Here is a 211,471-nt window from a genome sequence, read left to right on the forward strand (position 1 = left end):
TATTACTTCATTTATTATTTATTTAATAAGAATAACTACCACAGACCAAAATAAAAAAAGACAAATATTTTAACATTTTGCAGCGGAAGCGGAAATGAGTGTGTTGGAATAACGTCACGCGGGGTCTAATGGCTGAACAACAACTGGAGGATTGGAGGAATATTGAATATGAGTAATACAAAATAATAACAATAATGGTAATAAATAATAATCCTTGTTTGTTGGGAATATGCTGGAGCAAACATAAGATCTATAGATATGATAAAAGCCTTAAAGAGAAGCTGAGCATCCACTGGTAGTTTTGCTTTTGCTTTTGCTTTGCTGACCTCCTGTGGTGTCACTGGTCACATGTGTGCTGCAGGACATGTTTGACCTGAACAGCAAATTTAATATTTAAACTCTCTTTCCAAAAAATAATATTGTTATTTTCTGGAAAGAGAGTAAATTGTGATTAGTGAAAAGACTTAAAGAAGTTAAGGGCAGAAACGTTGTCTCCATAGCTGTATATGGCATCTGGTATAAAATAAAACAAACACATAATAATAATAATAATAATAATAATAATAATAATAATAATAATAATAATAATAATAATAATAATAATAATAATTAGCTAGAACAATATTAGGTATTATAATTATTATTAATAAGAAGAATAATTGTAATAATACTGATGATTTTGATGATAATAATAATAACAATAATAATATTATGAATGAAACTGATGATAATACTAGTACTATGGATAATACCAACAGTAGTAACACTAATGCGAATTATTATTATAATAAAGATGATAATAATAATAACAATATTAATTCATTAATTATTTATTTAATAAGAATAACTACCACAGACCAGAATAAAAAATACATATGACTAATATTGAATATGATTAATACAAAATAATAACAGTAATGGTAATAAATAATAATCCCTGTTTCTTGGGAATATGCTGAAGCAAAAATAATATCTATAGATATGATAAAGGCCTTAAAGAGAAGCGGAGCATCCACTGGTAGTTTTGCTTTTGCTTTGCTGACCTCCTGTGGTGTCACTGGTCACATGTGTGCTGCAGGACATGGTTGACCTGAACAGTAAATTTAATATTTAAACTCTCTTTCCAAAAAATAATATTGTTATTTTCTGGAAAGAGAGTAAATTGTGATTAGTGAAAATACTTTTAGAAGTTGAGGGCAGAAAAGTTGTCTCCACAGCTGTGGCATCTGGTATATAATAAAAAAAACACATAATAATAATATTAATTAGTTATAACAATATTAGGTATTATACTTATTTTTAATAATAATTGTAATAATAATAATTATTATTATGATGTTAATAATAATAACAATAATAATAATATGAATGACACTGATGATACTACTACTACTATTAATAATAATAACAGTAGTAACACTAATACCAATTATTATTATAATAAATATGATAATAATTATAACAATAATAATAATATGAATTATACTGATAATACTACTACTACTACTATTAATGATACCAACAGTAGTAACACGAATACGAATTATTATAATAATAAAGATGATACAAATAATAAACATATTAAATCATTAATTATTCATTTAATAAGAATAACTACCACAGACCAAAAAAAGACAAATATTTTAACATTTTGCGGCGGAAGCGGAAATGGTTGTGTTGGAATGACGTCACGCGGTGTCTAATGGCTGAACAACAACTCTCAGCGAGACACAAACTTTCCCAAACTTCCACGGAGACGAGAGAAAGTTCGGATTAGCTCGTTGTTCCGGTTCCGTCACAGTTCGGACAGGTTCGTGTGTGTTTGTCTCCTGGTTGTCCCGGATGTGGACTCGCTGATGATGGACCCACGGCTCGACGTCCCGCGGAGGGCCGCCGGTGGTGGCGGGGGCTCCGCGACCTCCTCCCCGGGGCTCGGGGCTCAGTCGCGCCGCAGGAAGATGCCTCCTCGTCCCGCCGACTTCAAACTGCAGATCATCATCATCGGCTCCAGAGGGGTCGGTAAAACCAGCCTGATGGAGAGGTACACGGACGACACGTTCTGCGAGGCGTGCAAGTCCACAGTAGGTGAGGACACGAGGCGGGGACAGGACGTGTGTCTGTCCACTTGTGTGTTGACGTCCAGCAGCTGGGCTCCGTCTATTTACTGGAAGGGAGGCTAGCTAAACCACCTCATGTGTTTCTACTGTGTAATGCAACTGGCCAGAGGTGAAACCAGCAGATGAAGCTGGCTAACTCGAGCTAACTGGTCAGGCTAACAGATCTGACACGGGAATGAGACTGTCCCCTGGGTCATCCACCTCCACTCACACGTTTGACACTTGACATGTTGTTTGGAACAAGTTGTGTATATGTTTATTGCATCTTTAGTTGTGAGTTATGCACAGAACAGCTGCACAAGTACAGAGGAAAACAGCAGATTCAGGAGAAATCTCAAAGCTCAAATAATGATAAAATGACAGTGCATGTCAACATATAGACTTTTCAAGAATAACACTAGTAATATAGTAAGATAGTTATAAGTAAAGGGAAAGTATAGGCACATAATCCATGAGGAAAGAGTAACACATTAGTTTCTCCTGTCAAACGTCTCTACGCAACAAAGTGTTTATTGTATCTTTAGTTGTGAGTTATGCACAGAACAGCTGCACAAGTACAGAGGAAAATCAGCAGATTCAGGAGAAATCTCAAAGATCAAATTATGATAAAATGACGGTGCATGTCAACATATAGACTTTTCAAGAATAACACTAATAATATAGTACGATAAGTAAAGGGAAAGTATAGGCACATAATCCATGAGGAAAAGTAACACGTCAGTTTACGTCAAAAATACCTGGGGAATATTTGGCACGCTGTCTGAAATAATCCCATAATTTCCAGGTTTATTGCAACAACTACACTGGTCAGGCTAACAGATCTGACCCAGGAATGAGACTGTCCCCTGGGTCAACCACCTCCATCCACCTCCACTCACACGTTTGACACTTGACATGTTTGTTGAAACAGTTTTTTTTTTTTTAGGCTTTTAGATGCAACACTTCTGCACCCAACAAAGTGTTTATTGTATCTTTAGTTGTGAGTTATGCACAGAACAGCTGCACAAGTACAGAGGAAAAACAGCTGATTCAGGAAAAATCAAAAAGCTCAAATAATGCATCTCAACATATCTAACTTTTCAAGAATAACACTAATACTATAGTAAGATAGTTATAAGTAAAGGGAAAGTATAGGCACATAATCCATGGGGAAAAAGTAACACATTGGTTTCTCCGGTCAAACAAACGTGGGGAATATTTGGCACACTGTTTAAAGTTATCGCATAATTTCCAGGTATTCCTTGCAAATAAATATACTATTATAGAGATTTTATATGTTTTACACAGAGGCTACAAGAGCTGTCACTTTCTATATCTTGTCGAGTGAGGATTGGATCTTAAAGTGAGTTTTCCTACATTGACAGCCAATTAAGTTAATAGGTAATATTATACTTGAATAGCACAGATGTCCAGTTAAGTAATTCAGTAGCTGTAGTTATAGTTAGGTTCCTTATATTGCCTTTTCCATTGATTTAACTTATTGATCCCTGTTATCTTGACTTCATGAATACAAGAGAACATGGTGTGCCGTGGTTTGGACTTTTCCAGTTTATAATACACGAGGTGTGTTGGGTAAACACGCCTGTGACCGATACCAGCAGCCAGCCATAGTGTCCAATCCCAAAATAGGTGCATGCAGGCAGCTGCTCTGGCAGAACTCCATTTTGTGCCCTGTCACTGCTGTGGTGCAAGTCTGACAGCCTCTCAACTTTCCCTGAACATGTTGGCTTCTTGTGCATAGCTTGTAAGATAGAAACAAGGAAACCTCCTATTTACAAATAAAAAATATGATTCAACTAGTCACAAGGTTTGGTAATATAGAGGTGTGTTCAATTTTCTTCATGCCAGATCTACCAACTGATATTACGCCAACATGGAGGCACAACAACAACAACACAAGCGATGCTGCTACATGTTCAGATAAGATGTGTGTGTTTGATCCCTCTTGTAGGAGTTGACTTCAAAATCAAGACAGTGGAGCTGAGAGGAAGGAAGATCCGACTTCAGATATGGTGAGTGATTAGAAATAAGACTCCGCCTCCTTCATTCCTCGACATGCTGCATTTCCTCTGTGTTGTCATTAAGCGTTTCCTCTTCTAGCATACTGCAAGCTGCTCTAACTCACTGGTGGCATCTCGACTAAATCCTATATGAAGGTTATTTATAAAGTGTCATTTTTGTATCCACCTCATTGATATCAGAGATGCTTGGCTAAGTCAGGTGTTCCCAAACTGATCAGATCCTGATCCCCCAAATTAACATTTAGCTGGTTGAAGTATGGTCACCTACTGTTCCTATGGAGCTGTAAATTGACCTGTAACTGATGCTGATGGTAATCTGTCATGATCAGAGGTTGTTTAGGGAGAAAGAAAGACAGATTATCTTTTAATTTCCACGGTTTTATTTGAAATTTGAATAACAGTTTTCACATTTTTGAAACAATTACAGCTATTTCTGGTTGTTTTTAAAAGTTATTTGATTGATTGGTTAAAATCGTCTGTGTCACTTAGTAATTGATGGATGTAATACTGAGCTTTTCAGCAGTTGGGGTGAGAGAGGTGCCGTGTTATTGCTGCTTGATAATCAGACTGAATTGGCTTTTTGCCTTACTTCATTATTCTAATATATTGTTCAAAAACTCAGATATTCAGAAGCCTGTAATCAGGTTAATGTAATTGCTCAAACAGACCACTAGAGATGTCATTATGTTATTTGATGATGATGTTTAGCCTCTGCTTGTGTCTTATGACTTCAACTTGGCCTTAATTGCATTTTAAAAACATCCAGCTTGTATAATAAAAAAAGTGATGCCACATTTAGGGAAAGCTTTTTTACTGGTAATTGCCTTTGTGTGACAGAGTGGGGGGATTGGGGCTGAGTGGGGGGGGGGACTCCATTGCTTGTGCCTCTAACACATCTGACTTCTTCACTAACACCCGTCCCGCCCTCCTCATCTCAACCACGTCCCGTTTTTTGTCTCCGCTCCTCTGTCCGTCCTCGACCTTTCCGATCAGGCACGCCGCCCTCCGTGTGTCTTGTCTCTCATGTCGAAGCTGCCACGCCCCCCCCCCCCCGGCCTTACCTAACGCTGGCATTGTGCTGCTGTGTGTCTGTCTGCTCTCCTGCTCATAAGCCTGACTCTGACTCACAGGGGGAACAGGGACAGGCTGGCTGGCTGAAGGTACAGTAACACTGCTCTGTGAGTGCAGCTCTACCCGCTCGTCACGCTGCTCACCCAGGATCAGATGATCAGCTGATTCATACTGTGACCTAATTAATATCTGTACACACATTCATTAAATTTCCAAGTAAATCTAATGATGATCTAAAAATGTCTGTGTGTCTTGATGAATATGTTGATTGTAGCACAACACTTTTGATAAATAGTTTACAACACTGTAATGTCGCTTTAACTGACATTTTATTTTTTCTAGTTTTCAACAACTCGTTCTGCCTTCTACTCTGAAAATATGTTTCATGTAATCACAACTTTTCTATAATGTCAATAATTGTCTGTTTATATAAAAGCCTTGACTTATGAGTGCGTACAGGAGGTATTATAATCGAGAAAAGCGTTGATATAAACCTATTTCTTCTTACAGCTACAGTACAGTATGTTAAAAGACATTTATCAAATGTTTATATACTGGTAATAATTGCTAAGTAAATCAATCACAATGTAGAGAATCATTTCATAACTCCAAATTTCCTGTGATGATGATAATGATGATGATTGTGTGGTGGCACACAAAGACAATCTCTCTTAAAAAATGACGTATGAAGAAATGAGAAATTCATTATCAATGAGTAAAATTACATTAATAATATGTTGCTGAAGCTGATTCTTCTTTACCTTAAGTATTGTTCATATAACTGGAAAAGCTTTTGTTGTTGATTGTGTTGTGTTGAATTTGTGTTGTGCAGGGACACTGCCGGCCAGGAGCGGTTCAACAGCATCACATCAGCTTACTACAGGGGAGCTAAGGGAATAGTGCTGGTGTATGACATCACCAAGCAGGAGACGTTTGAAGACCTTCCCAAGTGGATGAAGATGATAGACAAGGTAACGTTAACAAATCAAGCTGCATGAAATACTTCACCACCTCTTGTGTAAGAATCAGTCACATTGTCCAGCCAGCTTCCATGGTGCCAGTGTGCTGAACAGATTCCAATGCAGTGATCTAGTGAAACTTTAATTAAAAACCGGAGGGTGATGATCTGCTGACATGGCTCCTCTCTGCTCTGTGTCAGTACGCGTCCGAGGAAGCAGAGCTGCTCCTGGTTGGGAACAAGCTGGACTGTGAGAGCGACCGGATCATCTCCAGACAGCAGGGAGAGCGGGTGGGTTCTACACACAGCTGCTGCCTTTCACCATAACACAGAATGTCTTTATTCTCTATACATTCAGACAGATCAAGGTTTCTGAAACAAGATGCATCAGTAGTAACAAGAACAGCTTGAAAGCCCAGTCCCAGGAATATAGAGCATAAAGATCATACTAAAAAGCATGTTACCTCTAATTTAATTCATTCAGATTGTACCATCATCAAGAACATGGACTTTGAAGACACAATGTCCGACGAGTAACTTTCACATGAAGTCTCTAATTATCTAAATGATGCAGTTGTTCTTTTTCAGGCTCTGTAATAACTTCCCCCTCTCTCATGTTACAGTTTGCTTCTCGAATAAGTGGAATGCGCTTCTGCGAAGCCAGTGCCAAGGATAACTTTAACGTGGATGAGATCTTCCTGAAGCTGGTGGATGACATTCTCAGCAAGGTCAGTATGAATAGATTACAAATAATAACCTGTGATTATTCCGTTTGCACCTGCTGCGATAATATTCTCCTGACCTTCATTGTTCAGTTGTGTTATTAAATTTATTGCAGTCTGTCCAACTTTTGTTTAGTTTTTATCAATTAAGGATGTTATATGTTCCCTTTGTTCATTTTGTAACATTTTGCTGCTTCAATTTGATTCTTGTTCGGCATGGAATTTGTTTTTACTTCTTTCTCATCTTCAAATTGAGACTTACTGGACATTCTGTTACCTGAATCTTCATGGTAGTAACTCTCAGTTTTTCTCTGTCCCTGATCCATCAGATGCCTCTGGAGGTTCCCAACACGGAGATGTCCAACAGTGTCCTGTCTCTGCAGCCTGAACCGGAAGTGCCTCCGGAGCTGCCCCCACCTCGCATGCGCTGTTGCTGAGAGTGGTCCCCCATCCTACACACACACACACATGCACACACACACACACACACATGCAGAGCACCCAGCTGGCCACCAGGGGGCAGGATACGGCAGCAGTTTGGAATTTTTGACTACAGCTCTGAAAATGCATGGACTCTCTCTTTTAACAAACCAGTATTATTCTTATCCCTGTTTCTCCTCCCGTTTTTGTAGCTGAACACTATGACATGTGCCGTACTAACCCGTGGTTCGCCCGCCTCCTTCTACCCTTCTGTCGACATGTGACCCGGACTACCTCATTCCTCTGACCGATAGACGAGCTGTGCCCCTCAGGTGCCTTCAAGGTGGAGAGCCCTCTGGTCGCAGTTGCACATTTTCTATGGAGGGGGGGGATTATAGAGGGGCCCTGCAGCTTGTTCTCTTGCTGTTTCATTTTGTCACCACACACACACTAAGTTGTAACGTAGTCTGAGTTGCCCTGACAGTCGGGTATCTCACAGAGAATCCGCTTCGGTTCAATTCTGGCTCTCGGTACAGTAGTTATATATTCTTATTAATAAGTATTTTTACCAGGTGACAGGTTGACTTGAGGTAAACAAAGCACATGATGTAAATATGGAGTGTTGCTGTAATGACTGGACAAAGTGCAGATTCCCGTGGCCGGCAGCGGGTGGTCGTGCGGTGGTGATCGGTTACTATTCCTTTGCCTTAAAGTATTAAAGTTGGCTGGAGCGGCTCTCTTTTTGCGTTTTCTAAAAACTAATGTTTTGCACTACAATTCATCGTAACTAGACGTAAGCTTACGTGCAGAAAAAGGAAAAAGCACACAACTCTTAGATTAGCACTAACCACTATCATTGTTGCCTCAGCAGTGGCCGCTCACTGCTCTTCCACATCCTGTTAGAGAGGAGAGATGGGTAATGTAGTCTTCGGTGGACTGGAGCCTTCACATGGACAATTTCCCACGTATGTTGCTGTTTCTTCTGAAGGAATAGAGACAGACAGAAACTACACAGGCACATTTTTTTTAAGTTTTAAGCTTTGTTCTTTGGTTTTGTTACTAATATATGTAATTGTTTTGTTTTGGTGTTTTTCCTTTGGATTCAGTCGAGAGAAAGACTCGAAGAAGGGCAGGATTTGTGCGGTGTTTGAACCTGACAGGAAACTTCCATCTGTTATCTGCTCGTTATGTGCAGCTTTTATTTTGCTTCGAGCTTCATATCAAATTAATAAAGAAGCATTTTCCTAAAAATCCTGCTTAAAAGGGAACGTTTGTGTTTTTTAGAGGAAGTTAGCCGCTTTGAATTTATGATTTGGCCGTTTATTATGGACCAGTTTGGGAATATCTCATCAGTTGTTTCAACAAGGTAATGCATGTTAGGTTCTCCTTTTGTTCCTGTAGACATTAATTATCATTTAATTCCCGTTTAATTCTCCGTCTTTGTGGTGAAATTACTGCAGTATGAGCAATGTGCACTGTGGGTTTTTCAGTTTTGTTGCTACATGTTAAAATCCACGAGAAGGACGAGCCCGCCCAGAAGACAGGATTTGGAATTGATGAAACATTTATTATTAAGTTTTATGTTAAGCTCAAGCTTTGTGGACTTAAAATGGCACATGATGGATGGTAACAAATGAATAGTTTCATACCAAAAGAAAAATATATATGAGCCTGACATCACAGCACTTCTTCCAGTGAGATTAGCAGCCAGCAAATGACCTTCGTCTGTCTGCCCCCCCGACGTTTCACCACTAACCCTGTGGACTGTGTTTCAGTAGCTCAGCCTTATAATACTCAGTGTTTTAAATATACGTTTTTAAACAAATGCTTTCATTGAAATGGAAATCTGTATCCTTTTAAGAGATGGAAGACTGTACTTTGTATTAAACCTGTTTCAAGTCTTCGGAAAAAAGTTTCTGGCATGTTTAAAGTGGACTTGTGGTATTTATAACTTGTGGCATTCTTGAACTAATGAATTGCAATTAAAGATATCTATATTTATTACCAAACCCTGGTCTTGGTTTTACTGTGTGACTGTGTCTTTGCAAAAGTTGGCTCTGAGGATCTTGAGGCGACTTTTAATAAACTTCTTTAATAAAGATGCTAGATCTGACTGATTTAGTTAGATATAGATCTGAACTTTTATATTGGGGTGTTTGATCAAAGATTGAATCAAAGATCTGATTGACATGATCTTCGTTAAAGAAGGTGAGTGATGGTTCATCTAGTTTTAATTAAAGATATTTATAAATATATATTTTAGGATATACATATAATATAAAGATATTCTTGATTTGTATGTGTTGCCGCAAAAGTTGAGTTGACTTTTCTTTATCAAATAAACTGCTGTTGAAGCGATGGATTTACTTCCAAGTGCAGATCTGATAGACATTCGATTTTCCATAGAAGAAGGTGAATATGGTTCCCCCTTGTTTTGACTAAAGATATTAATATGGTCTTAATTTTTGTGATTTACTTCTGAATACAGATGTGCATTTTCTGATGGGGTCTGAGGAAAGAAAGGATCTGATACACCAGACTTTCCTTTGGAGGAGCAGTACTGGTTCCTCTTGAGTGCATCACCCCAGTGTGTGTGATCAATAACCAGTAGTGTGTGTCAGACCTGGTCCCACAGAAAACAGGGGGGTGTTGCGCATGCGCCCCGCAGCAAAATCACTGCCGAGCTTCTTCACACCGCAGCGGCTGCAGATCCAGGAGGAAGGAGAGGAGGAAGAGGAGCCGGGTACGAGGGACACAAGGGGGGCCCAGCCGGAACCGAGGGATGGAGACCCGGCGTGAGGAAGAGGAGGAAGAAGAGGGCTGACCCCAGACTCACTCCTTTCCCATGCACGAACCCGGGCTGCAGATGCAACCTGTCCGTCCCAGTAATCCCCTTTCGGCTGCAGCGTTTCCTTTACGATGACAACCTGGTGATCGTGCTCATGATGGAGTAGAACCCGTAGAACCCGCCCGGCTCACCGCAGGATGCGCAGCCCCAGCCCGGGGAGGAAGAAGCAGGAACCTGGCTGTTTGTCCGAGGTGTTCCGTGGAGCTGTGGACTGATCTTCTCCTCCTGCTTCACCTCCTCCTGCAGCTGCTGGTGTTCCGGGGAGGATGGAGAGCTCCAACGGCTCCAATGGCTCCAGCGACACCAAGCCGCAGAACCACCAGCTGGAGAAGAAGCGGCTGAACCGAGCTCCCTCCCCGGCCAGACCCTTCCTGAAGGATGCACACTCCCGGTCCTCCAGGCCAGCTGCCATCGTGCCCAAATCCCCCAAACTCCACAAGCATCCCCCCGCCTCGGTGCCCGCAGCCCACCCGAGCCGCAGCTCCAGGCGAGGCAGCACCGGGGACAAGGGGAAACCAGCCCCCGGGAAAAGTCACACCAAGTCGGCTGCAGCTGCTGCCAAGAAGCCCGTGAAGGTGATCCAGCATGCGGCTGCAACCGAGCCCAGAACCGCCGGGAGCAAACCGGACAGCACCGGCAGCAGCACCGGGAGTCCGACCCTTGTGCCGGGCAAGAGGGGCAAGCTGGGCTCCCCGGGCCCTCACCTGCATGGATCCCCGATCCGGGTACCGACCGGGTCGCCTCTCGGCCGGGTCAGCCAGACCGACAGCAGCTCGGACCTGTCGGACTGCCCGTCGGACGAGCAGAGGCCGGCACCGGACCCGGCACCGGCTCCCAGCAGCGACCCGGAGTCCGGAACCGGCTCCAGCGACCGGGATCAGCAGGGGGGGGCGGATCAACCTCCTCCTCCTGCTGCAGCTCCAGCTGTTCATCCGCCGAGCACAACCGAGGCTCCAGCCGCCAAGGGAAGCATGTTGTCCCAGCCTCAGCCGGCAGAGAGGCACCAGAAGCCCGCAGGACCCCCACACCTCAGACCGCCAGGCTCCGGGGAGGCAGCCGAGGAGGAGCTGCACCGGGAGATGGAGGATCTGAGATCTGAAAACGACTACCTCAAGGTAAGAGGACGCTGATCCAACAGCTGGAGCATCACTGTCATCAAACTCAAATGTTGGATGACAATTTTTAGTTTTGCATCGTGTATGATCTGTGTTCTGCAGCAGCTGGTTTGTAAAGACCCTGTTTACAGTGAAGTCCCAGATCCACTTCTCATCACAACCTTTCAAAGTGTCCTTGAGCATCTTCTCCTGGAGCTTTCAGCCTAATCTCACTGAATCTGAACCCAGTGCTCTCTGCTGCCCGGCTGCCATGTAGACTCACCCCCCCATCCATCATCTTTGTGACCTTCCCTTTGCAGCCCTGTGGATTTACCCTTTATGAATGGAAGCTTTATTGTCATGTTTTTACACTGTTGCTGTCAAGTCACCAAAGTCTGTTTCTACCGTGAAGATTCATCTGTTACACTTTGGCTGCAGATGTGTTTCCGTGTACAGATTCAAACTGCACTTACACTTAGTCACTATTTGATTTATCTCTGTTGAAATCCTTTGTGTCAGTGTGCAGGACTATTTTTAAGCGAGTGTATAATGTGCAAAAAGCCATTGACTGGTTCAAGAGGGAAAAATCAAGGTTCTGCTTTGTTTCTTAATGAGTCTTTTGTTTTCCAGTGTGTTGTATTTTCTCTTTGAAGACTTCACACAGGACCCTCCTCCCCCCTTTCTACTCTATAAGTAGGCTATCCCCATAAATTGGGGAGGAGGAGGGGGGGAGACAACAGAAGATTATGCGGCAAACAATCTCGCAGTTTTCTTTTATTTCCCCCCAGATGGGAGACAGGTTTATTTGAATGTTACTGTGAGTGTTTATTTCAAACTTGATGCTCTCTCTCTCTCTCTCTCTCTCTCTCTCTCTCTCTCTCTCTCTCTCTCTCTCTCTCTCTCTCTCTCTCTCTCTCTCTCTCTCTCTCTCTCTCTCTCTCTCTCTCTCTCTCTGGCTCGGTGAGAACACACGAGAGTTAATCAGCTTTGCTGCCTCTCGCTGTAATGGCTTTATCCCACAGGACTTGATAACAGTCAGATGTCCCATGTGTGTGGGTTCAAACGCCAGCTGGGTCTCTGAGGTGAACTCCAGAGACATCCCCCATCCAGCCACCGTCATCCCAAAATATCTGGGAGTCCCGGCCATCACTGCCTGTTTTTATTCATCTCAGAGTTTACACCTCTCTGATTATTATTCTATAGCATTATTGTGTATTTTATGGTGCTTTGGTTCTTTTGATTGAGAGGAACAGATGAAAACAGGAAGAGGTGATGTGTGATAAAGGTCATGAAGAGGATGTGAACCTTTGTTATTTCATGTACATCATAGCAACAAGATGCTTTTAGGGCTAAAACTAACCCTGATTTTTATAACAGGATAAACTGCAGAATACTTTTTGGTTTAAAAGTTAATTAGGTCAATGAAGTGTCTTAAAATAATACTAAATAAGCAAATGCAATGCTGTAAACCCCCAAAATGTAGGATTCTACTTCTGATAATAATTCGATGTCAATTATTTGCTGCCGGCTCCTTTAATGTGAAGATTTGTTATTTGAACATCTTTAGGAATGAAGACAAAACAAAATATTTACAAATTTTATTCAACACTTTAAGGATTAAGCAATTTATTCGACGACTGTACGTTGGACAGAAGTCGTTTATGGAGACGTTGCTTTGTGTTGTGAGGAATTTAAGTTTTCTATTAATATCCTCCACCACAGTTAAAGACACGACTAATTACCGGTGATGACTCGTGCACACTCACCACAAACCTCAGTGATCATCTGTAAATATATACCTGGTCCCAGGATGCTGCTCTGCCTCAGGTTCTGCTTTTAACCTGTCCCATCGATCGGCCTGACCCTGTGCGAGGTCGTTAGCTGCTTCCTCGGGGCCCAGCTCAGATAACACCGGGCTCTTTGCCTCTCCCAATGAGGACAGATTGAGTTTTCATTAATTGATACACTCTTCCCTCCCTCCCTCACCATTCAATATCCAATTGACTTTTCATCAGGTGCCAGTCAAGCTGGAGGAATATCCCTCCCAGGGGAAATCTCCTGAGTAAACTGAAGCCCCAGGATAGCAGGCGAACAGTTGTGGTTTGAGAAGTTGGGTTTTCTGGTTCTCTGTCCACCAATCAGTTCTATTCTCCTGCACATGCTATTTCAGCAAATTACCAAACGTTTGAGATTTATTGAGGCAAGTGTTGGATATCAACATTTTAACTGAAGTAACAGCTGGACCCTGTTTCCACCGTGTCTCTCAGGATGAAGTGGATGAGTTGCGGGCGGAGATGGAGGAGATCCGAGACAGCTACCTGGAGGAGGAGGTCTACCAGCTGCAGGAGCTGCGGAGGGAACTGGACCGCTCCAACAAGAACTGCCGCATCCTGCAGTACCGCCTGCGGAAGGCCGAGCAGAAGAGCTTGCGGGTCGCACAGACCGGCCACGTGGACGGAGATCTGCTACGTAGTCTGGAGCAGGACCTGAAGGTCTGTGACACCGTTCAGCATGAGTCATTACTACCTGATAAAGAACTCTGAGTCACTTTGAACCATTCTTCACTCTTGTAACCAGCCCTGGTGTGTCTATATGTGTTGGTTGGTATATGTAAGCTCATATAGAAATGATGTCAATCAATCAATCAATCAACCAAATTTTATTTGTATAGCCCATATTCACAAATCATCGTCTCATAGGGCTTTAACATTGTGAGACATCCTCCGTCCTAAACCGTCAGCAAGAGTAAGGAAAAAAAACTACAAAAAAAACCTGTTAACAGGGTAAAAATACGTAGAAACCTCAGAGACACGTGTTAGGATCCCTCTCCCAGGACGGACAGAAGTGCAATAGATGTCAAGTGTAGGAAAACATCATCAAGATTAAAGTTTTTTAGCAGCATTGATGAGGGTAAACATTTTGAAGGATAACTTCAATACGGTATGTCAAGCAGTCCTGCTGCAATCATAGTCTCTGGTCAGCAACCAGCAGGATCATGATCCACCATCCGGTCAGAGGCCACTTTAGTCCACAGTCAGTGTAGCATGTGTTCTAATGAAGCATAATGAAAGGTTTTCATAAACGTGTTTTCTATCTGAATCTCAGGTGGCCAAAGACGTGTCTGTGCGCTTGCACAACGAGCTGGAGAGCGTGGAGGACAAGCGCAGCCGAGCGGAGGACGAGAACGAGCTGCTCCGACAGAACATCATCGAGGTGGAGATCTCCAAACAGGCGGTGCACAACGAGCTGGAGAGGACCCGAGAGGTGAGAGGATGATGATGCTCACATGCTGGTTGCTCCGGTGCTTCCTCAGGTCACCGCCACACAAATTTGAGTTTGAGGAACGCAGAACTTGTTTTGGGCTTGTGGTAAGTTCATGAGGATACTTCAGCGGGACATGGTGGTGTAGTGGTTAACGCTATTCTTCTTTCTGAACTGAGAAAGAAGGATTTGGGTTTGAACCTGCCAGCCGGCCGGGGCTGTGCAGAGTTTACATGTTCTACCTGTGGGTTTTCTGTCTTCTTCTACTTCTCCAGCCTCCTCCCATTGCTGATGTTCCCTTAATTACCCATAGGTGTGTATTTGAGCAGGAACTACAATTCCCATCATGTTTTGGGTGATGTGCATAATGTTGCTGTTGAGTCATTAACTTATTATTGTGAGCTACATCTGAGCTGTTTACATTTAGACTGCACGGTAACTCTAGAGTCGCAAATCAGATTCATAAAGTTTGTAATCATTCCATATTAGCTCAGTTGCCTTTTGAATTATGCAGAAAGAGAATAACGTTTTTGCACCTAAACTTAAGAATTCAGACTTTTATCCCTGAACTCTTGTCTCTCAGTGGAGGGAGTGTTTGTTTGGATAGAGGCAGGGAACCGTCTTCCCACAGGTGATAAGACGAGTGGCGGTTGTTCCTCGGGGCGGCTGCTTAAGTTCAGCTGCTTAAACTAATCATCTCTGACAAGCAGAAGGTAACACGCCGTCTGGCAACAGGGAGAAAGTAGGCTAATACCCGACCAGTCAGGCTGGAGATGCTTTGGGGTTTTCTCCTGGCGACTGGAGGACACCTTGCTGCCGTCATGTGCATCACAGTATCTCAGCTTATTTCTGTCGCATGCCTCCACTGGTTGAGATTCTGTATTCCGAAGCCGTTCGTGACCTCGACTTTCAGTACTGTCGGTTTCAAAGGCAACTTCTCAGCGCCTGACCGAGCTGCATGTGCCGGGGCGGACGGTAAATCCATATCTCGTCTGGATGTGACAATGCATCAAGTACAAACTCTACTTTATGTTGTTTTCACTTGACACTGGTGAACGCTGGAAAGGAAATAATTGGGGAACAGTATGATTGAAGTGAAAGGACATTACTCAAGATGAGGAGCGTCTCAAATATCCTCAACAGTTAGAGCATTCTTCTGTGTGTTTGCTCCAGAGCTGTTTCTCAGAGCAGGATTGCAACACGTACGACCGCAGCATGAGACAGGCTTTATTTGTGCAAACAGAAATAGTGGGCGGAGGAGGAGAGAGGCAGAGATAGCTGCTGCTCCAATTGATTGCAGATTTTTTTTTGTGTTCCCCCCGAGATTTGTCCCAGAAAAACAAAATCCACGTCTGAATCTGCACTTCAGTGTCACGTGGTTCTGTGATTCTCTTCCCTCCCTCCTTTATGATGCTGGAACCCCCGATGTTTAGTATTTTCTAGTTTCTCTGTGCAGGATTTTTTCCAGTTTTAATAACCACATCCTCATTTTGAAAGTCCCGTGAAATTAATAATGCACAATAGGAACTCATTAGTAAAGTTGGGTGTTGTTAGCAGCCAATGATAAGAGTCTTTACAAAGATGCAGAAACCATTGAGTCAGGGAAACATTTAATTGGCCGAATCCCACAATCTGCCCTTTGCTCAGTTCCTGAGTCACAGAGATACACATCAGGGACCGAGGAGCCTAACAACAACAATGTTGTTCAACCCGACGGAGAGGTTGTTCCTTTGCCTTTCAGCTTTAATTAGATCGTATCAATTGTGACTCAGGTGCAATTTCCTTATTCACCTACACACTCCTTTCGTTTGTGTTTTTAGATTTTAGAATTGCAACAGAGGCACTTCGAGAATCTTTCTGTGCACTTGCAGATGTTTGACTCTTGGTTTAAATTTATTTTCATCAGTGTGTTGATAATTCAAGTTTCTGTAAAAAATTCACGTTTGGCATCACCAGTATTATGCTGCAATCTGTGTGGAGTAATTAAGACATTAATAAAATCCTGTCAAACCCTTTTATTTTCACTTTATTGTTAAATATATGAAACTGACCTCAGGACAGTTTGTGCGTCTCTGGCCTCTAAAGCTCGTCTCCTCCTGTCCCCTGTTCTCTGCTGTCAGAGGTTTCACAGTGTGACTCTGGCCCAGAGATTGGCACCCGTGCACGGATTAATCCAAGAAGAAGGCCTGTTATAAAACAGCCTGGCATGTTTTCACACAGGCTGACGGGAGGGGAGAGGAGGAGAGACAAAGACAAAGAGACACAGAGGTAGAGCAGCGGAGGAATCGGCTACAACAAGCTCCACAGACCTGATGCTAAACAGTTCAGGGAAGAAGGTCGTCGGGAGCGTCTCTCGTTACAGTTTTGGCTCGAGAAGCGAATTGTTCCTGCTTGGATGTGTGTGGTCACCGCGAGAGGAGAGCAGTGATTGGTCGAGAGATTTCTTCATTCCTCTGACATTTAAAGAAAGGCTTAGTGATACGTGTAATGAAATGGAACTAATGAAACGTCAGCGTGCATAACACCGGCATCAGGTGATTTATTAGGTGTTCCCGGTCCCCTGCGATAGATTCGTCTTTCATTACAGATAATTCTAATCCTTTGTGCTCAGCTGTTCCTCCTCAGCGAGCACAGGTCTGTCATGTTTCCTCTGTTGTCACTCGGAAGCTTCTCGTGAGGACAAGGTGCTGAAGAAAAGCCCAACAGTAAACATTGCATCACACAGTTTAAAACCATCATGTCTTAGTGGAGGTGTTATTGTGTTAAACCAAGTCAACACCACACTGATAGTTCTGATTATACTTTATACTAGAGGAATATCTGATGTAGGTGTAGCTGCACAAGATCACACATAACAGCACCAGTCAGATCATGTGTACAATTACAAATACAACAGAAGTTTTGTGGAAATTGAAGTGACATTTTTTTGTATAAAAGTTACTTTTATTAAACTAAATATCTAAATATAAAATATATATGTTTATTATAATATATGACAAAAAATAAAGCATTTGAGAAGCTGCAACCACGGAATTAGTCAATTATCCAAATAGTTGCTGGTACACATTTATCACTTGCATTGCAGCTCATATCAATACCACTCATATCTGCATGGTATTTAATTTAAAGCCACACCCAGTAGCTGAGCACTGTCAGCATGAGGTTCCTGGTTTGAATCCTGGTTGGACTGGGTTCTTTCTGTGTCTAGTTTGCATGTCATCCCTGTGTTTGCGTGGGATTTCTCTCAGTAAGCCAGCTGCCTCCCACACTGGCAGATTGGGGTTAGAACAATTGGAGATACTAAAATCACCATAGGTGTGACTGGTTGTTTATCTCTGTATGTTGGCTCTGTGATAAGCTGGTACAGCCTGTCTGTTTTGGTCTGAAGGAAACAACATATCCACCAGAAATAGTTGGATACAGCCACTAGACAGCCACTGGTTTTATTCAGACAGAGTGCTGAGGCAGTGTTGGGCACAGTATTTTCATTTTTGCACGCATGTAAAAATAGGAATCGCCTGTGTCTCCCAGAGTGGCTCCAAACATGAGTCTTTTATTGCAGCATGCCACTACTACAAAGACTGGAGTGGGGAAAGCCTGCATTGTTTATAAGTCGCGTCGCCGGTGCCTGAGCGAGAGTCCCCTCAGACGTCGTGCGTTTCATGTCAGATCAGAAGCAGTCTGGTGCTCCTCTCTCACACTCCTCCTGCAAGATCTCAGCAGAAGAGATGTTGGCTTTGAAGCATCTCCTGATCCTCCTCTTCATCGTATCCGCTCGGCTCCTCTTCTCCGCTGTGGTTCCCTGCTGGAGGAGTGTGAAGGAATCTCATTGACCTAGTTAACATCTCGTGTCAGACTGCACCAATGGGAAGGAGAGCAGGCGTGAGCAGAGGAGTAGCGGAGGGACTCTGCTGTAAGTTGAAAATCTGCTGCAGTGACACACATCCATATAAAGATCCGCCATTTACATAATGAGCAGCAGAGGGTGTTTGTTTGAACATGTTGCTGTTGATGCTGGATTCTGTTTCCAAAGATTAGAAGGTCAGACCCCCCCCGTTGACAACATCATAAAAAGCATGGAAGTCAATTTAAGAACATTCCCTTTGGTCAAAGTCTGCTTCGCACTCGATAACATTAATATTAATGTACGTCTTAAAGTGAAGTAGGCCAAACCTGAGCCGTGTGGCCGTGAAGCTTTTGAGCAGCGATGATGTTGCTTCCCTCTCGGCAAAACCATCGCCGACACAAAGCAAATGGAAAAATCATCGATTTTGCGTGAAACCCAGGAGCGGTGTGTTATGAGTCTGGAGCTGCGGCGTTTGAAGTTTAAAAGCCTTGAAATATGAAATTTCTCCTCTGAGTTTTTTTTAGATGCAGAAGTTTTGAAAGTGTTTTAATTTAAAAAAGAATCACGGCTGCTGCTTTTATCTCAAAACATCCCGAAGCATTCGTCGGAGGAATCAAAGCATTTGAGAAAACACATTAACGGTCAGCGTCTTCAGAAGTGAGGAGACTTTACTTGTGTTTCGAATTTTAATTTAAAGCATCGTTTTTTTTTATTTTTTTTTTATATTCTTTTTATTGGTTTTTAACCATTTTATAGAACAAACATTAGAAAAACAGAACAGACAACACAACAAACAGAACAACAACAAAAATCCCACCCCAAACTAACAATGAGCACTGCAGTATATATCCTTACACACATATATACATATATTTATATACACACATACACATACACATACACATACACATACACATACACATACACATACACATACACATACACATACACATACACATACACATACACATACACATACACATACACATACACATACACATACACATACACATACATACATATATATATATATATATACACACATACATACATACACACATACATCCGTGTATACACAAACATACATACATACACAATCAGCAGGATGACAGGAGATAGACAAGGGAATAGCGTATATAAAATAAAAAGAATGAAACAAATAAAATTAAAGCATCGTTTTAAATACGCAAGAAAAATATGATCATGTGTTAAATGATCGTATAATACACATTCTGAATTTAGCAGATTAACTCATTGTCTATGAAAGTTAAACAACACCTGGGAGCTGTTTGCTTCATGATCAAATTACTTGAGGAGCAACGTCACAGCTGCAGCTGCCACTCAACGCCCCTGAGAGGAGTTTCAAACTAAGAAAAGGCAATTGGCAAATTTAATCCATCGGTTTTGCTCCGAGGTGATAGATTATATTTAATATGCTGCAGAAAGATGAATCATAACTAATGATCACGTAGAAGAAGCTCCTGAAGTGTTGCTGCAGACACCTGACTGAGATTTACTCAAATTTCACAAACTGGCATCAAATCCAGAAAAACCCAATCTCATCATCACAGGAAGCTGCTCAGTTTAACCTAGATCTGACAATGGAGGAGCCACACATCTTCCCCATTCAGTGCCTCTGCTTCTCCACTGTGACAAATGTTATTATCAGTTATATTTAGGCAGGTTGACAGCAGCTCGGCAGGCTGTAACTCAGCCTGAGTGGTTGTGTTCCTCACTGCTCCTCCAAACACAGGGAGCAGAACAATAACAGTTCCCATTGGCAGGTGAGAGTGAGAAATGGTTGGTTTCGATCTTTGTTGTGTATCTGACTTTTATACGAGTGAAGAGTTTGGCAAAAAATAAGCTGGAAATTGGATTCAACATAATATAAAACCTATAAAACATGAAGTCAAACATGGCATTAACAATACAGATGCCATTTGAAGCTGATAAGATGAATAGTTCTTGAGATATGTGAGCCACAGACAGACAGACAGAGATTTTTAAATAGATGAAAGTTCGTTAAATGCGTTTGTGAATCACGTTGCTTCTCGCCTGTAGGACCTTCATATCCCAAACTCTACTGATGTAATCACCAGTTCTATAAAATAATCCAAGCCTGGGTCACATGTTCCCCATCGGCCCCTCAGTCCTTTATGTCCAACCGTGTGTTTCTCAGTTTGTAGATGAGACCACGGGGTGTGTGTGTGGAATCAGTGAGTCGGTCAGTGATGGATTAAAAGAGCTCATTTCATGTGGCAGGGGTCAGAGTCTGTCTGAGTCACAGAAGGCTGTCGCCACGTTCCCGCCGACAGCAGCTGGGTGACACAGCGCTGCCACAGTGTAGAGAGGAGGGACCAGACTTTAGGGTTTTATGGAGAATTTCCATTTTCACTCCAAGTGTCTCCCTGCACGTAGGAGTAGACATGCTCCATTGTTGACATAAAGATATTGACAGTAAGACCCTTGAAAATATTGGCTTTTTTAGCAGATAAACCCTCCACTGTGTTAGCTGGATATTCACTATCTTTGTGCATGTTGTGTTTTTGCAGCTTTTCTGTAGAAAGCAGCTGCTCTCTTCATCTGGAAATCTCACAGCTGAGTGATGCTCAAACTATGGTTCAGTATCGACTGTAGTTTTGAAAACAAATTCAAACAATACACAAGTCTAAACAAAGCATTTTAAGCTTTATTGACAGTAAAGGAAAATCTGAGATTCAGATCTGATTGTGTATTTCTTTTTTACTCAAGATGCTTTTAACTTTTCTCAGGTCAAAAGAACGTTCGCTCCTTGACAAAGTACCGAGCCGTTTCCGGTCGACCTCGCAGCATCTCTTTAGCGTCTGCCTTCATATTCAGAGTGCTCTATTTTGGGCGATGTACAGGTCTTGGAAGCTGCGTGAGCAAACTCCCCTGTGTATATTATCCTGCATACAGTAGATGCATCTGAGCATCGGGGGGGCCTATAGACAGGTTAGTGCTTTGGGTTTGAAGGGAGATCAGCTTGTTGAAGAAGACGTGAGGGTGAAGGACAGATGGGAGGCAGACACAGGCTGACACTTCCAGCTCTCTGGGGCTGTCATGATTAAGTGATGACTTCAGCAATAAAGAGTTGCCGACACAGCTTGTTACAAAACGCAAAGAATTTATCAAAAGGCTGCAGCATCTTAGTGAATCTTATCCCTGTGGCATCCATCTCTTCTTCCTGCTTCTCTACAGCGTTTCAATTACACAGGAACTGACACAAAGGATGAGTGAATTTAAACAGCTCCACAGGCTTCTCAAGCTCCCATAACAATATGGGTCATTAATGTGACAAATATCCCTGATTATTACAGAAAACTGAAATATGAGCTGATATTCTTTAATAGTGGGTTTTGAATTGAAAGCATTTTAATTTAATGGATGATTTCACCCAGGTTAATTTATTGTCCTGTAAGTGTCATATCACTAATCCATCAATAGAAATGGAAATAAGAATATATCTAGATTACTGGACATGTTAAGAGAGGACGGAACAACATTTGTATTTTTTGTCCGTCATGATGCAAATATATGATTCTGAACAAACAGCAGCTTGCATCGTGAAGCTCACAGCGCAGGAAACAGATGAAATGACAGAATGTTCCTAAACAAATGTGGAAATGAAACAGCAGAGAACAATCAAGTCCCTTAAAGACCCGGCTATTAGCATATAAATAGAAAACTAATTAACAAGGGCAAGAGTAAATTGTTGGCAAGTTGAGCAAATATTTATTACAGAAATGCTTCTTCTCTCTGCCTCAATTGGTCAGAGAAAATCTGTTAGACACATATTAGTGTTAAAGGCGTCTGATGATGCAAACAACACAATATCTAGGAGACACAGGGTTGTTCAACAATCAGGAGAGACGCTGAAGATCCAAATTAAGGTGAAATCAGGTTTCTCAGGTCCGTAAAAACCCATTTCATCAGGAAGCTGTGGCTCCTGTTCTTCAAACACGCCCCTTCTGATGTGACCCCCCCCTCTGGCCTAATAACACGTCCAGGCGTCGATTCCCTCTGGATTACTGCGGACCTCTGCTGCCACCTGAGCTCGGATCCCGTCGTCTATTACACGGTCCAGTGGCAGATTGGTCGTCTGCCGGGATTTGATAATGACAATGTCCCTTTGCTCCCTCACTGGCTCCCCTCCCACTGTATTCAGGCCTCCAGGACCACATGTGTGCAGAGGTGACGGCCCCTCCTCCCTTATTACCGACCCATTGTGAACCGTTTGTCACACACAAGGGGACAGAGAGATATTGAGTGGGCCATAAGTGGCACCGGGGGTGAAGACGACCTCATTGTCAGCCAGCTGGATATCAACGAGCACTTCCCCTTTTCAACCCCACTCCCTCCTCTAGCCTTCCTCCCCCCCCCCCCGAAGCTCCAGTCACAGATAACGAGAAGCTGTTCCCATTAGTGAGCAGAGGACGCAAGGCAGGGGATCCTAATAGTGTCCTAGACCCTGGAACAACTCTACGATCATGGGTTTTATTTATCTGTGGCTTATCCCCATGCACCTTTTCTTAAAGGGACTCTTACCTTTGTTGCATTTGAGAATTACAGCACATTCAAATCATCCCGCCTTCCTCCAATGCCCCACCACCTCGTTCCCATCCGCGGTGTTTTTTTGAAGAAACTTTATTTACAAGCAGACTTAGAACCTACTGCCTCCGCGCACGCACGTGAGTTTTTGTTTACCAAAGCAATGGATTCGGTAAGTTATATACATTTACATTCACATATGATGACGGGCCCGAATGCGCCACAAGAAGCAGACGGAAAACCTGCATGTCCATGCAGCAAACAGACAGGTCTGTCGGCCAATAAGGTCCTTCGGTCCGAAGAATTTTATTGGTTGAAGTTTTCACTAAATATTATGAGAGTGAAATAATTGTTTGTTTTTACTCCTGGTGGGTCTGTCTTGCATTTTAGAGTGTCATTACCTTATTAATACCAATTTAACCTTATCCAAAAAAAGTGAAAAAATGCAACAAAGGTAAGAGTCCCTTTAATGGTCACAGAAGGAAATCCTTGAAAAACAGCTCGGCTCATGCCAGTCGTGAATAGTAGATGATCTTGGAAGAGGCTGGAGGCCGTCGCTCGATGGTTATCGTGGGCTGGAGGATAACAAGAGGCTCAGTTAAAGCTCCGGCAGCCATCTTGAGGAGGCTATTTACAGAAACAATCAGATATTGAAGAGGCGAAATATCACTATTGGTGTTTTCACAGTAAATTCAGTCGTCTGCCCTCACAAACACCTTTTTCTTGTATGAGATATCTGAAGATGTCTAGACGCCTGTCGCTCAGAACAGGCAAACGTCCGTCATCCATGTGAAAGTGTTTCCTGCTCAAATCAAGAAAAAGGCAGAAAGTCAATCTGCTTCGATCAGCACTCGAGAGGATCAGCTCACAATCTCCTGGATGCCACCGCTCTCACACACTCCATCAAACTGAACCAATATTTAATTTGTTCTAGTGATAGTTTGGATTTCGAATAAATCGTGACGGTTCAGACACAGACGGATTGAATCCACTGTTTGGATTTGGTCTTTTCCTGCGATATGTTGATGACAGAGCAGAGATACATTTGTGAGAAAATGAATAAACGTAAAGATATAACAACACCGGCTTTATCCTTTAATTCTCCTTTTGAAAGGGGGAATTCTCAATCTAAGCCGAACCCAAGTCTGGTTACATAAAGGAAGAGATGATCCCTGTTCCCTACACGTCTGAGCCGCTGATATTTGTTATGGCAGCAGCAGTAAGGGGACGTGTGGGATCTCTTTCTGTTTTTATGATTTGTCAGCATTATTTCGCCTGCAGCCCTTCAGTCAAGTTGAGGCTCTCCGATCTTTACCCGTGTCCTCTGAACACCATGATGAGTGTGGAGTGACATTTTGCCTTCCCTCGCCCGCCCCACCCTTCCCCTACTCGACTCTCTCTCTCTCTCTTATCTCGGCACATTACACACGCCACTGGCCCGATGCCAGCGCCGCTCGTCCCAGAATACTCGGCGGACCTGCTCAGGAGCTCGCAGGCAGATGACATGGCAGCTCCTCCCTCCTCCCTCCTCCCGGTGTGTCTGAGCCACAGTGTCGTCTATAGCTGCTGGTGTTGCTCCACAAATGGGACGACTCCTGTGACACATTGCATTTACTGTTTCGTTTTTTTTAACAACCTAATGTCAGCGCCTTGTGTGTGAGCTGCTGATGAGAGGACAGACGTTTCAGACGCCTGACCTCCAGACTGAGCACTGCTGAATGAGTTTCACAGATATCGGCCTCCTTTGGTCACCTGTGTCCCTCGGGAAGGAGTTTTCTTTTTCTGCTGAGTCGGCACGGCCTTGTGAAGCACCGGCCTGCAGCCCATTTACACACATTCCCCCCCGAGAGCTCGCTACAATCTCCTGCCTGCACCAAGGACCATGTGATTACTGTCCAGGGGAGGAAAGGAGCTTCTCATTGATCGTTCATCTCAAACAAACACTTCTATTAACCTTGAGATAGTTGTAGCCTCCTGCACTTTGCTTTTATTATGACAATGACACACTTATGTATAAAGGGGATAATCTGCCTTGTTGTTAGGGTTAAAGTTATTCCACAATTAATAGTTTAATCAACTTCATTGTTTCAGTCTTTCAAACTAAATAATCGACACAATTCTGAATCTTCTCTGACTCCAGCCTCTAAAACAAGACGATTTCCTGCTTTTCTTTGTCTTATATTGTTTTAACTTCAACTAATTGTTTTGGATTATTGGACTTTTGATCAAATGAAAGAAGAGATTTTAAGATGTAATTATTTTGCTCTTTGGAAATAACTTGTCAGTCACTTATTCTTTTATTAAACTAGAAGAAACCAGAGTTTTCATAACATTTCAAGTTATTTTTTTCAGCGTAGCATAACAACATTAAGATTGGTAACAGGAGGAGAAACAGCAAGTCTGATGTAAAAATCTGCATCACTCGGCACCTTTAGTGAAACTAGTTCTTGATGAACAGCCGTTAATTTTTCAGTCTATTAAACCGGCTCCAGCCTCATGAACACACATTAAAGAATTAGGTGGTTTTAAAACACTTGTAAAGATGTGGCACCATCCCTTTGTATGACAAGTTTAGGAGAAACACTCATTACTTTAGTAGCACCTTCTGGGTTTTCTGCAGTTAACAACTTCCATTTAGAAATATTTGTATTATTCTTTTACCCATATTCCTAAGCTTATACAGATGTTTTTTCAAAAAGGAATCTAGTGCTTTGAGTAAAATGTAAAACGTCCAGTTTGTGTCTTTTTCTGTGACATACACACAAAAAATTAAAAAATACACAAATATAAAAAAATTACCTATTTTGCACTGTAATGAGTCCTCCCCACCCCTAGGCCCTTGCCCCAACCCTCAACTTAAGTATGGCGGAAATTGTCTGTTTAGTTATTGCATAATCCAACTGAATAATAAAACCAGCAAACAGGAATGAGAACTGTTTTGGGGTAAAGTCTGAGGACTGAGGAGTGTTTTCAAAATGTTCCCTGATGTTGGTGAGACGACCACCAGCTCCCTCACAGAGCCGTGAGGGCAGGTTGCCAGTTCTGCACTTGTCCACCCTCCATGTGAGCGGGGGGGGCCACATCAGACCCCCACAGCAGCTCAGTGGTTATCATGGCTGCGTCCAGTCGGCTCCTAAAGGCCACAGTGTTTTATGAGAGCAGCACTGCAGGCGGGTCAGAGATGATTAATAGCAGCACAAGTAGGAACAGCAGCAGCCGCACGTCACTGAGAGTCGAGAACATTAACGTCAGGAGGAAAACGTTAAGTAAAGTTTAAAGCATTTCTATAATGTTTAATCAATCGCTCAATTCTCCGTGTCAAAGAAGCCGAGCCCAGATTTTTCAGATTGTCCGTCTCAAAGCATGCGTTTCCATGGTAGCCAGAGATGGACGGGCCAGTGACGCAGAGGGTCATTAATTACTGTGTGGAGATTTCCTGCTTCACGACTGCTCACAGGACGACCGGTTGCCTGTTGCCTCTGAGTCTCCTCTGACCATCATTAAAAGACTTTGTGCTTAATTAGTTCAGACTTTCCTTCTTTAGTGTGTTTTCCTGAGAGACCTGAGACGAGTGTACTCGTGAAGAATCAAGCAAATAGTACAGTGAGAACCGGCTCAGTCAGGATCAGCGGTTCCCTCGAAGGGAACAAGATAAACCTGAGAACCCTGCATGTGATTAAACCAGAAAGAAACTAAATTACACATCAGATACACAATATCCTGTTTTTGTTGTTTTCTAATATTGTGGTACATTGTATAAACAGAACAACAGCATATGAGTAACAGCAAATGATCAGTAAACTTTTCACTTGACTTCTTGAAGGGAGTTGAAAGGTTTCTCCTTTTATAATAAATGTATAATTTCACCCAAGAGCGTTTATACCGAAATCTTATCCCCCTCAAATATAATAATGGGTTATTCATTGCTTTTAGCAGTGGAGTCTCCATAGAAACAGCTGTTTGTCTCACGTTTATTCTCCTTATCGCTGTCGGCTCAGTGATGTGGACAGATCCACAGACTGCAGGACGAGTCCACCTGCCCTCCTTCTTATCCACCTGCCTCTGCTCTAATATCCTCTTATCTTAAAGAAGATAACACAGAATCCTCACTGCCTCCCTCCTTCCTTTTATTTCCTGCCTTCTTTTCTTCTCGTTAAAGCATCCAGAATACGCTGGCGTGGCACAGAGCTCTTGGCTGCTGATACACGAGCATGTAGAGTCGTTTCATGGACGGCTTTATGCACTTAAAAATAAAATGCTAAACCCTGCAGAATAGAAATGAATCGGTCCAGGCTGCGTGTCAGGAAGGTACCGTGAGATGCATCATATTGTAATCACACGTTTGGGAGAAGCTAAAGCGGCTAATGGGAGCAGTCACTGAAGTATGGCCTCTCTCTCACTCTCTCTCTCCTGCCGCCTTCTCACCGTGGGATCTGCCGACTCAGCATAACAGACTCGAGGCAGATCGAGAACCAGTTTGCCAACGAGTCAATGTATCATGCATGCAACACACACACACACACACACAACCACACACACGGTGACTCATCACAAGGCCGAGATTGTGTTACACTGTTAAACCTGATTCACTGTGGCAGGAAAACAAATTGTTGTCGCTCAAACGCCCACATATTTATGTCGGGAGGCCATTATCCTCTGTTCAGTTATTAGTCCTATTACCGGTAATTACTGTCTCCTGTTGTTGTTGTGTGTAAATCAGCATGTAACAGAATCAGCTCTGCACAAGGGATTAGTAGAAAAACTCTTGGGGAATTGTCTTGCTACACTTAAAAGTTGTCTCCACCTTGTGTGTGTGGTGTGTGCCAGCTGGCAGCGTGGCAGCGTGGCAGCGTGGCAGCGTGGCAGCGTGGCAGCGTGGCAGCGTGGCAGCGTGGCAGCGTGTTCCTCTGCACACAGCGTGCCAGGCTGCTTCGTTGGTCGGCGGGGGGGGGTGGATTTGTAAAGTGCGAGTGAAAGGCGAGTGACACGCCCCAGAAAAGCTCCATTGTGCTGCTCTTTAATGGCCGCCGGGTCTCAGACTGAGGGTCAGGGACAGCTTAGCGGCGAGTGGAGCAGTGTGGGAGTGACCCGCCGCTGCTCACACACACGACCTCCTGCAGACACGCACACACACAAACATTCATCAACACACAAACACATAGACAGGCATACTGGGCTCACGCTGATATATAACCTGTGCATTTCAGCATACGTCTCTATAGCTACCAGTATCGATTCCTCGGGGAATGACTGTTTTCCCGGTCTATAGGAGCCACAAGTCTCCAGTGGGCGACCGGGAATAGAAGCTCAGTTGACACCTCGTATAAAACAGACTTTACTGCCACGGGGGTTTACAGCAAACACACTAACCTCGTTTATAGTTCAGTTTATTACGATGCAAATGTGCTTCGTTGGTCAATTTTTTTCTGTCTTTATACGATAACAAGATAACTCGAAAATGTATAATTCCATTACTGTGGAATACGTCCGACAAACAGACGATAAGTTAATAAGATTTGTGCGATGATACAGATCATGGATTTCCTGTGTTGTCTGTTAATAACATTTCAGCCACAATGTTGTTCTGCGTTCATGGAGCAGAAGAAAAGATCCGACACCTCGGATGTTTTGTTCTGAATGTTTCCTTGTCGCAGACTTTATTTGGAATATAAGGTTGTGCACATCATGCAGCGCAACAGGTTTTCCCATCACATTCCTGTTTTTGACATTTAAAGTTAGAAGAATGAAGAAAGAAAGAAAGAAAAACAGAACATTGCCCTGAGATGATAACAATACATGCTGATTCATTGGTTTACTTAAAATATTAAAGGTTTATAAATACTCAATCCATAAATTCCCAGCAGCTCTTGTTTTGTTTAAGTCTTTTATTCATTTTTACATGAAACACGTTAATCTCAATGTTTTGGAGCCATGTTTGTGTCGTCCTGACAATCGTAAGTTCCATATTCACTTTGCTTTTAGCTCTGTTTTGTTCTCCACCACCTCCTGAAGAAAATACCTTTTGCTCTGAAGCCACTTTCCTCTCCAGCTGGTTTTTGCAGTTGGTGTCTAAACTGTCTGTTGTGTCTGAACGTAGCTTGTGTATGATGAGGTTTTTGATTTTTTTTATGTGAAAAAACAAGTTACGCTGATGAGAGAGAACCAAAACATTAAAGCTGCATCTGTGGAGCTCTAAGATATTGAAATACTCTGTGATAAGACACTCTGCCACTATACAAGCAACTCCCTTCACAGTACATGCAGACATTTGATCTATTATTAATCTGAAAATATAGATGAGTGCAGCTTTAAGATCTTGTGTGTGGAGGAGTTTTTCCTTTTTTTTAGATCTTCGACTAACGAACTGACTCAAAAGAGGGAAATGAACCCGTCTGGATGTCGAGCTGCAGGAGCCACAGGGAGGATGGAGTCTGTTTACATCTGTTCACAGCTCCTGTTTGCTGGGGATGCTCTGACATTGGAGTGACCTCAGACTGTTGCATCCTGCCTGTGTCTCATGCACCGACAGTAATATGAACCCACGAAGCACGAAGAAGCTCATGCTACACCCACAGCGTCTCAGACACATGCAGGAGACTGCAGATGTACAGACGTGGTCGATAACACATGAGCACCTAGTGTCAGTAGCGCACTCTACTGGATGACTTTAAATGCATTCATCTTGGATTGGCTTATTGCTTTTTGAAATATCGCTGCCGCAGCTATTTCCCGGCAGCCGGCGTTGGGTCTTTGCAACGACGCATGTTCAGGAGCAAATTGAATTGCGATGGATTTGCAGGGTTCCTGTTTGGCCAGATAGAGCATCTCCACAGATGTAGTATATTTAGACCACTGCAGGTGCTGAGAGCCAAAGATTGATCGTCTATAAAAATAACACAGCTCCGTGTATCAGGTTGCAGCCGGAGAGTGAATAGAAAACACTCGCCTGCATCGGGATATGTCCTCGAATGAAGAGAAAACATTTGATTAAACGATTCAAACAGGGTGTTTGACACTCATGTGCATCCAGTCAAGTTTGTGTGTCGTTATAATTAATTTATTGAAAGGGATTACAGTCCAGATTGGAGGCTCATTCATCCAGATCTCACTAATATAATCTGCCTCGGAACATTTCACAGCGACTTATCTCTCTGAGCTCTCCCGTCGGCTGAGCGATATTCATTCTGTTGTGTTGGGGTCTTAGGCTCCTCTGTCAGGGTGGAGAAAGGCTTTATCTGCATCCAGCGGCCGTCGCAGCTCCTTTTGTGCACCGCTCCCCCCGGCCCCCCCCCCCTCCATCCCTCCAGCCCGCCCCCTTTTCGCTGGTCACACCACGCTTCCTGTTAAATCCCATTACCGCAGCCAGACGCCCCGATCCACACTGTGCAAAATCTGAAATAGGCCAAGCTGCTGAGTACAGATGCTGCCGTTGTGTTTTCCCATTCTTACACATCCTCCATCCCCCCCCCCAAAATATTTTTGTTCCTCCCCTCCCCGTCGATGATGTCACTGTGCGATGTCACTTGTTCCAAAAATGTCTCCGTTTTACGCAAGCGGGCGGGTCACAATATTCTTCTTTTCCTCTGTGAACTCACCAGAGTTTCCAGGATCATGTTTTTCATTCAGTGTCAGAGCTTCACTGTGCAAAACTGAACCTTTTGAGTGATGTGCTTTTACATATAGATTATACTGTTCTCCCTTTAGACCTGGATTGACACTAATGGATTATAGAACACACCTTCAAACTGTGGGAGCCCGGCCTTGCAAGAGGAGAACAGTGGGTATGCAAACTGGAAACAGAGCAGTCAGACACAGGGGTGTGTGGTAAATCGAAATTAGGCGTTTATTTACAACTGATAGGGAAAAGGGCGCATAAAGATAAATCAAATAGCTTTGCCGGTCTGGCAGTTGGGGTCTGGGGCTCCAGCGGGCTCTTCCTGATGGCAACGAGAGAGAAAGACAGCAGTTAATCCTCTTCATCTGACAAACAGGCAGGCCGTTGGCCTCTTACCCTGAGACTCCTTTTGAAAGCGTCTGGTTCCTACTCCCTCAGTGGCTCAAGAGACTCTGGTCCCATTTCCTCTGGTTTTTAAAGGGCTCCTGATTGCCTCTTGACTCAGTCCACCTGTGAGAGACAACAAGAGACACCTGGGAGGGGAGGAGCTCTCCAGGAGGATCCCCTGGGGTAGTACCGCCCCTCCAACACCACGCCTCTGGATTGCCTCTGCCTGGCTGTCCTCAGCCATGTGTGGCACGGCTGACAGGCTGGGCCATCACATAACACACACACACCTTAATGCTCTAATTTCAGTGCAAAGTAGAGTAACAAAATACTGTCACACACACACACCATTCTCTGTCTTGACGTCACACACTCACACTCACATACAACTTCTGCCTAACTCGATTTCTTAGGACATTAAGTTTGACCTGAAACCCCGTCCACGCCTAAACTTAATCCCTTCATCACCTTTGACCAAACCACTAATTCTAATCTAATCTCAAAATGAATTTAATTCAACTCGTCTGTAGCTCCATCCTGATTCTAAATTTAACTCAAATCTATTTTAATGAGGCTGCTGCTGGGAAATCTTCAGCAAAAAGAAATACAAGATCATCCAGTTGAACCTGAAATCGAACCAAGATTATTGCATCACAACACAACATGATCCAGCCCAGTGCTCTGTGTGAGTCAGTCTGATGCACTGTGTCTCTGATGCTCAACACTTTTCAGTTTCAGGAAACACTCAATGCAAAGGTTTTCCTAGTTTGCAACGCTTCTCACTTTTCAGCTTTGCAGGAAAACGTCCAGTTAACCCCTAAACTTCTAATCAACCTAAATCTATGGCATGAAATCAGGAATTTGAAACACAATCTTCATTTTATAGCCTAATCCGAGGTTTACATTTCATCTTAACCTTCAACCATAACCCTTAACTTAAAGTTCAAAGCCTTCAGATGTGTCTTTTCTGTCTGAATGACCTAATTTATATGGTCTGAAGTCCAGCTGGTTCTCAGAGGGATGGGACAACACACCAGAGAGCACACGCCCCCCCCCACTGCATCTCACATGTCCTTCACGGGTGACATGTGTGAGGCCACATTATGAAGGGATGGAGAGGTGGAAGAAAGAGAAGAGAGGCAGGGAGGGAGGGAGGGAGGGAGGGAGGGAGGGAGGGAGGGAGAGAAGGATTAAGACCAAGTAGAAAAAGGGATCAGGCGGTATAGGTGGAAAGTACAGAAAGCCAGTGGAATACAGACATTCAGTGAGTGAGAGAGTGAGAGAGTGAAAGAGTGAAAGAGTGAAAGAGTGAGTGAGTGAGTGAGTGAGTGAGTGAGTGAGTGAGTGAGTGGGTGAGTGAGAGAGTGAGAGAGAGAGAGTGAAAGAGTGAAAGAGTGAAAGAGTGAAAGAGTGAAAGAGTGAACGAGTGAGCGAGTGAGCGAGTGAGCGAGTGAGCGAGTGAGTCGGGACCCACAGCTTCACCCAGTCCCATCAGGGTTACGACTGTGTAACTACAATCTGCTAATGCCCTCAGCTGGCAGCAGATGCCCAGGGGAGTTAAACCAGTTGCACCAGTACAGCAGCTCAGCTCCGACACCAGCTGGAGCTGCCCCCCCGCCTGCCTGCCACTCACCCAGGCTAAAAGGCTTGTGAGAGCAGTGCATGCAAGTGATGATGAAGAGCGATGCAAGTGTTTGTGTTTGTGTTTGTGTTTGGGCTTTTTTCAATGTTTTTGCACTTGACTGCACTGGAGTGTTTAAGTGGAAGAAACGCCCTCACGCAAATAACGTGGAGTTGTGTGTGTGTGTGTGTGTGTGTGTGTGTGTTTGTGTTGCTGATTGAGTTTTTAGTTTAGTAAGAAACGTTAAAAACCCAAGCTGCTAAGGAGGCGTCACTATGTCAGGTTGTGTTGTGCCATCAGGTCGGCAACTGTTGATTATTTAAACCTTTTTTAATCCAATTATTTGGTTGTGACAGACTCGGCTCAGTGTGACGTCTTGTTCCTTCAGCTCAAAAGTCTGTTCAAACATCACAGACATTCAACCGTCGCTGTGATGAATACTGGATTAACGTACAGGCGGCTGGAATCTGGATAAATAAAAATGTCTAAATGTGAAATAGTTTTAAAACTGTTCAAAAGAAAGGATCCAGAAAACATTGAATAAGTTGCTTTCTGTGAATTATTATATCAAACCTTTATTATCAGAGGAACAGCAAACAACAACTTTTTGGGGGGATTAGTGTTTTCTGGTATTTAAAGGTCAGTTTGCCCACTTGTATTTACAGGTAAAGGACACAGACAATCTTATCGATTCCTGTTCCTTCGGTTCCTCTCCTCTCTCCTCACGCTGCCGTCGTGGAGCCGAGCCTCAGACTGAGTTCAGCACACAGCGAACAGGAATCCCTGGTTGTCGGGGGTTCAGAGCGGCTTTGCTCAAGATGCCGACTTAATCCCCTGTCTCCCCAGAGAGGTCGGCTCCGTCACCACGGCTGGGAATTAAACCGCGGCTGGTGTTGGAGATACTCGGGGGGGTGGGTGGGGTGGTGGTCGGGGGGGTATTACAGGCAGAGATGAGCAGAGTGTGTAAACAACTGTGACCTGTCATCGCTCTCTCAGTCATTTTGACACGTGGCTAATTTGGAAACTGTGAAAATATGAGCATAAACAAATGTGTTTGCTTCTCTTTTTGAGGGAACATCAGTGTGTTTTTGTGTTATGATGAGATTACACAACACGTCATGTTATCAACACACGGTGAGAGATGCTTGAAAACAACCATGTACTGTGAACCCGTCCATATTTAGCTCCAGGCAGAAGTATCTATTTCAGTGTGGAGGAAAACAGACGAGCTTAAAACACATCGGCAGAGAACTGTGTCAGTAAATCTGATTTATAGAATCCTCATCGTGGGAAACTCCATTTCTTGATACCCTGTTTTGACTTTTTTGACCACTTTTGTGTGTTTTTAATGAAATAACAAACAGTTTGACATGCTCACATGACCCATGGCATCGTATTTGACGCAGTGACACCGTCATTTCATTCATTTTCATGACTTTTTTTTCCGCCATCATCCAGGCACTCTGACACACTTTTTTACCCCGGAATGGGGCTCGATTTTCGGGTAAAAATCGACCAGTGCCCGTCTGGAGCTCACAGCGTGTGAGAACCAGGGATGACGTCCGGGAAAACACAAGTCACTGGCCCCGAATTGTGCATTGCTCACGGGCTTGCACTTGACAATGGTTCACCTGGGTGTTTTCCATTGCACTGAGTGCTATGGAGAGAGAAAGCTGGGTTTCTGTAATCGTGCGGAAGGTGTTCTGCAAAGGGGGGTGAAACCTGGAGAGAAGCAGCCTCACTAATTTCTTGATACCCTGGTTTGACTTTTTTGACCACTTTTGTGTGTTTTTAATGAAGTTAAACACGCAAAAGAGAGACACACTTCTCACACTGTCACTGTGTTCTGTTCGGTTGTGTTTGTGTTGTGGTGTCGTCTCTAAGTGGGTGACTGAGTCAAAGTGCATTCCTGCTTCGGGCAAAACCGGTTTCCCCCCCCCACTCACACTTTCCATCTGTCTGGCCATGGATGATTCACGCTGCCCAGTATGATCCACTGGGAACTGAGCTCCTCCAGTGAGGAGTTTGCTCCAGAGAGGAAGGACACAGTTCGCAGCTTGGAACCGTGATGAATGATATTACTGTTCGCTGACTTTGTCTCCTCCTTTCAAAATATGTTTCTCATTTATTATTTCTCAAGTGAAATATTTGAGGCCAAGCCTTGAATCCTCAAACTGTTTGTTCCAATAAAGTGTCAAAAATAAATCTTAAGTGCAAAATGCGATGAAGTAAAGAAACAGGCTCAAATACTCAAGAGTTAATGACAGCAGCTGATTCATAGTTGACCAACAGAATCTTATATTATTGCAAAATACAAATTTTCTTTTACTGTCTTTACCAAAGCAACATTTTCCCAGTTTTCCCAGGGACTAATTCATGGATCTTGAAGAAACTTAGGTAGATTAGTGGGAATGATTTTTGTGGGGATGTGCTGTCGAATTTGCTCCATTCTACTTTGTTATGAATTCAATATCCTTGGATTGTGAACTGAGTCATAAAAAATCTACAGATCCTCCAGCAGTGTAAATAACACTTCATCACAGCCTTTGTGAAGTTTCCCTGTTTCTGATAAAGTGAAACGACATTGAAATATGACAGCGACGCTGAGATTGAAACATTAATATTGAATCTGTTTCCTAGAGAAGAGCCGGCTGCAGCTTCTCATCAGGACCTTTAAATAACTGCATCTGTTCCTGGAAACACGTTCACACTCTGCATGTATTCTCTCTCTCTCTCTCTCTCTCTCTCTCTCTCTCTCTCTCTCTCTCTCTCTCTCCCCTTTACTCTTCACCAACTCCTCCCTCCATCCCTGTCTTTGTCTGTCTCTCTCTCCCTCTCTCACCATCTCCTCCCTCCATCCCTTCCTCTCTCTCTGTCTGTCTGTCTGTCTGTCTGTCTTTCTGTCTGTCTTTCTGTCTGTCTGTCTGTCTGTCTGTCTGTCTGTCTGTCTGTCTGTCTGTCTGTCTGTCTGTCTGTCTGTCTGTCTGTCTGTCTGTCTGTCTGTCTGTCTGTCTGTCTGTCTGTCTGTCTGTCTTTCTGTCTGTCTTTCTGTCTGTCTGTCTGTCTGTCTGTCTGTCTGTCTGTCTGTCTGTCTGTCTGTCTGTCTGTCTGTCTGTCTGTCTGTCTGTCTGTCTGTCTGTCTGTCTGTCTCTCTCCATCTCCTCCCTCCACCCTTCCCTCTCTCTGTCTGTCTGTCTTTCTGTCTCTCTCACTCTCTATGTCTCTCTTACTCTCTATATGTCTCTCTGTCTGTCTCCCTCTCTCACCATCTCCTCCCTCCATCCCCTATCTCTCTCTCTCTCTCTCTCTCTCTCTCTCTCTCTCTCTCTCTCTCTCTCTCTCTCTCTCTCTCTCTCTCTCTCTCTCTCTCTCTCGCTCTCTCTCTCTCTCTCTCTCTCTCAAACCATCTCCTCCCTCTCTCTCTCACCATCTCTCTCGTCCCTGTCTTGTGCGGCTGCAGCTGATGTTGTAAGCGAGCAGATAAAGATGAATGATTATATTTGTGGTAAGACTAAGCCTCCGTGCAGAGGGCCGTGTGTGATCCAGGCTTTGCGTGCAGTGCCGTCTGCAGTGTGAGCTGCAGGACAGATTCCTCCACTGGACGGACAGATGCTTTCCCCCCCGAGCGCTGTGGAAGCTCCATGTGTCAGTGAATCTGAGCCGGGATAAGACGTCCGTCACACCGAGCTCTCAATGGGATTCTGAAGGGTCCTGCTGAACCACAGTGACAGAACATCCTCATCAGCTGTACATCTGGAGTTTCTCTATACTGACACAAGCAACATATAAATCACATGTAGTGTTTATTATCTCCTGCTCCTCCACTGACTCCTAATCAGATCTTGGCCTTTGATTCAGGCTATGGCCACTTCTAGAGTCTGTGCATGAATCAGAGTAAATATGGCATTTAATCTTTTTAAATGCTTCCTACCTGATGGAGATGTTATGTAATCCTTATTGTCAGATCAAGATTAAGATTAAGATACATTTATTTGTCCCAAACACATGCACAGGCACACTCATGCAATTGTAGGGAAATTTAACCTCTGCTTTTAACCCATCTGGTGCAGAACACACAGAGCAGTGAGCAGCCATGTACGGCGCCCGGGGAGCAGATGTTGGGGGAGTAAGGTGCCTTGCTCAGGGGCACTAGACAGGGTAGGGAGAATCCTCTTGGATTTTTGGACAGATCAATCCAGGTTCGTCTTTTTGTTGTTTCTCCGTGGAGTCGAACCAGAGACGAACCAGAGACCTTTTCTGCCCATAGTCCAAGTTTCTGCCACTAGTCCACCGCCTCTCCACTATGGAGTCACGAGTCAGTTTATGAACTATACTGCAGCCACCCAGGGGGATCCCAGATATTTCATCTTCATTTCACAAAACTGCAGATATTCTCACTGCTGAACTCAAAAAGCCACTTTTAATGTTTGTATCACTGTGTTGTGATGTTGTTGTTTTTAACTTTCCGACTCCCTTCTGCAGAATCAGCTGTGATAGTTGGAGGAGAACCAGTAGTTGTTGTTTTTTCTAAATCAATGTTTGGGTTCATTTACAGTTCATGTTTCACATCCCTCTTCTCTACTCTTTCACAGACCGCTCTGAGGAGACGAGGAAGCAGGGAAACATTCAAGGACAAGAAATCCTCAAGTCAGGTAAAGAATTTATGGAAATATTATTTTCTGGACTTCAATATCATCACATATTTGGAGTTGAAGGATAAATCTGTTGTTATTTGTAATTTCTTTAATAATTAAAGGCTGGAAACCTTTTTAACAGTTTCATCTCCATTAAAAAAATGAATGGGCTTGAGGTTGAGAGCCAGAGACAATACTTAGATACATTAGGATGTATATAGGTAGATAGGACAATAATGAAATGATAATGAAAGTATAAAATTTGGTCAACTGTATTCCTTTAAAGCTGCTTTGATATATATTTCTACAGTAAAACACAGTGAATAATGGACTTTAATTAATCAGGTGACCAGACGCACCAGTTCAAATGAATGTTAATGTTTCTCTGTATCTGCTGGATTTGTAAATATGCAACTATTGTATTTTTCTAGGAGGACAGTGCAGACCTCCGGTGCCAGCTCCAGTTTTCCAAGGAGGAGTCCAGCCTGATGAGGAAGAAGATGGCGAAGCTTGGCCGGGAGAAGGATGAACTGGAGCAGGAGCTGCAGAAGTACAAGACGGTTTACGGGGACGTGGACAGTCCTCTCCCTCTGGCTGAATGCTCGGGCGGAGGCCCTCACACCACTCGGGAGGCTGAGCTGCGACTACGGCTCAAGCTGGTGGAGGAGGAGGCCAACATCCTGGGAAGGAAGATCGTGGAGCTGGAGGTGGAGAACCGCAGCCTGAGGTCCGAGAATGACGACATCCGGTGTCAGTACGAAAGAGACTTCTTCGGGCGGGAGCCGTTCTCCAGCATGCCCTCCTCGCCGTACGGTGGCGACGCGCTGGACTCTGCCAGTGAGCTACGTCGCCACCTTCAGTTTGTGGAGGAGGAGGCCGAGCTCCTGCGCCGCTCCATCTCAGAGATTGAGGACCACAACAGGCAGCTGACAACTGAACTCAACCTCTTCAAATTCGGCCCGAGCAGCAGCTCCGGGTCCGTAGCCGAGGAGGGCGGCGAAGGAATACTCTTTAAACCCGGGAGCGGCGGGAACGGGAACGGTTCCGGTAGCGGGTTGATGATGGAGGAGCTGAAGTCGGCCAGGATGCAGATCAATGAGCTGAGTGGGAAGGTCATGAAGCTGCAGTACGAGAACCGCGTCCTCATGTCCAACGTCCAGCGCTGTGACCTGGCCGCTCACACCGGCCTCCGCACCGGCAGCCCGAGAGACAGCGACGCAGAGAGCGACGCCGGGCGGCGAGACGCCACCGAGGACGAGGAGACCGGGAGGCTTCTTCTCCTCCATCCCAAACGAGAGGGCCCAATCGGAGGCGAGAGTGACTCTGAAGACATGTTCGAGAGGACAACGACCACCTCGGGGTTCGGGAGCATCAAACCCTCGGACGGCAGCGAGCTCAGCGCCGCCGATCTGGCCAACCGCAGGAGGGAGGAGCGGGAGTCGTTCGGCAACGTGAAGCGAGAGGCGGACCGGCTCGGCAAGACGGTGGACCGGCTCATCACCGACACGGACAGCTTGATCTTCGAGGGCAGGCTGCTGGTGACGACAGGAGAGAGCCCGGAGGGCGGGCCGGCGGCGTCCGGGTCCAAACCGGACACGCAGGTCCTGGACAGCATCAACACGCGCATGAAGGCGTTCCGCACCGAGCTGCACATCTTCATGGAGAAGTTGGACCACGTCGGGGAGGGTCTGAGGGACCGGACGGACGATCTGTCTCCGATGCCGAACCTCACCGAGTCCAGCAGCTTCCTGTCCTCGGTCACCTCCATGTCCCGGGACTCGCCCATCGGCACCTTCGGACGAGACCTGGTGACGGACTTCCAGGTGAGTTCAGCGAACAGACTCCCTGTGACATTCTCTCGTGCTTCTTTAAGGTTAAATCTTTCTTTTCCCATTACTTTTTCCTAAATGTCAGTTCGAGAGACGCCATGAGAACCAGTTATCAATGATGGAAAAAAAAGAAATTACTCCAGTTTTCTTGTGGCCATTGAAAACCATATGTTCTTTAGAAATAATCCCAGCAGGGTGTTCTTCCACATGGCTTCATTCCTTCACCGCAGCAGAAGGCAAAATGAAATCACAGAATGATTTTTAAGTCGCTGACAGGATCCAGATATAGACGTAGCCTTGAGTAAACCCATCGTTGTCTTTGTGAAGGTGAGAATTATTTTAGGTTTGATTTAAATACGAGTGCAGTCATTAGTCGACGCTTCAAGGCCAAAATAAACTCAGCGAGATTCTCAGTCAGCACAAAAATCAGCTCTAATTAAAGACAGTGGCTGTTCCGTGTATCTGTAGTGACACACACACTCTCTGCAGCCAGGCTTCCTGTCGGAGGGAATCTCATTAACTTGTAGGAGAACATGGCTTAAAGGATAGGTTTGCATTGTTTCAAATCTGTCTTAAAACAATTGTAAAAGAACTTTGAGAAACAATCACTATGATTCCTCCTCTGCGTACTTTCTGTACTGTGACTCCACTGTAAGAAATGACGGACAAAATCCACAGTAGTCGCATTTGTCGTCGTACAGGGGAAGTGCGTCGATTTTACACATAAGAATCTGTTTACTGGTCTTTGTCAACACTGAACAAGTTGCACAAAGACTTAAGGCCGGCGCATGCTTCTGCGTTTTCACAGGCCTGGAAGCGTAAGAGCCCTTCCGGGCCCCTTACGTGCTTATGTGCGTCGCCCAATTTTTCTAACTAGACAGCAAAGCGTCACGTAGCCGGCAAGGCTGTGATTTGTCTGCTAACTACATCATTTCCGGAGTCGCATTTCCGGTTCATGCCCGATAATACCGGCGGAAACCACGGAAGATTTAGAAGAACAAATATGGACCAAATAGAAGAGCACTTGGCAGAAGAGATCCGAAACTATGACCACTAGTATAACCCGTCACTAACCGGCAGATTTGTCCACCAGAAAAAGGCTCTGAGGAGCCGCCGTGGCAAGTAAAAATCGTGTGTGGCACGAAGAAGAGCCGACTTCGACAAAAAACATTACTCCCCCTAGTGGTCTGGCGGGGAATTGCATGGCAACACGCGCAACGCTTGTAAAACCATGAATGACAACGAGTCCTGCGTCACAACTGCGTGAAAAGCCGCAGTCGCCGTTGCAGAAGCATGCGCCGGCCTTCAGAGACAGAAGTGATTGACATCTGCAGACCTGTTCTCAAGATATATATATATATATATAATATGAGGCTGTAGTAGGTATTTTTTTGGACAAAATTCCCAGGACAGTGTTTCTTTCCTGCACCGTGGTGGAGGGATGCATCTTAAAACACCAACTTGATAAATTAAAGTCTAATATAAACTTTGGCAAAAGTTAACATTACATTTTGCTCAATGTGAGAACTGTAGATTTTGTCCAGCATCTCTTAGAATAAGGTCGCTACAGGAGAAGGGGAGTTTGACTGAGGCGGTAGACCTGCTAAAAGCTATGTCAAAGCCTCGATATGATATTGAGTTGGAAGCCCCCCCCCCTGTGCCAGCACAGGGCAAAATATCAGCCCCCCCCCTCCCGCTCCACCACGAGCCACCCAGCTCCACCACACTGGCACCATCGCCATCCCTCCCTATCGACAGCTCCGCCCAGCCACCACCACCGCCACCACCGCCATCGCCGCTTCCTGCTGCTGCCACATCCACATCAGCATCTCCATGCACATCCTGCCTGCCCCCCCGCTCCCCTGCACTCACTGTTTGCAGCCGCCCGGCTTCCAGTCGCCCCCCCGACCCGGGCCAGGGTGGGAGGAGCTTAGGAGAGTGCTTGGTATGAATGGAGCGAGCAGCGAAGGAGCGATGACAGCTTCTTCCATTTCGGGTTTAGTTTAGTTTTCCTGACACAGTGAATTGTTGCATGATGAATTCTGGTCAATCCTTTTCCCCCTCTACAGCTCGGCTCCACCACGCAATCATTCAGTGGGACTCGTAGTGACACGTATATGGTGTAGCTGTTATGTTTGCACAACATATGATCCCATGCACCCATACTGACACGTGGGATTGGTTACTCCACGGCGTTGCCAAGGAAACGAACCATAAAAATGTGTGCACTGACTGAAATAACCTGTGTTATTAGAAGCGAGTGTAAAGGAGGGATGCATGGCGCTGTGTGAGTTGCCTGTGGAAGAACCCATAGATTTATACATAAAGGCTAGATGTCTCGTTCGACGGAGCCGGACGTCCGCACATGGCGGCCATCTTGCTACGGGGCAGCTCGCTCACCCATAACATTGTGTTGGTAGTGGTAAATAACCATAATTTGCTCAATTTTCAACCGATTTTTAAACGATCTGGTTTGATATAAACGTCAGAGATGTAGATATGACACTGCATAAATAATTCATTAAAAAAAAAATAACATAATTATTCATAAGTATGCAGTGCCATATCTACATCTCTGACATTTATAACAAACCAAACCGTTTAAAAAATCGGTTGAAAATTGAGCAAGTTATGGTTATTTACCACTACCAGCACAATGTTATGGGTGAGCGAGCTGCCCCCTAGCAAGATGGCCGCCATGTGCGGACGTTCGTCTCCGTTGGCTGGCAACGCAGACGAGACATCTAGTCTTTATATATGATATCTATGGAAGAACCCGGCTGGCTGGCTTCCTGCTTTCTGTCCGTGTGTTATCGCAGCTCAGTGTCAGTCCACATGTTGTGTGCTCTCCCACAGCAGCTTCATGATCTCTGAGCTTTGTGATGTTCTGACACCTCGGACGTCTGTTTCTAGTCTTACGGAATTGAACCAACAGCTCCTCAAACATCTCACTTCAAGATCTCAGTGTGCTTTGTCATGAGATGATGGACTGAAGCTGCCTCCGTGTTCATTCTGTCCAATGACTTGTTTGCGCTTTGCTGCTCTGCCTGTGGGACGCACTGGTCAGACTGGGTGAAGCTGGGTGGTTTGATCAAAGTTCACTAACTACTCACCTGTTTAGAGCAGGAAGGCTTTTGTTCCGCTGAGAACTGATGAGCTGAGAGCGTCAGAGATTTAAAATCACAGCAGTAAAAGAGCAGGATGAACAGGAAGTGTAAACACGCTGAATACATTTAGATAAAATGAGATAAGATGAAGAACGTTCACAAGAGAAAGAAGTTGGGGATGTTTTCTTGTAATTATGATTTCTGAATCTCTTCCAGCATCTTGTAATATGCAATTACAAGATTTTATCTGGAAAGGATCTCATTTAAAATAGCAATCTCATTGTTATGATATAATTATCTTGTTGGTACAAGATGGAAGTTATCTTGCAATAAATTACAATACCTCACAGTGAAATAATAAATATATATCTTTACTTAATTCACATTATGAGACACTTATTTAAGATGTAATAACAAGAATTATCTCATAAAGAATTAGAAAGATGAAAGACAAGACCTGACTAAAATCTCATATATTGAACAGTAAAGATTGTGAAAGTGTGAGATACATGAGATTTAAATGTTTCACATGAGATTATATTTTCTCATAATAATCTTGAAATAATCATTTGTCTTACACAATTACAGATCTCTTAATTATCTTGTAAAGAGGTTGACATATTTTCTTCTGTTTAACACTTTTTATTGGTTTTCTTTGGGTACTCAATACAATTATACAATTATAATCACAAATCTGATGGATATACCCCTACCCACAATAATACCCACCCACCCCCGGCCAGCCTACCCCATGCAGCAGAAGTACATACAATAGAGACACTTTAGAATGTACAGGAATATTAGATTATTACAATACAATACAATTGCATACATCACCGCTGCAAGACAAAGCAGCGAAAAGAAAGAAAGAGGATAAGTAGAATTCAATTAAAATAAATAAATAAAGTAAATCAGTAAATAGGTAAATACGATTTTAAAAGAAATAAAAATAAAGGAGGGGGGGATGGTTGGTTGCCGACATATTTTCTTCTAATTATAATTATAATTTTCCTTTCTCTTAATAATGACAAAAAACAACTGAACTTGAAGTGTTTCAAGATATCAAAGCCAAAGTTACATTAAAATATCCCAAATCTATTTTCCCTTGGTGAATTCTAAACATGTTTGCAGACACTTCTCTGACCTGATGGTAGATATATATAATCATTATATTATCATAGTTAATAAGTTGCTGTTTGATTGGAAGAACCCTCACAAGAAGAATTAAAATGTTGGGGGGTACCACCGCTGCAAAGGGGATCAGCTTCATGGCATCAAACCCTGAAGCTCCAGTGTATTTCAAATGTTGTAATATCTGTAACAACAACAATGTGCATCGAGTGGATCCAGACTCCACCCCCCCTCAGCGAGCTGCTTCTTCTCCTCCGCTCGGCTGTGCACGGGCATGTGATGAGAACCTGTGGCTCGCTCGCCCTCTCTCGCTCTGCAGTTTGCTGTGGTTTCTCTCAGCTGTTGGTTTGGACTCATGTATCCCTCATCGCATGCGCTTCATAACGAGTGTTTTGCATTCTTTTCCCCCCCCAACCCCCAACCGACTCCCTCTCTCTCTCTCTCTCTCTCCTCTCTCTCTCTCTCTCTCTCTCTCTCTCTCTCTCTCTCTCTCTCTCTCTCTCTCTCTCTCTCTCTCTCTCTCTCTCTGTTCCTCTCTGTGTTCCCGCCACCAGATGTTTCAGCCCATGATTCTGTTCATCCTCCTTCTCGTTCTCTTCTCCTCTCTCTCCATCGCCGTCATCTTTAAGTTGCTCTTTCTCTTTGCGCTCTTCTTCGTTCTCTAGTCCGTTTCTTCTCCTCCACTCCGTGTAGTCTGTCAGTTAACCACCCCCCCCTGCTTATATTCTTTACCCATTCTCTGTTTTTTTTTTGTTTGTTTTCCCCTCATCCACTTTCTCTCCTGTTTGTTGTCTCCTGTCTGTTTTGTCCACCTCACACATTACGCCCCACCCCTACGATCCCGCACCTGTCACCCAATCCCCCCCTGAACCCCCCTCACACCCATCGTCAACACTCACCCCCCCTCCCTCACCCCCTCTCGTCTCCCCCAACCCCCTTCCCCACCCCCCCACGTCACTCACAGTGCGTTCAGAGGGAGGAGCTGGAGTGGCGTCTAGGACAGGAGCAAGGAGGAGGCGTGGAGCCCCATGGGAGCCCGGGCCAGCGGGGGGGCCAGGCCCAGTGCAGGGGACCCCCGGGACTCACTAGGTACCACAGGCCCCTGGCTTTAAGAGCAGAGGTCAGTGCCTCCTCCCTCCTCCCACCCCCCCACCCCCCCTTCCATCCGCGGGACCGGGTTAACACCGGCTCCACTGTGAGCTCCTCTGACACCGGACCTGTACTGAACATGTTTGTGCAATTTCTCCCTCAAATCCTAACAGTTCCTTCAGTGTAGAGCAAATATAAAATGTTGAATGTTGCTCCACAGGATGAATCTCCAAAATAAAAACAACCCAAAACTAACTGCATGTCAAAATCTGTATTGGCTGATATCAGCAGAGAGATTGAGAGATTCTATAATGATGTTGATAAAAGAAGAATCGTTAGAATCTGTGCATCCGAACTAAACTAGTCAGGAAGCCGCTCTAGTCACACCACCAGCCACAGTCACGTTTTGAGAGATCCTGCCGACAACGCCAGATTGTTGTGGAATTTTCCCAATAATCAAGCACAAGTCATCACAATTGTTCTTTCTGGAAGTTTAATTCTACATCTGCAGATGGGCATCACAGTACAAACCATGGCAAAGATTTCATACAATGAGCAGTGATACACAAGACACACAGCACTCTTATACGTGTTCAAGCTCCTCCTGGAGAGGAACACATGTTATCAATTAACCACTTTGATCTTTAGAAATAGGTGATCAGTATCCTGTCTTCTACTCGGTCTTAAGCCCCTTGAGTGAACCATCTGTTTTCAAGGATCTCTTATCAGTGTTTTACAACCCACTCACATCCCCTTTCCTGTGAGGTCATGGTTAGGTGACCCTGTAAGTAAGGAAGTCATATAACACCAGTTGCTTGAGCAAGACCCTGATACCTAAGGAAATCCTTTTGCTCATCTTTCTATACATCAAAGTGGTTCCTTCCATCAATCAATGCCCAAATGGTAAAATTCCCGCCACAGATGCTGAACACGATTTCACTTCACTCACTCTAACTTCTCACTAAATATCCGCTTCCACAGCCACTGAACTTCTCTCTTTGCTTTTTGTAATTTAAACCATTATTTCTCCGGACGTTTGTAAATCGATTTACTTCTGTGAGGAGGAAAGTAGATTGGATTGAACCTTAAGAACTGAGAACATTTGCTGTATTTACACTATATTACCAAGACTAGTGAGACTTATTCAGACACTTCAGGGCTGCAACTATATTCCTCTTGATTAAACTGCCAATTGTTTTTCAAATTAATAGAAAAATTGTCCAAATAACAATAAATAATAAGCAAGAAACAGCAAGTATTTGACATTTAGCTTCAAAACTTACCATAATGATTATTTGATTGTCATAATATTTGCAGCCCTAACGCACTAAGTGAAGCTGCGTCAGCACAGCGCCCCCTGTGGTGATGCCCTCTGGCACCGGCTCATGACTGTCGGCTGTGCTGTCATGACTCAGCAGATTAAACATATGTAAAAGTGCTGCTTGCACACAAGTGTTGCAGTATAACACACACACACACACACACACACACACACACACACACACACACACACACTCTCACAGAGAGAAAGTCAATGAGCTGAGTGGTCCCAGTGCTGCAGCTCACACCAGCTCAGGTCCGTTGAGCTCTTCAGTGACTCGGCTGTTTTAATAAATCAGCTGTGTAATCGCACTGATTCATAATCGCCCCCTCGTGCTCATCGTGTTTGTGGCGACGCGCCCCCCCCCCCCTCGCCGTTATGTAACGCAGAACGCTGGCAGTGCTCCTGTGACACATAACTACTACAGTCCCAGTTATGGCACCTTGGTGTAGATCTGCTCCTGGTCCCCGAGCTCCAGTGTAATCTGTGAGGTGAAATGAATGAATGGGAGAAGCAGCCGGGACGTGGCAGGATTAGCGCTGCGCTGTCGGTCTGTGTGATTTGCATTTGACATTGGGCTGATGGGGGGGGGGGGGTGTGATCCAGGGTCAGAACACACTGTCCACTCACTGTGGGAGGATCCAGTGAAGGCCCAGCGTGGAGAGATAAGGAAATTTGCCTTTAGTTTCCAAATCAAGAGAGTTTAAAATGTAAGATAGGAGGAAAACAACTGAAAAAAGTCATTACATTCAAAACCATAAACATGAGCATCTCATTTCCCTTTGAGCATTTTTTCACCTGCCGTATAAAAACAAACCTGGATTAAGTTCTAATTTTAAATATGTAACGAATAATATCATTTTAGCACAAATCTTACGAACTTTATTTTCACGATATAATCTTTCTACATACTTTCGGTGAGTTTTAAAGCTGCAGTTCATGCTCCACGTCTTATCAGAATAATGCGGCTCCATAACCATAACCACCATAATAAACCAAAACCTAGTTGAGAGCAAGAAAAGAGAAATCCATGCTGAGTTGCCGAATCTGGTTCTTTGTCCTCAGCTGAGCCAACAAACTGCTGCATCACATATTCACTATTCAGCTCAACTCTCAGCAGGACAGAAATTAAACATAATCCTCAAAATGTCAGAATATTCCTTTTCGAGTTTTTGAGTCCGATCTGAAATATGCAGCGTTAAATTATAAATTATAATCACATCCTGAGACGTTGCAGGAGAAGTTCTTATGGATTTCTACTTAAGTGAAAGTCAGATGTAAGAAACATTTCAGTTCCGCTCTGTGGATTTTAGTTTCACGAAAGAGAACAAACATAATCGTCTCACACTACAAATCCCCTGTTTGTGTTATAGTGTGATATTCATATGTGATTCAACGTCTCCAGAGTGTTGTTAGAGTGACTGTGTGTTGTGCGGTTGTGTGTTGTGCGGTTGTGGTTCAGCTCCGGGATGCACCTGCTGCTGACGTCCAGTTCCGTCTCGATCACGAACGAAGGATGAGAGCGACGACGACGGAGGAGCACGAGGTCGTCGTCTCTCTGCCTCAGGTACGACCACGACATGTTTTTAATATCATGAGATTATTAATATTAGGTCCAGAACTATCACACTTCACTGACTCTGATAACTTTACTTAAGTTTGAGCATAATTTAATTAAATACAATACTTTGGAGGGGGGAAAAAAGTTTCATATCTCCATAGCTGTAATTTAGTCTTAGACAGAAAGTTAAATCACAATCAATCATCAAACTGACATGTAATTTATATAAAACACCAAAACCTGCCATGCATGCAAACATAAAATTCAAAATATGATCAACCAGAGAGTTGGTAATGTGATCTTTTTAAATTAAAGTAAAACAAAATGTTTAGCTCACCAAAATACCCTAAAATATAATTTAGGACTGAAAAAATCCAATTAAATGTTTTCAATAACTGATGTTTAAGCAGAAATGCACAAAAAATCTCAAGGGTCTGCTTCTCAAATAAAATACTTTCCTAGTTTTTAGCCCGTGGATATTAAAATATAACTAATTAAATTTCACCTAGGACTTTTTTTTTTACCATTTTCTAACAATTAACGATTCATTAAACATATTAAAAGTTCTGTAAACAACTTAAAAACTAATAATCATGCATAAAAACTATGAGAGACAGCGTCCAAAACAAATTTAATCTGACCCTCATGACAAAAGAACCTTTAAAACTTATTAGAATATGACAGTTTTTGATTGAAACTCGTGTCCAGAATGTTCCTCAGTTTCCTCTCCACCCCCCGTGTCCCAACAGGAGGACGAGCTCCTGCGTCTGGAGGCGCAGCGCGGCGGCCTGGAGCTGCTCGGGCTGCAGACTCACGAGGGGCCGTGGGCTCAGGAGAGAGCTCTGCTGCAGCAGGAGGTCCGGCTCTTCAGACGCAACACCATCATCTTCTACATGAAGCTCCGCTGGATCCTCACGCACTGGAGGCTGAGCCGCAAGGACGACTCGGGGGAGGAGACGCCGCACCCGGAGGTGAGGCACAGGACTCACGTTTCAGATTCAGAGTCACTCACTTTAATGTACTGCGAGTAATCTGTTGAGTAAGAGAAGGGTGAGCAGCAGTCTCTCTAAAGAAGTCTTCTTCCAGAAGATCTCATGAACATGGAAGTGAGGGAAATCGGAAGTTATGGAGAAATCACTGACAAAACCTTTTCTATGCTATTTGGATTTTTCTTGATTCATAGATATTTATTCAGATGAATCCCCAGATGAAAGTGAGAAGAATCAAAAGTTGTATTCTTTGTCTCAGATGTGTCTCTGTGCTGTTTCTCTGTTGTTTGCGTGCTTGTGCTGCCGGAATGGAAAGTGACTCAGTGACACTGAGCCTGAAACAGAAAGTACGATGATTTGAAACAGATCTTTTTTTCGTGGCTCATCTGTTCCAGTTTGAGAAGTTGGAGGACATCCCAGAGCTGGGAGTGATCCTGGAGCAGGCCGAGTCGGATGGAGATGACAGACTGTGTTTACCACAAACTCCGGGGGACGTCCCGGACCCCGGCTTCCCTCTGCCGTCCCCTGACCAACACCTGCAGCACCAGAGACAGGTGCCCAGTTATTATTCCATCATCCACACTGGAGGGAACGTTCAGCTGAACTCGAAACTACTGTGACGACTCTTGAAATAGATTTTCTAACCTTAAACTGAGCACGTTTATGTTTCTCATTCATCAGCCTTTGTGATCTGCAGAGAAATATATAAGATTTCAGGCAGAACAGCTCAAATTAATGTGCTTATTTTCTTTTTTCCTTGAATAGCAAATTTGATTGTAGCTGAAATCATTAAACTTAAACAATTCATGATTTCCTAATTCAGAGCAGTTATCTCTTCTATACAAAACATACAGAAAATATATGAATAATAACAAATTAAGGCTTAAAAAGAATTTAAAAGCACAGCAGTGATAGCAGCATTAGAGTGTTTTACAAAAGTAAATCATAAACAGTCACGTATATACAGTACATGTATATACAGTATACATGTATAATGAACAAGGTAATTGTTGAGTAGTGCAAAGACATTAGACTGGTTGTACTTTCTATTTCCTGCAGTAGATTGATGTCCTGACTGAGTTTGGACATCGACTGTAACCTTGTCTTCAATTGCTGCTCTCGTTCATTTTCATTGTGCACTAACGAGTGTTTGGCAGCCGCCTCATCGCAGCCGTTTGGCATCGTATGCAGATGAGAAGTTTGACCCAGATAAGTTGTTTCATCGACTAGAGGCAGTAATTATTTTTTGAGTACAGCCAGTTTCAGGCTTATTGTTCAAGCGAAGGCCCGGGGACCCTCGGTGGCAGAGGACAGGGACAAAAGGAGCTGTGTGTCTTCTGAGGACGCACGTAGCGTGTGTCCGTCCACCACTTTGCTTTCTGCTGAAGTAAAGAAAGTATGGAAGCATTTTTTGGGGGGTTTTGTATTATTAAGCAGCTCTAAGTGCTCCACTTGGTCTTGTGTTTTGATTTTTCGACAGGGTCATGAAAATGGTTTGTGCCGTGATCTAACAGTGTTGCCGTACTCGTTCCTGTTTTAACAAGCTCGCCAAGTCGACTATATTGAGCTTGATGCGTGAGGGAGTAGAAAGTGCAGACTTGCTTTAGGAAGCGTTTCCACACATGGTTTCCACAGCCAAGCAGAGCGAGCTCGGAGAACAAGTCCTGCAGCCGAACTGAGGAGATAGTGTGTTAAGTCGTGAAGAGGTCGTGGAAAGTTTTCAGTGAAGACTCAGGGAGAGAAAATCCTGATTCATTCACCTCGGTGCTCAACCATATAAATACAATAAATACAGCAGAGGAGACGTTTCACAACTTATTTCATATTTTGTGTTGGGAAAACTATAATTTTATTCCATTGGTTTCATGAGGATTTCACGGTTAGCGTTTTTAGGCATGAAGTCCAGGAAATGTTCAGAAAATTGGGTTTCCAGAGTTTTCCTTTTCACACATGATGAACGCAGCAGGAGATCAGACACTTTCCATGCAAATTTTGACATTGGCCATTATCACCCAAACCTCTTGAACCTTGTTGTCGGCTTCTTCTGCACCTTGTGTGTACGGCTCCTCTTTTTCATCCTGAGAGATTTCTAGTCTTCCTGTTCTGCGTCCGTTGTTACTTAGCAACGTCGTGTAAATGTTCCAGTAACTTTCTCAGTTGGGGCTCAGTCGAGAGGGGGGGCGTTTTTTCGACCTGTTCACTGAAACTCTGACATTCTAATGGGACATGTATGAGTTTGATGCAGCTTGATAGAATTTATTTGGACTTGGCGGAGGTTTGCTCTCTTTTCCAGTTTATTCTGAGCTGCTCTAAGGGAATCTATAAAAAGAAAAGTCTCTGACATGTCTTCGATGTCCATATTGTGTTTATTCACTTATACAACAGTAGAACTTTAAAATAATAATAAGGCACCGTTCCTGTAGTCACTTGTTGGAGAAAGGAAACAGTCTTTGTAAGTCTCCCTTCTGTCCTGTAAATACGGGACTGTGTTGTGTGTAGCGGTGCCTTCAGGTGATGTTTTTCCTCTTTTGAGCTTCACTGCCTCCTGCCAAGACCCGAAGCCTCTCAACCAGGGGCGTCGTAAGGCCTGTTTTAGGGGGGCTTCAGCGTTATTTATAACTCTCACATGCTACATATGTGAGTGCATTTCTGGTTTGTATGTTTTCTCCCACTTCAAATTACAATCCAATAGCCTCTCATCATACTTAACAATTAAAGACCGGGCACTAGGACCTTGGGGAGTCTGCATCGCTGCTGCGCTGGCTTTCTCACTCTGCCAAGTAACGTCTCTCATCAAGACAGCAGGATTACAGCCAAGGAGTTTAGCTCATAGTAAATGATGCACGGAGTGAAATTGTAGGTACAGGTGGTTACAGAATGTGGCTATCTGTAGTTGTTAACGATTGTTACCTGCTAAAATTTCGGCAAATGAAAGGGAATATTGTAATGAGCTATGTTAACACTAAGCTAGCTAGCGTCGGCTGCACTGGCTGCGGAAAATAATGGGGCAGAAAAGGCTTCACAGTCTTGCAGCCATGTCAATAGAAAGTGACATACTAGGTGGACTGAGTCACAACAGACTGATAGACCGATTTGCCACACTTAAAAACAGAAGGCATTCTTTGACGCTTCCTCCCACTAAATATAGTCATTAACCTGTGCTTCCAAAGTATGACTATGGCCATGGAAACATGATTACATTTTCTAAAATCTCCTGTGCATTGGATTCTATTTTTGAAATAATTTGAATGTATTTTTATGTATTGTGTATCTTATTCCCTTCTGCTCATAATACAACAAATAAACAACTCAGAAGTTGAAACTGGCAGGTCCATTCTACATCCATTGTGTGTGGTCCCTTTAAGAATTAGGATTTGGGAGTGATGCGGATATGAAAACTAGTATATCTGTCTTTCCTTTACAAGCAGGAAAATTATTTCTCTCTATTTGAGAAAAGTTCATATTTGTGTTGTCAAATTTCACAATGACCCTGAAATTCTGTCTCTTCTGTTATCTTATACTGAATGACTGCAAGCAAAGATACAGAGAAAAATCACAGTCTTTCTGATTGAACCAATCTATTAACTGTCTGAAACAATGGATATCCTCAGCCCCAAATGAGCCCAAAAAAAATTGGCGCAAACATTCAGCATCCTTAGGGGCTAAGCCCCCCCTTTCTTTCAATCCTAGAAACGCCCCTGCTCTCAACAGCACAACCTGAGAGGCTAACAACCCTCCACACACCTCTCTGAGCGGACACACAGGGAAAAGACTCTCTTACCCACTGGATGTCACTGCTCATGTTGCCTCCAGCCTCAAGAACCCAAATCCAGTTTATTGGACCAAAATAAGCCGAGAATTGTTGTCATCTAGTAGCTTGTTCCTGAGGAGTTTCAGTTCACATCACTAATTAGGATTTTTGAGCATGTGTGCATCTTCTTCTGTGCCAGGAATCGAGAAGGGATGGATGGGAAAGGTCAAGCAGAGCAGGAGACAGATGGGAAGTTCAGGTCAAATTGGTTTATAAAGCACTTACAAAGCAGGTTCATCCCAAAGTGGTTCAGAGAGAAACAAAGGACACGTACAGATTTTCTTTTAAAAGCTTTCAAGATAAGGAAAGAACTTCCTCTGTGTTTTTGCTCATGTGTTTTTGCTGATGACGCTCCTGTGTGTGCAGTGTGGGGAGAACCGTCGGATGCTGCAGGCCCTGCGGACGCTGCTGGAGGAGTTCCGGGAGGAGCTGCGGGAGGAGGAGACGCGGCGATGGCAACTGCAGCAATCCTACGCCAATGACAAGGCCGCCTGGGAGGTCAAGTGGGCCGAGATGAAGTGCCAGGTGGCCCAGGTACAGATGGCGTCTCAGCGCCCACCTTTAAAGGGACAGGACACAATCTGGCGTTGAGGAAAGCGGCGAAGCGTTGGATAAGCAGCCTGACGACAGTAAACACATTGCCTCGTCCACGGGTGAAATCACACTCAGGCCAAACAAGTCAGAACCGAGGGACTTTAGCTCCTACGCTTGGGCCAATCACCATCATTTTGAAAATGTGATTACAACATTAACAAAAGCTCCAGGTTGCGTCTCTTGGGTCAAACACATTTACAGAATCCAATTGCGAATCTCATCTCGTCCATTTAATTGGAGGAAGGTCAGAATCCAAGGAAAATAATGACAAATCGCTTCCCAGGCGCAATGTTATAGGTTCACAGTTTTCTTTCAGAGTCAAAAATAATTACTTCAGTGTCGGATTCTTCATCGAAGCATTTGCTCCTCCACGGGTGAAATCCCACTCGGGGCAAACAAGTCCGAACCGAGTGACTTTAGCTCCTTCGCTTGGGCCAATCAGTGTCATTTTGTGACCCCAACATTAATGAAAATTCCTCCAGAATACGTACATTTTCACCACTTTCTAACTTTCTGCAAATCTTGGTAAGAATTTGAGCATGTTAAAGCCCTCAAAAAGCCAATTAATTTGCCAGAATAATAATAATCCTTACAATTTCAATAGGGCCTCACCTGTCAGTGCCTGTGAGTGCTCGGGCCCTAATAACGTTGTCATCGCGTGTTAGAAGCCTCATCATCCTCCCTGTTCACTCGCTGAGGATCCAGCAGGGGGGGGGGTCCCTTGTTGTGCGCTCTCATCACATTCTGCAAAATAACGCTGACTTCATGGAAAAATGAGACAGTAAAAAGCCAGTTCTGTCTGTAAGTGTTTCTACTTCACTGTCCCCAAGTCACATGTGTGAAGGTGGTGGGTCTAACGGGTGTTTCTAAGATTGTGTCTATCCCCTAATGATGTAAGTAATATATATAAAATACCAATACGACAAACAGGTCTCATAATATACCTTTATAAAACTGTTACAGAAAGTCTAAAAGGTTATTGGTTTGAATCCCAGTTCAGCCAGCCCTTGGAATTTGGTTTGTTTAAGAAGTTCACAGCAGACAAAATGATCAGTACTAAGTTAAGATAATAATTAATACTTTGAGGATATTGCTCATGTTGTTTCTTGGCCCCAGCTGCCTGTGTTGTAAAATCTGAAGATCATCCTCAGCAGCAGCTTCTCCTCTCGGCTTTATCTGATAAAACGGAAACCGCGGCTTCGGGAACCAATTAAGAGCTCCGAGCTATAGGAGGAAGATTATCGTTTGAGCTCTCGTGCTTTTTAATCTGCCAGGCTTTTACATGGTTCATATCCATCCACAGAGCAGAGGTCACTCGGGGCCTCAATGAAAACTAATTTACTTAGTTCCTTCTGATAACAGCGTGACGAGCTCCACTGTGCTTCACTCTGATTAGTTCTTCAGAATCATGCTGCTGCTGCGTGTGATGCGGTCGAGTGAAGCAGAACCGGGAAATACCCTCACCTGTGTATTTATACATGGATATAAAAAGTGATGATTCTTTTAATCACCAGCTCCGGATATTAATACCGTTGCTCAGGCTGCTTCGTGTTTCATGCTCCGGTTCCGCCTCCTACATAACTGTCTATATTTATAACGTCTCACACCTTCAGCGTCCAGTCAGCAGTTATTACTGTACGTGTCCTCCTCTCCTGTCGGGTTGAAAACTCCCGGTATGAAACAGGACAAGACAAACGTTTGTGAACGGGAGTTATGAAACACGACGTGTAAAAGCTGCTGCCTCAGTTCCTCAGACTCTGGTTATGTTTTGGGATCAAAGCCCGTCTGAAGATAACAAAGCTCCAGTTCTGCCCGGAAAAGAGAAGCTACCAGAATGGCTTCCGTTGTTTGCTGCTCTTCAGCTTTGAAGTTTTTTTTACAGTTCTTCTCAATCCCCGGGTCATGAAAACCCCCCCACCCTATCTCCGGCGTGCATTTTGAAATATAAATCTGAAAGAGCAGCCCTCACTCAACTTATTACTGTGTCTCTGTCGTCTGCTAAACTACCAGCAGCTCTTTGGAATGTCCTCTTGTCTTCTCACTGTGTTTCATTAGCATTTCTGTTTGTTCCTTTTATAAAAGTACTTATTTGTTCTTTTTAACTTGAGTTGAAATGTTCCCCAGTGGTTTTTCCTTGTGTAGATTAAGGTTGTGGAAAGAAAAGTTTAATATTTTGAGTTTTTCTTACTGAGAGGGAATAATGATGCAACTGTTAGGTCATTTTGAAGAAATACTTAAATACTGGAAATGAGAGAAAACATGCAGCCTGGCTCTGTCCAAAAGTTATAAAATCTGAAACCAGCACCTCTGAAGCTCACAGATATCCATAATGTAATTTTTCTATCTAAATCTTCATCGAGCTTTGTACATTTATCAAACCTTTGTAATAGACTGTACACGTTAACAATCACTCATCAGCTCAACATGTCTGTGTCTTTCCTCTGTGACCAGTCTGAGGAGGAGGCAGGAGGCCAAGAGCGAGGTGAAGCCCAGGGAGGAGAAGGAGAACCGGCCGGAGACCCCGAGTGCTCCTTGAAGCAGGAGCGAGAGGAGCACCAGCGCCTCCTGGCCGACAGCCACAGCACCTCCCTGGACCTCCGCTGGAAGCTGCAGCACGGCGAGAAGAGGTGGGGCCGCGAGAGGGGCGAGCTGCTGGAGCGTCTGGACCGGGAGCGGCAGGAGTGGAGCGGCAGCATGAGGGAGCTCCACCGCAAGATGGAGAGGGTGAGGAGAGGAGAGGGGGAGGAGAGGAGAGGGGGAGGAGGAAGAGGAAGATGGAGGGGAAGGGGTTCATGTAGAAGCACACAGACGTCCCAGGTGTCATGGAGATGTTCGGATTAAAGTTCTTCTCATTCATGTTGGTGTAAGAGGTTCAAATGTCAAACTGTACTTGGAAACACAAGCTGACAAAACATCACTTGATCTGTTTCCAAGATCAAGAACAAACTTTCTCCTGTTTGCTGCTTTTCCCCCATTTATTTTATTTTATTTTGATAATATTTTATGCTCTAAAACAGCTGATGGTAGGTAGATGACAGGTTCTCTTTAAAGAAAGTGAAAAAACATTCCTGTTAATCCTGATCCGATGCAGAATGGGGTCATGCTCCACCCCTCCACAACATTTCATGGAAATCAGTTCTGTCGTGTTTTGCATAATCTTGCTCACAAACAAACAAACAAACAAACAGACAAACAAACGCAGATAAAAACATAACCTCCTCCGGAAGGTAACAAAATAATGCATGAGAGAAGTTCTCTTCAGTCGCAGCCCTTGGAGCTATTTTAACTGAACGCACAAACTTTACAGATCAAACTGGAAAAAAACACATCACAACTTTAAGATCAAAAGCCTCTGCTTGTTAAGATGTGTGTGTTTGTGTGTGTTTGTGTGTTTTCAAGTAGATGTGGGAGAGAAACAGTGAAAAAACACTCCAGGCGATTATCTTCTGTGTTGTTCGGTACTTTTTGTTGTCGATGCAAGACACGATACATACGGAGGATTACTGAATTATTGATTTCCTTGGTGAGGTGTAATTAGACGAACTGCAGCAGCGTCTCACCTCCTTTGTGTCGGATGTTCGGGGCCGGATGTGGGAACAGCTACCGGTTAATGTGATCTCAGAGGGAGAGGCAGGAGTAACGAGAACAGGAACTCAGTCTGAACACAGCTCACGTTTAGCAGCTCAGAGACAGAATCTGCTGATGCTCCTCTGAATGGAGACACTGAGCAGGAAGAGGAGATGCATTATTCAGGGATGTTGCAGCAAACTATGAAGCTCAGGTCACAAACTCAGCTGCTCCGACTCGCAGGGTGGAAATGAAGCAATAAAGGGTCTTCACTTCTTTAACCTCCAACCTGGCTTGGACTGCCACACCCCCTCCTCCAACCACTGAACATTTGAACATTCGTACATTTGCACTGACTGTTACTTTGTTTTTACTACTGTATTACCCCGCCTATAGTGTATTCATATGTATATATATTTATATTTTTATCCTGCTCATAGTGTATTCATCGTCCTTATATCTTACAATTCCTGTTAATACTGTAATATTCCATATATATTTCTACTGTACAGATCTTATTTATTTACATTTTCACTTTAATATGCACAATACTCTGCACTTTTACTGCCTTTTTTGCACTTCTGGTTAGACGCTAAACTGCATTTCGTTGTATATGTACTTGTACTGTGCAATGACAATAAAGTTGAATCTAATCTAATCTAATCTAATCTAATCTAACCTCCAACCTGGAGCAAGGTGCTTGACACCGGGTGTGTCTCAATGGAAACACGTGTACAGCAGGTGTTGCATATTCCACATAAACCAGAGACATCATTTAATTCTCTGACTGATCACTTCATGTGTATCCCTCTCTTCTCTCCTCCGTGCAGATGCAGAGGGAGCTGAACGCCCGGCGAGCCGAGGGCGTGGATGTCAGAGACGCCAGCAGCAGCAGATCCATGCTCTCACCTCAGGACAGCCCCTGCCTACCCCCCCGGTCCCCTCGCTCCCCCCGATCCCCCCGGACCTCCACCCCTGTCCTGGTCCTTCCCACCCGCTCCCACTCGGACTCCGAGGCCATGCTGGAGGAGCAGGGGGGGGCGGTGATGAGGCTGAGGGGTCCGACGGAGAACCTGTTCCTGGACGCTCTGTCCCTGGACCCCCTCAGCCTGCTGGAGATCCCCCCACCCTCCAGGCTGGAGAGTGAGAAGAGGTTCCCCTGCATGGAGGAGGTGACACACACAAAGACAAATCACCTTTATTGATGCACAGCTTTTAAACACGAAACCCTGTTAAACTGCTACACATAAATCATTAATCACTTAGACCTTTTCCACATGACTGACCTCTTGTATCTGTGGTGTTTCAGGCCCTCATCGAGCTTTCGGAGGGAGAAGCTGATCCTTCGTACCCGGAGGAGGAGATGGGCGGTGGGAGTCTGCTCAGGTAAAGAATCTTCACGTCCGAAAGGGAGAAACTATTGTCGTATATTCAGCTAATGGATCTTTTAACATGGTTATAAACCGGAATGACATTTTAACATCTATGACGCCTTATGCTCAGACTTTTTAAATACTATCCCAGATGTGTCTTGTCAGTTCTCTCCCTTTTTGGAATGATCTCTGACCTGCTGATGGATGGGTAAAGATTTAGCAGGCACCTTCACCTTAAGGTACCAAAACATGTCCATATATAGTCAGAGACCCTCTGCATTTTATCTCTAGTTTTGTGGTCAACACCTCCCCTATAAGATTCCTTGTCTTGCAGCGGCAAGGCAGATTTCACTATTTGGCTCGTGTGATTTCTCCGGGTTTCTAGAGCTCGTCCTGACTTGTAATACTTCTGTGTAATACGCTTACATCTAAGTACTGGGTCTGTGGTTTCCTTCCTTCAACATCATCTTCCACAACACTCTGCTGCTTGAAAGACACGATTATAATACGACTATAAGAGATGTCAACAGTAAAAACCGTGAACTGGTGTGACTCCTCCTCCTGCTGAACGTCCGTTGCTCATAAATACTCATCGATCCTTTGGGGAATCGGCTGTTGATTCTATTAACTGTTTCTTGAAGTGACTGTGAGTTTCCCCGGGTGATTTCTCCGGGACAGTTTCTCATGTGGTGAGGAAGTGATCCAGCTCATTATGCCGCTAAATAATTTAAACTATTTTAAAACACTGAACGGCAAAGAGCAGCTTCACTAAGAGAATATACAGACACATGTTTTATCCAGTGGGAAGATAAAAAAAGATGAGATCATGAAATGTTTGTTGTGTTTGTTTTTGTAACGACCTCCATGTGTGTGTCTGTGTGTGTGTGTGTGTGTGTGTGTGTGTGTGTCTGTGTGTGTGTGTGTGTGTGTGTCTGTGTGTGTTCCCTCCAGGGCCAAGTCCGTCTGCTCCATGAGTGACTTCCAGAGGCTGATGGACAGCTCGCCGTTCCTCCCCGACAAAACTCGCCACGGGGATCCGGGCCAGGACGAGGACACGCCCCCTCTGTCTCCAGACGACCTCAAGTACATCGAGGAGTTCAACAACAAGGGCTGGGACTTCCCATCATGCACCTCTGGCCCTGGTCCTGCTCGGGAGGGGTGGACAGACCCGATCTCAGAGACCCGGGGAGGGGAACCGGTTCCCGATCCCTTCAAGCCGCCGTCCTGGTTCCTCACCACCAGCGCCACCTTGACCACCAGCGCCACCTTGACCACCAGCACGCTGAGCAGCCCGGAGCACGGCCACAAGCTGAAGGGCAACGGAGCCGGGCCTGCCGGGGGGGGAGGGGACCACTACGGGGTCCACATCCTGCACAGCCCCACCAGACCGGGAGGAGCCGAGCGAGCTGCGGCCCAAGACCCAGACTTCCTGTTCGCCAAGGGGACCAAAGCCAGGGGCGGGGGGGAGGCTGGGGTGGGGGCCGGCGGGCAGGAGGAGGTGTTCAGCAGCGGGAGGTGGGCATGTGGGCTCCTGGAGACCGGGGGGTTAAGGACTTCGCCCAGTCAGTCTCCCATCTGCCCCACCGTGGGCTACGCCTCGTCTCTGGAGCTTCAGCTCGCCAGGAACCTCAGTGACGACATGAAGGAGGTGGCCATCTCTGTGAGGAACGCCATCCGCTCGCCACCCGGGCCGGTGGTCCGGGACACCGCCTGCCAGACCAACGTGTTCACCACCCGGGGCACTCAGACCACCCAGACCATCAGCGTGGGTCTTCAGACCGACCTGCTGAGGAACCTGACCAGCAGCCCCCACCGCTGCCTCACCCCGAAGGGCGGCGGCACGCCAATCTCCTCGCCGTCCCGCAGGAAGAGCCAGTACTCTCCCGTGGTCCAGAGCAAGTTCGAACGTCCCTGCTGCTCGCCAAAGTTCGGCTCACCCAAGCTCCAGCGCAAACTCTCTGCAACCAGTAAAGCCGATCTGCCCAGCACCAGCCGCGCCCCCACGCCCACCACCCCCCAGAAGGGCAACAGCGAGTCGGCGTGGGCGCGCTCCACCACCACCAGGGACAGCCCGGTTCACACCCGCATCAACGACGGCCTCTCCAGCCTCTTCAACATCATCGACCACACCCCGGTGGGCTTCGAGTGCATCCTGAAGCTGACCAAGTCCCCCAGTCGCTCTCGGGCCACGCCACCCCCGACCGCGGAGCCCAGCCCGGCTCACGTGGCGCTCGCCGCCGACCCCAGGATTGTACAGGAGTGCTTGCGGATGGCCAGAGGTCGTTCACCCAGCCCCGTGCAGCTGATCGTAGAGACGCAGGGGGACAGGAACTCCGAGGTGGTGAGCATACGGCAGGACCTGTCGGCCCCCCCGGGCTACACGCTGGCTGAGAACACGGCACGCATCCTCAACAAGAAGCTGCAGGAGCAGAACTTCAGGGAGGAGCGCCGCCTGCAGGCCGGAGGACCGAGCGGCCGGGACGACAGCAGCAGACCGGCCGAGGGAGAGAGAGGACAGGCCGCGTGTATGGAGGTAAATATAGAGACGCATCAGATTCATCACTCCATCGTTCATTTTATCTGGGGCCATGTTTTATGACGCAAAGGACGTTCATGACTCAGTCCGGGATGTAAAGATAGTTTGATTAATCCCCACAAAAAAGCTGAGCTACGTAATATTTTGCACGATCACTAAAATGTTCGTGCTTTTTTCTCAGATGGAAAACACTGTCTGATGCAATGGTAATGTTCAAATATTTAACTCTCCTCAGTGAGACTCAAATTTCTTCTCTATATTCGGGCTCTTAAAAGTTCTTCTTCTTCTTTATTTTCTTCATCTTCTTCGTCTTAGTGACCTCCTCATACTTTGGCTTTTATTTCTATAACTGAAGAATTGGAATTTCCGTAAGTTGAATCATAGTTGTATTCAAAGTTGTTAAACTCAATATATTCAATATAAAGTGCTAATATAAGCGACAGATCCATCCCTCCATCTTCTGTTCACATTTATATAATGAAACAGGAAGAAAAATGCATTCAGCGTTCTGCACGTGCTGACATGCTTTTCATCCGTCTTTCCACGGAAAGATTAAAACTTGACTCCAAAGTGGGTCACTCTGTATTAAAGCTGTACATTAAAACAATGTTCCCCAGACAAACTGTGTATTTAAGAACATTGCATGTGCAGTAAGCAGCATTAATCCCACATATGCTGATTAATATGTCCACTAACATCAAGTTCTGACCAGCTGCTGTTCACTGAACTGCAGAACAGAAGTGATGTTGTGACTTGTACAGAACTAAAGGCCGGCGCATGCTTCTGCAACGGCATCTGCGGCTTTTCACGTAGTTGTGACGCAGGACGCGTTGTCATTCATGGTTTTCCAAGCGTTGCGCGTGTTGCCATGCAATTCCCCGCCAGAACACTAGGCGGAGTAATGTTTTTTGTCGAAGTCGGTTCTTCTTCGTGTGTGGCACGAAGAAGAGCGGTTTATATACATCGCCACGGCGGCTCCTCAGAGCCTTTTTCTGGCGGACAAATCCGCCGGTCAGTGACGGGTTATACTAGTGGTCATAGTTTCGGATCTCTTCTGCCAAGTGCTCTTCTATTTGGTCCATATTCGTTCTTCTAAATCTTCCGTGGTCTCCGCCGGTATTATCGGGCATGAACCGGAAATGCGACTCCGGAAATGATGTAGTTAGCAGACCAATCACAGCCTTGCCGGCTACGTGAGGCTTGCGGAGCTTTGCCGTCAAGTTAGAAAAATTGGGCGACGTACGTAAGCACGTAAGAAGGGACACATAAGCACAAAAGGGGCCAGGAAAGGCGCTTACTCTTCCGGGCCTGTGAAAACGCAGAAGCATGCGCCGGCCTTGAATAATGGATTGTGATGGTACTTAAGAACGCAGTATGTAAATACTGGATCATGTGTTATTGTCCCATTGAATGGATAGATACACAAAGACAAAAGATCCTTAACAAAACCATTAATGTTTACAATTGATGAGACAAATGAACAAATAAATACGTTTCAGGGACGGGCAATATGAATTAAACCTTTAATCAGGGTCTTGCTGGAATTCCTATGGTAGCATAGCACTCAGAAGTAGTGAAGTCTGTAGCCTGTACTGCAGCCAGCCACTAGGGGGTGATCAACACGTTTTGGCTTCACTTTTGCAGAGCCGTCATCATTGTTGCAAATCATGCATGTTGTGATGAAAGTCAATATGGACCCCTACGTCTTTATTCACGCATCTCGTCTATTAAGCCGATCATGCTTGTGTAATGAACGTGACTGTCACTCTTGATTCGTGTCTCACGAGCTTAACACAAGTCTTTGCTGTCTCATGTTTCAAAATAAAAGCCTTGTGCCTTTCCCCTAAGTCGCTTCAACACTTCGATGCTTTCAAGCGTCTGTATACTTCAACATTTTCCATCTGGTAACGCTGGCCGTCATGTCGTCCATCTTTATTTTCAGTCTGGGCTTCTGAGGGAAGTCTGCACCTCTGATTAATGGTTAAGAGATTTAATGAAAGGTAGTCACACACAGCCAGTGGACAGTTAGCTGTACAGCAAACTCCATCTGCCTGCCGCTCTGTGATAAACAGGTTACCTCTTGTTTATTTAATGCAAATTGAAAACCGTAATATGATGTGAGAGACGTTAAGTGAGAACGACGAGTTGATTAATGAATTAAGTCGTAGGATGAATGAAATACCTGTTATATTAATCCTGAATATAATGAAGCACCTTGATTTAATACTGATTGGAAGAATTACGGCTTCACACAAAAAACAAATATTAAAGCAACAGCGTCCTCGGAAGAAAATATATAAACATATAATATCATTCTCCACCAGTAGCCTTGTTTCCCAGTGCATCTCTTCATGTTGCTTCGCTGTGTGTTCCATCCTGAACTCTCTCCGTCGTTTGTGTGCATCTTCACCGAAGGTCGACCTCAGCTCTTCAGTTCTCTTGCAGGTCTAAAGTGAATGAGTGTGTGTTTCCTGTTATCTGTGTGACCTGCAGGCGGGAACCAGCCGCCTCACCTCCTCCGGTCGACCTCTCTGCCCTCTGACATGACAGACTTACCCTGTATCTCCTCTTCCTCTTTGCCAGATCTGTACCGATTAATGTTTCCCACTCTATCTTCCCTCCTCCTCCTCCTCCTCCTCCTCCTCCTCCTCCTCCTCCTCCTCCTCCTCCTCCTCCTCCTCCTCCTCCTCCTCCTCCTCCTCCTCCTCTTCCTCTTCCTCCTCCCTGTCCGCTCTGCTCTGATCCAGAACCACACTGTCATACTAACCACTCCTTGGGGACTCTAACTCTGCTTGTCTCCGCGATGTAAGTTCCTCCTCTTCCTCCCGGTACCTTTTGGCCGGTGGGTTCACCGACCACATGGACCTCTCACCTCACAACCCTGCAGACCCCCGCCCCCCCTCCTCACCTTGTTCATTAATGCATGCTTCACAGGACGGCAGAGTGACAGTGGTCGGAGTGGTGTCAGACGTTGTGCGATGGTCATGTCCCTGTTGCTCTTGTGTTGTTGTGTGCATGTGTATCCAGTACAGACCATTTGTTTTTTGAAGGACCATACTGGTGTTTTTGCATGTTTTTAGTCCATTAACCATAAGTCACATTTTCTAATATCATACCATCCCATACACATTGCTATCACATGATTCAAGTTAAATCAAAATTCCAGTTTGAAAAAATCAACTTCCAAAGACTTGCATGTCTCCTGTGAGGTTCCAGTGAATACAAACTAAAACATATCACAGTTCAAATAGCATCAGACACACCTGAAAACGATATTTACGTCCAACACAGATCTGATATTTCAGTATCTCATTAAATTCCGTCTCTTTATTCTTGTAATATGACGACATTATTCTCAAAATCTCAAAATTGTTTTCTCCATATAGTCACAAACTGGGAAACATACCTGAATTAAAATGAAATATCCCTCTGATGAAGCAGTTTTCAAGTGTCACTAAGTTGCTTGTCATACCTACATAAAAGGAATTAAACCAGTTTGTCATTTGAATAAAAAATAAATAGGATTTGTCACGAATGGATCAGATCCTGTGAAACCGCTGGTGTGGTCCTTTAAAACCAACTGACAGAGAAAGAGTCTTCAGATTGTGTCCTGGTTACTGACGGAGGTTCATGTTGATATGGACCAGTGTGTGGACCAGTGAGCACGACACAAACCAGACCACTCTTTTGGAACCTTCCACTCGTTCCTCGGCGCCGTCTGATCTGCTTTCTTCTAACTCTGTGTTTCCAGCAGGTTCTCCTCTGTCCGTCCACACGTGTGCGACCGGAGGAGCTGCGGCGTTGTCTTGTTACTTTTCCTTTATTCTTTTCTCCTCTTGCAGTTTCCCCCTCTTCCTCATCGTTTCCTCTCACACTAACCAGACCTTTAGAATATACACTGATGGGAGACAGCCGCTAACACCCAGCGCTTCCTGTGCTCCCTCACCTCACCTGGTTATTTGGGATTTCTGGTGGAGATTAGCTGAATATGCTGGTACAAGTTGCATGCTTAGAGGAAAAGTCCACTTTTATGCAGTTAAATCTCCGGAACTGTTTTTTCAGAAGCATAGAAAGAGGCAAAGCAGAGTTTGAGGGTGGATATCTCAGATAAGAGAGAAACCAGAGACTGTAAATAAAGATGGACTACACGTCTCCACTTCCTCCCTCTATCCCCAAATTTAACAAAAACATCCAGGATACGAAAGCTGCCATCTTGCCAATGATGTCGTTAGGAGAAGTCACGCTAATCATGATATTCCTGCTTATATATCATCAAATAGCTAAAAACAAAACTTCCAAGAAAAGGAAGATGCAGCAAATGAACTGAGACACAGCTACAGACATTCCAGAGGCTGGTTTGGTATCAAGTGTTCGACCTTAGCCGATGAGATTCTCTATGTGTTTCAAACATCAGGAAAAAAACAATTTATTCCTTTAAAATTCTCATGATGATTAGAGATGTGGTCTCAGCAGTAAAGAAGCGTTTGAAAGTGGATTTTCCCTTTAAGGCCAGAGCGTCCACTGAGGAGGAGTCAGGGTTGATGTGAGTTTATTCACGTTGCTGTTTCCAGTGGTCGACTGACTTCCTGTCCACATCACTGCTGCAAGGCCTGTGGCGCTGTGTGGTCACTGGTCTAATGTATCAGCATCACACAGGAAACCTGGTATTAACCCACAAGCCCATCAAACCACCACTGGTGTGTTTCACTGTCCATCGGTTGAAGCCTTGGAGAAATGATTTACTGATGGAGACGTTGATTTGACGCAGACGCCTCCCATCCATCTGTCTGACTGGTTTCCCTGTCCGTCACTGATGGATCCATCCCACTCGTTCCCTTTTCCTCCCCTCACGCCACCGTGAGCATCGTGGTATTTTTAGCAGAAGCAGATTGTTGCTTTGTGCGCTCGACGTCCTTCAGCTTTTAGAAATCTAACACCTGGAGGTGAACTATTTATAAATCAGACCAGTGGCGTGATCGTCCGACTCTCTGACATCAATCTGAGAGAGAAAGGAAAACGCTCTCTGCATTTTCACTCTTCTCGTCGCCTCATTTCTTCTTTTTCATCCCGGGGACGAATGAGAAAAGCTCCTTGTGGTGTCATCATCATTAATATATGTATGTGCGACATCATAAATGTGCACACGCAGCGTTGAACCAGATTTCTAAACCGCTACGTTTGCATTGTTCTGTGTTTTACATCTTCATAAAATCCATGTGCATAAATAAATAAATCCACGTGGACACACCCATGGTTAGATGTAAGTTTCATCCTTCACCTCACACCTGCTGTGTCCTCTCTCTCTCTCACACACACACACACACACACACACACACACCTGTATGTGCTGCGAGACAGAAACAGGTCGACTCAGCGCTATGAGGATCAGGGAGGTTTCACTGCTTCCTCCTCATTTCACTAATGCTGTGTGATGGATGGGAGAGCCTGACGTGACCAGACAGCTCAAGAGGCTGCTGTCAGAAGATGCTGAGCTTTGACATTATTTATTGAATATTATCTACATAAGATGTGGTTTGAATTATCTCGGTCAATGGACTTTAACGGGAGATGAGAATATATGAATTTCTCAGAAAATACAAAATCCGGCTTGTTTAGGGAACAGATGTTAGTGAGTGTGTGTTGGTGCAGATTGACTGAATTTGAGGGGTCACTACTGAGTTAGGCCTTCGGTGAATGGAAGTTGTACAAGTTGGTTTGTGTTTCCTTAAGTTTGTGCAAGTTGTGTCCTTGTATTTGTGTCGCAAGCAGTCGAGAACAGCTCTTTGCGTGATTCAGCCGTGTTTTTTCTGTTGTGTCTCAGTCAGAGTTGTCGTAGAGGGAAGGTTAAAAACTGGTCTCTAGCAGGAAATGTGTACTTGTCTTAGCGGGAAAACAAATTTCATTAAGAATGGCTCCATCAAGTGTCTCAGTAAGACGCTGTGACACTGAGCCAGCAGGTCCTGGAACAGTTTTTAATCAGGTTGTGCTCTTCTTGCTGTGAAACGACTAAAGACAGTGGTGTTCAGATGAGCTGGTGTTGACCTGAGCAGGTTCAGTCAGAGGCTGAGAGGATAAAATGTATGAGGAGGTTGTGCAGCAGTTTGTCTGTGATTCTTTGGGATTTATTTTGTTTCTTTTTCCTTCAGTTATAAGTTGATACATTTGTTCTTTTTGTTTCATTTGCATTTATGTCAACAAAACGCCACTTTTCTGCAGAGACGTGTTTCACCGCTCGCGTCCTCCCGTCGCACACGTTAGCATCATGACCGTTTAAAATAGTTAAACTACATCGCGATAGGATCTGTCTTGGTTTATTCTGGGATGTATATTTTTATAATAATTTGTAAATATTCAAATTATGTGCAACCAATTGATATGAGGAGACTAGGGAGACTTTCTAATCCTGCTGACACAGCACAAATCAAACCAATCTTTTTAGGCAATTATTTGAGGATTTCAAGGACGACAAATATCCAGAAAACTCATCTAATGATGTTTCAACACAATTTCATTTATTTCCCCAAATAATTCTACAGTCGGTGACAAACAATGAGTCATTCAGAGTATTGAGATTAAACTGGAATAATCCTTTTCTTTGACATGACTCCTCACTGCACTAACGTTCACTAACACCGGACCTTTCAACCTTTCTTTCAAAGATCATTCTCTGAGTTGAAAGTGGAACATTCCTCCTTTTTGTCTGTGCTCATCATTTTCTAGATTTGACCTCTGCTCCCTTTCATTAACGTTTCTCGATCTGTCGTCTGCTTGGCCCCGCCCTCTCTCTGACTCCTCCTTGTCGTTGGCAGGACCTGCCTCGTTCTCCCGTGGCTCCGCCCCTGGACTCCTGCTTCCTCAGACCGGCCCGCCCGGCCAACCGCAGACCCCCGTCACGCTGGGCCGCCCACTCCCCCTCCTCCTCCCCCAAGGGGAGAGAGGGCTGCAAGAGGAGGTTCACCTTCCCGCCGCCGGGTCACCGGAAGACCATCCTGGAGGGCGAGGAGCTGGCGTGAGTCCGTTCTCTACCTCCTCTCGCCCTCCTCCACCTCAGCCTAGAAAGACCCAGTACCTCAGAAGCCCCACCCCTCCAGACATAGAGACTCCCTCAGAGCCTGACTGGGGGGGCTGGGATCCAACCAGTAGCACCAGCCGACCATCGAGGAACCAGAACTTCTTCGTAGAAGAACCTGGAATGTACTGTAGTCTCATCAAGACACAAAAACTACGTTTCCATAAGAGGTGCCTGCACACACTTGAGTTCATCATCGTCCTACATGTGTGTTTATATGTAACTGATACATATATATGTAACTTTAGAAAGTTTACACCATTTACTTTTCTCATGTTTACACTTTGTCTTCTTGGTCTTATACGTTGTCCGACAGCAATTCATGTTCAAACGCTTTTATTTTGATAGAGACAAACTTTGATTTATTTTCTTTCAAGCGTTTGAAGCTTGAATTTTCAGTTTAGTTTCGATGAGAGAGAAAACAACAAAAACAAACAAACAAACAAACAAACAAACAGCTGCTTCATCGGGTCTGAAGCGGAGACACATGATGTCATTTCTGATTCTCTCGTCCTCGTTTCTTTTTACACTGGCTTGAATGTCTGGCTCCGTGAACTTATGCATATTCTGACCGGAAGGCAGTTGTACAAATATCTGTGAAATATCCGCATGCCTTTTCAACACTAGCATGTACATACGAGCTCTTGTCGTCTGTGATCACTCAGCTAAAAAAAAAAAAAAAAGTTGTGCTGGAGTTTTTGTTTGTCACATGATTTGCAACGACGACAACAAAAACAAGTTTTTAAGTCAATTATTGTATCAACCAGACTGTCTTTGTATAGTTGTTACTATTGGATATGAATTAACTTTTTCTTTTGACAAGAAAAAGGGATTGTGGGGGGGGGGAAATATGAATGTTTTAAATGAAAAGTCTACGTCAAAAAGTCTAAAGATCTATAGTCATGTGTAAATAGTAAATGGAAATAAACATGAATGTGTATTTACAAGACTGCTGTCTCCTGTGTGTGTGTGTGTGTGTGTGTGTGTGTGTGTGTGTGTGTGTGTGTGTGTGTGTGTTTTCATGTTATGTATATATATATATATATATCTCCATGATAAAGGTTAGATACAGCTCATGATAGATTATACCCTCTTTCATTAGACCTGAGTGTGTGTGTGTGCATGTATGTGTATGTCTCTATGTCTGTATGTGTGTGTGTGTGTGAGTGTGTGTGGATTACAGTGCAGACTGCAGGATTACACTGGGTCACGGGCGACAGACACACAAACACACAGTGAATGTGAATAAGAAGATTGTGTCCTCCACAAGTCAAATCCTGTTGCATCATGGTCATACATGTGCCACCTTCCTCATGTCCCGCCGCTTGTCACGCAAGATAAAATCATAGAAGCCCGGACGCGATTATTTAAAGGGTTTGATAAAAAGATCATGGACACAACTAAATATGATTTTATTATTTACATATCTAATAATTTTGCAATTCAGTATATGAACATCAGAAAGTGGTGATCAAATGAAAGCAGGTGTCTTCAAATCGCTTGTTTTTCTTGCGTAAATGTTCAGTTTCAAATTATTTAAAATCAACTCTGTCCTCTACAATATACATTTTTATATACTATGCAACGTAAGTAAGTATTTAGGGAACGTAATCACATCATGTATATTATGATTGTGGTGATGTGTTGTTAATTTATGTGAAAAGCTGTAAACATGTTGACTCTGAACTTGAGTTTATTTTGTTTTCCACCGGTATCTGATCCTGCAGTTTAATATCCGCCTGAGGCGACTCCAGCTTTATGAAACTTTTTCAAGATGTTCAGACGTTCAGAGAAAAACATCACAGTGACACGTTTTCATTTTCACATTTTGGCAATAACAAATGGATCTCGAAGAAAAATTAAATCATATTTAGGGACTGGTTCCTATGAGTGTGTCCAGTTGTTTGAGTTCTGTGAAGCAAAAGGTCAAAACAGTCACGAAATTACAGAGCAGATTCTGGTTTTCATCAACCTGGAGTAAAAAACATGTTCATGGTGCAGGAACCTCTTTACTGTGATGCTACTGTCAGATAATAGACACAAACAAACATCTAACTCCTCGTTGTCTGACTCATTTTCAACTTTTCATTTTTGCAGAGTGAAATCCGAGCGTTTCAAAGTGTCTCCAGGTTTTTCTATTGGCTCTGGGGGAAGAACATGTGATGGAAGGAGGTGAAGTGGGGAGCGATGATGAGGCGGCACCAGAGAGCTGAAGGAATCCGTGCACCTTTCACCGAGCTGCAGCCATGAATAATTCAAACAGGACCGGCTGCTCGCTGGGAGAAGCTGATGGGACAGAGCGGCTCGGCCGAGGGAGAGAAGATGCTGCTGCTTTTTACTTCCATCCGCCCCGAGAGAAACACACCCCTGCTGAATAATTCACACCAGTCCTGAGAAGACACACACTTACACACACACACACACACACACACACACACACACACTTGTGCGCTCTAAACTCTCGACTCTGCTTTATTGATATCAGCTGCAGAGGAAACACTGTGACCTCTGTGAGGAGGAGACGTCACATCCATGTACACTATGTGATGTAGAAGGAGGAAGCTTTGTTCTATGGCTCCATTTTATTTAATTTTAAACAAATAAGATCACCTTTGTGTTTGACGTCTGACTCCAGCTCATCTGTGAAACTTTGCTTATTTTTGTGTCTTTGTTTAATTGTCTCTCTTCCTCGTGCGTCTCTGCCTCGGTTTTCTTCTGATCTCTCATGTGTGGTTTCCTGTTTTATTTTGAAACTCTGGGCTCCTTTCAGGTCATTTCACTTCCCCTTGTTTCCTGCCCCCTCGATCACCTGCTCCCTCACGTGTCTCACCTGCGTCTCGTCTCATCGTCTCCGTGTGGATTTTCCTCCTCTTTCAGTTGTTGTTCTGTTATTAATTCTCTGCGTTATTCACCTGCACCAGAGACTGATATTTTCTTTTATTTACTTTTCTCTCATTTAACTCACTTTCACCAACGGAAGCTTCCATGTCTGCATTCGGGTCACAGATATACGGATGTGGGCAACTCTGGCACCTTTGGTCGACGTGTGGTAATGCTGTGGTTGACTTGTGGCCCAGATGTGGCAAACAGGAGCCGACCTGTCATCATTCCACGTGGTGTGTAGCCGGATGACAGTGTGACAGAATCTGGGCCTAAACAATCTGCTATGTGGGTTCCTCTGTTCTACATGTGACACAAAACAAGAATCACAAAGTCATGTGAAATAAAACAAGACTTTCTGATGTGTCGTCTTCACTCTCTGATCAAACCCAGGGTGAAGAAGAGTTCAGGTGAATGTGGATGTGACTGTTAAACCAGCTTCATTTGAATATTTGCTCCTACGAGGGACTGTGATGGAAACAATCCCTGTTTCTCTGTGTCTGTGCATCTGTCGGATTATTTGGAGAATTCCCCTCGTGTCCCAGGATCTGTGGAAACAGACGAGACAAGACTCTTGTTTTCTCTTTGAACTTGTCACCACAGTGTGATAGAATGAGGTCATAGATGAGAAAACTGTCCCATCAATCCAAAAAGAAACACTTGTGCTCCTGAAACCAAAATATTAGAACCAAGTGACTTCTTTGTTTGGAAAAATATAAAACAAAAACTTTTTTTAAACTGTCACGCATCATTAATATCAAACTTCCTTTTCGCATTTAACACAAAGAATAATTTTGTACATAATTTCTTTATTATTGTTTTGTTTTTAACAGTTTTCATTAATTCCCTTCAGACTTAAGACAGCAGTTACCAGTTGTGAGTAATGACTACCAGGACAGAGAATTCATCTATTAATGCTTTTAAAGTAATAAACAGTTTGGAACAGCGGAAAAACATTGTCACAAGAAAAAATGATCAATTGAACCTTGAGAGAAAAGCTCAATTTATTATCATGAGCTCATTAATCTGAGCGATGAGAGAAAGTTTCTTCTGGTTGAATGAACTGATCTTGCATTAGTTCAGTTACATCTCAAACACTCCAACGTGGATGAAGATGCATTTTAATCCGTTTCTATTAATCTGCTCGTTCTGCGTCGCTCTCACTGAATTAACCTCCGAGCCTCCTCTGTGCAATCTGTCAGATATCGGAGCCTGAATCTCCCACGGGCCGGCAGCTGTGTGCAAAGGCCTCACAGACAATGAGCCACACAATGGGCCTGGCTGTGCCATTAGCCGAGAGGTTGTCATGCCAACAATACAAAAAGCCCCTCACTCGGCTCAGGGGGGGAAAAGTTTTGGCTCGGAGGAGAGTTCATATTGAGCCCTTTGCTGCTCCTCACTTTCTGTTACATCATCATTCATGTGAGGGAGAAAAGCTCCGCAGGGCCGAGCGGTGGCAGATAACCATGTGTCTGAGCCCAGGGGGGCCGCCGTGTGTTTTTGGGACGGGGGGATTTTTTGAGCTCCACAAGAAATACACTATTGTGTAGAAAACAGGCAGATCCATTGTGTGGAGGAGTGTGACGACCGTTTGAACTCTGAACTGCACCAGCAGGGCCGGAGCTCGGAGTGGAGCCGGATCAGAAACAGTACGAGAAGCAAAGGAAACATGAGAACTATGTCAATGTTTACTTATATTGTTGTTTACTCAATTACACTAGTTGATTCAACAATTTAAAAACACTCAAGGCGCTTTATTTGACATCTACTTCAACAAATAAGTTTTACCCATGAATGTACTCAAATTATTTAAAGTTAAAGTCTCTTACGTGTGATTATTTTTATAAAACGATATGAGGAGAGTTGGTTTAATCTTATATTTCCCAAATTGGAGGTTGGGCTACGAGTTAATTCTAGTTTAAATTCAAGCTAATTTTACTGATTTTATGCTAATATCAAAGTCTAATCCTCATTCAGTTGTATATCAGTTGACAATCCTTTGTTTTATTAATCCTAATCTGAAAATTGCCAAATTGAGGAATGTTGTGCTGCTCCACTCATGTGACATCTCAATAGCCGTCCACACACACACACATACACACACACACACACATACACACACACACACACACACACACACACACACAATCACACACAAACAAACACACACACCCTCCCACTTTGGTGGTTCATTTAAGATGGAAATATTTCCCATCTCTCCCTTTGTTGCTGCCCTGCATCATTTGAAACTGTCGCCTGTTGTGTCAGACCCAAGCTTTAGCATTCTGCCCCCCCCCCCTGTTATCTGTATGTTGCCATGTGTGTGTGAAGCGGTGAGAAATACATACAGTGGAGTAAAAAGTACAACAAGTGCCTCTTAACTGGAGTCTCATAGAAGAGCAATGGAAATACTCACTCAAAACAACAAGTGTCCCATGTTTGCTTCAATGTGTTCAGAATGAAACTTGAACATGGGTGAGTTTAGATTAAATTCAGACTTGTCGTTGACCTTCACGTTGTCGTCTCTGAACCTTCACTCACACAGTGACGGATGAAAAACATGTGAGCAGCTTCAGGTTCAGTTAAACCATCTGTCCGTCTTTTCAGGAGCTAAAACAAAAAGATGCCGTTCGCTCGGTGCCTCCCTGCTTCCTCTTTTGTCTGCGTAATTGGCTTTGGACGTGCCCAGTACTGGCACTCACAAACACACACAAACAGACACACACACAGAGAGAGCTCACAGCGGGGCTCTACACAGGCTGGAATGTTTAAACCTCTGAGTAACACACACACACACACACAAACAGACACACACACAAACACACATCTGAGGCTCTGGCTGGGTTGATGTGGTTCTGCATCGATTTGAAGACGTTATCCTCCGGATGCTTGAGGTTGAGGAAAGATGAAGAAGAGAAGATTCAAGCACTAACTCTCTTTCCCTCTAGATCAATATGGAAAAAGTAAAGTTTAAATACTAATTTCAAGTCAGTTAGAAGAACTTAAACTTAAATATTTCACACACTCATACTGTATGTGTACAAAGCTATAATTTATTAACAATTTTTTTAGACCTACATTTCACCTGTTTACATGTGAGTATTTATTGTATTGAACATTTGTTTTTATATATATTTAGTGTAATGCACATATGTTATACACTTTTGAACTTAAATGTGATATTTGTATTATAATTCTCTACTTCTGTGTATATTTCTATTCTTGATTAAATATCCACTGTATATTCTACTGAAAAGTACTTTTCCATTAGAGGGGATTTGTTTCTTTGCACTCTGATATTCAATAATCTACAAAAGAAAAATAATCTTCAAACCCTCAGTTAATTTCCCTCATGATAAGAACTGTTGTAGTCTTCATTGCGTAACATTATCTTATTATAAGATCACATTATCTAGCGAGATTTCAGACGAGAGGGAGAGATTTCTAACATTTTAAAAGAGGAAACAGTAAATCAGTGAATGATGAAGTGAACGCAGAGGTTCAACATCTGAGAATCTGTCTAATGCAGTTTATTAATAATTGATGTTTGGCGCCTGATCTGCTGCAGCCAGTCGATATCCAGTCGACTGTCCCTGTGTCAGTGAGCTCCTCCTCCTCCTCCTCCTCCTCCTCCTCCTCCTCCTCCTCCTCCTCCTCCTCCTCCTCCTCCTCCTCCTCCTCCTCCTCCTCCTCCTCCTCCTCCTCCTCCTCCTCCTCCTCCTCCTCCTCCTCCTCCTCCACTCACAGTCTCAGATTCAGTCTCTTTCATTCAGTTACAAACACCAAACATCATGTGTGTGTATTCCACTGATAACTGAGGATATATATATAACACAAGTTCAGTTATGCGATATTAAACTAAGTGATTTTTACTGTGTCACTGGCTGTGGGTGGGACATCTTTACCACTCTGATTATTTTATTTGAAAAACTTTCCCCTCAGAAATAAGTTACCTACTGATCATAAACATCATAAAACATTTTTCATTGATAAAATAATTAAGGTATTTTTCCTGGTCAGTGTTGTCGGGTTATGAAACATCCGCAGGACGCCGTTATGACCAGAGGAATATTGAGGAGGAGGAGGAGGAGGAGGAGGGTAGGGTGGTGATGGTGGTGAAGAATGAAGAGGTTGTCATGGTAACCACTCCTCTGCCACTGGGGGGTGATGATGTAACGTTGCCCATCGCTGTGTCTCTGGGCTTCTTTCTCCTCCTCGTCCTCCCCACACACCTACACACACACACAGACACTCATACACACACACACACACACACACACACACTCACACACTCACACACTCACACACTCACACACACACACACTCACACACACACACACACACACACACACACACACACACACACACACACACACACACACACACACACACACACACACTGCTGCAGGCACGTGACTCTGAGTCCTCTGAGCTTCTGTTAAAAACAACCTGCTGCAGTTTAAAGTTTAATAAAACACGTAATTGTTCCTTTATTCTGCCTTTCATCATCACTGACGCTGTGAATTAAAAAGAATTTGGTGCACTTGAGCTGATATGGTGTATGTGTGTGTGTGTGTGTGTGTGTGTGTGTGAGAGTGTATGTGTGTGTGTGTGTGTGTGTGTGTGTGTGTGTGTGTGTGTGTGTGTGTGTGTGTGTGTGCATCACTAGACGATCAGAGGCACACATCCTTGCAGTAGTAAAGTGAAAAGGCCTCCACATGAAGCAGATAACAGCTGCAGAGAATGATTCCTGCCACACGAGGGCATCAAACAGCTGCTGAGCTTGAAGTTTAAAAGATAAATAAGAAAAAAGCTACAGAACAGATTAAAAACACTTTATTTTCAGGTCAAAGATTAAAAATGTACAACAGTCGTCAGATAAGCTGATCAAAAACTATAGAGAATAAAGGTTCAATTCTCCCTCCAGTGATAAGAGACGTAAAAAATATATTAACAGTATTATCTCTGTGTCTATTCTGTTTGATATTTTGGCCCAAACACAAACCATCTGTGCAACGACATAAACAAACTGATTCATTCTTTCTCCAAATAGAACAACAATTTTAAACAAGACATTGCTGTCGTCTACATCGTGTGATTGTGTTCATCTGTACAGGTGCATCGTTACAAGAGGGAACGAGGGACAAAGAGGGGAAGAGAGGAGGAGAGGTGGAGAGACAGAGAGGTGGAGAGGTGGAGCAGTGGAGAGGTGGAGCAGTGGAGAGGTGGAAAGGTGGAGAGGTGGAGAGGTGGAGAAGTGGAGAGACAGAGAGACAGAGAGGTGGAGAGGTGGGTAGATGGAGAGACAGAGAGGTGGAGAGATGGAGAGACGGAGAGATGGAGAGACAGAGAGGTGGAGAAGTGGAGAGACAGAGAGACAGAGAGGTGGAGAGGTGGAGAGACAGAGAGACAGAGAGGTGGAGAGGTGGAGAGACAGAGAGGTGGAGAGGCGGAGAGACAGAGAGGTGGAGAGGTGGAGAGACAGAGAGGTGGAGAGTTGGAGAAGTGGATAGGTGGAGAGGTGGAGAGGTGGAGAGGTGGAGAGATGGAGAGATGGAGAGATGGTGAGATGGAGAGACAGAGAGGTGGAGAGGTGGAGCAGTGGAGAGGTGGAGAGATGGAGAGATGGAGAGATGGTGAGATGGAGGGACAGAGAGGTGGAGAGGGGCGGAGAGATGGAGAGACGGAGAGGTGGAGAATTGGGGAGACAGAGAGGTGGGGAGATGGAGGGACAGAGAGGTGGAGAGGGGCGGAGAGATGGAGAGACGGAGAGGTGGAGAAGTGGGGAGACAGAGAGGTGGAGAGATGGAGAGGTGAAAAGGTGGACAGATGGAGAGGTGGAGAGGTGGAGAGGTGGGGACATGGAGAGGTGGAGAGACAGAGGGGTGGAGAGGTGGAGAGGGGCGGAGATGGAGAGGGGTGGAGTTGGAGAGGTGGAGAGGTGGAGAGAGGCGGAGGTGAGGAGGTGGAGAGGTGGAGAGGTGGAGAGGTGGAGAGTTGGTGAGGTGGAGAGGTGGAGAGAGGCGCAGGTGAGGAGGTGGAGAGATGGTGATGTGGAGCGATTGTGAGGTGGAGCGGTGGAGAAGTGGAGAGGGGCGGAGGTGTATAGACAGAGAGGTGGAGAGATGGAGAGTTAGAGAAGTGGAGAGACAGGGAGGTGGAGAGGTGGAGAGATGGAGAGATAGTGAGGTGAAGAGATTGTGAGGTGGAGAGGTGAAGAAGTGGAGAGGGGCGGAGGTGTAGAGGTGGAGAGGTGGAGATGTGGAGAAGTGGAAAGGGGCGGAGTGGGAGAGGTGGAGAGGTGAAGAGATGGAGAGGTGGAGAGGTGGAGGTGCATGTGTTCAGGCTGCAGCTTCACACCTCTGGCTGAACAGCACCTCCACCACCTTCGGGTCGGCGAGGGTCGAGAGGTCACCCAGGTCCTTGTCGTTGCGGGCGATCTGCCGGAGGATTCGCCTCATGATCTTACCTGAAGGAGGAGGAAGAGGAGGCACATGAGGAGGAGGAAGAGGAGGAAGAGGAGGCACATGAGGAGGAGGAACATGAGGAGGAGGCACATGAGGAGGAGGAAGAGTAGGAGAGAGGAGGAAGAGGATATGTTTGTTGGTTTCAGGAGGTGTTAAAGGGATAGTTCAGACATTTAGGGTAAAAAACTGGTGTAATTGATCTTGTTTCCAGTCGGATTTGAATGTCCGGGATCATAGAGGTGAGCAGATAAAGAGTGAATCAGCACTTTTGGGTGAACTATCCCTTTAGTGTTTTACCTGAGCGAGTTTTCGGGAGAGCCGGGGCGTTCTGAACAAAGTCTGGTGTGGCGATTGGTCCAATCTTCTCTCTCACTGATGGAAGGAAACAAAAGGAATGAGTGACTTCATTTTGGAATCTAAAAAATCTGATTCAGTTCAAAACAAAAACAGTAAAACCTCAGAATAAAATTCCTTAAAACCCAAAGTCCACCTCACCCAGTCTCTTGAGCTCCTCCACCAGCGTGTGGTTGAACTCCAGGCTGTCTTTGAGGGTGACGAAGCAGTAGAGACACTCGCCCTTCACCTTGTGAGGCCGACTCACCACTGCCGCCTCCGCCACGGCCGGGTGCTCCGTCAGGGCCGCCTCCACCTCCGCCGTGCTCATCAGGTGTCCTGCAGGGCGGCGCCAACAAGCAGGGAGGAATCATGAAAACATGTGAAGTGTTTCAGGAGAGTAACAAGTTTCCCAGAAGGCTCCAGGTTTGTGTTGTGATTAGGGTTGCAAAGGGGCGGAAAGTTTCCGGTAAATTTCCGGAAACTTTCCGGAAACTTTCCATAGGAAGTTAAGCTCGGGAATTTTGGGAATATTGAAGAAAAAAAAACTATGCAAATTAAACGCTGAGCAATAAAAACATCATTCAAAACTCTATTTTAAAGATGTATGGAATGTAGCACACGCTGCACGTTGAGTTTCAACCCTCCACTGCATTCTTCCATCACATGCACAGATAATTTCCAGCATCCTTCACTCTACAGCAGGGCTATTGAGGCCGGCTGTAGTGTGCAGGACTAGTCAGGTCAGTTTCGATGATATTACTGGGAAAATATATTAGCATGCTGATTGAGGATTGTTCATCTGTTCATCTTGCCTATTTCCATTCATTTATCCATCAATTGTAAAATATTTTTACAGACGATTTCAATTGTTTGGCTAACTATTTATATCTCTGGCATTGCATTAGCGTTTTTACAAACTTTTTCTCATCTTATTCTACAGAACAATGCCACGTGCACTATCTCATGTGTGGAGGCATTTCACCTCATCCAATGTAGAAGGAAAGGCTGTGTACATTTGCAAATACTGTGCAAAGACCTATGTTAAGAAAGACACAACCATGCAGAAGCATATAGTCAAGTGCCCAAAGTTTCCTCAGGGCTCAAATCAGCCTATGACAAAACAAAATGTTTATATTTATGTCTGTATATGACAAGGTAAATACAGTTAGTATCAATTACCGGCAACATTTCCAGTTTATTCCCGTTAATTCCCGTATATTCCCGTTAATTCCCATGGAAAGTTTCCAACTTTGAATATTCCCGGAATTTTGCAACCCTAGTTGTGATGTTCTAAACCTCAGTGATCAGACGTTAACACCTCTCGGTACGATACCTGACACATTCAGCATGTCGTCTATTCTTCCTGTGATCCAGTAATATCCGTCTTTATCCCGCCTGCAGCCTGCGAGAGGAAACAGGAGAGAACAGGTTGCATCAAACACCCCCCCACAGACTTTTCATAGCATCTTTCTCTCTTCCCTCCGGGGACTCGTTGGTGTTTCAGTGAGAGATCAAGGTGAACGTTGTTAATCCAGATTGATGAACAATCTGTGAGACGACGGGTGAACGAGGGAAGAAAGATGAAATCATAACTTCTCTTTCTCACCGTCTCCGGTCACATAGAAGCCCGGGAACTTCTTGAAGTAAGTGTTTTCGAAGCGCTCGTGGTTTTTGTACAGCGTTCGCATTATTCCAGGCCAGGGCCTCCGGAACACCTGCAACACACACACACAACACACAACACACACACAACACAGACACACAACACACACAACACACACATAAGAGAACTATCAATGCTACAGTTAACAACAATTCACTTTATTCAAACCTTTCAAAACATTTGTACATGATTTAAAACCCTTCAGAGCTGTGGTTAATTTGAAGTTTCCCTGAGCTGCACCACAATAAACCACACCACAATAAACAAGGTTAAAAACTAAATTAATCAATAAAGCAGATTAAAATGAACTATTAAAATAAACCATTTCCTGTACTAAAGTGAATATTGCAAAGCTAATATCGAGTTCAGACAAATAAAAGTCTCTAATGCAACAAACTGAATGACTGCAAGAATTAATTAGAAAAGAACAAACATGGTTGAATATCTTTACATAATAAAATGAGGTTAAAATAAGGTTTATAGCCTATGACTGTTTTTAATTGTGTGATCTACAGTATTTATCTTATGTCATTTATCTGTGTGCTCAGCTGCTGCGTCACACGTATGAATACAGTTCCTACTGAGTTGAAGTGGAACTCACCAGATATCCCTCCGCCTCACCCTCCAGTTCTTCTCCGTGTTCGTTCAGGATCGCCGGTTCCACCCCGAAGAAAGGAAAGGTCTGAAACAGGAGGCGTGGATTTAACGCAGAGTTTCCTTCATTTCTGAATCATATGATCCTCAAGAAACGCAACTTTTAAGCGGAAACTAAAAAATACTGAAGGATTCTCAGATCTTTTCTTTACCAGCATGACTGGTATTGTTCAAACACGCAGCAGATAGGGGCTGCGTGTTTGAGAGTTAGACAGAAAGGTCAGAGTGTGAAGTGATCAGTGTTTTCACTCACAGCAGAGCCGGGTTTCAGCGGCGTGGCGGCAGGAAGAGGAGTCAAAACATGACCTCCCTGCATGGACATGAAGGAGAACATTACACTGACGACATGAAGAGACTTTATCTTCAACAGGAAGGATTTAGAATATATATACGTATTTATCTGAGCATGAATATAACCATTTGAAGTGTGTGTTCATTACTGTCTCCGTCTGCCAGAAGGTGTCGACGATGGGACACCGGCCCTGACCCACCGCCTCGTGGTACCAGTGCCAGGCCTCTGGGTTGATGGGTTCGCCCACCGTACCAATGATCCTCAGGCTGGAGAGGTCGTACCTGCCGGAGAGAAGAGAGAAGAAAGGTCTCATGGTCAATCATCATCTGGTTCTCATTCAATCTGTGTATGTGTCTTTTTTAATTAATATGAACATGAAGTGGGCAAAGGACCAGTTGTGGTTTTACAGCTTTCGCCAGTTTCCACTTTCTATGCTGAGGTAATTAGCAGAAGGTTCCTGGTTCATATTCATCACACAGACGTTTTATTATTATTATTATGAAACTCTGTGAGAGAGCAAATTTCCTGGAAAGTGTATTTCCTGTAATAAAACTCTTAAAGGGAAACAATTCCTCATGTTTATTAGATGGAAAAAGTTTCAGTAAATCAAGATAAATGATTTGATGTTTTGCACTGAAGAGTTTCAGTTAAAAGTTAAACAGAAGTTTCGTTGCTTATCTTCTGACAGATAACCTCTGAGTATATTTCTTGCAAACTCACCATTTGAATTCTAATTCCCACTGTTTAATCATTCATCTCACAACTGGGTTTTTTTTTTTTCAATTCCGAGCAAAATGTTGCATAAGCAGTGAACTCTATGAAGGTGAACATTTCCGCATGAAGGCCGGAGCAGCCTGATGCAAGAGCCGAGGTTTTCACAGACTCAGGATCTGTGGGTCTCCCGTCGGAGGAAGGAAACGGACCCTCCTCACCTCCTCCTCACCTCCTCCTCACCCCCTCCTCACCTCCTCCTCATCCCCTCCTCACCTCCTCCTCACCTCCTCCTCACCTCCTCCTCACCCCCTCGTACTCTACTTACCTTATATGATAGGTAGATTTACGTTAGACATACATTGAGACTATAGCAAATACATAAAAGCTCATATAGGTCTGTCATGACATCCTTTAACACACATTTAGGCTCTTCTACCTCATATCCTTCTGATAACTAATATTATAACTAATACATTATTGTTCTCGTCCATTCACTGACTCCTCCTGTAGCTTTGGGGGGGGGGGCTCTCACTTCTGCAGAGGCTCTCGTCCGTACTTCATCAGCAGGCGGATGGCTGTGGGCGCCGTGTAGAACTTGGTCACTTTGTACTTCTCAATAATCTCCCAGAACCGGCCGACGTGGGGGTGCACAGGGACGCCTTCAAACTTGGGAATAAGAAACACACACGTTTGTCCATGAGATCCTCCTGTTCCTCTCCTCTATGTTTTTTTTCTACCAAAACCACACAGTGTGTTTCTGACTCACCAGGACCCCGGTGGCGGCGTTGGCCAGGGGGCCGTAGGTGATGTAGGAGTGGCCCGTGATCCAGCCGATGTCTGCCGTGCACCAGTACACGTCGTCATGGTGATGGTCAAAAACGTACTTGAAGGTCAGCGACGTGTAGAGCAGGTACCCGGCAACAGTGTGGACGACGCCCTGCACCACAGACCGGATTGTCAGGAAGACAGAGGACAGCACAAATAAGGGTGGGGGGGTGTGCAGGTGCGTGTGTGTGTGTATATGTGTGTGTGTATGTGGGTGTCTGTCTGGGACAGTAAATCTGTTGTCTCATGTAAGGGCTCATCTTGCAGGTTTAAGTGTAGGAGTGTTGAAATGACAAGTTTGTGTGTGTGTCTGTTTTTGTGTGTGTGTACATTTTCTAGACTTGTCTTCCATGTGAGGACAAAAAACATAAAATCATTTAATTTGAAGGTGATTGTTGTTTTACGGTTAAGTTTAAGGTTAGAGTAAATCTCCATGAAATCAATGTAAGTCAATGTAATGTCCTCTGAATTCATGGAGAAACAACTGTGTTTGTGTGTGTGTGTGTGTGTGTCTGTGTGTGTGTGTGTGTGTTGAATTGACACTTATATTAGAGAGAACACAAAAGCGGCTGTGGTGCTTTCAGAGAACATAACTTTCCAGGATTATATTTGTGCCTCTCAGTATTAGGAAACCATTAGTTCTCCCTCCAGACAGCAGCTTAAGTAAGAGGCAGCTTGGTTAACATCATTACAGGCTCATCAGAGTGGAAAATAGACGCTGTGATCTGTTGTAAAGATGTGGTTCCACTCAGCATTTACACAGAAAATGAACGTGTTATCTTCTTCCAGAGCCAGACTTTGTGTTTCTGCTTGTGTAACTGCTCTCCCCCCCCCCCCTCCCCCCCTGCAGCTGCGTCTCACCTTGGGTTTGCCGGTGGAGCCGCTGGTGTAGAGGATGAACAGCGGGTCCTCGGCGTCCAGCCACTCGGGTTCACACTCCTCAGGAGAGTCTCTCATCGCCTCCTCCCACCACACATCACACTCCGAGTCCCAGGGGGTCTGAGGGCACCAGAAGCAGCAGAAGCATCAGAGGCATCAGGGAACAGATCCAACACTTGACTCCGCTCATTACACCTGCTCCCGTCGCGTGGCAGCGCTCGGCAACAATACAGCACGTTAGATTCAACCTGGCTGAGCCCCTCAGAGGGAGATTCTAAATCCAGAAAGAGGAGCGTGGTCTGGGATGTTTCAGCTCCTGTTCTAACCTCGGATGAGGGATCATCTGATGCTTTGTGGGCTGAGAACTTAAAGAGGCCTTCAGCTGAAAGACCTTAAAGACTAAAAAGCTCAAGTGCAGACTGATTATCTCTTTAATGAAGAGTGAGAGATGCAAGTGTTTATTAGAGGGTTGGTGACAAGAATCAATTAATGGAAGCAGCCTTCCAAAAGTGTGAAATGTGACAGCTGCTGTTTCCTTTTCTTAAATATACAGATTAAATGTGCTAATCTATCACAAGATCTCTGTAAGAAAGAAGCATAATTTTGCCATTCTGCCATTTAAACTTCTTTTCAATTCTCTTTCTTCAATCAAAGATCATTACATTTAGAGATACGTGGTTTTTATACCTCTAATTTCTATCCAACATAAATATCTTTTAACACATTGAATTGAGTTAAATTATGACAATAGAAATTAATACATAAAATAAATATATTTCTATTACTTTAGACAGTGTAAATGCTCCATATTAAAACTTCTGTCAGAATAAAATTGTTAAATAAATTAATAGCTTTTCTTTTACCTGTAATTTGTTGCATGCAGCTCCACTCTTTGTCCTAAGCGCCGGGTGTTTGACGACGAGGCACTTGGTGATGCTGGAGGACGCTCTGAGGGAAAAGGAAAGAAACGATTAAAAAATATATCCGGTTTCCTCGGTATTGGAGTGAAACCTTTCCCCAAATATTCATGTGCCCTGTTGTTAATATGAACAGTTTATTAAAACCTGGCACAATGTAAGACTTGCTCATGTTTCTTTCCTGTTGGATTTTCATCAGTTTGCTCGGTGAGTTGTGGTGTTTCAGATTTGACCTGTAACTGGAAGAAACTTTTGAATTTAAATCTAGTTTCACAGACGTCATATAATGTAAAATCATTCCCATGAACCTTGATGTTCCCTCCTGCAGATAACCATTCCCAGCATGCTTTGTTTCTCAGCTCACATCCCTCCCAGGCTCACGTTGCCACGGGAGACGAGCAGCTTGGGCTTCCCTGATGGATCTGAGTTCTCCATGTTGCCCGGCAACCTCGAAAAAGTGGAAACCAGGTGGTGTGTTTCCTGAACGTCCCTGGTAGCAGCTGATAGGGCTTTGTGTGTGTGCGTGTGTGTGTGTTTGTGTGTGTGGGTGTGTGTGTCCAGTGACGTTCTTTTCTCAGGGGTTGAGTCCCATTACCGGCAGCAGCTAGTGTAAACAAGGGCGGGTGCTGCGAGTGTTAGTCTTGTGAGCAGGACCTACTTCTCCCTGCACTTCTCCAGAGCCTCGTCCACAATCTGTTTCAGGTTGATCAGCTTCTCTCCTCTGTAAACACCATCTGTATATCACAAATGGAGAGAGAGAGAGAGAGAGAGAGAGAGAGAGAGAGAGAGCAACAGATGATGAGGCACTTTACAACTTGAACATTATCTTTACAGCTCCGGAGCTCCACAGCACATCACATCCTGGTGCTGCTGCAGGTCACAATAAAAGCCCGGACCTACCTGCTGTCACCAGGACGCTGCTCTGGGCGTCGATGATCCTCTCACACAGAGACTCCGAGGAGAAACCTGCAAACTGAACGTGCAAAGACAGAGAGAGAGAGGCAGAGCTGAGAATCTGTGCTTTTTTTTAAGGAGTAATCCTGTTTAAATTGTAGCTTGGTTCTGTCTTTCATTGTTTTATTCATCATTTGTTTTTAGAATTACACAGATGCACAAAAGCAAAGAGACACCAAACCACTGCCAAGAGATTCAAAAACAACTGGAAAACAATGAGTATGATGTCAAATGACCAGAACAGACTAAATTTAACCCCTATAAACTTTCAAAAAGACTGCAAACAAACCTAAGATGACTCAAAACAACTACGAATATGGCTGCGTGGTTTCTACAATATTAGGCCTTTTACTCCGAGCCCTTTGTGTTACTAACCATCTGTGTGTGATACTTATGAGAACATTGTGCTCATCATAGTAACTGTTGAGATGTGAGAACAGGACACAAAGTCCGACAAAATGTAAGGATTTAGCCAGATTATCTAAACCTCTTTATTTGCAGGTTAAACCAACATGTTTTTCACCTGTTGATAAAGGGTAAGGGTGGAAATTATAATGACAGTTATTATAATCATATGAACTATTGTTACTAACTGTAATAATCATTATAATAATGAATCACTTTGCGGATTCACGTAGTTTTGTTTGTATAAAGAATTATAAGTCGCTTATTTTCTTAGCACAACAAAAGAAGCTTATAGAGTTGGTTAATCTAGCTTGACGACACGATTAGAACTCAGTTAGCTTATAGTGTTATTCCTCAGCCGTTGTTCTGCAAATGTTTGTTTTTAAAGTGCAAACAGTCAGAGTGATGATTCATGCTGCAGCCTTTCATTACCACGAATACAGGGTGTACGTGTGTGTGTGTGTGTGCACCAGACATTTGATGCATCTGCCTCCAGACACTTGTATCGTGGCCGAGGTTAACAGTTCACAGTGTATCACGTTTCAGTCTTCATGTTGGCCTCATGAACCAAGTTACCCTGGAAGCAGCTAAATGTCACAGCATGAGAGACCCCGGCTGTCCTGTCCGACCCCGTCTGGGATCCAATTTGATGCCAGAAAATTTATGTTTAATATTCACATGAGAATCCTAAAAGCTGGAACTATCCCAAAGGTGGCCATGTTGCTAAGTGATGTGGAAAATGATTTAAAAAAAATATAGAGCTAGAAAACATACAACCGTGACCGAGCACAGACAAGGTCACTTCCACTCACGTCTGCCAAGAAAAAGGCCTTTGAGAGCAATAAAATGAACCTGGGAGCTGCCAGGAGATATTTTTAACAAGGCCACCAACCCTTTCATAGATGTTGAAGGTTGAATATCTAAAATAGTGCATTGAATCTGATGTCTTCCAGAGCCGGATTCTGCCAGTAATTGTCTGACCCACATACTGAGGTGTTCAAACAGGTGACAGCTGATAAGTGCAGGAGCAGGCGAGTCTGGACTGACACAAGCAGGAGCCCAAGTTCAGCTGGTAGTAAGGTCAGAGCGGCAGATAACGAAACGTGTTGGTGGACACGTTCAGTTAGATACATGATGGCGTTATATATAGTCTTATGCATGACATGGCATAATGGCTAATGCAAATTATCTGATGACAGCCGACTCATGGTTCTTACAGCCAACTCTAAAAAAAACCTGCTGGCACTTCCCTAACTTTTATTTCTCAAAAAATACTGTAATACTCTGAACACGCCTTTATTTGTTAGAGAAAGATGCACGTCATACATCCAGCTCTGTTTCCATCATGTTCAATGTACTTAATGTAATTTGTTCTTGATAAAAACATCTGCCAAACTAATATGGATGTTTGTGAAATGGGAGCTTACCACAATGGAGTGAACAGCACCGATCCTGGCACAGGCCAACATAGCGTAGACCAGCTCTGGAATCATTGGAAGATAGATCGACACCCTGTCTCCCTTTTTCACACCTTGATCAGGGACAGAAACACAGCTTTAGGCTTTATGTTGACCAGTGTGATGATGTGTCAGACTCTGAACTTTACTTTGAATATGCAAAAAAAGTACATTACATTACATTTTCAGGCTCTCACCCATTTTCCTGAGGACGTTGGCACAGCGACAGACGCGTCTCAGCAGCTGAGAGTAAGTGATGGTCATGTGGTGATCGGGTGAGTTTCCCTCCCTGTGAAGACACGACACAAAGAGAAGAAACACCCAGAATCTGTTACTGGGATGTAAAAGCTGTGTCAGGTTGTATGAAGCTCTTTCTGTAGGTGTAACTTTATTTTTCTAGTACGTTCGTCCCTCAACGTACACGTATGAAGTTGTTGGGTTCATAGATAACCTGTTACTCAGCAGATAGTAAATATTTTTTAAACAAAACTATGCTCATTTTCAATCTTGATTTTGGTCCCATTGCATCAACAAGATGCTTCATCAAAGTTATTTATTCAAATACTACAGTATATATATATATATATATATATATATATATATATATATATATATATATATATATATATATATATATATATATATATATTCCCTGTTGAGCAGTGCATTGTTGTAGATTTAAAAAAACCCTGATATGATTTGTGACCTGGTTCAACTGCGGCCTCAGACTTTGTATGCACTGGCGCTTACTGTATAGCTCCGAGCAAACAAACTCACCTGCAGAATTCCCCAGAGGTCAAGTCCTTAGACTTTGTTTATCCAACTTTTACAAGCTCTGATTGGCTGCCGTCATGTGACTCAACAACGTTTTGTACAATTTTGTAAATGAGACTCTAAAGGATGAGTGTGAACCCCCGAATGTGCTCATTACTATTGTCTGGTGCGGAAAACTGAAACCCAAGTGAGACATATAGATTCAGCCATAAAAGCTTAAATATAAACGCCCACATTGAGACATTAACAAATGCTATTATTTATAGATTTACTGATATTAAATCCCTCGATCCATCAGGTTTGTGAGAGTCTCTCACCCAGTGAAACATTGAAGTCGGCTTCATAGGAAGCTTTTATATAGAAAACTGTATATTATTTATTTTATGAGGAAAGCCCCTTTTAAATCTTTATTTGATTTTGTTTATCAGTGATCACTTTATGATCCTGTCCGCACAGAGTTAAAAAAACAATAATTTCCTTTTAGAGTTAAACAATTTCTATTTGTGTGCAGTAACTCTTTTGAAATGCAACCATCTGTTGGTATCATATTATCCAGGAGACCTTTGTAGCTGCAAGTAAACGCCTGTATCAGACGCAGTATAAGTCAAACAAAAGAACAGACATTTGACTATAGGGTCTTATTCTTTTTTGTGTCTTATCATGTGCAGCACAGTTTAACGGATCTGATTCACTGTGTATATTTCCTCCTCACATGATGAGATGCTGAAACCGGCCCAGCAAACAAATGAGCAGCTGTATTACATAAGGGCTCTGATGTAGTGCAAACACTGTGGAGACACTTGTGTGGGTCATGGTTGGTCTCCTCTGTGCCCGTTGAACCCCTGTTACTGCTGAGCTGGCGGAACAATTCTTTTTTTGTTTGCAGAGCTTCCTCAGTTGACAGAGCAAATACACTGTGCGCCAAAGTATAAAGCTAGAGAGCATCAGGCAGAAGCCTTGCTGAAATGTCAAGGGTTTCAATTAAAGAGGTCAGAAGTTGGGAAGAAGGTACAGAAGGAGAATCTATGTGTTTGCATCTAAAATATGCAAATTAAGTCTTATTCATTAAATAATTGGTTATACCGTTATTGTAAGGATTTAAATAGAAAGAGGCTTTGTTCTATATTTGCATTTATGAGTTTTGCAGGCCTCATGCAATCTGCTGAAATTGTAGATATAAAAAAGTTAGTTGCATCCAAAATATTAAATCTGTGAAAATTCCTTAGCATGTAAAAGTCTCTCTTCTGTTCCTGGCAGCAGACTGAGCGACTGCTACACCAGCTCGGTGGTTTGTTTTGGTGCACTGGGGTTGCAGCAGGGGACACAGCAGTTGTTATTGACTGGAATACCTGACATAACTCCAGGCTGCATTTCCCATCAAAGCCATCATTGATGCCAGGCTCGTGTTGTTGCTTACCAGTAATAGGCAACCTTCTCCCCGAGGTTCCTCTCCTTCACATGTATGTCGAGGACATTATAGCACATGTTGGTTTTGGCCCCTTCCATGCATTTGACATATATGTTCCCTTTGGTCACGTCAAAGTTGTACTGCAGCATTGGACCTGTTGCTGGCTTCTTCCAAAAGAACTCATCAGCAACCTCTTTCCAGAAAGCTGGAATGAAACAACACTGAGAGTGAGTGCTGCGGGCTCCAGGCAGCACAGATAAACAGTGACATTGTTTACAGATGCATGATGGAATGCAAGGAAACGCTGCAAGCACTGCACTGAATCTCCCGACGTGTTTGACCTACCTTCTGGATTCTCAAGAGACTTCCTGTACAGCTCCAGATAAGAGTTAAAATCAGGCACATGAGCATCCCTCTGCAGCTCGGCAGAGGGGTAGTACATTTTGTCCTGAGATTCAGGAACAACCATTGCGGAAGGACAGATGTAGACGGACCAATATCATCTGAGGGTGAGTCAGAAATGGGTTAATCGGGAGTCCCTGCTGATCTGTCTGGATCCTCCTGGGGAAGGGACCAACACTGCAAGGCCCTCTGTACTGAGGCTGTGTAAAGTCCCACCTCTAATCCCTGAGCCCAGGATCTCCTCAGTCTGCTTAGACCTGCCAGCCAATCGACTGGCAGGGTGCGGCACTCCCACTTTTTCATTGGACGTGTCCTTCCTGGCCTGTTGATTGTATTATATTATTGAGCCAGGAGGTGGAAGAGGAGGAGGAGGAGGCTGTGTGCACTGGGTTGACAGCCAGGGATTCAGGCATGAGCAGGGGAGACTGGTTTTGACAGAGAGGATGATGGTGCTCAAATAAATAGGAACAGAAATACCTGTTTTGCTGTTACATTTCTGTTTGATCATATTCCATTTCACCAATTTAAAAAATGCATGAAACTAAAAGCAATATCAATAATAGGAACAATAAGACATGATAAGACAAATATATTTTTGATACTACAAATAATTATAATTATGCTGAATAGCTCTAAGTATCTTCAGTAATTCGTCATATTCCGTCTCCTGTAGCCTGAAGCATTTGTTAACATCTATTTTATCGTACTGTAGCTTTTCTAAGTGGGCGCTGAAGTGCAAAGAGTTTGTCCGTCCAGTCGGCGACAAGCCTTGTTGACATGCACCCTTTTCCATTAAAGCTGTTACGTTTTCTTATTTGTCACTCTGTTTTATATTTGCAGTTTTCTTTTCTGTGTTATTTGTAATTGTGTTATCTTATTTGCTGATGTGATTTTTGTTTTTTAATTGTGTTTACTCATTTGCTGTTGTGGTATCTTATTTTCTGTCGTTTTTGAGTTACTTTTCCTTTTTTTCTCATTGTTTGTTGTTGTTTTTTGATTTGTCATTGTGTTATCTCATTTGCTGTTGTGGTATCTTATTTTCTGTCGTTTTTGAGTTACTTTTCCTTTTTTTCTCATTGTCTGTTGTTGTTTTTTGATTTGTCGTTGTACTATTTTGTTTGCTGTTGTCTTATCTTATTGTCTGTTTTGTTTTTTGAGTATGTGTCATTGTGTTATCTCATTTGCTGTTGTGTTTTTTGTGTAACTAGTCTCTTTGTGTTTTGCACTGCTTGATCCTCTTTTCTTTATTACATTTCATCCTCCTCATATGTAATAATAACCCATTAGTTATTTTCACTAACTGAGCTCCTGGAGAACGTGCCACATGAACTCTCAGGTTTCATAACCGAGCTCTGATCCTAAACTCCTCTCTGCGATCGATTGAGTCACGCAGCGCCTGGTGACGTCAGACCCTCTCAATCGAGCCCCGACACGGCCGCTGCGGTCCCGTTGATCCTCTGAAGCTCCAGGGTTCGAACTTCCAGCCCCAACATGTTCCTGTCCGCTGCTGTCCGGTCCGCGGTGTCCCACACGGTACTGTCCAGATGTCCTTTGTGTTCACAGACCCGCGTTTCAACGATTTGTTTGAGGATTAGATGTGAAAACAACGTGACTCCTCACAAGGGCAAGCAGGCCGCTAAGCTAGCTGGTGTTGGCTAACGCTAGCATGCTAGGGTTAGCCTTCTGCTATCAGATGTTTATAAGATGTTTAATGGACGAACGAGTGGTGTTCAAACGTTTCTCTTCACTTCTTATGCTTGTATAGATTTAAATTATCTTTATCAGCCTCGTTGATCTGACATTGAACCACTCAGCCAGCGTATAGGCCAAAATCCTGCTGGTGGTTAAAATGTCCTTTAGATAACTTGATGTTTGAAGTAAATTTGTGCCTTTAGAAAGAAGGTTAACACATTTAAAAACTGCCTCATATACTTTTCTGGTTGTCTTATATTTGTATCAAGTCTAACATGAAGGAATGTCAATGTAAACACATGAAGTATAAAGTATACAACCTTGTACCTAATTTCAAATAGTGATGAAGCTATGTATTTGTGAATGCAGCCCTTATTGTAATACTTTTAAACTTCTGTCAGTTACTTCCATTATTATCATATACACTGTTATACTAATAATAAGTGCAATATTACGTTCATTTTCACGTGCAATACTTCTTTAAAAATCGTATTTTCTTTTTTATTTAATTATTTTATATTTCAAAGTTGTTGTAACTTGTTTTACTTGTATTATTTAATATATTTAGGCACTGAGCATCTCTTACTCGTCATTAGACTTCATATCTTTACTTAAAAATGACTTGTTGTATTATGCTATTCTTTGTTGATAATACTTTTGAGTAAGATCTGGAACCAAAATGTCCGTAGTAATGAATGAAGTTCTATCTTATCTTATCTTATATAGTTATATATCATGATAAAGAAGTAAGTAAGCTACTGGTACGTTTGTTTGTCCTTGTACAATCAGAATATACAAAATATTATATATACTAATAATGTCAAATTAACAACAACATAAACAGTTTTGTTTCCCCCATACAACTCAACCAGATATAGTTTCTTGTCCAAACGGGAGACAAACCTGTTAAAACTTTCTTTGGATGTTTGAGTATCAGTCACAAACCAACAGATGTTTTATGAGTCTTGTTTCTCTCTCTGTGGTTGCAGGCCAGGCAGGTCCGGAGTCTGCATCGGTCGGCTGCACGCGCTGGAGCAGGTGGCATCTTTGTGGTGAGTTCACAGTTTATTTGCATTGGATACAGAGAATCCCATAGTGCTGTGTAGCAAGTGTATAGTGTCCGATGAACACCTCACAGCTGGGTTAATAGTAATTAGACAACTTGTATGTACTGTATTCAGAGTTCATTTTGTCTGGGTGCTTCTGCTGGAATCTGTTGGATAAATGTTTATTTTCAGTAATGTTAGTCAGATGCCATTCTGGATCAAAAATCATAGAGTTATCTTGCATATGAAACAAGTGATTGAGGTAGTTTTGAATACTGAATCACAATCTGTGATAGACAACATTTTCTTTTGAGTGCTCTCAAATATTCAATATATTATACAATGTTGCCCTGATCTAGATCAAGGTCATTCCTGTCCTCTGCAGTCTCCCATCACTGCAGTCAATCAAGTGACTAAATGTGTTTTACATTGGCAAACAGAACTTATGATATTCAAATCAAAGCCTTTTTACAGAGACTGATGTGTTACTTGTCCATCTTACTTCGTTTTCTTCCTGAAATAGGCCAGCTTATGTTTCTCCAAACCAAATTTATGACAGCAGATTTCTTTACATCATTTGTTTATTACTAGATTGTAAATCTCATTTAAACAATAAATCACATAAATTCGATCAGTACATTAATCAAAAATGAATCAGCTTAAATTTTTGCTTAAAAATCCCCATGGTACCTGTTTTCCAGAATCTCCTAATCAGTTGCAGCGCTGCCTTTAGAGCCTGTTACAGTCAGGCTGTCTCACTAGGTCTAATTTCCATCTCAGTAACAAAAACAGCACCTGTGATATTCTCATGTAATGGAAACCTGCCATGGTTTCAGTCTCTTGGTAATAAAGTTGTTTTTCATCTTTGAGAGGATAGGTGGGAAGTGGATGGGTGAATTGTGTCACTAATCTTTGACCATAAATGTTTAAGACATCTATAACATACGTCAAACATCATTAACTTGAAAGTTTTTCTTGTCATTAATCGCTCAGAGTATGTTTGCTGCTCACAAGGGGGCAGTGTGCACAGAAGCAGAAATTACTTCTATGTGTTGAGTCTTCTCAATGAACTGATAGTAGCACAAGTTCCCCTCTGGGCTCACATGATGGGTTATACATATTTTATCAGTTACTATGAGATCTCGCTCACAAGCCTTTAACCCAAACCTGAAAGTAGTAATTGTTGAGTAACAAAATAATCTCTAATAGCATTTTCACATTCTGTGACTATAGATAATTATTCATTTGGTGTAAATAATGTCCTTTAACGCTGTTGTCTTTCTGTTTTAGCACAGAGACACTCCTGACAACAACCCTGATACTCCTTTTGACTTCACTGAGGAGAACAAGAAGGTAAGACTGACACCTGGGCTGAGTAGTATACAGGGGATGCTTTTTGTGAATAATCTCCTCCAATATCCATCATTTTCCGCTTGTATTTGCTGCTTCCAATGTGCATTTTTATATATTTCAGATAAACATATCCTATTTCCTCTCTTATATTAATGAGTCCAAAAGAGGAATGCAATGATGTCATTATTCTAAGCTGTGAGCAAATTCACATCTAATAATAAAATGTATTTTTTCCCATGCAGAGGATTGAGTCGATCATTTCCATGTACCCTGAAGGCCACAAGCAAGCAGCCACCATCCCAGTGTTGGATTTAGCCCAAAGGCAACATGGCTGGCTACCCATCTCCGCCATGAACAAGGCACGGATTCTTTCGGAATTTATTTTACAGCAATTTCCTCAAGCGTAGAATAATTGTATTGACAACATTTTTACTAAGACCAATAAAATACAAGGTCCTTTGTGTTATGTAGGGTAACCTCATTGAATGTTTGTGATTGTTGTCATTCAGGTTGCTGAGGTGCTGGAAGTCCCTCCCATGAGAGTGTATGAAGTAGTGACATTCTACACGATGTTCCTGCGTCAGCCCGTGGGAAAATACTTCATTCAGATCTGCACAACAACTCCCTGCATGCTCTGCAACTCAGACAGCATCCTGGAAGCCCTCAAAACTAAACTGGGTAAGAGAACCACTTGAGATTTTACAGCTGGACACCAATGAAGGGATGGAAACGCAGTTGAAAACTATTTTTATTATCTGTATATTTTAGTTAAACAGAGATTGGGAACAAACGTGTAAATGTACACTTGTCCGTGTTATTCAAACAACAAAAAGCTGTAGAAGGACACTAAGACTGAAGGAGCAAGACTGAAATCAATATACTGTTAAGATACTTGAGTCTGTGTGACATTTAATAAAGAGCTCTATTATATGTTGTATTTTTAGTCAACGGAACATTGACATTATTTTTACATCTGGTGTTACAGCCTGTCAAGTAGTACTTAATGAGTTCAGTAACTTGATCTGCTGCCTGTCAGGAGATCAGACACGGATATAACATGTCTTCATTTGTTTCTCCGCAGGGATCAAGGTTGGAGAGACGACACCTGACAAGATGTTCACACTAATAGAAGTGGAATGTCTAGGTGCCTGTGTGAATGCGCCGATGGTCCAGATCAACGACGACTACTATGTGAGTGCAGAGAGCTTCCTCACTGAAGATCATAACTAAATTAGTTATATTGGGTTAAAGCGTGAAGTGAGTTTTGCAAAGAATGTCTGCCGAGAATCTCTCAGCTTTATTCCTGGAATGCAACCTGTTTTCTCTTGTGGAAGCCAGTGTGGATGCTGTAACGTCTTCAAATGAACAGCTTGTACAGGCAGGAAATGGAAACTCTGACAAAAATAATCTTGAATTCATCATAATATTGCTGGAATAGCATATCATCATTTATCTCAGTTCGAAAATAGATAGAACTGTATGAGTGTTTAATTTACATATTAGTTTAAACTTTTTCTCAGTTCTCATGGTAAATTCAGTTCTTGCAAGGAGAGAACAAGTGACCTGAAGTAAATCTTACCTAATAGGGAGAACATTTCTCTTTACACCTCAAAGTGCTACGGTAGAAAAGGTACGATTTGTACGGCTGGACTGAATTTAGCATTTTATAAGAATAATTATCACTAACATACTTCCATTCTTTGGCTATTAGATCAATTCAGTTGTCAATTGCAAGCACTTAGTTTTATTTAAGATAGTTTGCAAACAAGCACTCGAACGTGTCAGCTTGTTAATGGTTTTTATAGCTGAAGGTAAAAGCTGTGGTGCAGATCAGCGTAGCTGCAAATACCTGCATGTGAAACCGTTTGGAGGATTTAACGTCTGATTCAGTCTTCATGCACATTCACACCGAGCATTATCAGATTCAAAATAATGCAATAACCAAGCTCCTTCTGAACACAAGTGTTGTTGGTCAAGAGTCTACACCCATGAATACAAAATACTACCCGACAAAGAGCTGTTATTTGTCACAGTTTAAACCTTGTTGGTGCTGACTAGGGACATTCTGTATAAGCAGATTTGAACTGAGCTGACAAGTAAAACCAGTTTCATTGTCTTTTGTATGTAGTACAGTATCAACATGTATTAAGTTAATGGGTTATGACAAGCCAACGATAAATGTGGACGTGAAAACAACTGTAGCTGTATCTGAAGTATTTTTGGTAGAAAACAATTCACAGCCCCCCTGAACTCCTTTAATTTTGTTGCATTTTAATGTATTGCTTCCTAAATGTCCCCCTCCTTTTAAAGTGAGATTGAACTTAATAGATAAGACTACGTGTTCATACAGGCTCGAGCATATGAACTGAAAAACTCTGAAGACCTTAATAATCCTGCACAAGACCACCAGCAATGAAAATGGGTGCACTCTGTTCTTTTCCTGACATCTTGCTTATTTCCAGGAGGACCTAACACCTAAAGACATGGACGATATTATCGATGACCTGATAGCAGGAAGAGTCCCACCACCTGGACCCAGGTAAGAAAAACATCATTCATCTCATCTTCACGGTCGTACATACTGTCCTTTACATTAAGACGCATTCTGTCTCTTTGATTCCAGGGGCGGTCGTTTCTCCTGTGAGCCGGCAGGAGGTTTGACTTCCCTGACCGAGCCTCCTAAAGGACCGGGCTTCGGAGTGAGAGCGGACCTGTAGACGTTGTCGGCTACCATCTGCTTTTATTCACAAGCAACTCGTCCCCAAAGCTGATACTATGTTCAACACAAACATGTGGTGTAAATAAATTGTTCATATACCTGTGCTGTAGGTGTCAGTGTGTTACTTATCACACATTCCAACAAGGCAATGCTAATATAACTGTTAACGGTTGTAATGGGACAGATTATGTATTTCCATTTTACTCTATGAGCGCAACCACGATATGTCAGGCACACAACATAACTTGATGATTTTATGGACTCATTAGTAATATATTATTTTAAGTAGTATTATTTTGCTGTGTCTATTTCCTCCAAAAGTTCTCTGGCATGTGAAATTAAAACCTTTTCCTAACTGGAACTCTTCCGCTTCCCCAAATAACCTAAAACACATTGCACTGTGTTCTATAAAAATTAATATATGGTTAAATATCACAAAAGATGCTGTGTAAGTAGAAACGTTTATATTACAGTTTCCTTTCCTTTTCCATGACATTTATTTGTAATCTTTCTCTTGTAAACAATCCTACACAAGCCTTCTGAAGAGTCAGTATCACAATATAATCAGTCGGACTTATCCAACATACCAGCTTAAACAATAGAGCAAATAATTCAATAAATGTTAAAACATTCTCTGTACAAATCTTTATTTCTATATTGTGCAACTGGCACATCACATGTTTCAATACCAGTAATATTCCACGCTATTACATAGAACAAAATAATACATCATGCCATATCACATATTGGGCTGCAACTAATAAAATACTTTGTGAGGATCAATCACTGCTCTCGCGTAGCACACTTTAACTAGAAAATTCCTCAATAGAAATTTTGAATTTGTCTGCACTGGTTTCAGTTTGAGAGAGAGAGAGACAGGTTTAGGAGAGAGATGTTTACTGGCCCTCTGGGAAAATGTGAAGAAGTCACCTTTGCACCTGTCAAATACATCCAAGATCCCTTTGATCTATGACCACTGACACTGTCCTTTGATGAAGGCTCATATAAGAGAGCCATATAAAGAACAATTTACGAGCGACCCGTTTAGTGAAAGTCTCAGAATAGACAGATCACACAATCCCCGAACGAACCGGACGTTTTGTGCATGTGCAACAAAACCTGTACGAGGAGTAGCAGCACGAATATACGTCAGAAGAACTACGAGTTATAACAAGTATGTGGAATAATAATACTACATTTGCATGCATTGCATTGCTGCAGGCGTAATAACGTCACAAAGCAGTGAACGACAGTCAGGAGGTGCAGCACTTTTCTCGGTCCCCTGGAAACATTTCCGTTGTCGTTTTCGCAATTGTGTGTGTTGTGACTTTTCTTTTTAGCAGAGCAGGGTGTCATACAAATTGAGGTTCTCTTAATTGTGTACGTGGTTTTTTAATGTCACGCAGCTCCCCCCCCCGACGTTTCTCTCTGGCGTTATCGTGTCTCGCCGCCCCCCCTCCCTCCCTCTCTTCCTGAAGCCTGCTCCGCAACACGGAACATCCTGCACCACCACCGCGCATGCGCGTACAATCCTCCATGATGCTAATGTCACTGCGCCACCTCTTTCCAAGCTTTTCCGATACGACGAGAAAAAAAAAAGATGGCGGCGGGCAGAAAGGGGGGGGGGCGAGTTTACGCCATCGAATCGTGTCATGAACGAAACTGTCAAACGACTTCCTAGCCGGGCTCGGGGGGAGAGAAAGGGCAATAAAACAATTAAAAAACTACAAACGGCCGCCATTGCCCCCGGTAAAACGGGATGTTCCAGAAAGTTCGAACAACCCAGCAACGGAAAAAGATGACGTCAAGTCTCTCGGAGCCCGTTCTCTCTCCCCCCCCAGCCCAGAGTCACTCACCTCCCGCCGCCACCTCACTAACCACGACCCGCGGATAACGGCGTTCTCACGTTAAACGCGGAAGTAGATGTCGCGGTACCGTGAACTTTGAAAAGCCGTTTGACACGTCGCCATCTTTACGGTCGTTTTTTCCAGCAGCCGGACGAACTCCTTATAAGCTCGGTGGGGCTCGGGCGAGTCACATGACGCGCCCTCGGCCAATCAGCGGCGCGCTCCTGTGTGTTTTGCCAGGCTGCTAGAGGAGAGGACGGAACGAGCGGCTGCGATGTTTTCAAACCCGGAGACGAACGTCACGCTGCCGTAGGCTACGGTTACCGACCGAGAACCAGGGTCGAACCCGAACCCGAACCCGCAGTGGAGTGAGGCGGCGGCGACGCGACACCCCCGGTTGACGGTAAGAACCCGGCCACCGCGGTCGCCTTAACCCGAACCTTACAGCGGGGGTTTCGGATCCGAGCGAGGGGGTTAGCCCGATGCTAGCAGCTAAGCTAACCTGCCGTAAAGTGCCTGCGAAATAAAGGGGGAATGTTGTGTGTTTTTTTTTCCCCTCGGTGTGTGTCGTGCGCCACGTGCGTACACACACACCGAGTGCTCCCCCCATGCGACCACCGGGACTTCGGTTGTGAGCCCCCCGTGTGTGAGGCGAGGGTCCGGGGGAAGGCGAGAGGGAAAATGTCGGGGCGAAGCGGGGTTTAGCCCCCGTGTAGCCGAGGGAGCACCGAGCGGGGCTGGGAACAGCTAGCTAGCTAAGCGCCGGGGAGGGGAGGGGGTGTGAGGGGCTGCAGGGGGCTTTTGTCTCAGCCTGTTCGCAGCTCTCCGGTTCATATCACCGTTAAAACAAGAACCAGAACTCCCATTCCCCCCCACGTTGACCGCAATACGTGTATTCACTACATCCGATCCATTGTAGCGTGTGTGCGGGGTTGTGTGTGTTGGAGGAGGGCGACATCACCGAGGGGTGGGTGGTGCTGTCTGCAAAGATCCAGCCACCACCACCACCACCTCCACCGCTTATTTACACACTTTCAGCCAAGAACCACCTCTTAAATCTCGGGTTAATTCTCAGATTTGCTTGTCTAATGCTCACAGGGAGCTAGCATGGCTCGAGTTACCGGGATCTTATTCCCTCCCAGCCCCGGCGACTGTGACATTTTCTGGGGGGTGTGTTGCCTCTTGACACAAAAGCTGCCTGTTTCCAGATGGCTGTCCGTGCAACACAACGTCAGACTCACGTTTGCAGCTTGCCTCCAAGTTAAAAGTACAGACGTGCACCGCTAAATCTACAAAATCATGGTAGTACTGTGAATATTATTAATGCTCTTGCACATATTTGTGTAGTATAAATATTCTGAAGGAGGAGGAGACAATACATGCAGGTATTACACAGCTGAAATGAATATGACTACGTGAAGAAAGGAGAGATATATTGTGTTTAAATGGCATAAACACTTTATTCAGATTGTGTAGTTGTAATATACCACAAATCTTGTCTTAAGGAAAAGCAGAGGAAGCCTACAAAGACACATCCCTGCTCGTTGGTTAGGAAAAGGCAGCCTGCATATCCATTTGACAGGATTTCTTCCATTTACGTAATTATTATTTTGTGACCTCAACATTACATTTTTTCCTTTTGTGATCACAAGAGGAACAGTCCAGCTTTTTGTGGCTGAATCACACAGTAATTGTGCCAAATAGGTCAGAATAGAGTAAATCATGCCACGATTGGTGAATGGTTATTTTATTTAATCATCGATATCGAGAGAATGAGTTAGTTATCGTCCCAGACTCGATTAGAATGTATGTAAAACTAACATTTGATCAGTCACTGGAGGCATAATGCTACAAGAGGTGTCTGAATACAACACATCATCTGGAAACCTCTGAGGGAAACTGCGTACCGGCTACTGAAAGGCAGCATTCGGCCATTTGCCTGCATCAGGCTTTGTTTTTTAATTTGTAAAAGGTTCACCTTGCTCAGTACAATGTAAATCCAAGAGTTTTGCTTTCTTTCCTTTCACTCATTATCAGAACTTATAACAGAGACACGGTGCTAATCTATGACACACCATGTTTTGACATTAATAATGGAAGACACATGACTAACTATCTCAATTATTTATGTTATTACAAAGTGCTTTAGAATGCATCTTGTTCATTAGACCTTTATTTAGTCTTCCTAAAACACAACAGCTAGTTAAATGTTGGAAGAGAGTAAAGGTTCAATTTAAGGGTTCATCACTGTATTAACAGTATTTGTTACTTCATTATTTATGTATATATTTGTGTCACACACATAAGCATTCTGCGCTCATCTCAGTACGTTGTCTTTGGTTGTCCGTGATGAGGCTGTGGTAATTTTCAAAAAAAGCCAACTATGGTTCCAAAACAAAATGTGAGAATGGATAACGATCCTACACGAGTGCATGACAACTGAGACTTACTGTAACAATTGGGTTATGGCTGAATTCATATTGGAACATACCCCTGGATATTTTCTGGCATTGAGTTTTAGGTATTCAGGCTTGAGCATCTTTCCTGATGTGAAATTTAAATGCTTTTCTTTCGGTTTAACTCTTATGGTGGTCCTAGTGTATACATAAGGCTTCATGTCTAAAGCTCTACGTAAGCCTCTGTGAAGCTGAAAGCTCTTCAGCATGTAGTGAATACATAAAATAATCTTGATTTCTACATAAGTTTGTGTTTTAAATGCTCTATTTTAATTTATTGCTGCAGTTATGTTGTAAGACATATTCTGTAGATGTTTGCGATTAGATTTTCATTAAATTCTTTATTGACACGTTAGCAGATGTCGTTGACTTACTAAAAGACTATCCAGCCAAGTTATTCTAACAAAAAGGTACATTTCATTTCTATTCAGTACGACATTAATATACAAAATATCAGAAGACCACAAAATGTAAGGGAATAATGAAATGGACAATTTCTTTGTCTCAGATGTGACATCTTGCTTTGATTGACCAATTGTCCAAAACCAAAAGACTTTCACTCTAATTTCCTTAGAATAATTAAGTGTCTGGAAAGACCAGTTTTGCCACTTTTGCATAAAGGATGACACGATGACTCATGCTTTATCAGAAATAGATGTAATTCACCTCTGGGTTGATTTGACTAATGTTTTTTGCGCTACATGTGCATTTACTATTTTTATGGGTATTCAATAGTGATTAAAAACCTAAATGTACACATGGGAATATTCAGCATTTGATGGAACTGTAGTTGTTTTGAGGAGGTTGTATCAACACCTGGTTCAATAGTAGTTAAGCTAACCTGCTGCTTTTAGCACTGCAGCTGAGAGGATGTGCTATATAGTGCCAAACGTGACATGACATAGTGCTCTGTGGTTTGTTTTTTAGCGTTGAACCACCAGCTTTCTGACAAAGGGAGAAGGCAGGTCAGGAACACTGCACTTAAAAAGAGTGTTGTATTACAGTGCAATGCAACACCTTTGTACATTGTTAAATGTAGATACGGTTTAAAATATTGCGTAGTTAATGTTAATGGAACTCATTTACAAATGAAGAATACTCAAGCTCTTAGTATTATTATTGACTATTCAGCTGGTTATGTAAAATACTAATACAATGTCCATGTAGTATCAAGTGAGGTTATAAAATTGCATGATTTCAAGGACCAAAATGCTAAAATCTCAATATATTCAGTTTTATTTCCTTAAAGACAGAGAGAGGCATCAAATCTTCACTAGTGAGAAGCTGGAATGAGACGACGTTGCTCAAAACTCAAATGATTATTTTCGATATCTTTTATCAACTAGTTGTTTCCGCTGTAGGACACACAGCTGACATATGGCCAGATGTAGGCTGTGACCACACATTGAAGCCTTGTCCATTTTAATCTGGAAGGCTGCCACTCTGCCATTACAGACAACATGTTCCCTCTGAACATCAGGGATTCTCTGCCAGTCTAAATTGCCCTTGATAGCTTGGTCACAATGTATTTTAAAGCATTATTACAACAAGCTGTTCCATATGGTGCTGCTGCAACCACTGCGGAATATTGCCGTCAAAGTATGTGCCTTTTGACTGTCACGGCCAACTGACTAATGCCACCATTAAATCTCTATGTACACCACTTGAGTAGGGTGACTTTGGCAACAGTCAGTGTCCAAACACCGACCGGCCTTGACTGATGACCACAAGCCAGTTGGCAAGTATCATCCAAGTCAAACATGTTTCTACAACAGAATGTGACCTGTTGTGCAACATTTGTCAGTTAAATAAGTTCGTTTTCTCTCCGTCGTAGTTCCTAGCAGTGTTTCCTTGGCTGAGTCATTTTGAGCACGAGTCAGTTGCACCTCCACAACCTTTTCTTTCACTATAACCCGTCCCCACTTCTCCTAGACTTGAGATTTTAGTTTTTATTGCCCTCACATCCTTTACACAGCGTGTCTTTCTTGTCAGTTGGGTTACTGGAAGGATCTGCATAGCTGCATTTTAGAAATTCCAATTTTGAAAACTACCAAGCTAAGATTCCTCACTTATGTGATCATACTGCGCCAAATTCCACTGGGTTTGGGATTCATCTTTTTGTCCAGCTTGTTTTTTAATGTACTAGGAATTTGTATAATCTGTGATACACTGATGACATTAATTATTCACACATTTATTAGATAATTGACAGAAAATCTGTTAATTCATATAAAAAATGAACAGGTTCAGTTATAGCCTCTCAAAAACTAAGAGCTATTTGCTTTGCAACATTAAAATACCCTGTATCTTAAAATTATAGCCTATTAATCTTGCTAGGGAGTAGATTTGTTGGGTTGAAAACCGTCTGTCTTGCGCTTACATTCATCCTCTGATCACACTAGGATGTATTGAGTGAGAGACAGCTCTGGATGCTCAAAAATATGATTCTCCTTTAATTTCTGCCAGAGCATGAAAATCAGACGAAGGAGGGTCTGCAGTCACACAAATTCTACACGTGCAGATGACTCAGATGTTCATATGAGCAGGAGAGGCTGTGCAAAAACAGGAAAAGAAATCCAGCTTCTGGGTGCATAGTGGACAGTTTGATTCTGAAATATGTCCCATTAACAGTCTTTACAACATATCCAGTCACACTTTAATAGCAAAGTGGTTAAATTATTTTTTTATGAGTATTATAGGGATTTGCTTGCTAGCACACAGAGGGCCTGTTGTATGTTAAACGGAGGAACCACACCATGGCTGCTATAGCTTTTCCATACAGACTATAATCCTCTTAGTGAGAGAATAGGGTATTGACCAAGGTGCTCTGCAGCCAGAACAATTATGTAAGGACGTACAGTATTACCAATATGCTGAAGTTGTGTATTCTCATCGTGATGGGTTTGATTTTTAGTTGCAGGATGGATGGATGAGGATGCACATGCTTTCTCTGTATATCCATATCTAAGTGTATCTGTATAGAAGATCCTTTTCAATAATTTATATTTATTACATGTGTTAACAGACCGGATACATCCCTGTCAGATTCTTAAACTTCCTTGGTTCTGTTTAGTGGTACCTTCACCATGAGATGGGGTATAAATGCAGATCAGTGGAATTGGAGCAATCTGGCAGTTATACATGAAAAGACAGAAATACTTGTATAATATCACACATTATGGTCAATAATGGTGGACTGTGCCTCAGCATTGTTGCTGCAAGGTTGACGCCTGCTCCATGCTAATCCAGAGTTTTTGCGGTGAATGCAAATGTTGTAAACACTTAACGTCAGTAACAGTTCCACCTCATCGTGGGTCCAAGAAAAGAAAGCCCTGCTCTTGACTAGTCACCATTGTTGTTTCTTGTTCTTAGTATTTTCTGTAACCAGGCAACCAACTGCAGAGTACTACTACAATCACTACTGTACGCACATGGTCATCTCTCATATGTGTTACGGTGCTTTGGTAAGGACAAGGATAATTGCTGATGGGAAGATTAATCGCTAGTGTAGTTAGACTGTTTTAGTTTTAAAACTAAAACCTTTTTGTACAGATGTAGCCTAAAACCTTGTCTGTGATTTACTAGACCTCACTTTTGTGCTCAGGTTTTGTCTCTCTGGCTATGAGATGTTTGTAGTTTAGCTTAATGCCATATAACAGCATTTACCAGTAACACAGAGCAGTTATTCATTCTGGCTTGTTATGAAATTATTGCAAGTTTATTGGCCGTTATATACCAACACAATGCTATGAATGTAGTTCCTAATAATTTGTTTTGAGAGTTCACACCAGGGCTGTATCTTAAGGGAAACCCCCCCAAACGGTCTTGGTTTGTGTTTTACTCCTCTTTCCTCTTAGCAAACTGACGGCAGGTGTCGATCCCGGATGCTTGTGAATCTGTCTTTTTTGAAGAAGAAGAAGTCCTCACTTGGTTGTGTTGAAGATGAATTGGCCTGCAGTGCACAAGTTATAGTTGGAAAGGTTGTATTATACAGAAGGCAAGGAAAGCAGAAAAGATGAATTCCCTCTGTTTCCGACAGCTGAATATTCTGCTTTGTATCACTTCTGCTTCAGGTTGTCAACCACATTTATTATGTCGCAGTTCAAACAAGACAGTGAGAAAAGCACCAGTGCCGTATATTATATGAATTACCTCTACCCCATGCCTGGACCTATCGGCTCCACCAGCTGAGTATCTGCGTCTTCCAGAGGCCCAGCGAGTGTGCGTTTGTGCACGTTTGTGTATCTGTGTGTGGAGAGAGGGCGGGGCCTGCTGATTACACAACATGTGCTAGCCGTTGCCAGCAGCCCAATGTGTGCAGAGCGTTGTTTTGTTTGGTGCGTTCAGTGCAGTATCTCCTCGTGTAACGGCTGATCTTGATTTGATAAGCCACCAAGACTGGCAATTTGAGAGTGTGTGACCCTCCCTGCAGAACAGCATGACGATGCAGAAAGTGGGAAGGAGAAGCAGGCTTTTTAAAAGGGAAAGTCTTGATTTCAAATAAAAAAAATTAACACTGAAAGTTCCCTTTTCTGCATGAGCGATCAGAAAGACAACTGTGCCTGTTGATAGTTTGGAGGGGGCCACAATTTGACAATGGGTGTGTAGTTTGCTTTCTTTAGAACTGGAATGCTTTCACTTTATTCATGCCAAAGAAAACAATCATATCCTGTTTACTATGGCTCTGTCAGTCACCATGCTGTCTGAGGACTGAGGGCTGTTTGGTTACATCTTCATTTCTCAGTAGAAAGCCTGTTATTACCCTGACCTTGAACTTTGGAAATGTGGTTATATTTGAATAATCATCAACCGTGGTGTGCTTAAGTGGTGTTTCTGCATCAGTACTATTCATATCTTGTTCTTCTTCCTACATTTACATTTATGGTACTAGCTCATTTGCAGATCAATCATGCATAGTATTAAGAGACTGACACGTGGTGGAATTGTGAAACTAAGTTTTGCTTGTGTTTTGTGGAGGCGTAAAGTAAAAGCTAAAGAAACCTTGGGATGATATTTAGTTTTTACCAGCATTTCTCTTCTTCAGTTGTAAGCATTGCACTGTTTTATGAGAAAACAATATTTTTGGTCGGTGTATCATTGAGCAACGAGAACAGAAGGAGAAGTATTTTTTCTGTTATTCACGTGCACACTAAGGAAGTCGTAGCTAACCTGCTGAGTATGCTTTGTTGACTGTACGACTTTTTTATCTGCACCTTCTTGAAACCTCAATGGTGAATACACCTGAATGAAAGTGCTGCTGAACGTCATGCTGCATAACTGCTGTTCAGTGACTGTTTGCTTAGTGGTCCGCATGTTCCTCCCAGTGTGAAGATGGAGACGCTGTGTCAACCTTTGTGCGCTGGCCCTGCCACCGTCTCTGCAAAGCTGTGGTTTTGCCACGTGTCGGGCTTGTGATCCGATCGACATCTCAAGTCTAATTGGATGTGGCAGGTGCAGATCGAGTCTTGTCTTCAATGTCATAATGAAAACTGACACAACATTTCCCTCATGGTTTATTTTTTCAGACCGAGGCCGGCTCACTGCTCATGTGGAAGCCGGTGGACGGGGATTCCTTGTGGTTGTGGCACCTTGTGGTCTGTGGATGTTTTGGTTTTAGTCATGCCGGGGGCTTCTCTACCTCCATGAGATTTTAACGCTGCCATCAACTGTATCCTGTGTTGAAAGGCAAAAAGGGTTGGTGTTGTTTGAAGGGAGGATATGGGTCCAAAGATGATGGAGGCAAATTTTATTCATTTACTTCCCTAAGTATCAATACATTTATAATGTGCGCATATTACTTGAAGAGTAACCATGTTTTTCCATTAAAACATACCAAAATGACACGCGTGTAAAAGTAATCAATGCCAAATAGAGTATTTTACCAATTAAGAATTTGATGTCGGACTCTACTTCTTCTCTGGATATTGATATTTCCTTGAGCAACAGTTTCCCAGTGTTTGGTCCAGTCATGTGAGCCTGACGCTCACACGCCTAGGTCCTAACCTTTGCTCTAATCCCTCCCTCGTTCCCTGCCCCCTCCCTTTTAACCCATAATCAGCAGTAAAGGCCTCATTGTTCTTGTCCGCTGCTTGGGCATCTGATCATTAACCTACATTCAGAGCGGTGGCGGTAGGCTTCTTAAGGCTCTCAGACTCTCGGACCAGTTTAATGGGCGTGTTTCAGTGAGTCCTGTTCTGAGCCTTCTGCTGCTGCCAGTAAACTTAACCCCATTGACGCCTCCTGCATACAAACATTAAACTGTTTTACGAGGCGTTTGATTTGTGTGCAAGTCGTGCCCTGTGCCTCTCCCTTCTAAATTTAAGGCTATTCCTGTTTTATGGAAGCTTTTGAGTGATGGATGTGGCTGTGAAACGGTTCAGCACTCAATCTTACATAAGAATACACATTTAGTGCACAAAGTACATTATGTCTGGGTCTTGCAACAGCTTAATGCTAGGATTATTATGAATTAAGCCCAAAAATTTGGCTGTTTGTCAGTATTTTTCCTAAACTAACATGATTTGTCCTTGGATGAATTAGAGGAGTACGCTCAATGAAGCGTAGAGGGACACAGAAAATTAACTTTGTCCTCTACTTCTACAAACAGTATTCAAATAACAATCTGGCATCCTGGCAACATTTATTAGCTTCTGTGAATGTTTGGCACCAGTTCACTGTTTCCTGTTCAACATTCACACACCTTTAACTGGCGATAGTAGCCCATGGCTTTACCACGTGGAGGAGGAGGCGGAACCAGATCTCTGGCTGATGCATTTATGTAACACAACAACAACTGGAATGAAGGCCAGACACTCTGGTTGGACGAGGCGCGTTTTGTCTGTCTGGGGTTAGGGAAGAGAGAGGTGAACCGATGCCTTGAGGGATTCAGTGTCACTTGCTGTCTGTCCATGTTGAAAAATGCCTTCAGTTCAGAACAACCACTGACTGGAGAAAGAGAGCTGAACACAATTTGGAAATTCTAATTTGGTGTGCAGTAAATCACAGAATTGCATGGATGTAACCAAACTATACAACTAGATACGACATATACATGTGTTGATTGTTATTACAAATGTATAATCTGTGGATTTTGAGCACTAGTTGTATTGTATTGTTGTATTGTGTCTTTTTCTAGACACAACAACCTGGCTTGGCTTACTGCTATTTTCATCCATGATTAATCCAGTAGTATTTTATCAATTGAAAACCTCACAAATTACCAGATTTTTAATTATATAGTATAATTACCAGACTATAATGTTTTACAATAACTCACAACCTCAATGTTCATTTAATACACTGAGAATATACGGAACCTTCACACAAATTTGTAATAAATTATTTCTCTTAACATTTTCATTATGCTACTGACATGTTTGAGAATGGGGGTTTTCTTTGTCTTGCCAAAGGGAAAATTAATGAACAGGACATTAATAGGCACATTATAGCTTTATTTATAACGTAATGTGAGGTGTGTATACATTTCCTTTTTATATAAAAAGGTGTATAGTACACATTTGTCAGCGGGTTGCTTCTGTGGGTTGTCATCTGGGTGGGGGATATGAAGATGGCTGGCTCTTTGCTGGTTATTGTTGCCTCTTCTGTCTGTCTCCTGTAGTCTCAGTAATCGGGCCTTTTGCGCATGGCTTTGTCCTGCTACCCATTAGGGGGAGGAGAGAGGAGGAGGAGGAGACGGAGGTTTGGAGTGGATGTGCAGCTGAGAGAGACCTCCCCCATCATTTAGCCTGACGGCATACAGGACCAGAACCACGTGACTGGCTGTTTACTGTCACAGCCAGTGTAGTGTGTCTCCGTGGGCATGTTTCGGGATATTTGTAGTGAAATCCAGACGCCATATTCATTATATATTTGGGATATTGTTAATAATTTAATTATTTGCTCCTCTGTATAACCTTTTGACTAGAGAGATGCATTCAGAGCTTGTTTTCAGTCAGTTCCTTTGTGTGTGCAGACGCATGTGCAGCCACATGGGAGACCAGGGGAAAATCACATGTATTTTCCACCCAGTGGGTGTGAGAGCTCGCAGCCGGCCGTGCTCTGACTCTGGAAGCTGTAGTGGAGCAATGCTGCCGTTGCAGCTGCCGTTGCTGTTGGTGGCGGCAGTGGTGGCGTACCCAGTGTGTCAGGCTCTGAGCTATTCTTAGCCCCCTTCCCTCCCGGTCCCATCCTGCAGTCACTGGATCAGGTTTCCGTACTGTGCATGCTCCTCATCCATTTCGGCCAGGCCTCCACCGCACATGCTTCATCCACCTCAAACACACGTCTCCGCACCAGCCCCGGCCGCACTCCCCAAACACATAGACTCATGCAAGGGCACGCACTGAGGCAGCCACTCTGCTGTCAGGGCCAACATGGTCATGCACTACAGGGAAATGGTTGTTATTGTTGTTAGCCAGGAACCAGTGGAGCTGGTGCAGGAACACCAGGTTATAAATAAATACAGGGACATCTGCTTCTCAGAAGGACAAGCAGCGCCGCCAGCACACTTAACTTGAGATTTCACGGACGTGGCTCATGCATGGTGGAAGTTTGGAAATTGAAAAATTCAGACATATATTGAGATGAAAGATGATACTATTTAAGCCCTGTCATATTTTGCATAATCTGAAAAAGCTAAATGACACCCAGCCTGATAACCAGAATGATTTGATCATCCTCCAAGACAACTCGATTATTAATTACAGCTGCAACTTGTAATTTGTTGGTCCAGCCTTACTATTAAATTGATTGAACAATAATAGTTTCAGTCAGATTTTAAAACCTCTCCGCTTTTACGATGTGGGAATTTGCTCCGGTTTTGTTTTTATATTCTAGTAAACTGAATATCTTTAGTTTGGATTCACCGAGACATCTGTACATGTCAACTTTGATCAGTAATTGTCTGGTTAACTGATAAGAATAATGATTAGTAGCAGTCCTTGTATATTTAGTTGTTCTTGTAAGTGTCTTCCACTTAGCTGCTGAATTATTTACCCCATAGCTGATGTTAAGACTGAGGGAACCAGCCATCGTGACTGAGTGTCACATCTCTCTGTGTTGTGCATCTCTAGTTTACAGCTGTGTTTCTGCCCTGTTCAGTTTCATTGGTGGTAAGTGGGTTAGGTAATTGTTGCTATCAGTCAGTTTTCACTGTATTGGGTCCCATGCCAAACTAATCTGGGTGTTAGTCGCTGTGAACTTTAGTAGTCATCAAGGCAGGGGCTTGAGCGAGACTTGAAACAGCCCAAGGATAATGGCAGAGCTCGCAGAGGCTTATGCAGCCCTGAGCTGCTCATGAAACGCAGCGAATGTGAATGCCGAACTGGCGAGTGCCCAAATACCTCTGTAATTATAGTCACACCCTCCTCGCCTCGTCTCCGGGCCAGATCGGAGTCCTGTCAGCGTTTGTTTTCTGGTCTGGTCCCGGGTTGTCCATACTGCTTTAATACCCTCGATACACTAGCCTCTTTACACCAGCGTGTTCACCGTGGGCTGCTCAATTCTTCCTTTCAGCTGGCTGAATGACAATGCTGCTGCATACTGGCTAACTGCTGACTAATGATGGACCTCTCACTGGCCTCAGCTGTGCAGCCGGGCTGGTGCTGGAAAAACGATACCTGTCAACACTGTGCTATTACTCAGGATCAGCAAAGGTTGTAAAGATATCCGAAGAGACAAAAACGTGGGATTCCTTTTAAGAAGTCTAGTCATTTTTATTTATGGCGATTAAGTGCAGACAACAAGGATGAGTGAATTCTGTCTGGAAAGGCAAATGGCATGCGACTGTTAAAATAACCCCTGCTGTCTAATGAGATTAAATATTATAATCAGGTTGCAGTGTTTATATTTATATATTTAACTCTAACAGCATGATTAATTGCATGTTGAGTCACTTGAAAATAATAACATGCAGACCAGGAGGGCATCAGTTATTATTTAACTGTGGCTGGAAGCAGTATGTTACTGGGTTTTATGTTCATCCCGTTCTCATGACCATATTTTGAAGGAACTTCTTTAAATGTGGCACAAAAGTTCACTTGTACTAAGAGGAACTAGATTCTTGTTATCATAGGTCAATGTGAAGTCATACCTCAGAAAAGCTTTGAGGTCATTTCATCACTTAGAATACCACAGAATGAACTGAGTAGAATTTGGTCAGAAGGTCATGGCCAGTATGACTTAAAAAAACACATGTGGCATGTCTTATCCAAAAGGTCAGAGCTAAACCTCGCTGTGACATCATAATATTCTACAAATTATACATTTTTATCAAACTTAACTACTATGTGCATACGAGTATGAACACAGAGGAACGTAAACTGCAATTTGACTGAGACGAGCTGTTACAAGGCAGTAATTTTTGTTTCTTAATGTGCCGCACAGCAGTTGGTTTGTTTATGCCTCTGACTTGCAACACATGAACTTCTTATACTTGTGAGATTTGTGGCTTTCACATAAATCCTCGATGGGCCACAAAGTTGTCCATGTGAAAGTGTTGAGCCTGAAACGCCAGGCGTTGCTCGCCATCACGATGACAGTTGTGTAACGGAAGTTTGTTATGATCTATTGAGCTCCAGTGGTAGTATGTGTTCAGTTCTGCGTCATACAAAGGCATGGATTGATTATAGTGACATGACAGAGTAGACTGTAACTGGTGAGTGTGCCGTTTATAGAACCAGCATGTTTGAGTCTCCAGTTATCAGCTCCATATTTTGCTCGGGTGACTCATTACTTTGTTCCTTTTGATCGTCTGTGTGATAATCGTAATTGAGAGGCTGCTCACATGAATGTTTTTTTATTTCTAGTTTCCAGGGTATTGTTTACATCTTTTCTTTGGTTACCAACCACCTTGCTGGTGTTGAATGTACTTAAACTAGTGTGGTATTATGGTTAGCTTCACGTTATTGTGTTCCCATGTGAGAGATATTCGATTTTTGTTTTATAATGACAAGCAAATTGATATTTGATAAAATCTAAATGATCTCTGGGTAAAACTCTAAGGATATGTGTTGAGTCTATAGTGTATAACTGCTTGTAGACACTCACTTAGCTCCAGATATTCCTACTGAAGCTGGTATGTGAGACTGCAAACGTCTGAGTCAGTTGCCCTCTAGTTAAACTTCAGGAGAATGTCAAAGTGAACCAATGAACGTCAGGTCCTGCCTCCTGCCTGCTCTGCCCAGACGCTTCCCCCCTCCCATCAACGCTCCAGAGATCCTCCTGGTGTTGTGAACATATCCGACCTAAACAATCTACCTCCTGCTTTCTTCATACGCGAGATGTAAACTCCAGAAAATGATCAGACCCAATTTACCGGAGTTTATCTCTGAAGAAGGAGCTTATGTATGTGGAGCAGAATGATTAAAATCCATTAGTTTCCTGTTATCCTCCAGCAACAGATATATCTGTCACTATCACATGTTTGTCTACTTTCATTTTGGTTAATCAAACCAGTGCTCAGCTCTGAAAAGAATAAAAGAATATAAAAGTTTGATTGTATTTTTTAGACATGTGGGTCACTCACTCTAATTAGAATCATACAGAAGAATCAATAACGGTTCTCTTCTTGGTAGGTTACATGTTTACTATGTGAAATTATAGTTGAGTCGCAATTGGATGTATGTTGACTAATGGGGCTGCCCCAAACATTTAGGTGGAAGTGTGGGGTTTTCTTAGTGTAAAGAGATTCTGTGTCTGCTGTTAAACCAGACACTTATTATGAGTGAGTGTTTTCAAATGAAACTGCAGGGAAAGTTTAATGAAAGGTCTCGAGGTGTTTCTTATGACTATAAATCGACATGTGGCAAGATAACAGACATGTCGGCTTCATCATGTGCATGTTCGGCTGAGTGCTTTCTCCACTGTCTGCAGGCGTGCACAGTGCCCCCATTGACTCCACTGCATGTGCTGCTACATTCACACAGACCACATCAGAAGGAAGCTTGGTTACACTGATGAGTAGGCTGAGTGACAACATGCAGAGGGAGGTTTTCCTCTCAGAAACTCGCAGTTCTCTAAAGTTGTGATTCATGCTGCCTTTTGTGTGGTTGTTTCCTGCTGTTGTGGAATGGAACCTTCAATAAAAATCCCTGATTAGTGATCCACTCATCCTACATCCTGAAACACAGCTGGGTTACACTTTGTGGCCGTGGTGTTTTATACACCTGGGGTCAGCTCCAGTTTCCTCTGAGATGCAGCCGAGCCTGTTACGTGTCTGAAGGATTCTCATTTAAGGGAGACGTGATGCTTTTTCAGTGCGTCATTCCTCTAATGTTTCATAGGTTTTGTGTAGAGAATAAAGAATCTCTTCTAGGTTAAAAGAAAAAGTCCAGTAAAGGAGCTCCTCTCCCCTTCGTCGGTTGTCCGGTTGATATCTCTGCATCATCATGATGTCACGTGACATTTGAATAAAGCATGTTTAACAGCCAGGTAAAGAGTGGAGCCAGACATGTCCTCCATGCACTGGAAGAAATTATGATACTGAATACGAGCATAATATGTCTTCCCTAAAAGTTCCCGTACTTAACAATGTCCTCCCACTGTCTGCTGTACACACTGCCTGTGCGTAGAGAACCACAGTCATCTGCTGTGATGTGGCGGAGTGAAAGTCTTATGGCGCGTGCTTGTCTGTCTCCAGGTGCATGATGACCCTACTGCGGTGTAGCTGTCACAGCTAGTCAGGTGCCGCACCATGGCCAAACCTGGGAGCGACAGAGATGGAGCCTTGGTGGATAAGCAGGCGGGGAAGAAGGTATGTGAACACAAGCACACGCAGACGTCATACATGTCCACACTGAAGCTATCATATTTGATTAGATCTGTAGGCATCTGGACGAGGCTGACCAGAGTCTGTTCGACGCAACATGCTGTCTGAGGGCCACTTATTAAATATTTACTTGCACCGAACCGACTCAGCATAAAACTGCTATATTTCTGACCACTCCCCTCAACATTGTTGTATTAGCACTACTAATTATCCATTCTCCCTAAATGAGCGGGACATTTTACATCTGCTGTAGAAGCACCTCTCGACTTCACTCTCCTCTACTTTCAACATTTCCAGACAGACGGACTCTTTGCACAGCTGCTACATTGCTTCACTGAGATCAAAGCAGCGCCACGCTGCAGAAATATTTCCTTCTGCCAGAAAATGCATTTTCCTGCGCTTAGAATGCATCTTGCTGAAAGTAATGGAACTGAAAAAAGCTTTGTCTGCAGCTCACAGTGTTAGAAACCAGTAACTGGAACTGAAAGGCTTTGGGATTAAACAAGATATTACTGATGTTACTGTTTAGGTCTGTAAAATACGATCTGTGTGAAATGTTTCTGATTTCTGGAGGAAATCCTTTTTATTTGAGCTGAAGGATTTATTCTATAAAATGCAAGGTAGCACATATGCAGCAAACAAACACTGATATCAATATATCTGTGATTAGCTGATCAGCTGATATCGTCAGCCAGTCGATTTATCGCACAGGCTCTATATGAAAGAGAAAGTATTTGATTTTGCTTATCACTTAATCGCTTACATTCATTTTATTTTACAGTCTTGTTCAATGCTATTTTGAGAATGCCTCGTTTACTTTACTTGTTGAAATTCTCACACTACAGCAAACAATGAAACATTTTAATCTGTTTAAACATCTTAACCTGCCAAAGACTTGGCCTTGGGAATATTTGTATGAGTCATGCAGACAAACCGTCTGCCTGCACGATCAACACAATATCGAAGCCACAACACACCCTGTAATGTAATAACGTGCACTTTATGTTAGTGTCATGTTTTAGAAGGCTTAACTCTCAACTGATTTGCGGCCTGCATGCTAATCTCAACCCTTCTGCCTTCTAGCCTGTAAACAGGGCTTTTCAAATGGAGCTGCCTCTGTCATGACTGTATTGTTTACATATACAGGCCCACACACACACACACACACACACACACACACACACACACACACACACACACACACACACACACACCCACACACACACAGTCTCAAATGTGGCCACACCTCTGCTGTGTTTCACGTCTCATTGTTTCTTCTTGTTCTTTTTCCTCCTCGTCTCTGACAGAGCAAAGACAAGTTGTCCCCTTTCACCAAAACTCCAAAGCTGGACCGGAGTGAGTTGCTGGGGAAGGAAGGGAAAGCCAAGTCTTCCATGAAGCGCAAGCTCTCCTTCACTAACAGTCCGTCCCGGACAGAGGAGCGAGACTCAGACACTGGTAAAGACCGTTGCTGCTCCTCCTTTCTCCTCCTCCTCCAACAGCCTCCTGCTGGCTCGCTGCCATGTCCCCACACTGCCCCCTGGTGGCCTGTCGTTGAACCAGGGGTCTGTCCATAGGTCAATGAGTTTAGATTTGTTTATCGTGCTGATAAAGTTGCGCTTTGTGGCCAGAGACACCAGGAAATAAATCAGGTTTTTAACGAGGCTCAGGAAAAGTGTTACAGAGACTGTGTTGGGCTGAGATATTCTTATTTGTCCTGCCCCAGTTTGATAAGGCTGTGAAATTCATTTTTGCCATGTCATAGGAGAAGTCTTAAGAAATGTTTGCCTAAACTCCTTTGTAAATAGGAACCAGTTAAGACAGACAATGTTGGAAAGTATTGAGAAAGGGATTCAAATTTTTTGATATTTATCTTTTTACCAAATATCAATGGAAAACATAATTACAATGGCAGGCTTCTACTTAAATATCTTATATCATCCACGCAGTTGCAAGAGGACTTGCAATGATAAAATGCTTCCCTTCACGCTGGAGACGTTATGTCTTCATCTTACCTCTTGTGTAAATACACTCTTCTGGTTCCATCACGTAGTTGGATGTCTAATTGTATGTTTACGTCAGATTTGAGACCTAAAAATAGCTTAATTGTATTGTGAAGCTATAATTACAGTAATTGAAGTACAGTAATTCATAATACAGACTGCCTTCATCTCCTCTGCAGAGAAAAGCTCAACGTAATGATTTTCATTGTGTGGTCCGGGGTCATTCTAACAGACTGGAACCCTTCATTTTCAATTCACTGAGGGTAATTTATGCTGCACAGGTTTTAAAGCTAAACTAGCATGGACAGAGTGGTTTTGTCTTCCCATCAAAGCCTTTCCATAGAGCCGCTCTGGTCCTGTGAGGTAAGAAGCAGGGAAGCATGTCTCCGCTGACCATCTCAAACTGGATCTCCTCCACTGTCCCTCGTTGCCATGACTCATAATCTGTGCGTGGAGTGAGAGTTTGCTTATTGTTCCTGTTTGTATTTGAGAACATGTGAGATGCGGAGGGTGAGTGAGTGAGTGAGAGAGAGAGCGAGCGAGCGTTAATGCAGTGCTTTCCCACCCTTCCGACCCCTCCCGCTCTCCCCTCCCTCCTCTCTCCCCCCTTCCCCATCCTCTCTGCTTTGCACTGTAGATGACTCAGACCCAGGCCAGTCGAGTGAGACCTGGGGAGAGAGATTAGTGCCTCCCTGCAGGATGTACGCAGGTAATCGCTGCAGCCCGATCCTCAGCCCCCCCCCTCGTCGTCCTCCTCGAGTCACGTTCACCCACTTTGCACTACTATGCTGCTGTGAACACACACACACACACAGATGCATGTGTGTGTGTTTTCCGATGTGCATCCGCCCCCTGGTTCAGCTCACGCATGTTTGTGTTTAGTAACAATTGGCCGACGGAGACGGGGTTGGGGGCCCGAGGAGAGCGGTCTGCACTTAAGAGAATGCAGTTTTGTCTTTTTCAAACCTCATGCTTGTCATCTGTTTCTCTGTGTGCTCAACAGATACAAGGGGAGGAGGAAAAAACAATGTCACTGCAGATTAAATTGCTGTCACAAAATGATCCTTTGTGGACTCTTGTCCTAACTCTCTCTTGGTCTTGCAGATAAAGATGGACCAGACAAGAAGAAGGTGAAAAAGGAGGCTGGGGGCAAGAAGGCTCCCAACCTCTTGTTTGGGTATCCTCTGTCCGAGCGCAAACAGATGGCTCTCCTGATGCAGATGACTGCCAACAGTCCAGGTTTGTGTGCCTCTCCTCTATTAGCCACATCCGCAGCATGGCTTAGAATAAATCTGCTGTTGGATGACTCATGTTTGTGAGCAATTTAACAAGCTTACTCTAATATTTCAAGGTTTTTTGGCTTTTGTTTCCGATATGAAACCCGAGCTAATTGCCTGAGATTACTTTTTAATGAAATGTTCCGATGGGTTGTAAGATGAGAATGAATCTGTACAGATGAAGAAAAACACAGGATATTGGGTTTCTATTAATGTCAGTGTCATTGTGGTCGCTGGGCTCATTAAAGGAACATAGTGAGAGTTGTGTAGACTTAAGCTTTTGATAGACTCTGTAAATCAGTATGGTAAAATTTCCTTTCAAAACTGTCGACGAGCTTTGGTGTATTTCCTGTCTTTGTCGGCACAGGCTGCCTGAGTATCGTGCAACAGATGTGTCAGCTGTTTATCCAGCTTTAGAAACCTGAGCTGTTTCCAAATCAGCAGTCGTGTCACCCCTCTCTGCTACAGCTTCTTCCCCATGTGCAGATGTTTCTCTCTTGTTCCTGTGTTTCTTGTCCTTTTGTGCTCTACATGTGTCAGCCACATAACCAGATTGCTTTGGTCTAATGGTGTGATAGCACAGACGAATGTTAACCTTAGATGCAGAACTGATTGGTATTGAACTTATCTATCGAAGCAAGAATGTTAATAAGCTAATTTCCCTGGTTGTTGAACTGCTCATTTTCATTAATGCCCACGGAAACGTATCGAGACTGTTAAAGCTACGTAACATGTCGTTGCAATGAAAGTATTTAAGGTTCCCTGTAAGAATTAGTTAAATTCCCAATCGGTCTCGATTTGCCAAGTGCCTGGTATCTGAACATATGAGAGGTTTTGATCTGAGCATCAATGAAGTTCTCTCTCTCTCTCTGCCTGTGCCCAGACTCTACACCCAGTCACCCCTCTCAAACGACCCCTGTGCAGAAGAAAGTCCCCAGCAGTGCCTCATCGCGACAGAAGGACAAGGTCAACAAGAGGAACGAGCGAGGGGAGACGCCCCTCCACATGGCAGCCATCCGGGGAGACGCCAAGCAAGTTAAGGAGCTCATTAGCCTCGGAGCTGATGTCAACGTCAAAGACTTTGCAGGTATGACGACCAGAGAAGTGATTTCTATTTTACAGCTTTTAAGGACGTAAAGCTGAAAAACAGCAGCTGATTCAGAATGAATATCCCATGAAGAGATGACATAAACAGACATCGCTGCTCTGTGTCTTTCAATGCGTGTCTGTTAACATTTAAAGCGAACTGTGACTGTAACCTGTTACTGTTTCCTGCCCTCATCAGGTTGGACTCCGCTTCATGAAGCCTGTAATCTCGGTTACTACGACGTGGCCAAGGTCTTAATAGCAGCAGGTGCTGAGGTGAACACGCAGGGTCTGGATGACGACACGCCGCTCCACGATGCCTCCAGCAGCGGACATACAGACGTGAGAGAGCCTTATATAATGATTATATGTTGATGATAATGTTGTTAACAGTTTTGTTTGTTTCGTCTCTTTCTCAATAAAGATTCTTAATAATTAGTGTTGTGTTTTTTTTGTAGATTGTAAAACTGCTGCTACGTCACGGTGGAAACGCTTTCCAGGCCAACAAGCGTGGGGAGCGACCGGTGGACGTGGCCGACTCCCAGGAGCTGGAGCAACTACTGAAGGGAGAGATTCCACTGTCGGACCAAGAGGACACCTCCTCAGGTTTGCAGATAATAAAACTTTACTATCCACTAACCCGAGCAGTAAAGTATGTTGTTTCACTATAGAGGCCAGATGGAGTTTATAATTTATGCGTGCAGCTAAACCCAAGGACATGTACGCAGTCGTGGTGTTGGCGGCTTTATATCCACCACGAAAAGATTTCTTAATCCGGGTTAATTTTTAATTAACCTGTCGCTATAGCACTGTTTGAGTATGAAAGTATGAAGCAATGTGTAGATTTCTATTTTTATAATCATTAAATTATTTTTCTTCTGTTCACAGAGTCTGAGGACCCACCGTCCGTTAATCCATCTAGTGTGGAAGATGTCATGGAATTCTCTGACACTGAAAAGGACGCGGATGGCAAACCGGTCATGAAAGCGTCATCGTCCGTCCCAGGGCTGGATGAGTACGAGTTCAAAGACGAGGAAGAGGAGGAGGATCTCAGTAAAGCTCTGAACGACAGACACATCCTCCGGAGGGAACTACGGCAGCGGGAGAAGGAGGAAAGCGAAAGGAATCACGTGGCAGCAAAGCAGAGTGGCAAAGGGGATTCCTCCTCCAAGCCGAAAAAGCAGAAGACTCCTAGAGTCCATTGCAGTTCGGATACCGACAGCGATGAAATGGAAAGCCTATCGGAGAAGAGGAACTCGCCCACCTGCTCTCAGAGCTCAGAGAGCGTCAAGGCAGACACGAGATCAAAGAAGGAAAACGCTGAGCAAAAGGACAAGGGCAAAGTTAAGAAGAAGAGTAAGAGTCAGAGTAAAAACAAGGAAAACCAAGAGGATGGCAAAGAGAACAGCAAAACTCTGGTCCTCTCCCTGGCAACAGTGTCCGAGAGCACGGACAAGGGTCGGGAGGAGGACTCCTTCAAAATGTCCTTCAGTCCCAAAGATGACTCATCCGTCCACCTCTTCCATTTATCATCCATCAAATCCCCTAAACTGAACCACAGTCTGACGGATAAACAGACGCCGCTCAAACAAGAAAATACTAAGATGTGCGTTTCCATCAGCGACAGCTCATGTCCGGTGGAGAGCGTCAAGTACAACCACTACACAGACGCAGACTACTGCACTGAAGGCTCCAGCACCAAGGGGTGTAAGCACAAAGAGAAGAGCAAGCATCAGCAGAAGGAGTCGAGCGTAGATGGGGATGATGGTCATTCCAGTCCTTACAAAGACAGCAGCATAGCAAACAGTGTGGACAGCTCTGAAGGTGCCTTACGGAAGAGCGACCTAGACGGCAAGGTCGTGAAGAAGCATAAGCTTAAACACAAGGAGAAAGACAAACACAGGAGGGAATATGAGGCGGAGCGGAGCCGCCACAGGCAGAAAGAGGCCAGGAAAGACAGCCACAGGAATTTGGAGTTTGACAGAGAGTTCTGGAAAGAGAATTTTTTCAAAAGTGATGAGACGGATGAGCCTCTGCCAGTGAAAAAGGAAGGTGAAGACACCAGTTCGCTTCAGAAGACCTCTGATTCCCCTCTCGTGAAAGATGAGAGAAACGCAAAGGAGAAGCACTCCAGTAATAAAGAGAAGAGGCCCAGAGAGGAGCGAGAAAAAGACAAAGCCGTGAAGAGAGAGCGGAAGGAGGCGGCTGGTAAAGAGGAGAAGGTAAAGGATTCGAAGCCGAGTGAGCGTGACGAGAGGCCGGACTGCCACGGCTCAGGGCGGATTCCTGAGGAGTCGCTGCAGAGCAACAGCATGAAAGAAGAGACGGAGGAGAAACCCATAAGTGGGATCACAGCTGATCAGGAACAGCTGGAGCCCTCTGAAAAAGGCTCACGCGAAAAAACTGACAAGAGGCTCCCGGGAAAGGAGAAGGATTCCGAAAAAAGGCATCCTGACAAGGAAAAAAAGGTTAAAGCGGAGCACTCCGACAAAGCTGAACCTCAGAATTCAGTGGATCGTTGGAAGGAGAAAGAAAGAACAGGAGCCGTTCCTTCCCACTCGCCGGGGGATAAAAACTACAAAGAGAATGAAAAACTGAAATCTTTATCGGCAATAAAAAAGCATGAAGACAGCAGGAAAAACAAAGAAAAGTTTGATAAACGGTCCGATAGGGAGCGGCAGGACAGAGAGTACGGTGCCGGGGAACACAGAGAAAAGGATCGCACCAACTCCGATAAGAAAGGAAAACCTCTGGAGAAGAACGCAGATCATAAGTCTGACCGCTCCAAAGACAAGGACTCTGACCGGAAGAAGAGGGATAAAGTAAAAGATGGAGCCCTTTCGTCAAGCTCCAATCTGAAATCACTTTTAGAAGAGAAGAAGAGCTATCTGTCTGAGAGCAGCAAGTCCTTATCCGCAAAATCAAAGGAGGAGGTTGTGAGAACACCAGACAAGGATCGCGACCGCAGGGACCGTGACAGGGACTCGGAGAGACACAAGGATAAAGACCGGCACAAAGAGCGCTCCCAGCAGGCCAAGATCAACCGAGTCAAACCCAGCGAGATGGATGTAGATAAGGCCAAGTCCAAAGCCTCGCCAGCAGCACGAGACGCCAAGCCGAAGGAAAAGAGGCTCGTGAACGACGACTTGATGCAGACCAGCTTCGAGCGCATGCTCAGCCTGAAGGACCAGGAAATTGAGCAGTGGCACCGGAAACATCTGGAGAAAATCAAACAGAAAGAGCGGGAGAGACTCAAACATCGACCTCTGGCAGACCCGGGGAAGCCCAGGCCCAAAGACAGAACAAAGACCGAAGCATGTTTGAGTAAAGAGCTGATGCGCTCGAAAAGCTCTGAAGTGTCTGACCTCCACAGCAGAGACAAACCACTGAAGGATGGCGCCAGCCCCCGGACCGTGTCGCTGGATGGAAAACCTCTTCCCTCCATCGGGGCAAAGGTCATGTCCGCCGTGGAAAACTGTCTGACCAGATCACCCAGACCGGAGAGCGACCGCTGTGGCCTCATGTCCAGGTCTGTGTCCTTAGTCTCTGTCGCCAGCTCAGAGGATTCATGTCAGGCTACAACACTAACGCCCAGGCACGCCGAGTACGACTCCGACATGAACCTGGAAGCGTCGGACTCTCAACCTGCATTCCTACAGTCTTCCCTCGTCATTCAGGCCACCAGATCGCCATCCGTTCACGATAAGGATTGCAACAGTCTTCCAGATGTGCTCCAAAGCAACCGGACGCTGCTGTCCGGCCGACACGAAACTCCCTACCTCAGGGCGATTCTGGACGAGGACGCCAACTCCTCGACCGAAGGCAAAGCTGTTGAAAATCTGCCGAAACCCAGTCTGCCCATTGAGGAGTTGAAAACCAGGGAGACCTCAGCAGAAACAGAAGAGAACCTCAGTAGTCAGCAACAGTTGAATTCAGCGGGGGATTCAGTCACGGAGAGAGAGGGCATCACTCCCAGCTGCTTGACACCAAACAAAGATCCTCTGAATAAAATCGTGAATCCGCAGTCCAGCCTCTCGCAGTGTAGCGTCTCTCAACCCGGGTCAACGGAGCAGAAAGCTCCTCCTCCTGAACCTCCTGCAGTGAAGGACGTGCAATGTGTGACGGATAATTCACAGGTAGAATGTAGCGACAAGGAATCGGATCAACCACTAGTACCGACAGCAGCCTCTGTATCTGTTGAACCATCAGCACCTGCGAACACAAAACCCATCCAGCAGAGGGAACCGCTCCCATCGCCGGCTGTGGAGAGCCAACCGCAAACTGACACAGGTACCACACAGGTGTCCGAGCACAAGGAGAAACCTCAGGAGAACTTTGATGGATCCGAACCAGAGAACATGGAAATCATTCCTGAAAGCTTCAGAACAGAAGCGATGGAAAGTCCTGAACCGTCCACCAGCTCTCACACGCCCACCTCCACTGCAGGGGAGACTCTGACAGGTTGCATCAGAACCAACCCTGATTACCAATGTTCTCAAGAGGATACGGAGGCAAATAACCACGACTGTAAAAAATCCAAACCTTCCAGCGACACTGCAGGTCCATGTGTCGACGTTCAGACGGAGATAAAAGACGTCGTGCCCTGTGCGAGTCCTGAACACAAGGACGAGGAGACGACTGATGTCCCACAGAGCTCAGAGAACAGCAGTGCTGCAGCTTCTGTGACAGGAGGTTCTTCAGCCGAGGGCAGCGTGGCTACTGAGAGCTCGTCTGAGTCCAAGGCCGAGTATTCATCCGAGCCCATGGAGGTGACGCCTGCCGAGGAGAAACAGGAGTCTTCAGACGGAGACGAGACCAGTCAGAGCAGCGTCCAGCCGGGAGCTCTGACCGACGGCAGCAGCTACACCTCCAGGAGCTCGTCTCCGCAGTCTGGAGACCGGGACTCGGACTCTTCAGGGGCAAGGATGAAGGTTCGCTCCACCGACGAGTACGTGGACATGCACGTTCCCCATCCACGCAAGAGGAAGATGCCCAAAATGTTCAACCCTCCGCCGTGCTCCACGAGCCAGCAGGAGATGGGCCACCAGTCTCTGGCCGCCATCGTGGACTCTGTGAAGCTGGAGGAGATCGAGCCCTACCAGACGGAGAGGGCCAACCCGTACTACGAGTTCCTGCACATCAGGAGGAAGATCGAGGAGAAGCGCAAAGTGCTGTGCAGTGTCACCCCCCAGCCGCCGCAGTATTATGATGAATATGTGACCTTCAACGGATCCTACCTCTTAGATGGGAACCCATTCAGCAAGCTCTGTATCCCAACAGTGAGTCAGCACTTTCTTTCTGAACTAAATACTCGATTGAAGCTCCTTACTTTAATGTTAAGAACTTTCCAAATGAATCTGAAAGATATTCAGCTGTGGTCTGACTGTACTAATTAAGGGTCAAGATTGTTGGAAGTCAAACTTAAAGTATCGTGAGGTTAATTTAAGATCAGTTCCCCAGGGTTGTGTTTCAGTTTTCTCAGAAAGTGAAGAATTAAGGTTTGATCTCTGTTGTGTAGATAACTCCACCTCCATCGTTACCTGAGCAGCTGAAGGAGATGTTCAAACAACAAGAGGTCCTCCGCATGAAACTACGACTCCAACACAGCATCGAGAGGGTAAAACTTTGTGTTTTATTCATGTCATGTCAGATGTATCAGTACTGAGATTACACCTTTTTATAGATGTTTAGGAATACAAGTTCTATACACCTACAAAGACTGGATGTGGCGTATTTATTTGACTTCCTGTTCCTCTTTCAGGAAAAGCTGATTGTTTCGAATGAGCAGGAAGTCTTACGGGTCCATTACCGGGCGGCGAGAACACTGGCCAATCAGACTCTGCCCTTCAGTGCCTGTACCGTTCTACTGGATGCTGAAGTGTACAACATGCCCCAGGACGTCCAGGTGAGTCCCACGGTCCAGCTCACGATTATTTAAAGGTCCATCGTGGTCTCTGAGGTCAGCTTGTGGATGTGTCTTCTTATTCATGTGTTTTTGTTTGTTTGTTTTACAGAACGAAGACGGTAAAACATCAGTGAGAGACCGATTCAACGCCCGACAGTTTATGTCCTGGTTACAAGACGTTGACGACAAGTTTGACAAACTGAAGGTAAAAGCACTGTTTGTTTTATCAAACCAGTGAATGAAATCTAAAGCTGAAGTCAATCAATTGATTTGTTGAATATTTCTTCATCTTTATTTTGATGATTCATTGTTTTAAGATTCGGTGTGTAGCCTTGAGGGCCATCTAGAGGTTAACTTGCATATTGCAGGCGACTGAGTAGCACACACACCTTAACCTTCTGTGCAGGAAGGAGAATCTACGGTTTTCTTCTGGAGAAGTAAAAGGGTTACATGTCCTTGTCCTCTCTATGCGACTGTAGGATCACTCTCTGACGTCACAAAAACCCGATGCTTAGTTTCAGGTTATAAGACACTAATGAAATCATATTTCTGAATATTTTATTCAAGCCAGTGGAGCCAAATAAATCCTACAAGTAAATGGTCCTGCAAGACATTTCACAACCAAAGCTGGGAACCAAAGAGCATTTTCACTTAATTTCCCCCAAAGTCGTAAATCAAAACAAACTGTACATGACAACACTGGTTGATCTGTGATGAGCTTTGTATCACCTGATAAAACCAGCTGCTCCACGTTCAACTTCCCTGAGACTCAAATCATTTCGTTTTCAAATAACCGCTTCATCTTGAAGTGAAAAGCAGCTTCTTTGAGATTATTAGCAGGTTGAAGAATTCTTCATTTCTGCCAAAACCCTGGACTTGTTTTGTGCCTCTTGCTCTTTCATGTGTTGTTTTTCTGCTCTTTCACTGACCGGTTCCTTCTTGCACAATCTTTATCTAACTGAAAACATCTGGCTGGATAAAATAATGTTGTGTGTTGTTTTCCCTCCACAGACGTGTCTCCTGATGCGGCAGCAGCACGAGGCGGCGGCCCTGAACGCCGTGCAGCGGCTGGAGTGGCAGCTCAAACTGCAGGAGCTGGACCCGGCCACCTACAAGTCCACCAGCATCTTCGAGATCCCCGAGTTCTACATCCCCCTCGTGGAGGTCAACGACGACTTTGACCTCACCCCGATATGAACCGTGGGACCGGGCCTACTTTGCCAAAGTGGTGGCGGCGCCGCGGACCCGAGCGGCAGCCCCAAGCATTCGAGGAACGAGGAAAGCACTTAGAATGTGGCGGCTAAAACAGAAGAGCACTTAGAAAAGAGACGTTTTTTTTACTCCAGAGCTCGTTGAGTCCGAACCGGCACGCCCACCATGAGGACGGGGGGGGGCGACGTGGGACCGGCCGGGTCAGACGGGGGTCCAGGCCGCAGACGGGGGTCCAGGGAGCCGAGACCAAACGCTGGGCCAGGAGCTGCAGCCAGAAGAGTGGAGGCCGACCAGCGGCTCCGCGTCACGCAAGGTCACACAGCGGAAAGAGTTCAATTGTTTCAAAGTGAGTGTTCATACAGTGTGTACAGATTGTGCTCTTAATTTTTTTAACTTATTTTATACATAAAAAAAATGTGCATTTGTAAATAGCCATGTAATTATTGTTTTAAACTTGTAAAAACAAAAAATAATAGATATTTTGATTGTAAACTCGTTCTGTCTCATGTTTTAATGGACCAAAGTTGGTTTTTATATTGAGTGTCCTCTTCGTCTGTGATGTTCTCGTTGTCGTTGGCTTAAAACATGAAGCACGTGTTGGCTTCCGTTGTGTTCTTTTTGTTTTTACTGTTTCTTCCTTCCTCATCTGGAGCTCCACGCCACAGCTGGTGTTTTTGGACTTTTGGCAATTAAATGCTGTGCATGCGTTGCGTTGTTTGTACTTTTTTCCTGAAGAGCTGTTCCGTGGACTAAATTGTGAGGTTTACTGAAGTGTTCCAGCTTTCTCTTATTTTCTTCTACTTCTTTTTTTTATTTTCTCGCGCCCTCGTGTTACATCCTTGCGGCCTCACTCCTCGTGTGTCGTCCATCGTGTCTCGCGCACATTAAAGTCTGTTGTGGCTTCCAAGGAGAAAAAAAACATACTTTTACAGTTTCAATGTGAGATCACAACAAATCCTATTTTTTCAACATAATGCCTTTTGAACGATAGTTCTAAAAAATGTCTATTTTAATATTTACTTGTTACATGACTTGTACATATTTGTAATATATAATTGAATAAATTTTATTTGTTGTGAAATTAAATCTCTGGATTTTTGGTGTCATTTATTTTAAAGCTGCAGAAATAAGGAGGTGATTCATCAGTTTGTCAATTGTCTGTTAACTAATTAGAGTTTTGATAATTAACTATTCGTTTTTTTAATCAAGTAATGTGAACATTTTTAAATTAATTTTTGTAAACTGAATATTATTTATGTTGTGGTTGGAGACAGCAAAAAGATAAGTCACATCACATTGAGATGTTTACTTTATAATTTATCACCATAAAAAGATAAAACATTTCTGATGAGCTCTGAGAAAACAGAACAGCATCATCACTTATTTTAAACAGAATCAATTATATTTTATAAAAATGTAATAAAACGTTGCAGCTGCTCGAGGATTTTCTTTTTATTAATTTGATCATTCACTCGTAGCAGTACTGTCCTCAGCCAGCAGATGTCGCTGTCCAACCAAGTCAGTAACTTGAGTGGAGCAGGTTAATCAGATTAATAAGGAAACATTACACGTTTATTGTACTGACAAAATATAACTTTAAACATTAAATTCTTATTTAATAAATGAGGTAAATGAAGCAGTGGAACTTAATGAGTACATTTGAGAAGTATTAATACTTGTATATTTAGTACATACTAGTTATATTTCATTGTGTCTGTAGTTTTTAGATCAATGTAACATAAACAATAAATTGATCTCATAAACAGTATTTTGCATTGCAACCACACGAGTACTTTTTATACCTGAAGTACATTTTGGAGCTAATATTTGTGAACTTCAAGTAGAAACATTTGAAAACAGGACTAAGACTTGCAATGTGATATTTATATTAGGGGGTCACTACTTCTAGGTAACAGATATAATTAATAATTTCGTTTAAAACAACACGTGTGGTTTTATCTCCAGCACTGATACAATAATTACTTATCCTGTATTTACTCTGGGTGTAATGAATAAACATACCTGTTTTTATTCTGTATTTACTAGTTTTTATTTCATTCATATTGTTTATGTTTCCTCATACTTAAGTTATTTATTATAACTCTGCTGTAATATAGCAAATGTCCCTATTGTGGGACTAATAAAGGATTCTCTTGTCTCATTTGACAGTTAAATCTATAATGAAATAAAACAGTTCCAACACAAACTAAACTCAATAACCATCATGGAGGAAGATTTCTACATTTTATTAACACTGTTAGTTTTGACTGGGTGTACCTAATAAACTGGGTATTTCCAAAAGGATAATGAAACACAAATCCTCTGCAACCTCTCTTCCTCTGTTCTCTTCATCAGCCACATCTTTAATATAACACATCAGTTTAATTAGAGTTCAGCTCAAACTCTTAACAACTTTCAACCATTTTGACCAAACCATCCTTCATGAGCCCAAACTTCACTTTCAACACAACAATTAAGACTGAAAGGAATCAAAGTTTGTTCAAAAACAATAATCAACTCATTTAACTAATTTGACTGAACGTATTAAATGTGAGTCGGTTGAACTGACTGAATCCTTCCTCCAGGATCCAGGCTCGGATTGAAATGTGTCCTCCCCGCCTGAAGGAGCCTCCTCTCCCGCCTGAAGGAGCCTCCTCTCCCGCCTCTCGGGCTGGAAGTGGAGGCCTGTGATGGCTTTGATGTTGCTCCAGTGAAAACAAACACCTGTGGAGTTTGAATGGCTCGTCGGGGCGGTTGTGTGTCCTCTCTGGGGACGAGGGGGTTGTGTTACTGTGTGTGTGTGTGTGTGTGTGTGTGTGTGTGTGTGTGTGTGTGTGTGTGTGTGTGTGTGTGTGTGTGTGTGTGTGTGTGTGTGTGTGTGTGTCTGTGTGTGTGTGTGTGTGTGTGGTGGGGGGGGACTTGTCTCAGCGGGACGCCTGCTCTGTCCCGCCGCTTCCGAATCTTTCTCACCTAACGAGGCCGCTGATGAGGCTGGAGACAAAGGGCTGTTTAACAGAGAGGGTGGAGGTGTGTGTGTGTCTGTGTGTGTGTGTGTGCGTGTGTGTGTGTGTGTGTAGTGGGGGTCTTGCTGGAGTAAAAGCAGCCCAACACATCCCGCATGGTCCGGCTACCGACGAGCACAGAGGGAATAAACGTGGAGGACATTTTACGCACAAGGCTTTTACGCACGGTGCTCCGCGGAGGAGTTAGCGGCTGTAGATCAAAGCCATCGGTGATATTCCCGGTTTAAAAACGCAGATCCTTCCGCGCCGGTTCCCCCGCACACACTAGGCCGGTGCATGAGACCCGAGGCCCGGGTTCCGTCCTCCAAACCCGGCGGAGAGGAAATGGAGTGTGTGCCTTTAAGGAGCCGGACGGCCTGTCGCTTTGTGCTGCGGAGAGACTGACGCCCTGTGGACGCAGTGGACAGTGGAGCACACACACACACACACACAGACACACACACACACGCAGACAGACACACACAGCATCCTGGAGGAGTTCAAAGAGGGAACTACCGCACAGCCCCCTCGGATAAAAGGACAAGTCGTGAACTTGTTAACAGCCGCTTGTGGTAAGTTTGCTCCTCCGCGTTTTGGTTTCTTTGCGCACTCGATGTTTCTGCGGCTGAGCTCGAGTGGAGCCGGAGAAGAGTTTTGTATTGTGTGTGTGTGTGTGTGTGTGTTGGAGTTAGCGGTGAAAAAAAAAACCTTAAAAAAGAGAGAGAGAGAGAGACAAGAGAAAGGAGGTGAAGCAACGAGGGAGAGAAGGATCCTCACATGTTGTCTGTGAAGTCATGGGACACGGATCAAAGCCACACAGATCAAACGGAGCTGGGTAAATGCGATGCGTTTGAAAATGTAGGTGAAGGAGGCTGATGTTGCCAGATGTGTGTGTCTGTGAGTGAGAGAGAGTGTGTGTGTGTGTGTGTGTGTGTGTGTGTTGTCCTGGCCCTTGTATGAAATATGACTCAGGCCTTCTACAAATCTGACATTTGCACATGAAAGCTGGAGATGAATCTGCAGGACGAAGCTGTGATTTTCATTCTGTGTGTTCAGCTCCTCTCTCTCTTCTCTCCTGTAGCTGCAGAGCCCTGGCTCCAATTGCAGGTTTCAGATGTCACACTGACTCTGCACATTACCCTGCCTGCTTTGTGTTTTTAAAGAAAGGGAATGCGAGTTAAAAAGCAGATGAAGATAAAGAAAAGCAGATTATTTCTTAATTTGGATATCGACCATGGGACTTTTGGACGTTTCCATCTAGCTGCTCTTTGATTCCCTGGTTCACTCTGTATCCTCCACATTTCGAAGTCTGGTGTTATTCGAAGCTCTGAACGTTTTTGTTATTGGTTGACCCTGCTCTCTGAGGTCCTGTGCTCTTGTGTTGTTGTTGTTGATGTAGGTGTTTCCCAGTGTCGTGCTGGTGAGCCGTCAGGATGAGGCCCGGTCAGCTGATCCTCCCCACCGCCGCCGCCACAGCTCTCCTCTTCCTCCTCGCGGGTCTGTCGGTGAGCTCGGGCTGCAACAAAGCTCTGTGTGCCAGCGACGTCAGCAAGTGCCTCATACAGGTAAGGGCCCGGGGAGGTTGTAAATCTCTTTGAAAACTCTGTTCTCTGAGAAAGACGGGAGCTGAATGTTGGATTTGAACTACAAAGGCACCACAACACCCCTTCACTGAGGAAGCATCCCTGGTTTTCTGGCTTTAATTCAAAGGCATCGGCCTCAAACAAAGCAAAACTAGCCTTTTCTTACCCTTTTCTAACCCACGGTACCAAAACATATCACTCTTAATCCTTCAATTTGGAATATAGTGTATGGAAATCTGTGATTCTGTGATTTCCACTCATGCTTGACCTCGCTCAGGCTGCTCAGCGTCAGCAGGCATCAAACCTCTGATGAGAGCTGAACGTCGCCCACGGGTGCGATGTTCTTCTCCGTAGAATCGAAAACAGGAAATTTCTACGTGGACACGTCCAAGTTCGGGCCCTCGGTCCTGTAGCGTTGCAGCTGTTTTGTGTAAACACGCGCTGTTATTCCTCCTGACAAGACCACGAATGAAATGGTGTTTACAGCCGAAGTCGGAGTTCAAGCAAAGAACAGAAGCAGCGTCAGTGAAAACCCTGTTATTTTTGAACTTTCTAAAATCAGCATGAAACGTCTAGAGAACACACGGCAGCTGAGGCAGCAACGTTCCTGCAGCTTGAGTCAACCAGAGGAAAAAGAAACTGTCTCAGCTGTTCGTGCTCGGTTCAGTGTGTCTGTGCCCGGTCTGTACAAATTCCTCGTATAGAAGAAAAAAAAATGTTCAGCAGTAGCCAAAACCCAAATGAAAATGTGCCTGAGATCAGATGGACGTTTGGAGCCGAGAACAAAGATGGAATCTGTGGCGAAGAATGCAAGATACATTCCTTCGATAAGCTGAGCAAAGTTTTGAAGGAAGGTTTGTTTCGGAGCGAGTGGAGGAAGAGGAGAAGGAGGAAGAGGAGGAGGGACGTGAATTCATCCTGTTTAATTCTCACCTGTTCTGTCGCTGACGAAGGTCGAAGCAAAGGATTGTGGGTGATTTTTCAGTGAGTTTTCTGATTTTAGCTCCACGTCAGCAATTGCACTTTTATTTTCATACTTTCTATCATCACTTCCTCTCTGTCACATTTTCCCCTCACGTCTGAAGCCCAGTGGCTGATGGGACGTGGAGTGGTACCCCCCCCCTACACACACACACACGCACGCACAAACACACAAAGTCAACACACATTCAGTCGCACACTTTGGTTATTTTGAGGAAAAGGTGAAGAAAAGGCGTTGGTCTGTTTTTCCACCACCTGTCAACTTGTGTGTGTGTGTGTGTGTGTGTGTGTGTGTGTGTGTGTGTGTGTGTGTGTGTGTGTGTGTGTGTGTGTGTGTGTGTGTGTGTGTGTGTGTGTGTGTGTGTGTGTGTGTGTGTGTGTGTGTGTGTGTGTGTGTGTGTGTGTGTTTAGTGGTCCTGCCTCTGCCATTAACATCCTTTTAAAGTACTGTATTTAACCTCAGTGGCCATTTCACCTGTTTGACCCCCCTCACTGATTTGCAGGTACAGAGTGAAGTTTAAAGAATCTCTGGGTTTTGCAGCAGGAAGTTGAGCTCCGAGTGAGAATCAAGATTTTTATTCGGAGATGAGAAACAAGGTTGAATGGATGATGCAAATAGATGTGAAACAATTTGTCAAATTTAGAAAATTGTTTTCTTTATAGCTGTACATTTTTTAATTTGAAGACGTCACTTGAGGCTTTTGGAAATTGTGAATTCACAGTTTTTGTGATATTATAAACAAACAAGGGGGAAAAAGTAACAGCAGCCTAAACAATAAGTAAAGTAACCACAAGCTGCAGATCCTGATTTTGATGCAAGGCAGCGTTTTGTAGATTCCTGTCCAAGGTGAATCTGTTGCTGAGCCTCTGGAATATTCTACCATGTAATCACAGGCCCGGCTCTCCAGTACAGAGCTACAGTATTAACACGGAAAGTATCGTGTTCAAGGTGGGAAAGTTACGTCTTCATTATGTTGGGAGTCATCGTTGTTCTGGCTTGAAGACGGCAGCAGATGTTGTCATAGAGCTGGATGAACATCTGTGGAAAGGGTCGGTGTGATGTGTCGGCTGCAGATGTTTCATGTCACGCCTCTGGTTCTTCGGCGCCGTCGTGGGATTTGACGTCAGACGCTGTTGCAGCTTTGTTTGGTTTCATTGTGAAAAGCAAAGGAGGAAAAAGACCGATCTTTGTTTCTGTCCAGTCTGGTCCAGCTAAATCTGACCTTTTCTAAACTGCATATTTACCTTCAAGAGAAACACATCTGTCAAGTTTTTTCCATTCGATCTTTTAATAATTTGATCAATGCAAACCGAACTGTTCTGCAAATTTAACTTTCTGAAATTAGGGTTTAAGAAAAAGGCTTAAATTTCTAGTTGACTGAAAATCTAGTTTCTTCTCCGGAGTCAATTTTCAAAGTGGATTCTATAGTAAACGATCACAGTCTATATTTTCTTCCTCGACACAAACCCGTTGCGACCAAACGACAAACATCTGCTCCCTCTGGCTTCAATTTCTGTTAAAAGAAAATCAAACATCCTGTTATCAACAGAACATCTGTGGCTCCGCTTCTTCCTCCTCTCACTTCCAGGTGGCTTATTTTCGCCTGATGAATCATTGCTCACGACACCGAGCTCTGCAGCTTCCGCGACCCCATCGACACCGACTCGCTGGCTGTCAGGGGCCGGAGCGATGGTGCGTGTGCTGTGAAGGAGAAAACTTCTCCGTCCGAGCTCCACGCTGCTCGTGATTAGTGGGATCTGCTGTCCGGCGCTCGCCTTCACGCTCTGCTGCCATCTCAAGTCATTTGTCTGAATTCCCCCAAAACCCCTGAGGGTGGGAGAACGAGGGAGGAGGAGGGAATGGAGGCTAAGGTCAGGAGGAGGTGTGTGTGTGTGTGTGTGGAGGCCGTGAAGTGTGCAGAGATCCGTGGGACAGCTCTGAAACTGTGCAGGCCCGGGCTGTGGAGCAGGGTGGGGCCGCGGGTTCCAGAGTGAGAGCAGCAGCAGCAGCAGCAGCAGCGACCAGCGACCAGCAAACGTTCACTTTCCCTCCGGAGTCGTTTTGTCTCACTCACACTCAGTTGACTGATCACAGCGGTTTCCTCTTTGTAGCCACAGACGCCTGATAGGAGTCGTTCAAGTGGCCGAGTCGACCTCATTCATCTCACTGAGGAAACGCTGCAGCTGAGGATTAGACTGTAGCTCGTTTATTGAGTCAAATGTCAGTAAATTATCACCAAAATGTCCACGGCAACATGTTTGAAAGGCTTATTTTGACCAATGAACACGTCAATAACCCAAACACATTAAAGGTTCAGTGTGTAGAATTTAGTGACATCTAGTGGTGAAGGTGCGAGTTGCAGCTGAGGATTAGACTGTAGCTTGTTTATTCAGTCAAATGTTAGAAAGTTCTCACTAAAATGTCCACAGCAACATGTTTGAAAAGCTTATTTTGACCAATGAACACGTCAACAACCCAAACACATTAAAGGTTCAGTGTTTAGGATTTAGTGACATCTAGTGGTGAAGGTGCATGTTGCAGCTGAGGATTAGACTGTAGCTTGTTTATTCAGTCAAATGTTAGAAAGTTCTCAATAAAATGTCCACAGCAACATGTTTGAAAAGCTTATTTTGACCAATGAACACGTCAACAACCTTAACACATTAAAGGTTCAGTGTGTAGGATTTAGTGACATCTATTGGTGAAGGTACATGTTGCAGCTGAACAGTCCTCACCTCGCACTCTACTTCAAAACAAGGAACAGAACCTGTGGCAGCCTTCAGTTGTTATAAAGTTGTTCAGTTCTTCCATTAAACCTCGGACCTCGGAATTACAGATTGAGTCGGAAGTTACAACTGGTAAACCCGATGAACTTCGCTAATCCAAGATGGCTGCCACAATAACACATCTGTCAGTAAATGTGTCGTACACATGGTTCTGTCCAAATTCTCTCCTGGACTTTTTACTATGTATCCTTGAATTGCTGCCTGATGCTTTATTATGAACTGGTGATGCTAACAATGTCTTGACTGGCCAACGTAAACATTGTTCCTGTGCAAACTCCATCAGCTCGGGTCACTCGGGCGTGACGTACATTCCGACGGCCGAGCTCCGAGGTGAAATGAAATGAGGCAGAAGCTCGACAAAATGTTTCCATGAGAGGGTTTTTTAAAAAAAATAAGCATTTTCTCTTTTGTGAAGTGCGAGAGATGAGTGTTTTCTCTTTTCCCGTGGGCAGCCGTTTATTTATTTTATTTTTTTATATATATATTAAATACCACCTCTGAGAGTCGTAATTACTCCGGGGATCCGATGTTGATCAGGGGTTTGGCGCTGGAGAGGCTGGTGATTAACGCAGCTGTGTGTGGTTCTGCGATCCCTCAGCGGTGAGTCACTGGAGAGTCTTTTATCATCGCATGAGGAGGAGGTGACTTCTGCACAGATATAAAAGAGAAGTGAGTGTGTGGGGGAGGAATGAAAAAAGGACAGAAAGGAAAAGGGAAGAGCTAGAGAGAGAAGGGATGGGTGGGGGGGGGGGGAAGAGTAGAGAAAGACAGGAGGGAAAAACAAGGGAGAAATGGAGCGGCGGGAGGGGTGGGGGGTGAGCAGCCATGTTCTGTTCTCCAGGTGTTTTCTTTTCCCTCCCTCCCTCCCTCCTGTTTCTCCCCCCCGCCGCCGCCTCCCCAATCATGGTGACCTTGACTTGGAGGAATGTGCTCCCTGTACGGGGGGGGGGGGGGGGGACTCCTCCGGCAGTCTCACCCACTTTTCAATCCCACCTCCACTTTTTCCCGTCGTGTTTTTTAAAAAAGGTTTCAGGATGTTTGCAGAAGCTCTTGTAATAAATATCACTTTCCTTTTTCATTGTTTTCCCAAGTGTGTGTGTGTGTGTGCGTGTGCGTGTGCGTGTGCGTGTGTGTGTGCGTGTGTGTGCGCGTGTGTGCGCGTGTGTGTGCGTGTAGCAACTCCGATTTATTGGGATCGGTTCGCTCTTAAACTTTATTATGACACCATTATTTATGTGTTTGCCCTTTTTTTAATAGTTTTGATAAAAGACATGTTTTAAAGATTGAAACAATGTAGTTTGGTGTCATGTGGCCATGGAAACTTATTCTCTGAAGCCCAACTTTTCTTATTGCTTTGTCTGACCAACAGTCTAAGCAGTATTTAAGAGGCGGCTGCCAGTGATGATTGAACCAATTAATCAATTATTCCAGTTTTGCCTGGAATAATACTGGAAATACTTTTCTGTCAGTCGCCTAATTCAGAAACCAATGATCTCAGCCCTATGGAACCAGTTTGGGGCAGTGGGGCCCAACCACAGGTTTTTGCCCAGGGTCCCTGTTACTCCAGCCATGGCAGAAACTGACTGAGGCAGAATAAAACACTATTAACTTGGTATTTTAATACTGTCCTTTTAAAAACGGTATTTTTTAAATAACCAGCATTCAAATCTGAAAGCCTTTATTCTTGCATCTTATGATGATTTGTTTTTAATTCAACCCAGAATTAGATTTATTCACTCAGAACCGCTCAGCCTCTATTACAGAGTAAAGGAAATCATTTGAATATTAACGTGTCCGAACCCGCTGGGACTGGAGGTGCAGTGGAGGTCTGCTGTGTTTGTTTCTTTAAGTGTTATCACAGAGTGTTCAGTGGAGACGATGACATACATGTTGAAATACCATCAGAGCCTCATGCAGCTTGTGTCCTGTGACGGCTTGTGTGTGTGTAATAGTTACTGTACCTGAGGAAAACCTGCTGTTGCTCTTTGTGTTAATGTTGTAACGGCTGCTGTTCCAACAGCCGCTCCACACATCGTCTCTCCGGGCTACTGTGGGCTCTGTGGTGCTGCTACTGCTGCAAACCCACGACTTTTATTATTTGAAATTTTTGTAGTAATGCAAGATGAAGAGTTCTCCTTTTTATTAAAATTACGAATATAGCTATAAAAGCACCCGGTAAAGAACACACCTCTGCCAAGGACTAACAAATAATCATTTGGATCCACACCTAGTTGCACACAATCATAACAGTCCCCTAAACATGCATGACTTTTAATATATAAACCCAAAACGCCCAATCCCACAATGGTAAAGAAAGGGATGAAACACTGGATCTTTTCCTTTTTTTGTCTGGATTAAAATCCAAATATAGTGGTTTCTATCTTGACTCATGTCCCATCCTTTCACCAAGTTTTATGTAAATAAGTTCAGTGTTTTTTACGTAATCTTAAAAGGACGCTGGTGCAAACTGAACCTCTTTGATGAAGGGTAATCAAAGGGTCAATGATTAAGCTCAAGGTTAGAAAATGTATATCTATATATTTAAAATGTGAGGAAGTTAACTTGTTTGTATTCACCCCAACACCGGCTATCACACAGTTTTATCATCACAATATTGTGTTAACAGAAGTGTTGTGTGTTTTGCTGTCGTCCTGCAGGAGCTGTGCCAGTGTCGTCCCACCGACGGGAACTGCTCCTGCTGTAAGGAGTGCATGCTGTGTCTGGGGAACCTGTGGGAAGAATGCTGCGACTGCGTGGGTGAGTGACCCGACCGATCTGTCATGAACGTGTTCCACAGATCGACCGAGCAACAGGTCGGAGACTTAAAACTGAATCACTGTCACTATGCTGCTCTCCAAAGCAACTGTGGAAAAGCTGCTGCCTGCAACAAAGCTTGAAAACAATTGTGATACAAAACAAAATCAAAGTAGAAACCATTCTACAAACTGCATCAGGGCTGTGTCTAATGTGACAGAAGCAGTTATCTGTCACCTTCTCCCTGTGAAAAAAGCCTGAGAGCAAACGAGACGCCGGCGTCGATGCACTTGTCGGTTGAAGAGCCTGTCGGGTTCGGGAGGGAGTGGGGGGGGGGCTGCCGCTCTGATACCAGACGAGTGTGAGGTGAGCGAGTGCAGAGCGGCAACGTGTCTCTGAGGAGTGTCAGCGGGAAGGAGGACGCCGAGCACAGCTCAGGAAATTAAAGGAGTACTGACCCGACGGAGGAGAACAGGCACATGTGGACAGGAAGTGTCGAGGTCGCTCTCAGGATCAGAGGGTGAAGGAACTGTGGGAGGGTGTGGGGCCGGGGGGGTGGGGGGGGGGTCAACCTGCTGAAATGAACTTTCACTTTCAACCTGGTACCGAGCTGCAGCGGGGGGGAGAGGGTTCACATCTAAACAGTTTAATCTATCTGTGAAATATGGAAACACTTAAGGCCGATTTATGCTACTCCGTTTTTACGGATACGGACAGATAGGACCGCCCTCTCCGCCGTGGAACGCCCTCTGTGAGCGCCTCGGAGAGCTTTTCGTGCACCTCTGATTTTTCTAACTATCCGTGGATATTTCGGATAGCCTACGGACAGCCCTTTGCTGTGATTGGTCCGCTAAAGACATCATTTCCGTACAACGTCATTTCCGGATTTCACATTTCCGGACCTAAAACTTCCGGTTTTCTTCCGTATATCATAAGACGGCCACGTTAAAATCCAAACACAACTACAATACGAATATGGATAGCAACATTGAAGAGCGTCTAGTGGTTCAGTGTGTGGGAGGCAAGCCGACAGAGGTAAATAAACACACGTGGACTTCTTCTTCCCAGAAATGGGGTAGGCTTCTCTGAGCTCGTCTTCCGTTGCGCCACCTACTGTTTGGCGGTGAATTGTTTTCAGACGGACGGTCGTTGGAAAAGCATAAATCAAAAAGAGTCGGTGGTGACCGTGCGTCCCTCTCCGCGACACGGATACGTAGAAGCATAATGGAGCCTTTAGAGGCGTCATTTCTTCACGTAAAGTTGAACTCAAAGATGAAACCATTAGAATTAACTGGTCTGAAGTCGCTGGGATGAAGTTATAAATCTGGACAAACATTGACATAAACTTCATCTTGTCTGGTTTGTGGAGACGATCATTATTTTACTGTCTGAAGCGGAGTCAGTCATTTCAGTCCTGGTGTCTCGTTCTGGTTGTGTTGAATCCCTGTGGTTGTTCTGTGTATTTTTGCAGTCATTTCCCCTCATTTCCCATCATTTTCTGTCACATTTTGTGTGTCAGTGTGGTTTTGTTGTGTGTTGTTTGCTGCCTGTTCTGCAGCTCTTTGTATATTTATTACTCATTTCTAGTCATTGCGTGTCACACTCCGTGGCTCCTTGTGGTTGCTTCGTGTTTCATTGTGGTCGCTTTGCATGTCGTCAGTTTACATTCCACTACTCTTTGTGTTATGAGTTGTGTGTCATCTGTTGCAGTCTCTTGATGTCTTGCTTTGTGCGTCAAATCCTGTCTCAGTTTGTGTCTCTGCGGTGGTTTTGTTTGTCTTTGCGTGTGGTCATTTTATTTCTTTTACAGTCCACTTCAAATACTTTTTATCATCTCAGTTGTGAAATGATGTGTTGCCTTCATTGGGTGCGGTTGCTTGATGTCTTGCTTTCTGTTTCATATTTATGTCTGTGTGGTTGCTTGTGTCCCCTTTTTGTTGCTATGTATATCTCTGTTGTCATTTTGTGTCTCTTTCGGCTGTTTGGTGTTTCTGGAGCTGCCGTCTTGTCTGATTTGCAACACCCGGCATCGGAGTCTGTGGTTTTTTAACCAGTCTGACTATGACAGATGAATTGAAATGTGGTCAGTGTTGATATTATCACTCTATTGGAAGGGTAGAAGGTCTCTGGGTGTCTGAGTGAACCAGTCAGATGAGTAGAAGGTCTTTAAAGTGCACAAGGAGACATAGTGTTCACACTGAGAAGATGCTGGCCTCATGCAGACCACCTCTCTATGTTTGAGTGATGGGACCTCAATGCGTCTTCATACCTGTCTCAGGTGTTTCCAGATCACCTGAGACAGATGTTAACACCAGGTCACAGCAGGGCCTCTGAGTCGGGGGGGAATCCAGCTCCTCTGCACACCAGCCGGCTCTCAGATCGGCTCTGACAGACAGATATGATCGTTTGTGCTGACAAGGAGGCTTTATTAAAGCTCTTTCATGTGGAACACAAACACAAGCATCTGACACCGAGCTCCTGCTCTGCAGATGTTGCAGATGTTGCAGATGTTGCAGATGTTGCAGCGGTGGAGTTTTCTCCTCCCGGACACACTGCAGCTTAGAGCGTGTGTATGCAATTCTCTTTCTCTCTTGCAGCGCGAACCTTATGACCACTTTAAGTAAGTTTCCACTCGAAACATGTTATCTGTGCCAAACGCCGGCCACTTTGAAGTGTGTATCCGCGAGTGGGCCGGGCCGTCCAGCGGAGGAGAGGAGAGTTTGTATTGTGGAGGAAGGGTGGAGGAGGTAGGGAGGACACAGAGGGGAGGACCCATGTGTATGCTTTATCTAAAACAGCTGCTCTGGCTCTGCTTTTAGCTCGGCTCTTGTAATCCAATTCCTCTGTCAAACTCGGCTGCTCATTAAATGATTTATCCATTAGCCATAATTCACTTGGACTCATTTAACGGGTTTGAAAGATCATATCGGAGGATGTGGGGACTTTGTCATGTCATTACTACTGTGTGTGGAAATTAAATGAAGTGTTAAAAAGACCCTAATGGAGTCAAGACACTCTCCACTGTGTTGTGGTTTTACTGAACTGCCCACATGAGCGGAAAAGTTATGTTTTGAAAATAAACGTCCTGCTTGACTTTGTGCTTCGAGGGTCAGTTCACTGATCTAGAGAAGAAGTCGAAGTCAGGACTGGAGATAATAAGAATAATAAAAAGTTTATGGTTAATAGTGTGTTTACGTGTTGGGGTTTAATAAAGAAGAATTTAACTAAACTTTTAACACCCATAATAAACATGTTGGGGTTTTAAAACCAGACTCATTGGGCAATACAAATCTGACAGTATGTATCAGTATCTGGATTTAGGTTTGCTAATATGACAACTTTTATTTTACAGAATAAAAATATATTCTTGAAATTAAAATGTGTAATTCTCCACAAGAATTGCATACCTGGCTTGTAGAGAAGGAAACATAACTTCCATTAGAACAATAACATTGACTTGGAACACTATGAATAAAGGAAATGTGGATATTTGTACGTGTGTGTTTTATTTTTAGATATTTTTGGTTTGTTGCTGTGCTGAGATTATAACTGGAGCCACAGACTTGAACCTGATGCAATGGAATTTGGTTTGGAGTCGGTAGTCAGGGGAGCTGAGATAAACAGTAATTTAGTAAATCACTCTGGGCTGTTTATTTGGAAAAACACTCTGGAAATAGATGCAGCTGTTCAAATGTTTAAATGGCTCCAAAAACCATTTTGTTCACCATTGTATTTCCAATCTGAAACCATTTGAATGACTGTATGTGATTGAGAGAATAGTTTTTATAACTCTGTGTTCCTCTCTCTCTCTCTCTCTGTGTGTCAGGGATGTGTAACCCCAAGAACTACAGCGACTCTCCGGCCACGTCCAAGAGCACGGTGGAGGAGCTGCACCGCCCGATCCCCTCTCTGTTCCGCGCCCTCACCGAAGGCGACGCGCCGGTCAACATGATGGTCGTGTCCTTCCCCGTCGCCGAGGAGCTGTCCCACCACGAGAACCTGGTGTCCTTCCTGGAGTCGCTCGACAACCAGCCCCAGAACGTGTCCGTGCCCGGCAACAGCATCCACGCCAGCTACGACACTCAAGGTGAATGTGGGAATTATTGTTAAATTACAGGTAATTCAACAGGGATCGGGTGTAATTGTTGGTTTCAGTCATTTTTAGAGAAGACTTCCAGTGCTTCTGACGGAGCTGGATTAAGAAAAATTGCTGTTTGATTCTAACCTAATTAGCGTGCAAAGGGGCGGAAAGTTAAGCTCGGGAATTTGGGGAATTAGAAAAAAAAAAAAAACTATGCAAATTAAACGCTGAGCAATAAAAACATCATTGAAAACTCTATTTTAAAGATGTATGGAATGCAGCACACGCTGCACGTTGGATTTCAACCCTCCACTGTGCATTCTTCCATCACATGCAGATAATTCCCAGCATCCTTCACTCTACAGCTGGGCTATTGAGGCCTGCTGTAGTGTGCAGGACTAGTCAGGTAAGATTAGATGATATTACTGGGGAAAATGTATTAGCATGTGTTCATCTGTTCATCTAGCCTATTTCCATTCATTTATCCATCAATTGTAAAATATTTTTACAGACTATTCCAATTGTTTGGCTAACTATTTATATCTCTGGGCAAAGACCTATGTTAAGAATGACACAACGATGCAGAAGCATATAGTCAAGAGCCCAAAGTTTCCTCAGGGCTCAAATCAGCCTATGACAAAACAAAATGTTTATATTTATGTCTGTATATGACAAGGTAAATACAGTTAGTATAAATTACCCACAAAGTTTCCCACTTTATTCCAGTTTATTCCCGTTAATTCCCGTTAATTCCCGTTAATTCCCATGGAAGTTTCCAACTTTGAATATTCCCGGAATTTTGCAACCCTAATTACAGGTAATTCAACAGGGATCGTCTTTAATTGTTGGTTTCAGTAATTTTTGGAGAAGACCTCCAGTGCTTCTGACGGAGCTGGATTAAGACAAATTGCTGTTTGATAATGTGCTGCCTCACATTGGTTTGGAGCTCTGGCATCTCCTCCTATCACCATGGTAATAAAATCAGTCCCGACCCCAGAACTGAAGCAGACTGGGAAGTCTTGAGCTGAGACCAGTTCGGCTTGGATCCGGTTTTCCTTGTTCCAGACCATCGGTGCTGCCTGAAGAAGGAAAACGCAACTGGGTCGAATGTGTTGTTCTTCTGGCATTTTGTTCTTCTGGCATTTTTCTATTTTCATTTGTGGCCTTTTCTGGCGTTGCCTCTCCTTTCTCTTTAAACCAGTGCTATTTGCTATAAAGACAAGCTCTTAAAATTAAAAATTGCTGTTTGATAATGTGCTGCCTCACATTGGTTTAGAGCTCTGGCATCATCTCTTGCGCCAAATAGTTTCTGAATGAGTTTCACACCACGGGAGAAGATGCAGGTTTCATCCTTTTACTTGTGATAACAAACGGATCCAGTCCCATTTGTCAACTGCATCTCCTCCTCTCACCATGGTTACAAAATCAGTCCCGACCCCAGAACTGAAGCAGAATGCAAAGTCTTGAGCTGAGACCAGTTCGGCTGCGATCCGGTTTTCATTGAAATGCAACTGGGTCGAATGTGTTGTTCTTCTGGCATTTTTCTATTTTCATTGGTGGCTGTTTCTGGCGTTGCCTCTCCTTTCTCTTTAAACCAGTGCTATTTGCTATAAAGACAAGCTCTTAAAATTAAAAATTGCTGTTTTATAATGTGCTGCCTCACATTGGTTTGGAGCTCTGGCATCTCCTCCTCTCACCATGGTAATAAAATCAGTCCCGACCCCAGAACTGAAGCAGGCTGCAAAGTCTTGAGCTGAGACCAGTTCGGCTTGGATCCGGTTTTCCTTGTTCCAGAGCAACAGGGAAACGCAACTGGGTCGAATTTGTTGTTCTTCTGGCATTTTTGTATTTTCATTGTGGCTTGTTTCTGGCGTTGCCTCTCCTTTCTCTTTAAACCAGTGCTATTTGCTATAAAGACAAGCTCTTAATGGGAGCGTTCCAGTACAGCCACGCAGTTCACTCATTAAACCCATCAAAACACATGGTCGCACTTATTTGCGGCAAATTCCTTTTCACCCCTGAAGTAAAAGTAGGCACGTTGAGGGTTGAAGGTAATTACTCTGAAGACGGTGCTTGTTTTCATAAACCGCACTTTACTGGATTTGTGACTAACGTCTGTTCCCCCTTTTGGTTTTTCTCAGAGAACATGTGCACCGTGGTCTACTTCGACGACTGCGTGTCTATCCGTCAGTGTAAAGTTTACTGCGAGTCGATGGGAGGATCCAAGTACCGCTGGTTCCACAACGCCTGCTGCCAGTGCATCGGGCCCGAGTGCGTGGACTACGGCAGCAAGGCGGTGAAGTGCATGAACTGTCTTTTCTGAATCGGGCGCACACATCGGTACCAAATGTCTGGGTGATGCCAGAGGACTGAGGGCAGAGGGAACTACGACGTGTGTGTGTGTGTTAGCATTCCTCAGTTATCTTGTAAAAATACCCCCCTACACCCCCCTCTTCCTCCTTACCCCTTGCAAATTGTTTTTATTCTGCTGTTATATTTCACTGTATATTTTTAGATACGTTTTCAATAGTGTTTTTTTACTAGAGGTGTATATGAATAATGTATTTTTACAATCACGGTCCGCTACATCCCTGTCTCATGCCAAATAAAGAAAAAGTTTGGTGACGTGGACGGTTCAGTCTCAGAGAGAAGAGTCTGATTTCAAATATGTTCCTCTTTCCTGTTCTATGTTTTTTGTTTGAGAAGAAAATGTGTGAAAAGTTGCAGAACGAGTAGGAACAGTGAATGTCTGTCCCCCCTGCTGCCTGTCTCCGGCTCTAATCTTAGCCGAGTGTTGCCTGACTAGGTTTGCAAAGGGGTGGAAAGCTCCGGTAAATTTTCTGGAAACTTTCCACGGGAATATTAAGCTCGGGAATTTGGGGAATTTTGAAAAAAACAAAACTATGCAAATTAAACGCTGAGCAATCAAAATCATTCAAAACTCTATTTTAAAGATGGATGGAATGCAGCACACACTGCACGTTGAATTTCAACCCTCCACTGTGCATTCTTCCATCACATGCACAGATAACTCCCAGCATCCTTCACTCTACAGCAGGGCTATTGAGGCCTGCTGTAGTGTGCAGGACTAGTCAGGTAAGTTTCGATGATATTACTGGGGAAAATATATTAGCATGCTGATTGAGGATTGTTCATCTGTTCATCTAGCCTACTTCCATTGATTTATCCATCATGTAAATCATTTTTTACAGATGATTCCAATTGTTTGGCTAACTATTTATATCTCTGGCATTGCATTCGTTTTTTTTTACAAACTTTTTTCTCATCTTATTCTACATAACAATGCCACGTGCACTCTCTCATGTGTGGAGACATTTCACCCCATCCAATGTAGAAGGAAAGGCTGTGTACATTTGCAAATACTGTGCAAAGACCTATGTTAAGAAAGACACAACGATGCAGAAGCATATAGTCAAGTGCCCAAAGTTTCCTCAGGGCTCAAATCAGCCTATGACACAACAAAATGTTTATATTTATGTCTGTATATGACAAGGTAAATACAGTTAGTATAAATTACCCACAACATTTCCAGTTTATTCCCGTTAATTCCCGTATATTCCCATTAATTCCTGTATATTCCCCTTAATTCCTGTATATTCCCCTTAATTCCTGTTAATTCCCATGGAAAGTTTCAAACTTGGAATATTCCCGGAATTTTGCAACCCTACTCAGGAAACGCATCATTTCCTGGGGAAACAACGCTGTTATTATCCCGTGCTGGTCCACAGGTGTCCCAGTGCTCACTGACCGTCTCATGCAAGCCAAGTGGGGAGAAAGGGAAACGTCCACCGGTGCCAACCTCTCGCCGCCACACACAAATACCCTTTGTGACGCTGGTGCGTTTTCAGAAAGGCAGCAGGGTGTCCTATCACTGATTCTGTTCCCAATTGGCATGCAACAGCAGGTCGCACAGACTAATGTACCACACACACACACAATGAGAGTCTGTTTGTCTTTCCCTTTTTCATTTTTTTTTTCCTAATGGTTTTTGATCACGACCTCATTTTGCCACTGCAGCTGTGGGTTTCAGAGCCGACGGCGCCAGCAGAGATCAGAAGAGCAGTGGTGGAACAAGACGCGTATTCAGATCCTTCTAATTAAGTCCAAATATTAACACAGTCATGGAACAAAATGCGTCATCATGAGGAGAAAGAAACGCTTCATTAAAATCACCAGTTTGAATAAACACTGCAGAAACAAAACGTAGAGTTTAGATCAAAATAAGAAACATTCCCTTTGCTGTGATTGATTATAACGGACATAATTAGATTGATGATGATGATGCATTAATGCAGCTTTGTATTGTTGTGTGTGCTCAACATGAACGGTTCTATCCGGGAGGTTTAATCCTGTGGATCCCAGTTTGGGAGGGAGGCCTCTGCAAATGATCCTCAGATAAACCTGGAGAGGAAAGAGGAAAAAGTTCTGATGCGCAAAATCTGTTCTTAGTTATTTTTAAAACACATTATTACTATTGAATATGTTACCTCTGGGTTTCAAAGAATTATGGAAATGACACTTGATGCTTTCAGACGTGCAATAAAGTAGGAACATTGTCCTGTAACTTTCCGGAGGGGTTGTGTGAGAGAATGTAAATGTCCTGGTCAGTTCTGGACGTTAATCTAAACTCTTCCATCCAAACCTGGAGTAAAATGTCCGATAATTAAATATCTGGAAAACTTTCAGCTAGCTAGAGGTGTGTTGATAGGAAACTGGAAGAATACTAATATCTCAGGATGAAAAAGGGGAAATTGAATGAGATGGGTGAGGTTTTGGTGGTGAAGGCCGATTGGTGCCGCCCCCTTTGCCTGAATGTCAGGTAAGTTTTCCTCTTGATTTGAAGACGACCGACCTGGACAATCTCCTGCTGTGTTTTCCTCACGTGACAAACTCTGGAAAATGTTCAGGATATTTTTGTTCATGTCTGAAAACAGCTTATGAGAGAAGCCTGAAGGAGAAGAGAGGTTAAATTGGTGGAACAACTCAGAACACATCTCTGCAACATGAGCCCACATACACACTCATTTTCTGTACTGGTCACAAGCCACAGAGGCTACAGACCACTGGCTTATTTTAACTTTGTTTATCCTTCGAATCCTAATGCAACTTGATGTCAGATGTAAATATGGAGAGGAGGAAATGGGTAAATATTTACTTTCTAATGTGGCAGAATGTAAGTGTAAAGTCCCTCAAAAGTTTAATATTTAAAGTTCAGGTGTCTCAAACTTAAAGGAACTACTGGAGTACATGTACTTAGTTACTTTCCACCCCAGCAGATGACTAATGTGTTTCACGTGTCAGGATGACCACCAGGCCTCTGGCTCCCACCACAGCGTTTGGGAAAGTACATGATTCAGAATAACAAGTGGTTTCCACCAGAGATCGACTTTCCTATAAGTCGACTAAGCTGCTGCTTTTAGGGCCTCACAGCCACAAGGAGGCCCCCCCGACATCATATATCATACACTGGATATGAGTCGCTAATGTAATACTTACTACTGAGACTCTTATAGACAGGCCCCCTCCTCACAGTGTATCTCCCTCAGTGAGTGAACGACTCACAGTGAAATTATTAATGTTATATTTACCAGAAAAGTATTGTTTATGTTTAAAAAAAGGCACATTTTAAAAGTTGTGAACAGGTGTGGGTCCATGGCCGTTTCACAATGAAAATTTTATGTAATGGACGTCAGTAGTGTTTCCAATAACCAGACTGAAATTCTTTATTTTATGTCCTGTATGATTTAATTATAGTAATCAAGGCAATGTTTTAAAGTAGTATTCTTCAAATAAATAAGGAGTATAAGTGCGTACAAAAGGGCCCTATCCATTCTGAGGCATCTACCCCAAAACTTATGCTGCTCAAGGGCCTCAAGTGTATATAGGTGGCAAATTTTGACGAATAAAGTGACTTTTCAGGAGTTTGTTTGACAGTTTCTCTTCCTCACAGTCTATAATAGAAGAGTGGAATCGTAGTTAAAGGGATAGTTCACCCAAAGGTGAATATTCACTCATTATCTACTCATATGCTGATGGAGGGATGTGTGATGTGTTTGAGTCCATGAAATACAAATGAATAAGGAATATAGGTGTGTACTGAAGGGGACCTACCCATTGTCAGACTGGTCCCCAAAACGTATCCTGCTAAGGGCCCCTAAATGTACAGGTCCGGCCCTGGTTCCACCATATTTGCTGCTAAAAACTTTAATCCCGATGATGTTTTCCTACACTTGACATCTATTGCACTTGTGTCCGTCCTGGGAGACAGATCCTCCATTGTGGTTCTTTGAGGTTTCTATGTATTTTTACCTGTTAAAAGGGTTTTTAGTAGTTTTTTCTTACTCTTGCTGAGGGTTTAGGACAGAGGATGTCACACCATGTTAAAGCCCTATGAGACGAATTGTTATTTGTTAATATGGGCTATACAAATAAAATTTGATTGATTGATAGATAGATAGACAGACAGACAGACAGACAGACAGACAGACAGACAGACAGACAGACAGACAGACAGACAGACAGACAGACAGACAGACAGACAGACAGACAGACAGACAGACAGACAGACAGACAGACAGACAGACAGACAGACAGACAGACAGACAGACAGACAGACAGACAGACAGACAGACAGACAGACAGACAGACAGACAGACAGACAGACAGACAGACAGACAGACAGACAGACAGACAGACAGACAGACAGACAGACAGACAGACAGACAGACAGACAGACAGACAGACAGACAGACAGACAGACAGACAGACAGACAGACAGACAGACAGACAGACAGACAGACAGACAGACAGACAGACAGACAGACAGACAGACAGACAGACAGACAGACAGACAGACAGACAGACAGACAGACAGACAGACAGACAGACAGACAGACAGACAGACAGACAGACAGACAGACAGACAGACAGACAGACAGACAGACAGACAGACAGACAGACAGACAGACAGACAGACAGACAGACAGACAGACAGACAGACAGACAGACAGACAGACAGACAGACAGACAGACAGACAGACAGACAGACAGACAGACAGACAGACAGACAGACAGACAGACAGACAGACAGACAGACAGACAGACAGACAGACAGACAGACAGACAGACAGACAGACAGACAGACAGACAGACAGACAGACAGACAGACAGACAGACAGACAGACAGACAGACAGACAGACAGACAGACAGACAGACAGACAGACAGACAGACAGACAGACAGACAGACAGACAGACAGACAGACAGACAGACAGACAGACAGACAGACAGACAGACAGACAGACAGACAGACAGACAGACAGACAGACAGACAGACAGACAGACAGACAGACAGACAGACAGACAGACAGACAGACAGACAGACAGACAGACAGACAGACAGACAGACAGACAGACAGACAGACAGACAGACAGACAGACAGACAGACAGACAGACAGACAGACAGACAGACAGACAGACAGACAGACAGACAGACAGACAGACAGACAGACAGACAGACAGACAGACAGACAGACAGACAGACAGACAGACAGACAGACAGACAGACAGACAGACAGACAGACAGACAGACAGACAGACAGACAGACAGACAGACAGACAGACAGACAGACAGACAGACAGACAGACAGACAGACAGACAGACAGACAGACAGACAGACAGACAGACAGACAGACAGACAGACAGACAGACAGACAGACAGACAGACAGACAGACAGACAGACAGACAGACAGACAGACAGATAGATAGATAGATAGATAGATAGATAGATAGATAGATAGATAGATAGATAGATAGATAGATTACTTTATTCATCCCCAAAGGGAAATTAAGTCGTCATAGCAGCCGGTATATTTGAATACAATAAAATACAATACAATAGAATAAAATAAAAAATATTGAGGTAGAAAGAATAAAAACAGAAACAAAAGATAAATAGGTAGATAAGGTGCAGTGGCAAGATGATGGTAATAGTACTGATGATATAATGGTAATGTTATTGTTAGACAGTATATAAAAATAGTACAGTATATATAGTATATAATATAACATAATATATATTTATATATGATAGTAATTATACCAATATAATAGCAGTATATAGTAATAATGGCAGCAACAGTATATATAATAATAATAGTAAATATAATAATAATAATAACATGTACACATGTATAAATATGTGTATATAGACTTATATATACAAAGAATATACAGATTGATTGATTGATATTTAGAGGAATACGGTTCCAGGAGTTTGTTTATAAGATGTATAAGAATAAACCATCACATCCTTCAGCTCCTTAGTGAATCCCTCATCATTCTTGGGCAGTAAAACCTTCGAAAACTCCACATTTCCTCCAGGAACTGAGGAATTCCCTTTCGAACTCCATCTCCCAGCGTCCATCGGTGCCCCCGCGCATGCGCACATGGGTTTATTTAGCATCCAGACATCCGGAAGCTGCGGCTGTGAAACTGGCCCGAACGGGACAGAAGCTGGTAAAGTTTCTCGTCTTTTGTGTTTTGCTCGTTCACGGACAGCACAGTGGGGGGGCGGAGGGAGGGGTTAGCACCTGAATCTAACCGTGCTAACCGGTGTTAGTGTGGTCCGGGCCAACAGGGCCGTTTTAACCCGGGTAGGCAATGCTAATCGGTTAGCTTAGCATGTCGGGCAGCTGGCTGGAGGAAGGTCTCGCTATGGGGCCGTTTCAGCTTCTTCCTCCTCCTCACTGGTTTCAGTCTGAATCTACTGGTGTCCAGGTGGGCTTTAACCAGCGGAGTGATGGGGGGGCACTGGTCGGGTTGGGGGGGTTTCATTCTGGAAACGGGACAGAGACAGGAAACCATGAAGCTAATCTCCCCCCACAGCCGAGGAAGATTAAGAAACCAGTCGTGAGAAGTGTGTTTTAATAACCAGTGAAGACAGTGGGTGTGTTGTTGTTGTTGTTGTTGTTAGTTTCCACCTCTGGGGAGAACGTGTCCACCCACAGGCAAACCTGGAAGAACAAACGTAAACAACAGGGCAGATGATAGTTTCTCTTTTAAAAACACATCCCACCCTCTCAGATAAAAGTCTGAATTACATATTTCTAACACTTGCAACCTGGAAGTTCACATAAGACAATAACACACTCACACAGACTCCAAACCACAAACTGTACTCACAAAGACAATGTATAGATCTGGGTCTATACTTCATCAAAATAGTCATAAATGGCTGCCACACCCATAGACCACCATCATCATACACATTTTGTCATTCTTCGTATTACAAACATCTCAAGGTATTCAGTAAAAAGAAAAGAACAGAAGCAACAGTATTTAAGTATAGGGCTATACAATGTAGTTTTAAGTTGGTTTATGATATACATTATTCTTGGTGTTATCAACCTCAACATAGATGTATTTAAGGTTAATACACAAATAAAGCTTTCACATATCCTCTCATATACAGAGTGGGATCCACTTCAACTGCCCTCAGCGGGTATAGACACTCACTGTATGTAAAACCAGTCTGTGTAAATCTCATTTTATTTTACATTCTTGATACTTAGTACGGTAGATGTTTTTATTGTGACTATGACGGCGATATGGCAACCACCAAACATCAACAGTGCATTAAAAAACATTTAACTATAATAAATAGAGGTATAAAGAGGTTGAATTGTTGTAGAAGTCAACTTAAACTTGACTTGTAACCTCACACAGTCACTTCTGGAAGCATGCAAGTATGTGCATTGCTTTTTTAACATATATCAACGTGTGATGGTCGAGGATATGAGGCGACGCCAACGAGTTAAATAGATGAATAGTTAAATGTTTTATTGACCCTGTGGGTTCAATAAAACATATGAAGAAGAACTCAAGATTCTGTATGTTAAATAATTCAGATTTACATCTATACGAATATTTTGATCCATATTACAGCTTGATTAATGATTTTGACCATCCAGCTCCTCAGATGAACAAGTATCTGTTAATCTACACTCATCAGTGGTGTGTCTCAGTCACAGAGGACTGGAGTTGAGTCTGTGTAGAATGTAGACGTCAGAAGAAAGACATGGAGGATGTGATTGTTCGTATGACAGAGCTCCATCTGGTGGGTGGACTCGACTGCTGCAGCTGTACTGTTGATTCTCTTCATATCAAAATATTCAGGAAGCAACAACGACAAATATAGTCATTTAGAACTTAATTTTGACACTTTTCAAGAGAAGGTTAAAAAATTGTTTATTACATTGTTGGACCAGAATTACAACAATCCTCCCTGTCACATTAATAACTGTGTAACTCCTGGAAAGATGTGGACCTGCTCTGATCTGAGCAGTATAAGATTATCTGAGATCTCAGATGTTCATTTGCATCGAGTCCAGTATCTTACATTTCTTCTCCCTGCAGGTGTGATGGAGCGGTGATGTGCAGTTCGCCAGGAGAGTGATCAGGCCACCGCAGCCATGACCGAGTGCTTCCTGCCCCCCAGCAGCAGCCCCACCGAGCCGCGCAGGGCCGAGCATCCAGGGGGCGTGGCGCGGACCCCCAGCTCCGAAGAGATCAGCCCCACCAAGTTCCCGGGGTTGTATCGCACCGGTGAGCCGTCGCCACCTCACGATGGCCACCATCACCACGAGCCGCCCGACGCCTACGTCTCGGACGATGACAAAGAGCACGGCAAGAAGAAGAACAAGTTTAAGAAGAAAGAGAAAAGGAGTAAGACACGATCCCAACGTTTGAAATTCTACGTTTATTATTGACCTTTGGAATTAGTCAAAACTTTGCTCATGATCTGGACAAAATGTTGAAAATTAAATGCTTTTCTTAAGCTGCAGATTCAAACTGTAATCTAATGTAGTAACATTACTTCATGATTGTAGTTTTGAGACAAAACATTGTTATTATGCTAAGGAATAGTAATTTAATTATAGAATAAAATATTTTTTAGCCTTTTTTCAACTGTTTTGTTTTATTTGTATTCAATAGGGACAATAGAACCTGACTCGGATTTTTGTAGGGCAATAGAGATACTGATATTCTAGAGATATTCCAAAAGAAATTCCGATATATATATATCTCGATACATATCTGCAAACATAAATGCAGAGATGTGTCTGAAAGGCTCAAGTCCAAAGCTGATTTTGATCAGACAACCCATAAATCGATAAAAGTCTCTTTACGATAGAGCAGTGGAGAAGTGGAGGCTTTCTCACTTGTAGCTGGTGAATAAACAAAGAGCTTCCCACTCCATTCCATCCTGTTGTTATCTTTAGCCGTGAGAAATCCTCCTTTACTGAACATGTTTTTCACCGAGTGCTGGTCAGGCCCCTTTTTCCGATTTTTGTATCTGGATTTTTCCGTTTCTGTATTTAGCCGCTACACCAGGGTGCGTGATAGAGAGGAAGAGATGGACAGTTTCAGGGCACGCCCAGAGAGCCTGGTGAAGGTGTGTGGGGGAAACCCAGAGCAGAGATAAATCCAGGAGAGAAAACATTGTTTGACACTTTCCTGTGGAAGTAGGCTCTGAGGGAAACTGTTTAAATTTAGCTGGATGTGGAGTGGAGAGGCGTAAGGTGCAGAGGGAGCTATGCTAAATCGGTGGTTGACCTCTTTTTCCAGTCCCGGTTCCCGCCCTCCTCTATCTTCTCTCTCATGCATCTCTCTTCCTGCCTCTATTTCACTGATATCACAGTTCTGTGGTGAGAGGAGGATAAGGATTCAGGGGTGTTTCTCCCCTCAGTTCTAACGTTATTTCTCCCTCTTCTTTACTCTCACAGCGGAAGGTTACGCCGCCTTCCAGGAGGACAGTTCGGCAGATGAAGCGGAGAGCCCGTCCAAGATGAAGCGCTCCAAAGGAATCCACGTTTTCAAGAAGCCGAGCTTCTCCAAGAAAAAGGAGAAGGACTTCAAGGTGAAGGAGAAAGAGAAAGAAAAGGAGAAAGAGAAGGAGAAGGAGAAAGAGAAAGAAAAGGAGAAGGAGAAGCCCCCCAAGGAGGACAAGGTCAAGGATAAGAAATCCAAGGACCTGACGGCTGCAGATGTGGTGAAGCAGTGGAAAGAAAAGAAGAAGAAGAAGAAACCAGCGACGGAGGTAGAGCCGGTCCCAGTGGAGATCCCAACCTTCAGGCCCATCTTCGGAGCTCCTCTGACAGAAGCTGTCAAGAGGACGGCTCTGTATGACGGCATCCAGCTGCCGGCCGTCTTCAGAGAGTGTGTGGACTACATCGAGAACTATGGCATGAAGTGTGAGGGCATCTACCGGGTCTCAGGTGAGGAAACCTTGAGTAAAGAATTTGTTTAAATATGCAACAAATGCTTGTATGTTTTGCTAATTATTTGATTGTGTGATTGATCAAGGTATGAAGTCAAAGGTGGATGAATTAAAAGCAGCATACGACCGAGAGGAGTGCCCCTGCCTGGAGGAGTACGACCCCCACACGGTGGCCAGTCTCCTGAAGCAGTACCTCCGCGAGCTGCCGGAGAACCTGCTGGGCCGAGACCTGGCCCAGCGCTTCGAGGACGCCTGCGGTCGGCAGGTGGAGGCCGAGAAGATGACGGAGTTCCAGAGGCTTCTCACTGAGGTGTCGCCGGAGAACCGACTTATTCTCTCCTGGCTCGTCACACACATGGACCACGTCATCACCAGGGAGGCAGAAACCAAGATGAACATCCAGAACATCTCCATCGTCCTCAACCCAACCATACAGGTCAGTGAAGGGTGATAGGTGATTTGAAGATTAATGGGAAAACATTACAAAGGAAGGAGTTAAGACAACATGTTGCAGAGGGAACTGTATCAGCAGCAACAGGCAAACTAATCAGCAAATAGAAACAGAGGGAATTTGTCTCTGGCTCCAAATGTACATAAATAAATAAGAACCCATCCCTTAGCAACTCACCAAGTATGTTTTTATTGGATCAAACTGTCAGTTCATCTCAGAAAACCCTGCCCCAGTTTAGTAAAGCTAATTTATTCCCACAGGACAATCTCTGTAGCTGCTCCACTTTCTCTCCAGCAGCAGCAGCAGGATCAGCAATGTTAAATACACACTTTCGATTAATTGTGGTGTCCAGAGTCAATTTAATCAAGTAAATAACACAAACACCAATAAAATGACGACTCCCACACCAGTGCAGTTTGTTTCGGGGCCTTTTTAGTTGTGTGATTTGTGTTTCACCCACTCCTTTACCTTGTGTGTAGATTGGGAACCGTGTCCTTTACACGTTCTTCACACACGTGCCGGAGCTGTTTGGAGACATCGTGCTGAAGCAGGTGGTGCGACCGCTCCGCTGGTCCAACATGGCCACGATGCCGGCGCTGCCCGAGACGCAGGAGACCATCAAGGAGGAGATCCGACGACAGGTGGGTTCAATCAATTGATGAAAAAATAAAAGAATAATTTGATATCTTGGGGAAAAGACGCTTATTTTGCGTAGAGAGAGATAATCACTCCCATGTTTGTTTGGTTAATTTGAAGCTGAATTGTTATTTGCAGCTTAAATCTTTAATGTAGATCCTTCAACAAAACACTGGAACCAAACAGTTGCAGCCCAATCTACATAAGATATATATTGCTATTTCTAAGATCTCTGAAATATTTACATATCCTTTTTTCAAGTAAACAGCTTTGACCAAAGAGTTATGACATAGGCAGAGATTTAAGTGTTGCATGGGAATATAGTGACGCACAGGAATTAAACTAAATAAGCTTCTGAGTAAGCTACAGATTTGTATTTGTTTGAATACAATGTTTTGCATCTTAAATCAAGTTAATGGTGTTTATATGATAAGACATTCTGCAGAAAAGGAGGAAGATTTCAACTAGATACTGTAACTCAAAGAGTTTAAACATTTTTACTCTTGTATTTATTCAACTTGTTTTGTATTTCTGTGTCACCTGTGTTGTAATGTGTGTATTTTAGGAGTTCCTGTTGAACTGCCTCCACCGGGACCTGCAGGCGGGGGTGAAGGACTTGTCCAAAGAGGAGCGACTCTGGGAAGTTCAGCGAATCCTGACGGCTCTTAAGCGCAAACTGAGGGAGGCCAAACGCCAGGTTAGTTGTTTCAGGAATATTATCTGTACTTATGTATGTCTTTTCATATTAGAATTTATTTACAACAACACATTGCCAGCAGCTGCCTGTTAATTTACATTTCTGATGTCTGGTGCTTGTACTGCATTTCCAATTGGCTTTGGTACCTAAAATTGATGGTCAGAGTTTAGCGCCTCGCTGTACAAAGATAAATAGATAGTTGTTATTGTTGGATCATTTGTAATATCTGTTATCTATTATGTCTGCCCCTTGTGCTCTTTCTTTATCTTTCCACTGTCTGTTTTTAGGAGTGTGAGAGTAAAATAGCCCAGGAGATAGCGAGTCTGTCAAAGGAAGATGTTTCAAAAGAGGAAATGACTGAGAATGAAGAGGAAGTTATTAACCTCCTCTTAGCCCAGGTGAGTTATTCAAAAAAATACATAAAATCTGCCTGAAGTTGTTTTTTAGACCTGCAGGAGTCTCACTCTTTATTTATGTCCATCATTTTGTGCTTACCCCTCTTGTTCACAATCAGGAAAATGAGATCCTGACCGAGCAGGAGGAGCTGATCTCTCTTGAGCAGGTGCTCCGAAGACAGATAGCTACAGAGAAAGAAGAGATCGAGAGGCTGCGAGCAGAGATCGCAGATATACAGAGGTAAGAGACGCCTGAAATCATCCTTAGCATTAGATATGTTGTAAAAAGACTACAACTGACGTTACATACCCTGTAAATGTGAAATCCATCAATGTTTTACTCCTCAGTCGGCAGCAGGGTCGCAGTGAGACAGAGGAATATTCGTCAGACAGTGAAAGTGAAAGTGAAGACGAGGAAGAGCTGCAGATGATTTTGGAAGATCTGCAGAAGCAAAACGAGGAACTTGAGGTGAGAAAAACCTCATCGGCTCTTAGATATCAACTAAGATGGGTTTTCTTTTCTCTGGAGGCTTTTTTTTTTACAGATGGGCACCAGAAATATAGAGTTACATCATTCATATGTGCTTATTTAAGTGTCTTAGTGAATTAGTGTCCAGCTAGTTCAGTCCCTTTTGCAACGTTCAAAGCAGCATAACAAACTATAAGAATCCCAAAGCCACAATCCTAAACGTGGGAAGTAATATTAAAAGGGAGCTGTGGGTATACAGTTCCACTCTTCCCATCACTGAACCTCTGCATTTACTAGGGACGGGAATCGGCAGGGACCTCCCGATACGATACTATCACGATACTTAGGTGGCGTTACGATATGTATTGCGATTCTGTGGATATTGCGATTCGATATTACGATTTCCTGGGATTTCTTTTGGTTATTTTTTTTTTTAAATACTGGACCATGAAAAAAAGTTGAATCTTACCTTCAAATACAACACAGTCAAATACACTTAGAGCTTTACAAGTTTTATTTCAAATATTAACATTAACTTAATGACTGCTGGGCAGCCAATAGAGAATATAAATAAAAATGTGCCCTATTATTGTATAGCCCCTGTCAACTGCACACTAACTGACAGATTAAGAAATTTATGCCACTTTTAAACAATAAATAAAAGGTAAATTAAATAGAATGAATAAAAGTTTACTTAAAATATAAACTTTGAAATAAACAAAAAGTAGGCTATTGTTGTTTGCATGTAGGCGATGCAAAGCTAGTTTTTTTTTTAAAAATCGATTTGGGAGGCAGCATGGCGATTTAAAATCGTCATTCAGAGGAATCGCGATTTGTAACTGAATCGATTTTTCCCCCCATCCCTAGTATTCACTCTCTTACTGGATGAACAAGCCGGTTTCTTAAGCTCTGTCTACATTCTGTTCCCCTGCAGAACAAGAACACTCACCTGAACCAGGCCATCCACGAGGAGCAGGAAGCCATCTTGGAGCTCCGCGTCCAGCTCCGCCTCCTGCACAGCCAGAAGGTGCAGCAGGAGCCGGCCGTCCAGCCGCCGGCCGAGCAGGTGCCCCCCCCTCAGCCGAGCCCGGAGGCCCACAGCGAGGAGCAGCCCAAACGCGCCGTCACCACGGCGACTGCTGCCACCGACGCAGCTGCCTCAGCCAATGGGAAGGCAGCGAAGGATCCGTCGAAGCCCTCGCCGAGCAAGGACAAGAGAGACACCAGCATGTGACGTGTCCGCCGCCGGTCATTTGTCCTTCATCACTCGTCATCCTCTGGAGATTTCACATTTCTGGATCAGTGTGTTCACGAGTGATTGTGTCCACAGAGCGTCAGCCATGTACAAATATTTTATATGTCCATTGTCTTTGGTTCCTCGACTCTCAGCACAAATCCATTGTTTCTCATTTCCCCACAAAACACAAAAGAAGAAGAAACGTGAGAGATGAAGGGGGCGGGGCCATATTTTCCAATCCACAGTGCCAAGCCTGTATGAGGGGAGGGGAGTGGAGGGGGGGGTGGAAGAGAGTGGAGACAGTTTATTTTTTACAGGTGAGGGCTCTGTAACTTGATTTGTCCCTTACCTTGACATTTCTCACGTTAGGACAGAGACCACTGTGCCATACCTGAAGATGCCAGACTGGACGAGTTCCCCCAGAGAACCACTAACACAAAAAAGCTCTTTGAATTAATGAAGAATTTACGATTGGTCTATCTATATATTATATATTTAAAGTAGTATTCTGAAGGATACAAATGACTATTCCAAGAAAATGCATTGATTTTGAATTAGTGCTTTTTAGTAATATATGATTATACATGTATAAGTACGTTGTAGATGCTTTCTTTCCCTCTGAACCGCTGTGGTGTCGCGCGTCACAGCTGACCAGAGGATGAAACGACAAACAAATACACAAATACACAAATACACAGTCGTGAGTGCAAACGTAGACAAACAACTGGAGGCGACAATTAGCAGTGCAATCATCTTCCTAAGGAAACATTTCTCCGATAACAAACGTGTAGGCTCATTTCCATGTTGCTGTGTGTTTGTCTGTGTGTGGTTGTTTAACTCTTGTTGTGTGGAGTTATTATTTATGACATCAGTGGGCCGTGAGGGAACACAACACGACTCAATCATTTCATTTCTCAGCCGATCCATGACTGTTGTGAGAGTCCTGTCGATAGCATGGCCTGGCTTACTTTGCTGCATCTGTATATTATTGTAAAATTGCAAACATACTGTATTTTCAGCTCTTTACGTTGTGTCATGTTTTTTCCTTTTTTTTTAATTAATGACATGTATGAAGTATGTGAGTGTGACTGCATCTGCTTTGGTCACGGGCAAATCGAAGCAAACTCATGTGGACTCATGATCCAGAGTGTTTATTAACCCTGTGACTGAAACAGAGAAATGCTTGATCGGGCCGTGAAGCTTCTCACAAGGTTATTTTCATATTGTTCTGAGCTTTTTCAGCTTATTGTTGCAGACAGAATAATGCTGTGAAAAAATAAAGTGTCAATCCGAATCGCTGATCTGAACCCCCGTCTCTTTCTTTGACCCAAAGTCTAAATGTATGACTGGAAGTGTAAAGTAGATATTTAGTGGCTCACATTTTCCATTACATGTTCTCCAAACATTTCTCCCTCTAACAGACAAACAAGGGTGTAAATGAAGGATTCACTTCAGGTTTGAGGATTTGACCTGTGAAGAACTATCTCTGGGTTAATGATTCAGTTTATAAGAGACAGTGGATCCACCCGAACCTTTTTTTGGAAAGTAGTCTCATCAAGTAGAACAAAAACAGCCAGAAAACACAGGAAATAACCAAGTGATGTTTCAAAACTAAAGCATTCTGGTAACTGTATATTAATATAACTACTCTAAATAATTTAATTTCACAGTTTTAGTTACTAGTTGATTGGAATGATTTGTGTTTCACGTAAAAATGGTGAATTAAGTTGATATATAGCATGAATTATGATACGTTATTATGGATTTAAATATCAACCAACATATGACATTAGCCACCCTCTTACTAACACTGAATAATACTAATAACTTATTTAATTCTTAATAATAACTTTTAGAATTATAATAACTTTATTTTTATAGTACCTATCCAAACCATAGATCCAAACAAGGTTACAAAATAAATCCATGGCAAATGGATTAATGAACTGAAAGGTGATAATGCTTACAACAATCATAATATTTCCCTCCCAAATTCAATATACATGTATATAACTTATTTAATTCTTAATAATAACTTTTATATTTATAATAACTTTATTTTTATAGTACCTATACAAACCATAGATCCAAACAAGGTTACAAAATAAATCCATGGCAAAAGGATTAATGAACTGAAAGGTGATAATGCTTACAACAATAATAGTATTTCCCTCCCAAATTCAATATACATGCATGAAGTAGCATTAAATAGAAATACTCAAGTACAGAGAAGTATAGTTACTCTCCATCACTTTTGTTTTCTCATGGTTACGTAGCCTGTAGAGGGGTACTTTTATTTTTGAAAGTCCCCAGCAGGAAGTGGTGTTTCCCATTAGCCTGGCTGCCTCCGGCTGAGCTGCTCCGGTGTCACAGGCTCAGTTTGTCTTTTATCAACAAGACGAGATTTAATCCAACGTGTCCAACATGTCCAGAGCAGGACAGTGACCGGGACACCGACGAGGAATGAGTTGAGATCCTGCTCGGACCCAACATGGCGATCCGGGAGCTGAAAGTCTGTCTCCTCGGGGTGAGTTACAGATGTTTCTGACCCACTTTGTCCCCGGGCTGAATTCCTCCAGTCTGCAGCTAACCATAACCCTATCTACACGTAAACAACATATTCTCATATTTATTTTATTTAAACATTTATTTGGAAATACCGTTAGCTGCTTTGACTGGAAACACTCCAGCTAATCGACCGGTGGCCGCCGAGGTTTTCATTTTTTTTAGCTTCCGTTTTCCTCTCGTCTGCGTCAAACTTTCTCCATTTAAAACAACAACAACAACAACGTGAAGTGTTTCGGTAACTTTTTGTCTTATTGTTTTAACGGTTCTGTCAGTTTATGGCCCATTACGTCATCGCTGGCTCGACCGCTAACTTCCTGCTGCGTTAGCAAAAAAAAACACAGCCCCCCCTCCCTCCGTTTAAACCTGGTTCTGCAGCTAGCTCATCCTCAATAACTCCTATTAATACTCATATACTATATTTATCAGTGTTTAGTCATTACCCTGGTTCTCTAAAGTTAGAGTTTAGTCATATTTCAGCAATGTGAAGCCAAAATTAGGTGTCAAAAAGCAGAGCATGACTCATAAAGCCAAAATAAAACGAGTTACAATTAAAGGATCGTGACGAAGTTTATCAAACTATAAAAAGCTTCCTTACTGAGATTAGATGAGGTAATCCGTCATTAGTCCTGATCATTAGCTGCTTACAAAGATGGACGACATGACTTCTGCCCCTAAAGTGAAGCCAAAGCGTCTCAGTCGCCACCTGTTGGCTGGCTGCAGTATAGGTCATAAATCAAGCCTCCTCCATGTTAGCAGACGTCACAGGGATCAAACTAAAAAGTCTCACACTGGAGATGAAATTGTGCGACTACAAATGTTGACTACAAATGTCAAGAGTCAAAATATCAGCGTTTGTTAAACTCACGCAATGTAGCGACAGTGGATGTGAGCATTTGTTAGCAGTGACCAGAGGTTACTACCAGTTCTACTGCTGTTAGACCCCCCCACCTGCCTGCCGCTCCCCCCACCATGTTGATACAACACACAACAAATGCTGCGCCTGTTATCTTTCGAGACTTGCTGACTTTGGTTGATGCTGGACAGTCTTAACCGAGTCGTCACGGTAATTAAAGATGAAACGGTACAAATTACCGGCAGGAATTTTATCACAGTTTACACTGAAACCGGTAATTGTTTCATCCCTTTCCCACATTAAATACATTTATAAGCTGGGACTGACGCAGGATTTGTCCAGAATGTGGATCGGCGGGACCTCGCTACCACAGCTTCACCCCCCCCCGAACGCTGACTCTTATGAATTCTTGTTGTTTTCTCTCAGTCTGACTGTTTAGACACGTGGGTTAACTTAACTGTTTGTGGTTTAAGGACTGAATCCAGCCAAGACAAAGAAAGGTCCTCAAAGCGTGTACTCTTTTTTGTTAAATAACTTATTTTGTTAGTGACTGATACAGGTTGTTGTCCTGAAGTCATATTGACTTGAACACAGAGCCAGTTGCAGGATGCATGGACAAACAGGAAACTATCTGATGGGAGCAGGCATGTGACCAGGCAGTTGTTTAATCACTAGTGTTCAATACTGAGAACTGTCTCTGTTTACATGTGTGTTGGCTTTGACTTGAATGACTTGTAACCCTCTGTTTACAGGACACTGGTGTAGGGAAGTCCAGTATTGTTTGCCGGTTCGTTCAGGATCATTTTGACCACAACATCAGCCCCACAATAGGGTAAGAGCATCACAAGACAGATCATGAGAGACCAGAACAGTAGATCAGTCACATACGACTAAAATCCGTACAGATTGTTTGAAGCACTCAAGTTAGACAATGAGGTTTTGATATAAACTCAGACACTAAGTCAGAATATTGTGTTTTTATGTTTCCATGTTCATTGAATGCACCAATAACCAGAGCAAATTCCAGTCAGGTGTAAACCTACTTGGCAATAAATACCTTGAATCTGCAACAATCTAGTTGAATTCAGCTCAGTGTTATTTACATTTTTTAAAAATATATATATATTAATATCTAAAGCATTCAAAAACTCCTTGGATTTCTAATGGTTTAAGCTAATAAATTCCGATTATTTTTTCAAGCTTGCACTGTTTCTGTTATAGCCTATGGATAAACATAAAATAAACCCTATAACCTGGCCTGTAGGGTGTGGTGTAATGCAAAAATAAATGATGCATGAAAAACACATTTTCTAGTTTACTGCATGGTGGGCAAATATCAAGCTTAGACACTCAGTGCTGACTTGTTTCCTGTGTCTTACAAACACAAAGTAAAAACCACTGCGTCCCCACAGGGCATCGTTCCTGACCAAGACGGTGCCATGTGGACACGAACTGCACAAATTCCTGATCTGGGATACAGCGGGACAGGAAAGGGTGAGTGCATCCACCACAGCTATTCTCAACTTACTCACTCCGAGCTCTGAAGTAACACTCATGACTCTTCTGAGTCACGTCAATCTTTCTGTCATACTTTGCATCAGGAAGCAAACAGTGACACAATCGCCTCACTGTCAGGGGTCCACATGACATGGGAGTTATTATTAGGTGTGAAACAGGATGATTTACCAAGGGATGAAAGGTCATGAGACTGTGGTCTCCTCCTAGAGATCCATTCGATGGATCCCAGACCTGAACAAGCTAGTGCAAGTATTTCCTGCTTGTGTGTGAAAGAGACGGTTACCAGGGTTCATTGTGCTCTTTCTATGTGGGACTAATATAACATTCATCACACTTGAGTCTCGTCATTATCTAAGATCTTGATCAATATCTGTGAACAACGTCACACACTGTCAAATCTTCGAATTTACTACTTCTACTGGGGCGGGTTATAGTCACAGCAGGAAACAAAGATGATGGAACTATGATCACTGGCAGCATGTAAAATAAAGACACTGAAAGTTTTAATTTGATGACTCAGCCCCAATATTGTTTGTATTGGATGTTATTTTTGAGACTGATAATATGAGTATTTGAGATAACTACATACAAGATGGGAGAGATGATTAGATTAGATTAGATTCAACTTTATTATCATTGCACAGAGTACAAGTACTAGAACAAGGAAATGCAGTTTAGCATCTAACCAGAAGTGCAAAAAAAGCAGTAAAAGTGCAGAGTATGTGCATATGTAAAGTAGAATATGTAAATAAACAAGATATGTACAGTAAGATATGGAATAAGAATATATAAATTGCAAGTATAAGTTTAAGTAGTGGTAGTAAGTGAAATGAAAATGAGAAAAATTAAGTGAATGAGGTAGTAGTCATATTATATGATGGGAGTGATGGGAACATGGGGCTCTTTGGGAATATCCACCGTTCAGTTGTGTTCCAGTTCAGTGAGTTAAGGTGATGATGACACATTGACAGGCTTTGTATTTCTCTGCATGAAAACACTGTAATCACTCAGACATGGATAATGAATCCCTATGTGTGGCTGCAGAGGGCGCTGTTGCTCAGTAAAAGTAACATAGTGTTGCTTTAATGTAATCTGCAGCATCACTGGGGCCGGATCAGAGTTTTCAGTTTTTAAGCCAGCTTCACATTAATGATTAGATTAATCATAATGGTCATAGGAGGTAATTGAAGAAGTATTATTTATGCGTCTTTGGTGATACTAATGCATGACTTTGCTATAGAGATGTTTTTAATGTGTTGTCTCTCTTTAGTTCCACTCTTTAGCTCCTATGTACTATAGAGGATCGGCTGCTGCTGTCATTGTCTACGACATAACTAAACTGGTAAGAATAACACAACACTCATAACCTATAAATCAGTGGAGTGATAATAATCTTGGTTGCCGTGGTGACATGGCCAGTGGTTTAAAGCTTCAGAGCTGCTGGCAGAAACCCAGTAGAACCCAGTAGGCCAAAGGAAAAATGAAACGTCCCCCTTTTTGTTAAACTAAGTATTGTTGAAGTGTTTTTGAGCAATGTCCTTCAACTCTAACTCTGCCACTGGAGCTGCTGCTGGGTTCTCACTGGTCTATTAAAAGGGCGCAGCTGAAAAAGCTGCTCTCACAGTAAAAGCTTGATGTAAAATTCAATTACTTTTCCATCACTGTGGAATGCTTTGCTTCCATGACCTACAAATGTCATTCCTTCCTGGTTGGTCATGGAAACTTGTCTGAAAAATACCAATCCGATGCCTTGAGTATGTGTCACGACTTGAAGGAAATGTGGGGCACACTCTTACAAAGCACCGATCCCAGGGCTGACAGTGATGTGTTCTTGTTGTTCAGGATTCGTTCCAGACACTGAAGAGGTGGGTGAAGGAGCTGAAGGAACACGGCCCAGAGGACATTGTCGTAGCCATAGCAGGAAACAAGAACGATTTAGGAGACATCAGGTGGGAGGACTTTCTTCTCTTAGACTGTCATAACTGTATAAGAATAAAAGAGCTTTGAGGAAACTTAAAGTGACTCTAACGATACATATACAGTTTAACTTAATCTTCTTTGGACTCTTTTATGACTGCATCCCTTCTTTTAAGGCGCTGTTCAGACCTGGTATTAACATCTGTCCTTAAAGATCCGGTCACAAGGGAACAGATCCCATTTTGTCTGTTCACATCTGGCATTAAGATGTGTCCTCAGTGTGTTTTCTGTGACCTTGAGATCATATCTCGCTTCCCAGCTCTACATACACGCAAACATAATTTCTGTTCAATAAGATCAAATTAGGTTGGTTTAGCAGAGTCTGAGTTTAAAGATGTGTCTGTCGTCAAGGATTGTGTGTGTGTGTCTCTGTGTACCGGCACAAACGAGAGATAGAGAGGAGAATCAGGAGGGACTGATGGAATCAATTTGCCGATTTAACCCATTAGAAAATAACTAAAATCATTACTTGTGGCTCAGTGTTGGTATTGTGAAAGTAGCCACAAACAAATCAACGTGTAGGCACAGAGAAGTGTAAGAATACCTGAGATTTATTGTGAAACTGGCCTATCTTTTGCATATTTGCCCCAGCACCATAATAAGCATATTTGAATATTTGCACTACTGCACAAATTGAACATTCATCTGTAAAGATATATATTTAGATGTATATATTTTATTTTCTATTTTAAATTTTTGATATTCTATTTCATTGTTATTCTGTTTTATTCTTTTTTATTCTATTTTATACTATTTCTATTTTTATTTTATTTTTTTGGGTTGAAATTGGTGAGCATTGCTTAAAGAGAGTGTGTGACCCAAGCATTTCATTGACAGTAACTACTTCATGTTATCTCTGTTCATTTGACAATAAAAAATCTTGATCTTGAATCTATCAGAGATGTCAGCTTCTTCATATGTGGCCCAGGATGCACTTGCATTCACACCTGTACCTTGAGCTGACCTGCTGTGATTGATACAGTTTAATGTTTCTCATAAAAACCATTAACTTATGTACTTTGGTTTCCCTCTCTTTCACAGGGAAGTTCCAATGAAGGAAGCGAAGGAGTTTGCTGAATCAATTGCAGCAATTTTCATCGAGACGAGCGCCAGAAATGCTGTTAATGTCGAGGAGCTCTTTCAGAAAATCAGTAGGTTTCATGTCTCTGTGCTGTGTCTGTATCACGTGTGTGTGGAAACTGTTTAACTGGAGAGAGAGAGATTTTGCTATTTGCTCAAAGCATAAAAAAAGACTGATGTTTAAAGTATGTAAACTAGACTTTAACTTAGATTAACCCTAACCCTGTCCTGGTGTGTTTTAGGTAAACAGATTCCACCTCTGGAGAATCCTGACGTGGACAGCAACGAATCCTTCCAACTCAACCGGCAGCCCGCTCTGTCTGCCAGGAGATGCTGCTAGTACCAACAGAGGAGATGACTTCCTTCAGCGTCAGGGACCCCACCAGCACTGCTCATCGTCCACAACATGCACGCTGTCTTACTCCAGGTGAAGGACAGGCCAGTGCACAGACAGATGTCCCCTTGCACATGACGTTCACCTGCAACATGAGACAGAAAACCTGCCAGCAGTGTTAATATGGGTCGTTAGGAAGCAGGAAACATTCAGTTTGTCCCCCTCAGGTGGTATTTTGCCTGCATTACATTAAGATTTTTGCGATTTAATACGAAAGCTCATTACAAAAGGCAGTTTTATCCCACTATCGTTATTAATTTTAAAATTTAACACAAAGTATTCACAAGCCACCTGGGTGATGAGCTCTATGAAGCTGGGTTTCGGCTGCTGATGCACCTACAGTTTTATTGCAAGAGTCAACTGCTCTGTAGATTTCCATTGCACTGTGGCTCTTCAATTGCACAAACACATTTAATGAACATTTTTATATTGAATTTGTAGTATCAAGTCCACACTTTTGCTTCTCGTGGAGCTTTTGTGTTTGTGTCTGTCTCTCGTATATATAGATTTCTTTTGTTGAATATTTGTATAAGAGGATGTTGAGGTCGAACTTCGGACGAGAATTCAGTTGTGTAGCTCTGACGCAGCGGCTTTACATTCCACTCTTTTGTCCATTTGCTGCGTAAGTGTTTGACTGTATTGCTGCAGAATATCCAGCTTAGAGGCCTTACTTGTACTAGCAGTGTGTTACCCCCCTCTTCAAACACTGTGACCAATGCTAGGATTGTTTACATAGTGAGTTGTTAAAGATGTTTTCTACATGCTGAAGTGTGTTGTCTTGAGATTTCACTACAGGGAATGACTGTATACAACTGCCAAACATAAGAAGTATCTCTACCTGAAAAAGGGTCACATTTAATACTGTTCGGGAAGTGAAAAGACCTGCATGTGTTTTATTCTTAATGTGTCTGCAGCTGTTTGTGTTTAAAAAAAACCCTTTTGTTTTGTGTCTACTAACCAAAGTCGATAAGAATTACGGGAATATATTCGTGCAAAAAAGTGGAAATGTGCTAAAAATGAAAGTCCCTTAGCAAGATTTTCAAAAATGAGATTAAGAGTGTTTGCTGCTGTTTCGTTTGCAGCATTGCTCTTGGATTTGACCACTCGAGAAATGTTAAACAGCACTTTTACTACATTGACCACAGTATTAGTTACAAGTCCTTTTAAATGTTGAAAGTTACAGTTACTTCATAACAATTGTGATTGATAGATTAACATGGACAACGTGGATTTAAATGTTATCAGTATTCTGGTTCCACATTTCATTACCCTTAAAAACGTCTTTATATTTATTCATTGTTTGGTTTAGTGGAGCCCAGTTAATAATGCAGTTGTAGTCTAGTTTTACCAACAGGTACCGTTCCATGTACGCAAAGTCCCATTAAACTGCATTTAACAATCTACCAATTAATGATAATGTGATGCAGAGTATGTCAAAGTTCACTAGCAGTTCAAGTTCAAGTTTTGTTTTGTATGCAATCTGGCTTGACCTCACTTCCACACACACAGACAAGGACATATTGAGAAAAGACCTTTCATGTGAGGTTACTTGTTGCCATTTCCAACCAGAACTTTATGTCCTCCACACAAGTGCCTTTGTTTTTCTAAACAAATTTGTCATGGCTAAAAAAGGCGTCATTCAAGAATAATGTATGAATTACTAAATCTGTACAGACTATCTGTACATATAACAGATAACAGACAGTTACCTGCAGCAATCCTTAGACTGTGTCCCTCAAGTCATGCTTCCCTGTATCCTCTTTTTAACTTTTGTATATTAATCAATGTAATAAAGAAGTAATTATTCTACTTTTCCTCTATCTGTGTTATTCTCTTCCTGGACCGACAAAGGACTCAGTGATTTTATATCTTAACTTGTGTTCAAAGAGACCAGGAAAATGGGCCAAAGAAGATGGTACTCATTAACAAAAGGTCAGAACTTGGATTAACTCCCTGACGTCATGAGAACATAGTTTTCATTCCCACTTACCCACGATGCCCCCAGAAATTTAAAATTTACACAACTTGTTTGCACAGTGAAGGAGAGGCCTTTGCTCCAGTTACTGCAAATTGCATTATGTGGTAAAAGTTAACCTTGCTTTTATCACTTTACCTAAAACGACCTATATTTGACACGTTGCTCTCTTTTTAACTCTTTCGTAAAAAAAGGTTTTTATTAAGTGACGGTTCTCTCCCACAACCTTTCAGCTTTAAACCCGAAATTAGAAACACCTAGCAAATGAGTGTGTGTTATTTTGGTACATGTTCATTTATGTTATCATGGAATTTCGTTAAGCTGTAAACGGCACAGATTCCCTGCAGGAAGGGGCATTCCACAGGGTCCTTATCAGTACACTGCAGCCATCAGTGTCAGCGGTGAGTACACTGGGATATACAGAGTTCAAACTGAGACAAAAACACTGTAAGAAACACCAGGAGTCCCACAAATACGCAATGTACTTCTTATTTCTTTTCACTTTAATGTTGCTTCACCTAAGTCAGTTTTTTTGCAACTAGCCTCAAAAGCTATAAGACAAATTGATCAAGCGTTTGTTAACTTATTGACACAAACAAAGAAACACAGCAATTTGATAAGATTTAACTTTTCAATTAGCATGAATGATGTAAACTACAAAGAATTATATTTCACAGTTTTCGATAGAGTAATTTTGCAAAAACAAAACACTGTATGTACATCATACTCACCTTATGTGGTGGTGTGTATAGAAATTATCGAACATAATAGTCAGAGGTACCAGATAATTGTTGGGTGGCTCCTCTGAAAGTTTGTGCAAACTTCATTTACCTGAAGAACAACTTTTAAAAACAATGAGAGCAACACGTAGTGAAACCAGGGTTTGAAACTGCATTTAACAGGACTGACATGTTTTTCTAACAAAATAATACTGTATGTACATGATAAACACCTTATGTAGTTGTTTGTATAGAAATGATGGAACATAATATTCAGAGGTACCAGATAATTGTTGGTGGTTTGTGTAAACTTCATTTACCCAAAGAAGAACTTTTCAAAACAGTGCGTTTGAAACTGCATTCTACAGGACTGACATGTTTTTCTAATAAAAAAATACTGTATGTACATTATACGTTCCACTGTAGTGGTTTGTATAGAAATGGTGGAATATAATAGTCAAAGGTACCAGATAATTGTTGATGGTTTGGGTAAACTTCATTTACCCAAAGAAGAACTTTTAAAAACAGTGAATGCAACACGTAGTGAAACCAGGGTTTGAAACTGCATTTTACAGGACTGACATGTTATTCTAATTTTAAAAAATACTGTATGTACATTATATACACCTTATGTAATGGTTTGTATAGAAATGATGGAATATAATAGTCGGAGGTACTAGATAATTGTTGGTGGTTTGTGTAAACTTCATTTACCCAAAGAACAACTTGTGAATGCAACACGTAGTGAAACCAGGGTTTGAAACAGCATTCTACAGGACTGACATGTTATTCTAATAAAAAATTACTGTATGTACATTATAAACACCTTATGTAGTGGTTTGTATAGAAATGATGGAATATTATAGTCAGAGGTAACAGATAATTGTTGGTGGTTTGTGTAAACTTTATTTACCCAAAGAAGAACTTTTCAAAACAGTGAGTTTGAAACTGCATTTTAAAGGACTGACATGCTATTCTAATAAAAAAATGATGTGTGTACATTATATACACCTTATGTAGTGGTTTGTATAGAATTAATGGAATATAATAGTCAGAGGTACCAGATAATTGTTGGTGGTTTGTGTAAACTTCATTTACCCAAAGAACAACTTTTAAAAACAAGGAATGCAACATGTTGTGAAACCAGAGTTGAAACAGCATTCTACAGGACTGACATGTTATTCCAATAAAAAAATACTGTATGTACATTATACACACCTTATGTAGTGGTTTGTATAGAAATGATGGAATATTATAGTCAGAGGTAACAGATAATTGTTGGTGGTTTGTGTAAACTTTATTTACCCAAAGAAGAACTTTTCAAAACAGTGAGTTTGAAACTGCATTTTAAAGGACTGACATGCTATTCTAATAAAAAAATGATGTGTGTACATTATATACACCTTATGTAGTGGTTTGTATAGAATTAATGGAATATAATAGTCAGAGGTACCAGATAATTGTTGGTGGTTTGTGTAAACTTCATTTACCCAAAGAACAACTTTTAAAAACAAGGAATGCAACATGTTGTGAAACCAGAGTTGAAACAGCATTCTACAGGACTGACATGTTATTCCAATAAAAAAATACTGTATGTACATTATACACACCTTAGGTAGTGGTTTGTATAGAAATTATGGAACATAATATTCAGAGGTACTAGATAATTGTTGGTGGTTTGTGTAAACTTAATTTACCCAAAGAAGAACTTTTAAAATCAGTAATAGCAACATGTAGTGAAACCAGGGTTTGAAACTGCATTTTACAGGATTGACATGTTATTCTTATTTAAAAAATACTGTATGTACACCTTAGGTAGTGGTTTGTATAGAAAATATGAAATATAATAGCCAGAGTAGCCAGTGTAAACTTAATTTACCCAAATAACAACTTGTGAATGGAACACGTTATTCTAATAAAAAAAAAAAATGCTGCAAATTCCTGTAATTTCTGCGAATCCGATGAGGTCACGTCGGGATTCGTGTCATTTCATAAGGTGTTTGTGCGTCGCAGTGTAACTCGTTTACTGTAGTATAATCATATCAGGGTGTCGCGGGGGCGCGCAGGAGCAGCAGCGGCGGCCGCGTGCACGCGCGCGTCCCAGTATTTGACCGGTGATTCGCTGGCGGAGCTCAGTCAGCGTGTGACTCGGCGGTGGCAGCGGGGATCGAACACTTCCACTTGTCAGCTTCCTCCCCGACAGCCCGCAACACCACCATGTCCAAGCTGGACCAGATCCTCGTGCTCGACCCCCCTGTGGACCTCAAATTCAAAGGTAGGTGTGGTGGGGGGGTTCCTGTGGGTGGGGTGGGAGTGCAGCCCGAGTGGGAAGACCACCACCACCGCCAGTCGGGTTTGCTGCTGCTAGCTAGCATGCTAACGAGCTAGCGTCCACCGCCATTTTAAAGTTAGCCAGCTCCGAGCAGGGGGGGCCGCTGGAGCCTCGCAGTGTAGTGACGTGGAGGAACCGGCGTGGCGGGCCCCCTCTCTCCGGCCCCGGCAGCCTGTGACAGCCCCCGGGGAGGTGGTGGGTGGACGCGGGGTCTCGGTGCCCGGCGGCCCGCAGGAATCCACAGTGGACACCGCGGTCCTATTTTTTTTAGTCGCGTCACTTCAGCAGAAACAGGAGCTGCTACGCCTCTGCTAGCGTTAGCATTAGCACAACTGGGCTCCCTGCTAATAACCCGGACGTTATTCAGGAGGAAATTAATTAGTTTTTTTATATTTGTCATTAAATCGTGCGACCCGACTCATCTATCGTTTCACTCGGAGATGTCAAGCTGCTAACACGACACAGTCCCGGTTTGCAAAGTTAGCTAACTAAGCTACATGGTCACGTTAACATCAACAGTTTAAAGCAGCATTAAGCTAACTCTGGTTCCTCTCTCCTGATTCTACCAGCTGGTCATTCTCAGTGAAAACCATGTTATTGTTTTTCCCACATTCACACCAAACCACTGTGACCCACTCATTTTGAAAACCAGTGATTTCGTGGCTGTGATGGTTGATAACGTCCAGCTCACGGTAGCTAGCTTAGCTTGCTAATGCAAAAGTTGATGTTTAGGTTACACTGTTTGCTCCTGTGCAACAACACAATGTCGTATTTGGGTAACACACTGTCACACAGACCCACACCATCATCACGTAAGAAATCCACGAATAGTTTGTCACATGCATGTGATTCCAACTGTTGCTGGTGTGAAGCTAAGTGGTCATAAGTGATAAATTGGGTGTAAATTAAAATGAAACCACCTCTGCTATTGATCTATTTAGGGTTTGAGACCCTCTCTGCATTCCTTGCATTTGACCTGGTTGTTAATCTGTCCCCACTGGGGTCATTGTCCCCAATAAGACACACTTATTGGTCCTGAAAGCACCACTGTCCCAGAGTCACTCTGCTTATTGTCTTCCTGTTCCTGGGATGTTGATTCTTCTCCTAGATTAGCTGCTGAGTGGGTAAAGGTTGTAGGTCTGGACTTGACAGAATTGTTAGAAAGGTCACCGGGTCAAATACCTGCTCCACAGGGAGGCTCTGGGTGGGTGGGGTGCACTCCGGGCCATTAAGATAGTTCTGTGATGAGGTGGACTCCTTGAAACTGATTAGTCACAGTTAAGAGTCAAACCTGATATTAAAACCAGTAAACATTCTCCTGTATTAAACTGGTTTGGTTTAGTGTTTGTCTCTGTTGAGTCTGTGGTTGTGTTACTTGGTTCAGGAATTGTCGTGAATAGATTTATTCATCAAGATACAGACAGTGTTTGTATACAGGCATTAATCGCAATAAAATAATGTAAATAAATCCTTTTGATCGAGGTTATAATGGAGCCTTTTGTGCATACAGACTTTAAACGTAGCCATGTAATCCAGCTCAGACTGGTGCAACAGGTTACTGGTGCATGAACCAGTCCTCAGTGTGTTGTTGGCAGACTAACACAGACGTCTGTCGCTGTGGGCAACTCAATCAGATTGTTTTTCGATACATTAACGTTTCAAATTAGGATCAAGAGATAAACCCAAATATATATAAATTAATGTTTTTCCTTCCCCCCTGCTTGTTTTTTTTTACCGTATTAAGAAATTGATTTGTTTTGATTACCGGCCAGTCACACGGTTTACATTTCCCCTTCATCAGATTAAACATTTACCCTGTTGTGTACTGGATTGGATGCAATTTTGAATAACAAAGTTATGACAAAGATAATGTTGATACTGTTAAACTTTAGTTTTTAGTTTATATAATATAATGTCTTAAGATTAAATTTGAATTATAGCGCAAAACCGTTTAAAACCAAGGACCCTATTTCAATGGGAACACACCAGCCATGATGCCTGAGTCGTTTCCATATTATTCCATGAGGGTTTTGCTCTTATGGGTCAGACCACATCCATCTTCTAACACCCGTAAAGTTTTCTAACTGTTGTAGGGACAAACAATCTGTCTGCAGGCACAGAGAGACTGATAAACACCTGCCAAAGTCAAAGCCGCCTCAGGAGTAGCTCTCACTACAGTAGCGTCTCCAGGACAATGTTTTTTTTTCTTTTCATGGTCACAGAACCAAACATTCACTCAATCGCAGCACAGCTGTCGCAGCTGGTAAATATATTTCTGTAGTACAATAGTCCTGGTCCAACCTAATGTATTCATGCCTGAAGCTAAGTGCTGTGTGTAATTCAAAGAGTTTGTTCTTTGTCCCTTGGCACCAACTTGTTCACCCCTGGTTTGATCCAGCATGAAATTGGATGTGAGATTGGTCCAATCTAAACCTAACCACTAAATTGAGTATAACTGAAATGGATGGGAATCGGGCTGATGAAAAGGAACACAGTGGGAAATGAAATGGTTCCACTTTGGTCTTTGAAGAGCGATACGAAGAGGAGGAAGATGACCACAGCTCCTTCGCTGTCACAGACGGAGCTAAATTGGTCTGTGTGTATCTGAGCGCTGGTCTGTTTTAGAGCGCCTGCTGGGATTTCGCCAGCAAGCTTGAGGGGCAGCCCTCCTCTCCTCGGCTGATATTTTTAGAACCGGACCGGCCTGGGGGACCCTTACTCGGCATACGTGGAAGAGATGAGAGAACGTTGCCTGAGCAAGGGTGGCATCTCAGAGCTGGGCAGCGGATACAGGGATATGTGGGCGTGAATGGGATGCGCACAACTGCTTTCCAGTGTTTTATCTGTTATGCTCTTGGTTTTAGTGATGTTCACAGCAGGCTTAGGCTGATGGACGATGCTGTCCTCCATTGCTGATGGCTGGCATTCATCATGAACCCCATTGTTTGAGTTCAGGTGCCTTTGATGATTCCGTATGTGCCGTGCATTATCCAGAAGTGTCTGTTTCCTGTTCATCCTACATGCAGGTACAGGTCCCCAGAAAGGCTTCAGGCATATCCTCAGTCAGGAGGCATGGTTTACTGGCTCTGATGTTGGACAGGTTATAATTATCATATCTGCCGTGCTCTTGTGATCTGCATCAAGTCCCATATCTGGATTTCAGTGTCCCACTTGTAGAAAATATGTGAAACGTAAATTATTAACAGTCATTACTGCGTTTAGCGAACCACGTGATCATTGATTTTCTAAGAATCAGCAACGTTGCAAGTTTTTAATGTGTTTACTAAGCAGAATCTTAATTATTTAGACTTGGATGGCTCGCTATACTTCACTTTGTCCTACTCTAGTCTTCCAGCTGCAACATCACATTCCCTGTATATATCTCTGATAAGCCAATGTCGTAGAATCAACCAACCGATATGTCTGTCTGGCTCTAGAATAAGCAAAGTTCAAGATAACGTTCACAGTAACCAGGTTTTGGCCATGAACAGAATCATATTCTGTCACTTGTCTAATGGAACGTGTTGGAGGCAGAGGCCACGGGTGGAAATATCCGATGTTCTACTGCACCACTGATGAGGTTTTTCAGGTTTCTCGGAATGCTTTTGTGACATAACTATTGAAAACAACGCCTCAGTCATCACCATAATTCTACACGTTTGCTTTAGCTGGGTGGAGCTACTCCAATCTGGTCATGCAATGCTTCTTATCTTTATAAGCGGTGGTTGTGAAAGAAGGGTGAATGTAGGCTTTGTGAAGTCCAGAGTCCCAAGCAAGTTGTAAAATTATAGCAGAGAAAGTAGGATTTTTTAAAATAGTTACATTTCTTTGTCAGTTTATGTTTTAATATTTGGAAATACAGAGTTAAAACCTTTTGCAAAACAGCTTAAATGAGAAGTGTATATAACACATTTCTAAATACTGGCATCTTTTGATTAGCAGGTAAAAGATTTGATAATTTCTAGCTAAATTTGTATGTTTTTAATGAAAATGTAGTTGATTAAAACATTGAACTACACAAATTGGTTGTTGAAGATGAAATGGTCAGAGATTGAAGCTACTTCTCCAAGTATATTAAAAAACAATGAATATGGTTGCTGCAGTATTCTGGAATTGATAATCATAATATTCAAACAATCAAATTTGATACGTGTTAGTAATACGATTATGATAGTGTTGTGTAAATCAATCCAGCACCTCTTAAATCATTTACACTTCTATGATGCAGCAACTATCGGGTTCACACTCCAACTTGCTGTGGAGCAAACCTGTTTTCCCTCTCCTCTCGTTGACTGTCCATTGGCTCAGAGTTGGAATCAAAACTATATATAACTTTATGTAAAGCCATGATAAAACAAACAAATTAACTGATGCAGTCTGTCTGACCTCCTCCACTTTGTTTCTGTATCAGTGGAGCATCACAAACAGCGAAGTGTGTTTGCTGAGTTTTGTAAGCAGACGTGAAACTATAATGGGTCAAATGCAAAATTAGTTGTTACTCAATGATATTTCTATGAGTAATAATAGTAATCTAATACATTCATGGGAAAATTGGACTATCTATGATCACTTCCATCACTGAGATCATCTATCAGGATTTGATCAATTAATTTTTCAATGATTGGATCAAACTGTTAAAGATATAATACTTTGACTTATTTAGGCCTTGATAATACTTCGGTGAAATACTGATGTAACAGGCGATTTATTAAATACTACTGACTAGACAAAATCTCCCATGAAACCCAAGTTATGGAGTAGAATGTGTGACATTAAATGAAATGCTGGATGGACACTTGCCAAATTGTGTTGCGTGTGAAACCAGCAGACCTCACCATGGCACCCATGCTGTGAAACCAGCTAACCATGAATCATGGGACATGATTTTGTTTTTTCCATGCTAATTTGTGATGATCGAGTTTGGGGTATCTCTTGATTTGGCTCCCAGTTGTTCTCCACATGACATGGCTCATCAAAGCTGGACGCTGCTGACCATGGTTAAGGTCCTAATATGAAGCCAGCTCTGTCACAAGATGGAAAGCCAACTATTGAACTCCTGATGTATTGACATGGGTAGTGCACTACTGTAATTTCCAATATGAACATGAGACACCTTTATGAAATTAGCGTGTCTGTACAACAACCTAATCCATTGGATGTTGTTTGACCTGTGGGAGGCATGGAGCTGGGAGCCAGGGTGGAAGTGGACATCCAATTCTTCACGAATGCCTCATGCTTGGGCTTGTATTAATGGGAATTCGCTCCAGCAGGGTTAATGAAATGTTAAGATGCGTTTTTTTATATTGCAAAAGGTGACACTGTTGGAGGACAGTTACTTTATAAAACAAGACTCTCTGTAACTATGTCTGATTTGTCTTACAAGAGCTGACGGTAGCTTAAAAGTCTTGGATAACAAAGTCAAAATACTAGAGAACCTCACTTCAGATGAGTGATGGCCCAGTGTCTTTCTCTGTTCTAATCTTGGGATACTTACAGTAACAGTTTCCTGCCCTCCATTTTCAAGGATTTCACTATTAAATCAGTCCTGTTAAGTAAGTAGGACAAATTGAGTTTCAGCCTGACAGTGTTATTCATCAAGTTAGTTTTGGTTCTTTTTTAACTTTGGCACCAAAACACTGCAGCCTCTGTTCCTCTCAGAGTCGAGGGTTGTAACTTGAAACACAGAGTTTCCTCTATTTCTGCACTTTCACTACAAACCTGCAACATTTTTAGCCTCCATTGTCTTTTATGATCAAATTTGCCAATTTCCTCAAGTTATAATAATTTTATTTCAGCAGCATGAAACCCTCAGCCCTGTTGTGATGTGACCAGTGCAGGATTTTCTGGCAAAAAATATCCCGTTTATTGATTTAGCCTTAGAGAAAACAGCTTTACTAATTTGATGGCTCGTCACTGGCAACAGACATGACCACAGGCATCATGTTTCAGGTTGTCCATTCATCAATCTGTCAACATACCATCTTTGGGAATGTGATATCGCTGTAACACCTGGAGTTACATTTCTTAAAAATGTCCACAAACATTCCCTTGGACTCAAATTAATTAAATTCTGGTGGACAAAAGTCCCGGACCTCACAAATCCTGTTTCTGGCCTCGTCACAGCAATACCTCAGAAATGCTGAATCCCAACTAGGGACGGGAATCGGCAGGGACCTCCCGATACAATACTATCACGATACTTAGGTGGCGATACGATATGTATTGCGATTTCTGTGGGTATTGCGATTCTGTAAGTATTGCGATTCGATATTACGATTTCCTGGGATTTCTTTTGGTTATTTTTTTTTTTTTAAATACTGGACCATGGAAAAATGTTGAATGATTCCTTCAAATACAACACAGTCAAATTCACTTAGAGCTTTACCAGTTTTATTTCAAATATTAATATTAACTTAATGACTGCCGGGCAGCCAATAGAGAAAATAAATAAAAATGTGCCCTATTATTGTATAGCCCTGTCAACTGCACACAAACTGACAGATTAAGAAATGTATACCACTTAGGCTACTTTTAAACAATAAATAAAAGGTAAATTAAATGGAATGAATAAAAGTTTACTTAAAATATAAACTTTGAAATAAACAAAAAGTAGGCTATTGTTGTTTGCATGTAGCCGATGCAAAGCTAGTGCTTGGGTATGTTTAGATTCTTGTGCAAAAACAAGAGCTGGTCAACATGCTCTGGGGTGATGTTGCTCCCCCCAATATATCCCCCCGTATAAACCAATAAATATGTTTTAAAAAAATCGATTTGGGAGGAAGCATATCGATTTAAAATCGTCTCACAAGAATCGCGATTTGTTACTGAATCGATTTTCCCCCCCATCCCTAATCCCAACACAAGCACTTATAAATTTAAGGTGGTAATTCTACTTGTTTGCTATAAGTAACAATACACTTGTTTTGTCTCTCTGTCCATCAGGTCCTTTCACAGATGTAGTTACCACCAACCTCAAGCTGAAGAACCCCTCTGACAAAAGAGTGTGTTTCAAAGTGAAGACCACGGCCCCCCGCAGGTACTGTGTACGACCAAACAGTGGCGTCATCGATCCTGGAGCAACTGTCAACATCTCGGGTGAGTTATGAGACAGAAGGATGTGGACATTTTATTTACGGGAATCCCCCCCCCAAAAAAACACCATCTGAATATTCCTCCAGGAGTAGTGTCCGTGCAGCCTGTAAAGCACTCAAGCTTAACACCTTAATTACCTTACTCTGATTGGCTGTGGTAATTTGATTGTTTGGCATCTAAATGCAGCTGGTGGAAAATTAGGTTTCTTTCTGCTTTTCAAAGTCAAATTAGCCTTAATCTTGCTACTGTAACTTGGTTTTTGGTTCATAATAGATTCTTATTATGTTAGTTGCGTGGTGGGAGAATATTCTGTCCCAGCGTTCTGTGTAACTGAAGTGAAATGTGTGCAGCAGTTTGAGATTATGTAAGCTACGAGGTGCACGTACTTCAAGAGCAGGGCGGCTGATGGCTGATTATATAATGGGATTGTATTTTGTTTTTTGCGTGTTTATAAATTACATCAACTTGAAAAAATAAGGTGAGACACAAAAGGAACGTGTGAACATCTATCACTTATTTGAATAATATAATGAAGATATAAATGTGTCTGTTTTCTTGTGTATCTGCACTCCACTTTTAAGTAAGAAGGTAACTGGATTTAAAAAGAAAATTATCATCTCAAAATGCAATACATGTGCTTCATTAATTGTCCGACCTAAAAATCGGTCTTCCCTTGTTCCATTGGTGAATCTAGATTCATGTGGCTCGTCGTTCTTACTGTTTAGTGAAGCTTTTGTTTCTACTGCTGTAGAGATCCTTTTTTGCTGAAAAGTTGAAACTCATCTTTTCACTTTCCTTTCCCAGTCATGCTGCAGCCGTTTGACTATGACCCCAACGAGAAAAGTAAACACAAATTCATGGTGCAGACCATTTTTGCCCCATCAGCTGTGTCTGACATGGATGCTTTGGTAAGTGATTTCATTTTTTAATTAACTTTTATTGAAAGATTGTTTAAAATGTGTTTGACAAAAGCACATTACCGGTCTTTAACTTCATTCTCACAGCCCCATGTGACCCAGATCTGATTGTTTAATGATTGTGTGAACAACACAAATCCACTTTCATATGTAGTTCTAAATCAGATACACATCAGATTATTTGAAATTGGACGTCAGTCTGAAGGCCATGTGACCCTTATCCATTTATAATAGATAATAGAACTTAGTCATGGACTTTGGGCAGTTTACTGACATTGTGTTGAGTTATTAAACGAAACCTGTTGTGGTAAAACGTCAAACCAATTCAGATGACTTTCTCAAGTTGTCCACCAGAGGACAGCAGAGGCTCAGTCAGTCAATAAAACATGTAACATACCCTGGAGTCTTGTTCATGAACTGGCTTGTCTTGAATGAGGAAGTGGAGAGGAACAAAGGTCTGACTGGAACCTATAAGTGAACTGAAAACCAGTAAGGTCACAAAATTACCAGATAAACAGTTTTGACCTTCTGAGTTACACTTCTCACTAGTGACGCACATTATTCCCTTTTCGGCATCATAGAGTAAATCTGTACGTTTTTCATTGTTTGAATAAAATCAGTAAAATGTCTCAGAGTAAAGGGAATGACTTGGTGGAAATTAACATCTGCATTTCGAACATTCAGACCTAAAACCAGTGGGAGGAAAAATGTTTACTTTAGACAGTTTGTGGCTTTTTCTTGTGCAGGAAAGAATGTCTGAGGTTTTAAGTGTTTTTAAATGAAGCCGCGCATGTTTTATGTAAATGTAATTCCTATAGAGTCAGGGCTGCATTGAATGTGAATACCATGGAGTAGGTTGAATTCATGTGTGCGTGTGTGGATAGATTCCAGCTGCTAGCAGTTTGAGTTGATGAATAACATGCCCATTTTTCATCTTCTCCAGTGGAAAGATGCAAAACCTGATGATCTCATGGATTCCAAGCTGAGATGTGTCTTCGAGCTGCCTTCTGAAAATGATAAAGTGGTAAGAGGCGCTGCTGCACATGAAAAACGGCTGATTTTCACATGACTTTAATCACAACCCTTCAATCTGTCCGTGGACCTGCGTTGAATACCGAAGTTTGAAAATTGCCAGAGTAGCAAAGCTTCCCATAGAAGCCAAAACTATGGGGAAAAACTCCCCTGCTATAATGGGAAATTAGCAGAAAGTGCTGTCCCAGTGGAAAAGCTGGCCAATCACGTCTCACGTGAAAGAATAGAGAAACCGTACCTCCACATGTTTTCCTTCTGCCCGTGTGTTTCTTGGCTTACTCGCTCTTTTCGATAGATTTTCATCTGTTCTCCTCTTGAGCCTCAGCTGAAATACTTGTCAATGCAATGTCATACATCAGATTTACAAAGATTGAACATTTCATATTTACAAGCGGATTCTGAAGAAAACCGTCGGGAAACTCTTTGCTGTTTGGATCGTTATGTGTGTGTGAGGTGGTAAATGTCTGTCAAGATGTTTTCAGCACAACAAAGAGGGTTGACAGCAACAGGAACTGTGATAAAGAATATATAAATATTGCTAAAAATATCAAATAAAGTCAAACTCAACTCAAAAACAGAGATGGCGGAATACATTAAAGTACAGTGATGGAAGAACTGAAGACGCCCTCTCAGAGAAAGATTGAACAATATCTCATTAAACCAAACACAGCTGCTGAAGTAAAATCTGTTTCCAAGAAACTGTGTTATATCGGTTGATGTTATATTTGAATTAACGGGGCCGGTGTTTAATGGACATCATACTTGTGGTGAAAGTGTCACTTCCACGGTCCATACTGAGCTTTAAACTGCTACAGTGTGAACTGCTGAGTCAGGACGGTCTTCATTCAGCTTTGGCTCGTGTAGCATGTATGTAATGTGGAACATGTTAAGTATGTAACCTTATAGGATGGAGATGACGTGTGAGGGGTTACATAACTTATTATGATGCATAAATGCTTGTTGAGAAGAGGGGTTAGAAATTTTAAGTGTAGACTTTATGTGCTGGTGAAGTACTCTTTACTACAAAGTTGTACACACACACAGCTTATTTTACCCTAATAAGATCCAAAAACTGACAAACAATTAATCAGTTATAAAAAAGGTTTAATTGACATTTCTACAGCTCTACTGGAGACAAGTTTGCATTCACTTTTCTACTGTTTAGTTTATTTAGTCTTAAAATCAATAATATTACACAGAATATAAATGATTGCCTTAGATTTGGGCCCAAAGGAACCTAACATCATATCCTGTCCCTGCATTGATTGTCGACCTTCATTTACAAAGCACGAGTTGTATTTTCATCACAAAGGTCTCGTTTCCCTCTGACGTCACGTTGTCTGCCCCACAAATCAAAGCCACATCAAACAGGACTTGTGGAGCGACGCGTTTCCTCTCTGGTCTCTTTGATCGCAGCTTCTGGGCCTCGGGACAACGCTGCCTTTCTTTGGCTCGGGGCGAACCCGTCTCGAGGCTAACCTCCCTACTTAGCTCGGGGCCACGCTGGATTTGACTTCAGTGCTTCTCTCCCTGTCTGGCAGAATGACGTGGAGGCGACCAAAGCGGCCCCGGTGATGAACTCTGTGAAGGCCGATCCAACAGCGGCCTCGGTGCCAGCTGCCGCCCCACAGGACGATGCAGAGATGAAGAAAGTGCAGGAGAAGTGCAAGAGGCTGCAGTCTGACATGAACAAGCTGGTTGAGGAGAACCGGCAACTAAAGGTCAGACGTCTTTGAAAATAATACTTGTAATATGATTTCAGTTTTTTTAAAGGATGAAACTAAAACCAGTTGTCACTAATAATTTCTGGGGTTTAGCATGAGCTGCTGTTTTTTGCCCCCTGTGGAGAGGTTGCTGTTTTCATTAACTTCTCTCTGGGTTGTGACATCACCGGCTAAATATAGCCCTTAACCTTTGAGTTCTACAGAGGACAATGAAACTGTATTTCTGACGGATCACAGATGCAGTAGGATTTATTTTTTTAAAACTGGAAATGAATGAATGAATGGATGGAAATCACTGGAGTAGGAAGTCGAATGAATGAATTAATCAATTGATTGATCCTATTTTAGTCGTATCTTGCCTCTTAGTGACTCACAGGCCAAAGTTGGCATGTTTTTAAAAATCAAAGAGTAAGATATGTGTAGTGAAAGCATAGATGTCAAGAGAAAGCCAATGCACACGCTTAGTTGTGTGAAATCTGGATCTCTGTGCATCTTAAGCACATTTACACGTCTTTACCTGTCTTTTGTGATCAGATCATCCCTCAAAGTTTGATTTCGATTTATTAGTTTGTGTAAACAAGTAAATCATAACCTCCTCTGTGGAGGTGATGCCCTCAAGCTGTGAAACCCTCTCTTCACATTGTGTCTTTTTCATTTCACAGGACGATGGTGTTAGAATGAGAAAGGCCCCCCGCTCGGACCACATGACAACAAACTCAACTAGCCTCCTCGGCCGAGAAGCCACCACCGCCTCCCTGCCCTCTCTCCTCGTCGTCATAGCAGCCATCTTCATCGGATTCTTCTTAGGGAAGTTCATCTTGTAGACTGGGGGATGCATGCCAGCCGTATCACCCGCCCCGGCTCCGGAAAAATCAAAACAGGCCTGGAAAAACAAAGAAGTCTTTCTGTTGACTTTGCCATATCATTGGTAGTGTGGCCTACAGTGAACACATCTGTACAGCATCATCCGAAGGCGTCGCCTTTTTACAATCTCACACGGTTAGTACACACGGAGAGTTGAGAAAAAAAAAAGAGGCGACAAAAAAGTGATTGCTCCCCCTCCTCCCCCCCCCCCCTTTTTTTGGTTTTCTGTTTTTTTTTTGTTATGGCTGGATTACACAGGTAAATGTGGCGGGACAATGAAAGATGTATACTGTCAACGTGGAAGATGCACCTAGAGTGAACCATGGGCCAGAAAGAGGCAGTCAAAAGATTCGGTTTTTTTCTTTTTATCTATCTCTCTCATTCTCTCTCTATCTCTCTCTTATTCTCTCTCTCTCGCTCTCTGTTTTTAATAGGAATTGAATGGAATGTTAGGTGTCTTGTAAATGTTGTTTTAAATCCTTTTAAACAAAAAAAAGGAAAGAACTTCCATCACAATGACCTTGCTACCTGTTGCTGGATTGCCTCCGAAGTAAATTTGTTGAGTTTGTAATTTCTACTTCTTGTCTTGGAATGTTCAGGTCCAGCTGGGGATATAGGTGCCTCCTTCTAATACATCTCTGTCCTTTCCTTTTCCTCACAGCACCGATGCAGACTTTATATTATTATTAATATTATTATTATTATACAAAGCATATATTCCTTCTAAGGCAAATATTGACTGAAATAAGGTCTCCATTCTTAAAATCCTGTACCATGGTATTAAGCATTGAAGAAATAAAAATGAAAAAATGTGGTTTTGATAGCAGTCTTTTCCTGTGTCTCTCTTCAATACGCCTCAAGTATTCATCATTTGATTTGGAAAGGAACCTAGTGCGACTTTGTGCCAAACTCCTGCAGCAGTGCGACCTCCAAAATATCTGGTCCATCATTTATTTTCTTCCATATAGCAGTTTTTAGAAAAAATGAACTCCAGAGAATGTCCAGACAGTTTCTGGAGTTTTCCTACATGTGAAGGAAGCAGCTGGAGATGGTTAAAATCCGCCCTGATCGCTAAAACCTCTAGACACTCATTGTCTGACCAAGTTGACGTCTTTGTCTTCCAGTTATATGGCTCCTCTTTTTACACCCTGAGATATTTGTAGTCTTTCATTCTTTTGTCCATCAGGTGTTAGAAACGTCAATTTTCTAGACCTTTTCCTGCTTTATTCTCACATGGACTCGGAGATTCTGGATAAATTAAGGAGAATGTCCAGTGCACGTTTGAAAGCAACTTATTTGAGCTCATCAAATGTTTTCAAATGCATTTGAGATATAGTATTATAATTTGAGACTCTCAAACCTACTTTCTTATGTGCTTGAAGTTCATTGTTTTTCTAAACTTAAGCAAAAAGTTAATATCGAACCGAAAATTAAAAAGCGAATTACTCCGAGGTCTTGGGATATTCTAGAAGTCAAGTAAAATTCAGAACAATGTCACACAAAGTTCATTCTGTTTCAGAGGTTGTTTTCTTTATCACATTACCTTTTCACTGACAAGATGAATCAATGTGTGATTGATTATATTTAAGAGAAAATTACTGATTTAATGTTGCATTAAAAATTCAGCTGTTTCTGGTATATTCTGGACGCTGTGGAGGAGAAACTCACGTTGAACTCAACTCATTTCAGCCTGATGGTTAAAATACAGAAACCCTTTAACGAGATGTTAGACTTTAACCTAAAGCGAAACCTACAATCATTTTATTAAGGCCTGAAGTAACGTGATGCAGAGTGACGACTGGAGAACTGGGTAGCGTGGGAAAAGACCTGGATAGTTTTTCCTACTGGGCAGCGGAGTGAGAATTACATCATGGTTTACTGATTATATGATGATGATGGGGGTGTCAGGGGAATACATGCGACTGAACAGAACGGGTATAATTAGACCACGTTCTTGAATATGACAAAATAACTAAGAGATGTTGGCGAATGCAAACTCCTCACAGACGAGAAGGTATTATGGATATAATTCATAATATGAAGCTAAACTGCGAAGAGTTTGCTTGTGTAAGGATTTGACAAACTATTTTTCATTAGGTTTTGTCATTTTAAGGTAAATCCTCACGACTGCAGTAGATAAATGTAAGAAAGCATTTTTTGGGATTCAGATTTTCATCAGCAGAGCTTTTTAATATCATGTTCCACTGCTGAGCATAAAAATCCTCATCCCTCTTCATCAGCCTTCATCAGCCTCCCCTCAGGCTCTGCACTTCAAAAGTGGATTTATTTTCATGTATTTACTTGTATTACGTTGACTCTTGAGGCTCTAAACCCACCTGGTTTCTGTCTTCTCCTGTTTATTTCCACAATATATTTAATTCAATTTTCTTTTTATTTCATGGTTTTTGAGATAATCGCAACAGGCGGATTTCAGCTCCTCCACCAACAATAACCTGTGGGAAACATCAATTTTTTGAGGGATATAAGGTAAAAAAAAAGATAAAAAAAATCTGTTTATGTCCCAAAAGTAAATTGGTATTGGTTCAGGTGACTCGAGAATTGTTTTAATACATTTAACTTATGTCCCCGGCGGCTTCCATGTGTAGCCCCCTCATACATCCACTCCCCAAATCAAATAAAGATCATTAGGTTCTTTAAATGCTCTATTGGCAACTTTAAAATCTCCTGAAGGGACTCATTTTATGGACCAATGCTGATGAGAATCACAACTTTAATCTTATAAGTGTTTTTATTTACAAGGACATTTTGTGAAGCTTAACACACGGAACAAACTTTTTAATTTTCAGGACAAGTGTCTGCTGCAGTGGCCTCTTTGTCTTTTCCCTGTTGAACATGAAAGTTACATTTAAGCTTGAAACCTGCTGCTAAGTTTATAAACAGGAACAACTTCAGACCGATGAAGTCCCCGTGTCTGGGATCTGAGACTGAACCACAACCTGATGACTTTATTCCCAGCGGAGGTGTTTTAGTATTTATTCCACTGTCACATTCAGAAAGCAGCTGCAAGAGCAAAGAGCATCAGTGTGATTTCTCACTGAAAGATTTATCCAGGGAGCCACACATCTGGAACAGGTCATAAGTGATCTGCTAATCATCAGAATCTACCTGTTGTCCCAGTTCAGTACTGGTTATAGATTCAATTAATTTAACCATTTAAGAGCTAATAAAATTCGGTGAGTAGAAATAATTTAAGTTCGTCAAATCCAAAATAAAACATGAAATATTTAAATTCATGTTTCCAAATTAGTATTTACTACCAATTTGTTGGCTGTGAGAAATTATTCATGCTAATCAGTTAGATAAACAAAACTCCACTTTGTTCATCTAACATTTATTTTTAAGGTTAAGGTTTCTTTAGATGAATGAAAACAAAGCTTTACTGTGATATAATTAAACCATGTGACCTCTGCCTAACACCAAGCTAAGGAATCAGTATTTGTGTTGCTAAATTCTTCCAAACAAGTTGTAGTTTATGACACATTAACACAGTTTTTAATACATTTACTGAACTGATATCCTAATTATTCTCATTGACTTTAGTCTTGTTGCTCGGATCGAACAAAAAACGTCTTCAGCTGTTTTAATACATTTTCAAATAACAGCTTCATAAGCCAGTTTTACAGCTTTGGGACAAAAGAATAATTTCCAAAATCTCCCAGATGGAAACCAGGTCAGCAGCTGTGAGCAGGAAGAAATGAGCCGGAGCTCTGTTGTATCTGAATCAACATTATGACCTTTATGGGAAATAAATGACAGAATCCTGCAGTTGAGTTCAGGCTATATTTGAAAAAACTGATTTAATACAAGTACACTGGTTCCCTTTTTACAGTAAACTGTGACTCACGAGCGTCTCCTCCAGACAAGGAGCTCATTGTCAGAGTCTGTTTGTAGAAAACATTTCCACGGCACCAGATCCTGTAGCAGATGCACACGCTGTATAAAACCTCCTCTGGTCTGTGTGGATATACATACATATAGACATCTTTGTATATTTGTGGAAACACAGACAAGTGGCTCTTTGGTTCCACTGTAAAGTGCAGTTTCTGTGGTGCAGCAGGGTCGGGGGTCTTTGGTAGCTGGAGTCCAGAGGATCAGTGGCACCAGGGCTCATCCTCGTTCTCCTCACAGAGAGGGAAAGGTCAAAGTTCACGTCAGTCTCCCAGTCTGCTGTTATAATCCACACGCTTGTCTCGTGTCAAACGTCTCTAGCTCTGCCAGACGAGCAGCACGGACACGACCAACGAACCCAACGCCACGGCGGCGTTTCTCCGGCTTCCTGCGTGCCGTCCCGGGGAGTCACTGTGCTGCAGAGGCCTGTCGTCCTCGCCCCCCCGGCTGTAGTCGGACGGCTGGCTGCTGGCCGAGCACTGCACCAGGGGCATCTGGTAGGACGTGGCCCGCTTCTCCGGCCGGTCCGGGCTGGAGCCGTCGCTGGGCCGCTGGCCGTTGTAGAGCAGGTAGCGGCCGTGGGCATCCTGCTCCATGCGGAAGAGCTCGTACTCGGTGTGGGGGAGCCGGATGCCCAGCGCCACGCAGCCGTTGGTGATGGTCACGTCCTGCTGCACCCCCACCTGCCAGGAGCCCTGAGCGCCACACTCGTTGCCGTTGAAGACGTTGAGGAGGGACGTGGTGGCCAGGTCCATGGGCGTCACTCTCATGTGGTTCACTGAAGAGAGGGAGACAGGAGAAGGGAGGAGAGGCTCAGAGACAACAGGTACTTCAGTGATGTGTTTTATACATTTGTGTTTTCAGATGTTTTTCTTGGGTATTAATGAAATCTACAGGTTGTCCAGACCTGTTGATAATAATAATATCACTATTTGCTATCTTTATATATGAAGCCACGTCCTGCAGATTGTTAACTTCATAGATATTAGATGTCTCGTTCGACGGAGCCGGACGTCACCACATGGCGGCCATCTTGCCAGAGGTTGCTCGCTCACCCATAACATTGTGTTGGTCGTGGTAAATAACCATAACTTGCTCAATTTTCAACCGATTTTGAAACGGTCTGGTTTTTTATAAACGTCAGAGATGTAGATATGACACTGCATACTTATGAATAATAATGTTATTTTCTAAAAAATTAAATAATTTATGCTGTGTCATAACTACATCTCTGACGTTTATAACAAACCAGACCGTTTCAAAATCGGTTGAAAATTGAGCAAGTTATGGTTATTTACCAACACAATGTTATGGATGAGCGAGCAACCTCTGGCAAGATGGCCGCAATGTGGTGACGTCCGGCTCCGTTGGCCGGCAACGCAGACGAGACATCTAGTCTTTATATACATCTATGGTTAACTTAGCTCACTAACAGTCAGCTCACTTCTCTCTATCTTCTCTAATCCAGATTTAATCCAAATTCTATTTTTATGATAATCATTTAGTGAAGATCTGATATCCTGATCATCCCTAACGTTGAGATTTGTTACCTTTGAAGACAAAGTCCGTCCCGCCCCTGACCCGGGTGGAGTGAAGCCCCCGGCTGTAGCGACCTCGGGCGTAGATGGTGAAGGTCGGGTGTTTGCAGACCGGGTCGGAGTAGTGGAAGTAGTGGCCCTCCCACGTGTGGTTGTTGTCGTGGAAGATGAAGTGGCGGGTGAGGAAGAGGACCTCGGGCCGCACCTCGCAGCGCTGACTCACCCACTGTCCGTACAGGCCCACGGTGAGGTCGGCCCGCGGCGGCAGGATGGGGGGGTGCAGCTCGTCGGAGCGGAAGATGATGCGGCAGGCGATGCAGCCGTGGTCGTGGTTCTGGAGAGAGAGAGAGAGAGAGAGACAGAGAGAGAGAGAGAGAGAGAGAGGGGGGAAGGTGGAACAGTGAGAAAGACAAGTTGGTTATTTAAAGCAGTTACTTATCAAAATATAATTAAAAACCTAAAGTGAAATCAAACGTGATTCTTTAAATAATGGAAAAGAAATGTTATGATAATGTTAAGTTGACCTCTAACTTTATCTCTTGAGTTATGTGTTTAGTTAGGACCTTGACCTTTGACCTAATCGATTAATATCTGAACACAGCTGAACGGACCTGAAAACAAAAAATAAATACTTAAAACCAACAAGAATATAATGCAAAACAATTAAATCAACACAAACCAGAGTTTCTGTTAAAATGCGGAAGATTTAAAAAGATAAACTGTTAAATAATGGATTTAAAACTTTGCTGAAGTTCTTAAACCTTTTTGTGAAGCCACATATTTTTACATATTTAACAATGTCTTCCCCCTAAACCCAAACAACATCCTGAAACTATGTTAAATTCAGTTCAGGTCCAGAACTCTCCCAGCGTCGCAGCATGAGAATCCATCTTGTTGGAGGAAACGTGTCGGAGCTGGACGCCTCTTTAATCCATCACCGGGATATTGTGTCATGACATTCACATAAAGGACAGCTGGCGTCTGTTCTGAAGCGAGGGAGGAAAAACTATTTCCTTCAGTCTGAGCTTTGTGAGGCGCTGGAAGCCGGACAAGCATTTTCTCAGCGTGATCACACGGTGTTACAGTCAAACGGCAGATGTCTGGTCGGAGGAAAGCCACGACACGGGGGGGGGAGCCGAGCGTCCTCCTTCGTTCACTCTGTTTGTAAACCTGAGAATCGTTGTCTATTCACATGGCCTCTGGTTTGGTGGAGCGGCTTGTGACCCTGGTGTCCACAGACGGGACAGATGTGCACCTCTGGCTGCAGCCGAGCCCGGAGCTCCTGCTGGATTCAGATTCTCTCTTCTCCAGAGAACAAACTCCAGGGAGGTGCAGAGTCTTTGTTATCTGAGGGTGGTCGAACATTCAGACCGAAGCTCGACTCTTTTCCCAGAGAACATCACGTCTGCGTGGGATTTATGGAGATTCATAAAACAATAACTGAAACGATAGAGATGGAGGAAGCTATAAAAGAAAGGAGGGATAAAAACGAGTGTATCATGACATCGTAGAGTCCAGATAATCCCAGTGCTGCTGTATAACCAGCTCAGAGTCAGAGGTTAATGGAGGAGAGGCCTCGTGTGAATCCAGCTCTGTGAGAGAGAGAGTTTCTGAACACATAGTCTGAGCAGGAAAAATAAATGAATGTAGTTTTCAGTGAGAAAATAAGTGTTTTACATATTTATGTACAAGTTCAGGATCTGTTTTCATCCTACTGAACAAAGTGCTGTGCAACAGGACAATATAAAACAAGATGGTGATTTTCTTCTGTCCAGTTTAAACAGAAAATATCACATTTCAGTTGAACTCAGGATTTTGCTTTGCTCAGCAACACATTTGTTTTTTTAAACAATCCTAAATGTTTGAGGTTTTGGTTTAGTTCAGTTGAGTTTCATCCTGTTTACTCTTAACCTGCTGTTTCTATTTAAATCAGTTTTATTTTTCTTAGTGTTGTAAATGTTTATAACTGCTTTTCTGTGAAGCACTTGTTGCTTTATGCATGAATTGTGATCTAGAAATATTAAGTTTATTAGGTTTATTATCATAACTGTTGTCCATTGTCTATTAAAACACCTCAGCTCTCAGTATAAGGTTTTTTCTGTTTGCCCCAACAAGCTTCAGCATCAAGGTCGGTCAAACGGACGGAGAAGAATATAAAAGGTTATGTTGAATGTGTTAAAATATGTGATGAGGCTTGAGTGTTAAAACCACATCAGAGGAGAATTATATCATCTTTGGTGTCAACCGGTTATTTGCAGGTTGTAGTTTTATTGTTGCTGTGACACCGTTGTTATCATGAACATCCAAATTATTGATTCAAACTAAAAGAAAAGACCAACTTTTCTTTAAAAAGTGTAAAATTATAAATGTTTCTCCCCATGTTCTTGACTCTGAACACCCTGTTTTATTTGTTCTTGTTGTGGTGGTAATTTAAACCATATTTACAGTAACTTAGAGGAACAGTTCAACATTTAAAGAATCCTTTCCTGCTGAGCGTTTCATGAGTAGATCGATTGCGAACTAGCTTAGCATACAGGAGACCTGGAAACACTGAGAAACCTCAACTGTGGTTCTGGTCCAAATTGAATTAAAATAAATTACATTTAGCGGTTTCATGCGGGTTATATGGGTGGGACTGTTTCCTGGCCAGATACAGTGACTTCCTGTTGTGCTGTCGTCACCGGGAGGTTTCCAGGTTTCACAGAAAAGCTCGAACATAAAAACACAACCTGATCAGGTTTGTTTAGGGGACAGATCCAAATAACAAATCCAGATCTAATGAATTCAAACGTGGTTTCAGTTGGGGTCTGTCAGGCCTCGACGGAGGAATGAAGGCTTTCAACTGGAGAAACTGTAAATACACCAAACTGAGAGTTTTTAATAGAGCAATAACTTAAATGATTAATTATCAATAATGTGTAAACGAGTTGTCAGTTATTCATCAGTGAACTAGATCCACTGATTTATGGTTCATAAGATCAACAAGGGATAAACGTCTTCACAGCCATTGAACAGAAACAGCTGCTATAACAAACATTCCCTGTATTTGAGTTGATGATTATTAATGAAGGTTCACAAACTTTCACTTTGCAGTTAATAAGAAATCGTGAGTTGGCTTGTTCCCTCTCCACAGAGCAGCTGCAGTGTCCTGACATGTAGGAGCTCGTTTCTGCTGCGACTTCTTGGACACAGTTTTCTCTCTGGAAGCAAATATCTGTTTCTAAACTTACTGGAAGTGAAGACAATGAGGAAGTAAGGCCGGATATTACAGCCTCCGCTTCACATGAATTACATCAATTCATTTTGATTTTTACGATGTTGGATTGACGCTTTCGTCTGAAGCGACGTACAAACGAGCGACGACCCAGTTTTGTTGGCAGCCATCTTTCATTTGGGCGCTTCGGGGGATTACGACCATAGTTCGGGGGAGGACAATGTCCAGGAGCCAACGTTTTACGAGGAACAGAAAACACGTCAGGCTTTAAAATGCTTCTTTACAAACCTGTTGGTGATAGCGTGAAAAACACTTCACCCGTGTTTGTCTATGTCCTTTAAACCAGAGCAGCATCTTTCCAGTAATTTCACGTCCCAGGAATTCATAATAAGAGTTTTATCCTCGACTGAAGTTTTAAATGCATCTCAAGCTCTTTACAGGAAAGTAGCAGGAGACGTCACAAACTGAGTCTCAGCGTGAGGGAGAGGCCGAATGTAGGAAAACCCCCGACAACCAACAGCAGCAATATAAAGAAACACAGATCCCCTCTCGACACGGGTCATTATCGAGCGGTGGCTGCTCGGCCTCGGCGACGCCGCAGAGAACCAGGCGACAGAAAACAGGCCTGAAAACAAAGTCTGCTGCCGTGAGCCTTGCATCACCGCTGAGATCCACCCAACAGCCACAAACTGCTGGCACCAGTGCACCTCCTGGACTGGGACCAGCTCTGGGTGCACACAGCTCCAAGATTAATGGATTGGACGGTCACCATGGCAATAAAAAAAAAAGAAGAAAATCCCCGAAAAGAATCTGTTACGACCGCAAGAAACGGTGGAGTAGAGAGGGGAAGGAGTGAGGTATTTCTCCTGATGTTCACCAGGAAAACGTAGATTTTAAAACCTGATTTACTGTTCGTGTTCCGTTGACGACCGGTTGGGCCAAACGCTATAAAATAACTCAACTTATTTAGGATGTTGAATGAAGTTAGAAGCTTTTTAGTGTCGGTTTAACCAAATTACAAAAAAACACTGTATTTCCTCGCCTATTTTTTTCTGGGATCTAACCATTTATATAACTGGAGATGATCACATGACTCACAAATCCAAAAGAGGCTGATAAATTCAGATTTGAGCTGCTCACAGAATTAACTAACATGTTTGAATCTGTATTATTATTGTTATTATTATTTGACCACTTGGGGGCAGTGCAACAAGCTGGTATGTACAGATGATTATTCACACATGCAGCAGAACAGTAGAGAAAATACAATAGAATATAAATATGAGGCCAAACAGCCTTCAATTCAATCAAGCTGCTTTCACCACTTGGAAATACCAGTCCCCAAAATAAGATTATGTTCATGTACATCCATGAATTATTCCCAGAGAAATAGATGAAATGGTTAAATGTAATTATTTTATATAATTACTATATTTTTTTGAATAATTATAAAATAATAAAATGTATTCTCACTGTCAGAAAGAAATTACCCTAATATACTAATAACTAACATTACCGAATACATATAAGGAAAAACCAAGACGCTGTTAAAGTTGCAGGTGGTGAAACCAAAACAAGAAGCTCAAAGAAGATAAAACACAGCTGCAGACTTAAATTAGTTAAGTTAGATTTTAAGTGAATTAAATTTTCACTTTTTAAAAAAAAGTGAAAGTAGTAAAAATTGGAAAAACTCAAATAAAGCACAAGTAACTCAAACTTCTACTAAAGTACATGAGTAAACGTACTTAGTACCAGGAGCGAGATCTTAGTTTGTCATTTTGTTGAACTGACCCTTTAAAGTTTGACTTTAGCCGGAAACTAAAAGTGATTCTCAGCTCCACTGCCCCCCCCGTCGTCCTCCTTATTCAATAAAGATGGAGGAGGAGAACAAGAGCACATGCAACACTCTGACTCGAGCCTCGGGCACGCATGAAATCAGAGCTGGTATGCGCTCGCCGGAATAATTCATATGGCCGCATGATTCGGAATTCTAGGAATACCACATGTGGATCACTAGCAGAGATAGGCCGGGCTTAAGCAGAGCAGCTCTGGTCATTACAGCGCCACGGGGGGGGGGGGGGGGCTCCTCACTCTGCACTGTTTACGTTCTGATCAGCAACACCGTGCAAATCGGTGTTAATATAGACGGCAGAGCCACAAACAGGATTTCATTGTGATCTCTGTGGAGGGCGACAGTGAAAACATCACTCCAGGGTTTTCGCCCGGCGGGGAAACTGCTGTTCGGCCGAGCAAACAGAGAAATCACATCCCGGACGCAGAGAGCCGGGGAAGAAAGGATTCTTTCTTGAGGCGAGAATGGGAGAGATGAAATCAGCATGTGCAGAGTTTCTGGTTTCTAGTGCAAATGTTTAGTGTGTTATGGTACCGAGGGCGTGATTATTGACTTACACGCTGATCCTTAATCAGATTTCAACAGTATTTTAATCTATCGGGTGGAGATAATTAGTTGTTTTTTTAATCAGTCACAGAAAATAACCTGACATTCAATCAGGCGTCTGACCGCAACCGCGTCAACACAGTTCTAGAGTTTCTGTTAAGATATTAATTCGCCCGGATAGAGTTAAATACGCTAAAAGAAAACTCCCATGAAACCTTGTGTTTCTTAGGGTCGGTGTTTTGGTGTGTGTGGTCTCTGCGGTGTGGAGGCTCGGCTCAGTGGGGGGGTGCGGTTGTTCAGACAGAAAGCTGAACTCTGCCTCCGGCCCGGTCATGTGATCACTTCCAACCGACACAAACGACCTGTTCTCATCCCGGTTGGTGCACGAGCGGCGTGGTGGGAGTGTCGGGGGGGCACCTGCACAGCCGAGTCTGTTTGCTTTCGTCTCTGAGGCCAAAACAAACTCAGCGAAGGCAAATACTGGACCTCCTCTGATTGGCTGAAGGGGGCCTATTACTGTTATTTCCTGTCCTGTAATATATTTAATGATACACGAGTCGGATGTCCATGTTATCTTTTGGCCAAAGTTTCATATTATGATTTAAACACACATTTCCCACATGCAGACTATTAACAGATGCATTTAGGGATTCTGATTGAAACACTGAATCCTCTTTAAAGCTTGTTTAGTTGAACTGTGAATTCTTCAGTGGTGGCGTCCCGGACTAAAACTATAGATCTGGACACAAGTACAAGTCTCTCAAGTGACAAAAAGTAAGAATATTTAAATATTAATACTTTAAATGCCGTTTTCTTCACCTCATATCAACCAACCACAAACAGTGCCTAGTCACTGAAAACCAAAAGGCTCTGTAGAGATTCTGACCCCGAGGATTTAACCTCTGACAAGAAGCTCATGTTTCTGTTGGCATTTGTTTTGTGGCTAGTTAACAACATTACACACAAACTACTGGACGGATCACCACTAAACTTGGTGGAAGGATGTGATGCGGTTCAGGAAAGCCCTCATTACACTTTGGTTTTAGAATTTTGTTTCACTGTCTTTAACATGGAAAGATAGGATGTGTGAGTTTAAATTTTGCAGAACTGTTCAATTGAATCTTTCTGGCAATTGATTAAAAGTAGTATAAGTATTTTCCTGTTTCCAAACATCATCTTACAACTTTCAGACCCCTTCATCTCCCAGGAGGGAAATGACAAGTCCACATAGTTCAAGTTCAACAAAGACCCCAGAGACAGACGCCCCCCCTCCGCCCACTGAACTGTAGAACAGAGTTGACATTAGAGACCGACCTTGGCGTTCTGCAGGGCCATCTGGTAGCTGGAGGGTTTGTAGTAGAGCCTCTGTGACGGCTCCGTGTGGATGTCTCCCAGGAACAGCTCCTCCACCAGGTGGTCCAGGTTGTGATGCAGGTACTGCTTCTCCACCCTGAGCAGCTGCAGCTCGTGCATGGCGAAGTTGAGCTCCCTGGAGCAGTCGTGGCCGCCCTCTTCGCTCCACAGCTCGTAGATCTTCCCGGGCTCCCAGGGGCCCCTCACCGCCCCCCGGCAGCTCTGGTTGAGCCTCTGGCTGAGCTCTTTGGCCACGGTGGCTGTGTGACAGACCATCTGGACGCGGTGGAGGTGGTACTCGGCCTCGGTGCCGCCGCGGATGATCCAGGAGGCCTGACGTAGGCGGAGACGACCTCGGATCAGCAGAGTGTAGGTGGGCTTATTGCAGTGGTTGTCCTCGTAGTAGAACTGGTGAGCCTGGAAGGTGTTGTTGGGGTAGAAACTGTAGGAGCGCGTCAGGAACTCCGGCCCTGGTCTCACCTCACAGCTGCCGAAGAGAACATTGGAGTTTAGAAGTAGTTTGAAGAAGTGTTTGAGCGATAATGTCTGCAAACACAGAACCACGAGTCCACGGTAGTTTACCTGGTGGACACCCAGTGACCCTCCACACTAGGAGGCATCTGCACAGTGATCCTGGCTCCGTTGTGAAGGTGCTTCAGCATGTGCTGGCACTGGGAGTCTCTGAGCGACCGGCCGAAGGTTTTCTCCAGGGAGAGACGGCTGGAGCGGGCGTCCGAGTAGTGAAGAGAGGAAGCTTCGGTCCAGCCTGGAGGAACAAAAAGGATTAAGATTAAAATCAGTGGAGATGATCTACTCGTAGATTTTGGGGATGTCGTCCATAAGATTTTTGTGTTACACGGAAATATTTCAGGTTTCGAAGATGCAACCTTCATGATGAGAAAGATACGAGAGCGAGAGGGATTAAGAAGATATTCTGAATGTTTCAAAGACAAAGATTTGATTATTTTCTTGTTAAAAAACTTTACATTAGTGTCTTTATTAGTGCTGTCAAATGATTAAATATTTAATCGCATTTATGTCATAGTTAACTCGCGATTAATCGCAACTTTTTATCTATTCTAAATGTCCCTTCATTCATAATTTTACTTTCGTTTTAATGCTCTTATCAACATTGAAAAGTGGATTGGCTTGCTTTATGCAAATGATTTATTTTATTGAAAACTAACATTGCCAAACAGGGCGGTACAAAATAAAATTATAAAGTGCACATTTCAGGTAAACAATGACTCAGCCTATAGTGCAGTTCAACCATGGCTTAATTTTTTTTTTTTTAAGTTTGCTGTGAACATAGCAGTCAGGCCTCTTATTTCAGAAACAATGAACCATAACAGTTAGGTTACCAATAAAAGGTAAGCCTACTACTTCTTTGGTTTCAGCCAGCTACTCAAACAGACAAGCAACAAAATAACAAACAAACAAAATACACAGGCAAGTGTCGGCCTACTTTGAAATAAATTAAACACAGAACTTTGTAGGGCTATTTGAGTCCTCCCCATATTTGTGTAAATGTATGAAATAAGAAGTACCCTATTTTGAAATAAATAAAAACATATAGCTGAAGCCTAATAGTGTAACGGACTGGGTTTATGTTTATGTTTGGTTTTGACGTATGTTCAGTAAAACACTGTTGGAGGAGCGTTCTGATATCCTGAGGGTCAGTGAAGGGGTCGGGGTGGGACATGTGACTGTTTGGACCAATAGGATGGGGTTGATTGGGGATCGGGGATCAATGAGGAAGTGAAGTGTTGTTGATGTGCGCGAGTGACGGAGTAAGAGCGAGAAGTGCACATGTTTGTGAAGAGGATAATAAAAGCTACTAAACCACGAAGAAGTTCCGTGTCCTGTGTAAGCGGGGACGCTACAATAGCCTTAAAATATATATTTTAGTTGGCGGAATATTATAACAAAAAGCGAGAGCAGGTCAGACTGGAGGCGAACACGGATACTGCAGCTGTAGCTCTGCGTTAATCTCGCGTTAAAAAAATTGACGGTGTTAAAATGGGTTTGCGTTAACGCCGTTAATAACGCGTTAAACTGACAGCACTAATATTTATTTCATTATCTGTGAGTAAGAAGAGGAACGGTCGTCTGGAGTCTCGGAGCCTCTGATGAAGAATCAGCCCCGGGGTCAACGGCCGATATTTTGGGGGTTTCCTGTGTAGACGGCAGAAATCTGGGCCAAGACTCTTCCTTTCGCTGTTTTCCGTTTAGTCTGATTCGTTTCTTTCATCACACGAGTTGAACTCTTGTGAAAATCTTGTCCTTCTGCACAATCACATGCTGTTTATACAGATTAGTCTATGTGTGCACACTTAATTCCTACAAGTATAGGTTAAACAAATGGAAAAGCACAACCTTGACTAAAGTGAACTTGAAGGACAGATTTCTTTTTAAACTGTAGTGTTTATTCAGTTTTTTCCATTTACACATACAAGACATATACAACAAAGAAAAAAAAAGAAAAAATAAAGTCAGTCATGGCTGCAGGTATCCCTATTCTACCAAATCAGATTTATACAGTTTACAGTTCACATGTCTTTCGTTATGTCATACAAGACCCATTTTTTCCACTTTGTTATAGAAACATCTTCCTTCAGTCGAAGTTGGTAGGTCATTCTCTCCATACAGTATATTTCTCTTACAATCCCTAACCATTGTTCTATGGTAGGAGATTCAGTTTTGTACCAGTATTGTTTTCTTAATTGCAATCAACAGTATCTTGACTATATATCCAGTTACACTTTCAGTTAAATTTCCAAGGTACATAGTCTTGCTTTCATTTGGTATTTCATATCCCAGTATGTCTTTAATTGTGGCACCAACATCATCCCAAAAGGAGCGCAGCCTGGGGCACATCCAGAAAATATGTGCATGGTTAGCTTCTTTGCTCCCACACGCCCGCCAGCATGATTGTTCTGTAGCACTTTGTCTACTTTTTATCTTAGGTGTTATGAAGAAACGGGTCAGATTTTTCCACCCAAATTCCCTCCACGGAAGGACAGATTTGATGCTTGAACTCTTTCTGGTTTGGTCGATGGAGCTCGACTCTTTTCAAGTCGACTAATCAGAAAGTAAGTGACTCTCTGATCCAGCAGAAAGAGCAGTGACCTATTTAGTTTGAAGTTAGCTCTCATGTTTTCAATGTACCAGGCCTCTTTGAAGTGTTTAGAGGGTTTAATTCAATCATTTTAACTCATGTCATCACCCGGGGATTACAGGGTTGTATCAGTGATGGTGTGAGCTGAGTCTTTATGGGTTAACATGAGCTGAACATGTGAGGAAAAGGCAAAAGCTTCCATGCTACAGTTGAGGAATGGGTGACAACAAGCTGCAGACCAAGTTAAAAAGGACTTGAGATGTTTCAAACTCTTATTTCCCACCCTGTCCACGTACCCTCGACGCACCACATGAAATAACAATACCTTCAACAATGAGCTGAGCTTAAAGGGATCAAATATGGGAAATGAAAGCTTTTTTAAAGTCTGAGGCTCAGATTCCGGGGAGGATTTATTCCATGCAGCGCTCTAATCATCAAAATCTATTTTGGAAATATGAAGACTTTGCATAAAATTCTTTCTATCAAACCCGACTTGCCTGGAAGTATCGTTCAACGCCAAGGAATGCCGCTGAGGTCGTCTCTGTGCTTTTAATTTGGGACTAACGACACCAGAGGAGGAACAAAAGCAAGTGATTAAAAGAGGCCAAACGCTCCACGAAGGAACAAAGATCCATCCGGCTGGTTTACACTCACAGAGGTCGAGGTTTGTGTGTAAACCGCCACATCACAGCGCTGCTCGGTGGAGACGCTGGCCTGTGCGAGCCCCGGACCCGGCTGGTGGCATTAGTAACGCGACCCTGCCGGCTGGAGCTGGGTCAGGAATCAAAGAGCAGGCTCCACAGCTCGCTGCATGTTACACGTTAGCGTTTATGTGTGTGTGAAACCTTTTTTTTTTGCACCTGCAGTCGTGTTGGACCAGTGGGAAAAACCCCTGAGTGGCTGCCAACAGCTTGTTTTCACGATGAGGAGAGCAGGAACCACAAGTGTGTGTGTGTGTGTGTGTGTGTGTGTGTGAAAGAGAGTGTGTTTCCTCCATGCTTCCTCAATCAATTAATCCAATGTATAGCCCATATTAACAAATTCATAGGGATTAACAAGGTGCAGCTTCCTCGGCCATTAACCCTCAGCAAATATTAGCATATTTTTACTAGCTGTCAATCACACGCGAGTCCAAACCCTAATGCACGTTGTCTATTTGACTCTTTATGGAACCATGACTGACAGAATGAACATCAGGATGTACGGAGGCAGAAACAAGAGATGTTTGATTTTCATTTTCAAATGTTTTATATTTTTAACTGGTATTTACAGACTTGGAGTGGAGGGTAAGTCTGGATGGGGAGGATGATGAGGGTTAGGAGGGCTAGGAGGGGTAGGAGGGGGGCTTAGGATGTTGGCCACCCCCCCCCCGTCTGAGATTGTCTTCCAGAGATCACATTTTGTCTTCCACTCGATGTGGCTCTGTAGGACTGCGCTCCCGATGGCTTGCATCCTGGACTTTAGCTCCCGGTTGCTTACTTCCTGTGACAAAACTTTACTGATGGCGGTGCCGATCAAAAGATCCTTTTTGAGAATAATGGCCTGGTGCTTGTTCACCCAGTTTTCTTCCGTGGCCTCGACCAGTCTCTCCAGCTCCTTTATTCTCTCGAAGCCGGCCTCCTTCTCCACCTGCTCACGTCTCAGATTGTCCCCCAGAGCGTTGATCTCTAACTGACACCTCTGGATAACTTTTGTCGCAATGGCCGTGAGCTCCTTGTTTCTCTCGTCCAGCGCCGTTTTCTCCGCCATGACCCTGGCGATCACGTGATCCCTTTGATGGACGGCTAATTTCATCTCCTCGTTAATCTTGTTGCACTTATGACTCAGCTCCTCTGTGATCTTCTGGTTGTCTTCCTCCTGGATTTGCAAACGAATACTGAAGGAATGGAAGTCCTTCTGTTGGAGTCTCAAGTCCTTCTTAACCTTCTTGACCTCGGCCTCCAGTTCCTCCTGGAGTCTCTTAGACTCTGGCCCGTGCATGATCTCCTTCTACTTCTTCCAGGCGGCTTCTCTGCTGGACATGTGCGCCTTCAGAGCAGCATATTGTTGAGACAGCTCCTTATTCTGAAAGTTCCTTTCCTTGATTTCTTCACGGAGGTTCTCCAATATAAAGGAAGAAAGGCACATATTTTACAGCAGTCTGAAGGATACAAACATAACAGGCAAAAACACAGTCCCACACTTAATTTAAATTGAATGTTCATGAACCAGACCAACAAATCACAGACTTAACAAACTTAAACTACATTCATCGACAGTTTCTCCCTCCCCTCTGTTTTGAACCCACAAATGTGACCATTTTCTACATTAATAGGGATTTAAAAATTACGATAATAATCGTAATATCTTAGTTTAATATAATTTCTATGTATTGTGGTCTGTTTTGTGTTTTTATTAACAACATCCTAACATCCCTGACAAAAGTCTTTCAAGTTTGAGACAAAAGATGGAACACTATGAAGAGGTGATATCTGATGAACGCTTATGACATATAAGCGATCCAGACTATACCCCATCCTTTGATGAATCCTTTGAAGGTGTGATCAGAGACCATCGAAGGGAGTTATAAGCTATCCAGACTTTACCCCATCCTTTAATGAGTCCTTGTGATCCAAGGATGTCATAAGCGATCCCCATCCTATGATGAGTCCTCTGAAGGTGCGATCTAAGACCATCCAGCAACTCAAGGAGATCAAAGTCAAACACAGAAGTTAGGAGATCAAAGTCAAACACAGAAGTACCTCTTATGTTACATAATTGACAGACATTGTTATAAATATGTCAATATTCATATATTATCATAACCTTTTGGAGTGAAATTATTAATAAATATCATATATTCCATATTTGATTAATTTGTTTGTGTTTTCTGAAAAACCGAAAACCTATCACTTTAGTTATTTAGTTATTAAACTCTTTTCTGTCTTTTCAAACAAAATTTCATCTACAGTTTTTGGTCAAATTTTTTCCACATTACATGATCAAATTAAGAAAGATTTGAATACTGGATTGTAATCTAACAGCTAGAAATTATGTGTACGTCAAAAAAATTACAAAGGATCCTCTTTACACAAGCTTGTGCATCCCTAGGGGTGCATGCACACCACTTTGGGAATCCCTGATGAAGCTTAATACAACCACGAGGCAATTAATGTTTTTCAGAATTATCACACATTTGTGACTGTACACCTCAAAGGATGGAAATGTTTTTCCTTTTTAGTAGGAGATGCACTTGACCAGTCGGACACGGATCAGGCTTCATCCACTGAAAATGACAATGAGGCAGTTGAAGAAATTAAGCAGCATGTACCAGGACAAGACTGTTTTAGATGGAGCAGACAATACCTTACACTGACCCCCCTTGATGTCGTTGAACACTATGAAGAGGTGATATCTGATGAACGCTTATGACATATAAGCGATCCAGTATACCCCATCCTTTATTGAGTCCTATGAAGGTGTGATCAGAGACCATCGAAGGGAGTCATAAGCTATCCAGACTTTACCCAATCCTTTGTTGAGTCCTATGAAGGTGTGATCAGAGACCAGTGAAAGGGAGGCATAAGCTATCCAGACTTTACCCCATCCTTTAATGAGTCCTTGTCATCCAAGGATGTCATAAGCGATCCAGACTATACCCCATCCTATGATGAGTCCTGTGAAGGTGAGATCTAAGACCATCCAGCAACTCAAGGAGATCAAAGTCAAACACAGAAGTACCTCTTATGTTTCATAATTGACAGACATTGTTATAAGTATGTCAATATTATTCTATTATCATAACCTTTTGGAGTGAAATTATTAATAAATATCATATATTCCATATTTGATTAATTTGTTTGTGTTTTCTGAAAAACCGAAAACCTATCACTTTAGTTATTTAGTTATTAAACTCTTTTCTGTCTTTTCAAACAATATTTAATCTACAGTTTTTGGTCAAATTTTTTCCACATTACATGATACTGTATTGTAATCTAACAGCTAGAAATTATGTGTACATCAAAAAAATTACAAAGGATCCTCTTTACAAAAGCTTGTGCATCCCTAGGGGTGCATGCACACCACTTTGGGAATCCCTGATGAAGCTTAATACAAGTGACCACGAGGCAATTAATGTTTTTCAGAATTATCACACATTTGTGACTGTACACCTCAAAGGATTGAAATGTTTTTCCTTTTTAATAGGAGATGCACTTGACCAGTCGGACACGGATCAGGCTTCATCCACTGAAAATGACAATGAGGCAGTTGAAGAAATGAAGCAGCATGTACCAGGACAAGACTGTTTCAGATGGAGCAGACAATACCTTAAACACTCCCGTTGATGTTGTTGAAGATGCCAACCAGACACATCCACACTATGAAAAGAAAATATCGATGATCGCTTATGCAAACGCAATCCAGACTATACCCCATCCCAAAAGACTCATCAAAGGATGGGGGAAAAGGAAGGTGTGATCAAAGACCATCTAAGGATGTCATTAGCGATCCAGACTATACCCCATCCTTTGATGAGTCCTTGCAATCAAAGACCATCCAAGGATGTCATAGGCGATCCAGACTATACCCCATCCTTTGATGAGTCCTTTGAAGGTGGTGACCAAAGTCAAACATAGAAATACCTCTTTTGTTACATAATTGACAGACATTGTTATTAGTATGTCAATAGTCATCTATTGTCATAACCTTTTTGAGTGAAATTATAGTTCCAGCAGAGAACAGATAATAAAGTTCCAGCAGAGGACAGATCAGACTGTGGATGATGTTCAGGCGGAGGGAGGGTCTATCAGAAATCGAGCTTGTTCCCTGGGCAGCACAGACTGCGAGATGTGCCAGTCCTGACAGCTCATGAGGAATCTCAAAGGACTCACTATGTCAATACCAATAAGGCTTTAGTATTATGTTAAAGGGAAGGTAAATGGGGATGCTAGAGGAAGTGATTATATATTTCATGTGCACGTAAAAGAAAGTCCAAAATGAAAGAATGTCCCAAAATGAGATATAGAGTCTAGACATTGCATGATTTTCACCTCACAAACCCGGGACCTACAATATGTTATTCATAGAAGTAATCTTCCAAAAAATGTTTTAAAGTGGTATTTGTTAAATTATGAAGCTGTAGTTGGTGCTACGGGACAGTGCCACCCTGATATCAAGCCAAAACCTAAAAAAAAACACCCACGCATACTGAGGATGTTTTGTAAACAGCCAGTGCTCTTTTTTTTCTTTTTTTTTTACAGCATCCAATTTTTACATTTTACTATTTGAGAAAAATAAAGACTCTTTCAGGTCTCAAAACTACAATACAGTTAAACTGTATTCATCTACTACTAATTTCCGCTTTGATATTTGTATCCCTTGTCTGTCTTTTCCTCTAACCCATGAGAAATACAATGATATTGTTGATGTGAAATATTTCAATGAACATCAATACAGGCCTGATGAGTGAGATTTTTATGTAGTTTTGCTGAGAAGCATAGAAAACCAACCAGCACACAAACGGACATAATACAGGAAATAAGCAAAAATGGCCAAAATTCACTGTTTCCTTTTCCCAAACATGAATATTATGTCTTCAATGAATACATCTTCAGTATTTATGGATTCCTTTGGTCACCTTCATTTGACAGCTTTAAACAATTCGAAATTCAGTTCATTTATAATAATAATAAATAGTGGCGGCTCATCTATTTTCAACAGGGGTCTGTTAACAGACAATGGCCGCCGTCACCAGGGACACGTAACCTTGAGTTTGACCAACAGCTGTCCCTCCGACACATCTGACAGTCGTCCTCAGCAGATGGATTTATCAGCACATGATCTAAGTGTGGCGCTTCAGTCCCACGACAACAGGTGGTCATACTGTATATATATATATATATATATGGGGGACATTGTTGACCCCGACCTCTGAAAATGGGATGAGGCTGAAAGTTTGTGGACGTATGGGATCCAGACACGTGAAGTCTCGCTCACAACCTGGATGGAAAGAAAATGTTTTCCAACCCAGGAAGAATCTGATGGTTTTTGTTTTTTTTGCTGCAGCTTTCCAGGGATTCTGAGTAATGGACGCCATTGTCAACAAAGATACAGTGGAAGATTTTGGATGAAGCACAATAAAACAGTGTGAAAAGTCTCAGAAACCCTAAAACTGCTCTCCAGCTTCTCCTCTACTTCAGTTGTTTCGTGTTCAGACAAACTGCAGATATGTATTTCTTCTCGATTAGAACGATGTAGAGCATTGAAAAGTTTATTTGAACCTGCTTTCAGACGTGCACTAAACTCCGGAGATCCTCCTCAGGAGTATGTGTCATCGCACATGTTGAAGTTTGAAATAACTTTACCATGCATCTCTTATTTTGCTGTTTAGAGTGTAGAGTGATAAATGAAGAAATTCTGCATCTGGTTTTCGCCTCTCTGAGTTCTAACTGTGCTTAGCTCAATGAAAATATTTAAATTATAATAATGAAATGTGAGCTTTATTTAGAGCAGTTGTTAAACCGTTTACAAATGTTTTTACAAAGAGTTTTACTAGATCAAAGTGAAGCAGTTTGAAATGGAAAACAGGCGTATGGGGCAATAAATGAGGAAATGATTAAAAGGAGGTTAAGTGGAGCATGTTTGGTAAATTACTTTTTAAAGACGAAGCGTCGTTTAACGAGGGTTGAATGTGTGAGTAATGGGACTTTTTTTTTTCTCAATAGCTTTATATAAACAAGAAAATTAAGACAAAAACCTCCGTCATTAGGAGAATAATCAGAGAAGCCAGTGCTGCTGCTCTCTATCTGAATCAAAGCGCCCACAACACTCCCAGAGCCCCAGACCACAGAGAACATTTCCAGTTGGCCGTTTCCCACCGGTGAGGTAACAGCGCCGGGACCCCGGACAAGCACAGAGACTCCACATCGTTTATGGGAAGAGAAAAAAATCCAGAAGTGCCGGAGCAGAGCGCAGACAAAGGACTGTTCTCTGTGTCCATTCACAGAGTTTGGCAGCGACAGAAGGGGGTTGAGAAAAATAACATGACACTTAAAATCAAAGAAGCTAAAAGTACAGAAGAGGAGTTTTGAAGACGGTGCTTGTTTTTATTTTGAAGGCCTCTGAATGTCGTGCTTTTTGTTTACACATGTTTCTTCTAACTGTGATTGTGTGTGTTTCTACATCTGACAGTTTTGTGTTCAACTGTTTACACGTGATCCATTTAATTCTGGTTTCAAATTGCAATTCTTTCCGAGCTCGCCGAAGAACTTTGCACGACGTTCCTACTTCCTGTCGTCATCAGCCACATGTGCTGCGTCTCACAATACTGGACTCTGATTGGCTTATAGACAGACATCTAGTTTCTGCAGATTTTTTTTTGCATTTTGTCCCAGTTGACTTTAGATTTTTTGCCTGCAAACCAAACCACAATTAAACATTTTGCCTTCTCCTCATGCTGCGGATCATTTCTACTTCTGCTGCAGTTATTTTTCTTCTTCTATTGTTTAGCTGGGGATGAATCTGCCTCAACAATCTGAAAGTAGGAATCATTCCTCAAAACATAGCTCAGTTCGATGCACTTCTTTTGGTCAGACAGGCTTTTTAGCATCTTTCACACCTTCCAATGAGGTTTGGACCAAACAAGGTCAATGTGAAGCTTCTGGCACGAGAGGTGAAGTCATATGACCAAAGTCTGTTGGATTCATCCTCTGTGAACCTTGAAAAACTGTAGAAAACTCTTTAACAGTTTCTGGACCAAACACCGTCCATCCAGTCTCACCACAAAGCATTGAGTCAAGCTAAGAGTTAAAAATTATGTTTCAAACTCAACTTAAAGCCAATTTGGACAAAAAAATGAAAGCTAGTCTTTGGTTAAAGAAAAAGAGGAAGTATGAACATCTGCATTTCCATGACAACTGGCAGCCTCCATCTGCTGATGAAGATCATTTGTCATTAAATTGACGTGCGATTGTTTTCTCAAGGGCCCGTTCTTCAATATCACCACTTCAACATTAAAAGTGTCTTTCCCACATTGTGGTGTTTCTATTTTCAGCTGCGTGAAGAAGTCGAGTTCTTCCATCTCTGAATGAATCAGCAGTGAAACCGAGCTAACACAGAGCGACGTGCTGCGCTGCATAGCAATTAGCACCATCTGTCTTTCCTCTGCTCGGATGTTTGAACTTTTCTCTCGGTTGCTGCAGGTCTCGACTTCATTCGTTCAACTTTTACTCTGAATGATTCAGACCCTGATGTAGTTTCACTCTTCGCTCTGATATGAAGTTATTTTAATGATTTTGTGACAGACGTGACTGTAATAACAGATCTGATTATTTGTCCTTGTTGCAGCTCAGCTCATACTTTGAAAACTTGAACAGTATCGATATTCAGACAAAAGTTACAGTTTGATTGATGCTCATCATTGATACCCAACCTGAAATAAGCAAACTGTTTACTTTAATTGAGCTCAGACAACATTTCAGCGGCAAATATCAGATACTGTCTAATATTGGCATTTGATTTGAAGTTTGTTGAATCGCTTTCGGTTGAGGTGCCTTTGTAAATCAGTTTTTATAGAACCATATTTGTTTCATTCTTAAAAACATCACTTCCTTATACACACAAATTCATACAAGTACACATGAATGTGGATGTGCAATGTGTGCAGATAAACTCTAAATAAAATAAACATGTCTTCAGTTATACATATGCAATTTGTGCAAATAAATAAGCAAAATAAGTTTTGACATTTGTTTAAAAGTGTTTTTAATTGGCTATGATCTCAAAGTCATCTTTGATGTTGATGTTTTTCTATTCAATCGTTACATATTTAGTTTCAGGATATATAACAGCTATAATTATATAATATATAACCATATTTGAGTGTATATTGCTAGTTTGTCTTGGAAAAAAACAAAAGGCTTAAGTTATAATAAAGGATTTATCTCCATTTTAGCGATATCAGCCTCAGATGTGCAGAATCAGTCGTGCTCTAGTTTGTGTTTGGGATTAAAATGATTGAATAACTACCACTGAGTGTTTTTAACATTTCTTTTGCAGTAGTCTAGTTTTCTGTCGACTCTTCTCTGTGCTAAAATGAGCACAAGCAGAGAGAAGCTCACCTGCCTGTATCTTCAATTCCAGCTCAGCCACAGCAGGAAAAAGGAAGAAACCCATCACCCACCATGATGAACAGACAGAGTCGCAGCACAAACAGTTTGAAGCTTCTCGTATATGGATGAAAATAAGCAGAAGTAATAAAACACAAAGACAGTTGAGGTTCAGCAGAAGATCCGTGGGCATGTGAAGTAAAAGCAGCTGCTGCTCCATGCCAGTCCACTCTGTCATTTTTGAAAAGTCAAGGCTCGACCAGGGTTTTGTCCCTCAGTGGATTTACAGCGCTCACATATCTGCGCTGACAGTGCATTTTCATTGCCTCTATGAAAGGCTGCAATAACACAGCACTTAATTGAACGTTGGAATCACTTAAACACACTTAAGGATAAGTGGCCTCTGAAGAGCATCGTTTTATCCCAACCCGCTCATTTGAAGTTGCAGCCAAACGTTTCCTTCCACTGTCACTGGGAGCAGATGGACTGGGTCAGACTGAAGTCCCATGATCCTCTGCTGCTCAGACTGGGGCTTCCATCAGGACCCGGGTGTTTGAAGTGGCTCTTAAGTCTCCTGGTGGTGCTTTCATCTGCCTCGTTGCCCCAGGACAACTTTTTATTGCTTCCTATCCACGGCTTTCAAATGTACACATCCCACTGGCATGAGGGGTGAGTTACAACAACAGGGAATATTACTCCTGTAGGAGAAACAGGTGTGAACACAACAGGTTCTTATCTGACTAAAGTTCTGCAGAAGATGAAGAAGAAGATGCAGTTTGGATGATCTAGTCTAGGCTGCCAGAGCTCTTTGCTGTGGAGGAAACACATCCAACAGATCTCCACCTCACTGAGCAACATGTTCTCACTCATATAAAACATGGAACCTGGAAACATGGAGAAGTCTCTTACCCAGAACAGCCAGAAGAAGCAGGACCCAGGTCGGTTCCATGATTCCTCTTTGTGCAGGGGAACTGAAACGAACTTCACTGGTCTCACTGGAGAGATTTGGGTGTTTTTTGTTCCTTTTACGCAGCGTCCTGGTTTATTCCGACACGAATCCTCACATTATGGATCCAAAGCGTGGAGGGCACCCTGCTGTGAGACCCGGGCACATCCGCGCGTCATGGTTCTGCTGGAGAGAGGAAACTGCTTCGAAGTGCGCATGAAACACGAACTCAGAGAAACAAACTTCTTCTTCTTCTTCTTCTTCTTCTTTTCAGCCTGAAGTTGTCTGAGATGATTCAGCCTGAAAGTGGAGCAGCTCGTTCGCTCTTTACGCGCGTCCTCCGTGCGTCCTGCGCCAGGGAGGAGTGTCTGGACATGTGTTCACTTCAGAGACAGGACTGGACCCCCCCCCCCCCCCTTCCTCTGCACTCACTCTGTGGGCGTGGAGTGTGTGTGTGTGTGTGTCTGTGTGTGTGTGTGTGTTTGTGTGTCTCCCGTTAGGTGCACGCTGCAAAAAACACCCACATGCGTGAGCTGTGTCTGACAACTGTTGAGCCTGGAGATGTTTTGGGGTTTTGAAATGTTTTAAAATGAAATAATAGAGACTCAGGACATTTTGATGTCAACCAATATGCAAACTTTATTGAAACCTTTATTATAAAATCAAACAATATTTCCTCTTTCATATCTATTAGGGAGAGATTTCCGGTTAAAATTTTATTGGTAAGGTAAAGCACAGCGATAGAATATATAGAGTACTGTAATGATATAGAATATCCATCCTGCCATCCATCCCTCCCTCCCTTCATCCCTCCCTCTCTCCCTTCATCCCTCCCTCCCATCATCCCCCATCCCTTCATCGCTCCATCCTGGATTACGAGTTTACATTGGGTGGGGGGGCACATGGATAAGAGTTTTATGTTTGTATTGGTGTTTGCTTGAACTACAAACATAAAATTGTACCTCTTAAACTAACATTCCTTCTAAAATATTGTGCATTTTTTAAATATACTGGAAAAGTTTTAATAATGAAATTGAAATTGAACCAAACTTCAGTGTTTCGAACTAGCTGTTGTTCCATCAGTGTTAACACATCCTGAGGAAGTTCTTAAATTAGTATTAAACATGAATTATTTTGAATGATCTAGTGGTGAAGTTATCTTCAGACCAGGTGGCGTCTTTACAGATGAGTTTCCAGTCACTTCACTTGTGTCCTTGCTTCCTAACTTCCTCCTTGTTATCATCATGATGGATGCTGCACATTCTTCTTGCTTTAAAATCACACACCTTCTCATCATCGTCTGTTTGCCTGGAGGGAAGAACAACAGGAAAGATTCAGCAACACCTGTGTACGTGTGTGTGTGTGTGTGTGTGTGTGTGTGAGAGAGAGAGAGAGAGAGAGAGACCTTGGCCTTGAGTTTCTGTCTCTGTGTCACTTCTGGTTCTTTGCTGTTTTCTCTCTGATCTTTTGACCCTCAGGCGTCTCTGCAGCTCTCCTTCTTTCATCCACTCACAGACGGATTGTTTCTGCACAAAAGCTCCAAACAAATTATTTTCTATCACGATATGTAGAATAACGGATTATAAGCTTGACAATGTGTCATTTTTGTAGATTTGAGGCTAAAACTGTAACGAATACACAAAATAAAGAAAATGATTGCTTCATTTTGGAGGTGAAAGAAGACAAGATGGATATAATCTCATGATTTGCTGATGTAACTTTACAAAAGAAGAAGAACCTGTAGTCTCCACAGATTCTGTATTCCACTCCTTCACCATCATCTGACTCCCAACGGACGAAAAAAGAAAAGGATCAACGTTAAACCAGCAGAAACAGAGATGTCGTCTGTTTTGTTCCACACATTCTTCTTCCTTTTTCTGGAGACTACATTACCCACAATGCAAATAGACCACAGTCAGTCCAGTTGTAGATTTGGGTGTGTTACGGTTATCCAGACTAATGTAGCCTCAAGCTGTTCGTCTGCACCAGAGGTTTAGTGAGATCATTTCTTCTTCTTGCTAACTCCACACCCTTAGAGTTTTCTCTTTCATTTTCCGAATCTTATACACAGAAATAACCCCTTTGACTTTTTGCAATCTTTCAAATTCACATCATGTTATTTAGGTTCTAGTGCAGACCCCGGCAAGTTCAATGATATGAAATACCACAGTGATAGTTTAGGTTTAAGACCTGGAACAACTTCATATATAAATATTACTTCCATTAACATTTACTGCACATTCATATTTGATTTATTAGCCGAATAATCATCTCATCATTTAATTACATGTCTAAAAAGGTTGAAAAACTCCCACCGTGAGCTCTCAGAGAACAAAGTGACGCTATTAAACTAATGCTTTATGATTTAGAGTGATACAAACCAAAGAAAGGCAGCAAATCCTTACAATTAGAACTCTGAAACCAGGATATATTTGATGTAGTTGTTGAAGATAACTTTAAAAATGTATTTTTCTATAAATTCCCTCCCTGTGCATTGAATGTTTATGACGCTATCAGACAGTGTAGAAATAGGAAACTTGGTTTAATGTGACATTTACATGCTCTTCAGTCTCATTTCCAAGTTTGGCAATTGTTTGAAAGTGTTGCAACAACTCTGGGACAAAACCACATCTTTGTTGTTTCCACATTCGGACTTAAAAGCAAACAAACACTCCCACACAGGAAATGGGACAATCTGAGGAGAACTCTAATGTGACTCTATAAACTTCAGTATTCAACTCTGTGAACTTACTACAAAGTTTTGTAAAGTCCTTAAAATACATTTAAAGTAAAGTTTGCACGTAGAGAGTGAAGTGATAATGAAGGAGGCCCCACCACATCCAAAAACACTATTTCCTCTGCTTATCCAATAATCCTCAATCTGCAGAGCAAGGCTCCACCGAGAGAGTTCTAATTAATTTCCATTGTTTGGAGTCTTCGCCTCCCTCAGAACGCTCCATGGTATTTGCTCTTTTAACTCTAATCCTGGATCCACGCTCTGGGAGAGTGACTCCAGCCCTCTTTCTTTCTCTCTCTCTCTCTCTCTCTCAGTTCCCTTCTTTTCTCTGGATCCGGAGAAAAAGCCGCAGAGCGAGATCCGGACAAACAGACTGATGGGATTTGGAAGAAGCCCGGAAGGGGCATTAAACAAGGGGGCTGCGTTGGAGGAGAGGCTGGAGGCAAGGAGGTGAAACTGGGAGGCTTGTTCTGGTGTGTTGACCCCTGTGTTGTCCTGTGGGGCTAATCAAAGCATCGCTGCACTCCCTTTGTGTCTCTGCAGGAATGTGATGTAAGTGAGGTGGAAGTAAAACCGCTTTGATTGTCAAAAGGCTCAGTGACACACTGAAACCACCGAGAACCTGTATCCAAGTTGTTTCGCTATCACATTTCCTGAGAGGAGCGGTGATATTATCTCACAGAGATCTGTCGTGATTCTGGTTTCGCCTGTAAATGCTGGAACTTGTTATTCTCTGTTGAGACCACGAGGGATCGTTGGAACATGTTTTTTGCGTTAAGCCTTTATCATCTGTAAACACGCCAGAGCAGATGAATGCGAGTGGGGACATTTCAAAGTGGCTGTCGCTCTGTTTCTGATTAAAGTCGTGTTCTGAAGATTTCTGGATGACTGCACTGTTTTCTGTTTGCTTCTCTCTCTTTGTCTCCCTGCAGGCGTTTGTGTCATTTCTTCAGGGTGCCGTAAAAAAGGCAGAACGAGGAGGGAGTGGCACACAAAGGACATAAACCTCATACTGAGTTATGGCGTTTTAATTGTTTAACTGTTGATTGTTTGTTAATGTATATCAGGCCAGAGGAGTTACTGATTTACTGACGGCAATAGAAAAGTGTTTTCAGGGACAAACTGGTTTTTATTCTTCCACAGGCTGAATATGAAGTGCCAGGTTTGGCCTCCTATATTGTAGCTCACAGATTTAATTTAGCAAGGAGCAATCTTTTGTATTAAACCTATACAATTAACTGTGGTGTTCCTCAAGGTTCAGGTTTAGTTCCTCTACTTTTTAACCTTTAAGCTGCCACTTGGAAATTTCTTTAGGAGGCTGTCAACAGGTTTAAATCCCTTTACTTAAATGGCTAAAATCAGAAGGTGAGATTTCCTGACTTTTATTTCCTCGATTCAGTTGCACTCCAACACTGGCTCTATCCACCGTTTCCCATAATGCAACCTGTTAGATTTTACCTACCTGGTCAGTCCCTTCATCTTTCAAACCCAGTGACCAAGGTTTGTAATGGAACAGTTATCAGCTCCCAGTCAAATGTGCCAAGAGTCGAGTGAGCATCGCAGCGGAAGCCAAGTATTAGCTCAGCATTAGCCCATAAATCTTCACAGTCAAAAAACCCCAAGTCCACAGTGAGATAAGCCTGAGGACATGTTAAAGCGTTATTGTCTCAGACTGCAGGAGCTGTCCCAGCGTTACACAACTGTTCTCACACTTCTCATCACGAGTAAACCGATCCTGTGAGATAAAACACATAAAATCTATTTGTGCAAACACTTCTGAGACGGAGAAGCAGCGATCCTCCGCCACCTGTGCCGTCCCCCCCCCCCTCTGGCCAAACAATGAGTCAAACATTGCGATGTGGTCCGGGACCCGGTCGAGAAGTTCAGCTCCAGCTCGGCCGACATCTGCTGCTGCGGAGACAGTTGAAACTGCTCAGTTAAATCAATCCAGACTCCGAGCGGGAAACGGAGAGACAGAAACAGAAGGGGAAAGAGAAAATAGGTGCTGGAGACGAGAGGAGTGTGGTGGGGGGGGGGGGGGGTGCTTTTCATCTGCGTTGGTAAATACTCCCATGTGCAATGAGAGATCCCATTGTGGAGGAGTTCTTTGAAATTAGGAGGCCTGCAGGGTCAAGGAGAAACTGTCCCTGCATGAAAAAAATAACAAAAAAATTCCCAGAAACAACCGGGAGAAAAGGGAGAGAGAACATTCAGGTTGAGGACGCTGCTGTCTCCATCTTTTCGTCATCGTCCGTCCTTATTAGGGTTGCAAAATTCTGGGAATATTCAAAGTTGGAAACTTTCCACAGCAATATACGGGAATTAACGGGACTTAACGGGAATAAACTGGAAATGTTGTGGGTAATTTATACTAACTGTATTTACCTTGTCATAAACAGACATAAATATAAACATTTTGTTGTGTTATAGGCTGATTTAATTTGCGTATTTTTTTTTTTTTTTCAAAATTCCCCAAATTCCCGAGCTTAACTTCCCATGGAAAGTTTCCGGAAAGTTTCCGGAAATTTACCGGAAAGTTTCCGGAAATTTACCGGAAAGTTTCCGCCCCTTTGCAACCCTAGTCCTTATTAAACGTTATTCATACAAACCCAGGTTTTCATGTCCAGCTTCCAGTAGCTTGGAATATATCACCTGACAGGAAGACCCACATGTTACAGATAACGTCTGTGAGGTTTCTGATTGAGAAAACCCTCGGCTCTGCATTGGAGGAACAGTGATAAAGCTGAAAACACGGACGGAATCCATTAGCCGTTGTGTTCTCGGTGATGGATTGTTGATCTTGGCCAATTTTCTGAGGTTGTTTTTTCACAGTGGACATGAACGAGCGAGGGAAAGAAAAACAACAGGACGACCCTTTCTCTTTCTACACCGACTGTAAGACGTCTGTGCTGCAGCGCTGCCATGCCAGACTCGGGATTCTTGTGGTCAGTGCGGCCTCCAGGATTCTCTCTGACAGGCCCCTGGTTGTCCTCCGCTGTGCCAGCTGCCTGGTGAACACAGGCCGGCTCGACACCGCCCTGCTCTGCACGGAGCGGGTGGAGGAAGCAGAAGTCTTCATCTGACTGATTTATGCTACAAGCGTGACCAGAGCCGTAAATATGGACCATTATTTCCTCCAAGGGCCAGAAAACCTAATGCTTAAAAAAGAGACGGCATACAAGAGAAACTAGAATGTAGA

At 43.0% G+C, this 211,471-nt stretch overlaps 10 protein-coding genes across 10 annotated transcripts; 8 read left to right on the forward strand and 2 right to left on the reverse strand.

Annotated features, from left to right (window-relative positions):
• The first annotated feature begins 1,682 nt into the window (after positions 1–1,682).
• Positions 1,683–9,318, forward strand: rab12 (RAB12, member RAS oncogene family). The gene is made up of 6 exons (XM_061084279.1): positions 1,683–2,085; positions 4,069–4,129; positions 6,042–6,180; positions 6,369–6,458; positions 6,791–6,895; positions 7,219–9,318. The coding sequence occupies exons 1-6, from the start codon at positions 1,857–1,859 to the stop codon at positions 7,324–7,326; spliced, it is 732 nt and encodes a 243-aa protein (XP_060940262.1). The 5' UTR covers positions 1,683–1,856; the 3' UTR covers positions 7,327–9,318.
• A 4,212-nt stretch (positions 9,319–13,530) lies between these two features.
• On the forward strand, positions 13,531–67,186 carry LOC133017933 (microtubule cross-linking factor 1). Its single transcript, XM_061084188.1, has 14 exons — positions 13,531–13,743; positions 14,357–14,515; positions 37,144–37,203; positions 37,617–39,008; positions 44,217–44,372; positions 47,125–47,229; positions 47,973–48,194; positions 48,608–48,766; positions 52,390–52,557; positions 55,069–55,341; positions 57,015–57,356; positions 57,494–57,570; positions 58,509–60,090; positions 66,903–67,186. The coding sequence occupies exons 1-14, from the start codon at positions 13,546–13,548 to the stop codon at positions 67,104–67,106; spliced, it is 5,097 nt and encodes a 1,698-aa protein (XP_060940171.1). The 5' UTR covers positions 13,531–13,545; the 3' UTR covers positions 67,107–67,186.
• A 7,676-nt stretch (positions 67,187–74,862) lies between these two features.
• Positions 74,863–88,395, reverse strand: acss2l (acyl-CoA synthetase short chain family member 2 like). Its single transcript, XM_061084217.1, has 18 exons — positions 88,133–88,395; positions 87,797–87,992; positions 85,803–85,894; positions 85,576–85,679; positions 83,690–83,762; positions 83,448–83,523; positions 82,736–82,820; positions 81,855–81,992; positions 80,935–81,105; positions 80,701–80,834; positions 79,603–79,735; positions 79,416–79,472; positions 79,110–79,190; positions 78,452–78,560; positions 78,179–78,247; positions 77,005–77,181; positions 76,807–76,881; positions 74,863–76,511 (listed from the first exon to the last, which is right to left on the reverse strand). Exons 1-18 carry the CDS (start codon positions 88,254–88,256, stop codon positions 76,384–76,386), a joined length of 2,022 nt encoding a protein of 673 aa, XP_060940200.1. The 5' UTR covers positions 88,257–88,395; the 3' UTR covers positions 74,863–76,383.
• A 1,217-nt stretch (positions 88,396–89,612) lies between these two features.
• On the forward strand, positions 89,613–95,102 carry ndufv2 (NADH:ubiquinone oxidoreductase core subunit V2). The gene is made up of 8 exons (XM_061084278.1): positions 89,613–89,722; positions 90,871–90,933; positions 92,218–92,280; positions 92,523–92,639; positions 92,790–92,958; positions 93,362–93,471; positions 94,743–94,819; positions 94,904–95,102. The coding sequence occupies exons 1-8, from the start codon at positions 89,681–89,683 to the stop codon at positions 94,995–94,997; spliced, it is 735 nt and encodes a 244-aa protein (XP_060940261.1). The 5' UTR covers positions 89,613–89,680; the 3' UTR covers positions 94,998–95,102.
• Positions 95,103–97,106: 2,004 nt separating this feature from the next.
• On the forward strand, positions 97,107–124,637 carry ankrd12 (ankyrin repeat domain 12). Its single transcript, XM_061084189.1, has 12 exons — positions 97,107–97,249; positions 111,940–112,053; positions 113,376–113,526; positions 115,176–115,310; positions 116,232–116,435; positions 116,634–116,776; positions 116,893–117,040; positions 117,323–121,713; positions 121,953–122,051; positions 122,196–122,339; positions 122,449–122,544; positions 123,351–124,637. Exons 2-12 carry the CDS (start codon positions 111,994–111,996, stop codon positions 123,534–123,536), a joined length of 5,757 nt encoding a protein of 1,918 aa, XP_060940172.1. The 5' UTR covers positions 97,107–97,249; positions 111,940–111,993; the 3' UTR covers positions 123,537–124,637.
• A 2,422-nt stretch (positions 124,638–127,059) lies between these two features.
• On the forward strand, positions 127,060–141,311 carry twsg1a (twisted gastrulation BMP signaling modulator 1a). The gene is made up of 5 exons (XM_061084281.1): positions 127,060–127,125; positions 127,953–128,118; positions 134,562–134,661; positions 138,485–138,745; positions 140,881–141,311. The coding sequence occupies exons 2-5, from the start codon at positions 127,987–127,989 to the stop codon at positions 141,060–141,062; spliced, it is 675 nt and encodes a 224-aa protein (XP_060940264.1). The 5' UTR covers positions 127,060–127,125; positions 127,953–127,986; the 3' UTR covers positions 141,063–141,311.
• Positions 141,312–147,232: 5,921 nt separating this feature from the next.
• ralbp1 (ralA binding protein 1) lies at positions 147,233–156,222 on the forward strand. The gene is made up of 11 exons (XM_061084216.1): positions 147,233–147,280; positions 149,180–149,488; positions 150,550–151,041; positions 151,130–151,479; positions 151,974–152,135; positions 152,696–152,827; positions 153,115–153,225; positions 153,342–153,463; positions 153,571–153,691; positions 154,626–154,926; positions 154,992–156,222. The coding sequence occupies exons 2-10, from the start codon at positions 149,236–149,238 to the stop codon at positions 154,923–154,925; spliced, it is 2,043 nt and encodes a 680-aa protein (XP_060940199.1). The 5' UTR covers positions 147,233–147,280; positions 149,180–149,235; the 3' UTR covers position 154,926; positions 154,992–156,222.
• Positions 156,223–157,255: 1,033 nt separating this feature from the next.
• On the forward strand, positions 157,256–165,127 carry rab31 (RAB31, member RAS oncogene family). The gene is made up of 7 exons (XM_061084284.1): positions 157,256–157,455; positions 159,102–159,181; positions 159,762–159,843; positions 161,138–161,209; positions 161,710–161,816; positions 162,886–162,995; positions 163,167–165,127. Exons 1-7 carry the CDS (start codon positions 157,420–157,422, stop codon positions 163,262–163,264), a joined length of 585 nt encoding a protein of 194 aa, XP_060940267.1. The 5' UTR covers positions 157,256–157,419; the 3' UTR covers positions 163,265–165,127.
• Positions 165,128–168,154: 3,027 nt separating this feature from the next.
• vapal (VAMP (vesicle-associated membrane protein)-associated protein A, like) lies at positions 168,155–180,794 on the forward strand. The gene is made up of 6 exons (XM_061084277.1): positions 168,155–168,287; positions 175,287–175,439; positions 176,241–176,344; positions 177,297–177,377; positions 178,927–179,106; positions 179,772–180,794. Exons 1-6 carry the CDS (start codon positions 168,230–168,232, stop codon positions 179,931–179,933), a joined length of 738 nt encoding a protein of 245 aa, XP_060940260.1. The 5' UTR covers positions 168,155–168,229; the 3' UTR covers positions 179,934–180,794.
• Positions 180,795–184,199: 3,405 nt separating this feature from the next.
• Positions 184,200–197,483, reverse strand: LOC133018258 (protein APCDD1-like). The gene is made up of 5 exons (XM_061084577.1): positions 196,915–197,483; positions 192,968–193,195; positions 192,347–192,872; positions 185,433–185,754; positions 184,200–184,660 (listed from the first exon to the last, which is right to left on the reverse strand). Exons 1-5 carry the CDS (start codon positions 197,481–197,483, stop codon positions 184,200–184,202), a joined length of 2,106 nt encoding a protein of 701 aa, XP_060940560.1.
• Between the last annotated feature and the right edge of the window lie 13,988 nt (positions 197,484–211,471).

Source organism: Limanda limanda, chromosome 13, assembly GCF_963576545.1.
Source record: "Limanda limanda chromosome 13, fLimLim1.1, whole genome shotgun sequence".
Lineage (NCBI taxonomy): Eukaryota > Metazoa > Chordata > Actinopteri > Pleuronectiformes > Pleuronectidae > Limanda > Limanda limanda.

What these genes read in the sequence shown, in the direction of transcription:
- ankrd12 (XM_061084189.1), top strand. Translation starts at nt 111,994, where the DNA reads ATGGCCAAACCTGGGAGCGACAGAGATGGAGCCTTGGTGGATAAGCAG. An exon ending in GCAAGCTCTGTATCCCAACA is followed by an intron (nt 121,714 to 121,952) that starts GTGAGTCAGCAC and finishes TCTGTTGTGTAG; the next exon opens with ATAACTCCACCTCCATCGTT. An exon ending in ACATGCCCCAGGACGTCCAG is followed by an intron (nt 122,340 to 122,448) that starts GTGAGTCCCACG and finishes TTTGTTTTACAG; the next exon opens with AACGAAGACGGTAAAACATC.
- ndufv2 (XM_061084278.1), top strand. Translation starts at nt 89,681, where the DNA reads ATGTTCCTGTCCGCTGCTGTCCGGTCCGCGGTGTCCCACACG. An exon ending in GGTCCGCGGTGTCCCACACG is followed by an intron (nt 89,723 to 90,870) that starts GTACTGTCCAGA and finishes CTGTGGTTGCAG; the next exon opens with GCCAGGCAGGTCCGGAGTCT. An exon ending in GAGCAGGTGGCATCTTTGTG is followed by an intron (nt 90,934 to 92,217) that starts GTGAGTTCACAG and finishes TTTCTGTTTTAG; the next exon opens with CACAGAGACACTCCTGACAA.
- ralbp1 (XM_061084216.1), top strand. Translation starts at nt 149,236, where the DNA reads ATGACCGAGTGCTTCCTGCCCCCCAGCAGCAGCCCCACCGAGCCGCGC. An exon ending in TAAGAAGAAAGAGAAAAGGA is followed by an intron (nt 149,489 to 150,549) that starts GTAAGACACGAT and finishes TTACTCTCACAG; the next exon opens with CGGAAGGTTACGCCGCCTTC. An exon ending in TTAACCTCCTCTTAGCCCAG is followed by an intron (nt 153,226 to 153,341) that starts GTGAGTTATTCA and finishes GTTCACAATCAG; the next exon opens with GAAAATGAGATCCTGACCGA.
- twsg1a (XM_061084281.1), top strand. Translation starts at nt 127,987, where the DNA reads ATGAGGCCCGGTCAGCTGATCCTCCCCACCGCCGCCGCCACAGCTCTC. An exon ending in AGAATGCTGCGACTGCGTGG is followed by an intron (nt 134,662 to 138,484) that starts GTGAGTGACCCG and finishes TCTGTGTGTCAG; the next exon opens with GGATGTGTAACCCCAAGAAC. An exon ending in CGCCAGCTACGACACTCAAG is followed by an intron (nt 138,746 to 140,880) that starts GTGAATGTGGGA and finishes GGTTTTTCTCAG; the next exon opens with AGAACATGTGCACCGTGGTC.
- vapal (XM_061084277.1), top strand. Translation starts at nt 168,230, where the DNA reads ATGTCCAAGCTGGACCAGATCCTCGTGCTCGACCCCCCTGTGGACCTC. An exon ending in TGTGGACCTCAAATTCAAAG is followed by an intron (nt 168,288 to 175,286) that starts GTAGGTGTGGTG and finishes TCTGTCCATCAG; the next exon opens with GTCCTTTCACAGATGTAGTT. An exon ending in AGGAGAACCGGCAACTAAAG is followed by an intron (nt 179,107 to 179,771) that starts GTCAGACGTCTT and finishes TTCATTTCACAG; the next exon opens with GACGATGGTGTTAGAATGAG.
- LOC133017933 (XM_061084188.1), top strand. Translation starts at nt 13,546, where the DNA reads ATGGAGGAGATCCGAGACAGCTACCTGGAGGAGGAGGTCTACCAGCTG. An exon ending in ACAAGAAATCCTCAAGTCAG is followed by an intron (nt 37,204 to 37,616) that starts GTAAAGAATTTA and finishes GTATTTTTCTAG; the next exon opens with GAGGACAGTGCAGACCTCCG. An exon ending in GACAGGCCGCGTGTATGGAG is followed by an intron (nt 60,091 to 66,902) that starts GTAAATATAGAG and finishes TGTCGTTGGCAG; the next exon opens with GACCTGCCTCGTTCTCCCGT.
- LOC133018258 (XM_061084577.1), bottom strand. Translation starts at nt 197,483, where the DNA reads ATGCACGGGCCAGAGTCTAAGAGACTCCAGGAGGAACTGGAGGCCGAG. An exon ending in GTCCTACAGAGCCACATCGA is followed by an intron (nt 193,196 to 196,914) that starts GTGGAAGACAAA and finishes ATCTACGAGTAG; the next exon opens with ATCATCTCCACTGATTTTAA. An exon ending in GACGGACTTTGTCTTCAAAG is followed by an intron (nt 184,661 to 185,432) that starts GTAACAAATCTC and finishes CCCTCTCTTCAG; the next exon opens with TGAACCACATGAGAGTGACG.
- rab31 (XM_061084284.1), top strand. Translation starts at nt 157,420, where the DNA reads ATGGCGATCCGGGAGCTGAAAGTCTGTCTCCTCGGG. An exon ending in ATACAGCGGGACAGGAAAGG is followed by an intron (nt 159,844 to 161,137) that starts GTGAGTGCATCC and finishes GTCTCTCTTTAG; the next exon opens with TTCCACTCTTTAGCTCCTAT. An exon ending in AACGATTTAGGAGACATCAG is followed by an intron (nt 161,817 to 162,885) that starts GTGGGAGGACTT and finishes TCTCTTTCACAG; the next exon opens with GGAAGTTCCAATGAAGGAAG.
- rab12 (XM_061084279.1), top strand. Translation starts at nt 1,857, where the DNA reads ATGATGGACCCACGGCTCGACGTCCCGCGGAGGGCCGCCGGTGGTGGC. An exon ending in AAGATCCGACTTCAGATATG is followed by an intron (nt 4,130 to 6,041) that starts GTGAGTGATTAG and finishes TGTGTTGTGCAG; the next exon opens with GGACACTGCCGGCCAGGAGC. An exon ending in TGGATGACATTCTCAGCAAG is followed by an intron (nt 6,896 to 7,218) that starts GTCAGTATGAAT and finishes CTGATCCATCAG; the next exon opens with ATGCCTCTGGAGGTTCCCAA.
- acss2l (XM_061084217.1), bottom strand. Translation starts at nt 88,256, where the DNA reads ATGGTTGTTCCTGAATCTCAGGACAAAATGTACTACCCCTCTGCCGAG. An exon ending in CCTTCTGGCAGACGGAGACA is followed by an intron (nt 79,473 to 79,602) that starts GTAATGAACACA and finishes ATGTCCATGCAG; the next exon opens with GGAGGTCATGTTTTGACTCC. An exon ending in CTTCTATGTGACCGGAGACG is followed by an intron (nt 78,248 to 78,451) that starts GTGAGAAAGAGA and finishes TTCCTCTCGCAG; the next exon opens with GCTGCAGGCGGGATAAAGAC.